Raw genomic sequence first — 288,358 nt, 5'->3', positions numbered from 1 at the left:
AGACAGTGTTCCCAACAGAGCCACTTTTCTCTCTCGCCTCAACATGACTGAGGTGGGGTTGAGCCCACCAAGGGCTTCACTGGTACCGTGGGGCCCATGAACACAAACGCAAAGGGGCTGGGGAAGAGGACAAGAGGCTGAGAAGGAACGCGGGTGGCCCCAGGGGCAGAGGCATGGCAGCACCAGCCTGTTCGCCAACAGTGGAGCTTAAATTAACCATGAGTCCACAGGATTGGAGCCAAGATACTGTTATGAGTATTGACGTTCAATGTACCTTCTCATTTTTTTATTTCTCCTTTCCTCAAAATGTTCAAAACTACAAGACACAGCATAAACTGCTTCTAATATTTCCCCTTTTTATTTTCTAACATTTCCAAAAGATCTTTGGTATTGTTTCCATGAAGATGTGAATACACTCATAGATACTTGATAACAGAGACAGATATTGACCTTTGTGCCTCTGCCTTGGCACTATCATGACTTTATCATTATGAGTTGACCTCAACAAGGTCCAACTGATAGTACAGCCACAAGGAATAACATAGGGATGAGAAATAAGACAAATTGTAAGACAGATGAATATGCCTGGTGGTAATATCACCATTCACTTCAGCTTCTCAACCTTGGCATTTTCAAAGACTCCATCTTTCTGCATGCACGCTTTTAGGTGTAAAAATGTAGACTGATCAAAACCAGTGTGTTTTTTTCTCTGCAGCATTCTCAGTTTCTTGCTGGCAGGACTATTTGTCATGTATTGGCGACGTTTACTGCGTTGTTTTCAGAACATGAATCTACAGTCAGTAAAGTTTCTTCTCACTGTCAAACTTAAATCTCATCTCAAAGTTGCTTCAATAGAGTCTTCTCACCTCTATTGAATTCTACACCATGCTTCTGAAAGAGCAATGTCCACATTTTGTCCCCTCTACCTGGATTTAGCTGTCATGTCACTGTCATTTAGCCAAAGGCAGAACTAGAGCTCAGATCTGATATTTGCATTAGACACAGACACAGACTTAGAATGTACAAAAAGGTCCATTTCACTGAAGCATACACCTTTTTTAGGAAGGAAGTAATCAATTTATATTTCAGGTGGAAAACTCTGCCAAGGGATCAGTTGATAAACTGTTAATGAAATTCCAAACCAACAAACACAGCCACCAAATAAACCTTGAGAAAGTGATGGCTTATTTTAAGAATCAGATATAGTGTATTGCCCAGAGGAAGATGGATTAGACAATCTCATCAGAAAAAAAAAAAAATAGGAACTTGCACTAAAGAATCAGTAGCAAGAACAGAAATTTTACCTTATTTTCAATTAATCATGTGAATCTTAGAGAAAAAAAAATATCACATTTTAGTTGTCCTTGAGCTGGGCTTCATTCATAAAAGATCTTTCAAATGACTAAGAAAGAAAAAAAAGTTGAAAATGAAACCAGACATTTGATTAGGTTCAATTTATACATCATGTGTCAGGATGCTGAGACTGTCCTGAAATGAAGCGATGAGACTTAACATTGACAAGCTAACATGCTAAACATATCTATATTGTACAGTTACATAGTTACAAAATAAAAAAAAAAAAACAAACCCACACACTTAAATGGTATTGAGTAATCAAGTATCAGGAATAAATAAAAGAGCTTGGTAAATGGTCAGCTTGAATAAATAAGGTGTTTTTCTCATTCAAAGGCAATGTCCTTTACAAAAAAGTTCACACTGTGAGAGTTCTCTCCCATGTTTAAAATAGTTTTGGTTGACAGAGGGCTTTGCAATTCATGAGTAAAGCATTTTGAGTAACTTCATCAAAAATGAGTAGATCTTCTTCTGCAGTAACTTGAAAATGCCAGGACTACCAGTGCTTTTCAAGGGGAAAATTGAGTCAATAAAGCCTGGTCTTCTCTCTTCTCCTGCCAGGAGCTGTTATTAAATGCCTTCAGCAGAGATAACACCACTAGCCACTGATACAAGGTGTACTGAAGAGGTGATGACATCTTGTAGAGTATCACTGCTGTGTTAACCATGATAGTTGATAGATGTGAATGACACACTTTCCAGCAGTATCTTTCATCAGAAGAATTGGGTCAAAGCAGAAAACACTGTTAAACATTGCCTTGGTGGAATGTTTATAACAAATCACTGATGTGCAGCTGTTAACCCAACACTGGCAAAGTTACCACAAAGAATTTGGCAGCTGTGCCAAGGTGCACTCAAATTCCATAGTATTGCCCTGGCAGCTATTTTTTTTTTTTTTCCACTTTGTCCTACCTTTTTCTAAATTGCCCACTTGCTTTCACAAAAAAAAGGGGCATAGTGTGCTCCCTGTTGCTGCCCCTGCCTGCAGCTCAAATATTTCCTTCCCTGGAGCAACAATGAGGAGGGCATGTGGCAGCTCTTTTGAATACATACAGAAGATGTGGGAAGGGAATGCCTCTTCATCCCCTGTTCTACCTGGGAGAGAAATATAATATTAATAATTAAAAAAAAAATCAGTAAAAAGTGCACAAGCCTGTATGAGAGTACTCTTAGCATTTCTTCAAAACCGTTAGAGACAGCTAAACAGAGGATAGAAACATACTGAAGATCTTCAAAGAAACAGAGAAGCAGTAGGAATGTTTTCCTCATTGTATCAAATTTCTTGGTCAAAAGAAAGTAATTATATGCAGTGATTGATTTTCTACCACCAGTGGAATAAATAAGGACCAGCTGAAACAAAATATTGAAATAAAATATGTCAATGCTATGTTACATGTCACATGACAATTATTCTTGGTCTCTATAGTAATGTCAAAACATCCTCAAAGATCTATAACATGTTATTATGAAAATATACAGCTCTACAAAAAGCGAACTGTTTTATCATCCCTCACTTAAAATGTTGTCTTGAATACAGGACACCTCTAGGGTCAGATGGATTCAGTTCACCTTGCTGGTCAGCCAGTTGTCCCTGTTCATTCCCTTGGTTCAACTCCTGTCTACAAATACAGTATCAGGTGGGACATGACCCACACCTGTAGATCTGACTTGTACATCTCTGTTTAGTAAAAGATCAATCCATGACTCTTGAGAAAGAAATTACCAAAGTTTCAATCAGAGGAAAAGCCTTTCCTTCCTCTGTTAAACAGACACCAGTGAAGAAATCTGGTGGTGACTGTGTATCAAATTTTTTGTTCTTCAGCAATCTGATAGAGAAACCAAAAGCTGCTCCCTGGTTCACCCACAGAATTACACCCCTGGGACCTGGTACAGGCTGAACACTGGCAGGGATGGGGGCTGTCACCTAGGACTAACACAGTATCAGAGGGAAGGCAACAGTTTTTGTTCTTCTGACGTCTCTCCAGAGATGTTCCCCATTGTGACAGTCGGATGTCCTTGAGCAGCAAGTGCTTCCTAAAGAGAAGTCCACAAAGGTCCCTGGAAAAGGACTTCTCCAGGCAGGACTTTAGACTGCAGAATCCAGCAAGAACCAGCTCTTTCTCAGAGGGTGCCCCATACTCATACAACTGTGAGGACTATTTGCATTCACCCTAAAAACCTGAAGACAGCTGGGACAGGCTTGCACAATACCTTGTTCCAATGCCTCCTAATGTCTCACCAGTTTGCCAAAAGCAGCTAGTGAGTGATGAATGACCAAACTCAGGAAGAAGGGGCAGTCATTTAGCTCATAGAGTTGCAGCTACCTTTGGTGGAAGATGCTCAGCTAAAGTAGTCAATCTGGTCTGCGGTTTATAAATATGCGATTCCTTATTTATAGTAAGCTGCCTGGTCATGATGTCTGCAGCAGGATCTACTACTGCTTCTTGTGGGGTAGGAGATGGGCTCCTGTGCTGATAGACAACAACTTCTCTGTCATTCATAATATGTAACAAAACTAGTATTTCCTTGTGCTTCTGGTAACAGCTCTGTTAAAAGATGAAGACATTTGGAAAAAATTTATATTCAGCCCTAGCAGTCAGTGTCTTTTAAATAATCTGGTCTGCTTCCATTCCTTTAAATAAACTTGCATTATTCATAGATATAACACCAATCCCATGATTTAAGTGCTATCATATACTGGAATTAAATCATAATAATTCAGTTCTGGGGGCTTGTGGTTTAGTTGAGACTTGAAAGGACTTGGTAATGCTTGCCTTTGTCACCTCCCAGCAGCACGAAAATACATCTGGGCATGGAGCCACCAGAGTTAAGAAAATAGCAGCTAGCACAGAATTTTGCTGTATAAGCTACTATGAGTTCTTTATTAAGCTGTCTACCACAGAATATTTTAGATTATCTTACAAATCTTTGAAATAATCAGTGATCCAGCTCTAAACACCTAAAACATCACCTGAAGGATGACCATCATGCTTGACCACTTCATTCCTCGGGCACGGCACATCTCTTTTCAGCAAGTACAGAACTCACTGGTACAGAATCTAGCATTTCCTTGGAGACTGCTCCATGGCTGCAGAACAGATATGTGCAAAAACTAAGTGCCAATCTGAAGTTCAGTACACTCTATTCAGAAAGTAAGGTGTTCTTCAAGGTGATTTTTTTCTAGTAAAAAGATACATCACAGCAAAAACTGTATCTGTGCAATGTATTGCCAACAAAAACACTGTGTGTGTTTTTAAGGAAGGAAATAACTACTAGTGTCAATACAATATTGAAGGTCTTGGGTATTGGTATTTATTATCAGTGACATAAAAACCCAAAGCAAAACAGGATGGGTGACACCCCAGCTTTTCATGCCTGTCCATGTTTTACTCCTCAGGACACCTCTGTTGTGTAGATGTAGAGAAGGGAGTCACTCTGATGCTTCCCTTGTTTATTCTGTGAATTAGTTACACTCTACTTAGTACATACACGATTCACCTTCAGATTTTTTTTATCTACCCAGTTTATGGATGCTGTGGACACTCGGCATGCAGCCAGAGAAGTGGGACCCAGGCTAAGCAAGCTAGTACTTCAGGAAGGACTCCCAGGTTGTTGGAGTGCTACACAAAACGTAGCTCATGCAGAACTTCATTTTTCCACACAAAATGTAGCTCATGGTAGTACTGGGGTGTGCAGTTGTTTGGGGAAGAATAAGAAAACATTTATTCTATCTTCCAGGCCTTCCTAGTGATAATTTTGCAATGGCTTTCGCTGTTTTATTGGAACAGTAAACATTTTGAAGTACTTTCACAGCAATACTCAGCACACTTCTATTACACTGTTGCAATTTTGATATACTTTACAATATTTTTACATAATTTCAAAATAATGAACTTCTTTTTTCTGACTTCATGGTTGCTTTTGATGGAAAAGTGCCTCAGCATTATTTAATTTCTTAGCTTTTAAGGATGTTTCTCCAGAGCTGCACTGCACTTCTGTGTTAAAAATAAAAAATGGAAAGGGAAGAGACACAGCTTTCAGGGCTCACTCTGATATTAGCAGCCAAACCATCAGGCAGATATCTGACATTTCTCTTCAGAAAGGGGGAGTTACTGTGTTTTTGTAGGCATAAGAAGTGAGATATGAATGGGGGCTATAACTTTTAATTGCTCTGCTTTGTAAACCAGACTTTGATGTATGCTCAGCCTACATCACGGTTGGAAGATTTTTTTTGTGGATATGGCAAGTTACAAATGCAAGGAAAAAGCAGCAATATTTTGTTTGAAGAAGAGCTTGTGTGTTTTACTATATTAGGTTTGGAGACATGCTTTCACATTACCTCTTAAATACGTAAAACCTAGGCTTATGATAATTGTAATTATCTTTTGTTAGTTAATATATGACTTAACCAACTATTTTATACTTGCATTAATATTCTACTGACTTCTTCTTATCAGCCCACTTTGTTTTAAACAGGAAACATTTCATATGGTGAAGGACTAAAATAATTCCTGAGTGTGAAGATCCTTAACGATTTGGTTACGTGGCATGAAATGGAAAAAGCATAACGTTTCCCTCAGAGTGATTTTCACAAAAAAAAAAAAAAATGGTGATTTGATGAAACTTAAGTATTTGGGGCAAACACATTCATTGCAGCCAGAGCCTTCTGCGGAGTGTGAAAACATTTTCTCCTTGGGTTGCCTGATTCCCCTGCTGCTACAGGGAAAGGCTTGCAGTCGTCCTGGCTTCCTGCAAAGCCCCTGCCTGCCTTTGAATAATTTGATTATGGAAAACAGGCCTGTTTCCTTAGAAATCATGCAGGGGATGTTACTTTTTCCTCCTATTGTACCATTGCAATAAATATGGATCTTTATTCCATCTTACAAAGACTTTTTAAAATTATTTCTGCTGCTCTTGCCAATATAAGTAATGCTTTAGGCTGAACTATACATGAAGAAGTGAGCTAACAAATAGTGTATAATATCTCTGTTAGCTGGGGACATTATTCTTGGCTCACGTCAGCATCAAGAGAACTGCTTGCTCAGAGCGAGCATGTCAGGGAGCTGATGACACATCTCTGTGGGTATGCCTAGCCTCAGAATTAACTTTCCTGTCTGAGGGATATTTAAAAATGCAACAACAAATACATCTATGTAAGAGGACTCCCAAATGTATGGGAAACAATCAGGTTAGGAAAGTGTATAATATCTGCCAAGGTATTTCAGCAGGAAAAGCCACTTTGCAAGAGACTTTAGAAATAGTTAAGGAATTTAGATAAGAAAAGAATGTACTTTCTGTGCAAAATATTGTCTTCAAAATTACAAAGCATATAAGCACAGGGCTAACTTCAAACAAATCAATATTCTCATGAAACAGAAGCCTAAAGTGAATCATATAATTTGGCTGTGTTTGTTGCTTTGCTTTTGGATGTGACATGTATCAATGCAAGACACTGAAATCAAATGCTCCACTGCATTAAGAGGGTTTTAATTCTTGGAAATTCCTCTGAAATAAAATGGGTATAACAATGGAGAATGACATCCAGCACATCAGTGTACAAAACCTTGTTTCCATCAAAACCATCAGTACCTTTGTCCTTAATATCAGTACAGTAAAGATTTTGCCTTCTTTCAAACTGGGACTCCAACTGACAGACTCAGATTCTCCTTCCTCAAAGCTGAATTATGCCCCAACTGGCCATTTCACAAACCGACTCCCCTTTAATATCAACTTCTCACTTCATCTTAATCAGTTTTCCTCAGCAAGTCCAGTGTTTCCCTTTCCCACACTTTATTTAATTTTCTTTAATTCATTTTATTCATTTATTTATGAAGTAAGGTTTCCCAAACACTGAATTACTTGGTGCTCATTTTGATGAGTGTGTGTATGAAATATTTAGGTGGTGTTGTACTGAGGTGCTTGGTACACCCAGGTCACTCAGTACTGTGTTTTCTTTCTTTGTGGATTTATTGGATTTATTTTGTGTGAAGGTGGTGATTTATGCATTAAGAGGAAAAGCCACCACATATAATTTATATGGTCCAATAACTGACTCTCTGTCAACTCTGTGAAGGGGCCCAAGGTTTCATCATCCATTTTGAGCACATAATAGTTCTCTTTTTTTTTTTTTTTTTTTTTTTTTTTTTTTAATAATTGCTGCTATAAAAGCAAAGGGTGCTGATTGAGGGCTGAATTTTCTTGTGTTATAACATTGCTGCCTTGGGCCACTTTCAAACCCACAGTCGTATTGCTCTGCTCTTGCGGTTTCCACATCAGCTTTAATGAAAAAGAAGGAAATAGCAAGTTGGGCAGAAATTATAGATACCCTTGTGAGAAGAGTAGGAAAAAAACACAAGAGATTAAATATCAGGTTTAGTGGATATTTTAGCTTTAGAGAATCAAAAGAAGAAAAACTTGATGATAGCTAAACATTGTTGAAAAGATCAGCCTCATAGGTAGCATTAGAAGTTATCTCAGTATCCTAAACAAGCCCCTCTGTCCGTAGCTATTTTATAATTGGCTCTTTCAGAAATATTGAGTAGAAGATTAAGTTATTGTAAAGCTTCGGTGTTTATTAGAAAAAGGAAAATGGAAAAGCATATTAAAGACATGGAATGGGTATTCTAAAAAGAGCCTTTGGGGTTTGGATATATCTATTTATGCTGGCTAGGAGGAATTTAAGGCAGACTAGAAAGCCTTATATCGAATTTTTAATATGGACGAAGCCAGTTTGGCCTTTGGACAGAGTAGGAGCTTCATAATTTTACAGAAAATTTGGAGGAAAAAGCAGAACTTGCATGTGACTTCTCAGTGGGTCAGCAAATAAGGATTGGCTTGCTTTGAAAATCACATTTTCAGCTGTATTTCAGTGAATTTGTGCTCTGAAGTAACAGGTTGTATAATGCTTACTTACAGAAGCATTAGAAAATAGGGCACAAATCTCTGAGAAGCTGTTTGGAGCAACACTGTATGAATACCATGATGAGAGCTCTGAGTAAAGCAGAGATGGACTTTATAGCCAAATTCCTCATATTCTGAAAGAGAAGATAAATGGTGTGGCTTGGTTTTGGATGTATACATGTACCAAAGCCTTTCAAGAGTGCAGGGGTACGTATAGCAGGGAAGTTTGCTTTTTTTTTTAAATAGCTAAGATCATCTTAATTACTGTAAATACATTGTGAAATGGGAGGTGGAGTTTTCCTATCTTTGGCTTGAATTCTGCAGAGAAAACAACTGGTAAAGGAGTTATCTTTACTCCCTCCCATTAACCATATGTGCTGGGTTCCTGTGGCACAGTTTTTTGGTAGAGAGGGAGGGGGTACAGTGGTGGCCCCTGTGAGAAGCTTCTCGAAGTTCCATCAGCTCCAAGTCACCTCTGTCCAGAGCTGAGCAAATTAGCAACGGTGGCTGCGCCTCTGTGAGAATGTATTTAAGCAGAGGAACCTGCGAGGGGGTTGAGGCTTGTGAGGAGGAGTTACAAGGACAAACACCCAGGTCAGCGGAAGGAAGGAGGAGGAATTGGGGAGGTGAACCAGAGCCGAGAGCCCTGTATCCCGTGGTGAGATGGCAGGGCTGCCCCCCTGCCACCCAGAGAGGTCTGCAGTGGGGCAGAGGCTGGCCTGAAGCCTGTGGAGGAGCCCACACCAGGACAGGCAGCTGCACTTAAAGGAGGCCAGGACTCTGAGGGGAGAAGCGGCCCCCGCTGTTGTAGTTGGCACTGGGAGGACTGCAGCACGCAGGGGTGACCCACGCCAGAGCACCATGGCAGTGGATGTGGCCCGTGGGGAGGACTCACTGCAGAGATGGTTCATGGAGGACTGTCTCCCGTGAGAGTGGAGCAGGGGAGGAATGTGCGGTGTTCACCTCACCTCTGAAGAAGGAAGGAGCAGCAAACTGACTGTAACCCCCATCCCCTGCCCCCTGCGTTGCTGGGGGAGGAGGACGTAGAGAGATGGGGAGCAGAGCTGAGTCTGGGAAGAAGGGAGGAGTGGAGGGAGATGTTTTTGGATGTGGTGGTGCTTCTCACTGTCCCATCTTGCCTGTTAAGTGTTGTTTTTGTTAGCATTTGAATTAAAGTGATGTGTTTTTTCCTTCCCCTAATGAGTCTGTCTTTTGCCTCTGACTTTAACGGGTGAGCACCCCTCTCTGTCCCTAGCTGGACTCCTGATCCTTTTTTTGCTTCATTTTCTTCTTCCCATTCCTGAGAGGGGAAAGGGGTCAGTGAATGGCCGCATGGTGCTCAGTTGCCCTCTGGGCTCAAACCATGATACGATAGTAATGGTACAGTACAGGCCTTATTCTTCTACTATGCAGAGAAAAGCTTTCATACTTTCCACTGCTTCTAGCACTTAAACGTGTCCCCTGAACATCAGCTAGATTCAGCACTGGAAGACAGCCAGGATTCCTGCTCTTGTCTTTGTATCCAGCAATAGATTACTTTTTACCTCTGATGCTAATAGACCTTTTTTTTTAAGGTACCTTTCTTGTTTTTTTGTGAAAGAAGAGCAAACGTTCTCTATCTTAATGGCCTTTATTTTAAATGAGAGAATACTGAAATGAGGAACGACAAAAGTCTGTACAATAAAGCAGAGTGGTTAAATGTAACTGCTGAGACGCCTCAGGAAAAAGGGTGTGGAAGTGTTGTGTCCTTCTCTAGATCATTTTTAAGAGATGACAGGCAGAAATATTCAGCCGGTTGCCACAGACTGGATACACCAAAAATTCCTGCACTCTTACATCAGCCATTGGTCACACGCACCTATGTGTCCATGGGTGCTCATTTTCAGGAGCCAGCAGAAGGCCCTCCTTGCTCTCCTCCTGCTCACCTGGGCAGGTCTTACACACTACTGGAGCATGAACCATGCCATGCCTGCTACCAGCAGACCTCAGTTGAGGGTTGGTCCAGCTGCTGGAGGAGCCTCCTGGTCTCTTTGAATCTCTCTTTTATCTTCCTGTATCAATGTCTCCCTCCTCCTTTCCTGGGTGATTTCACACCTATGCTATCACAACGGAACCCAGTGGAGGATCCTTTGAAAAGGGGAGTTGAAGGCAACTAACTCAAGCTAAAACTTTCCCATCTTGCTCCTGTTTGACAAGTAGATACATCTTGTCTCTCACAGCTCAGTAAACCTCAGGGATGTTAATTGGCAGGTTTGGGGAATTAGAAGGCTTTTACTGGCACTCTGACAAGTGGTCATTGCAGAGAAATGCAAGATGAAACCATCCAAAAGTAGTTACTGGTTACTAACAGACTGACAAAAGGTTTCAAGGGAAGCAGGAAAATGTGGTGGCAGAGGCCACAAGCCAAGACGGGATGCTCTGACAGTAGGAGAGCAAGGAGAACAACCGACCTGTTCCTGGAGTTAGTGGAGCTGTGTATTTTAGTGATGTTGTTTTCCTTCCTTTCCCATCCTACTTGCAGTTATTATTTACTGTGACTGTGCTATAAATAACACTGGGGAGTGAAAGCTGTTTTCAGTCCAAGGTACATATCCAGGAAAGCTCATCAAATTCAGATGTGTTTCTTGAGCTGAATGATCATCCCGCCAGAGGGCAAACATGTAAAGATGACTCTCATCTTTTGAGCTTGCAGCAAAATGGGCAGAGTTATAAATATATTAACCTTGCTTCTGATTTCACTGGCAATGTAAGGATTACGTGTCATGGTGGGTATTACAGCAGTAATCTCACTGTCCTGCTCTTCAGTGGGCAATGTCTGATTCTCATGGAACAAAGGCTGGTGTTTTCTAGAAGGTGTTTCTCTGCTTTCTAGAAGGGGGAAATGTCCCCACCCAAAAACTTGAGGGGGGTTGTGCAGACACAGAGCACAGCTTCAGTCCTTTGACATATCTCCATCTTAAAACACAATCTTTAAACAACACCACAAAACCCTCTCCTGACTGCAGGTGCATGGGAACTGCACACAATGAAGCAAACAAGAAAGCCTGGTTGTTGCAGCCTTTACACAAATACACACAAGGCTGAGGTCTGAATATTTTTGAAGGTCTTTTTTAGTGTTGTATTCTGCATGGCTCCCTTACAGTGTGTGCCTGGTGCGAGTGTGTGCATGAGTCACAAACTGATTTTAGAAATCAGAAGCCTTAGGGATTCTATACATATTTGCTGGCCACAGGTTGCCTAGATTTACGGAAATGAGTGTGGTCATTTTGGCCCAGTGTCTTGAGGTTAATTTTCCAGGACAAATCATTCACCTGAGAAGAATGAAGGTTAATATTAATTTCTGCATGTCTGAAGCCTTGGGTTGCCATATTGTTTTGTTCTGCAAGAGCCACAGAGTTAGGAAGGGTCTTGCATTCACCTGTGGAACAAAGGTTTCTCTTTCTTTTTCCAGGGGGTTGGTCATGTCTTGAAGTCAGTTTCAGGGGAAATCATGTCATACACTCAAACACGTGCATGCGCGCGCACACACACACACACACAAACAATCAGCATCTCTGTACATTTTGCATCTTCATAACTTGCTCAGAATAGGGAAAATGCTGGTGTCAGTTTGAGCCAGCACCTGCTGATGGTGCTTATCTCTGCAGAATTCGGTTTAAGGTTACTAATGTGGATTAGATATTCATAATTTTAATACTATTTTAAAATAATGTCTCATTTTTCATGTGTGTCCATTAATAAGGCATTTTTAATAAAGTCCACTCTGAAGACTTAGTTTCAAAAATCAGGGGACAATATTGGGAAAGGGAATCATTTTGGTATTGGAATATGTCTGCAGTCTGCACTGAACATCCATCCCCAGAAATGCACAGGTGGCCAGGCTGATATCTAAGGCTGTATCAGAGAAAGTTTTACCTGTGACATGGCATGGGTGCTCACAGCAGTGAGATGGGTAGGTAGCCCATTATAACAGATCAACCATTCTCTTTATGGACCATTTCCTAAGAGTTTCCAGGCATCCGACAGAACCGTGCTTGCCCCTTCTCCTATTTTTTAACATAGGTGCTTTTACTGGGTACTGCTGACCCAGTGGGGAGGACACAAATGATGTGTTTGTGGGGCATAGGCAGGCACTGCTGGGGCCTGAGGTGTCAGCCTCACTCCAGGAGAGACGCTGGGAACAACCAGAGGTAGCAGAGGTTTCCAATGAGAGGAAGATGAAGTAAAAAAACACTGATGCAGGAACACGAAAGCGCCCGTGCTGGAAGTAATGGCATGGAGGAGAGAAGAGCACATGATCAAGCAGCAAGAAGTGGAAAGTGATGCTTCTGCATCGTTTGTTCTGATATCTTATGTTCTTTTTACACTTGAGCTGTCTGCCTGCTTCTTCTTGCAGAGAGGACCAGAATGCGCCATGATGAGTGGTGGAAGGAGAAAACCATCTCCTTCAGGAGTAAGTAAATTCAAAGGGAGTTCTTTCTTTTGCACGGCTAATCTTGGTGGCATATACAGCTCTTGACTATATAATCCATTTTAATACACCCATGGAGTACATGCAATCACCTTTTTAGAGGCAGTCAGATTTCTCAGAGCATGTTTTTAAATTTGTTCAGTCCGTTTTCGACAATCTTTCTAAATTTATTCCATAAATAGACATTTAAGAAGTTATTTTCCCTTTCTTACCAGCTGTTACATAGGTGGCTCTAGTTATTCTGAATTTGGTAAGGAAGTTGCTGGAGGACTATTACAAAATTAACTTTCCTGTTAATACAAGTATTCTGTGTTGATTATTTGTATTAGTCACCAGTCACAGCCTGAATTGACATTGCTTAAACATACATTAACCTCACTCCTCCTGATGGGGTATTAGGAAGTTACAACTCTGTATCTCAAAACAACCATAAGAGGCTTATACCTTCTGAAGAAACATGAATTATGTTACAGTAATCAGCACTTTCTGGAGAATGTTTTTATCTATTAATGTAATTTCATGAAGTATGAAGACCATTAAGAAGTGTTTGGAGAACAAAAAACTCTCAGTAAGAAAAACTGTACCATTTCTAGAGATCACTTATGTTACAGGCTGGTTTTGCACAGAAGGATAGAGAGTTGACCTTAAAACAGCTTATTCCTGAAGTCCTCCTTCTCTTAAACAAAGCATAATTACATTTTCATTTATTAGCTTTACCTCCATCTCTTCCTAAAGCACAGTTGACTTATAAACTCCTATTTTTCTAGAGATAAATACCATACCCCTATAAGGCTGTGCATCTTTCAGATGGAGGAGGTGTCCTGTTGTCTGAGAAGCTGCTTTTGTTAATTTAAATGTTCGACCAGAAATTGTTCTAGCATTACAATTTCCCATTAGCGACATATTTGCAGCTTGTAACAAAACACCAAATAGACTATGTTAAGGCACAAATCCCAACAGAGCAAGGCAGGCTTCTCAGCTCCTTCCCCCCCCTCCTATGCACTGCACGTCTCATCATCGACACCTAAGGAGCACCTTACCATGAGGCCGTGGTGAACTTCTGCTTCTCAGAGTTTCAGTGCTGTGACCGAATGGGGGGTCCCGGGCATGGAGTCCCGGCTGCATATGGGATGTGTCCTGCTGCAATTTGAGACCTCTTGCAGTAACCACATGCATCTATTTTCCAAATTAGAGCATAAAAGAAAGATTTAAAGCAAAATGTGTTAGAGTCTGTATAAAAACATCTGAGTGCTCAGTGACTGAACGTATTCTCTTTTCTGATGTGTTTGCATAGAAGAGAGAAAGAAGTCCCCCTCCTAGAATTATTGTAATTATAGTGATATGTGCATATGTTTCTGAATGATTTATTGTCATTAAAGGGGATGTTCAGGCTAGTCTCTGGACATCATATGCATGAAGTATAACCAAATGGTTTTGTAAAGATGTAAGTATGCTTGAACCACCCTAATTTTGTATGAATATATTTTATAGCTTATTAGTTATATTTTTATCACTAGTATTTAGGATTCTTCTGCAGTGTATACACTTTCTGTAAAATATTTTTTACAAAATACCCAACTTTGCCAGTACAGTTAAAAGAAATTCCTTTTATTTTTTGTATATTTTTAGGTATAATTCTCCACTATGAGTTACAATGGTACAGAAAGTTGCAACTCCTTGTGCCCTTTTTCTTCACTTGCTTCTCAATCTTTGGACAGAAATGCTAGAACTCCCATATCTAACCCATAAGAAATACAAATTTCTGATGCAGTCTTAGCTGTTGTTTTGCTGCTGCTTTGCTATAATGCAGGCTAAACCACACTTACTAACCACAGGGGACTTACAATGTAAGTACTTATGACAGACAAAATGCAAAAGATGAAAGACACATGCAGAGAGAAAAATTACTTACTTCAGGTCACAAGGCAGATGTAGCAGCAGTGCTGGACCTAGAAATCTGTAGGGTCACATCTTACAATACAGTGACTTGCTTGGCTGTAATAGACTGTACAGCTTTCAGTGCTTTTGCTTTTGTTCTCTACTGCCATTTCATTCTGTTACCTGCTATCATACATAAACAGTCTTTAGTTTTTCTCAGCATGCCTTATTTGGAACATACAGCTTTCTATTAAGAAATATGGATTTTGTATATAAGCTTCAACACAGCACAGTATTTTTCCCATATGGCAGGCAATTGCTTAGTAATAATATAGTTTTTCCAACATAATAAGGAGTTATAAAGATAAATATTCATGTAGTGTGACATCCTGTGTCTTGAGAGACATCATTAGCTTTTAATTCACTGTTCAAATGGACACATGGTGTTTCATACAAGTTGCCACAGTGATACCACATCAAAACCTGACCAGATGCTGACTCCATACAAGTGAATTACAGAAGAAAATTATAGCAGCAACTGCAAGGGTGATGGGGTGTTTGAAACACCCTAGCAAACTGGTAGATGTGCTGCTGAGAGATATCAGTGTTGGAAACAAGTCCCTAACCTCTTCTAAATGTGAGATGCTGGGGTGGATTGATCTTTCCTTCAGACTACGCTGCATGCTACAGAGATGATGCTTCTGCATTTCCATGGTGCTGTGTGCTGGGCTGTCTCAGGCCCTGGAGGGACTCGGGAGTACAAAAAAGTACCAGATGGGTAAGGGACACTTCACAGGGCAGCAGCCCTCTGAGCACCGCTGCGCAGCACTGCCTTGCAAAGGGCAGTGTGAGGGAAAGTCCAAGAGCACCTCAGAAGCTGAGCACCCAACCAAAAAAGTTCTTTGCCAACTGGTTTGCGTCCTGGCTGCTCTACCAGTCCACCTGTGCTGCCCGTGTGCTCAAAACTGTTGCAGCTTTATTCACACTTCTGCAAAAAATGCAAGAAAGTCTCAACTAAATAAGCTTTTTATAACAAATGACAGTTTTGTGGCAATTTCATTCAGTGCTGTTCAGCATATAATTGGCATGTATTTCCGTAGGCAAAAGGGAAAAAAAAAGAATGTAAATTTCAGCTCTCGCTCAGCATGAGGATCCTGTTTTCCTTATGTTGTAGTGTAGCAAAATGAAGTCCTGGTCGTGCTATAAGCTGAGAGCAAAACTCCCTTACACAAATAACACAAATCCTATGAAAGACTAAACTCATCTATAGCGTCATTCAGTGTAGCTAGGAAGCTCTCTGGAGATGAACTCCATGACATAACTGGTACCAAAATCTTCATAAAGTGATAGTCTGAAAAATAAGTATACTGACATGAAGTTCCTGAGTCATCTTACTATAATGATTTCCTGGCAGTGTTTGCTTTGCTTAGAAGAGAATGGGGAAATTTAAAATTTTAACAATCTAGGGTCAATCTATTTTCCTTTTGTCCCTAAATACTGCATTTTTTTCTGAGACTGCTTGTAGCAGAATAAAACTAATTAGTTTGTTAGTGCAGATCTAGATTTTATCATGCAAAAAGTAGCATAATCAACAATATTTAATCATCTGACTTCCGAGTCAGAGCTGGAATGAGTTCTGCGGAAATTCCTTCTTGCCATTCAGATGGGTGGTAACAGGGGAGAACTGGTGTGTACAGTTGTAAGGAACTGAAGGAGTTCAAACATTCATTGACACAGAAAGCCTCAAGGACAAGTTGTGGCCTTTGTGGTTAGCCTAAGGAATGAACTATCTGCCTAGGGAAGCCAGAGTGCATCCAAGGGTGCACAGCTCCACTCCCTTGTGGCTGAATTGCCAAACTCCTTAGATAAGCCTCAAAGTGGGGAGATGTAGACTGAGTAAAATAGGAGAAAGGCTGCATAACTGCCCAAGAAGCAAAAAATTGAGGAAAAAGTAAATCTGGTAGGGGGGAGCACAATCACTGACTCAGTTGGACAAGGGGGTTGGTGAACCCCATCCCCCTTCAAAGCACACACAGAACCCATGCTCCACTTTTCCCTAGTCTCTCAAGGAAATGAGCTCATGGAATACCTGCCTCTCTTTGTCTAGTATGCTAATCACTGATAAGATGAACTTAAAAATCGACAGAAAACTTTGCTGGGTGTGCACCCACCAGCCAAGATTACCAGACCTGATATAATGCTGGAATTTGGAGTGGTGATCTGGATACTTTGCAATTCTCTTTCTCTCCTTTCCTTTTCTTTTCTTTCCTTTCTTTTCTTTCTTATAGATTTATCAATAAGAAAACACATTGCTTACTATCCTTTTCCAAGTTTAACTTGTTTCTACTGCAAGCAAAACATTTTAACCGGTTGTTTGGTGTCACTTCACCTTAATTTATCCTGAGGGGATCACAGTCCGGGTTGTAACAACAGTCCTACAAGAAACAGCCTGTAAAAGATTCCCAACTCTAATGTATGGCAAAGTTTTAAAATATTAAATACAAAGTTAATTTGACGGTAAAGAAAGGAGCTGGTTAACCCCAATGTGCTGTTCCAGGCTGGAGAGGTTTCCTGAAGAGACAAGCAGAATCTTAATGGGGAAGCATCATCCTTAAATATTACACCATTTGGCCAGCAAGTCACTGATCCGCCATACTCATTCATTATGGGTGTCATGGGCCTTTCAAGATAATCCCTCTTATTTGAAGTTTAATATTTCATCCATTTCAAATGGGATACGGTTAAGACTTTGTTCATGAGATCTCAGCTTAGACAGAATGTAATTCAAAATGTTGAATATCACTTAAGCCTGTATTTCTTACTTACAGATTTCTAGAAAGTTTCTTACTGGATTTGATCATCATTTTTTTCTCCTAATGTGAAGTTTAATTTAAAAAAATTGAAAGTTTGCATAGAATAGCAAATTTTTCTTTTCCCAAATGATATTGATTTGAATCTAAGTCAGCATGGGCATATAATGCAGTAACAGATGCTTTCCGAGTGTTCATTTATACGTATATTTATGTGAATATATGGATATACAAACAAACACATACATAATCAAACCCTGAAAGTGCCCTCTGTACAATCAAAATGTGCAACTTCAGAAGGGCAAATTGTTAATCAGAATCAGAACAGAAAAATATAAAGCATTGGCTAACTTGCCCACAGTCGTCAAGTGAGAAAGATGACATGGCAGGTGGCACTTTGGGTAGCTGACAAAAAATCAGTTAACTGGAGACAATATGCTAATTTTCACCTTTCCTACACTACCAGTATCCTTACCTGTCTCTTCTATGAGCCCACTGCGGATCAAAGCAAGAGCACATGTGGTGTGTGCCCCGATCAGTGAGGTCCAAAGTGCTTCCTCTCCATCTGCCCCTTGACATCTGTATATTTGTTCTGCGAAACCTCCCATATTGGCATGCTCTTGGTGACTGTGCTGTGCTGTCCCCCACTGTGCATCAGGGGCTCAGTCCCCATGAGCTGCACGGCACGGCTTTCCCTCTGTGGGAAGAAAACACGGAGGTCATGCTTCGAGGGCAGGAATGTTGAGGTAGGGTAGCTGCAAAGGGCTCAAGTGTTTTCTCACCGGAGCACGTCCTCACTCCCCAGCCGAGATCCGACCCCGGTGCTGGGAGCCACACGATGACTTTTTTGCTCTTTATTGCCTACAGTGGAATGAGCAAATAGTCCCTCAGGCTGGCCATTTGCTTTCACATCTCTGCACATTTTCCACAAACTTCCCCTGCCCACACTTCCCGTGCGCTCCGTGACTCACGCGCCTCCCTTGTCAAAGATCTGGAGGATCTGAGCAGCAGGACGCTGTTTTTCTTTTGACTTAACAAAAATCTGTGCTTTGCAGGAAGTCATGGAGAATTACAACAAAGACATCAGAAAGTAAATGCAAATCACATTTCCAAATTGTGTTTATGCTAAAAAATACCCCAGTATCCAGTTTTAAAATGAAACCTTATATTAGCTTTGGCTGTACAAAATAGGAGACATCTTAGAAAGTACTAGATTAAATTTTTTGCTATCCAATTTGAAAAAACCCTCTGTTTGCCTCTATATTTTATAATATTACCACTCTGGAGCTTTTTTAATGCTTTTCCTCATAGCCATGGGGGATATTTAGTGATGTTATGCAAGTAGTATTGAAAATTAAAACATAACTTTGACTGTAAGAATCAAAACAGCCTTCAGAATTTACATGCGTTACTGGAAATTGCTAACTCAGTGTCACCTGAAACACTTGTTTGCTAACTCAGCAAATGGGGAGTTAGTTGTACCTATTAGCAGAACAATGCCTACACATGGAGATTTGCCTATCAAAAATCACGGGAGGGCATGAGAAAAATGAGGAAGGATGTTAAGACTAATTGAAATGAACTGCCACGCTGTGGTTTTATTCCCCAGGCCTGGGGATTCTGGAGAAACAGACTTACAAAAATTGTGCAATGCAAAGAAGAGCAGCTTACTCTTCGCATCAATGGCGATTGAGTCTGTGCTCTTCCAACAAGTAGTATTGTTGAGTGGGGAGAGTTTCAGTCTGACCCAAGCATGTAGTTTTTGGAGGGTAAAGCCAGCAACTTGAGTTCCTCCCACAAAGGAGCAGAAGCTGTTGGAGCTTGCTCAGGCTCAGCACTGGCTGCAAGGTCCTGGGCTGGTCTTGGCACGAATGACTCCGGGGCCAAGCCCTTGCCATGTACAGCTCACAGTTTAATCCTACACCGGACCCCAGACCTGACTGCAGGTCACCTTGCTGGGACGGTGGGGGGACCTGTTGGCAGCAGCAGCCCTGCCTTGCTTGACTGCTGTGGGATGATGCCTGGGGGGGGTGAGGGCACTGCCCTGTGCTGCGGTCTGCTCAGCTCCCCGCTCATCCCCCCACCCCCCAGCACTTTTATATGATTCACACCCAGAGCTTCAGCTTCCTCATCCTAACAAAGGAGGGCTGTTGAGAAGCTGAGCAATTGGGTTTTTGTTGTTTTTCTGTTGGTTTTGTTTGTTTTTTTTTTTAACTTGAAGAGTCAACATCAGTGAGATTTGAACCGAGGGTGGTCTTAAGCCTACTTATCACCAGTGCTCCAGAATCATTAGAGAACAACACTCCAAAGATTAAATGTCAGCTTTTGTACTGGCAGATGAACTGGTACGCACTATGTCCTGGTGCCAAGTAGAAGTGGGGGTATAGATAAGACAGAGCCAGACTTTCTTTGGAGATGCACAATAAAAGGACAGAAGGCAATGGACACAAGCTGCAATCAGGATGTCGCCACTGGAAATAAGAAATCTCTTCATGAAAAGGCACAGTGCTGGATGCCCAGGATCTCCTTCCTGACTGTTTTCAAAATGCAGCAGGATGATACTGAGCAACCTGCTCCAACCTGGTGGGCAGCCCTGCCTGGAGCAGGGAGCTGGAGATGAAACCTCCATGGCCACATCCAGCCTGAAGTCCCCTCAGGACACCTGAGAGAGGACATGTAGCTTCACCCCTCACTGAGTTCATCCTATGAGTGAAGGGTGCTCACCTCTTACAGGCGCAAGATCATCATAGTCATGACATGAAAAAAAAAAAAAACAAAACAACATTTTTTATAAAACCTGCAAGTCAAGCAGTGGCAGTGTGCATGTTCCTTGTCTAATACGTCAGCAACTTTTTATCTCTCCTCACTTCCCAAATGGCATGTCAGGAGCCAACACTGCCTTCATCCTGACAGTGGGGTGCTGGGCTTGCTGTGGCAGTGATTTAAAGCTGTAGCTGTTCCCTTTGTGCTGTTGATCTGCTCATGCCTTTGGTCCATGGTTCCCAGCCATACTTGCTGTTCCACAACAGCTTTTAGTGCTCCTCTGGGGATGATGCTGGGTGGGATAATGGGTAAGAAGCTCAGTCTCCCAACACAGAGTTCAATGTTCTTGAAGTTCAGTGGAGATTTGTTTCTATATGTTCCTCTTTCCCTACTCGAGTCCCTCTTCCTCTGACACAGTTGATTTCTAACCTCCTTGGCATAATCAGGGCTTGTGTGTCCAGTCGCTTCCAAAGGCACTGAGGGACAGACACTAACACTGCAGTGGTCACGTCCCGGCAGGAGTGCACAGCTAATGTATACAATCATCTGAGCTCACCACGCCGAGATTTAACCACCATCCCTCCCTGTTTTCTGGTGTTGTGTCAGCACAGGATGAAAGCAGAGACTGAAGCTGTAGCCGCAGTGTGCTTGGTGTGAATGTGCAACCTTAATTAAAATCTCCATCAAATCACAGACCTGCCTGTGCTCAGGCTATTACAATATTATCCATCCCCCATGCTTCTGCTACAGCTTCTTATGTTATTTCAGATCTTCTCATTAAATCCAGACCAAATAGCCCCATTTTTTCACATACATTTTAACAGGTTAGAGGTCTGCTACTTTTGTCACAGGCACGTGTCTCTTACATCATAATTTGACACGTCTCTCTTACTTTCCAATTATAAAATCCAATTTACTCTAGTATCTTAGAGCTTGTTATAAATTTAATTTTAATGCAAAGAAACTGAATAGAGCTTAAAGGATGTATATATTTTCAGAAACAGAAACAGACCATATCATGGTTTACCTAGCCTAAATACAGGCTAAATTTTCTACTGCTCTGCCACTTCTATGGCAATATCAGTCAGTTACTTTAAATTCAAAGATGTGCTGAAGGTCACAAACGTAGTGGGTTTTTCCACAGTTCTCTATGGCAAGGTGTATTATAGAGGCAGAAAAATCCTTTCCATGCACAAATTTGTATCCTCCGAGGAGTACTGCTAGCAACACTATGCAGACCTTTGGTCCACCATTTAATCAGGATGGCAGAGTTGTGGGTTTTTATTCCTCTAGACAGTTACTTCACAACACAGTACTGTCCTGAGTATGCATGCTAAACTTGTCTGCAGGATGGGTGGGATCAGGCTGTGTTATCCTTGCTCAACTGGACACACTGGCTCCCACTCCTTGTAGGGGTTACTTAGGATCACTGTGCACTGTGAAACACCAGGATTGGTTAGATTTTGAAGTCAAATCCTGTGTATATGCCTTTTTCTGTTTGATCCAAACTATGAAGTCAGGGTCAACATTTTGTTTCTTAGCAAGATCCTCTAAAGGTTTTACTCCAGTTCATTATCTAGCAAAGAGAATAACTTGTTAAATTAAATGGTGTTATTAAAGTGCTAGAAGTCATTGCCAAACAGAAAGTTTATGCTCATGGTCACTTGACTGATTCTGAAAGTATAGTTAATTTTAAAAACCATCTGTCACATACATGCAAAACCCAGAAATTTTGAATAAAAACTGGATGTTTGCTGGTTTCCCCTGCTCAGACACTGGGAAAAGTCCTGTACATGCTAATTGTCTGAAAAAACTGAGAAGTTACAGCTCTTTTTGGAGTTAATGGTCACAGCAGTTCCCCAGCACCTGTTGCTGATTTTCCCTGCATTCACTTTAAAAAATTGTCTTTACATTCTTTTATTACCAGATGTTCTAGTGACTACAAATACCACTCTGTAGGGACAATCTGCTAGACTCTTTTGCTTCTACAAATGGGAAGAAACAGAGAAAGTGGTTACTAGTGCCCCTTCACTATTGTGCCAGTAGTCCTACAGGCTATGTGCAGGACTTCTACTGATGAATCTCCTGGCACTTTTGCAGAAAAAGGGATTAATTTAGGACATACCTCAGCCCAGACCAAGGTGGTTACAATACCCCTTGGTTTGTGTCTGGAATTGTTGAGAGTTTTTGTTTCAGTGTCTGTTCCCCCTGCCTCCTCTTTTCTGAAGCCTTTTGACCTTTGGTTCTCTTATAATTCAGTGGATTGCCACTAATTAATTATAAATGATCTAGTTAGTTATAAATGAACTAGCACACAGATCAGATGAAGTTTGACTGTGGCAAAGCCATAGCTTAGGGCTTCATGCAGCTGCACCTCCACCGCTGCCACCATCCTGGCTGACTCTCATTTGCAGTCAGCTCAGGGCTGTCCACACTTCACTGCAATTTGTAATATGGATACACCTCCGAGTAGAAATGACTTATTTTAAACACGAGAGAAAGCAGACAAGAAAGAACAAAGTCTGTATAAAAGCTTACTTGTAAAAAAGCTTGCTTGTTGTAAGTGCTGAATTGCTCCATTGCTTGTTGTAAGTGCTGAATTGCTTCAGTGCTGAATATGAAAGGTGGGGTTTTAGTTAGTGCTCGGCGCTAATCCAGTGCCATTCCTACCAAATCGATAACTGGCTCAAAGAGCAAAATTTTGGTAGGTGTTGAGCGGGTCTGGAAATCCCACAAAAACATCTAGAGTCTCTAGAAGTTTGAGGGGGCAGTGCAGGGAGATGAAAGGCACTGACTGCATGAGAAAAATAGTATTGCAGGTCTAACACTTGTTGAAACTGAGTTCAGAATAAAACTGAGGAAAAAGGAGCTGCAGGAAAGATTTAAACCAGTGATGAGAATTTCTCTCTGAAAGATCTTTGCTTGGACAAAAACCAATGACAATTATGATATTATCATTTTTCCCATATTCATATAAATGCTAAGTACAATTCCGTTATTCAGATTAGCACTTGTCACTGCAAGGGGACACAATGTTAACTTGGTCCCTGTTCAGTCTTTATAATAAATTGATAAGCCACCATCAGATAAAGACAGCTTTGTTTTGGAAAACGACAGTTTTTAGAGTAGTTGTCTCACGTAACTTTAATGTCTGTTTTTTCAATTGCTCTGTATTTAAATGACACTTATTATGAAGGCAAATGTACTGCTTAAATATTTTTTGTGATTAAGAAATATTTGCTTTAATTTTATTCAGGACAAGTGGATATGCTTAATGCAGCATAATGAAGAAAAGTATAATACCAATATGAAGTCATGTACCTTCCTCCACTTAGGAGCCTCCATGGTTCTTGAGAAGACACAACAGTTTTCAAAGAGTCTTCTTTTTTTGGGATTAAATGACGCACAGTTTCCATTAGAACTAACCAAACACTATTAAAAGTAATTTGGTTATGTTTCTTTAGCTTCGTTCCTATGATTATAACTTTGTTGGTGCTTTCATACATGCAAGTGGGGCTTTGCTTCCCCTGCTGTTTAGGGCACAGCTGGCTGTAAGAGCTGTATTCTCAGGTAACAGGGGTGTTTGGCATGGCTGCCGTCGTCTGCCTCTCTCCACTCCCTGGTCACTTGTTTGCAGATTTTGGTCAGAAGTGTCACAGGGTGGCTGCCCCTCACGGTGAGCAGACACCTACCAGTCTGTGGTTTAGCCACTCTGCCAGGGATTAATGCTGGGTGGGGAAGAGGGGAAGTGGGATGCTAATATTTGGAATACCACACGCTGGCTGGTGGGCTAGATGTTCTGCAGTGTGGTCATTTTCCCAGCCAATATATCCTTTTATTTGAACTCATTTGAACATTTTTGATCAGGTGCAACATGTCTGATCCTAAAAACCAGTGTTCTCCTGCTAAACAGGATGAAGGCAGGTGTGTTACCGTGCAAATGTTCTGAGAAATCCTGGGAAACCTGTTAAAGCCCAACGCCCTGGCGTGGAGGAACCGGCTTCTGCTTATCTCTCCACACAGGTCTCCGAGGGCAAGTTTTACTACTTAGAATTTGAATTAGTATTGTTCATTAGAATTTCTTTTGTGTGTGTGCTTCTGCAGTGTATTTCTTCATAAAGTATTCCCCAAACATTGAGAATGACAAACAATTTAATAGACATGAATAGATGGCATGAGCATGTTACGGGCATGATCAGTGTATGGCATTTTTAGCACACTAGAAGGTATTACAAATGACTATAAATCACAATCAGAAGTCACCTGCTTTATTCTTTAACATTACGCAGTGATTGCCTACTATTTATTAAAATATTTATAAAATATCCTTACCCTTGTAAGCTGCTATAAATGGGCTTATAACATTAACTAAAATGCGAAATTAGAGTGATTGACTACACTTGTTCCTGTTACATCTTGTTATCTTCTGATCATACTTTATTTCTGCCAAGATCATTTTAAGTTCTCACTCTACATTTACTCAGTTGCAGTTCCTCCCACCTTGACGTCACCTGAAAACTCAATCAGCTAATGCTTTTTTTACCATACAGATTATTAGTGAAAATATTAAATAATGCCAGGCACTATGAAATCGAAATTACTTCAATTATAGGTATTAATTGCTTTTAATAAAATGTTGATAATTCAAGGCAGCACACTTTTCTGATGGCTACATCAGCTAATCTGTAATTTAGGATACTGTTAACAGAATTTTTCAACCATGGTGTATGAAGAGATCAGCCAGTGTAAAATTCTCGCTGTGCTCAGTGTCCAAGGAGCAGACAAAGAGCTTGTGCAAAGGGCTGAGCGCCGAGTCTCTCCGTTAGCCCTGTCGTGCCCAGTGCCCATGAGCATTACTGTGGCTCCATCGCCCGCACCGGGGAGCGATGTACCTAGGGACTCACGGTGGAGCAGTTTGGGGAAGGAGCCGAGGGAGGCAAATTGATGCAATTTCACCTGGATCCTCAGATGTAGATGATTTGCAAAGCTGCTAAGCAGCAACCTCAGCAGCCACATTGCCCCCCAGGAAAGGGCAGGTGGTGGTGGCCTGGCTCCGGGGCAGCGGGTAGTGCTTCCAGGGTGGTGTTGATGTCTGTCTGCCTGGACAGCCTCGCAGGTCCCAAGGAAGACAGACCGGAGGAGAAGGGCACAGTCACAATCACAGAGGGAAAACTGCTTACAAACACAGTTCATTCCCCTGCTCTCTTGGATGTAACCCCCCTCGAAGTTTGACCAAAGAAGGAATCATGCGTTATGAATGATTTGGAATCACTTATGATAAATTTACAGCTTATCTTTAGTAAGTGCATTTTCATATGCATGTACACATATACATACATATACAAATCTTTTTCCTCCCTTTTTCAATGGTTTCCAATTCTCTTACATTCAGAATTTCCTGAACTGAAATATTTGTTTCTAGTTCATTCTGTACCCTTCACATGATGAATTATGTCATTTTCAGAGTGCAATTCATGCAATACCTACTGTTTAGCAAAGCAGTAAAACAATTTTTTTTCTCTGCAAACTTTTGCTGCTGGAATTTAAACAAAAATCCTCTGGGCTCCACTGTGCTGAGAGACTTAATATCCTGTCACACTTTTTCTTATATTTAAAAATTAATGATTGTATTTGCAGTCAGTCTTGCATCAGAACATCCTTGCTTGCAATTAATTCCTCGTAGCTTCTCTCAGTGATGCTCCTTGCCCTTATTTTTGATGATGATCCAATTCTCAGACTCCACTGAGATTTCAAGTAATCGAGAATGAGGAGGTTCTTTAATTTTTTACAAGTTGATTTATTCACTCCTACTAAGCATTTGTTCCAGCTGGTATCTCTCGTTCTCTGAGATATATATATGTACACATTAAAAAAAATACAGATCGATCTATCTATATATACAGGCATATATATATATGCTTATATATATGCTGTTAATTAAATGTTGCAATACAGGATGACCTTCACAATGAGCTGTTTGATTACTGGGATTCATTCCATTAGACTGAAATGTATCCAGACCAAGGAAAAAGGTACATACTCCACTTTGGATAGTGTTATTTTGGCAGCTTCTTTGGAGAGTCTGTTTGTTGTTCTCGCCAATGCTGGCTTCAAAGTAATAGAAGGAAAGGACATATCAATAAGGCAGGAAAGTAAAAGTCATTTGGTCAAACTGTAAAGACATCTAGTGTTGGGGCAAAGTAAATTATATGTCTTGCCGTGACTGAAGCCTAGTCATGCTGTGTAAATTATAATTTCCCAACTCCCTTAATTTATTTCCAATTTTAGCCCACTGAGCTAGATTTCCCACCGCCTTTTCTGATGTGGCAGACTTAAACAGTGTTGTTCAAACTCAGGAGTGTCCTGCTTTGCCCTTACTGCAATAACTGCATGAGATGCAAAGCTACTGACCCAAATTGATTTTTAAAATGTGCTTTATACCAGTGGGTAACTGCACTCAAGAAGATATGCCAGCATGTGCCTAATTTAAGTAATGCAAATGTTTCATATAAATATAGTAAATGTTTAACTACCTTCATTAATAGGCTCCTCAGTAAAGAGGCAGTTAGAGGTTTTGTAGCAATGCAAGGATCAGGGGCTTGAAAAGCTACTTGCAAAAAATAAATAAGCCTTGTACCTGATGGCCAGTGATACTGAGGGAGAAACAAAGATTTCTTTACACAGCATGAGGAAAAGCCATGTTTTACTGCAGGATTTAAGATAATAATTAGCAGACAGTAACTTTAAAAAGAAAATATGCTACCCAGAGTCAAAACTACATGCTGAATGAAAGGCCATAAAGACATTATCTCGAAAAGCCAAAGAACTGCAGCATGAATATAGAGAAGGAATGTGTCTGCACCTTCCTTAGCCAGGGCTAACCAAACTGTAGGGAAGGAAACAAACTCACCTTCCCAGAATCAAACTCCAGGTTGTCTACATTTCCTTGAATTATGAATCAGATTCCCAGACACAGTCTGCTGCAATGCCAGTGTGACCAGTGGTGCCACGAATGGGGTCTCCCATGTGTACAAGGTCAGCCACTTAGAAAGTCCCCAAAGAATATCCTTTGCATGGAAAATAACAACCCCAAAAAGCGTTCTGAAGAAATGGGAGGATACCAGCAGAATTTCAGGGCAAACTGTACCACGCCTCTGCTTTTACCAACTTGACCTCTCCTTCAGAAACCTGTGAGGTGGGTTGTGTCAGGAGACTGGAAGTCCAAAGGACCGAATATCCTCAGCACTCTGAGCTCCCTCTTCTAAGGTCACGAGCTCTAGAGCAGCGCTGGTGACACTGGTGCTCAGGAGACAGGGACCCCCGCGCTGCCCAGCTGCCAGCCCGCTGGTCTGCTCAGGCTCTCGGGCTCCCCAGGCGGCAGGCTTCTCCCACCACCTCCCCCAGTCCGCACACAAGTTTGACCTCTCGTCCTCACCCACAGGTTTCTTGTTTTTCTCAGCAATTATCTGCACTTGGAGGAGCTCATTCATTGCCAGCACTGGTATTTCTCAAATGAATTTATTCTGTTTTGACAGGAAATTCTAGAAGTTCATTCTGGTTTCCTTTGTTAAAATATCATTTTTCAGCTTTTTGTCATTCTGTAGGTTTCTTTACAGTGAGTTTGGTCTGAACATGAGCTGGAGTTCCTTGTGCCACTGAACTGAAGTCACTCGCAACCTGTGGTTTGCCTTTACCTGCGTGGTGTCCTTCCAGTTATGGTGATGCTACTCCAGCAGAGATGAACTGGGACTGATGAGATGCCCCACATGTCCTTGCCCTGTGTACTGTGGTCCCTTCTAACATTTGTGTTTCACCAAGTCACCTGCGGGGCACAGTCCTTGCTTTTGGGGGGAGGCTGTGGATGGAGCAGTGCAGGACAGGGGATGGGAAGTCAGGCAGACAAGGGTTAGACTGCCAGCCTTGTTGAGACAATTTTGAGGTACAAGGACAAAGACAGTGATGCTTGTTACACTCATAACAACTGGAGGGACAGGGTTCAAGGTAGCTTTACTGTCTTTCTGTCCATCCAGTTAGCCAACATGCATTAAATATACATATGTACACCAACTCTGTCAATGTTTTTTTAGGGTGTGCTAAGGAAGGATGAGTACCAAGCCCACAGACATTTAAATATAAATGTATAGAGTGTAATCAGCGCAGACTTTAGGAAAAGTGCTGTGTTGACCCTTTTTTTTCTGCTTCCAAGACCAGAATTTTAAAGGACTAATTTGGCTAATCAACTTGTAAGGAAATTGGATATGCTGGAAAACTAGTTTCAAAAGGTTAATCTTTAAAGAACTATTTTTGGTTCTTTGAACACTGGTGGGAACATAAAATGGGAGAAGTTAGTCACATCACCACCATTTTCTAACTCACCATTTCCTTGGCAATCTTTTTAAGTTTATTTCCAGTTCATAAAGTGATTTGAAACATCCCTGTTACCCTCATGAAGGTGTTTGTAGCTTTCTGAAACTACCTGACCACAAGCTCTTTAAAAATAAGCATAAGTATTTTTCTAAAGTTAAATTACCCTGGCCTGCACTAAAATGCCTAAAAAATTACTGCAGCCTATCTGGGCAAGCAGCTATGTTCCAGTCTGCATTGCTGTCTAGGCCTGAGCATCTCGTGAACATTTGAGGGAGAGAAATAGAGAGATGCTATCAATTACTGCTTTAAGAATCATGGTTCTTCAGATTTTGGAACACCCTGGATCTCTTAAAGGCTGCTGATACCAGTGATATATGTCTAAACTTTGCTGTTGTGTGCCCCCTGATGCTCAAAAATTCAAGGCAAACCTTAGCATCCTCTCCTTTCAAACACTGCTTTTTGAAATGAGTTTTCTGAAGGATATGATTTCTGTAATGGTTTGCTGCCTAGCCTGGACCTGTAAGAGTAATTCTTTCTTGGGGAGCAGAGACAGGCTTTGCTATCAATGGATGTGGAACAGTACTTGCTCTGAATAGTGATGGTCAGAAAATTCTTTTGCAAGGTATTTACAAATGTAAAATCTATATTAAAATAAAAGAAAGCTGTACATGATGCCTTCTTGATACATTAAAAGAGTTATGGTTTTGTTTAATAAACACAGTCTCTTCCAGAGTAAAACAAATATATCTGTAACTGTCTTCTGGCATGGACTACAAATAAACTCTCTTATCCCTTGTTACTGTCAGCTGCCATATATCCTCTCCTCCTTTATGTGTATTTTTTTTTTTTTCTTTTCAGGCATAAGAAGTAGCACTTTAGGGACACTCAGTTTAAAAATCTTAGTTCTGATTTATGGTGAGTTGTACAAATCTGAGGCTGGAACAGTCACAAAGGAGTTTGCAGACAGACCTATTAGTTCCTTGGCTGCAGGTAAGTAAATGATCAGTAATAGCTGGCATGAAAGGCCAGAGTCCAGCGGTTCTGCTAATTGCTTCAGAGAGGTGCTTTATCAGTAGCGGTCTTGAAAGCAGAGGTTGAAACCCCAAGAGGGGATGGGTAAGCCAAGTAGGAAACATCCAATTTCCCTTGGTGCTGCAAAGGTTTTCCAATGCCTGTGCTCTTAGTCTGTCGGGCTGGCAATGTGATGCACAGAGCATGCTGCTGTGGGGCCCTTAACAGGGCCCTCGGGTGGAGTGTAAGCATCAGATGGAGCGCGACTCACCTGTGAACGCTGTCACTGGGAGAGAGCTCCTCTGCAGCCCTTAGCTGTCTGGTGAATGGGGTGGTCAGTGCCTGGTACTGAGTCCATTAAGTGAGGAAGCAGCCTGAAAGAAAATAATGTTTTTAAGTCATTTGAAAGGCCAGTGAAACGGTGGTAATCTAAAACAAGAAACACAGGCTCCTGGCTCAGCAGTGCAGAGGACCTGTTTCTACACCCACAGCATGGCATTAGGAACACGGGAGTGGAGATGCGCAAGGCCAGAGGTGGAAGGAATTCAGACTAGTTGCTTGTCCTTGCAGCTGATGGAGAAATTTCTCCCTGGTGTAAACTGGCAAGGGGGAAGATGCAAACTACAGGACTGTGGGTGGGTACAAAGCAAGCAGCTGAAGGACAAAGCACCTGGAGAATAGTGCTGGAGCAATTTGTAGTATAGTTCTAACCAAATGCCCCTCTCTGTGCCGTGCTTTCCTCTCTCAGTCAGTGTACCAGCAAGTTCATGGTCCTTCTGTGCACAGGCTAGTACTGGCTATGGAGAATGAGGTCAGACTTTTAGTATATTTTTTAGGGGAGCATCTACCTGCAGCTGGGTTTGATCTTAGCAGGATAAGACAGCTTAATAAGGATTTTCCTAACTTTAATACATGCTGGAAAATATAGTTGACCTTGTGGGTGCCACCGAATAGGCTTACTATATCTTGAAGCTAACTTTCTGGAACATTTAAATATGGAAAAGCTGAGACTGAGACAGCTTCATTGCAACACTGGCTATATTTAATCCTAAAGCCTCAGGAAAATGTCAAAGATGGCATCACAGGCGGAAATCCTATTTTTCTGAAGAACTGTATGTGGCCTAAGCAGACACATTGTTTACTTCTGGAACACTAGATGCTCTGGAAAATGTCATTTTATAAGGTAGACCTTGCAGTCTGATAATACAGCATTTATACAGATCTGTAAGCCTGTAAAATGGATCATTACTTGCACAAAAATCCATACCATCTTCTTGGCTTAATATAGTAGTGAAAGAAATATTTCCATTTCCAAGATTTCACCGGAGGAACAGATTGGAGATCATGACAAAGAATGAGCATGTAGTGTAATTTATAGCTTGCCTGAATTAGACTTCTCATGTCTGATCTGCAGTTAAAACTGGATATAGTAGGCTTAAGTTGGCTTCGTCAGCTAATGAAGAACTTATATCAGGATAGTGGCTGTTCATTTAGCCCGGCTGTGTTCTGCGATCCGGTCTCTGCAGCTGTTTCCTGATCTTGTTGATGTGTTTAAAGAACACACATTTGGTACTCCATGCTTCTGGAGGTGGCATATCTTCACACTTCCTGCGAAGACTTAGCACTATACTTTACAGAGTAGTAGAAACAAAAGCCCATAACATAAACAATCAAAATTCTTCGGGGAGAGCGATCCTATTTCAAAGCAGAGTCTCGAAGTTCAGCCCCACAAAAAGGCTCATGGCCAGTTCTGCCATAGCTCAAAATTAAGATCCAAAGTGTGCATCCCAGAACTTGCTCTACCTTAAACTAGTTTGTCAGGGTAAATATTTGCATATTTTGAAATATAAAATAGGTATTAAACCCAAACTTCTGCCATAGAAATAGACAAAAATATCCGACTTGTAACATTTACTGGGAAGATTTACATATGGATGTGGAACTTTGTGTAGGAGACCACGGCACACCCACACACTATCATAAGCAGTAACAATAAACTATTGGATATGTGACCTGACGGACAGACTAACACCAAATGTATTTATATATAACTTGTTTGTTGAATAAATGCACACTATAAAAGAGGGACCACCTAATTTTCCATTAGAAATACTGTCTTGTTTATTTCCAAGACCTCATGCCCTTTTTCTTCCTGGGATATTGGAAAAGCTAAAAATAACAATAAGGAGAGGTGTAAACATTTTTCATTTGTCCTTATTCAGAGTGGTTGCTGTCTCTCCTTGTCTGTGGCACTAAAATCATGAGGTGTCCTCACCCTTTTAGTTGCTGCCAGTGTAAGATGAGGTACCCTTTGGAGATGGGTTAGATGTCATCATTCTGAAACAGTGAAACCTATCACCCCAGGGAAAGGTGATACCCCTGAGGGGTAGGTCTGGACTGGAACTGAACTGCAGTGTTGTAGAGCAGGCAGATACATCTGAACTGCTTTAACTAGAGGGCCATGGCAGCCTCATGGTGATTACAATAACCTGCAGGCCTTTGAGAACCCTTGAAGGATACTTTGGATTCTAGACAATCTCATGCCCTGTGCTTCTCGAGCTGAAGGGCTGTGGGTACTTGAAGCAGCCTGGATATGCTTCTGCAGGCTGCAGCTGCACCTCTGGGTCTGGGTGCAGTTAATGCTCGGGGTCAAGCATGATGGGGAGACAGAGGACACATGAGTGTGTGGGCAACAGCAACGGGCACCAGGGAGGTGCTGAGTGAAGGGAATAGCCATGGACCTGCAAGGAGCCAAAAAAAAAAAAAAAAAAAAAAAAAAAGGAAACGGCAAAATCCAGACTGGAAAGATGTGTGAGGACATATGGCATGGCAGAAATATAGTATACAACAGGAGGGTAGTGCAAGGGAAACAAGTGGAGTAGAGAGGCAGATGGGGGACAGGAGTGTGTGTATAGAAAGCATAGAGGAGGATGTGACTGGGGCAGCAGCTTCTCCCATCTCAAGTGAAGGTTATGAGGAAGGAGGGAGAACTGGAGTAGTGCTTGCCTATGTTTTCTCTGAAAGATGATGCCAACAGTAGATGAAAAAACAGTGTTGAATTTGCAGTAAAGAAAAAAGGCAATTCAGGAATCATGAGCTGAAAAGACTTAAACTCATGGGATTAGTAAAGCTGTAACACAGTTGCAGCAGTCTTGTGCATGGAAAGAAAAAACATCTCTGAACACAGACTGTGTCTTTGAAATGTGTGCAGCAGCTCTGAGCTGAGTACAGTTCAACACCTGATAGAAGTGTTGAAAGCGTAAATAGAAGGGCCAGGTTTCATTTTCTAGAGATGTGAGGGAGAAAACCCCTCTTTCTTTAAGCAAGGATTAGGTTGCTTCCGCTTAGCACTAACCTTCAGATTCCCAATGTTAAATCAGTATTCAAAATAACATTGGCAACCCTCTTGTTCCTTAAAGCAGTTGTTAGAAGTGGTACTTCTAAGCTTTCCAACTGTAAAAATAATATTCTGTTGTATCAGTGCAGGGGAGGATACGTGTAAAGAAGCTAAATTAAAGGGTTCACTAAGATGAGTGATCTCACTTAAAAATTTTACCCTTCAAAAAGGCTTTTTTAAACCTCTATTACCATCACATTGCTTAACTTCTTTTCTTGTTGACCTGTTACACTGAAAGGGGAAAGCTACTTTTCTTATCTTGGGTGTATGCTACATGTAGGTAGAGCTTTTTCTGCACTGTTAAATCCACAGTCTTCAGATTCTCTAGAAACCCTTAGGGCTTCTGGATGTCCATGCAACCAGGAATTAAATATTTTCCAATTCCATCTAAAACTGACTTAAAATGGTGTCATATAAATTTACATCACATGCTGCATACGCTAACCTAGCAAATGTCCTTGTGCTATAGCAATATAACTTGTTCACAAGTGGCTTTCAAGCTTGCTCTGTTGTTAGGATATTGTCATGTGGACACATTGGCACAGTTCCAGAAAAAAAGAGATGCATTTATCTGTCATGAGTTTCTTTTTCTATAGCAAAAGTGTGAGATACGAGAGCACTCAGTGTGTTGTATGCAAGCCTTTATCTTCATTCTATACATATACTTGCCCATAGAGACAGCACTATGTAATAAAGGTGACCCTTTCAATAATTTTTTTTAAGCTAACTGTACCTTCCTTTAACAGAGTATTCAGAAATTATTTCTACAATTGTGCATTGTGGACCATGCAGAAGCAGTTAAGTGCAAAATGTAATGAGCACAATGGCTCAATGGAGGGAACATTTGTGCCTGTTCTCACCAAACAATATCCATGCTGCACTCATGTGCATCTCTATAGGTGTCTCTCAGATGCAGAGACTGGAACATCAGCCCTAACAGGAATGAGACATGGGAATTTCTCAGCTAAACTTGTATGATAGCCTCCAAGTTCCTGGTTTTCCTGTGCTTTGAACACAGTAAGCCCTGGAGGAAGCATGGGATCCATGCTCAGGACAAAATTTTTTCGTAACTGCACTGTGGCTACAGAAATTTGTTCAGCATCTGCCACTGGAGACCAAAGGTTAGCAAGAAGCATGGGGAACAAGAAGATAATAATGCCTTGCAGTTGCCATACAAGTATTGCCCATGTGTTACAGAAATAACAGCTGATGGGCAGCCAATGCCTTTCAGATGCCCAAGTCCTTACAAGATGTAAAGTCTCAAATAATCTGGCAAAATACTGGTAACTGCCACGGTGTTATGAAAATAAGCCCACTAGCTGGGGAAGGTTTGTCTGGGTGTCAAAATTATGTCAAAAAAAGAAGCAAATTGAAGTGTCTGTCAGGTAAGGGAATGATTTATGTCTAGTATATGATGGGAAGAAATATAGATATGGAAAACTTGTCCACCAGGATTCAGTTTGCTGGGGATCTAGTCAGCGAAAATTCTTCCAATACAAGGGAAATCTGATGAAACAACCCAGACATAAGATAAATTGCTATGACATCAGAGAAACAATATCATTGATCTCTGGCATTGCTGGAGCTCTCACTGCTGAAAGACTGAGCATGGTAATATAGCAAGGGTGTCAGACAAAACAAAAAGAAATTCTGCATAATTTTGGTCCAAAATAGACAGCCATGGATCCTGTTCTCCCAGCATTGCAAAGTTCATTTTTCTGAGCAACAGATCCTATTTCATACCATGTTCATTAAAAACTTTCTTACCCTTTTTCTGTGACAATGCAGGATATTGGCTGGTGACCCTTCCATGCTGCTGCTGCTGGTGTGTGACGTTTCCATGATGCAGGCCAACATGGAGACATGTGCTAGGGAAAAAAAAATTTTTCATGTGAGATTTTATGTTAAAATTTGTTTTTTGAACAAATCTGGGCTTCACAGTCAGCACTGATGAAGGGAAAAAATATCTTTTTTAAGGCTTTCAAAAAACTCTGTTTAGTTGACAGTGCGGCAGCTATTGTTCAATAATGCAGCTCTCCAAGTCAGTACCAACAACAAGCCACAGAAATTCCCTCTGAGTAGAGTTGAGATCAACGTTTATATTCATGTGTTGACCTTAGTCTTCCAACTTTCGGGAAGGTAACGTACTTTTGTGGCCAAGGCTCCCTGGGAAAATCAACTTCTACCGAAATAATGAAACTGTCTACCCAGGGAAGGGAGCAAAAGTGCAGGGGACAGAACCGCCCTGGGAATGAAATTTGTATTATGGCACTTATTTTACAATATATCAGTGACCCCAGTTCTCACTATGGTCAAACCTCCTTTGAATTAGCTTTTCCTTAAAAATGCATCCTGATATACAACCTTATACACAGACATAACTCTTTATAAAGTGCTTAAGCAGTTTCTTCCCTACAGGCTGGGGGAAGTGGGATAGGAAATTCTCAGTGACTTGACTATCTTTAGCTACTTAGACTGGCCTAATCTTACAGCTCTGAGGCCATACAGAAGCTCCTGATGACTGTATAGTTTCACATGGTTGTCTTATACAAAGATAAATTGCTTTGCACACATCCTAAATTCCCTGTTTTACAGAGCCTTGGCTGTAAATTAATAACAAGTGTAAGAGAATCAGTAAAATTGTATTTCTGCAAGAGAAATTGATCTGTTAACATTTAAATTCTTTGCCACAGGCTTTGGTAAATCTTTTAGTTGAAGGTAAGATTAACTTCTTCCCTATGGTTCCAATGTCTTGGTTTATACTGTTTTTAAAGACACATGAAAGATAGATATCCTTGCCTTTCGGCTTTTTGATCAGATCACTTTCATTTGGCCAGATGCTATCATGGCCATAAATTTCAAAGCTAAAAATAGGCTTGACTTTTTTTTCCCTTATCCCTTAATTCTCTCAAATAGATAATGATTCAGTGCTACCTTGTGACCTTTCAACTCTAGTTCACTGCATGTTAAGTGAACAGGCTGATTTGGAGAGAAGTTTTATACTTTAAGGTTTTTAAAGAAGGAGTTGGAATTTCCTATCTTTTATTTAAAATAGTAAGTAAGAGCAAGGTGACTTTATTCCTTTACTGCAGGACATGCACGTGCCAACTCTAGAGCCCAAAAGGCTGATTCTGTTTTTTCACTTCAAATAATTCTACCACAAAACCTTTACTTTTTACAAGACTGCTTCATAATATGTAAAGACATTAAAACATCCTGCTTTCACTTGTACTACCATAAATCTTAAGTAATTGATTAAGAAAAACTGACACCAGATTTGTGCCATCATAGAAAAGAGCAAAGAAGGATCATCAGCTCTTGTCTATATGGCTGAAATATTAATTGCTACAAATGGGACTTTGTTAGCATCTAGGTTTAAAACAAATGTTATGACAGGAATGGCTTTTTTAAAAGAATAAACTGTATAAGAATATTTCTGTTTAAATGCTTAAGATTGAAATCAGTAGTACAGCATTGGAACTTGAAAGATCAGGGAAGACACATTAATTCATCACGAGTTCAATCTTTGTGGAGGATGCCCCTCAACACCAGATTTTCTGCCAGTTTCTCTAGCATGTCCTTGTGGGGCAACTCCCAAAAATATTTTGGCAGCCTCAGACAGCTAGTATTCCACACCACTGACACAATGCAATTATCTGGAAGGTACTTTTAGGAAGCTAGGGAATTCAAGACTGTAACTCTTTTGCTGCTTTATTTTCCCTTTATGTGCAAGAAGGAAAAATTTTGTTCTGGTCAAAGGCTTAGCATAAATGCTACAGTAGATGAAATGACAGCACATGGAAGTTTTGCACTGATGGAAAGAATCACGCTCTGAATTTTCTTCTTGGCAGTTCAAAGGGTATCATAATAGCAGTGTAAAAATGGTACAATTTGTGACTGCTTTGATTGCTGTCTAAATAATTTTAGTCAGGGGTGTCAAGAAGGAAAGGAATGTGCTGGGTGTATTTTGCTGATTGCCTTATGTGTGCACGCTCCTGCTGGTGATACTGGTTATTCAAAAGTAAAGAATTTGAGCCTTCTCTTTAACTAACTCTAGCAGTGATATCACTGCCCCATGTCTATCTGCAGTGTCTAGGCTGGGCAGGACATCCAAAATGACAAAACTCTTGATTGCAGCGTAAGGTGCCTGCTACTTTTCTACCTTCCCTGGACTGCAAATTAAACTACCATTAATAGAAGGGCATCTCTGTTCCTATGACTTCACAGCAGTTTTATGAAGGCATATTGACTCCTTATAAAAAACTGGAAACGGTTACGATAAATACTATGATGAGACCAAGAGGAAATTATTAATCTGAAAATCAGACACTGAATATGAATAAAATATTGACATTAAACTGAGCACTGAATAAATCCGGGGTCTGAGAGAAGAGTAGGAGGAATGAGTTTGTGAGAGAAGGCGGCTGTGGTGGCGAGGATGCACATAAAGGAACTGCACTGAACTCAGTGCATGGAACTCTGATCTTAACATCTTACCTTACTTCTTTGATTGAGTTTTGCTATTTAAAATGTCTCTTCCCCCACTCATGTCCATAAACCAAGAAAGAATAAAACCAAAGAAAACATACAAACTAGTTTCTATCACATGGGATGCTTGAGTTTTTCAGGATATGCCACCAACAGGTGTTTGATTGGAGCAAACAGTTTGAACAGATGATTTGTATACCATTTGTTACATCTGGCAAATGTACAAGCAGTTAGTAATGGTCTTCTGGGGGAGCTGTCAGGCATTCCCAGCAGGCAGCACTGCTATTCTCCATAATTACACAAACCATCATGATGTAAAGCACACTCAAATAATTTTGCATCTTCTATTTTCTGTATTGCCCACCTCCTTTGCCTTTAAACTCTTTACAGAAAGGAGCATCTCAGTATTTGAAGTAAAGCATGACATCAAAACAAGAAGAGTGTCTGGAAATTCTAGGTCAGTTCACTCAAATGCACAATTCAGAGAAACCAGTGAAGTCTTTCCAGCGCTGGTTTTGTTTAGCTGAATATCAGCTGATACGGTAAATGTAGTCCTGCTAAACCTGTTGCTTTCCCCATCTCTTAGCAAAACTTGAAAAGCATCTCTTTATGAATACACACTAATCTCAGTGAATTTATAATGTTTTGTTTATGGCAGAAACTACCTCAAAATAATGTCTAAGCAACTCAGAAATGAACAATCTTGGCACCACCTGTAGAGAAGATCAGTAACATTTCCCTTTTAAGTATGAAACAGTCTGTCTTCTTTACCACATCACACAGGAAGTCTGTTACAAAACAAGATCATGAACCTGCATTGCAAAACTTTGTTCTCAGAAGAAGAGTTCAGTAAATGACAAATTCGTAAGAAAACCTAAAAAAATAGCCCAATTGCGCTACCATCCCTAGTGGGACCTGGAGCTGTATATATCCATTTGATTTTGGCCCTAAAATTAAACTACTATTTTTTTTGTTGTATTGTTTACTGATTAGTTTATTGTAGTTGTAGGAAAACAAAGTTAGTACAGTATGATCACTGGATGAAAATAACTCATTTGCGCAACAGCTGCATTTGTCTCAGCTGCCTGCCTTCTGTGTCTCCACCCTGTAGCTGCATGAGAGAACGATGTAACTGCTACAATATGGAAAAATACAGTTATAAGAGCCACTTCTAACCAGTTTAATATAGCTGTGTCCCATTTACTGAGGAATGCAATCAAGCAAATAAACAAAGAAACCAAACCAAAAATGCTTGAAATATCACGTGTCTTTTCAGAGCGCCGTGTACCATATCTCAGTGCCATTTTCCCTGAAGTGACATACCTAATTCTCAACTGAGGCCAAAGGAATTTAGGAGATCCCTAGTGAAAGTGAAAAAGTTGGGAGGTTCTTCAGAGGCAGGCATAAATAGTTCTTTCTCCCAGTGGGCTCCTTTCCATCTCACTAGTGTCACAGGGTGCTGTCAAAGATCACTCCTGCTCTGAGAAGCAGTCCCTAGGAAATGTGTAGAGAAAACTGTATCATAGAAGGATTTCTATTTGGAGCAATCCACCAACAAGCTAAATGAAAAAGATACCAATACCTTCATCCTTCATCTTTGCTCTGTAATACTCCTTTTCCCTTACTCCTCTAAGCAGCCACCACCCTCACTGCTATTTAATCTGTTCTTTCAAGGGACAGAGATCTGTGCTGGGGAGTAGCTGCCAAACTCTAATTGTGGCTCAAGGTGTTAGCAATGCCACCTCGCACCTCTGTTTAAGAAAAGGACATGCATTCAACCTGATCTACTGGAAGATCTCTCTGCCCATGGCAGGAGGGTTGGAATCTTTAAGGTCCCTTCCAACTCAAACCATTCTATGATTCTAGGGACATAAACATAAATTATCTGTTTAGAAGAATATTCAGATTAAAAAACCTCAAAGAGAGAAAGCGTTGGAATCAGTGCTGCCCAGGCAAGTAACATTGTTTTAATTCAGGCATAAACTACTGAAAACTTTTTTTTTTTTTCCTGGACAATTTATCTTAATTATAGATCTCTTTCCCTGTGGCTTCTCTTGCAGCAAAATTGAATTGAAAACCCAAGCAGGGAAATTTCCATTTCAAATCCTGTTTATTTTTATTTACTGTTTTACATCTCCATTTTTAGCCCTCAATTCCTTTTTCTTGAGCCATGCACTTCCAGAATATGTTGTTTTAAATTCTACAGCTGGATAAAGTGAGAGTTAGTCACCCTCTACCCAGAGCACAGCTAACTGGACCTTGTGGGAGGGAGGTCAGGAGAAGAAGTTTAAGAGATTTCCCCAAGCCATCATGACTGTAGGATGTCAGGACAGAACTTTTGCTCAGGAGGTAATTAAAGAAAATGAAGTGGCCTTCTCAAACAGAGATTATCTCACCGTAAAAGGAGGGGGCTGGAAAATAAAGAAGATACACACAGCATATCTGACTCCTACAAGCAATTAGATGAGTGAGTACTGCAGGAATACGCCTCTTTCTTGCACTGAAATATTCTGTCCAAGAGAAATTGTTGGTGAAGAGATGCAGTTAGCACTGCTGTTAAAAGAGAAAATAACTTGGCCAACAGACGTCCATTTCTAACACAGAAAGCACGAGCCAGGGCAGGATGTCTCCCTGCCAGGCTTCGTGCTGGAGATCCTGCACTAAAGGCCATAGAGCTGTAACAAAATAGTGCCCCAAGCTCTAAGTTTCTGGAATTAAAGTCATCGCTCATTATGCACTGTGCACCTCACCTAGGTTATCACTTTTGATCTCCAAATTGCTACAGGACATGAGTGTAGCATGCTTCCATCAGAGTAGGATGCTTCCAGGATTAGCCTCATTATAAGAGACCTTTTCAGTCTTATTATTGTCAAATTATACTGCTCTGCTGCTGGCACTCTTCAAGCCAATGGAGTTACTGGCTAGATGACCCATTCTCAACATGAAAAAAAAAATTGGAGCAAATTTGCTTGTGGGAGAGTTCAAGGTCTAGTTTTTGAAAGGAGATAAATGACTCTTAACTTAGTGACTGTCACAGGAACACAGAAAATTCTCTGCATTCCTTGTGACCTGGCCCTACATAGTCAAGTATTTGGGTAGAAGTAAGTTACGTTTACAAAACTGCTATTACTGGCTGAAATAAGCTGAAATAAGCACTGCTGGCAGTCAAGAGACCTTTTAAAGAGATAACAACTTACTTTTTATTGGACATGAAGAGAGACCTCTTAGCTAACTCAGTTGTCTGTAGTCAGTGCTTTTGTTACTTGTTGCTGAAAATACACTCTTTACAGTTCTGGAGAATGGTTGTAAAATTGACCCTTTTTTTCTATAAACTTTCCTACTGAAGTATTTATAAAGTATCATGCATTACAACATTTACACAGCAATAGTGAAATGAAATAAATTTCTTCCCTGCTCCAAGCAAAAAATCTAATAAAACTTTAAAGGTCATTATCTTCAAAACATTACCAAAAGCTGTAGTTATTCTGTGGCCTAACTACACTCATCTGTGGAGTAACTGCTGCACGTCATACCCTCCTGCCTCACCACTTTGTCCTTGAAAGAGTTTGGATTAGCTGGTTTGTCATGACCTGATTAAAAAAAACCCCAAGTAGGCAGGCTGGAAGTGGGCTCTGTGCAAACTCTACGTGGCACTGCCAAAATAAACATGCCTGATACTTGCCTTGCTGCAAGGCTTCTGCCAAAAAACAAGGATATGGAAAGAAACAGAGAAGAAATGACAGTTTGGCATCCAAGCCAGGAAGGGACAGTGCATGGTGTCACTGGGGCAGGACTCTTCAAAGCAAATGGTCATTACAGTAGGACCCTTCCCCGCAACTCAGACGAGAACGGAGAGACATCTTGCACGGGATCACAGAGGCTTTGCTGTCACAGGCAGCTTCATCTGGTTCCAGCAAGTGCCTCAGAAAGATCTGCACCGCCCATAAACTTATCTAGCTTTAATTTTCAGCCCCGAGGCACTCAATCAGTGCTCAAGGACAAGTATCTGGCACTCAGCAGACTGCTGGTGGGTGTGAGTCTGGACCCTGCTTTTTGCAGAAGGAAATCTGTCACAGATGCCAAACTATATGCATTTCTCCTCTACTCCCTCCCCTTTTCTGGAGTTGGATTTGATGATCCTTATGGGCCCTATCCAACTTGGGATATTCTATGATTCCCTGACCTATTTTGCCTAACCACTTATGTGACTTAAACTTCCAAGTTTGCTACCTGAGGCTTTCCAGAGCTCTGCTGATTCTCTTTCCTTTAGATGTGTTTCTCCAGATGTGACATCAAACTGTAAAATAGGTGAGATTATAGTAATCAAAGTGAAAGCTGGGAAAGCTTTGGGCATAGAGAAAGAAGTATTATCTGAGGGCACCTTCAGCCACCACCTGTTCTGGCTGTATGGTGTGGACATGCTGTTAGCTACCTTCGACAAATGGGAGGCTGTAAGCAGTGTTAAATGGCTTGCAAACAATATTTCCACTCCTCCTAAATCCACGATCAGCTCCAGTGTTGATGGCACATGCAGGCAGAGAGCACAATTTCTCAACAATCTGTGCTCTGCAGCAAAGCATCAGGTTAATATTGGGAAGAGGTACATTGCCTCCCGATAAGGCTGAGCACAATAAAAGAGAAGAAAGATATAAAACCTGACTGGAGAGTTGGGATACTTGATCCCATGCTGAGAGAGTTTCAGCTAAGGGGTATGTTTCTATAAGTCAGGGACAAACATGCCTTCTGCAGGGGTCTTGGGTAGAGCACAAACATTGCATAACACTGCATTTTGACAAAGATAGCTTCACCATGAGGCACAGGATGTCTGGAATATCCTTTCCGGACCTACCTCTCCACACAAATAACCTGTCGATGGATTTTCAGGAATTGTCATCCAGGAAAACATGACATTGTAAAATGGAAGCAAATCCAAATCTTGCAGATTGTCAAAACAGGATTCTCAGTACAAATAATAAAAAACTAAAGGAGGAATGTAATACAAGAGAAGGTGGATACAAGCAAGCAGAGAACAATGAAGAAGTAGTAAGTACTTTCCTGATAGGCTCAGGGAACATCTGTACTGGCAGGCACAAACAACAGAGCTAGCAACAGCACATGATGGATGTTACAGAAAATGTAGTTAACACAAATCTGCACACAGCCCAGGAGCCAGTGTCATAGCACTAAAACTATGGGAATTTTGGCAAGGAAAATCCAATCCACAAACATAAGGATTACAGATTATCAGAGAGGATTCAGTGTTTTTCCTGCAGGTCATCTTTACTGTAGCCTGCTCCTGGGTCTTCATTTAACATGCAAATCTAAAATTAGGAAGATTCACTCAGGGAGACTTAAACCCAGGAAGGTTCATGGCAGCTACTGACACAGCAGTGGGAATTCACAGCTGCTGAGGACTTTGTGAGATCCATCAAGTCCTAGGAAAGTACAAGGTATAGTTTAATCATATTGATATTAGCTAAGGACTGCAGAGGATGCACATGTTTTGTTCATCTCTGAAACACTCTTAAGCTTCCTCTAGCATGGATTTGATGAGAAAACGGGGGAAGCATACTGCAGCCTTGGCTGGGGAAAGGTCAGTAAGGCACTTCTGACTTGTCTTAGAATTCAAGATATGAAGCATCCTGACAGAAAGAGTATCTTGGGCACAGAAAAGCAGCACTTAATGCGCTGGAAGCCTAGCAGAACAAAAGAAGTAATGAAACAAACTCTGTCCTAAGCTTGCAAGTGTTAAATAGGCTGGTTGGCTGGGTACTTCTCCATCCCCTAAAGCACATCTGTTCCTCCCCACTTGGCCTTCTTTGTCTGCACGAGCTCAGGAGCCATCAGAACCCTCCACCAGTCTTGGTGCAGAATTCCAGGTACAGGATGGAAAATCAAGATTCCAGGGAATTATCTCCAAAGATGGGGTTTTCATGGCAACAGGTTAAAAAATTGTACTCTGCTGTCTAATTATGCAGCAGAATGGGTAAATAAAGAATAATGTGATACAGATATGACGCCGGCAGTCGTGTGCTGAACTGCTGTATGAAAATTATGATTCTGTGAATACAGAAAGAAATTAAAAGCAAATGTAAAAGAAGAAAGGTAGATACATAAAATCAAGAGTAGAGATCAAAGAAATGCTAACAAGAATACTACCTATTTTGACACTGTTTTGCCTTATCTAAGTTCCATCACTGTATTTCAGGAAGAGTTTGGAAATTTGTTGGCAGAAAGTTCTGCATGAGCACCATTCAGGGTCAGAGAGGTACAATCAGAGTGCCAGCCCTCTCTTTCATTGTACAACTCAAGGCTGTGAAATAGCTCACACTATAAAAGGCATTTGGATTATGATTGTAATGTCTTAATTTAAGTGAAACGTATGTTTGTCAGCTGCTTTGTACTCAGGTTGTGTTTCCTACCCTTCTGCCCATGGAAGCCACAGTTCTCTGTCTTGTTCCTCTGATATTTTCTAATCCCATAACTGCCAACCAGCCTAACTAAAACAAAGCTGACCTGAGCTACCAATAACGATCACTTCTATATGCTAAACTATAGACTAGCTAAACTAGATTATGTATAAACTATATATTTATATTCTAATAATGAACATTTACCACCTCCTGCATTTCTTGAACCTAATACAACACCCAGATGTTATAAAAGAACTGGGATGAAAACACAGGGCTACCCCAGGGACAGCCCCTTTGCCTCAGGCTGCCGGTCTGACCCAGCCGGTTGTGTCCTTTGGCCCAGCCTGGGAGTCAGCTTGAGTATGTGGTGAAAGGAAGGGGAAAATCAAAGCCGCATTTGGGCTGTGCAGCCTGGACGCACCATATTCATCCTACTTTTACTTGCAGTGGGAACATGGGAGGGTGGATGATATTTGGGCACAGGACCAGATTGTGGGGAATGTGGCACTTCCACATCTCCCGCTTTCTTCTCTTCCTCCTCTCCCTCTTTCTGGACCCCTGGTCCTCCCACCTTCTCACTGCCATTACTGCCTGCTTGGCCTGATGCATAGGCAGCAGTGGCAGTGGGAATTAGAGAAGTTCTGGTGTATTTGCCTCCTTTTGGTACCCTTCACATGGATGCAGAGTGCATACTTTTCCTGCTCTGCCCTGGCTATGACCCTACCATTTGTCCATCCAGGGGAAAGCGGTAGGACTTCACTGTGCAGGAGATGAATTCCCAGGAGAGATCTGGCGCAGGGTGTAAGAAACATGACGGGTTCCCCTTGCTGGCAGGAGCAGTGTAAGCTGTCCCACTGGTAAGCCCTGTCTGAGTGAGGTTCAAGAAGTGCTTGAAAAACTGTCAACCTGCCATTGAGACAGAATGATAAATTTCCCTGTAGTCAGGCTCTAGCAGACAAGCAGAGTCAGCCTGAAAGCAGAAACCATGGTCCCAGAGCAATAGCCAGCATATATTAGGATCTCACTAAGAATGAAGTTGGCAGGGCCAGAGAGACATATTGCTAAATATACATTTGGCAGTTAGCATGGGAGAAGTAAGGCAAAAACCTGCTCCATTCAGTGCTCTTTGGCCACATGTCCTTAAAAGAGCAGGAGGCTCCACAGCAGGCATTTGTTGAACTCATCCTCTGTGGGTCCAAGTAGTAAATCTGTATTGGTGGATTCAACACTGAATCCTGTTCAGTCCTGGAAAAAAATGGTGAAAGTATAACCATTCTTTCAATCAAAGAAATGGTAAAGCAAATACATGCAGATTATGAGTGAAACAACTAGTAGGTGGATCACACTGAACTCAGCTTCTATCCCAGAAACTCATCAGACAGAGAAGGCTGACAAAATGAAACTCCACTTTATTTTTTTACTCCATTTTCTCAAGTATTTTCTCAGTGTCTGTGATGCATTAGGTTTCTTTGGAAAGATAGTTTACCAGCTCAGTGCTGGGTCCTGCACTTAGGTCAAAACAACAACCCCATGCAATTCTACAGGCTTAGGGCAGAGTGGTTGGAAAGGTGCCTGGTGGAAAGGACCTGGGGGTGTTGGTCGACAACTGGCTGAATATGAGCCAGCAGTGTGCCCAGGTGGCCAAGAAGGCCAGTGGCACCCTGGCTTGTGTCAGAAATAGTGTGGCCAGCAGGACCAGGGAAGGGACTGTCCCCCTGTACTTAGCACTGGTGAGGCTGCACCTCGAACACTGTGTGCAGTTTTGGGCTCCTCACTACAAGACAGACATTGAGGTGCTGGGGTGCATCCAAAGGGCAACAAAGCTGGTGAAGGTCTAGAGCACAAGTCTTCTGCTGAGGGAACTGGGGTTGTCTGGCCTGGAGAAAAAGAGGCCCAGGGGAGACAAGTACTGAGGAAGAAATATGCAGGAACATAAGCCTCTTCACATGACTCAGACCTTTAAATCTGTCTTCTTGCTTAATCCAAGTGTTGTGATCATAGCACAAGCACTTTGCTGGCAGTGCATAGTTCTGCTAAAAGCAAGCTGCTTTCTACAGGCAGTTCTATGCACAGAAAATTTCCTTGGAGAGCTTCCTAAAAGGTTGCTAAAAGAGATCCCCCAGTATCTTCTGCTTCTCAATATAAACCCATGTCATCTTCCATCCAAATAATTCCTGGAAGTCAATCTTTCACTTCAGCAAAATTTAGTAGCAAACTGTAACAAACTGAAAATCTTACATAGAATTGCACCTGATAAACAAATTCTTGTAGGACTTCTTGGTCAAAAAAAATATGTATAATCAAAGTCTAGATTTTCTGACACTGATCCAAAACCAATCTGAACCAGATCTTTGTGTGTCAAGGAGTTTACACAAGTTTAGGACTGGTATGTGTTGCATTTGCAGCTATGAGAAGCAGCATAATTTAGCCCATCCAGATATTTATTTTGATAAGTATAGCTCTTATTCTTATAACATGTTTTCATTGTAGCCATTGTGACATCACGGATGGCAAAGCTCTGCAAACTGGATAGAATTGTGGAATCAGACTGAGAAAACTTCAGGACTTTAACTGATGTTTTTTTATTACCTTCTGTAAGATACTGCAGACACCTATTGCCTCATATATTCATTGCTGCTTTTCATCACATGTGGTCAACTTTATATTGTAAAAATGTGTAAAATCCCTGTAGTATATTAAGTCTATTTTTCTTAGAGCTCCAAAATTCTGAAGGGTCTGCTTCAAAATGTCTTGTAATTTGCCTGTAGTAGTTTAAAGTCCTAGCTAGAGTAAGCTGATCTCCTCAATCTGAAATGAGGAGACAGTAACCCTGTGAACAGAAGTGCTGCACTTCTCTGCCTATCATTTGTACGTGTCAACACTTCATTAAACTGTCCAGAGTCCGTGAGCGTAAGACAAATGGACTTGATTCTGCAAAAGAAGCAGAAGTAAAAATAATCATTTTTCATCCTGTGTGTTTTATGGATTAATGGACATACATTCAATTGATAGGGGTGAGAATAATTTGAATGGACAAGGCAGCAGTTTAAAATATCATATTCCTGCAGTTGAAAGTCAGGCGTCTGTGAGCCATTAGCCCTTGTAAAGGTTGAGAGGCTGATGGTTGCTGGCATAGGCCATCAGATAGTCACCTCTAGATACCTGGGGAAAATCAAATGTTATCAGGCAGTCCATTAGCTGCAAATTCCAATCTGTAAGGTCAGGGCTGAAGCACAATGATACAAGAGTGCATGAGGCATTTAAATTGGTGTTGCAACTCTCTTGTAGACAAAAATCTTCAGTTTCCAGTAATATTTCTCCTGCTGAAAGCCATTCTGTATCTCTGAGAGTTCATGATTTTTAAATGTAAAGGCCTGAAGCCACTGAAATGCAGTGGTACAGTATGTATAGGCAGAGAGATCAAGTTGTTCTAAGAAAACACACTGACCTCAAAGGTGAGAAAATAAAGGCAAGAGAAATAAAGCAGCAAAATGGGCACATTTATGAACATAATTTTAAAAATGTAAAGGTAAAATAACATTTTGTAAAAATAGTTTATTACAGACATTAAGTATGCTTTTATCAGATGAACCTTAAGAAACAGAGGCGAATCATGTATAAGGACTGTCCTAATTTTTAGTGTATAGGAGGAAGAAAGTCAGGCAAAGAGGATAGAATCACGGTGAAAGGATGCCAGGTGATAAGTGAGCAGACATTGAAGAATAAAAAGGATAATAATCATCCTGCAGTGGAAAACAAACATTTGGGATGACAGGGGCTAATGTGTTAGGATTGCTCAAAGCCTCTTTTTGCTGTTTAAATTAATGAGTGACCAAAACCACAGCTGGTTTCAAGTCATCCTAGGTTCTCAAGGGAGACATATTATTTCATTAAAACACTTAGACAGTTTTTAATTGCCTGAAAGATTATCTGTTTTTCCATGTCTATCTGATAAAACCTATTTTTTCTCCTTATCACCCTCATTGCTTCTCTTAGTAGAACAGTACTACCACCGGTGGTTTAAAACACTTGGTGCTGAAAAAACCTGAAATAATCAGAGTGAGAAATACAAGAACATTGAAAATCAGGGGCAAAAAAATGTAGCTTTACTCTGTGGCAGTTTACAAGGAAAGAAATTCACTGGGTGAAGTTAAACTAGATTTCCCTGAAAATCACAAGATTTATTGTAACAAGATAAAAACTGTTGGGAAGAATGATAACATGTACAGGTGCACCATCTGCCACTGTGAGATCCCAAAGAGCTGCAGAGCTCTTGGATCCAGCCACGTCCCGACCCCACGCCAGGGCATGACACGGGTATCCACCACCCTCCTGAGAGCAGAAAGCTGGGTGACTGAAGGATTTGCAGATCTAAGTAGTTTTGTTGTCTCCTAAAAGAATAAAATCCTTTTACTTTATGTGCTGTGTCTAAATGGCTTTGCACCATCTCATACTGTATTTCAAAATTGATTTTCTCCTGCTCTGCTTGCACGAGTTCTAGCTCTAACACTGGAAACATTATAAACAAAGGCTGAGAGAGGGGAATCATGGTTACAGCTCCCTGCTCAGTTTTCATAATGTAGATATTGATACTTAAGAAAATGGGTGGCTTTTTCCCAAGTGCCTCTGGAAATTTTTTTGCCCCTGAATCTCACTCTATTTACAGATTGGAAAAAGACACAGCTGGGTAAGACAAGCAAACGTAGCACTGATAGTCACAAAATTACAACAGATATTCATGACCATTGCACAGGTTTCAGAGAGTGAAGAGCTTTCCATTGCTACAAATTATTTACCAGAATATTTCTATAAATTCTGAAGTTTTTAGCAAGAGTGAGACTAACCCTAATCAGTTGCTTACGAACTCAGGCTTAGTAGAACTCACACATCAGTTATCTGAGAATCTGAGAAAGTATAGGGAGCTTCTAAACAACTGATTTAATTAAATGCAATTAAGGACTAAGAGGCATCAGATGCATGCAATTACATTCTCTTGATCTAGTAATTCATATTAATAACTCTCAGAGAGCATTTTCAAATTTGTTATTTGCTGGTGCTCACCCTTTTTATTTTTTTTTGTGATCTATTCTCATTACACATCTTGCTGTATCCAACTGGCAAATTCTACTTTATTATGATGCTATTCAAATTCTGTTTGGGGAATATGAGCTGGGTCTAGCAAATCCAAACAGTCAGGGATTCTCTCTGTCCAGTGGAAGCTACCTGAAGACTAAAAATACTAGCTCCAAAATCTCCTTGTGAGTATAAAATGCAACCCTTACAGAACATGTTTGGACTAATTGGATGAGTAATTTTTATGTGTTAACTACATTTATTTGCTTTGTCTGACACATAGATCAACTACCAATTCTCTCTAAATTATTTTTGCAGAAGTAGCGCAGCACCCTTACAAAGAGCATGGACTGAACCATATTATGAATTAAACCATTAAAAGACCTAGCCAGTAATTCCTTCTTAGCAGACAACAAAATAGAAACAAGTATTGAAGATTTACTGAAGAGGGAAATTATTACTTCAAAACTGACTCTATAAATGTAAAGCATTTAGAGAATTAGACCTGTTCTGTTCTGTAAAATATTAAACCAAATCACTTTTCCCACCCATACAATTGGTATTTCTCTTTATAGGTGACGAACAATCTACATTGTGGTTGATATATTACCCCTTACAAGTTCTTTAACCTACATCGCAGAAATAATTAAACTGAAATTACTCTGTGCAATGCAATGTAAAATAAGGATAATAGTTTAAGAATCTGAGCACCAGTTTTGGTGAAGTCAAACTGTTCAGCATTCATTAATACCAGGTTTGTATCTGAAAGAAGTAGAGTCTCACCACTTAAAAAAAAAAAAAAAAATAGAAAATATACTTTTAGTGGGTGCTTCCTTGATATGTGGGATAGCATTTTTCAGCATCATGCAGAAAAAAAAAAAAAAAAAAGAAGAGAGGGAGTGAATATTGTGTTCCTAGAAACCTTTAATCTCTTATTTCACTGAACATGCCAGGCAGCTCCAACTCCTGACACCAGTGGGTGTGCGCAGAACACCATTCAGGCAATCCAAGTCTCCCTCAGTATACTGCAAAGGAAGGTTTGGGTTTTCTATAATGGCATGACTCTTTTTTAATTCTCAGTGTTGTCACGGAGCATGAAAAGGCAATGGCCTACCAAGCTCCATAAGAAATGTCCCCTGTGAAGAGGGGACCATCCCACGGCTGCCAGCCTGGTGTTCCTTGAACTGAAATGCTTCAGAAGCACCTGAGCCGACACAGTGCGACACATGCACAGGAGACTTTACCCAGTTTTGTAACCCCTGTACTGTTTAAATGACTTACAATAAAGTATTAGCTCTTGCGCTAGTAGTGCTGTTTCTCTGTAGCAACATTTAGGGAATACTGTAAATTCTTCAGTAATTTTATGGCCAAGGCAGTATAATACAGTTATTTTGGGCTCCGGCTCACAGTGCCATACAATTACATCAGAATCTACATTTTCGTAAAAAGGAAATGGCAAGTTTCTTGCTCTTACAGAAAGCTTTAAAAGAAGAAGAAAAGCTTTTAAATATGAAATTGATGCAATGTCATCCGCCTGAGGGCCTGAAATTAGAGTTCTAAAGAAACTGATGCAATGTGATATGCTTGAGAGCCTGAAGGGTGCTCTGAAGTGTGAACTCCAGTACGCATCTTCATTTCGTATTTATCTCTGAATCCACGGTCCCAGCAAAGCTGGTGACAACCACCCTTGCAAAGAGCAGTGAAAAGGCAGGAACAAACAATTGTCGTGAGCCCTGCCTACTCACTAGGTCACTGCCCTGTAAATTAATGTAGATATTACAGGTTATCCTGCTGCTCTTGCTTCCTGTCCTACAAAAAGAAAAGGCTCCTACTTTCACTGGTTAAGTAGGACTATGGAAGAAGGCTACTGAGTACATAGCCATGGGAGGCTTGGGGACTCTGAATTATCTTGTTCCAGCCACCATGTATTGGGAATGTCATTTAATAAGAGGATACAATATGTGGATGTAATGCAAAGTAATGTTGAAAGTTCATGAATGTTGCATAGCTTGGTAAACTATTATTTTTCTGTGTAAAAAGCCCTGGAAACACACATGGGGATAACAGAAAGAGCTGAATCTGTCAGGAAATGGTGTTGAACAATTATACAGTTATGGCTAGAAGCAGAAAAAAACTGGGACTCTGTAGAAAACTAGAATTAATGAAACCCATTCTTCCCTTTGAGCCATAATTTTATCAGCCCACTTTACTCTTGGTTTATAGAATTGGCTCATCTCCATTTTTTAAACTCACTTATGTGGTATAACTGGAGGCATCATCTGGCCTTTTGCTTTTTGTTACTATTTTAATCTACTAAATCGCTTAAGTATTTTTGTAATTAATAAAGGCTTTTAAGTGTTTTTATGTTGTTGTTTTTTTTTTTTTTTTCCCTCTTCGGACAAAACTGGTTTAATTGCTTGCTGCTAAACAGCTAATAGTAGTTGGTTTGAATATTTGTGATCTGACAGTGTATTCTCAATGGACTAAAAATACGCACTTTTCTGATTTACTAGAAGTAACCATGACATTTAACTGACTGAGATCTCTATCCCACAGTGAACTTAATATAACCTTTGGTATACTATTGGCTTGCAGAATAAAGAAAACCTTAACAAAGAGTTGAAAGAAAATAGAGTTGAAGAAAAAAGTCACAGTAAAGTATCTGGAATACAAATAGGAACAGAAAAATATCTGTATGTGTATACATTTCTACTTATTCTTACTTTTCTCTCATTAGCTCCATTTCTGTGGCTACATTTCTGAAGAAAAGAAGCTGAAAGAAAGAGAAAGATATTCAGAATTTTTTTTTTTTTTATAATGAGGGAAATAAATTGACAAACAATAGAAGTAGAAGGAAGGTAAACAGCAGAGTAGGCCATAGCCAGATTTGCTGCTGTGGCTTCAGTTGGGCAAGAGGTTACTGTTGATGCTGCTCATCACCACCTCCCCCTCAACGTTACTGCATCTCCAAGATCTGCAGGCATAACTGAACATGCAGATTTGGGTTGGTTTACCTGACTTTAGGGAGTCACTGAATGTGCAACCTTGACAACAGCTCCAAAGTCAGTACTACTGCAGGGGCAGTAGCATCCATCCAAGGGTCTACCTGCTGATAGTAACCCCAGTAACTCAGCTTAGCTGCCAGGGGAGCACTTCTGATCAGCCAAATCTGTGTCAATCCAACACCACCAGATTTCTACTACTGCAACCAAGAGCAGAATGTGATACATAAAAACTGCGAGCAGAATGGGAACGACAGTGAGTCAGTTTGGAGGAATAAGAAATGAAGGAGTTAAGAGAAAAAAAAAAACCTAAATGAGGCAGAATCTGGCTCAGATATATAAACCATCTGTACCGTGTATCGGTGGAGCAACAAAGATCTACAGCAATACAAGCTTTGAGGCCACATGGAAGAGGCCTCAAAAACACAGTGGTTTGCTTATAACCAAGGACCTGTTCCAGAGGAGTCTTTGGCAGTGATCTGTGCTGCATGGGCTGCTAGTGAGCCTCCAGGTGTGGGATTTTTTTTGTCATTTTGGGTTGTGTTTTTTTGGTTTGTTTTGGTTTGTTTTGTTTTTTTTTTTTCACCTTTAAAGCTATAAGAGACACCTTACTCCTTTTGCCAGATCAGTATTTCCACCCTAAAGTATAGGTCAATTCTGCAAAGCAATCTTGGCTTTTGTCTGCCTGAGCAGACAAAAGCTGTGTGGATCTCACAGCTTTGTCGATAAACCGTGAAATCCCTCATTTCACTCAGCACAGAGGAGTGTGAATGGAGGTGCTGGGCTGAGACACCAAGAGATCACCTGAGTAGGAAGTCCTACAGTTGTGATGTACTCAGAGATATCTGTTTTGGTGAGGAAAACAACAGTTGACTGTTCTCTCAACAGCCAGTTGAATTGTGGGAGGGTGCCTAGCATCCAGCCAGTCCTCAGCACAGTAATCCTATAAATCCAAAGAAGTTAATGGAATAAAGACCTTTTTTTTATGACTTGGGAGCCCCCTATGGCTGCAGATTTGGCAGCAGTGTCTGGATTCATATTCCAGAAATCTCACAAAAAGCTTTATGGTAGAAAAGCAAGGCATATTAGATTTCTAAGCCTTTGACATGTATTTCTTATCATAAGCCCTAGCATTTTTTGTCCTCTTCTACAGGCCTGTGGATTAGTTTTGGATGTCTTACTCACATAAAGACTGTGCAGCTTAGTTTTCCATATTATTCTGCCCTCAATGCATGGACATTTATCTCCTACAGGCAGTATTGGCACCCCACAGGCTGTCAAAGCATCTGACATTGTGGGACAGCTTTTACAGCAAGATGGGAGGTGTCTTGTGCCAGCCCAATCCCTTTCCACTGGAGTTACTCATCACTATTTATTAAGGAATCAGAACTTTTCAAATTGGCTTCCACAGTTATGAGCTTTTACAGCACAATACAGCTTTGAGCCATCATTTGGACAGGGCTGGTGACTCAGGCAGGAGTGTGTCTTTCCTAATTCTCAGTTTTTTCTGTATTTTAAAAAGCATCACAGAAGGGACTGCCACTGTCTCTGAGAAGGACTTCTGAGAAGTGACAGAAAGATTCACTCTTTATGGTGAAAATTAACATGATCAAACTACTCACTGTCATTCCCTGACTTTCACACCCCATCTCAGTAAAAACCTTGTTCTCACCCTTATAAATTAAAGGCAAGATGAGGAAACTTTAGACTGTGCCCAGCTCCTTTGTGGGAACCCTGTGAAGATAAGCAATTACCGACTCTATTCTCCTCCCTACTTGTAAAGCCCCTTAGTCTGGTACTAAACCCACCCTGCGCAGAGGTGATGGCTCTACTAAGCTGTTTTTAGTACCATAGGAATTCATCAGCCCATAGCTTACTGAAAATTAGGCAAATAAAAATAGAAAAACACCCCTGCTGGGTCCAGCTGCTGGGACCATCCAGATCAACTGCTGGGACCATCCAGATCAAATGTTGTGGCTCCAGCAAAGGCAATAGGAGTGGTCATGTAAGGAGAGCACCTGAGCCTGGCCACTTCTGCAGCGCGTTCCCTCAGTTAGTATCCACAACTATTGGATTGGGGATGTTAGAAGATATGTCCCTTTAGTGTCTGCTGATGGAGCTGAAGACAGTTTGTCTGTTGAAACGGTTTGCTCGTTGAGAACATCAGAACCACAATGTCTTAGGGCAGCAAGTTCCAGAAGTTCAGACCTTGCTATGTAGAGCAGTAAATCTTCTACCTCTTTTGAACCCATCTCCTCCTAGTTTCGCAGAGTGACCCTCAGCTCTCACATTGCAAGACTTGGTGAACAGCAGTTCCCCATTCAGCTTATAGTGACTTTGTAAACTTCATTTGCATACCACCCCACCTTCTCCTCTCCACACCAAACAGTCCCTGTCTTTCTGGTCTTTCCGTGCAAGGCAACGGCTCCATCCTTTGAAAATTTTGTTTCCCTGCCTAATGCCTCCCTGCCCATGTTGAGGTGCCTGGGACCAGACCTGTTTGCACACAGGGCACAAGCTGGAGGTTTGCCACAGTCCTTTGCAGTGGCCCCGACACGCCATCTGTTTTTTTTTTTTTTGCCAGAACCCTTTCGGATGGTGCCTTGATGGTGTTTTGCTGCTTTTCCAGCTGTTGCTGTGCACTGGGCCAATGATTTCGGTGGCCTGCCAGTGACGGCTGCAGGAGCCCTTTTCTGAGTGCTCTAAGTGCCTGTTTTGAGCTCAATATCGTGCAAGCATCACTTAGGTATACTACATATACTTTTATCTGCACTGAAGCATATCTGCCACCTTTTTGACCCCTCACTCAGTTCCCCATCATCAGTGCATCGTTTGACTGCTGATCTCCGAAAACTTGGGGATTTTGCTGTCTGCCGCCCTCTCCAGGTCATTGATGATGTTGAATGAAACAAGTCTCTCATCCAGTTCCAGACACTACTCTTGACCCTTCTCCACCCTGAGAAGTGACAGTTTTGCTTTTCCTTTTGCTTCTTATCCTGTAGTCAGATTTTAGATCATGAAAGGACTTTTCCTCCAATCCCATGGATATTTAATTTCTTTAAGAGCTTTTCATGAAGAGCCATGTCAAGGGCTTTTTGAAAAACCAAGCGTATTATGTCCACTAGCAATCTTTCCTATAATTCATGAAATCGTCCTTGTCCTTGTAAATCATCAACATACAGAGTTATCACAGGAGAACTAAGAAGACTTATCATTTGGCTTCAGAATCAGAAGCACCTTTAAGTCATATGTTTTTATTCCTCAATCGCATTGTGCAGGGAATACTCCAGGTTCCCTTCTCACATGATGGATCTGCTAGCAGAAGGTAAGTGATAGAGACTAATTCAAGCTGCATTTTGTATATTGGTAGCTCAGAGCACTTTCTGAAATGAAATCTGAAGAAAGAAATATATTATTCATCTCAATCAACAAGCTGAACAAATACATGATTTTTAAAAGCTAATTGTATGAGGTCTAGTAAAAAGAAAGCCTGGGGGTTATCCTGATCAAAATAGAAAGTAACAATTATTGCTAGGTCAAACTAAGTAGTTTTGAAATAAAATATTATTATTTCATTAGATTTTAAATATGCTTTCATGCCATCTTAAATAGTTAATTCAATTTTGAAATAAAACTATAAAACATTATTTTAAAATGAAAAAGTGGCACACCTCATTATAAAATATTGTACTGAAACAAAGTATTTCATATTTTAAGGGGGTTTCTGTATTTGCTGGCTGAAGCTTACTGGCCAAATTCCAGTGTGAGTTTGCAAGTATTTCCAGTTAATCCAAAATTGCATTATCAGTAAACAGATTTTTGTATGAAAAATTTCAGCTAACATTATATATAAATCTCTCCATTTGCAAGAATAAGCAAAATTATGTACTACAGTATCATGTGTCCTATTACTTGACTGAATATCAAAGTAGAATGTTATAATTAATGCACAGAGAAACCTAGTATGAGAGTAATTCACACTTCTTCCTCTGTAAACTGCATAAAGTCAGACTTTCAAACTGCTCGTCTCACATATTTACTGACATATTGCTCATGTTGTTTCCATACTACTAAATTGAATTAAACTAACCTGATAATTTGTGGTAATTCTCTTTTAGATATCAATCCTCTTAAAAGCAGAATTGTTCTGTGCCATACCTTTTTTCCTGTCCTTGTATCTGAAAAGGCCTAGAATGTCACCTTTGAATATGCCTCATATTACATCCATCTTGTGATAATTTTTACTTATACCCTCTTAGGTGATAAAGTTACAAAAGGTTACTGTCAACATGCAGACCAAAAAGTCAGTCAGAAGGGGGATTTGAACAGAATGTAAATCTGGTATGAAATCATTATAAACTATGTATGAATCACTCTTTCAAAAGACAAATGCAGGTACTTAGTGATCTAACCACATGCCTCAGGGACATCTACATGCCAGTGATGTAGTCTTCAGAATTTAATAATACATATGCATCTTTAATGTGCTACTTAGCAAAGCCAAGGAATGTCATTTATCAGTCAGGCAAAATTTCTCCTAGCTTCATTTTTTTCCTGTTACCATGCTCTAAAATTCAAAATGAAAAATCATCTAACTTTTACTGAATAAAAATACATTAAAAAAAGATCTTTAGTGTTAGTAGGGAGCTCTTGTTTATCACACAGAATTGTGCAGATATGTTGAACAGTACAAAAATTAATGGGCCTGCCTTTCACCAAGAACAATAAGACTAGGAAAAGCAGGAACAAAGAGTTCAGGGTTCCAAAATGTATAAGCAGGGAGAAAGACAATTTCAGCACGGCAAAAATGAAAATCATTTATAAGAACCTGCTACTGACTGTACTTACTGGCAGAATTTGAAAACACCACCAACTACAACGGGGATGCCCCTTTATCTTTTCTTTACAATACTACGTAAACTTGGAATTTTTCTAAAAAGTAATCTCATACTAAAGCTTTGTCTAATTTTACAAATGACCCTAAAGGTTACAAAGTCTGCACTATTACTGTATTTTTTTGTTTGTTTTAACTTAACAAAAAGCTCTAGAAGAGTGGAAAAGACAAGCAATCAGGCTAACCAGATTCTGTAGTATCAACGTAGGGATATAAGAAAGTACAATTTATAAAATCACATAAAGGATCTCAAAATTGTAACATCTTTCTAGCAGTAATTTATTGTAAAATTTAGGTTCAACATATAGCTGGTAACTATTTATAAATTTTAACAATGTCATCAGAATATAAACAAACTCACTATATCCTGAATCTGCAATGTGACTCCCAGTGGCTTCAGCATTTTGTTTACATATCTGATATACCACCTAGGATAGAGCTATAATCTGTTGATTTCATTTAAATTTTAAAAACAAATTATTTTCTTTTCCCTTTGAAAGAAGGATAACCATCCTGGGCCCAGTGTATCTAACTTTCAAGCATAAAACCCGGGAAGTTGAAGTAATCTGAACTCAATTATACTTTTAATGTTAGGAAAATATACTTCCTTCATCCCTTTGATATTGAAACACACGAATCCATCCTATGCATTAAGCAAAAGTGAAAACTGAACAGCAATGACATAAAATATTATAAAAACAACATAAAAAATCTAGGAACTCTTGAAGCAATAACATTCTGCAACCTGTCTTTAAAACCTGCTTATTTCCAGTCAATAAAAACAAACTCTAGTAAAACCACTTCAAGTACAATTTAAAAACATGTGAGTGACATGTAAACCTAACCCTATTTCCAGAAGTGAGTGGGCAGCCTTAATGGAAGCTGCTTAAGAACACTTACATACAGATAGGAGAAAGCACCATTTGACACTTCTGTTTGTATTCTTTGATCTTTAAATGCCTTTGGAAATCTAGCTCCTGACCATTAAAAAAAAAAAAACCTAACCAAAAAAACCCTTTATTCCTGAAAATCCTATCAGGTCAGGATTCAGCAGCTGACTATGTTAAACTTTATTTCCTCTGTCTGTTGTAACAAAGCCATGATTAATACTGTATTAACCTGTCACAGTTGCATTCAAAGACAATAATGCCCTGTGGTGATGCTTTAGCACCTGAAATTAGGAATTGTTTTTCTAATTAGGTTATTTCTTTTGATTTATCTTACTGCATGAAGCACATGGAGGTATTCAGTGTCCTAACAGGCAGGACATCATATTACTGGAAGATAAGAGATTAACAGAAAATGCCATAATTAAACCAATAAAAAGCATGTGATGTAATCTTGCAATTATTTTTTTTTTCTTCAGAGCTTTTTGTCATTGCAGCAGACGTGCATATTTGGGTAAACACAACATTGCTGGGAAGTAACTGAAAAATGTATCTAACCCTGTTAGCTGAGGCAAAGTGACCCACAACTGTATAACAGAAAGAACCTTTTTGGGTGGGTTCTCTGTACCAGCTTTCCTCTTTGATTATGTTTCTTACTCCAATAGCTCCGATTTTGTATTGGTTAAATAAATTGGTCCTTTTTAGTGATGGAGGAGGCCTGAGAATTCAGCACACGTTTCTTCCTATAGATCATTTCCTACCCAAGCAAGTGAGAGTTCACTTGGCTGACAGATGTTCACAGAGGAGCAAGGCAAGTCCAGTGTACTTGCATTATGGATTATGGATGGTGATGATGTGGCTCCCTCTACTGCAGTATCCTAGATGGTGTTGCCAGTCACTGTCACCGTTCTCTGGCTTGGCTATGAGGAAAAAAAAAAAAAAACCGAAACAAACAGTCCTTTTAAACAAAAACAAACCAACCAACCCCAAAGATTACACTAATAAACTTGGCTCACTGAGAAACAGCTTTATGATTCTCTAGAGTAAGTCACAAAGATATACTTCATTTCAGAGAGCAGAGCTGCCAGAAAGACAAAACACTCCACCAAAAGAGATTCAGGTGCAGTTGGAGCTCCTTTTAAGGCAGGGAGATGCCTTAAGGAGGTGGGGTGTTCCTCCAGAAGGGCTCCAGATACAGTTTCATGTCTCTTAAGGTTCCTTTTCCTCCTGCTTCCATTTGTTACTCTTCTCCTTTTTCAAGTACTTTTCTTTTTGTCTCCTATGCCCTGATCCTTGTTATCTCTTTTGGGGTTTTTCTCTTATTGTTTTGGGCTTATTTTCCCTTCTTGATCTTCGTCTCACCACTTCTTTTTAAGGCAAAATGCTCGGAAAGGAGTTGTTGTTTTTTTCTGACAATAGCATTAACCATTGTCACAAAACCTTTAAAGTGGAGAAAAATGCACTGGCATCCCAAAAAGAAACTGGTTCAGCATCCTGATACTGCAGTTGTCACAGAGCATCAACATAATGAAAACTAAGCATTAACCACCTTCTGCCACCCACGGAACCACAAGAGGAAGTATGCTGGGGACCATGGGGAAGATCTGGGTTTCTGCATGTGCCCCGTCTCAGTGTGGTGTGACAACAGTGTGACCCGTCATGCCTGTGCTACACATGGCTGGTCTGCTCTCAATTAATCAAGTAGAAACACGTTACTGAGGACTACATTTAGAACTGATGTGGGAAATGGCTGAAAGGCAATTTGCACTTATTCTAAACAGATTGATTTGAAATGGAGATGTAAATTTACGTTTACTTTGCAGATGCCTGGAATGACTGTGGTGCTTGTGCAGGTCACTACTTGGTCTCTCAGCAGCAGAGTATTGCTGTGCAAGTGTTGTTCCTTTGTATTTTTGCAGTGTCAGGGAACATCTGTGATTTGAGCTCACGTCTAACTTTGCAGTGGAATTAATTGGCACTGAAGTTTTCACATGGCTGCCTCCATCTGAGGCAGATGCGGAAGGTAACGTCCAGCTGGTAGACGACAGTGAGTACCTAGCTCTTGTGCCGTTTTCAACCGCTCTAGCAAAGTCCATTAAAAGATGTACAGCTATCCCCTTAGACTCTGCCTGACTACTACCAGGTACTTTCTCCTTCCCAGTGATCAGGTCATGAAAATGGGCTATCCTTCATACAATACTGGAAGGATGATGACTTCAGGAAAGACAGTGTTCTGAATTTAGCAGCATGCGTCTATGTGCATGTGCATGCCCGTACCCATGGGCACACGCACTGGGTGCACTCCAGCAAGGGTGCAGAACTACCCTGCTGTGCACTGTCAGCTGCACAGTTTCAAGTTCCAGGGTTATTTTTCCACGAAATTCACAACCCATGACACCTCTTGTGAAACCCCAGTTTCCAAATCCCTAGGATTACATGAGAATTTAAGTTTTTATTTTAAAGAAAGGCAGGTTCTTAGCTTTCATCCTTCTAGAGAAATATTTGACCAGTTGGAGCTTGAAAAATCACAAGGCAAATTTAAGAGTTCATTACATTTTAAAAACTTGTTATTTTTTAATGCCTGAAGCTGGCAATACAGCATAAGTCCTATCCTGCTGTCAGCTCACAGATTTTACTTAAATTAGATACTAAAAGAGTTCAGCAGTCCTCACCAAAAAAATATGGGGCCATCTGTTTCCAAGAGTTTCTTCTAAAATTATGAGTCCCTGTTGCGAATGCTGCCCAGCTGTAATTGGCTGAGAGGTAAGCAAGCCACTGCCTGAGGGGGGAGAAAAAGACAGTGAACAGAAACTTTATCCAGCAAATTAACAAACTGTACTTCAGATATTTAATATTTTTTCCAATACAAAAGTGTTTCAAATTAATGAAGTCTATTTTCCATTCACAGAAAAATAAATGTGTCTAAAAAGTGCACCAATTGGATGAGCTAGGTTAGCTATGAAGCAGGGTTTTCTTTAAGAGACCCTGTGTTAATATTTAAGGAAGAATGTGGGAGGAGATAGCAGATGCTCCAAGACAAGTGAAAATTATTTAGGTGTACTTCTATTAGTACAAAAGCTGCACTGTATTATTACTATGAACGCAGGATATTCAAGACACATGGTAATAGACAAGTCAAGCAATGATGTGGGAGTCTTCCTGCTGAAGTCACCTTCCTGAAACTATGAAGAAAAGAGAATGTGTCAAACAGAAGACCATTAAATATGAAACAAAAAAACAGCAATGAAAAGGCAGTGTGTAAAATGAGGCCTTGTCTCCTGGTAACCCTGTGGAAAAGTCAAATTTAGTGATAGAGATTATACCTTAAATTATGCATGAATGAATGTCACAGCTAGAAGCTTTGACTTCTGAAGTTCAGGCACCACTGATAGCAGACTTGCTGTGCAACTAGTCTAACCTCTCAAGTGTTCAGTGTCAAATTTGTGAAAATGACAGTGCCTATAGAATGAGCAATATAGATATTTTCTGTCTGGCACAGGCACATGAACTCCCATTTCTGATGAAAATCACAGTTCACAGGTCATAGAGTCACATAGGTAAGATATATATAATTCATGGCTACAGCAGTTCTGTTTAGAGATGGATAATTATACCACTACAATTTGGCAAAAACCTCTAAGACCGTGCACATTTTCAGTGTCCCTTCAAAATCCGAACTATTTACTTTACATGGTTCTGACACCTGTGTTACTTGTAAAATGAATATAGGTGGTGTCCAGCATTTTTTAACACCCATCAGTGTTCTAACATAAGGGTTAGTTGGACTTGGTTCTGCAGAGCAATTCAGGAAGCCCATAGGCAATGTAGGAATCCCTTGGATAAGGAAGAGAGCCACCAGGGTCATCCAGTATTTGAGGAGGGGGACGAGCTACAACCAGCCGGCATGTGCTCTAGGTCTCACAAAAGGAGTGACTGAATGTCAGTCTCATGATGAGCACGCGAGGGCTGGCTGCACGTCCCTTCCACAATTCCATGTAGCAGGCTACCTGCTCTGTCCTGGCAAAAGGTCTTATGAACATGTCTTCCAAACTCCCCAGAGGAAAACAGAGAAGAAAATACTGCAGTGATCCTAAAAATGAAGCTTCAAGTAACGGCCTTGCTCAGTGCAGACCACCAGGGTTTCATCAAGTTCTACTGCAATTGGCAGTGCAGGACTGCGTGGTTCCATGGCAATACCATTGTCACAGGACCATGACTGAATTGTTGGGTTTAGCAAGCAATTAAAGGAAGGGGTGGAGAAGGACATCTTTATATAGTAGCCTATTTCATATATCAATAAATCTTAGGGTTTTTTTAATTAAAATAGAAACTTCCTGAGGAAGAAAATAGATTTTGAGCCTGATCTATGGAAAGAATTAATGTATTTGGCACTATCTCTAATTTGTGAAGATACACCTTTGTCTTTACCTGAAATGCATTTGATTTTAAATCCCCTAACTCTCCAAGGTGTGGATGCCAGCTGCACAAATATATCTAATAATTCTGTACTGTAGGCAAATTGCCTCTATACATGCCTTCCCTCATTGGTTCCCCAGTCTGTTAAATTGCCATATTGTATCATGAAATAGCATGCCATCCAGATACGTTTAATGTATTTTTATTTTCTTTTATCCGCTACAATAGGAGATTACTAAACTGACTGCAGGTTATAATATAATTTATCAGCAAATAAACTTTGTACATACTAGCAACTGATTTCAATGATAACTATTAGGTACCCACTAGAAGACCAGTATTGGTTGTATTACCTGATGCTTTGACAATCTTTTGCCCTAGCTTTAAAGCAGTATCAAAGCATAATGAAAGAGACTTTATAACCAAATATAGTGGTATTTGTCTGCAGGGTTTGCTGCTGTTTCTGTTCAGTTATGGTGGTCAAAACTTTGTAAAAACTAGGAGGGGAATGAGGACAGATTGATAACCGCCTACAGATCAACACCTTACAGCATAACATTGCCCTTACGTATGTCAGTTTTGAACAGCAGCTTGGTGGAGCATATAATATTAGCACCCTGCATGGCTTCCTTCTCAAAGAGAAAGAAAAGAAAAACAGCACCGAGTGGAGCTCTTGGCAGGGACTGGAGATGCCTGTAGAGAAAAGGAAGGCTTACAGGAAAAAGAAAATAATGGGAAACCTTATGCTCCCAGTCTGTGAAGAGAGATATAGTACACACATCAAAAGAAGGAGATAACCACATAGAGGGCCCTGAGCTTGTGAGGGATGGCAAAAATGGTATGGAGAGGAGCAAGTGATGTGACACACAGAACCTCTGCCGTGTACGGGAAGGGGAACAGCACGGCACAGTCTTTGCCATCACCGGGATGAGCAGGATGAGAGCCCTGGTAATGCCATTGAGACGTCTCAACCTCCATATTTCCCCAGGTTTATATTCCACCACACACACCAGGGAGCGATCCCTGCTCTACCTTGGGCCAAGCACAAGTTGTTTCTCTGAGTTGAACGAGAGGTCATTACTGCCATCTCAGAGATCTCAAGCCCTGTTTCCTTGGAAGCTTCATGTTATGTGGCTCCCAAGTCTGGGTGATGAAATAAAGTGATAGTGAAAACCAAGCTACATTAAAAAAACAGCGTTCTAAAACTGAAGCATCCTGCAGTGTGAACTACTAGGTTAGAGAAGTTGAACCAGCTCTTTAGTACAGTCACAATACATACAAGCAGTGATTTTCATGAAAACAAACTTGTTAAACATTTGAATTCATGTTCTTGGTGTCTCAGACCTTTTGCCCTTTGTGCTACTTTACAAGCACTAACCTGGCCATTACGTGGAAAATTAATTTCTAGACTCACTTCAATAAGCTGTTGACTGTCACAAACCCAGTGTATGCATACTTTAAAAATAAATCCACATAAACATAAAGCTGCTAACAAAACAGAAACTTCAGGAAAGAGACCTCTCAAAGCATCCAGGGTTCAGAGTAGTAGTTCTAATCAGCTATTAATTCCCAGTAAGTGACTGGTTATTATTTCCTAGTAAAACCATACTCATTCAGCAAAGGTTCATAGTTAAACTATATCTCTCTCGCTATGAAAACCGGTTGTCGGCTGAGGTCTGGGTCAGGGGATGGATCCAGCATGGACAGGGCTCAGTGGGCACAACACTCTTCCAGCATGAAACTCAGAGCATCGTGTCATAGCAGAACAGAGCACCCCGCCCCATGTCACCCATCCTTGTCCCAGTCTGCACCTTCATCAGGGAAACAACTTTTGGAAAACATTTCCCAGACTTCGTGCCAATGTCACTTGGCAGATTAACTCCCCATAAGGAACAAAGTTATAGATTTCAGAAGGAAATAAAGAAGCCTCTTCTTTTTTCCCCGTGCATTTTAATTAGTAGGAACCAGTCTTCCTTTGGCTCTCTGAGCAGTATCTGGCAGGGATGCAGAATGGAAACATTTAATTCTCCAAGCAGTGACCGTACTTGTTTTTCATCACCAGGCTGCTTTCCTTTTCTCTCTCTCACCCATTATCATCAAATTTATGTTCCCTGCCTTGACAGCCACAAATATCTCATGGTACTTTCATGGTACTTAATTAACAGACCATTGTCATGATCTGTCTTTGCAAACCTTTAAATCAAAACTGTTCTCCACAACAGATTGTCGGATTTTAACAGGGATTGATTCTGGGAAATCCAATGAAATGCCCTGTGTTATACAGGTCAGACTGTTTGATTATAGTTGTTTTTTTTTTTTTTTTTTTTTCTGGATTTATTAGTTATATTTTCTTTGTAAATTGGAATTATTAAACTGTATCATTGGAAAACCAACAAGCGCTCATACTATTAATAGAAGCACAATAAAACAGAAGGCAGGAAACAGAATAACTGTGGGTGGCTACTACACTTTCAAAAAGCAGAAGCATCTTGAACCCAATAAAATCAGCAGTTGAATGTTCCTGCTCTGTGGGAGCAGGATGGAACCATGGAGAAGTTTGATCGTCTTCAGCCCTGGCCCATTTTTCTTTTGTTTCCTACCTTTTTCTCTTTCTATATTTTTTTTTAGGACATTCTATTATTATGCATGGACCTGCCTGCAGTTTTGGTTGTGAATAAATTTCATGGGTTATGTTTAGACTTTTCTTGATCTTTGAACTCTTGTTTCTGGTAGATCTGCTACATGCCATTCCAGCAGCTCTCATCTCACCTCAGACCTAAATCTGAAAGAAGGCATAGTATAAACAAAACATCCTAAATGTCATTTATTCAGAAAACTTACAGTTTCATCTCTTCTTTTTGTTGCTTTGTCATGTAAGAAAAACAGTAAAAAGGTTTTAGTCAGTCTGTGTAATTAAAGGGACCCGAAAAATACATGCATTTCTTGCTTCGTTTCTTGCTGCTATACAAGTTCCTCTAGAACTGGTACAAGGAAACTGCATGTCTGCAGACATGCAAAAAGCGAGTAAAGAGGAAATGAATTATCTTCTGTTACTAAAAGAAAGGTGGTTTCTTAACCCAATTACAGAACAATGAACTACTGAATAAACAGGCTCCAACTTATTTTCATACTCATGCTTATCCCTTTAGGTATGCTGGATTCTGAGGAGGAAACCGAGAAGTAGTAAACTTAGCACTGATTCTACCAGATCAATCAAATTTAGGTCAGAACGACCTCAGTACTCATTAACATTTTGTCATGGTTGTATTTTTCTTAACACTTAACCTTTCACTGGTTATCTTATTTGCAGCATACATTTCATGCTTAAATTCTCCTCTGGGGGAATTTCTGAGAAAGGTCAACACTGTCTTCAGTCCTGTCTATATTAGCATGATGAAACTATTTCTGTAAATTTTTCCACCTCACAATCAAAGATTGGTCTGGCACCCTGTCACCAAGGTAAGGTCCATAAAGCACTGCTTTAAAGTTACTTCTGATCATCTCACACCTATCGGTATAAAAGCAGCTCAAATCAACCTCAGAGAAAGGACATACATTAATTGAATGAAGCAGTGGACTCTTTTTTCCACTCCCCATTAAACTATTTGCATACCAGATTTATTTCACTTGGATTTGATAGTTACTGGGTATTTGCAGCAGCCCTATAAAAAACAGTTAAGACTCACAATCTTCCTCCACAGTCATGTCTTGTGCCAAAAAATGAAAATAAAAGATATTTTAAAAAATTCAGAAAATATGTTTATACTAAAGAGGAGAAGTGAAAATTGTTACATTTGTCCCACTGGGACAACTGCAGAATATTGGAATGAGGAAATCTTATAGTTTTGTTCAAAATGAAAGAATCCTACTTATAATAGCCAGGATTTTTTTCTTACTTGAAGAGCTTTTTGTTAGCTCTGGAAGACAAATTTGTTATTTTGCTCAGCAGACATAAGAGGGGTAGTGCACATACCTTGTACTTCAAATACCCACCAAAGTGCAATTTCCTAGAATGCCCTTGACATTAACGATCACAGATATAGCTCTTTTGCTAATGGTTTAGCAAATTTTGTCTGTAGAGCTTTCAAAAATTGGTTACCAACACTTTGTTTGCCCTGGGCAGCCAGCCCCTGCCCGAGCGATGCTCGCTGCAGGTGTGCGTGCCTGCAGCCCTGCCTCCCGGACGGCCCCTGGGGCTGATCCACCCCCTCGCCTTGTCTGGGGCTGCTGTGGTTACCAGTACTCTGCTCTGCCCACACAATTCAACGTCCCAGTGGAAACCAGGAACAAGTGCTGTCTCTTAGGGGTCCAGACTGGGACCGATAGTATTTCATATCTTCATCAATGACACGGACAGCAGGACTGAGCGCACCCTCAGCAAGTTTGCCAATGACACCCAGCTGGGTGGTGGGTGACACGCTGGAGGGCAGGGATGCCATCCAGAGGGACCTGGACAGGCTGGAGAGGTGGCCCCGGGCAAATTTCACAAAGTTCAACAAGGCCACGTGCAAAGTCCTGCCTGTGGGTTGGGGCAATCCCAAGCACAAATACAGGCTGGGCGAGGAGTGGCTGGAGAGCAGCCCTGCTGAGAGGGACTTGGGGGTGTTAGTGGGTAGAAATCTGACTGTGAGCCAGCAATGTGCACTCACAGCCCAGAAAGCCAACCGTGTCCTGGGCTGCATCAAGAGAAGCGTGGCCAGCAGGGCGAGGGAGGGGATTCTCCCCCTCTGCTCCGCCCTTGTGACACCCCCCCTGCAGTGCTGGGTCCAAATCTGGGGCCCCAACATAGGAAGGACACGGACCTGCTTGAGCAGGTCCAGAGGAGGCCACGAAGATGATCAGGGGGCTGGAGCACCTCCCCTGTGAGGACAGGCTGAGAGAGTTGGGGTTGTTCAGCCTGGAGAAGAGAAGGCTCCGGGGACATATTATTGCAGCCTTTCAATATATAAGATTGTAAGATTACTATAAATAAGATTATAAGTGTTATAAGATGGAGACAGACTTTTTACCGGGGCCTGTAGTGACAGGACAAGGGGCAACAGTCTTAAACTGAAAGAGGCCATATCTAGATTGTGCATAAGGAAGAAATTTTTTACTATGATGGTGGTGAGATACTGGAACAGATTTCCCTGAGAAGTTGTGGTTGCTCCATCACTGAAAGCGTGCAAGGTTAGACTGAGCTTTGAGCAACCTTGTCTAGTGGAAGATGTCCCTGCTGATGGCAGTGGGGTTAGACTAGATGATCTTTAAAGGTCCCTTCCAACCCAAACCATTCTGTGACTGTAGGATTCTATGATTCAGATGCTGTGGGTCTGCATCGCAGTCAGCGAGGGCACTGCCTGTGCCAGGAGCACCCTTGCTCTTGCTGCTCCCTAAGCTTCACCAGTTTGCTCTTGGTTGTATCTGGCAACTTCAAGAACAAGATCCCTCACCTGAGGAATGACTTTTCCTTCCTGTCAAATGTTTCTTCCAAAGAATATCAGAGATAGCAAACACTACGGAAGATGAACAATTAGGCACCTGGCCTCAAGTGTACTTTGATTTTCTGTTGTGGTTATTTACCTTATTTGTAATGGCTTTACATTATTTCATTTTTCCAGAAAGACCTCAAAATTACCTGGTTAGCATTTTCCTTATTCCAGCATCTAACAAGAGAGAAATGATTCATCCTGAACTCTAGAGGAAAACCTAGGTATAGCAGAGAGTTACTGCATTGCAAGTTAGCTTTTTGGTCTGGCTCCATCAGTAACAGCAGTCTATCATTCTTTTCTGTAGCAGCTGTAGATAAGGTACTGTATAATCTAGTAAAGCAAGGTATATCCAAAGATGTTTCAGTTTCAGAAATTTTGAGATATTATCTCGAAAAAAGCCAAATCCTTGTCATTTTCAATGTTCTTAGAATGGAAATTGTTCAGAACCACTTAGGGAGCTAAAAAGCACAGTTGAAGGCTGTGTGGGCGTATTTGCGTATGCATTGGCAAGGGGAGAGGGAGGAAAAGAATTAAGATAAATACAGCACTTTTTGGTGTTCAGCTGAGCTTGGTGTAAAGTCTGCACTACAGCAACTTAACAAGTCCCCATGGTTTTCTCTTCAAAAGAGGATATTCAAAAAAAGGGGGAAGGATAGAGTTGTTTGTAATGTTTTCAGTAATGTCACCTTTTATAGCCTCCTATCAAACAACTTCAAATACTTTTATGTTTTAATTATTCTATAACCTACCCTGGTGAGAATGGTAGAAAACCAGGTACATTTATATATTTTACTAGAGAGAAAGAAGACCATGTCATAAAAGCCTCTTCTGTGTGATCTATCTATCTATCTATCTATCTATCTATCTATCTATCTATCTATCTATCTATCTATCTATCTATCTATCTATCCATTTATCTAAATATATAAAATACATACACAGACACATATGATGAAACAAATCATCTGGAAAAACCTCCTGACCACCCACCTCAAAGCCTCTGGCACACCAATACATGCCTTTGCTTTTAAGTAAACAGCTGGGGTTGGTCTCCCAACTCTTGCTCCACCTGGGTACCTGTTAGTGCACATCTGTGAACTGTGTGAAGGAATAAGTGAATGCAGTGTGCAATGAATCCTTTGCTATTAATAACAGCATAATAAAAGACTATCTAATAAATACTGGTGTGACGTTTCCCCCAGCCTGATCCCAACAGAGAAAAGGGGATGTACAATAGTCCAGTATTGCAAAGTTTAACTCCTACATTTTTGTGGATATCAAAGTGCAGAGCTACACTGCCTCAGGGAGGGTGCTTGACATTGCATCCAGAGTTTCTAAAATACAGACTCAGGTATGTTTCCAATGTGGCACTTCTTAAGTGGCCATCATCATAAGTGGTGGAAAGCCCACACCCAGATATGGGGATGCCACAGACCTGGAGAACTGTTATCATTGCATGGGACAAATTAAAAAACTGCAAACCAAAGTATTAATCTTCTCATAGGTGCATGCTCCAGGCCATTGCTCAAGCTCCTGGGCCATGTCATCCATAAATTCCAAGGACCACTGCCTCTTATCATAAAATGGTTTGGGTTGGAAGGGACCTTAAAGATCACCTAGGTCCAACCCCCCTGCCACGGGCAGGGACACCTTCCACCAGCCCAGGGTGCTCCCAGCCCCGTCCAACCTGGCCTTGAACCCTTCCAGGGAAGGGGCAGCCACAGCTGCTCTGGGCAACCTGTTCCAGTGTCTCACCACCCTCACAGTAAAGAATTTCTTCCTAATATCTAATCTAAATCTAACCTCTTTCAGTTTAAAACTGCTACCCCTTGTCCTATCCCTACACTCCCTGATAAAGGGTCCCTCCCTATCTTTCCTGGACCCCCTTTAAGTACCGGAAGGCCACTATAAGGTGTTCCTGGAGCCTTCTCTTCTCCAGGCTGAACAATCCCAACTCTCTAAGATTGTCCTCACAGGGGAAGCGCTCCAGCTCCCTGATCATCTTCACAGTCTCCTCTGGACCCACTTGAGCAGGTCTACAACATTCTAATGTTGGGTGCACCAGAGCTGGACACAGCACTGCAGGTGGGGTCTCACAAGGGCGGAGCAGAGGGGGAGAATCCCCTCCCTCGACCTGCTGGCCACGCTGCTCTTGATGCAGCCCAGGACACGGTTGGCTTTCCGGGCTGCGAGTGCACATTGCAGGGTCATGTTGAGTTTCTTGTCAGCCAAGGCCCCCAAGTCCCTCTCGGCAGGGCTGCTCTCCAGCCACTCCTCGCCCAGCCTGGATTTGTGCTTGGGATTGCCCCAACCCACGGGCAGGACCTTGCACTTGGCCTTGTTGAACTTTGTGAAATTTGCCCGGGGCCACCTCTCCAGCCTGTCCAGGTCCCTCTGGATGGCATCCCTGCCCTCCAGCGTGTCACCCACCACCCAGCTGGGTGTCACTGGTGAACTTGCTGAGGGTGCGCTCAGTCCCACTGTCCATGTCGCCAGCAAAGATGTTAAGCATGTTACTGATTTGGCTCTCAAGAAGAGACCTCCACAGTTGTGCCGCAACAGTAACATGCCCCTCTTCCAGCAGAGTCACCAGGACCAACTTATGTGCTGCTGTCAGCCTGGTGAAATCCCAGGGCTACCAAAACTGACCCCAACACCAAAGTGACTTCTGTGGTGCTCATACCATGTTGGCTGAGGAAGCCACCAAATCCAGCTGAACCTTGATGTTTTTCTGTCATCTCCGTTCCTCGTATGGACTGACAACAGTCATCTCCGGGGAGAAGTTACCAGGAACTATTGGGATCCTTGTCAAAACAGGCTTTATCTTTAAAGAGTGGGCCTTCTTTCAGCATTCTCCCAAGTTTTTCCTCTCCCTGCCTCAGCCCATCTCCCTACTTCTACCTGCCAGATGGACGATCAGTGTGTAATTTTCCAGACTGTTACAAATTAAAACACGGTTGTCTATTTCCTGCAGACAGTTGACAAAAATGCGCTACCCAAACATTTGTGCAGGTACCAGTCCTGGCAAGTGTTTTTGACAGGAACGGCAATAGCTGCCGAGGGGGTTATCCTGCTGCCCGTTCCACTTCAAGCACTTCACAGCCCATGTGCTTTGCAACCCCCCCGGGCTACTCCCTGGAAACTAAATGCAGCTGTTCTTCTACCTCAGTCTGAGGTGTGTGCAGCTGAGGACACCTCAGATTGTTTATGAAAGCAGTAGATGATAAATTAAACGGAAGTTATGCTTTGAAATTAAACGGAAATAATTCTTTCGGAAGGAACGCGCTTGTAAAGTCCTTCGGTATCGTTTGGGTTTGCATGACCTCTCGTGGCCAAACCCCCACCTTGCAGCTCTACTTTTTTTTACGGGCGGTGGGAGCGCGCCGTTCTCATTTTTGGCTACCGTTGTGCTGAACGGCGGGAGAGGTTTTGGCTCGTAATATTAAGCAGCAATTTCCGTGAAAGAGAAAGTTATGCTAACAGACTTTTCCTCTGAATTTATGCTGATAAAAACGTCTTCCTTTTTGTTTTTCTCTGTAAAACTGTAGCTTAAGCACAACAGTTAAGAACCATGAAGTGGATCGTGTTCTAATGCATCAAAAAATTCCTTTTAAGGACAGAGCCTCGCCTGTGAACATGAAGAAATAAAACCTCACAAACATGTAGGAAGAGACGAGGAAGAGAACCTGTCATTTTAGCTGCTCCCCTGCGCACCCGAGGGGGAAGACAGCCCCGAACTGCGACTACACCGTGCAGCCCAAGCCTGGCCTGCGCTTTTCCCGCCACGGCGCTTTTCCCGCCACAGCGCTTTCACCGCCACAGCGCTGCCCTCACCCCCCTGCTGCAGAGGCAGGAAAGGAAGTTTCCCGCCACAGCTCCCCCTTCCCTCAGGGTGGTTTTGCGGGAAGAGCCCGCGGCGGGCGGGTGGGGCGGGTCCGGCCACGCCCAGGGGCGTGGCGTGGCGGTCTTGTGGCGCGCGCGCGCGCTTGTTTGGCGGCGGGTTGTCCCTGCGCTTCCCGCCGCGGCCATGTCTCGGCAGAGCACCCTGCTCCGCTTCTTCCCCAGGGCCCCGGCCCCGGCCCCGGCCCCGGCCCCGGCCCCGCCGGCCGGCGAGGGGGCCCGGGATGGCCGCCAGGCCGCGGCGGGCAACGGCGCGCCGGGCAGAGCCGCGCCCCGGCAGCGGGAGCGGGGGGAGAAGAAGAAGGGCGGAGGGGGCGGCGCGGCCGCCGAGACCCCCAGGTAACGGCGGGGGGGGGGCGGGAAGGGAGATGGTGAGAGCGCGGCCTGCGTGACGGGAGTGGGGGGCGGGGGGGGGGGGCAGGAGCGACAGCGCCCGCGGGCCGCTGCTTGGGGGGGGGGGGGTGGGGCAGGTGCTGGCGCCGGTGGCGGTTGGCGCGGGACCCCTCGGGGCGCCGGTGCCCCCCTCCTCGTACGTCCTGTCCGTGCCCCCCCCCCCCCACCGCAACACATCCCACCCCCCCCCCCGGGAGACGGTGTCCGGCCGGGCCCGCCGCGGCCTGCCCGGCGCCAGCCCCGCGCCTCTGGGCGCCTCACGCCGCGGGTGGGAGCCGTGCCGCTGGGGCGGGGGCCCGGGGGGAACCGCCGGGTGTGGGGGGGTGTATGTGGGGGGTGGGTTTGGCCCCCCCAGAGCGGCGTTTGGTGCTGCAGGCCGGCGGCCTGCTGCCCCAGCCGGCGTTCGGGGAGGCGGGGTAGGGCCGCCGGCGGGATAACGCCGACAGCTGACGAGAGGGGATCTTATTTTTAGTTTTTCCTGTTCTGAAACACGTTTTTGTGTGTTTTTTTTTTTTTTTTTTTTTTTTTTTGTTGTTGTTGTTTTGCTCTTTTTCACTCGTGCCTGAATTTCCTTTCTGCTCTGTATCCTGATGGTAAGCGTCCCGAGCGCTGGCTGTCGCAGCCCGCAGGAATGCCCCCAGTCATTCCCACAGTCTGGCAGTGGCTGGGCTGAAATCTCGGGGCAGAAGGGGAGAGCAAACAAAAGCTGCACCAGGTGCTTTGCAGCGGAGACAGAATTTTTATTCAGTCACTTTTCTTTTTTTGTAGCTTGAGGGTTTTTTGAACTCCTCCTCATTTCCTTTGGGTGCCCTGTTGAGAATTAGTCTCTATGGGAAAGCTTGTCTTAGTTTTGCAGGTTGACAATTCACAATATGTAGTCTGTAATCTGTTTCTTTTAACATCTGGTTAGACCCAGTTACTCTCGTCCCCACCCTTAATAAATCCAATAAGAGTCTGGTTACCTGTGGCTCTTGCTGGCCCTGCTTGAGCAGCGGGTTGGACAAGGTGACCTCCAGAGGTCCCTTTGGACCTCAGCCAGTCTTCTGTGACTATAAAGTTCTGTCTCTGTGGGGATCCGGTAGAATTTGGAGGAGCAAATCCGAAAAATCATGTAAGAGTTGTATCAACATTGGTAGAGAAGGACTGTATAATCCAGGTTCCATCCCCTAGAAGCCTTCCAAGACCTTCAGAGGACAAGCTGCTCAGAAGTGGTGTGCAGTTATGTTTATGAAGAGAGCTGTTTTAAATGTTTGTGTTCCTTACATGACACATCTCTTGTCTTTGCAGTGTCCCCTGTGGGTATTCACCTGGTGACTTGGTCTGGGCCAAGATGGAAGGCTATCCTTGGTGGCCGTGTCTCATATACAACCATCCAACTGAAGGAACAATAGTCAGAGGAAAAGGGAAATCCACTCGTGTCCACGTGCAGTTTTTTGACGACAGCCCTACAAGGGGCTGGGTCAGTATTAAATATCTGAGGCCATATAAAGGTAAGAGATACAAATAAAACTTTTTGAAATGGAAATATGCTACTTGTTTTGGAAAAATAGGCGTGGAGCCATGGGTATGGTATTCTCCACAGAGAAAGAGCAGCAAACCCAAGATTAGTATCGAGTAGGAAAGCATGTTTTGTCCTTCCTAAGTTAGAGAAAGCAAGTTTTTGAATGTTACAGGTGTATTTATGGCTATACAGTTCTTTAAACATAAAATGCTAAGCCATCTTGTTTATTAGATTAGAACACAAACTTAAAGCTTGCTTCTAAGTTTTTTCCTTTATTTGTGCCATCAATATAAAAAAAGATGTAAAAGATAAATCCACTATTTAAATTTTTAGCCCTGAAATCCTTAAAATATTAGGAATGTCAAACCCACTTTTTAAGCAGCTATTTGGGAACTATTGTTTGTCCAGAATCAAAAGACTAGGCACAGGACGTTAGGTAACTAAAATTAATTTAACTGTGATGTTATTTCTTTTAAGCCATGCAGTACAGTTTTGTTAATAAAATATGTAACTTGAGAATTCAGAGTGTAAGGGTAGTGCTTGTAGTTTCAGAGCAGAGTTGGTGTTAGTCATCCTGAAAGAATGACTTATCTAATGAAAATCAAATGCAATCAAGAATTAAACCAATATTTTCCATAATCAAGCTCACCTTACTAATAAACATGATCTGTTTTCCCCTTGTCTTACAATTTTACTGTTGCTGAAAACTATAAGTCATTGGCTGTAAATTGTCATGTGTAAATGATGTTGCTGTAAACTGTCTTGTTAGTCAGACAAGTACTTTGGGTGTAAATATTGGGTGGTATTTTTGATAACACTGTAGGATTTGCGTATATCAGTGAAACAATTCTTTTTACAAGTCAGAGTTCCATCTCATGTGATCATGTAGTCATCTAAGTGAATTGGTCCATAGTTTATAGGTATCTTTCCTGAAGGTATTTTAAAAGAATCGAATACATTTTAACGGCTCGGGGTTGCACTTAGAAGCAAATACAGGTAAGGGGAAGTGGTATGTTTACCAAAAGAAAATTGCAGAAAAATAAGAAGTGTTCAAAATGTGTAAGCACAGAAACACTTGGCCTGTCTACCAGAGGTGTGGTTAATGCAGAACAGAGTAAAAAGAATTTTAAATGCTTTGCTTTTAAATTCAGACAAAAAGCATCAGTGTGTACAGGGTAAGAGCGTTGGAGTCTTTGGGTAGGAAAATGGAGAAGTTTCTTACATTGTGTTATTGTTTGTAACTGAATAAACCTAGACAGGACAGGGCTAGACTTCTGACAGTTGGGCATGCAAGAAGTGGAGTTACATACAAGTTGGTTAAGTGAATATGCAGGTATTGCACACATAAGCATGCAGCTAAATTATACGGTATCTTTCTCCTGCCGTTGTTAAATTGTCACTATTAAATGCAAAATATTTTTAGATAGTCTCACTGTTTGCAAAACTAAAATGGAGATCTGATTTGTTAAAGTGTTGCATTTGTGCTGTAGAAGCAGCTACTTGAAACTCCATACTTTGGTACTGCAAGCTCAAAAAATCAATGTGAGAAAGAACTCTGGATTATTTCTGAGATGGCTGGCCTCCTACAAATCAGCTGCCTTTTGTCTACTGTTGGCTTAGAGCTGAAGCTTCAGTCAGTGGCCGTGTGTGAAGGGATTCACAAGAGCGGGTGTGAGGACCTATTCAAGCAGATCCTACTGTCATATGCAGCTAGCTAAACTTGTGAGAGTAGAAAAAGGAATTGCTCTTCCCCATCTGTAGTGTACTCTTACGTCCCCCTTCTTTCTTTCCCCAAGTTGAATATATAATATGTTACATATACCATTCACTTCCCGAGCATGGCATTAAGATGAATCTCAGCATCTTTGGGGACCCTGTCTAGAAATCAGGCTGTAGATTGGTTGGCTTTGGTTTTGTGTTTACATACAGGTAGTGGAAGGAGGAACTGTGGTGCTCAAGGGATGTGAAAGAGGACGTGGGATGGTGTGGTTAATAATAGTAGGCTTTGCTTGATACCCTGCAGCGTCAGGGTAAATTGCCAGCGTGGTTGGTGATCGGCTAATCTGGCTGGTAGGTTGGTGTTGGGTCTGGATGCCTTACCACACTTACAGGAGCGGTTTGAATGACCAGCAGAGCTTTAGCCAGGAGGTCTTTGTCATAGGTGACTGCCCATAACTCGAAGATAACTTTATGGTTGAACTTAGCCATCGTGGCTGAAATAGCTGTGCGGTCTCAGTCGGGTGTGCTGTGCTGCTAGTACAAAGTGGTGCTTTTCAGTAGTGACCCTAGTTGGTGTGAGGGTGATCAGAGCTTAGCTTAGAAGTATTCAGATGTGATGAGTCACAGAAATAGAAGCAGTTCTTCAGGCGTTCATGTCCTAGGTAGGCATTACATTTGTGAGTGTTTAGACTTTCTCTAGGGGTAGCTTATTAGGCGGAATGAGTGATGGGCTGCTATATTTAGGACCTGGTTGGAATGACTGCTAACAATGCAGAATGTTAGATAATTATACTAGTTGTCTGAATACTAATTAAAGGACTGGCTAAATGCTAGATTAACTTCAGTTTCTGAAAAATTATTTGTGGTTTTCCAGGTTCATCAGATGGGGAGACATTGAAGGGAGGGATGTTTTATAGTACAAAGCCTGAAATTAAAAGAGCAATGGTGCTAGCTGACGATGCAATGAGTAAAGATAAAACTAAGCGGCTCGAACTGGCAGTATGCAGTGAACCTTCAGACACAGAGGAGGAGGAGGAGGAAGAGGAGGAAATGGAGGTAAAATTTTTCATACTTGCTGTGATTTTCAGAAATAGTGCTAGAACTTTAGAAGCTGGCTCTTGGAACCAAGCACAGAATATTATGCAGTTCTCTGGCACAGTAATCACAGCTTATCTGCTGTGCATATGTATCCATATGTCTTGTTTTGTACCGCTTCTGTGTTGTCAGGTCATACGCTGGTCTTTCTGCTTTTCTAGTTGGAGGGAAAAGTCTATCAACTCTGGAGTTCTGTATAGTAAGGACTGACCTCTGAAGTTACTTAACTTCTTTCTCTTCATTGATTGTTCACTGGATTACCCAGGTCACCCACTTTCTCATTCATAAAGTGAGATGGTGGTGTTTTTCTGGTGCATCTTATTATTTTTTTCTACCTACTTTTCATATTCCAAGTTCCCCTGAGTTAAATCTGAAGTTTTAATTTGTCATAATGTAGAAATTTCTAACTTTGAGTATTCATCTTAAGATGTTAAATCTGGATTATTGGAGCCTGCCCTCATCTTGCAGAACAGCACTAAAATACAAATTCTTGTACTATTGACACCAGTCTGTTGGTGGCATAACTAAAAAGATCTTTTGTTGTATTGTATTCATGTTGTGTTGTGAATGATTCAAGTGTTATTTCAGTACCACCATATGCATTGGAGGATATTTCTTTGGAAAGGAATGGTATGAGAAAACTGTCAGTGTGATAGAGATTTTCCTTGCCTCCTCTGTCAGCGTGGCCCATCTGCTCTTTCTCCAGCATGACGCTGACCCGAGGGCAGGTGCCACTTCAAGCATTGAGTTATGTTCATGGCAACTGTGCGGTGGGCACTGGCACTTTGTACTCATGACAGTCCCTCCACTGCTGTTTTTTTTTTACAGCCTGGTGCTGGAGTTCTTGAAGTTTCAGGCTGAAAAGGCAAATAATGGAGTTTCTTTTCTTTCCCCTAAATATGCATGATTTTCTTAGAAATTACTATAAGGTAGTATGTTTGTAGGTAGAAATAGGTAGTTAACTCAAAAACAAACAAAACAAAAAACCCCTAAACACAAACACAAAAAAAAAAATCCACAAAAAACATGGGCAAAATTCACATAGGCTAGTACTGAAAGGCTGCAAAACCCAATCGCATTTCTGACGTCGGTTAGTAGGAAAAAATTACAGAGCTTATGGAGGCATTTTTCCTTTGTGCTGAATTTCATGTACCATATGCCTTTTGTCCTGTTTAAATGTTTCTTTCATCAGCATCACTTATTCAAAGTAATGAATGAGGCTGTAAAGAACAGAGGAGTAATTATGCCACTGACCTGTGATAGTACATTATCCAGAAAAAAAAGTGTGTGAAGGTAAATGGAATCGTCTGTGGCTCTGCCGTCTCTTGCTTCAACTATTACAGCTACTGCATTATTGCACATTTTTGCACTTCTTTTTGGAGCAGTGATACTTTACTTTGTAGCTAGAATTTTCTGTAGGTAAAATAATTTATTTTTCCAGCAGATGAGTGAAAGTGCCTCAGACAACAGTGATGACTGCAATAGTGAGGAGGACGTGAAGAATAATAAGCGAGTAACAATCAGGGAAAGTGCCATAAAAGCCAAAAGAAGAAGAGTGTTGGATTCTGACAGTGATCGTGATGGCTCTGACGTGGAGTTCAAGCCTGACGTGAAAGAAGCGGCAAGCAGCGAGGAGGCTAGTAGTGGTGTGGATGAAAATGAATCTACCGACACAGAGACAGATGCAGAGAGTGTTGCAGAAAGTCCAGTAAAAGTCCCTTCTAAACGGAAGAGAAGAGAGGTAAACAAGCCTGCTAAAAGGAGGAGCTTAGAAAATGAATGTTCTGAAACGCCCAAAAGAGCAGCAACAATTTCTTTAGAAGCCAAGTCTAAGCTGACATCATTTGCAGCACCTGAAAGTTTTGAATCTCAAGCGAACGCTTGCAGTGGAGGCGCCAGTGGCTTCGCACTGTGGGAACATGAGAAGCTTGATTGGCTGCAGGAAGGGAGAAGGAAAGACGCGCACAGGAGGCGGCAGGGCGACCCTGATTATGACCCGTGTACTCTGTATGTACCCGAGGACTATCTCAACAAGTGTACGCCAGGAATGCGGAGGTGGTGGCAGCTGAAAAGTCAAAACTTCGATGCTGTGATTTTCTACAAAGTTGGAAAATTCTATGAGTTGTATCACATGGATGCAGTCACTGGCGTCAATGAGTTGGGCCTGATCTTTATGAAGGGTACTTGGGCCCATTCAGGTTTTCCGGAAACTGCATTTGGCAGATTCTCTGATGTTCTGGTGCAGAAGGGCTACAAGATAGCCCGTGTTGAGCAAACGGAGACTCCTGAAATGATGGAAACGCGCTACAAGGCAATGGCCCACCCAACAAAATTTGACAAGGTTGTACGCCGAGAAATATGCAGAATCATCACCAAAGGAACTCAGACTTACAGTGTTCTGGACTGTGATCCCTCCGAGAACCATAACAAATACCTTCTGTCTGTTAAGGAAAAAGAAGACTCCTCTGGACAACGCGTTTATGGGGTCTGCTTCGTTGACACGTCAGTGGGGAAGTTTTTTGTAGGCCAGTTCTCAGATGACCGGCACTGTTCGAGGTTTAGGACTCTCGTAGCGCATTACACTCCGGTGCAGGTGCTGTATGAGAAGGGGAACCTGTCTGCGGACACACAGAAGATACTGAAGGGCTCGCTTGTTTCTTGCATTCAGGAAGGGCTGATCTCTGGTTCCCAGTTCTGGAATGCATCTAAAACACTGAAAGTCCTTCTTGAAGAAGGATATTTCAAGGAGAAACACAACTCTGAAAATGGATGTTCTCTGCCCTCTGTCATCAACTCTCTGACATCAGAGAGTGACTCGCTGGGATTAACTCCTGGTGAAAACAGTGAATTAGCTTTGTCAGCTCTTGGGGGATGTGTCTTCTATCTCAAAAAATGTCTGATTGACCAGGAGCTGTTATCGCTGGCGAACTTTGAGGAGTATGTCCCTGTGGATATTGATACTGCAAAAACTATGAGTTCGGGTAGTTTCTTTGCCAAAACTGGCCAGCGGATGGTGCTGGATGGAGTCACCCTGATGAACTTGGAAGTCCTGCAGAACGGAACTAATGGAACCACAGAAGGTACTTTGTTGGAAAGGATCGATTCGTGTTGTACGCCATTTGGGAAGCGACTCCTCAAACAGTGGCTCTGCGCTCCGCTTTGTAATCCTAAATCCATCAACGATCGTTTAGATGCTATTGAGGATCTTCTGGCAGTGCCAGATAAACTGTCTGAAGTTAGCGAGCACCTGAAGAAACTTCCTGACCTTGAAAGGTTGCTCAGCAAAATTCACAGTATTGGGTCGCCGCTTAAAAGTCAGAACCATCCTGACAGCAGGGCCATCTTTTATGAAGAAATCAAATACAGCAAAAAGAAAATTGCTGACTTTTTGTCTGCGCTAGAGGGGTTTAAAGTAATGAATGAAATCGTCGATGTCATGGAAGAAGTTGCCAGTGACTTCAAATCTAAAGTCCTTAAGCAGCTAGTCACCCACAAAGCCAAAAATCCAGATGGCCGGTTCCCAGACTTGAGTGCAGAGCTTAAAAGGTGGGATACTGCTTTTGATCATAACCAGGCTCGAAAGACGGGAGTGATTACTCCAAAGGCAGGTTTTGACCCTGATTATGATAAAGCACTACAGGATATTAAAACTGTTGAGGAAGATCTTCACAAGTACCTGGATAAGCAACGCAAACTGCTTGGATTTAAATCTGTGCTGTACTGGGGGGCGGGCAAAAACCGATACCAAATGGAAATACCAGAAAGTGCAATATCACGTAATTTGCCCGAGGAATACGAGTTGAAGTCAACCAGGAAGGGCTACAAACGTTACTGGACCAAGGAGATAGAGAAGATGCTGGCGGCAATGGTTAATGCGGAAGAGCGCAGAGATGCAGCACTGAAAGACTGTATGAGGCGTTTGTTCTACAACTTCGATAAAAACAGCAAAGACTGGCAGACAGCTGTGGAATGCATTGCTGTCTTAGGTAAGAGATTTTCTTCATTTTGAAACAGAGTAAAAATACACTTGCATAGTGAATTACAAAATCTGATCTGGATAAGCAAAAAAGGCTTGTTGCCAGCTCGTAATTTGTAGCTTAAAAACTCCAGCTGTGGTAACAACGTTGATAATTAACAGTGATCACCTTCCTGTCAGTAGCTGACAAGAACAGTTGCTGGGTCCTGATGTTTGCAAGCTCTTTCTTCATTCCTGTTGTGTGACTTTAGGTGTGCAGCTGAGTGTTTCTCACAGATCAGCATAGCCTGAGGTGGGCTGTCTCACTGCTTCTAGGATTCTCGTGTATGGATTACTAGCTTCTTATTAAATGAAGGCAGTAAGGCAGATGGAGGTATAAAAATCTTAATCTGCTAGTCATCTCCTTTCCATCTGAGCAGGCTGTTTTCTCAGCAGCCTTTAAAAAAGTGGTCGTTGCCACTGCCTTGAAGAAGACAGTCTAGTAGGAAGACTTCCCCAAATCTCCCTTAAATTTCTGGGATAGAAGAGTCTCCTGTATTCCCTTCTCAGGACTGGTGTACTCTTGTACTGTGAATTTTCAGCTAGCATGAGGCACTCTGGGATGTCTTTGTTCCAGGGAGAAATGAAAGCGCTCTCTGAATGCCGCGGGCGGGCAGCAAGTGTTGTCTAGGAACAGATTCCCTGCGTGGGCTGGGAGAGCTGGGGAGCGGTCACGTTAGCTACACCACAGTACCAGGGCAAGTACTGAACCAGTTTTCAGTAGAGCAGGAGCCATCTTTCAGGCTCAGCTGTAATATGTGTACATAAAATCCCTAAAATCACATAACATGGGTCTCATTTTTGTAGGTAATCAGCTTTTAGAACCTTAGAGCTAGGCTAATTGAGGGAGGCTGTGCTGCTGCTTTCTGCCAGGCCAACAGAATTTTAATATTTATATAAATTTATTCTGGCGACTTTCAAGCAGTATTATGATTCTTAAAGTAATTCACTGTCACAGAAGCTGATTTCCTCTTTAGTTGCTCCAGGTTAAAAGTTAATGCAAGAAAATAATATTTTATACATTTAAAAATAGCTTTTGAAGTGAACTGATGTGGATTTTAAAGACCTTTGAACTGAAAACTAAAGGGGAGAATTTTTATTCTGACATCAGTAGAAATCTGGAATGAATGAGGAAAGACATTGTGGATATCCCCACCTTTTTCTTCTGGAGTACTTCTGGGTGTTTTCCTCAACAGGAAAGTGGGATGGAAACGGAAAATTGTGTTTAAAAAATGCTATTCAATGAGTAAACGCATTCCAGTGAATTAATAAAGAAGGGCGAAAGCATGACTTACTGGAATTTCTCTTAATCTTACAGATGTCTTGATGTCCCTTGCTAACTACAGTCAAGATGGTGATGGACCACTGTGCCGACCTGTAATTCTGCTCCCTGTGGATAGTGCTCCTCCCTTCCTGGAACTTAAAAATTCACGCCATCCATGCATTACAAAAACTTTCTTTGGGGATGATTTTATTCCTAATGACATCGTGATAGGCAGCAAAGATGAAGATAGCAGTAGTGAAGCTTCCTGTGTGTTAGTAACTGGCCCGAATATGGGTGGCAAGTCTACACTCATGAGACAGGTGATTTACTGTCTACATAAGACCGAATGTGCCAGAGTACCTCTGCTTTGCATAAAGGAATTGCACGACTTGACTGTTTATAAATGTCAGAGGAGGTCCCAGCAGTGGTCTGCTGGGTGTGCAGCACCGTACAGCAATTACACTGTAAAGACTGAATAGAATATGGTAGAAAATGCCAATGTTTAGATAGTAGATTTTCTATTTTTACTTACTATAGTGAGGAGTAAGTTTTGTTTCTCTTATGAGAGATGGTTGGGAAAAAGTGCTAGAGTATATCTTAGCTTTTTCAAGTGGCCTTATCTAGGACACGGCATCATCTGGCAAAGATGCTTCTGCACCTTGAACAAGATGAAAATAGAGAACAGTGGCAACTGGGCAAGCAACAGGGAGTTTGCTTTATAACCGCTGCTTGCTGTGATAACTTGTGTTTTGAAGGCTCTTGGAATAGTTTAGTCCTACTTGAGATGATGATGTGGCAGCCTGGGGCTGTTAAAACAGCAGGAAGCTTTATGTACTCTAGTCTTTGTTTTAGGGGAAATACAGTTTCATTTCCTTGTTCTCTGTGGAACTGAAGCTCCAAGCACATAGTAAAAATCTCAATGTTTTAATGCTTGTTCTGCAGGCTGGTCTCCTGGTTATAATGGCTCAACTGGGATGCTACGTACCTGCTGAAGTCTGCAGGCTTACACCGATTGACAGAGTATTTACGAGGCTCGGTGCCTCAGACAGAATTATGTCAGGTGAGTTTCTGAAATCTAGCTGTCCAAAGTGCCTTTGCCACTGAGTGAGTTTCTTTTCTTGGAGTGGCAGGTTAGAAAGGGATAGACTGATTTTGCAGGGAAAGCTGGGCAACTAATTTGTCGTGTCTCATTGTTCAGAGTAGCAACAGTATTGTACTTATGCTTGATTTGATATGCTTGTTATTTTTGACCGACACATGGGATCACTTTCTAAGGAATTTTAGTATGAAAAGCCTGCTTTCCAGTGGGATGCAAGTCTGAGAAATGTCTTCCTGGATATTGTACAGTTCTGCTTGCATGGGTATCTTTTTCGAAGTGTTCTGGAATAGGACAGTAATGCTCAGGTAGCTGTTGCAGAGGTGTTTTTGTACCTTCTGGCAAGGTCCCTTCTTTCAATCTGAATGCCTGCCTTATGTCTGAAATATTGTTTTGTCAGACACTGAAGAGAGGCAGACTTTCTTGGAAGCAGTAGTTGATAATTCTTGGAAGTATTTTGTTTCTTTCATGGAGAGGATGAGACAACGGGAATGGGAAAGTTTGCCTGTGGTGGTAGGCAAAGTGTCATGGGGCTAGAAAAACACAGTATTTTTTGTGGTAAGAAGAGTAGTATCATAACTCATTTAAGGAGGGTAAAGATTTTCTGTGATCTGTCTGCTGAAATATGTGGGTCAGTGAATATGAATGGAGTTAAGCCTACTGAACTTGTTGCACATAAGGAATTTGGAAATGAATCATTCTGAGTTCTTAATTAAAAAAAATATTTACACTTCCCCAAATCAAGGCTTTTCTTCGCAGCTAGGGAATTTTATTAAGGCTTTCTTTGCCTAACTAATTACCGTTTTGTTTAATTTCAGTACAAAATAAAATCTGTAGAAGGGAAAAGTACTTAAGTGCTTACGGTAGAAATAAAAACTGCCCTTCCTGCAGGAGAGAGGTGGTCTAGAGAAATGTAGCATTAGTCTGATTTTCTGCTTGCTTTTTCACACTGAAAAGCCATACATCTTAGGCCTGCCTTGTGCATTTAAGAGCAAAAAGGGGCACAAGATTCTCCCTGTCTTGTATCCTTTGTGCCCGGCTTTTGTCCAGCTGGTACATCAGACAGATGAGGTGGCCTAAAACTTAAATTAATTGTGTCTTTACTCTCGAGGAACCAAAACCTGCTTTTTCTGGCAAATAGAGACCCACCATTTTCATGCTGAAAAAAAAAAACTTTTATGTATTTGTTCACCTGTTTGCTGTTAAGTTTCATTTTAGCTTGACCAAGACTCTAGTGCAGATTAAATGGGGGTTCAGTAGTTGTGGTTTTCAGGTGTTTGACTACTGCATGGCTTTTTTTTTTTTTCCCTGTTTCTTTTAAAGGTGAAAGTACCTTCTTTGTTGAATTGAGTGAGACTTCCAGCATTCTCCAGCATGCAACAGAGCATTCCCTTGTTCTTGTGGATGAACTGGGTAAATACAATACTTTGTAACAGATGGAAATTAAATGTAACATTAAAGACTAGCTGTAGAGTGGTTGTGCTGTCTAAAATTGCAACCAAGTACCCAGGGGCTGTTTGATCATAACACTCCTAACTGGTCAGTACCTATGTCATTCTCTCCAAAACATGTATTTAGGTGCTCTGGGAACTAACACAATGCCTCCCACCCCCCAGTCATTATTAGCCTATTTCTAGCTGAGTTTTCCTTTGCATAATTACTTGCAGCAAACCTTTAGGAAACCAGTAGCAAGTCTTAAGGGAACAGGAATGTCTTTTTCTGCAATGCAGAAGAGAACGTGATCATTATGGGGCAAAGACTCAGGTCACTTCACACCAGTGATGCTGCTGGCTCTTGCTGGTCCCTGCTGTTTGTCAATCCTCCACACAGTGAGGAGGGAGAAAAACAAACAATACAAATTGATACATGGCAAGCAATGCATTGCAGTTGTCTTTAGAGAAGCAGCTTTGCTTCTGTTGGTTAATCTTAGCGATTAAGGGGGGGTTCTCTCTTCAGTAGCAAGTAAACAGCGGATTGAGTTTACTTTGTCACTTTGGTTCCAGAGTATGCCAAAGCTTTTCTGTGTGTGTGTGTTGTTTTTTTTTTTTTTTTTTCCCCAGGCAGAGGCACGGCTACTTTTGATGGAACAGCTATAGCGAGTGCAGTTGTGAAAGAACTTGCAGAGAAGATCAAGTGTCGGACTCTGTTCTCCACACACTACCACTCCCTGGTGGAGGACCACTCGCACACGGCGGCTGTGCGGCTGGGCCACATGGTAAGTGTGAGTGTGACGCCCGAGGTGTCGGCACTGACGTACGGGGTTGGCTGATCTTGTGCTTTTCTGTACCCTTCCACCCGGTCAGAGGCGTACCCGAGAGAAGGATGTGATGTCTCAGGCATTTATTGGTCTGTAGGTAAGTATGATGTACGCTGACCTGTAACTTACTCTTTCTAGGCATGCATGGTTGAAAATGAGTGTGAAGATCCAAGCCAGGAAACAATTACGTTCCTGTATAAGTTCATTGAAGGCGCATGTCCAAAGAGCTACGGCTTCAATGCAGCAAGGCTTGCGGATATTCCGGAGGAAGTTATTCAGAAGGGGCACAGAAAAGCAAAAGAATTTGAAAAAACTACCCTTTCACTGAGAATATTTAGGTATGGCCTTGGTTTTTCATTTTGAAGTTGCATGTTGCTTAGCAGGCATCCATTTTAAAATTTGGGCAGCAGCTTTTGCTCGTAGTCTCACAGCAGAGGGGGCAGTTCCAGCTCTTTCTGTGACTATCAGCTGTGCTTCAGAAGCAGGGAGGGAGGGAAGTACCAAGGCCTGACTACAAGAGGGCAGACATGATGACCAACGCAGTATTTTAAGCCTTGGGTTGCTGTGCTAGTCCCTAGGGCTAAGAGCTTAACTTGCACAGAGGTGCTGGGCTGGCTGCGAGCTGAGCTAAACCGCAGGAATGCCCGAGTAAGCCGGGTGCTGGTGGCTGCTGGGGGGCCCTGGGGGCTGTGGCAGCTGTACTGGGAGCCCCCCACGGCCGCATCAGGCGGTGCCGGTGGCTGGCAGCCTTTGCACCGGGCCGGAAACGGTGTCTGGGTGGTGCGAAGCTCAGGCCCTGCCCCGTGGGGCCTGGGTCCAGCAAAGCTGACTTCCTTATTTCCCTCAGGTACCTCTGCCTGGTGGTGGACGGTGCAACACGGGATGCAAATGCTGTTCGGAAACTTACCGCTATGATCGATCATCTCTAAGAACACAAGTGGTTTTGCACTGGCGGCTTTCTCAAAAAGGTGGTATCAGACAACATTATGATCTAATAAACTTTATTTTTTAAAAATGACCATTTTTCCATTGTCTTTCCTAGGAAATTAAACCCTTTAATTCTTACCTACCCTCTACATAATGGTTATTGAGTACTCCACAATATATTAAGTCTAGATGTTATGGTACATGCATACACTTTCAGGCTGTTGATTACCCACTGTCACCAATACACATAAATGGAAAAAAGCTATGAAACTGTATAGGGCTGTATATATACTTGTCTCAGCTTCATTAGAGCAGGAAATTGCTGTGATTTCCAGCAGGTTATGTAAGTAATGTCCAGACTGTTCAAAAAAAACTATGAACAGAGTAAAATACAAGACTGTTTTGAGGAGACTTTCTACTGTGTACTTTAAAACATAGTAAAATTTCTTTCACAAAACTTAGTTACATGGGTACTTTGTTTTATAGTGCATTATAGTCTAGGAAGTCTCATTAAAACACTCGCTTTTTTTTTTTTTTTTGTTAGGGTGGTTTGAGTACAGACTATTGCTGGGGCAGGGAAGGAGATTATTCTAACTTCGGAGGACACCAGAAAAATTGCTGGATATAATTTAAGATTAGTGTTTTCTCTTTCATAGAAAGAACGTACATACTGGGACATGAGTACAGTTACAGCAAGTCTAGGTGTGCTAACAAAACAGGACACATTCAAGTACAATAAGATTTTTTTGCTTGAAATTAGAAACAAACTACATGAGATTAAAGCATTAAAATCATATTTCTCAATCTGAATAAATGTTAAAAAAATCAAAAGAAATGCAGAAGTGCTAGCTCACATTTTTTTACCATGTTACAAAAGCAATTGGTACCCATGTCCATAAAGGCAGCAACAAAGAATGCTGCTTGTCTACAGAATAGTACTACTGCAAATTGGACTGCGCTTCAATGCTACTTGTAAAAACACCAGCTTTCAGAAGTTGGTATCTGTACAAAATTGCAGCTTATTTTTCTTCACTTCTGTCCCTTCAAAGTCTTTGTTTACACAGTAATGCTAAAACGCCCAGTTCTGTTATCCTGAGTCAACATATTGCCACTTTCTTTTTTGGTAGGTTGAGCTCCATAGTGTCAACACCTCACACATCCGCTTTAATACAGTCTCTTTCTGCAGAAATGGGCAAGTATAACTTCCTCCAAAAAAAAAGTTTTAATAGTTATGATATTAGAATGGCAGGACTTTCTTTCTGAAAGGAATTCAGTTGTGCTGCAATGTATTAGATTCTATAGGTGGAGCAGAGTCATATAGTGTATCTGTATCATGTGTAGGCTCTCCAGCAAGCGTACAGGGGTTAGACAGTGTTCCAGCACCACAGTCACAGAAAAACCTACAAAGAGAGAGAGCTCTTTAGTTTCTACTTTACTTGCATTGTCAAAATTGCTCAACGTTCTTGTCTGAAACGTACCTATCATGTCTAATGAATTCTACATCATGTCCTTGATGGCACTTCTTAATGCAGTTCACACAAATGGCGTTGCGGTCTGTGGTGTTGCAGGTGTGACATCTGAAGTAAAACACAGCACATCAGGCACGAAGCAAAAACTGAGGAGCTGAGAACAGTGCTAGGGGAGTGTGTAGGGGCGGAACAGCGCTAAAGAAGGGACAGGCGGAGGACTCAAACTTCAGCATTTTATGTGAACTTGGATTTCACAGCACACTTCTGGTTGCTTGTTTCAAAAAAGCGGTTCTGCTGTGTAACCCTTTAGGCTCTGGCTCACAGCAGCCAGACATTAATCCTCTTCTGTTGCAGTTCAGGAGGAGCACGCGTTTGTGTATTAACAGACATATGGCAAGCGTTTTAGGGGTCTGGCTAAAAGAGAAACTGTGTTTATTTGACAACTACTGTATGGAGGGGACGGAAAAGAACCCGTTACCTGTAGAAGTCATGCATCGGATAGCTGGTATAACTTGATATCTTATATAAACACTGGCCCCTACTGACAGCTTTTTCTATGGCATCTTGATTGTTCATGATTTTGTTATCTGTTGGGAAGACAAAAAAACCCAAGACTTAAATCACACCCGGATCAATGACTTTTCTTGAGGTATTAAAGCAGTGCCCCCCCCCCCAAGGGCTAAAGCCATTAGGAACAGTTCTATGCCTGCATTTTAGTTTTGGCATTTACGCGTCTCAAATCCTCAATTCCAGATGCCCAGACAGTGCAGTACGCTCGGACCAGAAAACCTGTTCTGCATGCATTGCATAAAACACCCGATAAGCTTCAATTTAAATATTCTTTGTGAACTGGTTTGTGAATAAACAATTAGAGAAACAAACCTTTCTATCAGGCTTAAGTTCTGTTGAGAAGTCTGAAACCTGGATGTTTGAAAGCCTCTTGTCTACCAGGACTTTTATACATCCCTTAGCAGAAGGGCACGGCCCTTCCGCCAGGGGAGTTTAAGAATAAGGCACTTTCCAACACAGCGGAAATGGTAATTAAATCTGACCACCTCCAGCGTTTAAAAGATGTGTCTGAGGCACAGTGAATTTGATAATCCTCTGTGTTATTCAGCTACCAGATCTTCTGTCAAGTCCCAAAGGGCATCTCAAACTAGTTTGGTCTGTTCCCAGTAGCATCACAGCACTGGAGCTGTGAAGCAGGGAGCCAGAACTTGTGTTTTAAGTGGTGTAAAGAATATACAGGAGAAGGCGTAAGAAGTACAGACAAGCAGGTAAAAATTCTGCAAGGAGAACCTTTTACTTCTAGAGTAACTTCCTGCAGCAGGATGGCATTTATTCATGCTTTTAGGTCCTAAAAGCCAAATTAGGCATGTTTCTTTACTGGACACTTGTTTTCAGATATGTGACAAATAACTTTCCATTATACTAACTTAGAATTGGAATTTGAGATGGGCCAAAGACCAGTAACCAGTTCAGAAACAATTTTGAGATAGAGGAGAGCTAATAACAGAGCTTTAATATGACAGGAAAACCTTAAGTTACCTGTGAAAGGGTCTGGCTGTCTAAAAATCTAAAATAGCTTAGCTTGGCTTATTACCTTCAGCTAAAACTCTTAGTTTTTGTAACTCTGTAACTCTAAGTTACAACTCAGTTTAAGGTGGTACCAAGTCTGAGCCAGAAATGGAAAAAATGGTACAATAAACCCCAAATCCAGCGCCAAATAACAAAATGCAAAGTCAACAAGACACAACCAGTGAGGACTCCGGCTCACCTTTCATCGTGACATTGACACCAGAAGCTAGAAATAAACCTCCAAAGCGGTTGTTGAAAATCTGATTGCCTTCTAGCGTTGCAGTCGCATGATTTGTTATTTCAATACCTTTATTGGGTCAGGGGAACAAAGGAGAGAAAAGAAAGTCGGAAAGTTAAATCCTTAGTGATTGTGCATTTGTAGCGCTCTCACGATCTATAGTTTGCTCATTTTTTTTAAACCATCATAAACTCAGGGGAAAAAGGGAAAATGACATGGCTAGAAATTGCACTGTAATTTGCTATAAAACTGAGGTTCAAATACTTTTGCTGAATCCTTTCAAAGAGCTACAGCTGGCATGCGTGGTTTCTGGCAGTAACAATACAGTACTAGTTTATCTGATAATAAAATGGTGCTATGATCATGTATTTTCAAGGGGGGGTATGATTTTTGGGTGCTTAAAGCTGTCATCTTCACATAATTCTGAAAGTTCTTGTGCACATACCTTACCCTTTTTAAAATATGTTTTTTAAAAAAGTTCTCAAGATGGGCACCTAAGATTCATTTCTTTACATCTTAATCAGTAACCCGTGTCTTCCAAGTCATTTGTCCAGGACTGTTCTTGACAGCAACCTATCTTTCCCCCCCACCACACTGAAACAACACCTTTAGAGGCTCTTCTCAGAAAACTTGCTTCTTCTGAAAGAAAGACGGGAGAAAACTCAAGAATGCAATTTTAGTTGAAATGGAATGGAATGCAAGACGTATGGAACTGCAATCATTAAATAGTAAATTGCACAAAAATCAATATTAAACATTCTTCATCTCTTTTGGAGTAAGAAACACTCATTTTGATAATTTTTCAAGTTTGTGGAGTGAGAAAGTTGAACTTGAGATGCAATTCAAACCTCTCTAAAAGGTATATTTACTCTGTTTCCTAGGTTTCAAAGCAGTGATAAAATATTCAAACCAGCATCCAGCAAATCTACTGCAAATATGTGCTTAGACAACTTTATCAATTACTTCTAAAATAAAATAATGAAAAAGTATTGCACAGAAAAATGAGACGGCAGAATACATGTTGTTTCTCAACATGCTAGTAAGTCCAGAGACTGCTGTAGATATTCTGGCTACAGTTCTGAATTCTCAACTGATTTCTAGAATACACTGAAGGATATCCCAGTTCCTGTTACAATGTCTAAATACTGTGGGTAAAGAAACTCGAGAGTTAGGCTTGTGGAGAGCTTATTCTAGGCTCTAACACTTCAAATCAAATTTGATTTAAACACCACAAACCTGCAGCAAATCCATCGAATATTCGATTTTTCCTTAGCACGGGGTGGCTATTGGTGCTGATAAGAACACCAGCTTGAGCATTCCTGAAGATATCGTTCTCTTCCAGAAGACCTAGGACAGACAACAAAGCTGATATTTGAGCTTGTTAACATTTCGTTACCTGTAGCCATTCTGAGAAATATTTTCAAAAGATCTCACGTATCATCATCCTGCTAATTCCTTTCATTTGGAGAATACACACCAGTAGCACTGAAGTTAGTGATAGAAGTTTAAAGGTAATTCTCAGTGTATAATCATGCAAGTTTACTTTTTCAATGTACGGGATCATATGCACCATTACAGAAAACTTAATTTTATTTCTGAGGAAACACTAAGTCTTTTTACTTTCCAAATTTTTCTTCAATTTTTCTGACATCTTTTTGTTCTCGTCTTCTAAACGAGCAGCCTGCCAAAGCAAAGCTTAATTTGCATTTTTGTTATTGCTGGACAGGATTACTTTAAAATGCTTAACTTAAAGTTAAAGCTCATTTAGAGCAAGTGATTAGCTACAAAATATCAGCAGCTGATACCAGGACACACAGCAGTCAGGGGACTTCAGAGGAGAACCATTTCTCAATCTGTAAGTATACAAGAGATTCCTTAGAGATCTGTCTTTATTTCCCCTAAATCCTTGATGCTGGCGGAACCTCAACTGTTCAGATGCATGATTTTGGCTACATGACTTGAATTCAGTACTGTCTTTCAGTCAAATAGCAAAGCTTACAAAAGCAGATGGGATAAAAGGACTGTCCTAAGCAGCAATCTAACAGTTGTCTTGGATGAGATTAATTACCTCTCTGCCTCCCACAGATTTCATTATTACTGATGTAATTAGGGCTAAAAAGCATCAGCCTATGTTCATTATAACTATTTTATTACTTCAGAAGACAAGAGCTAGTTTTCTAAAGAGCACTTTAAAAAGGACACTGCTTAATCTGAAATTAAACTCTTATCCAGAATATTCAGTATATGCCAGTAAGGGAAAAAACTACCTCTTCCCCCATTAAATATACAGATGCCTCCGTCTCTTCCATCATGGATTTTATTTCTTCTTAGTGTAGGATTACTGTCTGTTTTAATCCATACACCAGCCATTGCATTATCAAAAATTTCATTGTCTTCTATAAATCCAAGCCCTAAAATTGAAGGAAGGGTGGAAAAAATAAAATCAAAAAGGATAATAAATGGGAAGAGGTAATATTGCAGAACATACACAATTCTGGATGAACTTGAGAAAATAAACCTACCAGAATTATAGACAAGAATACCACCATTCTGACCACCCCAGATCTTGTTGCGTCTAATTTTGGGGTTGCTTCCAGTTCTAGAGAGAAACGTAAGCAAAGAAGTAATTTAAAAGAATTTATTATCTCCCAAGACCAAATGTTTAAAACACCTCTACAGAAGCGCCCCATAGATCTCACTGCTTAAAAGTCTTACTCTAATATGTTTATTTCCAAACATGCAAACATATTTTAGCTTTACAGACTTCAAGGGACACATAGTCTAGTCAATATCCAGGCTGCATAACTTTCTTGTAAGTTGAAGCAGTGGATATTCAGAGATACTGGATTTCAAAAAAAGTTATTTTTAAAAACAAAATGACAAGAACAGTTCAAAAGCCACAAAAGAGCACAAAACAAGCTAAGTCTGTTTTGACATAAAATCAGAATACATTTTACCTTATCTGAACCCCTGAGTACATGTGATTATAGATGTCATTGTCTTCTAACACTCCATGTCCATTGTCATAAAAATAAACTCCAACCTAACACATCGAGAATTAAATTATTAGTGTAATTCATAGCAATGAAGTGTAAAAACGTAAAAGAACTTTTTTCTCTTTTGCCCCCTTGTGTCCACAGAGTAAAACTCACTTGTTTCCCACTGTGTATTCTGTTTCTCCTCAAGACTGGAGTGCTCCCTGTTGTCACCCAGACTCCAGCCAAAGTATTGCTGTAAACTTCATTTTCCTCAATCACACCTTGTCCTTTTTCATGCTAAATACAAGACAATTTAAGAGTTGAGAAAACCTGCTAACTGCCAATACTGTTTTTCTGGCTGTGCCCATCCCTCCCCAACATGGCTTCTTTATGGTAGCAAAGTAATTCCCTTCTATTTGAGTACATAAAACAACAGTGCATCACGATTGTCAATGTTTGCCACAAAACGAAGAACATTCTGCATGTAAATCACTGTATTTCAAGGCTCTGCAGTAGTATTTGCAAATCTCTGCTGGCTGTTGGTGGAAGAGGTACCTCCCCAGCGCCGTGCAATCAGATGAAAGCTGTGGCACCTGACACAAACCGACACCCAACCCGGTTCACTAGACTGACAAAAAATTGGCACATCTCTTATGATAACTATCTTTACCATGTGTTTGTGCTTAAAAGTAAAGCAAAGGTACTCTTGGTCAGGGTAAGCTGTTCTGGTTAGATTTAGAGAATGAATAGATGAAGCCGCATACTTGCAGCATTAGCTGAGCCTTAGGTAACTTTTGGCAGAAAGATACACAAATATTTCTCAAAATCTGATACTGCTTAAGGGAACCTGACAGCTCTTTCAGTTCAATTAGCAGGGCCCTTGCACAGACTGGAAATTATGCATTATCCCTCACTTTTACAATACACAACTGTACAGCAATTGCAACGTATATCATCCTGAAGGCAAAAAAAAAAAAATATAGTATTTTCTGAGGTTAGTGGTAAACACACTCCAAAAAAGATAAACACTTTGGGTTTTTTTTAATAAATAATGACAATCTACCATAAAAAAAAGCCTTTAAAAAGCTTTTAACCAAGAAACGGTGAAATTCTGTCATCTACCCCATTTTAATTTTTTTACTCTGTAATAGAAGTAATTTAATGACTTTCATAAAAGCCTTCATCTTTTACATATCAGCACCAGCTTCAGTCTATTTTAATTAACCTAGTTTATAACATAAGAAATTCAGTCATTGTAAGTAGTCAAACATTTTACATAGAGCACCCTTTTCCATTTATATGGATGGAAAACGAGTTTGTATGCTTGTTTGTAGGTAGTACTTACTACGTAAATTCCACCATGTTGACCATCATGAATCTTGTTGTGTCGAACTATGGGACAGCTGTTTGTTCGAATCTGTATTCCTGCTAATGCATTACCTGTTAACGGAAATGCTATTTAATACAACCTGCATACTAAATTCTCTCAGAATTCAAGATGCGATAAGCAAATTAGCTCACCATAAATATCATTTCCTTCAATAAGGCCTCTTCCATCACCGAAGATATAAACACCACCTTGATTCCCATTAAAAATTGCATTGCCCCTAAGAAACAAAAGTATCCACATTATGAAATTATTATCATACACTGTGCCATACTATACATGTATGTAGTGTCTAGGACTGTACAATATTCAATCTAAACCATAGAACTTATGTTCTATTGCTTTGAGAAATACAGACTTCCAAGTATATACGCAAATTAAAAATGCAGTTCAAGTGAACACAGACAGCAATTTCATTTTTACATATACGGGAGTATTTACAGCTAATTATAAATAAATGAAATAAAATTGCACTTTTCCCATCCCCATCAAATTTCTTCTTCTAAGTAGTAAAGTATCAATGAGGAAAACAGTACCTTATTGTTGGGTCACTGTTTGAGGTAATCCAAACACCTGCAAAATTGTTTGCATAGATTTTGTTCTCTATGAATTGTCCTCTTCCTTTTTCATGAACATAGATTCCTCCAGTCTGGCCGTGATGGATTTCACACCGAACTACCGTAGGATTGGCATACGCTTTCACTTCAAAACCTGCTATCCTGTTTCTATGTATGTTGCAGCTTTCAAAATAACCCTTAAGACACAAAACATGCAGTTTCCTGTAAAAGTCCTTTTTAAAATGAAGGCTATACCCTACCCTCCCTCCCTCTAAATACAATCCTCATTGAGAAGGAAACAGTACCAAAATTGACAATACGTAAGTATTTATATAGCTAATCAAAACACCTACTGCCACTAGATTTCCCCCCCCCATAAAATACTGTTTCAAAGACACTGTGATTGCATTGCTATTTATTACTACCCATGGAATACCAAGAAAAAATGGTAACTCTGGATATAGCACCTCGGAGAGGACTGAATATCAGGTTTCTTTAGCAGCAAGTAAGGATCAGACTCCTTTCAAAAGGCCATAAAGCCCACAGGTCAAATATAAAAAGGACAGTGCTATGGAGAAAATTACCCTTATTTTCAAACCCAGAACCATAAGTATTTGGTAAGAATATGATTTATTTAGGAAGAAGTGTCCTAGATTTATTTGAAATAACTGGTCAGAATACGTAAGGATGTGGGAGATATTTTTCCAGGGCTGGACCGGTCTGAGCAGCCAACTGGTAAACTTCTCCTCCCCCATTACTAAAGGGTGTACACTTCCATTTAGACACTGCAATAGTAGTAGTAGGCCTACAATAAAACTGTACTTAAACAAATGCTTTATAAACAGCATAGCTATTGGGAAAAAGGGAAAAAAAAAAAAAAAAAAAAAAAAAAAAAAAAGACAATTCACAAAGCCATCCCAGACGTGCTCCTTCTGCTATACCAACAAGTACGCCTGTAGCAGCGCTAACTGGTCCATCTGAAAAGTCATCTGGCAAAGTGGTTGTTCTCTGCCCGATGATTTCTCAGATTCTAGTTCATTCCAGGGCCATGCAAAGTAACTGTGTCAGTCCTTTCAGAGCATTTTTCTGACATGGCTTTAGAACATTCTGATACTAAAATTCAACCTATTCTTTGAGGTGAATTTTAATGGTATTATATGCCCATTTTGCCCAACTAAAAAGAGAAACTAAACAACTGAGAGGAAGCATCTCTTATTGGAGATGGTAGACAATCACCAAGTGATGTGCTTTCATTTGTGGATGGCTGGGATGCAAGCTCTTACCCAGACTATCTCCAGCGGGAAGCCGTGGAGCACAAGACAGAAGCAGAGCCCATGACGTTCAGAGCAGTACTCTGCTGCTGCTGAACAACCAGAACTGCACCATCCCTCCTTACATCCAAGAACACGTGGTCGAAAGAGAATGTGAACCAATCCTAGTTTGTTCTTTTCTCCTAGATGTCTGCTTCTGTGCTCTGCAAAGCCATCTATAGCATAAACAATCTATGATTCAAGCTATAGTTTTAGCAGTATCAGTCCTCATTCTGCAAAAAATGAACTGTTTAATGAATTGATAACATGCATAAAACATCTGATCCAAAAGGAAAGGGGCCCAACTTTAGCTGATCTTTGTCACCCTCACAGGCACCTCGTCCAAATACTGTTTTTCCAGTAGACACTTAAGTTAGTTACTAATAGTGAGACTTGTTTTATTTGTGCACTTTAAAAAAAGCACAATTCTTCCTACTGCTCGGTGTAACTGGATCCCAGTATTTATGTGACCTACTACCTTGAGCACCTCAGTCCCGGTGTTGCTACTACCTACCACACAGAAATTACTCAAGTTACTGCCAAGCTTTGTAGAAAGCACTCTGTTTCACTGTTGTATTACTTATGTGCTCTGAATTGCTAAGGGACTTCATCAAACATATTCTGATTACAACAAAAAAAGCAGAAATACATGCAGTGCAACGAGGAAATCAAGACAGCATCCACTTCTCCCTACTTTGAGGATTGCAGCCAGAAAAGGCACTACACTGATTAAACATTCTCCAAAAAATGTACTATCAGTGTGCACAGCTTGGCTCCCCAGGCCTCTCTGGGTGACAAATAAAAGAGTCAAACGGAAAAAGCTTACTTTCTGTGAATATTCGAAATATGTTTTTTTCAAGGACTTAGGATTCGATTCCTTCAGAGTGAGTCAAGATGTTTTCAAAGTTCTCAAGGAAGCCACACACTAACAGACATGGGAATCTAAAGGAGATCTGCTCAGAAATACACCTTCATGCCAACAGGCAGTCTTTGGGACTTCTTATCCCAAATGCAACCACTTCTCTTCCTCATTTTCACTTAAAATTAAGCCCTCAGAGAAACTAAAGTTAAGACAACATCTTGGTATAAAGTAAAGCTTAGTCCTCTTAATAGAATACATAATTTGAATTAAAATATTTCTATACATCATCTGGTATCTTTTTGATTACTTCACATATTATCTCCCCCTTGAGTGCCAAGTGTGTTGCAACTACAGCAACATGGTGAAGGAAAAAGAGGTATTACAGATGCGCTTCACAGCAATTTCAGATGCCAAACAGAAGTTGCAAACAAGCAGAGCCTTTATCATGTGGTCAGCAATATCTTTGCAAGCTTCCGCAAGCACTGTTATTTAATAGTAAGTAAGTTTTGGTACAAATACTTTTAATTCTTGAAAACAATACCACATATTGTGTAACTTTTAAACTTGTTTGGAAATTAAGTGAAAGAAACTTCTGCTTGTGTCCCAGTGTCTTTACATAATGTGCAACTTGAGAGAGGAACAGAAGAGGTACCTGTAGATTAACTGTACTCTGCCCACTATATCCTAGAATACCATAACATCACTTGGCAGCAGAGTACAAGTGTCATTTCTTCAAGAAGTAGAAAATGGAGCCTTCAAAGTGATTGCTCTTCTACCTTCTTGAAAATTCTGATCAGGACTGCTGATTCAGAAGAAACTGAGCATTTGTTGTAATCCTCTGTGAAGGAAGTGCTCCTCAAAAGGGGGAGAATAAAAAAATAAAAAAAATAAAATCTACATCTCCGATTCCTTTATGAGGCTGACTGTTGGGTCAGAAAGTCAAGGCTTTCTCCTAGGTAAGAACCTATAACATTCAATATTCATAAAGAGAAACTGTATTAAAAAGTCCAGTCCACCTCAAGCAGAGTCAGCTTAAGCTGAACTTTGAGCTGATGCAGTTAAGTGCAACGTATTTCTGCACTTGTTGAAGCCGTATCTGAACTCCATCTGTGTGCATTATTACTAAACTGAATTCAGTTAAATCAGCAGAATTGCTGTTTGTCAGAAACGCAAGCTCCTCCACAGTCCTGAGCAACCACCTTGTTCCCAGACTGCCTATTTCCTGTGTTGCTATCAGTTGACACCAACTTCTTTGGCCCAAATTCACCCCCTTGGGAGAAGGGTTAAACTTATCTCAGTCTTTAAGATGCCCCCAGGGAATCCCTGCTATCTTTTGCAACCATCACAGCTGCTCCACTTCAAAAGGCATTATCGTGCCTTTGAACTATATCCTCTAAAAGAAGTCTTCCCTTTTATTTATTTTTTAAAGTGATGAGCTTCTGGATCCCAAGAAATCACATGTGGGTTCAGACAACATTTTCTTCTTGGAAGTTAACAAATATTCTGCTAACAAGGAAACGGTTTCCAAGTATGGAGTTAAATGATCTATTATCCATAGGGCCCACTAATACTTGTTTGCAAACCCAAATCCTACTTCCAGCTCCAGGTATAAGCAGTACCACCATTAGAAACAGCCTGTTCCTTTCTTACCACTTCTGTCTAACAGCACACAGGGACTGCCCAACCTGCAGCTCTTAAGCTCTGTCCAGCTGGCGGGCAGCTCAAGCCCAGATCCTTTAGGGAGGCTCTGCCAGGTGGCTACTAGGGTCAGGAAGGTCAATACTCCTCCTCTGCATAGAGGGATTGCAAGCATTATATTGCCTCCACCTCCACCTAAGAATTATTTTCAAGTGTGCTGCGTTTTTTTACTTGTGCTTTGTGATGGTTTCTGGTTGTAATTCATCAACTAGCAGTAGAAGAACCTGGAGGACGCAGCACCTGGCAGTGCTAGGATTGCTTGGTAAGAAAGAGGCCTCTGTGATTAATAAGGAAGAAGGAAGAAGGGATGCATGTTGGAAAAAAAAAAAAAATTACAATCTTACACAAAAATACCAAGTGTAAAGAGACTCAAAATACCTCAGCAGTAGCTTTCTACTTGAAAAATCCTAAATATTAAGAAGTAGCTCTGTACACTGAATTTATTTAAAATACCATGCAAAGCATTAGCTGTTGGCAAAAGGCGACAGATACAGTAACAGAAAGTGTGGGCAAGAACACACCACTCCAGCTTGTTAAGCTCTGAGTAGAGAAAGTAATCATGAAGAAAGACCACAGTAATGGTAATGTTGATGTCTCCACACACTACTTAGTGTACAGAAAAAGCTGATGTGATGACAAAGAAGGGTTCCTGTGCAGCTGGACAAGCTCAGAAAACTTTTTATATCAAGACTAACTCAGAAACTGAACTTGGATATTTTTTTTTTTTTGCTTTCTGCATTTTATCTAGTCTAACAAATACTGCTTTGAGATGCATTAGGGCTAAAACTTTTAACTGATGGGATTTTGTTCACTGCTTTTCTTATCAGAGGAATTTTTTCCCCATGTATTTCTAAAACGGCTTTTCTTCTTTCTGTCTCAAAGATCACAACATTACAGAAACAGAAGTATTTAATTCTATTGTTTGTACAATACAGGTATTAAAAAAAAAAGAGGTAATCATGCAAGCTTTAACATTTCCTAAGTATGCAAGGTAAGAAAAAAAACCCCAGGATACCAAGATAGAGACAAATCAACTGCGAAAGAGTATCTTACTCTCTATAAACCTAAAAAGCAGTAACTGTGACTGACAGCATAAAAAATATGTTTATAAAAATTTGCCTCCCAAAGGTTGTAATGGTCTTTATTTGAGAGTTGGTGGATTTTATAAAAACCCAAATAAAGAAAACCACATTCAAGACTCAAAACAAACCCTTTATTTTTAGTGCATAGGAAAAATTTGATATTGCAGCAAAAGGCCAATCGAGATTTATGTAGTCTGTATAGAAACTGGCACAAGCTTCATTTATAGGTTTTGGACTTTATATACACACTTCTTAAAAATTATCTGATTTGTAGTATTTAAAAGACTGAGCTGCCAACTAGTCACAATCACCCAACTTTGACACGTTACTATATTTTTCTTTCATCAAAAAGAAAAAAACCCAAGCAGTAGTGCTACATTTCTCATTTGAGAGCAATGAAAAAGACTGTTATGAGTAGATCTCAACTTTAAACTGTAAAATTATGCTTATTCTCTGTTGTTTGCATGTAACTACTAAATACAATTTATAACAAATGTCTGGTAACTCATCTCAGGCAACTGGCAAGGGAGGTCAGCGTAAGGCACTAAGGGCTGCCAATGCCATGCTCCATTTTTAATGCCTGCTTGTTAAACATTTGGCACAAGCACCGAGGCAAATGTCAGAACATTGCCAGTTTAGAAATAAGAGGTTAAGTTTCTACAAGTATCAAAACACAAAGAACAGTCTGAGAGCATGAAACTGAAAAACAAAGCACTCTTGAACCTTTCAGAGCCAGCACTCGAGCATAGAAACCCACGGGAAAAGAACATGTAGGGTAGGAATTCAGCACAGGAATGTACTTATCCCACTTCATGGTCACAAGCAGTGAGAAAAAAAAAAAATACACACCCAAAAATAACGTAAGGGAAGCGAGAGAAGTGAACGTACAAATCCTACATACCTAAACAAATCAATGCATTTTCTCTCTGAAAGATACCATGTCACTTAAAGAGTATGTAAATATTGCATGTAATTTCATCAACTCTATCACTAGCACAATACAGAGGACACTGCCAAAAGCAGACTTTGAGATGGAAGGGGGGGTAATCTTTCAAAGGAGTTTATGACTGAGAAAGATTTCAATAATATTTGCAGATGAGATAAATATTATTCACATATTCTCTTTAATGTGCTAGTGTTTCCTTTAAACAAAAAAGAAAAATGTATTTCCATTTCATTTTGCTTGTGACATCACACTGATCACAGCATTGGAACAGGCATTCCACTGGTAAGAAAACAGATTAAGTACACTTTTATTTAAGATGAATCAAATGAATTCAGTCTGGATTTTAATTTTTTTAATATTTCAATACTCATATTTAATATTTATACTTCAATACTTAAACAAGAAGCAGCTCCTAGCCAGACTTCCCAATTAACCCTCAAGCATACATACAGATATCTCCCCTTCAGGAATTACTGAAGCACTCTTCTTTATCAGCTTTTCTGTAGCTAAAGAAATCGCTTCATTACATGCTTCCGAGCCTGTTTAAGTCTTGGAGGGATGTATGGATATATGTATCTACTGAAGCGGATTAGGAATGCTTACACAATATGTTAATACAGCTTAAACGAGGCAGTGGCAGTGTCCAAAAAATGAGATAATATAAAACAAAGACATAACATCTCAACTTTGCCACCACTCTTTGAAAAATGGCCAAACAACTATGTCTCTAGAGAATATAAATTGATGTAAAGAAATCTGTCAAGGCAGCTGCTAGATGGGCATTCTTCTGGGCTGCTATAATCTTCTCCAACACAACAAAACAGGCACCTAACAGAGCACTTGGCCTTCCACTGGCAAGAAGATTTTATGCCAGCAGCAAAAATAACAGCACTCTGTGACCTGTTTGCCTTCCACTGAGACTAGAAAACTGCAAATCAAACAGCTGCAACTAGTACTGCATTGCTCCTTTACCTCTACCTCCCCAGCAACTTGGGTGGAAAGGAGAAAGGCCTCACTGGTTTCTATCCACAGTGGATTTTATGTTAATATTATTTCCAGACTGCTACCATTCATTGAGAAGCTGACCAGATTTGGGTTAGAACTACAGCAACAGAACAAGTACTTACAAGGGAAGGAAGATACCCTGACAAAGGGAAAAAAGATCCACAATTTAGCAAGCCTAAAAAGACCCAGACAGGGATGAAAATATAGATCTTCAAAAGCCAGTTGCTTCTCTTCTTCCTCTTACCCATGAGGAAAAAACTGCATTTTTTTTTTTTAAATGAAAGCTTCCTACGTTATGTATTAGCTATAATTGCATTAATCATTTATCAAAATTATGGAGACTTATTTCCCCAAAGAAATGTCTTATTACAAGAGGTTACTATTTTATTCAACAGGCATCTGAGACCTAGCCAACAGTCCCCCAACAGACAACACAGAGTTAGAAAATCCTCATGTAGAAGTTCAGTAGGAAAGCCAAAGCAACTTAGTACCTGAATTAATAAACATTTTATTTCAGAATAAGATTACTTTAAAAAGGTGGACTATAGTTTCCTTGGAGCAAGCAGCGAATGAGTCCAAGTTAAAAATCAATGTCTACTGTAGTTAGATCCCTAAACATACTAAAGGGGGGAGTGGTGGGTGGTGGTGACAGCAAGATGAAATACATGAGGGATACAGAAGGAATAGTGGATCCAGGGGTCAGAAGATAAAGTGAGAAAATTGAAATGAGAAGACAGAGGTCCAGTCTACACACAAGCTATGTCTGCAGAAGTGTGACTTGGGACTCATCTTTCTCAGCCAGTCAAAGCCATTAGTGTCTAATGCTTGCATTTTTACAAGTATTATTTATCTTTCTCAGGGACTAAAGAAGATCTACCAACAAGACTATTACTTAGATGATAAAAGACATTTACTTATGAAGAACATCCGTGAATATAACATACCAGGTCTAATTATGATCTTTTTGCCAAAGAACAGGCCTAGTATATATTTAGCCATAGATAGGCAAAAAGTGTGTCAGGTAGCAAGGCTAGGAACAAAGTGTGTGGAGGGGAATATGCACTGGTATCCCAGAGTACGTAAAACATGCACTGGCTTGGCTGACCTCATTCTTCAGCAGCATTCTGAAATCAAGTCTGCTACAGCGAGGTTTTCATTACAGCAGCAGCACAACACCAGAGAAGAGGTTCCTTTTTATATACAGCACCTTTAAAAATGCAACCCCCAAAGCAATTAACTACACAGTTTATTAATGAGTATCACCAAAGTTAAAGGCAATCCGTATCCTGCAGTATCCAACGTCTACAGCAAGATAATCAAATTCCATGGTATCCTTGTGAAGACAAGAGGGAATCTGAAATCATGTTGATTTTGAACATCACACGTGATCTGACAGTGACAAGTATTAACTTCAGCATCCCTTATTTAGTTTGACATTTAGTTCATCATACTCTCATCACATTTTGTACTTATGTGTGTAATCTTCTTAGAATCATAGAATAGTTTGGGTTGAAAAGGATCTTTAAGGTCATCTAGTCCAACCACCCCTGCAATAAGCAGGAACATCTTCAACTAGATCAGGCTGCTCAGAGCCCTGTCCAACTTGGCTTTGAATGTTTCCAGGGATGTGGCATCTACCACCTCTCTGGGCAACCTGTTCCAGTGTTTATACCACTCTCATCATAAAAAATTTCTTCCTTGTATCTAGTCTGAATCTACCCTTCTTTTCATTTAAAACCATTACCCCTTGTCTATCGCTACAGGCCCTGCTAAAAAGTTCATCCTGCTCCTTCTTTAGGCCCCCTTTAAGTGCTGCAAGGCCACAATAAGATCTCCTTGGAGCCTTCTCTTCTTTAGGCTGAACAACCCCACCTCTCAGCCCGTCCTCACAGGAGAGGCGTTCCAGACCCCTGACCATCTTCGTGGTCTCCTCTGGACTCACTTCAACAGGTCTGTGTCTTTCCTGTGCTGAGGGCCCCAGAGCTGGACACAGCACTGCAGGTGGGGTCTCACGAGAGCAGAGCAGAGGGGGAGAACCACCTCCCTCAGGCTGCTGGCCAGGCTTCTCTTCATGCAGCCCAGGATATGGTTAGCTTTCTGGGCCGCAAGTGCACAATGTCAGCTCATGTCCAGCCTTTCATCCACCAGTAGCCCAAAGTCCTTCTCAGCAGGGATGCTCTCAATCCACTCACTGTCCAGCCTGTATCGATACTTGGGGTTGCTCCAACCCATGTTCAGGACTTTGCACTTAACCTTGCTGAACCTCACGAGGTTCTCGGAGGCCCACCTCTCAAGCTTGGCCAGGTCCCTCTGGATGGCATCCTGTCCCTCAAGCCTGTCGACCTCACCACACAGCTGGGTGTTGTCTGCAAATATGCTGAGGGTACACTCGATCCCACTGTCCATGTCAGTGATGAAGATACTAAACAGTACTGGTCCCAGTGTGGACCCCTGAAGGACACCACTTGTTACCTATCTCCATCTGGACATTGAGTGATGTGACCATCCAACCAATTGCTCGTCCACCAAACAGTCCACCCATCAAATCCATATTTTTCCAACTTAGAGAGAAGGGTGTTGAAGGGGGACCATGTCAAAGGCCTTACAGAAGTCCAAATATATGACATCTGTAGCTCTTTCCTTGTCCACTGATGTAGTCACTCCACCACAGAAAGTCATTACGTTGGTCAGGCAGGACTTGTCCTTGGTGAAGCAACACTGGCTGTCTCATGTCTCAGCACAGCTTCTGGAAGGATCTGCTCCATGATCTTCCCAGGCACAGAAGTGAGGCTGACAGGTCAGTAGTTCCCAGGGTCCTCCTTTCTACCCTTTTTAAATCAGTGCAATGTTTCCATTTTTTTCTAGTCACCAGGGACTTCACCTGACTGTCATGACTTTTCAAGTGTCATGGAGAACAGCTTGGCAGCTATACCAGCAGTTCTCTTGGGACGCTGGGATGCATCTTGGCAGATCTCATAGACTTGTGTATGTTCAGGCTCCTCAAGTGGTCATGAACCTGACTTTCTCTTACAGTGGGAGGGACTTTGCTCCCCTCCATCCCCATCTGGTGGTCCATCCACTCAAGAGGTGTGGGAAAAGAGGTTGTCAGTGAAGACTGATGCAAAAATGTTGTTGAGTACCTCAGCCTTCTCCTTATCTGTTGTTACGAGTTTGTCAGTCTTGCTCATCACGGGGGGTATGCTTTCTCTGATTTTCCTTTTCTGGCTGACATACCCATAGAAGCCCTTCTTATTCTTCGTATCTGTTGCCAAATTCAGTTCCATCCACACCATGACCTTCCTGTCCCCATCCCTACACAACCAGGCAGTGTCCCTGTTCTCTTCCCAGGATACCCGTCCCTGCTTCCACTGCCTGTGCATTTACTTCTTGCCCTTTAGTTTGACCAGCAGGTCTCAACTCATCCATGCAGATCTCTTGCCTTCCTTTCCTGATTTCTTACATCTGGGGATTGAGAGGTCTTGCACTCTATGGAAAGCATCCTTAAAGATCTGCCATTTTAAGAGTGACTAGAAAAAAACTGATCATTTTGCCAACTGGGACTCTGTCATTCAAGCAGGAAAAAGAAAGATTTGGCACTGTTTGGAAGACATGCATAGTATTTTGCTGAAACAAATCGGCAAGTAATCATTTTTTATTTTAGTGGCAAAAATCCATTCTGTTTATTTCAAGGGCTATGCAAACTCATTACTCACTACGTTACAAGTACATGGAAGTTACCACTTTCATCCCACTGAAATAACTTTTTTTGTGAAAGAAGGCCTGAATTCTGAAACAAAATTCTGCATTAAAATTCCACAACTGGTTCTATGCTAGAAAAGCCCTCTTCCTAGAGAAGCTGGACATACCCTATTTCAGAGATTTAACATTACAGTAAGTTGTCACAGAGCATTTTATTTAATTTTTAAATTTTCCAGCACCTTACTTTTTGTTCTGTTTCAAAGGACAAAGAGTGAAGCAATAGTGTAAAGGTAAACCCTACCATTTACATCCTATTTCAACAAAAATTCAACTGCAACATAATTCAATGTAACAGCCTGTCAATCAACTGCAAAAAGCTTGTTTAAACTTCTTTCAGCTAAAATTGTCTTTAAAGTGAAGTTGCCCACTGAAAGGCAAGAGAAGAACAGTAGGCATATTTTAAAATACCTGTTTGCATGTAAAAGCATGTTTTTTAAAACATTTCTTCAATGACAGGCAAAATATTAAGACTTTAGCTACACAACATCTGTATCTTTTTCTTCAAAAGAAAACATATACATTACCATGCCATGGTCAAAAGTGAAAACACCAACATCACGTCCATGATGAATGTGATTCCGTCTGATAATGGGATTTCCATGGTTTTTAACCCAAATCCCTGCTAATGCATTATTGGAGATCTCATTGTCCTCATAAATTCCCTGGGAAATAAAAATGTCACTTAAGATGGGAATCAAGAATAGTAAACAATGTTATCACAGTAAAGAAATTGATATCAAAAGTACCTGTGCATGGTCTGTAATATAAAGTCCAACATTTTCACAGTCGCTGATGTTACAGTGTTTAATAGTAGGACAAGCTCCCTGGCCACTAACACATACTGCAGAGCCAACTGGAAGAAAACAGTACAGTTACCATAGCTTCAAAGCATAGTGTATTTATAAATAGTCTGGCAGTGCTTTTGCAAGAAAAGTTAGTGTGAACTGATATTTAAAAAAGATTCCGCGTGCACAGTGCCAAAGCACTGCAAGCCACAGGCAGAAAAACACTAATGTCATCATTTTGCAGATGCAAAAAAAACGAGGTAGGAGTTGCTCTAAAATCACTCTGCCAAGGTTATGCAGCTGTGCATAATTGCCAGAACAGACAATAGTTTATATAATAATTCACGCTTATGAAAGTTCTCACTCATTTATTTTCCTATGTTAGGCCCACTGTATACTGACTGTTCACAAAAGACAAAGGACAACAGAAATATAATAAAATTCTATTCTAATTACTGCCTTATTTTACTTTAAACTTTCATAACCCAGTACTTCAAAGAGCCCAAACAAATAATAATTTTGTAGCATACAAAGACATACTGTCTAACTAAAGATGAGCAGGAGACAAACTGCAATCTCAACTACAGAACTACACATCAGAAACCACCAGGTCACTTCCCAGCTGTATTACAAAGCTCCTTGCTGCAGCTCCTTGGATGATTTCAGCTACCATACCATTACTCAGGAAACAAACTCTTTTTCAGGCAACTAGGACGCAAACTGCTCAGGACTTCATCAGATCAGTTCAATTCCCTGAACTCCATGAAGTATGAAACATGACATTCTACAGCCGCTAAAAATCAATGGCAGATTCACAGTGACTTCAGAAAGGTAAGACCTCATCTCAGGGTATCTGGCCTACGTCATGCACACCTTCCCCGCAGTTAAACAGCACTAAATATGCAAGCCAGTACATGCTCTATTAGTAAGTTTTCATATTACCCACTACCATAGTACTACAAAGACTATACTTTAATAATTCATAGACTCATTTACAGAGCTTTTCTTTAAGATTATTTTTCTTAAATTATTTTGATGGTCTAGTCTGACCTTATGAATAATAGAGGCTATAATAATTCCCTAAATTAATTCCCGCTTCAATTCTAGTAGCAGGAACTTCAGCACATATCTTTCAGAAACACATTTAGTTTTGATTTTATTATTTCCAAGAACTGAGAAACCACCATAAAGCTTGTTAGCTGGTTACAGAGTTGCTACCCTGTTAATTTACACTTTAATTGCTCATCTGAATTCCTCCGGCTTTAGCACTCAGTTACTGGTTTTCTTGACACCAGTGTATGCCATACCCAATGCGTGCACGTATTTAGTGCAAGCAATTAATTCCTTCAGCTTTCTCCTTGATAAAGTAACAAATTGTCGTCAGTATGTTCTTTGCAACTGAATTTTTCTGCTTTGTCTTTTAGAACTTTTCATTGAACCATTTCTAAATTTTCATCAGGTTGCTATGGATACCAGGAAAGAGTACTTTATTCTGAAGCAGGACTAAGCAGAGGTGTAATACAGTCTCTCTACTTCTGCTCAATATTCCTACAGGTATAACAAAGGATCACATCAGTTCTTTCGGCCACTCAGCTACACAAGGGCTCACATTTAGCTGCTTACCCCCACTGACTCTTTAAGCTTTTCCCAGGAATCCAGCTTCCCACGAGAGAGGTTTATCACTTAAAACTAGGAACAAAAGCAAGTTGTGCGTGTAACTCACGCTTGTCCACACTAACGTGAATGGTGTTTGAGAGCCCACCTTCCAAAATGGGCATAGCAACCCATCCTCCTGGTTATTCGTAATAGTCTAAGTCTTCATTGTGTACAAGTCTCATCAATATGCATTTTATTTCTTCTCCGCAAGTCATTGATAAAGTGTCTTAAAGTCAAGAAGCCATCTTTGAAATAGCCACAAAAAAGACATTTATAATTACTCTGAAAGTTATTTTTCATCTATTTAATGTGGACTCTGGTGACTCTGTAAAATTGTAGTGTTTTAAAAGTACTATAGATTGAAGTCAAATATTTTTCAAGGGTCTATGCAATTATACCAGGACCAATACCTTCTTTTAGTCAAATTAAGTCATCAAAAATGCTAAAAGTGTGATGCAACCATTATAACTTTCTGCAAATACACATTAATTTGATTAAATCATAGATTTTAAATTCTTGATTGACCAAACCCTCACATTTACTATCTCATTATTCTACCCAGGATCAATAGGTAGTACTACTTGCCATACTTCATCCTGTTTAGTCTCCCCCATGCTGTCCCCCCACACCTCCCAGCGACATACACTGTCTCACCCGGGTTCCAAGGTACTGTTGATACTTAATAGGAGCCCAGAAGATATCCTGGCCAGTTCTTTTTAAACTCCTGCATGATTTTAGAATGTCTATTTTTACAGCTGTTTAACCTTATCCACAGTTACTGTCGAGTGGAACATATTTCATTATCCCTCTAGGGTATGAGCACATTTATCATTCCTGTCTATTCTCATTAAATATGGAACAAAAATTACACAACACTTTGCCATTCAAATTCTTCTATGCTATGATGGATCAGCATCACTGCTGAAACTCCCTTTGTTCCCCAAGTTAAGACACAAGCATCATCTCTTCTAGACAGATGTTATATCTTGTCTTGATTAGCAAGTTTGGTTTTGGGGGGTGGGGAGGATGATGATTTGTTGGGGTGTTTGTGTTTGGAATGGGGAGGTTCCCACTGTTTCCTATTTATATGAATTGCTAATAACTTCTCATTTCTTGTATTTCACGCTACCTCTTTTGGTGACACCAAGGAACTGTGAATTTTTGGGAACCAGAAGTATGCTTTTAGAACATCACACTGATCACATTTTGCTTATGTAAATTAAAGCAATTTTTATTCTGACTCACTTCACTAGACTTTCATTACTGATTGTGTGAAATAGGTCCTTTTAGAATACCAACCACCTGTATTACTGGTTTAAGTTTTATTTCGTTTACTCAGAATATAATGATTGCACACACTTAAGCAATACTTAGGAAAAGGCATTTTGCCATTCACTACTTTCCATCTTCCAAGGTGAGGACTAGTACCAGTTTTCTTTACAATGGATGCAATAGAACCTCTAGACTCATGATCTTGCCATTTAAATTTTATTTTAAAATATTTCAGAGATGCTTTGGACTGGCAGCAAGAGACCTCCAGATTAAATCACTCACACTTACAGAGCTCCCATCTTTACATATTACATACATTAAGAACTTTACATATGACATAATGTAGAAATATGTTTTAATGCAATTAGAAGATCTACAGAAAGGGTGTCAAGCATGTGCTAGGAAAGAGATTTTGAATGCTTATGGCTCAATGTTTCAGAAGTGTGATTAACTTGGAAACAGTAAATGTCTTTTCTGGCAGACTGCCATTCTTCCTCCCTTTTTACACACACCCAGTACTTCCTGAGTAGGTTACAGCAAGGCTTGGTAGGATTAAAAAAGTCAATAAAAATTAATAGTAAGTGATGATATTACAGCCTACACACAGCCTCCAAAGTTGACCAGGAATTTTAACTTTGGAGAAAAGCAACAGCTCAGTGCAGCAGGCATTCAAAAATCCAGAATACGGAAGATGACAAAAGTCCAAAATTCGAAACAGTCTTCTATAATGAAAAGTGGTAGTGAAAAATATTATCAAAGCTTAATTTTGATAAACAGTTTTCACAGAAACATCAAGGGCTACTAAGTTATCTATAAGCACGTAATTCAATATGAATGTATGCAGCTCTTCAAATGACTTCTTATAACCAAGCCAAATGTGGTCCAGGGTCCCCAATACTGGTATACAGGAACTTCCAGAACAAATTTTCTTTGTATACTTCAATTTCCCAGTATTTAGTATTAAACAAAAAAATAAAGATACTGAGAGCAACTAGCTGTCCTTTGTTCCTCTTTTTTAATTTTTAAGACTTCCACATATTAGCTGATATGTCTCCAATAAAACAGATGGTGAAGCAACGAGCTTAGAGCAGCCTTGACCAAAAGTGAAGTAGTGTTTTATAGCCTAAAACCTTCAGGAAATAACATATCTTCCTCTACAAGGCACAGACAAGGTATCCTTCCGCCACTCTTTTTACAGTGCCCTGCAGAATACCTTCCTCCACAGTTCATACCAGAAAAGTGTAGTTTTTACATTTAGTTGAGGATCTCCTCATTTCCTTGTCTTTATGTTGAGCTGAGCAACCTTTATGCACAGCCTGATGTGTAGATCAATTCCATTTCAATAGCTGTAAGGGTCATACTACCATTTCCATGAAAAGACTCAATATCTTAATTCTCCTGTACCTCTTCATTCTGACACTCCCACTCCACTGTTTGTGTTTGGTTGTGTTCAAACATATTAAACTTGCTATGTCTCGTGTCTAGTGATTGTGAATTGCCATGTCTTCCTGCCAACAACTGAACTGCCATCCAGGCTCTCACTTCCACTGCCTCTGACTTTCCTTCCTGAATCTAGTGTTTCCCAAATTAGGTGGTATAAATTCCTCGTTATTTGTGATTGTGAAACGAGTCTAACTTTCCACACTATGCATTTCTTTTGCCTGTATAGCTAGGAACTTATACTCTGAGTATGTCAAGTAATTCCATTTGACAGGAAAGTGAGTTTAGCTTAGCAGCTACAGCTGAAGACCGTTTTAATTCAATCAATCCCAATACTGCCTATTGCAATGAACCTAATGTAAAAGTCCCATGTATCCCCCTTCAAATGCCCTCTCCTGCCAGCTACAACTATATGTATCAAAACAAGGTAAGTTTATATAAACTACCACTTTTCAGATTTTAAACTAACTGCCCAGAGAGTCCAAACTGATTCAAACAGAAGACTAAGTATGCATTATCAAAATGGTTGTGGACACAAAGAAGTCACTCTAATAATGCCATCTGAAGACAAATAAGGCTTGCAGACCTGTATTAAACACTTGCATCAAAAAATTAAATATGCCAGTAGTGTGCATAATCAATCTGTATGCTGCTTCCACATGCTCTGGTTAGTTGAATAACTTCAAACACAGTGTTAATTTCAAACAAAAAAAAGCCCACTAACCCGTACAAGTACTTCGAATAATACAGTGATCTATAATTGGACTGCAGTTCACGGTAATCTCTAAGCAGTGGTGTGCGTTGTGGTGCTGAGCAGATTTGTCATCAGGGTTGAACTGAAAAAGGAAGACAACACAGAAATGTAGTATTTATTTAACTGCTCAAGCATTAAAATGAAATCATTAAAAGCTCTTCTGAAATTTGAGACTCTTACCCTGATTGTCATATATCCAACATAGGCATCTTCAGAACCCTCCATAAAAACGAAGGTGGAATCTCTAGTGTTTTCTATTATAACTTTATCTGCTACTTTTCCAGGTGCTGTGAAGAAGACATTTATTAAGTCTTAGTTTATGCCATTGGAAAAAAAAAAAATCCTCAGAAGACTTGTAGAATGCTGTTCAAAGCAACAAAGGAAAAAGAACGCTATTCTTGGCACATAGTCTTCATGTCAGAAGAATCTTAAAGTTTCAAGAGACAATGAAGAAACTAGTCTTTAAGACAATCTTGCACCAATTTAACATCTAGTACCATGAGAAAAGTCTTTTGCAGAGGGTTAGTTTTTGTCTGCTGCTTATTATGACCTAAGTTAACAGTTTGAACATGGATACCATATAGACACTTAATTCTGTTTGTAAGTACAATTTAGTTTGGTGTTCTAAACCCTTTTATTAAAGCCAAATACATACATTCCATCACTAATTTGAACCAATTTAAACAACTACTTAGTAATATGTTCATGACCTACAACTGACCTCCTCACAATTCTCAAATCTAGAATTCAGAGTTTTGAATTTATATCCTCATTATTCTTTAGGAGAAAATCTTATAAAAATTATACTGAACTATGCTTCTGAAAGTATGTACAGAAGGTTTCAAAATGGATCATTTGCAAATTCCCATAATCTGCAATTTGATTTCCTGGGTTAGAAGCAAGGCTCTGCTCTATTCTTTATCCTTAATCCAGAGGAAGGAAATGTTCACATTGGTATGGCAACAGCCAGCAGAGGGAGCACAGGTTAACAACAGTTTTACATCGGTGTAAATTCAATGACACTCATTCACAAGCAAGATAGTTTGTCTGATTCATAACTGCACATTAAATATGCAATTCAGAAGAAGCATTCCTCAATACACAAAATGTAAATATGGAATTTTCACATATTATAGCAGATAAGTTATCTGATAGCAATTTCAAACTATTCCCAATTCAGGACACACAAACATGACCAGACATTGGCCCTAAATTCTGTATTTTATTGAAGAGCCTATGCACTGTATTTCTCACGAGCAGATCTTTTTCTGTTGACTGTTGACACTAGTACAGACAAGTGGTATGTCCTGTTCTTTATCACTCAGGCAGAAAGGTGCCAGTCAGAATGAAGCAACATTTACATCATTATCCAGCTTGTTCTCACTATCTAAAAGCCAGATCTCTGCTTTCATTACTGCCGAGCTGTAAATATTTTAAGGTAGTCTAGCTCTTCTTCATACCACTATTCACTTAGTATTAGATAAGAATTAAAAGAGGTTTTGGTGAGGACTTGTGTCATACAAAGTATTTTTCTGTGGCCTGGTAACATTTCTACATATTCACCGGGGTGCAAATGGAATGGCACACACACATCAGTATACTTCAGTGTCTGAAAAAGCATGGCACCACAGCACTGCAGGTGAACCAAAACCAGAAAATAAACAGAGCCCTTAACAGGAAATAAAAGAACCATAAATTAATATCAGAATTATGTTCCCCCTTAGAGGGGCAAAGAAAAATTGCACTTTATATTGGATGCTCTGAAACACTATCAAACAAAGCAGACAGTTTTGTGGAATTGTGCCTGGAGGTGCTTACCATGCACCTGGATGATGTTCTCTACAGACACCACCTTCCTTTCAGCACAGGAGTTACTTTACAAGTCTCTAAGCTTGGGAGGTCCCAGAATGCCCATTATGGAACATGCCAATTTGTAAGACCACTGCATTTAGATCCCTCCCAGGAAAAGGTTGAAAAGGGAAGGGGACTTGCTCAAGCACAGGTTTCATTCTAAATGCATCAAAGAAATCCTCTGCAGCATCCTATTTAACCTTGGCAAAATAATTCTTCAGAGAAATAGCTATATTTCAGCTTTGGTTTAGACCACTTTAGAAGACAGAAACCAGTATAAAAAAAGGGAAGAGAAAAAGGACCACTAATTTCATAATCAAACAAACATAGCTCTCGAAAAGTCTATTTGCTGAAGTCTAAGGAAATTATGTTCCATGGGATCAGAATTCATGCTCAGTTTAAGAACCAAGATGAGACCATTTAAAATAATTTAACAGAAATCCTACGATAAGGGACTGCCTAAAAAATTTAAAATTAACTGAATGTTGCCTCAGAATTGTTTTATTCCTCAAAAAGAATAAAACAATTTCACTTTTCAGTACATTAATAGAAAATTAACTAGATTCTGCAGGAAATAATTGTGACCCTGTTCAATTGTATCAGGCAAAAACACAGAGGCCCTTTTAGATCTTGCAGTCTGTAAAATCTACAGCAAAGAACACAGCTCTAAAGTACTCTAAAATATAATTTTCACTCCGAAGATTCAGAACAGGTATTTAAAGAATAGTTCAGGTGTATTAAAGTTCTCTTGCACTCAAAAGTAAAAAAATACCAAATTATGACAGTCTTTACCATAATTCTTCTTATTGTATTTACTATTTTTTTTCTTGATTGATCAATCCTTTGATAATATTTTTTCACTTAGGTGCACATTGCTTAAATCAAACAGAAAATAAAAAGAAAAAAAATAAAGTTGTATCTCCTAAAATACAGAAAAAAACGCATATTCAGTGAAGATTCTCAGATCAGGAAACATGACTGTACAACTGCTGAAACTCAGCTATTAAGATGAGAAGCTTCATGTCTTGAGTGAGATGAGCACTCCATGGAAGGCTTGTATTCCTGCAGTAATCTGACACACCCTCCTCAACTCTGGAAAACAGAGCTCTTAATTCATAGGTATTTCTGTCCACTGAACCAGATGCATCAATGTCCTTACAGGACCTCTTCTCTTGCTTCTTACTTGACAGTTCGGATAAGCCACAGTACAAGTAATGCCTCCAAAGGCCTCCTCCTGAACCTGACCCCTTCCCCTAGATTTAAGAAATAAATAATCCCCAAATTAAACAGAACAACAAGCCTAGAATACCAGGCATTATTCTGTAAGACTATTTTGCTTATATGAGAAAGCAGAAGCTTCTTGAAAACTTGAGGTATGTAAAGCTGCCCTTCTAATAATGTGCTTCTTCAGAAGTCACCAGAAGAAACTATTAAAGAAATTTGAGCAGAACTGCGGAGAGATTTGGTGCTGCCTTAATCCTACCATGCTGAAAAGCATGCCAGACTGAACAGAGAAGAGGTAGTTCTCCAAGGCTTAGTGGTTCACTTTAATTTGTTTTCTTTTCCAGACAAATGAAAATTGACTCCCTCTACACTGTCACGGACCACTCAGTGGAGAAAGTCTGAGGAAGTGAAGAGTCAGCAGTGCCAGAAACTGAAATATAAATACATCTAGCATTTCTGTATTCCTCTTAGAGGTTTTGTTCCCCAAGACAGCTATTTTGTTACAAAAATACATAATGCAGATCCCTTGCTTTTAAAGAACTGAGTTAAGATAACGTAAGTTATTCAGAAAAAACAGTTAGTTCCAGTGGAAGGGAAAGCAGATGGCCTTTCAAAACTTAAAATGAGCCAGAGAACATACAGAAGTTTAACCAGATATCAAAGATGTCGTTTCAAGTTTCACGAAGTAATTGAGAAATTTTATATCTTAGGACAGTGATGATCCAATTTCTTCTGGATTTTAAACACTTCTCAAATATGACTTGCCCTATTTGTACTGGCATCTATTATTGTCATCCGCTATCTGAAACAGAAGCCAGGGGTGTTCTATTATTTGTCCAAGGCCACATCTGCAGTAGCAAGCACTGCAGTGGTACCACAGAGTGAAATAATGCTGAGATCAGTCATCCACATCACATGTGTTGCAGGACAGGGAGTTTAGTAATTACTGACTTTGGACTAGTCCTAGCCTGGTCCCTCTGACTGAATGTACACCGACTACTAGAGTGCAGTAAGAGTACTCCAGGAACATGTCTCTTAGATGAGTCTCATTCAAAAGGAATCCAGTTTGTGCTCCAAAACCTCTCCACAACACAAACCAAAGCACTGTAAGCGGGGATGTTCAGGATGTTAGCTTCAGAAATGTAGTCATGAACCGACAAACCACCATACGTAGTGGCATCTTGCAGATCTGCAGGGACAAGTTTTAAGACTAGCATTGGAATGATCTGACTGCATTGCTCAAAACCATTCTCACTGCCATGGCTGCAAAACCCAGGCAAGAAGTGCCAGAATAGGCTCACTCAAGAACAAAACAGTTGGTATGTAGAACAGATAGATACTTGAAAAGAGGGACTTTCAAAACTAATGAACAAAACCCCCCAAAACAACAACAAAAAAACCCCAACACACACCAAAAAACCCCACACCTACAGAAACCAAAAAAACCCAACAACAATAAAAAGCCGAAACAAACAAGCAAGCAACCAAAAACAAACCCACACCCAAAAAACCCCAACCAACCAAAAAAGCCCAACCCAGACAGACAGTATCTCAGAAAAAGCAGGCAGATGACAATTCACTTCTGGGTCACCACAGGGGCAAGAGGTCTGAGATCTCTTTAGCAAAATCTCTACCAGACCTTAAGACAGTCTAAATTCTTACCATGCTATTGTGCTACTGGGTATTAACATGCTCACAGTAGGGACAGGAAAAACAAACAGTTCCACAAGCACCATAATTTGCAGCCAGGTGTATTCACTTATACTAACTTCCTCAACCTTTCCTACTCTGAAAGCCTTATTTCCTTCTCAATAAAGGTTCTCATTTAGAGGAACAGTTGAGAGACGAACAGAGAAAAAAACCTCCAGTCTCAGAGTCTTTCTGCTGGATGCTCTCATTTCCTTCCTCGAGATGAAATTATGATGCTGAAGAAAATGGGACAGATACTAATTTGGGCTTGCTCCCACTGCTGGATTCTACTCTGGAGATAGGTTATATATAAACAAATTTCCTAAGAACCACCTGAAAATTTCAACTGCAGTCATGTAACTGAGTATGCTTTCTGACAAATACAGTTTTTCTCCTAATGAAACACGAAGATAAATAAGTTATTCCAAGAATTAACAAGCAGACAAGGGTACTTCAGTCTGAAGAATCAGCTACTTTTTAGTTAGCGACACTTGTACAGAAAATACTTATTTACCAGGCTGATGACAAAAGACGGGCATTTATAGTGGACAGAGAGTATACCAGAATAACTTTGTAATTAAGGTGGTAATTAACACAAGTCATACTTTGAGACAAAGATGCTCTCAGTTTAAATACCTGCACCGATCATGGTGATTGGAGATTCTATATATATCCATTCATCAGTATATATACCAGAGTGAACAAAGATAAGTCCATCAAAATGAGCTTCTTGAACTCCACCAAGAGCATCCTCAATAGTATCATAATACTAGGGAAAAAAAAAAAAGGCACAAGTTTAGAGAGAAATACCCATGCAAAGATACATAAATATTCTTAAGAACTGCTTTAGAAACATACCAACATATTTTCTCTTCCTTTGTATCTTGCAGGATTACTGTAGAAGTGTTCAGCAAAACCTGGCTTTACATGTGCTCCTTTGTACTGAAACAAAGAAAATTGTTTATAATAAACTTGCAGATATGTGGATCTGAATGCACAGGCAAGAGATCTACCAATCCTCTAATTAACAATCCATGTGCTGATAGTGGATTTCAGGAACTAAGTATCATATTCCAACCTCCCATATTAGGCACCCAATTTGAAATGGCAACACCAAAAAAAGTCTGAGCCTAAAAGCTCAATTAAACCAGAGGGCTAACCTACTTACACAGCCAGAAGCCTCTAAAATGACTGAAAAGCTTCATGTACCTTATCCACTCCATAACAGATGTTCTGATTTCATCTTTTCATTTTTTAGCAGCTTGCCACAAAACAAACTGCGTTTATGTGATGAGGAAAAAAGAATCCGGTACCTTCTCTTTTGATTGAGTATTGAACAAAGAAGCCAAGTCAAGTATTTGTCCTCAATAAACTTCAGAATTTCATTAACCAAATACACACAGTACTGTATAATACATTCACCTTGATATTTATTTCCCTTTCTTCTGTTTTTCAAATATCATGCCCAGCCATTCTTACAACACCTCTGACACCTTGGATCAGAGGTTTAATCACATGCCTTAAAGGTAACTTGTTTAGCTCCAGGCACATCAGCTGTAAATCACTATTTAAGTCCAAGTGATATTACCAATATACTGTTTAGTTCACTAGTGGAAGATGCATACAAATCTGATAACCAGCAAGCACAGTGGTTTAATAATTTATGACAACAACAATATATCTGAAATTTATTTGCAAGCCACAGACCATGACAATCTCTTCCACAGAGCTTCAAGTGATGCAAAACACGAGGAAAACTCAAGACAGAAGAGCTGGATGCTCAAGCACTCCCCTTTACCTTGATGTATCTCAAAACAGTAAATAACTTCTGCTATCCCCCTATTGCATAATGCAATACAAGGATCTGTACCCACCTCCTCAGTCCCATCATCTTATTTAAAGTCTAAAACCAAAAAAATTACAATTGTCAACCACATTTCAGAAGTTGAGGTTTTTATTTTTATAAACTGTCTTTAAATTGGAATATAAATTAATACTACTGTTACCAGTTGCTGAAAGCTTTCTTTCCAGGGATTTGGATGTTCATATTCTTCTGGATTAATCTGATAAAATTTACCAGGTTCAGGATGCATCATTGGACGAGTGTACTCAAATACTTCCATATACAATCTTTTCCTGAGCAGACATGTCAAGCAGAAAAGAAAAGTAATGTATTTCTGATTACTCTTCCATTGCAATGTAACACACCAAATGTTAAAAACTGGGGTCTTTCCAACAGCGTTTGCCAGTCTGTGACAGTGAGTCTGACCAAGATCAGTACCAACCACTTTAAAATACATCCAAAACATTTTTTTCTGTTGGATTGACTTATGTGTTTTTCTAAGAAAAATTTTGACATGTGTTTCACAATTCAAGCAAAAGAGTTCTCAACATCTAATTTCCATGAAGAAATTTGAGCAGTTAGTTACACTGTTTGTGGGATGAGAGTCTAATTGTATACTAACTACAGGATTGCTTTAACACTTCTGAAAGCTAGTAGCATAGGAATAACAAAATTTAAGACAAAGTGTGACATCACCTCTTCCTCACCTTGCCAAAAAAAAAAAGGCTGAAAAAAAATGCATTCAGAGAACAAATGATGTACTGTATTTCAGAGAGTTCATCAGCAGACAGATTACAGTGGCTTAGAAGAAGATAGCACATGAAGCACACAACAACTGGATTCTTTTGATTAGTGCCAGAACACAAATAATTGCAGTGTCTGAGCCTACTGATCTTAAGCCCATACTTAGAGGATGCCACTGAATCTCACAGGTTGTGATTCATCTGGCCAGACATCTCCAAAACTCTCTTCAGGACAGGAAAAAAGTAGTGCAATTTTGTAATATTATACTAAATTTTTATTCTTTTTTGTTTAGTCTCACTCTAATTTTAAAAAACGGCCTAAGAAGCATGTTATTTTCTCACTTAAAAAAATATTACAAATTTAGGTCCCATTTATCTAAGTTCTCAATAACCCAGGGGTAAGGTGGATTCATATGGGGGAAAATAGACTGAGTATCCAACCATTAAACAAAAGAAACAAAAATCAACTTCCCCAAGAAAATAAAATTTAAGTAACACTACACAAAACTGGCATCTAACACTAAGAAATGTGGGGTTTTGTCTCAAGTAACACAATCCTCGCAGAAGTATGAAAAAGGTTAAAGAGAGGAAGGAGGAAGGGAGTGGCTACTGAAGGAATACCTCAGTGATTTTTTTTTTTTTTAACAGCCATTACTTAACTAGTATCTACACTACTAGAGAAATCAAAAGTTTTACTGTTTAAACACACGTAATCAAATATTCATAAATAACAAATAATGCTTAAGTAAACCAGACACATTAAAATACAATTGGTTTTAATTCAACTAATTGCAGCCAACATTTCATTTTTTTTCTATTGTACTGGCATCTTGTGAAGCACATCTAATATTTCTCAAGATAATGAGGAATAGCTTTTCACTTACCACAAAATTGGATCATTAGCCAGCTCACTGAAGCGTTTACACACACAAGCTGCTCTACAGAGATCCTGCTCCAGCAGGTAAGAGAAGATCTTTAGAACCACTTCATCTGGCAACTTCTCCTGAAGATACTGTTCTGCAGGTGCTGCTATTAAACAGTAATCTATATAAGATTATTGACATATTTAACCAGCCCAAATTCTGACCAAGATAGATCACCAACTTGCCACTTGAAAGATTCTAATTTAAAATGTCAATGATCACAAAGTAGCTGTTTTAAGTACATTTAATCTGAAGTCAAACAAACAAAAACAAACAAAAAACACAGACCAAACAAGAGGTAAATGGTTGACTCAGTCAGGTAGAAGTTGTAGACTTCAAGTCCTCTTTCAAAACTTTTTAGTCCACCTTTTCTATTGGAGGAATCAATCTTCATACAGTTGCAGAAGTTAAGTAGGCTACTGTGCATGTTCCAGATATACTGGCTCCTCACTGCTATTAGCTTCACTGTGGTTCAATTAACCCACATTATCCATGTAATAATAATAATACTAATCCAGTCCTAAAGTCAAAATCTCTACAAATGTTTTCAAACATGAAAGCATTTACTCAGAAAGTGTCACTGTCTGGAAAGACTACTAGTAAAACTTCCTTGTTCTCTCACAATGAACACATTAGTAAAAGGGATGTCTGGGATGCAGGAAACCAGTAGCCAGCAATAATTTCAAAGTCTCCTCCTCCTACTTAATCCCATTCGTGCTCTTTTAAAAGGAAAAATCTAAACCAGAGAATTATTTCTTGAGATGTTTGAGAAAGTGGTATTCCCATATCATTGTGGGGAGACACAAATGAACTTTTAAAACCCTGCTTTTGGGCACATGCACACTCTACATATGACAGCTCCTATAGGAAACCCCCACCTGTAGTTTGTGTCCTCACAAGACCCTTCTGTGGCAGGTATTCTCACAGCAGGGGAGTTGTTTGCACAGGTCAATTGTTTGGTATTGTCTTTAGGATCCTTTCTCAGGAAGAACCATACAGAACAGCTTCCAAAGTTTAGAGGATTTGTATGCAAGGCATTAAAAGCTCCTGCTACATTCATAATGCAATTACATCCATATAATGCTCCTTGCATTATTCATTTTTTTCCTAGAACATCTGAACCTAGGAAGCAATAGGAGTGTGACTTTGGCTACTACAGGAAGACTACTGAAGTCATCCTCAGAAAGAATACCTACTAAATTTGAGTGAATAACATTCTGAATACCATGTAATATTCCACACACCAAAAAAACACACAAAAAAAACCCAAAACAAAAAAAACACACAAAAAAACAAACAAAAAAAAAAAAAAACAAAAACAAAAACAAACAAACAAACAAAACCACAACAAAACAAAACAAAACAAACAAAAACAAAAACCCAAGGCTTCCCTGGGCAAAACACCACAAATAGCTATGTTATTTCCAGCTAGAAAAGAGAGAAGACATGAGCTGCAAGGAAGGACTAGAACTGTGGCTTTTATGATGATACTAAACTGTGGTCTACAGAGCACATCACCAGAACCTGTGTACTATAAGAGAAGTGATTTCAGCTGGTTTTCCATGGTGGTCAGGCCAGTTAGCAGAAACTCTGAAATATTACTGACTTTGCAGTGACTTTCCCTGAACCTGTTCCTTGTTGCACCATTCTATGAAGGTCACCTAGGTGATTCACAAATACTGATTTTCTCTAAAATGCTAGGAGGGCATTTATGCAATTGACTGATGGCTGCTCTCTCAACAGTAGCACAGCTTACAGTCACAGGCTATAGGTACATGCCACTTTAATCCAACAAAAATCTATGCTGTACAAAAGGGCTGAGTCTCATCATTCCACACACTCATAGCTATTTGCTCCTAAAGCATCCTTTAGGATGGTAGTACTGATCATGGACAGTATAAACTAGCATTTTTTTCCTCATCCTTACCCATCCTCACCCAAACATCTTTTTATGGATCAGCTCCTTGCTGTAGTTCATTGCAAGCTACAGAAGTGCTAGCGTGGGCACAAGGAGGGAAGAATGAACATCCAGAAGCTGGCCAAGACAGTTCCCTTCAGCAGCAGTATTATTATTGCCAGATTAAAAAAGCAAAACAAAACAAAGGCAAAAAAAAAACAAACAACCCCCAAAAAACTTCCTTACAAGTCAGGCTGAAGCCATCAAAATTAATAAAATTCAAGTAGTCTGGAAAGGCCTTCTGCTCAAGAGACCCTTGGGGAGCCCAAAATCTGGGGAGCATATACCAGCAGTCCGCAAGGTGAGCATGGTTGGGCATTAGCAAAAAGTGTTACATGCACAATCAATGCTGGTTTTTAAAAAGGTCTTTTTCCACTGGAGATACAAAGATTCTTTCCTGTGTCAAACAGGCAGCAGCAATTCATTCTACAGTTCTAGTTACCCTTGAAATGCATCACAGGATAGCTGGACATTCCTTCTGAATTCATCTTTTTCTGGTAGCTTTCCAGTTAGATGGGGAGATACAGTCTTCTACTGTCTTTCAAGCTGAAATGCCATGTTGTGAAATGCAAGGCAGTAAATCCTCACAAGCCTTCCATGACCTGTCTTCTCCTTTTAACACACAATTCCCTGAAGCCTACAATTTGATTTTATTCCCAAGACAATCAGTTATTTCCTTAAACAACCTGCAAAATTTTTTCCTCCTTTATATTATGTTAGGACCTTGACTAATATTTTACTGAAGAGGGAAGTTCACTAGTGTAGTGCCTCCCATTGATCAACAGTTTCCCATTGCTCCCATTTTTGTCCCTAGGCCCTATCACAAAATAAAAATTGAAATCCAGATGCCCAGATGCATTTCCCTGCTGCAAGGGGCAGGGACCAACATTGAAAGCGTCAAAAAACTTCCTGCAGTTAAAAAAAGCCACAATAAACCTCCCTAGCTCCTGCATTTTTTCAAGCTCTATTACTTGGAAACTTAGGCACTGCTTGCAAAACAAAGATGATGATTTTACGGGTGTTTGCTATCCTCACACACCTTTATCCAAAATCCTGTAGAAGTGAGAAATTTAATTTAAATCACCCTTCTGCTCAATTAAGAAGAAATGGTTGATTTAAGATTTCTCCACTCAAATCACTGATATAGTGGTTACTAGGTGGAATTCTTCAGCATGATTTTAAAAAGCTAATTTGCTGCTTAATGCGAAGACTTAAATATCCTCTGGGTCCAACAGAGAAGTCCATGCTTTTGTTTCATAAATTCGAACTTCACATTTTGGGAATCTTTTAGTAATCTGATAAAGCAAGGATGCATTCAATATGTTCTTCCTCCCAGTGTGCAAAAATAAGCCGAACAGTCTTAAAGGTCTGTATGGCCACCAAATCAGAAACATTTGTGTGCTGCTACTCCTGACAGTTTTCTGCCTATTGAGAGAGTGAAGGTTAAGTATGAAATGCATACTAAAAAAAAACACCTGACAATTTTCCAAATAGTGTTAAAAATAGACAAGAATAAAAATAAAGTGCAAGAGATCATCACAGATCTTCATCTTTGCCCTACTATAAGTTGACAGTTGAACTATTTATGACTTTATTAAAGTGTTAATATACTAGACAACTGAAAATCAAAAACATGGCTGGTTATATCATTCTGTTTCCACAGGATATGTGTAAAGCTGATTCAGTTTCAACTTCGACCATTTAGTAGATAGAAACTAGTATAGTAATACCAAGATGAAGGGCAGGGAAAGCTGCCTGAAAATGAATTACCTTCTTTGTACAAAGACCAAGAATGCCAGCATATGAATACCAAATTGTAAATTATGTCTTGCATAGATACCTTTTCTGTCCATTTTAGTGGAGAAGATGGAGGCAAATAGCTTTTGTTCCATAAAGAGGCATTTAGTAAAAGTATTTTCTTGTTAAGTAGAAGAAATATGTCAGAAAACAGCATGCAGTATTCTTGGAAAAACATCTTATAAATCAACAGGAAAAAAAAAAAAATTAAAAGGCAATAAGTTCTGTGAACTATGAGCTGTGCATGTACCTAATGTATGGAACAATCAATGAGTGATCTAGTGACCTAGCGTCTCAGTATCTACAGCAACTCTGTTGAGTGAAAATAAATAAATTACTTATCTCTGAACTGAAGTCTTCCAAAGATGGTCAGAATTTAGCAAGAACTGCCTAGTATAAATGGATATGCAAATGCAGTGATCTTAAAGCAAGAGAGGAAAAACCTACGCAGTAATAAACAAAAAGGAGGAGTATGACAAATGATTAAAACCCTGCATTAAAATGACATGATGAGACAAGTGGTATTGAAGACTATGAAACAATTCCAGTAAGCAGAAGCATACATTTACAGTTGAGGTAACGTAAGGAAACAGAATATATTGACAATTTAACTCAAAAATCAAGAAATACTATATTAGCATATGACCAAAGTATTCATATCAGTAAGATCCAAAAGCTGTAAATGTTTTCTACGATGTCAAACAAATCCTGAATTTGTAGGTTCACAAGTCATTTGTAATATAAGCACCAGAGCTCCATCATACCTGATTCTTGTATACTCATTAATCTTTCTGTTTCAGGACTGAAGAACTCATTGTCTACTAAAGAGACCACTGGAGGACAGGGTTGCAAATAATAGAAAAATATATGTCAATATTTCAAAATTCTAATGTGTTATTGACGGCAGAGTGATTTTTTTTTTTTTCCTTTCCTTACAGTTTGAAATAGCAACTCTCTCTCAGCAGCACTAATTCTGAAATCAGTATTAAAATAAGGCATAGTCTTCTGTTTTTCCAACTACTGGCTCCACTCCAGTTGGAAACTCTAATTGACTGGTATTTCTCTTCTTATCTCCGCCAAATTTTCCTCAACTCGGAGTCCACGCAAGAAGGAATGGTTCTCCACCAAGACATTTTCCTATATTTCTAGTCCTACGCTTTCATTTAATCTACAATTCTAAAATAAGCAGCTATATGTTCCAGATGACAATACACAATCTCCACTGATGACAATCCAGAAAGTCACATGCTTACAACTCAGTCACAACAGCTATCATTATCTATGCCAACAAAAACCAGGGGAGGAGGTGGGGGAAATCTCACTGCAACTAATGCCTGTACAAAATTTAGAGGAACATCTAAAAACTCGATGTGGAAAATACAAAATAACCATCATGCATACTGGGAAAGAGATTAATAGAAAATGGGTTGAGGACACTCCCTTGTTAGATTGCAACTGGACTGAATACATTCTTGAAAGTTCAATTATAAAATCATTGTTTAGAATTCCTCTGGTAATTCCATGCTGGAGAAGCCTCCACAGTCCCCATACTTTCCCCCATATGAGCTCAAGAATGCAACAAAAGGAATGTGTAGCAAAAGTGTGGAGAATTCCTTTGGAAATTAATGTCATTCCTGCTGTAATTTGTACCACAGGACTCGAGTAGAGTTACATACCTTCACTAATGCAAGGAGGCAAGTAAAAGCATAATGAAGAACACATCAAAAGTGGATGACCTTGAAGAAAAATTAAGAACTGGCAAGAGAAGCCAGGTCTATGACAAGACAACTTTGCACAAGGCTTCAGATATCAAACCAGGAAATGAAACTGGAAGCAGAATGACACAGACTGACGTTCAGTTGGTTCTGGCTATTTCAAGGATATAAATATGAGGCTAAATGATTCTTAAACAACTGCTGGAATTAAGAGTTAACCAAGGAAGGGTGGGGGGGAAGGCAGGGAGAGAGAATAAAACAGAGGGGTTGAGACAGAGGGCTTGAAAGATAAAATCTACACTATGGAAAAGGTGAGAAGCCAGAAAGAACAGACTTCAACAAAAGCAATGAAAACGGACCAAAGCTTTGTGCCAGCTGCTCAGTTTTAATTCACCATGTTAAGGGAGACATGGGCTAAAAAAAAACCAAGGAAAGCAATAGAAACCACATCAATGGGAGCTGGCAAGCACTGGTGTTGATTTTTCAGGGAAAAGTGACAGCAAATCTCCTGGAACGAAAGTGTGTGTCAGGAGACAGAAGAGGGTAGAAGCAGAAAGACTGAAAAATTATGGTTTTTTTTCTACAAGTAGGATATGTGTACTTACATGTATATATATAAAATATGTGTGTGTGCGCACAAATAAAAAGTGCACACACATACACAATATAATTGTGCATACACGCATTGCATGTATGTGTTTATTATACAATGTACATATACTGTATGTGTGTGAAATGTACATAAACTGTATATACATGTATGGAGGACAGGCCTGTGTGGTTTTTTAATTTATAAAACACACACAAACTCTCTTCCTCTCTCCACAATGAAGTGCTATAATGATATACCAAAAACACCTCTAATACACTGGAACAATACAATATAAGAAATGGTAAATAAATCTAGTCAGAATGATGCATCATTGCAGCATTACTGCTTCTAACAGTAGCCTAGATACAACTACACAACACTTTGAGAAGAATTAAATAAAACAAACAAACAAACAAAACAAACAAAAAAAAACCCAACACACAACACAAATCAAAACCACCACCAACGAAAAAAACCCAAACCAACATGCCTGCAGTGAAACGGGCAGATTACAGGGCCAGATTCTAAAAATCAGATTAAAATCATGCTTCCAAATTTGAAATTCAGAACAAGTTTCTAGTTATTTTTTCACTATTGTTCCTTAGCTGGAAAACAGACAGGAAAATAAGTTAGGGGGTGGTGTGTGGGTGTGAAGTCAAAATGTTTCTCCCCTTTCTCCCTCACTCACTTTTTTGTACAAAAAAGTTACTACCTGATAAATCCTGGGATTTTCCAGATACTCTAGCACGTTTAGCTCGGTGACCAAAGTTTTCAGTAGCTGAAGTGGAGGCACCCTTTAATGAAATAAATAAGCAGTTCAGTCATTAGGTAACTTACGAAAAGTACTAATTAGCTTACTATTTTTGAAACAATAAGATTTACTTTACAATTAAAACCAAACAAAAGTTACCTCCATACTGCTCTTTGTAGGGCAAGCTGTTCTTTTAGGTAGAAGAGTTTTTCTGCGAAGTTGGTATGGACTATTTTGTGCACCAGGACCTGATTCTTCTGCAACCATATCTGCAGGTACATCATCATCTGTCAACAAAAAACAAAAATTTGCTAATTAGAATTGTTGTTGTGATTTATACCAGAAAAACACTACAGAAATTTTCAGAGAAACACATCTAGGCAGGAGGGTAGGGTGGAAGTGCTAGAGCACAGAGACTTCTAGTGAAAAAAACCAGAATATACACAGCATACATGAAGTTACATGAAGAAGTACACATGAATTAGATTATGTTCTCCATATGTACACAGCAGCTATACCAAAAGCTGCTTAAAAAACCCAACAAAAACCAGAACGCTAGGCTTTTGGTTTCTCTGCAAGTATATAATTCACTGTGCTAATTCTATCACCTCATTACCTCAAATTTTTCACCTAACACTATCAACATAACAAAGAACACAGGAGTTTCAATTATTAACCTGATGTTACAAAGAAATCCTTTAGTAAACATGGCATTTAGTACAAAACTCAAGGCAGAATTTACCCCAAACATTTCAGGAATTGCCCAAGCCAGCATACAAATCCTTCTGTGAAATGGAGGTAGCTATTCTGTTTGCCTAAATTATACTTGAAAAGTAGGAGTATATTCTCTCCCTGCCCTTAAAAAAGACGTGCAGAAAGTGTGATGAGTATAATTTTTAAAGTTTTTGATTCATTAGTTTCAATATTCCATGTGCATATATTTATGGGACATACACAAAACAAGCAAGAAGTAATTATGTGTCTCTGCTTACCCTACAACTAGCATCACATAATAAAGTTCCAAGAATTTAGAAAAGGCCTGAACTAAGCCATCTAGAAAATAAATTAAAGCCCAGCTCCACTTAAGGTATACTTTCTGCAGATGCTTAACTGTGAGAAAATAATTTTAGACTTCCTTTTCATTTTAACTGCTTTTTCATTTTTATACTGAGTAAAACATGATGTAAAAGTGATAGCCAGAAAAGCAATACCATAGACTAAGCCATTTTCCTGCTTCTTAGGGTGAAGAAATTGATGTAAAAAAAAAAAAGCCACCAAAAAAACCCCCACCCAAAACAAACCAACCAACACAAAACCACCACCATAACCCCCCTACTCTTCAAATATTAAACACATACAAAAAGCAATTTTTAAAGTTTTTAAAATTCCCTTACATATCAAGATCTTAATCTCATGGTTTTCCCATTTTTTTAAACATTAATTACAAAACATTGCATTTCAATAGGATTATGCATGCTATCATAGTCCAAGATGCTACATCAGTGACAGCTGAACAACAAAATTCTGAAGCAGCTATTTCAGTGTCCTGCTCTTTTCTGGTTCCAGTTTTTCCTCTACCTTATAGCAGATTTTCAGAAATGGCAAACTTTGCCATGTATCAAACGGATCATAACACTGCCAGGATATCTAAATAGAGGACAGAAACTGGTAAAAAGATGAAGTTAGCTGGTGGTACGTGTGCAACTTCGCAGTCAGCTCAGAGCAATCTCAGAGAGTGTCATCAGCTCATTAATCCACCAGAAAACTACCCATGCAAGAATGACCTTCATGATTAGCCTTCGGCCAGCCAAGCAGCAGGGCCAGCTCAGCACAGACCCAAGGAGAGGACATAACCACATAACTGGGAAGAAACACCACCCCTTTTGCAGCAACAGTACAGGTTTTCAAGGTCAGGAGTGAACTGTGAAACTTCTATTAAAAACACACCACTTGTTTTAAAACAGAGCACCCTCCATAACTACAGCTAGAAGGTAGCTCGCTCCCTCTCCCTGTCTGCTACTTACATGACAGACCTCACTAGCATCTGAGCACTTCTCTACCTATGATACAGCTAAATATTTATGCATTATCCAACAACCAAAAAACACAACAAAAAGAAAACCCAACCACCACCACAAAAGACCCCCACAGAAACAAAACAGCACACAACCCCCCCAAAAAAAAAAAAAAAAAAAAAAAAAAAAAAAAAATCAACCAACCACCTGAAGGACACTAACAGATAAACTGCAGTGCATTTTCCTGTGAAGGAGTGTCTGGCCCAGTGCTGGCATTGCACACCAGCAGGAGGTTACTGACCCCAAAGCAGACCCATTGCATACTCATGATTCAGTCATCTAATTTTACCTGTTTCTCTTCATCTCTGATCAAAAAATACCTTACCAATTTAACAAGATATCAGCAGGCAGAAGACAGAAGCTGCTACAGGAGAGTCCCCAGCCTCCCCTCGCATGCCAGAGCAGAAAGGGAGCTGTGGGTCTGTGGCAGGCCCTGCCAGGAGGGGCTCAGGCGGCCACCGCCAGCAGCAAGGCGCTCCCACAGTGGAACACCCAAACACACTCAAACACTGCAGCACGGATCTACTCTGTACCCCTAACTTCTATTCAAGATCTGATACAGCAATCAATTTCTGTTGCTCATATCCCCCAGAAGCATGCTACTCCAGGATTTTGAGTGTCTTGTGTTAAACCCGCTCCCCTTTTTTGCATTGAAGACACAAAATAACTGTCAGAACAGCTAGGGTTTTTTCCCTGCTGTTCTGGATGGTCAGTATAATAGTTCAAAATCACCACATGAAACACAACAAAAGCATAATAAGCAAAGATGACAAAAAAAATTTTTTTCAAAGCACAGAATTTTGATCTCTCAGTACATGATGAAAAAGGCAGAGACAAACCCCAATCAGGTCCACAGAAGTAAACCCATGGAGGCCACCTAAGGACAAAACATATTATTGCTGGAGAGAAGGCAGAAGCCTGTGGGGGAAAATGGAAGTAAAGGTCAGTTTGGCTGAAACACTGAAGGACTGGCTAAGCAGAAGAGAAATGTATTCATTTTCTTGCAGTGGATTTAGGAGGATGGCAGGAGTCCCGCTCGATGATCACTTTTCTAGCACAAATGACATTAAAGGATATGCATGCATTCACTCAGATTCACAGCAGGTATCAGCAGAATTAAAATCTTCCTTTTTTTCCATGGCAAGGAAGATGAGAGAAGGGCACCGGGGGAAGCACAAATCCCCACAGCGCACGGGAAGCAGGAGGGTGCCCAGGACACACACCTGCCAAGGTGCCTGTCACTGCCTGGAGGCACCAGTCCATGCACGTGGAACATATCGTGACAGTGGCTCAAGTATTTCGAGAACAGCTGATAGGGAGGAGAGTGCTTCAGAAGCCAAGAGCCTCAGGCCTGGCCCTGCAGTGAACCTGCAAATTGTGCACAGGTAATTTGCTAGTTATAGAAGGGTAACAAGAGCCAGGTGAGTTAGGTGACTTCTTTCTCACACTTCTGAGGGGCTGACTAGCTTCTGCGCAGTTTTCTAATATTTCAGGAACAATAACAACTGATAATATTTTTCCAAATGCAGTCTGTGTAGTTATTGTCAAGTGAAACATTGTCAGGAAAGCTAAAAGTCTTAAGCGATCTGTTACAGAAGTAGTCTTTGTGCTTGTTTTTAGCCTTCCAAATGCTCCATTGTAAGCTCTGAACAGACTAAAACAGCTACAGTGCTAGCTTTCAGATAAATACTTCTCAGAAAGTAGTATTTCCTGAATACTGCACATTACCCTTTCTTGAGCAAGCAACATGACACCAGTCATAATAGAGAACTCCAAGAGCTGTATTTTGAAAATCTTCCCCTAAAAAACACACTCACATAACAGACACATGCCTGCCTGAAAGCAGAAAAGTAAATTTTAAAATAAAGAACCTTTGTGCCTCCAAAATATTTTGGAAAACCCTATTTTAAACCCTAACAGTATCACCTACTGCATCTAATAACATAGATAAAAGGCATTATATTCACATTTGTTGATGGCAGAAAAGTCAATAAATAAATGTGGGGGACTGTGTGCAATGTTAACGTCCTCATACAAACACCTGTTGAAATGACTGCCAGATGCTGTCACAGTTCTAACAGTCAATACATTTGCAATTTTTAAGACATTAAATTAAGCTGAGTCTGCTCTCAAATAAACATTTACCTTAATATTTTACACCAATTATATTGTATGGCAAGATAAAATAATTTCAAACAAAATCAAGTTTATTAAAAATTAAAAATTTAGTGACACTGACAGGTCAAAACCTAAATTTAAATTAAGTACCTTATCTGATAGTTCAAAATGGCCCATGAAACCTGAACCGTAACAGTACAAGCTTCAGCATCCATAAAAGACCAGTAAGCACAAATACTTCCAGGAGGGAAAAAAAAAAATTCATCTGTCACTCTGTCAACTGCTATCATCAATCAAGACTGTCATTTCCACAAATGCTAGTAAAGTATGTAGGTTAAAGAGTACAAATTAACTTTTTTTGTTTCATGACTACATTGTAAATTGCAGAAAAGTGACAAAGGACTTACAAGATAGTTTATTTAATAAATAGATCACTTCTCTAGGAGGTCTCATGTCAGCATCATCATCTTTACAAAAATATGTGCATGTGGTTTCACTTCTACCTTACACATGTTCAGATAGTATTTCTAAGAGTTATCTTAAATAATTTAACAACTCTTGTGAAGACAGTAAGGCTGATAAAAGCTTTAAGAAGTATTTTAAACACCCAAAACACACTCTTATCAGACAAAAAAAAGGAAGGGGGTGCAAGGGTGTTTTAAATGAGGAAGCTCATACACTAACCTGTAGGGCTTAATCACTTAGTTTTAACACTGCAACTTAACTTCTTTGTGCAGTTTTTCCCTATCTTCCCAAAACAGGTTGGGGGGGAAAAAAGCAAAACAAAGTATTTGTAGTAAAGATACACAAAATGCTAGGGGTGGCAGGTATTCCCAAACAGGACAGCACTGAAACTGCTCCTGCAGATTAGGCGAATAAAATGGTGAGAAACATAACCAACTAGTTTTAAAATAGAGAAATCCATATCAAATTGGGAGTAGGTCCTAGAAGAACACCTCTGAAAAAGAAAGTTAACCCATAACAAACTTATTTGAAGTGATGATTCATCTTGACTATCAAGCAAATTTCAACAACACGAGTTCCTTATTGTCTTCAGTAAAACTGGTGCAATTTTGGAATTAATTATCTACTAAGATTAAAAAAAAAACCTCAATACTGTCCATCTTCATAATTAGAAAATCTGAGAAATGCAACTAAAATGTGAACTGATACAGCTCAGTTGCTTCGGGTAGAGCAAATCTTGCTATATATTTGGCAAAATGGGGAAGGCGTACTGCCAACATGTGAGATGACAGCTCCAACTACCTCGCTGGTGGATTAGGTTAAAATTGCAACAGAGAAGAAGAGATGACAAGTTTAAGGAAGTAGAAAGGAAAGGTACACATGAAAAAGATAGCAATAGAGGCAACATAACTTGCAGAACAGAAATACAAGGCAGGAGTTCTGTATTTGCATATACAGTAACTGCAAAAACATTAACATCTCCGTAACAAATTGTCAACCTAAAAAAAAAACAAGAATACACCCACCCACCAATTTTCTTTAAGCAGCAAAATCTCTGGGACTGAGCTGTTAAAGAAATGTATGTATCAACAGTGTGACTGACACTCATCTTATGTCCTTGCAAACACTCCCAATAAGTGGCTGACACTTAAAAGCAGATACAGTACCAAAACCTGAAAGATACTGAGTACAGAAATGGTACATTCTACTCCATATCTCAGAGCAAAAGTTTCTCACACCAGTAGGAGCTTTCCCACTGATTCAAGGCAACGTTTAAGGGTTAAGTTATGGATGGCAGATTGCTTTTGAAATGGAGACCATTTTCTTTTGAGAGATATCCAAATACCTCTCCAAAGAGAAAGCCACTGGCTAGGAATACCACTACAAAAAAACCCACCCAAACAAAAAACCCCAACCAAAAAATCAAAACAAAACCAAACAACTCAAGAACTGAGAAAGACGACATGCAAAGTTCACTGAGCCCAGATCCAATATGTCCTAAGGGCGAGAGCATTTTGGTGGTCTTTCACTGTCAAGTTCCAACTTCTCCAAAGTGGACTTCAAAAAAAAAAAAAAAAACAAAACAAAAACACACCCCACCTTCAAAAAAGTAAATAAAAAAATAAAAAGGAGGCATGTATACAGCAATTACATTTTATGTTAAATACAAAAAATTGGTAATAAAATAAGAAGTAGCTGCAAACTTATCTACTACTAAGAAAATATTTACTTTAATAAATACTGTAATATATTTTAATTATGAAAAGAAACCCTGCAAAATCCAAAGCAGCTTTATTCATAAAAGTAAAATCTAAGAGATGGTATTTTTGTAAGGTTCTGATGGCACAGGTCAACAAGCAGGATTAATCTCTGGCAGGAGTCAGTAACATTTGGAACTGGAAGAGACACAGCAAGAAAAAGATTCAGAGACAGATCTCTACTCAGAATAGCAGGCTCTCAGTTTGGAAAGGGGACAGACCTAACACTGAAAACGTACGCTTTGTTAAAGACTACAGAAAGATCAGACTTACTGAACACCACACAACTAAGAGATTCTGCCTTCTGGGAAGCAAGAACTAGACACAATAACTATTATTGCCTACTAGAATATTTTAAATATACATACAATTTCTTACTGATAATAAAACAAAGATATATAACAATATGCAAGCTTATTGTCATTTGTAACAGTTTATTTGATGAACAAAAAGTGTGTGAAATACCTAAAATTTTTGCTGTATAGAAATTATTTCTTAAATTGAAAGGAAAAAAAAAATTCTACTTTAAGCTAAAAGTCTCAGTACTTCTTTAGAGCAAAATAAAACATACACACCACACCACCCCCCACCCCAAGAATCAAACAGCACCTTTTTGGAATTTACATTTTAAGCTTTTGAACACTGATGGCCAAATGAGACAGCTTATTACTCTCTGGAAATAGGTTGTGCAGTCATGATGGCCTAAAAAGAATAAGAATAGATCAGAGCTCAACTCTATCTGTATTGGCTCAAAAGTTCATGTTAGTTTTACAACACATTTAAACGTATGTCCTACAAGAAGAAAAGTAACTACTATCTATATAAAGAGCTTCTCAACGCCTAGGTTATTTTTTGTTATTACAATCTAATGGAAATTAATTTATCTATGAATCTGATCTTTTCTCCCCCTCAGTGCATTGTGAAGCCAACTACAGAAATCCTTACCTAGGTCACTCAAATCAGATGGGAGAAAAAACACTCCCTCAAAGGTCTGCTAGGTCAACTAGCACCCTCAAAATGCTGCATACTAAAATACAGTTTGTATGCACAAAGCAAAAACTTATGTTCTTATAGCTGGCACAAAGCAGACAGAAAGTGATAAGAGGCAACTGGGAAAGATAAACTGGCTGCAAGCCCAAAACTTGTCCCCAACTATATTTCTTTAAAAATTATCAGCCATCACAAACAGCTACTCACATCTCTGAACCTCATTCACAAGGGAGTTCATAGTCTAAAACGATCTAGCACAAAAACCATGTGTGAACACTAGTTGAAAACCCCTCCAGGTACTATGAAGAATATTTTCCTTTTCAGAAGCCAGAAGCAGAAAAGCAGAAGGTGGTAACTAGGATTTGATGATAAAATTCTAGTTTTCTCCCACAACCACCCTCCTAAATGCTATTTCACACCAGGTTAAAAATTGAATTTCTTAAAAAAAAAAAAAATAAAAAATACATTAACTTGAACATTTTTATTAGACATACTGAATAATCGTGCAAATACCTGCAATACTTGGGCTACTTGCTAGATAACTCATTTTAGAGAGGAAAGAAAGTCTTTTTCTTAGAAAAAGTAGCTCTGATAATCAACACCAGCATGTTTCAAATCAATAGTACCAATAAACTAAAATAGATAGATTTTTCCTGTGGTATTTTTTTTTTAAATGATACTATTTTCCCAAAGTGATGATAATAGTATTACAGCATCAACTGTAACATTTAGCAAACTAATAAACAAATCTCCAGGTGGCTGCTTTGCAAGTATTTTATTACAAGAACTTCCCTTCCTCCTTAATAGGCAGCTTGACTCTTGCTCTGACAGACTTTCATTGAGAAGGGACAAGGACCCCTTTTTGGGTGCATTCCTCATTAATAAAGCAATACTTTCAAAGCTGTAGCCTTGCTGCATGGTTTCTTGATGCTACAGTGAAAAAGCTGACCAAGTAGATTTTAAGGTTCAGGAATATACAGTGTTTAAGAGCCTTTCCTATGTAGTGCTTAAGAACCTTTCCTCATTACATTTCTGAGTGATACTACAGAAAATAGATAGTATTACTACAACTGTTTTTTTGTGCTTTGCTGTTTTTTGTTTTTGGTTTTTTTGTTTGTTTGGTTTTTTTTTTTTGTTTTGTTGTTGTTGTTTTTTTGTTGTGTTTTGTTTTTTTTTTTTTTTCCAGGCCATTCTGACTACTGAATCAAGTTTCCAACTAGGACCAATGTAATTAAAATTTCTACCTGGTCATTTGGCTTCATTTGTTAGAGCAGTTGAGTTACCTGTCTTGAAGGTCATCTCCCTCTTTGGCTGAAACATATCAACTTTCATCTCATCAGAAAAGCATAGCCAGTGATAACAATAAAAACACACTGAAAGAGGTTCGATTATTCCCATTTTATACTGCACCATGACTGATCAGAAAGATGTTTCTGATCAACCACCATACTTTAATTTCCGGCAGTACTTCAAGGTGCCTGAATAGAGGCGAGAATGCAACACTGCGACCACACCCTTCAAGCTACTGCAAGGGAAAAATAACATCAAACAAAAAAACAAACACAAACCCCTTCTTCCTCCTTACAAAAATCTCACCTTACCAAGAGATGGTATCTCAGACAGGAAATAAGATTCTCCAACAGCAACACCAAAGTGACCAGAACACAAGCACTTTGGTGGCACAGAAAAATTACTGAACCAAGCAGTCACCAGCACTTAAAAAAAAAAAAAAAACAAAACAAAAAACCCACAAACCACCAAACAAATAAAGCAAACCAAACCAACCCAAATCCAACTGAGAACTTGCTTCCCTGAACTATGCTGTTACTGGGACAGTGATAGGATGAAAACTAGTCTCCAAAACTTATGTATCAGGAAGAGGGCAGACTCTGGCTGGGGTCAGCTGGAACAATTAAGTAAATTAGGTTTATGGAATGTCCATTAAGACAAACCAGTATTTTCATCTTGTCTGACAGCCTGATTCACGCTAGATACTAAAAAATGTCATAGCTAGCATATGTAAAATAATTATGAGATATTTGCAAGGATAGGTTATTTCTAATAAGCAGAAAAGCAGCTGAGCTATGAAGCAGAAAGCTTATGTTCTTTAATTAGAGTAAGTCTGGGTATTTTTGATACCCATGAACTCCAAAAAGAATGAGTTAGAAGTGTGTAAATTCCTAGTTTTATTAACTTCCGGTGGCAATTATTTCCAGCCCAATCACATTGCATGAGTAACCACCTTTAGCACTGCAGGAACTAAAGAATGAGGATGACACTATTAATTTTCTCTCCATTTGAGTTTCTGGTATCTTTGGAAAAAAATGGGGGGGGGGGGGGGGGGGGGTGGGAACCCACAGGATGGTAATGAGTAAATTCAGCAAGAATGCAGATATTCTACTTCATGCATCTACAATTTTCACTTCAAATTTTCTATGGCCCATAACTGATCCATTTGCAGAGATTTTCTGTGATGCATGGGAAGCCAAGAGAAACCTTGCTGAGAGAAACATGATTCCCCTTGAAAGGACAGGAAAGTTTATGTGTAATAAAACAATCTACATCACTACAAGTCCCATTATGACTAAACACTATTGCGACTATTCAAGTATAACTCCTGTAAAACATAATCTCAGGGCACAATCATTTCACCAAATTTTCAGGAAATGAAAGCCTCCCACAGATTTCTCTGCCATAAGCCACATCTGCAGAGCACTGTTGCTACACAGGCAGAAAAGAAAAAATTTATCTCCTGCTACTAAGAGTAGTAGCAGATTTGGAGATACTTACCATGCAAAGCCATCTGCCTTATATGGACTCTGCATCAGAAGTGACTGACATCTATCAATACATTGGCCCAGCTGGAACCAAGTTATGTCAAGGAGCAGCTTTGCTATACTAAACTAGGAATTTCCTAAGGTTCCTCAGAATTAAAAGTTTCTGAAATGCCTATCTTGACAAGGAAAGGCAGTCATGGATCTGTCTTGCAGTGGCAAAAAAGCAAAGGAAAAAAAGGCAACTGAGATGAAAGGCCAGACAGTTCTTTCTGTGTGCTGGGGGGCAAAGGGGGTATAGTCAGTATTATTTCCGCCAAGAAAGAAGAAAAAGGAGGGAAAAAGTACATTAATAGTACTTTAAAGCTTACTGGGTTTGGCTGTCATTGTTCCTTTTCTGTATTCTACTATTATGTTACATCAGAAGAAGAAAAAAAAATACTCCTCAAGAACCATGAACCATCAGCTTAAGCACCTTGTATTATTTAATAACTAGGAAAACAGAGGGTCACCAAGAAAATCTTATCTTGATTCTTGACTTTTTAAAGATTCCAGATAATACTTTGACACAGCCTTCAGACTAATATAAGCCAACAGACTAGAAAGCATAGTTTTCTGGAGAAATCCCTACTGGTATAGATGGGCAAATACATATTGTACCAAGCAAAGTTTCCAAAGTTCAGCTGCGGTGCAATTTATACCAACCTAGGAAGAAGCAGAGGAACACCAGACAGTCCAGAGGCAAAAAAGCTGGACCTTGTAATTTTGACAGATAGCTTGGAGGAAAAAGCAACTTGAGCTCATAATATATGCAATTTTGGATATACAAGAGCGTATCACTAGAAAAAGGTAACTGTGAACTGCAAGAGGTAAAACATGAATTCTTCTACATCTTTTGGCTATTTCCCCTAACTTACCATTACAATGATATTAAATATACATGCTACTTTCTCCTCCTGCCTAAGTATTACAACCAACACTTACATAAGTATTTCAAATGTTACAGATGAAATGAAAAAAACCCAAATAAAAAACCACCCCCACCCCTCCCAAAACCATTAAATGCCACCATATGAACAACATGACTAGCAACAGTATACTGAAAACTATACACCACAGACTGGGGAAGAAAAATTAAATCATTCAATCCCCCAAAATTGTTCTTTTATTCACCAAAAAGACAGACCCCGTATTACAATATATACTTAATTTTAACCTGACTTTCAGCAAGGCTATTCAGTGGTAATTATGCCAGAAACACACACAAACACACACACGAAGAAAGCAAACATTTATTATCCTTGGATCAGTCAAAATTATGTTGTATCTAATGTACTTTGTAGTAAGGCTGTATTTTACAAGACTAACCGTGGCAAGGTTTGCATGCATCGAGTCAGACTTATCTAATCATTACTTACTCCAGAAAGTTTTCTAAATGACTGTTCTTATTATTCTATTACTTGAATTACAAACTCCAAAGTGCCTGACGAGTAGGAAAGCATGGCTCTGTTTAGCTTCAGGGAAATGACTGTGAGAAAACAGTGTATGGAACTATAGTAAAACCAAGCATCATCAGGGCGCTGGATGAAAATGCTTTGTTACTCATTCCTTATTTGCCAGCATATATGTTATTAAGATGGGTTAAGAAAACTGTCATCAAACTATAACACACCAGAGTAGTAGGCAACTTCTGATTAAAATCTAAATTTGTTAAGAGCTGTAGTAAAAATAAAGAACTGCTATTGACACCAAATACCATAGTACTAAGGACCAACAGCCTACCTAAAGCCAAGTTCCTTTAAGAAAGAAAGTAAACCCTATACAAAGAACAACTATCCATGTTCAAACCTTCTACACTGGGAGTTAAGACAAAAGAGGTTTTCTACCAAGTTTTACAATATTAATATATTATATAAATACAAATTGGAAGAACATGACTGTCTGTTTTCCATTGCCAATGTGTTGCGAAACAAACATCAGGAAGCTAGAAACAAGGTTTTGTATTATATGTTTGTGGAAAATGCAGCACAGGGAGGACACTGTTCTTCCTTGCCCTTTAGAATAAGGATCTTCTAAGCACCCCAATCCAGCAGTTACTGCTCTTAGACATCTGGAGGGAAAAAAAAAAATTACATCCCAATTTTTCTATTAGAAAACCAAATAGTTTTGATATATTAATCCAAGTTTCTACCTTTGTTGTTTTGTTTTGTGTCCTTCCAAGCAGAACTTTTTTTAAACCTAAACAACTCTGTGTAAATTCTATACACAGTAGTTATCCAGCCCATTCCACAGTACTTCATAACAAGCCACTCCACAACACTCACCTAGTTTTAACTTTCTCCTGTTTCCAGCTGCAATGGAAACATGATGTCAGATGCAGACTGATCATGTATTTCTACAATTAAAAGCAGTATCATGTATGAAACGCTTCATCAATGAACTTCTGAGAGCTTTTTCTAAGTAGCTATTAAGTTTTAATTAGTATTTTCTATTAACAGTCATCTCACATTGTTAGTAGCTCTTACACATAGGTTTTTATATATATACACACATATATAGTGTATTCAAACTTCAGGAAAAAAATACAATTTTAATACAGAATACTGTATTAAACTGATTTTGGCACAGGAAATCAATTTTCAGTAAAACTTCAGGGACTACAACACCAGCAGCTGCAACTGTAAAGGTGTGTGTCAGGGTGGAGGGCAAAAATCAGTGTATTTGGCTGGTAATTCTGTCTTTTGGCAACTAATTACATTAACTGCAGATACATTTTTTTTTTTCCCCTGAGAAATTCTGAAGTAAAATGAAATGGCAGCTTAATTTAAGAGTTTCCAAATTGAGACATGTTTGCAGTGAACACCCTCAAGTTTAAAACTCTGCAGATGATACACTGTATCTCAATGAACTATTTTCAACTCCCGACAATTTCATTAAAAAAAAAAAAAAAAAAATCTAGCTTCTTTTCTCAGCATCTCTCAACTGTTTTTCTCATGGTCCCAAACTGGCTAAAGCTCTGATATACAAAACAATATGGAAACACCATATAAAAAAGCAGGCCTTTTAGACTTTTTTTTTTCCCCAAATAAAAGAGATGCTTGGTATTTGCATTTCAAATTTAATCTTAACAACATTAAGAAACAAAGTTCAAACAGGCAGTATAAATTTGGTTACCTGAGAACAAGCGTAAATCACAAAACAGAGAGGAACTGCTAATTTTACATACTATCCAAAACATGCAGAAGTGCTGAAAGTTTTCAGCAGGATTGTTTTTCTGCCCTCCACTGCCTTTTACACCCTGTCTTTTTGTATACCTACAACAGAATCCTGAAGTTTTTTTCTTAAACAGGTCCTCCTTCTCACACACCTTCACTCCCATTTTGTTTAGATTCCACAGTTCTGGATATTCACCCATTTTAGCACCAGATAGAAAGGCTCTTTGTCATTTATTCTGTATCTTCTTTGAAGTCCTGACCCACTGCACTTCTTATAAACTCCCTACAATCTGTCATGCCCGAGTATGGTAAATTTTTATTTAAAAACAGCTTTTTATATAATGTGCAGTAACTATAAAAGCTCTTTGAACATATGCAACAATAAGCAATAGGAAAATGGTATGGTTGGAGAAACAGTCCAGTAACACAGCCCCTTCCAGACTCTCAAAGCCCTTCACTATACACAGTAATCCCACACTGTGAGCCATTAAAATACAGGTTGAAACAGCCACCAAAAATAACTCCTATGCTAGAAGACCACAAGGACCTGAAGAGGCTTTAAGAGGAAGAAGTATTCTTTATGACCATTCCAAAAAATTAAAGATTATCTAGAAAACTGACCATCTTAATATGCAACTTCTCCTTTCATGACTGGATAGTTCCATCACTATCCATTTGCCTCACGTGTTTTCTCTCAAGCATATACACAAAGCAGGGTATTTAGAAACCAAGACACTCTGGAGAATCAGTGGACAAAATACATGCAAAAAGCCCCTGAATCATTAAATTCATTTTCTGATTATTTTACCTACATTCCTTATTTTTTTTCCAGAGAAAGAATAGGAAAACAATGGAAGAAGACTAAGTAGAGAACATTAAAAGATGTCAAGATTTCCCATGGCAGCTGCACCACTGCTAAGTCTCCCTCCATCCCATGACTAGTGCTGACTCTCCCCTCTACCCCCAATATTACCAAAAAGCCTACACAGTTTGATCCTTTTCGTTTTAGTACTTAGTGTTAATGAAAAGTTAAGCCAATACACACAGAACAGAAATGCAACTCTTCACATATGCATAGCTGTTGAGGCATTCTTCCACAGGCAATTTTTGATATATATACAAAAGAATATATCATAAAAGGAGAGTCACAGATGTACAGCCCTGGAACAGTTGCAAACACACTGATCCACCAGAAAAGATGAACACCTCATTTGGCCAAACTATTTTTACTTAGTACATCAACAGACTAGGTCAGCTGCAATATCTCGATTGAGGAGAGCTGCCACTTCACAGTATTAATTTACTGCAGTTTTTAGGTCATCTGACTATATCCTTAAAAGGTCACAAGACTAGAGTATTAACATTAAGAAGGAACATCATATTACAAATAAGACAGATGCCTAACAAACCTTCAGAGAAGTTTTATATGACAAATAATCTTATGGATGATTATTGCTTCTGGAGGATAAACTGCTCAAATATTATTTAAAATAAAAACAAAGATTTTTTTTGGCCCAAAGCACTGCAAAAGTTCACTTAGCTTACAGCTCTACACAAATAAGGTGAGAAAGCATTTAAGCAGTAGAAGGACATTATATAAAAAAATCTGAACATAAGGAGGTTTTGTTTTGTTTTTTGCTGTAAGGGTGACCAAACACTGGAACAGGTTGCCTGTTTGTGGAGTCTCCAATCTCTGTGAGCCCTTTCCAAGGTAGCCATGGCTTTGCTAACACAGCTTATTTGAGGTAAAGTAAGATAAGCAGAAGATTAGCTCAAAAACTGTTCCATCTATTTTTGAAGGATGATGTAAATTAGGAGCCCAGACTTCCCACGTAATGAGCAAAAGGAGAAGGCACCATCAGAGAACCATTCATTCATTGCTTAACTCTAGCATTCTCACCAGGCAGGTAGCAGCTCTCCCACTCCTGCTGAACATAACAAAACTAAGTATTTACCCTCTACATTTCCTATTACATGGCCTCGCTAGTCCACTGAAGCTCCATTCCAACTGCTTTTACCCAATGAATGCTTTGTTATAAAGCATAAATTTGTAGTAATCAGCATCTCAAAAACCTGAGCCCATTTTCACCCTGCTGAGTACTCCACACATCCAAAAATCCCAGACATTGTGGCATTAGGATAGGAAGACAGATCATAGTATTTTCAACCATATGTATGTAAAACTACACAGCTTTACATAGCTTACACTGCTACATAAACATCAGTATTTTCTACACTGGCAAGTGGTACTATGTTAATCAATCGAAGAATCTGTATCAAAATGTATTTTGTCAGCAAGAAACCTATTATGAAGGAATAATATTTTAGGTTAAACATCCTCAGCATAGTAATTTAAAGATTTGATTAAAAGTACTAAAATATAACACGTCGAAAGTGTTCTGCAGTTATAGAAACTCTTTTCTTTGCTTAGATTTCCATAACATATACATTACCTCATTCCTTCCCAACTGTTAGACTGAGTTACATTTCATCATCTTCCCAGTCCAGAAGTTTGAGGGGGAAAAAACACCATTACCAAGCATTTTGAGCAGGAGCTTGGTTGATAAAACATCACAGGGTACTTCTACACAGTTGATCAGGCTAGAGAAACATCACCAAGCTTTTACAAATACACCAGAGTTTTTTAATAACAAACAGGTAAAGGGCTAGCAACTGATGAGGTATTTGTAACAAAGCTATTTGAGGGTAGTAACAACCACTTTACCAAATTGAGAGCTGGTAACGTATGAAAACATCACTTGCAATGATATCCACAGAAAAAGATACAGGAGAGGTCAATCTCAAAGGTGATCTGCAGAAGTTTTGAACAGGACTCAAGCTGCTTTCCTCCTCACCTTTCCACATTAAAGGCTTTCTCAAAAGGTAAGAGATGTTTCTGTTTACTTTGGAAGGTGGGCATGAAGATAGCCACACAGAAATAAAGAAACTGCTGCCTGACCATGTGGTCTCCTTTGTACTGCTCAGACTTGGTTAGAAGAGAAGTAACAGCTTTGATTACAGAGGTATAGGAAAGGATTTATCCCTTACCACTAGAGTTGAGAAAGAAAGCGAGACAAAGTCCAAGACATCCAACAGATCTCAAGAGAATTAAGATTTCAAAATTAAGTGCTAGGGTGGGAACAGAGCTGTGATAACCTAACATCTCTGTTCAGAAAGCCCTCTCGGGCCCAGCAACCTGAGCAGAGACTCACAGTCCCGCCAGACACGCACCCCTGGGCTGTGCACACTGAGCTCTCCCACAGCTCGGAAGGGATGGACATCCAACAGAGGTAACCAAGCTCTGCTGCCTTCGGTCTTCCCATCCCTACTGCATGCTCTCCCAGTCATTTCTTTTTGTGCCAGGATGGATGATGTACGTGACTTACAAGTACCACCTACTTAAGGGTGATCTTCAAAATAATGCCTTCCCCCCCACCCTGTAGCTCTCATCTGGAGATAAATACATACACTGCTATTGTACACCATCTTTGTACAAATCTGTAGATATCCTCCTAGTACAAAAAGAGGTAACTCATTCTTATGCTGTATTATTGTTTCAGGCTCTCATTTAAAAAAACAAAAAAAAACAAAAAAAAACCAAAACAAAAAACAAAAAAAAAAACCAAACAAGCAGCACTACTGTGCCAATTCATGGTTTCAAGGATCTCTGCAACTGTAAACTGAAGTATGCTAGAACACATGCTAGCTGAACACACTGGAAAACTCACCTGCTAGACAAGATCACACCAGCTAGAAAACCAGAGTAATAATATATTCAACCTCCTACACCTTCACTCTAAATTATAGTCAATTTGCTAAAAGTGAAGCCACACGCAGTCATTCTCCCTTACAAAGTATGTTCTCAAACTAATGAATCAACAGGCTGCACTAAGATGGTTATATAACATCAGCGAATTGAATTAATTTTTCTGGCCCTATTTTCTGTCATTGTAATCATTGTCTTAGTTTCAGTTTCCTTATCAAGTCATCCTGTCACAGTTTCACCTGTTCTGAACTTACCAATCTGACATGCCTGTAAACTAATTCATTGTTCCACTGTTATTAATGTGCAGCAGCACCTGGAGACACATCCAAGCTAGTCACTTCAAATACTTAAAGCAGGGGCGAATAACCCAAACTTGTCCTTGCCACCATGTCCACGAGCTTTTTCAGGAAGACTGGAACAGGAGACAGACACAAAAAATAATCACACCGAGTTTATTTTCACACAGGCTCATACCCGATATTGACTGTGCAGTAGTTTGGGGTTATGTGAACAACATTCACACCCCTCTGTCCCTGCTTGCTTGTTTACGGACATCTCTTCTCCCAGCTGATCATCTGGGATGATGGTCACTCAGTTTAAAGAACTGTGCCCTCATCAACTTGTTTGAAACTGATGGAGCTAATCCAGAACTAGCTGCTGCCATCTCAAGATACTCTACCCAATTCACAAGCACATAAATGATTAATGTCTTCCAAAAGCAGGCAGGGAGGGTTTAGAAGACAATTGCTGTTTATACTCTTTTCACTGCTACCTCTTTCAGACATCACTGCTATATACAACAGGGGTAGAATTAGTATTTGCTATGAACTCCTCTGAATTTAAGTATCACTGAAAACTGCTGGTGACAATAAAGGAATATCTAGTAAACTACAGTTTCCAATATTTGATCTGAATTACTTTACCCTGTGCTAAGGCCTAGGAGATCAATTAAGTACCAAAGTCCTTAATTTCATTAGCCACATTTATCCCATATTTTTCTTTACTGAACTTGTAAACTATACAGTCGTGCCCATTACTGTGTAATTGAAATCCTGACAGAATGGCCGCCTTTTCCCTCCACCTCAAAGATAACAAAAGCATCTTGATGCCATACAAACATGCATGCCTTTCAGGAACATACCACCCCCAAAAGGTCTTTGAGCACCAGTTAAACTTGTGAAGAAAATACACAGCCCATGGCCTCTCTGTGCTCCCGAAAAAGGGCTGGCTGGACAAGCAGGCTTTATCAAAACCCTGTGAAACCTAAGGTTTCCAGTCAGCAAGGTGAGAAGGGAGGCTACTTTGAAATACAGATCACACCCTGAAGAACCCTGTCATTGTACAGTAGCTGGCTGACATTTTTTTTCCCCCGTAGATGTCAGAGCATATGCCACCAGTGATGACTAACAAGTAAGGAGCACACAGAAATTCTGGTGCATCAGTCAAATCATGATTGAAAACCTATGAAGCCTGACATCAAATTAGTCTGCTATCTTTGAAGTGCAATACTTAACAGTCAGTGAATTATTTCATGTCAGTGCTGTGTGGATTTCTGATACTGGCATAACATGAGAAACAGTCTAGAGCCTGAACTATGATGGAATGAATCTTTATTTCCAGTTGATAGGCACCATGGACACTAGAAGCAGACAGATACACTACGCTGTCTACAGTAATATTCTGGGAAAGTATTATGGTAGTTTGAAGTGTCCAGTTATAACCAGAAATGAACAAGTAAACAAAACTGATACATCACCATAGAGATTTATTTCCATTAACAGACACCTCTTTGATATGTTTTCAAAGTATAAAAAAATATTTCTGGAAACATTTCCAGAAAAAAAAATTCCACTTTGTATCTCAAAGGACTTACAGGAGATTCTGTCTTTGGTGGCGGAAAGTTCAAGACCTCTGCCACAAAATAAGAGCTATGCATGTATGCATACAGATACTAGGTAATAAAAAAAGAAAGAATCTTAAATACTGAGAGGAGTCAGAGCCCACTTCATTCTGTTCCTGTCCTTTCACCTTTCCAGCATAATTTGATCCTGGAGAACTACAGTGCTTCAGTGAACACTGGTGAATACCAACAGTTCAGTCCCAACCCAGTACTAACCACCACTTCTAGAGACAAGAGGGTTTTATTGTCCATCTAGCATCTTTACCTCAAAGCGAGCCTCTCTACAGTGTGTAGGTCTTCCTAGAGGAAAACCTTGCAGGCAAAGCACCTACAGACTGATGATACCATCTTTCACACAGCCATTCCATATATATGCCATATCCACCTTCATGGCAGACCAATGCCTACCATAGAATAGCAAGAGCAGAGAGTGCAACCTCAGTACAACAGATCACAGCAAGTTTCAAATCCTACACATGCAGAACATATAGGACACTGTCCATCTGGAAGCATCAAAAAACCCCCATTATATAACTGCATTCATCCAGTCTGTTGTATTTGAAGCGCAAGCATAGCCACAAACAGATTTGGTATCGCTAAATATTAAAAAGGAAGAGAATACTTCATGGCTTGTTCTTAAATCATGAGCATTCAAAAAAAATTTGAGCAAGTAAAATATATTTTGTGCACTCAAAGTATGCCACATGGGTCACAAACACACAGTTAAATCCTGCCTATTAAGTAAGTGAATGTCTTCCTCAACTAAAATACACAATACTTGTCAACTATTAATTATACTCCATCTGGAACAGCATCCTCAGATCTGTTCATTTTTTGCTTTTCCATTAGCAAAACTGGAATATTTAAGTATTCTAATACGTATCAAAGATATTTTACAAGTGCACTGAGCTTTGCCATATTTCTCCCTGTACTTTCGTTAAGCACATGGAATATTATCCATTTTTGTTATATTCATGCTTAATGTAGCCACAAAAAAATTGTCAGAAGATGTGTCCTAAACAACTGTCAGATTGAGTCTTGACATGTTTATTCTCAAGCTATAGCTAATTTAAAAAACAAACTGTTCATATTCTACTGATTGAACAAATAAATATTTTAAATATAAAAATGCCAGTATATTTAAATAATTTGTTCACACATTTTTATTACTATTTTAAACAGAATACAGATTTTAAGAATAATTATTTAAAATATTAACTTTCAGCATGCATCACATCTCACCATTCTGAAGTTAATCCAGAAGTTTTCTACAGTAATCTTTAATCTTTCTCATCTACAAATATCAATATCCATCCTATATCTAGATGCTATAAATACGCCATGTGGGTTAGCATTCTGGGCTTTAGTTGCTTACTGGCGTTTTGTTCCCAACTTCAAAAAAGTAACATATTGGTAGGAACGAGTATTTCTTGCAAGAACTTTCTACCTCTGTTAAGGAGGCTAGTATTAATTTTCCAAGAACTATGAATCACTTTTCAGAATTCATTTTTTACAACATGAAAAACAGAATTCCACTACCATCTTGCCTCTTCCACATTTTCTTCATCCTTTGCTTACATTCTCCTCATACGCTAACAGAAAGATGTGAGAAGCAACCTGTCCCTTGTTTGAGAAACCTGAAGTATTTTTTCCATCTTATCTTTAAATAATGTACTAGTAAAAATTTATTAATACAGGTAAGATCAGATAATGCAAAGCATCAGCAAAATTTGAGGTTTCAGTGTTTTGGACTACAAATTTCACATAAAGTCATGGAAGGCAGTAAAGGAGGATTCCAGACGTATGAATCTATACACAAAGTGACCCACCACAGCAGCTGGGGCTGGTTCCCAAATATTTCAAAAAGTTTAAGGCATAAAGCACAAATAAGCAGGTGAACCCTTCACAGCACAGCTGTCCAGTACATGCTACTTTAAACATGATTTGCTTTTATAATCACTCTAGGCAAAGATATAAGCCTACTCCTGAATAAATCCACCCATTTCTAAGATTCTGTTTCTGATTCCTTCTTGTGGAAGGTCGACACATTTAGCCTTCACTCACTCATCAGTAACAGCAATATAAAACACTCCTAAGACCTCTTCATAGAATTGCATTTCCATCTCTGTCCCCCACTAGGATGCACCCAACCACTGAGTTACCTCCACTTTTTACCACAAAGCAGACTTCTCCAAGTGAGGTTGGGATTCCTGTATTTAGTTGTTCAGTTTTAAGGACATAAGATGCAGGACAAGACACCTGACTTGAGTCGGGGGACTTAGCTGCATTGATTCTCCTCTAGTCCTACCATCCTTAATTGCAAAATCATAAAACTCTCCCACCTTGAAGTTGCTGACTAGCTTTTGTAGACACAGCTGGGAATAGAGACTGTAAGTCTTTTTTCAGAAGGAAGGAAGGAAAAAAAAAAAAAAAAATCATCTGCCTCATTGCATGGAGTATTCAAAGTTTTGAGTTTCCAAATACCCTCATCCACCTACTTTTTATTATCCGAGTGTGCATATATGGTACATAAAAAATAAGACAGCTATAAAATAAAGACAACAAAACCAAACACAACAGCACAGGGGGGGAATATGAAACAGGAGGGACACCAACCAAGTAAGCAACCCAGCAGTCAAGGAAATCCATCATCTGAGTGCTGTGACATTTCTGCTCCTACTGAGGAGCAAGTGAGACCTCAGTTCTTGCGCAAGACTAACAGCAGATGTAAGTTGGAAATGGAAAAAACAAAACAAAAACAAACAAAAAAAGACTAACCATTCAGAGTTTAGGTTATAATAAAAAAATATTGGACCTATACATCTATTGTAATTAAAAGTAAAATTTTGTAAGGAATTAAAAAAAAATATCACTTTTCTTCATTCAGTACACCCTCCTTCTGAATGGGGGATGGAAGAAGAATTACTCAGAGACTTATAAATTCCTATTTTCTAGTAACTTCTCCTGTAGTTTCAGCTGAAAAACACACTATTCGTGCCTTCTTCCCAACACTAACGCTCCCATCCACAAAGAGCGAGCTCTACTGGTGCTAAGAAACAGCTGTATGTCATGCTAATATCTTTACTGATTTGTGAGCAATATAGCAGTCCTTAGTACTCAACAAAAAGAAAGTACATACCTAGGCACCACGTATGAGAAACAGTCCACAAGCAACACTAGGCCTTGCATACAGACAAGAGGCTGACAGCTCCTCTGAGCAATATACACCTATTACTTTGAATTAAACATACAGAGAAGCAATTCACATATATTGGGGCTCCTATATGGTAGTAAGTAAAGCATACAGCAGTAACATATTGGATACTTTCTAGATCAAGTGCACTAGTCAAATGCAGTTACCAGAATGAAAAAAATTAAACATTAAACATTTATAACAACGTAGACTGGGAGAGTAAAAGTCATATTTAGAGCTCAGATTAGATTTACTGCCAGGCAGTAAACTGCTGAATACATATAATTAAGCATACACAAAACAGTATTATGCTAACAAGACTTTAAGAGCAGCAGTTAGGTAAAACTATCTTTCACTGAAACAAACTCTTCTATATTCCAAGAGTAAGAACCATTTACACTATACATGGTACCATCTATTAGAAAATGTCAGCATTCATGCAAACAAAGCAAAGAGCTGTGAGGTGAGATAACATAACAGGTTTTGAAAAATCAGTTTATCACATTTCACATTTGAAAGCTAGTGCCCTCAAACTTAAGTCACATGCATGTAAAAAAAAAAAAAATCCAGTTTGGTCACTTCAGCTTACATTTTTAGGCAAAAACAAGAAAAAAAAAAAGCCTTTTAAAAATATCTTTTGTGTTCTTTAGAACAGAAATAGGAAGGAGAACAACTTTCCTTTAATGAAAATAGTGGATTGTGGCTGAAGATCTGCAAACCTTCAGTTATGACAGCATTAAGAATGGAAGAAAAATCATACAAAGGGGAAGCTTCTAGAACCAACACAGCAACAAAATTGCCAGTGACCCAAGTGCCAAAAGAATTCTAGTCTGGTACCCTTAGCGGACAAATACAGAGCTGCAGACATCTTGAGTAAAAGAGCAGTTCAAAAAGAATTTTCATCTTCTACAGAACCAAACCTTTCTGTGAATAGTTGCTCACTCTAAGTACAGAAGAGTTCTGGATTCCCAACAAAGAGACTTGAGGTAGAAAGAAGGGGAGGACAAAGTTGTACCATCAACACATTCTCCCCACTTATCACAACAAATGACAGTAGAGACAGGAGGCCAATGTATACTAAAACACAAGTCAAAAACTATTTAAAAAAAACCCAATACCGGGACTCCCCAGCTTCTCCCCCATCCCACAGTGGGACAGCCTCAGACATGACAGCATGGTTGCCAACATAAAGCTGTCTCTAATGTACCTATTAGGAAGCATGGTGCCAGAGTAAATATCAAAAATCAAGGCAACTTAAAGTCATGGACTTGAACATCTCAAAATACAAACAATATTAGGCAAATCTTTTATTTAATAATTGCACCGGAAGTTATTTTGAAAGTGCCACTGAACTCTGTTTTGCCAGTATTAATGAGTACAATAGTTTGCCAGTGCCCTTCCTGGTACTTGCAATTGTAACATTTTATTCTAAGTCATTATAATTTAATTTTTTTAATACCAACTATATTTTTCAGATTGAAAAGTACAGAGAATTAAATATAATTTCCTGGAAATTTGAAGCAATTAAAGACAAATGCTTCCACCACATTTGAAAGCAAAAAAGTTTCCCATCAAAAATTTGCTTTCACCTAGAAAATGACATAATTTAGTAGGACAGTTCCACAGAAAATTTTAATTCCAGCCAGTTCTCTGAACTACATATAGCAATGAGGAGATACTTCAGACATGTCCTACTGCATGCTCTTAAGACTCCAACCTCAACAGCCTGGGGGCCCTACCAATTATTTCTAAACATTGGAAAGGCACAACCAACACTGAGACAGAATTTGAGACCAAACCAGTGTCTCTTACCAACACAAAAATCAATAAATGCATGTTGCATATATTCCCTTTAATAGTCACTGGTCTACAGGACGTGCTAGAAAAGCAGTGAGAAGTGGACAGAGCACACATATGCCAGCTATCATCTTCATAAAGGTCCTTTTAGAAAAGTCAGCAGCTGGTTTAAATTAGAGCAGAATGTTAACTGCACCAGTCCAGATTATGACTGAGGACTAACAACCCATTATTAATTAAAGTTATGCTGTTTCCTACCTTCCACCCCCAGCATATCAGCTGGCTGTATGGGAGGAACAAGCAATAGCAGTTAGACTTATGCAAGAGCCAATGTAAAATACTATCCTGGGCTCCCTGAGACTTCCTGAAACCAGTAAACTATCAACTCATTCCTGGTCTTGAAAAAACAAAAACTCCAACCAAACAAACAAAACCAGAGGGAACAGTACCCACCTCATCCGATAAAAATATTCAAAGCATTTCAAATTAAAAGCTATATATTGACTGCCAACTGCAGTGTTTTCCCCAACTACTTATTTTCCCAACAATTACCTTTCATAAACCCACGTAGCCTTCCTCAGATAAAATACTGCTGTGGTTTTTTCCTCTCTGCTCACAGCAATGTGTCCATATGATCAATACCATTAAGAGTTCTTATGTCGTTACTCAGAAGCCTGTAAGATAAAGTTTCTAAAGAACTAGTGCAAAATCTAAATGTTGGAATCTTCCACGTGATCCTTTCCGTAGGTTGTCTCAAAGTATTTCCTTCAGTATTCGTGCTTTCAAAATATAACACCGCATTTTAGTAAGAATGTGTAATTTTCTTGTGCCATATGTATAGTTCAGTACACCCACAGGCACACCTATGGCTTCACAACTGTCACATTATTGTTATATCTCAAAACCATAAGAAACAGTCTGTAAGGACACAGAACGCAAGTTACATCAATGTAATTTATTCTCACAGAAATGCCCACTGTTCCTCTTGGGATTTTTTTAAGTTAATTGCACAAACCATTAAAGCAACCCCTAGTCTATTCCTTACCCACAAATAAGGGCTCTGACTGACATGCAGTGGCAAATTAAAAAAGACTGCCAGCCGAAGCAAGCCTCAACCCTGCCAGCTGCCCCTTAGAATACAAGTTGTTGCCCCAATGACAGATGGCCATGCAGCTCATGTGGCAATTCAAGAGCAGCTCTGGGTTTCAGCCTAGCATAATTAAACCAGCCAACTGCAATTCCAGTTTACCTTAATATGCTGCCCTGAAGGATTAAAGCACCACCACGACCATATTAAGCCATTCAGTGATCTTTACCTTGAACAGAGATCAGCTGGGATCACAGGACAAATGACAACTGAGAGCAACAACTTTCAGTTCAACCATCCAGTTTCTATCTTGGAACAAGCCGAGCACTAAAGTAAGTCCAGAAAGACGACAGGTATTGTACAAAGAGAGACTGTATAGTTCCAAACTAGACTACCAACCACAGGAAACCAAGAGCCTCACGTCCATATGTGGTTTCATGATAAATTTATAAAGAGTATAATACTGCCAGAAAGGAGAGTACAGCCCTTCTTCCACCAGCTCCCTCACACAATGGCCAGTGATTGTACAGGTGCCCTGTCACTGAAACTAACAAAGGAAGGAAGAAGCAAAGCACGACCAAATGGCCATCTGCAATTACACTGCTTAAACCAACTGTGAAACCATTTCTACTTCCTGGTGTTGACTTCTCTGGTGACTCTGGGCAAGTTACATCATTTCTTTACGCTTTCATTTCCCACCACTGAAGTCAGAACAATAGTGCTTCATCACATCCCAGGTGTGCAGTGAGACATCTACAGACATGACTGAAAGCCTAAAAGACAAGAGTACTGCAAGGCAAATATTCAAATTAGTAAAAGTAAAGGATCCCTCCTGTTCACCTGAAATTACTCTAGGCCATCCCCATAATCACTGTAAGAAATGGTGGGATAAGAGACATTTCCCTGGATCTACTGCAATCCCAACATAAAACCTTCAGGAAGAAGGGAAGGTTTAAAGTTGAGTACACAGATTAATACCTTTTTACACCACTGAATGCTTGAACAGCCCATTATCAAGTAAACTCTTCACATATACAAAAATAAGGATTTCTGTGAAGAGATCAGTAAGTCAGGAACCTTCTCAACTAGAAGTTGCTCCTTAGCCTCACTCCACCCACTGCATTACTGTTACTAGAAATACTGAAAGAGGAAACACAACTACTGAATCACTCTGAAGAAAAAAAATTAAATATACATACGTACAAGTCTAAAAAGAAAAAAGTCAGTAAAAAAGTAATTTCTTATTTAATTTAAACCCCTAAGATCATTAAGTCTTCTACAGAGTCTCTAAGAGAAATTTTATCTTGGTGGGGAGACTTTGCCAGCTGGGTTTAGAGAAAGGGATTCTTACATATTTTTGTCTCCACATACATGAAAAGTATCTGATGGGGGGCCAGGGAGGGCAAGGAAGAGGCATGCCTTTGGAGGAAATGTATCACTTACCTGTATTAATAAAAAAAAAAAAAAAAACAAACATGTCAGGTTTGTTGGGGTTTTTTTGCCCCCCCCCCCTTTTTTTTTTTTCCAACTGATAAACAAATCCAACACAAGCAGAATTTGTGAATACCAAGTTCTCAAATCTTGATATTCTGACCTATCCTTCTTTGCCCTTTCCTCAAACTATATTTCAATTTCACAAACTGGAGGGATTAAAATTCATTTTCAGCAATATATTTGGCCACTTCTGCAGCACTAAAGAATTTTTGGGAGAAACAAAATATATGTCCCAGAAATCTTGCAAAAGAAAACTTAACCAGGCTCAAGCAGCTCCCCCAGACACCATAATGCACACACAGTATTACATTACTGAAAAATATAACCTTTCTGCCAACAGGACCCTACACACAAATAATGGGAAAAATCATAGTGAATGTTTAACACACAGTATATACACATAATTTTAGATCTGCATCAAAACATCTCAAAGACAATAAAACAGACCACTTCAGCTGTTCTTACTATTTAAAACTTGCTCATTAAAGAAGTGGTAATTATTTCCAGCACACGAGTGAGAAACAGTTGAAGATTTCTACCTTCTCCAACCATTACAACACTACTTCATCAGACACTATGTGGTTGCTAATAGTGATAGTCTAGAGAAGCACTGGAGGTCCAGCCTTGCTGCTAAGGAAGAAACATCAGGGTGGCACCCAAAGTATATTTAGTCTGAAAATCACTGTGCCCAACTCACCAGGACTTCAACATGCTCAGTGTTTCAGCCACTGTTCTTGATTCCACACCACTGTATACTATTTCCAAATCTTACACAGAAAAAATACATTGGGAGCTCATAGCACTCTTGGTGATCTTGGTCAATAACATGACTGAAATAAATGAAAAACTATGCAGTCAGTCTGTTGGGATTTTACCCAAGAACATGGTAATAAATCCACTCTTACAGCATCAGTGGATGGCAGGTATTGCTTGGTAGGCCTTTCAAATAGAGAATTAAATACCATTATTTTTCCCATATACTCCCTACTTTTAACTTCACCTGTATTAATCAGCATAAGAGCACCCCTCTAGCAGAGTACACTCTCAAATCTTCAATTTCTCAAAGTTATCCAGAAAAACACAGGCTGAAAAATTAATGAAGCGAATGTGAAAACTGATCTTAAACTGAACCACTAATCTCAATATTGAAAATTTCAAATAAAATTCTAAAATTAATTTTACCTTATTCTTCTTCCCACATTATCCACATTTTTACAAATAAGTTAACACTTCCCTCATATTCACTTTTTATTTTCAGACCAATTATGTAAACTATAACTATACTAAAGCAAGAAGCCCCTAAAAGATAAAGTGTTTATTTCAACATTAGCATGATCAATGTATTTTCCTTTAGAATTAGATATTAAGGTTATTTTGTCTAAAACTGAAAATAAGAATAATTTCACCTCTTCTTCTCTGGCATTTAAAAAATAGGTTTAGATGAGACAGAGCTGTCAGAAAACATTATTTCCTGTTAACACTTTTAACATTAACAAGCTGAGATGTTCAAACGTTACTTAGACAAAATGGGAAATCCAGCATCATATCAACACGTCCTATGACAACTTTATAAGAGAGCTTTGTTAGACACCCACTGAACCTACTCAGGTATGCCTTTTTCAGTCACTTAAACCTTTTAAATGAAGCTAAAATTCAACAATGGCAAGCACCCATACCAATACTGTGAAGTGTATCAGCAGATTATTGATCTTAAGTTGCTGATCAATGAGCAGCAGCTGCTAAGAAATTTGGCAAGATATGAAAAGATCTAAACTCATTAAAGGCCACTTGAAGTCATTCTGGTATTACTCATTATCACAATCACACCCATTCTTCTTCTAATCATCCAGACAGCAACAGTAGCCCAAAGCATTTATCTCCTGCTTTCCCACTGATGCTTAGCTAGCCAAACAACTGCACAACTTCTGTTGAAGGAGGTTCTCTCAACAATGATCTGGAACACATGACTTAGAAGCTCAATTACTATATAGCTTTGCAGAGTTAAAAATGGAGCAAGGGAGGTAATTCCAAATGGATCCAAATAAAAAATGGTTCTTCTGTGTTGGAAAACCTGCTACTGATTTTCTTATACTGCAACTGCTCTAGACCTTCAGTCTTGCAACTTTCAAGGTCATAAAGGATGAAGCTTAGCTACCTCCTGTCCCTATCACTGATCTTATCTTGGGCAGTTGCAGTCAATACAGGTCAAAACAGAGCAAGTGAAACTCCAGAGTAAATTCTGGTTTATTTTGAACAACGGTTCTTCAATAACTGTTGAAGAAAATGAAAGGGCAGAACCTTTCTGCCTAAAAAACACGGATGCAGAGTTACCAACTTCAGAGAAAGGTGAAGTGTCATATCTTGCCAAAGACTAATATAACAACCATCTAAACAAAGTTGCTGTACTTCCTTCTTCAAGACAGCAACAACTTAAGAACATAGCAAACATTAATATGAACAGCTACTACACACAATTTAAATTGATGACCCAACAGCATTTGGGTCATCTTTCAGGTCTCTTGCTTTCCCAATAGTCAGGAAAGGATTATTTAGCCAAAAAGCATCCATTTTGTCCTCAGCTCTTAGAAAAATGGTTAAAATCAGAAGTGCTCCTATGCTTCTGCAGCATAGTTTTCCTTTCACAACTAGTAATTTCTCAAAGGACTATAGCAGGTCTGCAACAAGGCCTATGTCTTAAGAAGACTGAATTTCAAGTATAGAAAAACATCACATTTTCCAAGTACAAGAAGCTTGGGAACTGTAAATTTCACCCTATATATCCTAAAACTCTCACCAGCCAAGTAAGAATGAAAAATGGGGAGGAAGCTTTTTTGACACATGCACATAGGATCAGTAGAGCAGTAATTAACCAACCAGATTCATCTGTGGGAGAAGGAGAAATGAGGTAGATTCAAGACACAGTTCTGAATTTCTCCTTGGGAGCCCTAGAAATTCAGTATGGCAGCAAGACAGGGTGGCAAAATCTAACTACTGAAAAGCATTTTTCCATATGCATTTAAGTAATATTTCATATTTTTAATAACTGTTGATGAACCAGATTATATAGTTATGTATTTACTGTTGCAAAATCAAATATCAAATAATAACTAAGCACTAAAAAGAAAATAAATTGGTTTACCTTTCATGTCATTTCAGATCAAATTCAAGTGCCTTTTGTGGTCAATGGAAATCTTTCAGCAAGCCAGGATTTCAGTGGGCTTTGAATCAGAACATCCAAAAGCATTACTGCAGTGTTAGAATGATTTGAATTACCAAGCATCTTCTGAAAGAACTCAAAGTAAAACCTACTTCTTTAAAAACAGGAAAGAAGTATACCAAGATACTGTAAAACAAATGACTTATTTATGGTGTTTTAAAATGCACTAATAAAGCTTTTGTAAGTTCTGCTAAAGAAAAATGCAGCTGGTAATTATAACATCTGACTGGTTTTCAGGGTAGCATCTTTGTAGTATTCACTCCTTCAGCCTGGTATTGTCTCAAACAGCAACAATACAGGAAACTGTGGCAAAGTCCTCATCTTACTGCTGTATAGATACACCCAAACTAGCTTGGGGACAGAAACTGCATTATTGTTTTAGCCAAGTAACTCCAGCAGGTCTAACAATCCATGTGGAGAAGGGAGTGTCTTGAAAGAGGGTAATGAAAGAGGGTCAAGCTAACTCAAATTACCTTCTATTTGCCACAGGCTAAGAGCATACACATGAACAATTACTGTGAATCAGATACCACAGATCAGCTGACATATGGTAACTTGTCATCCTACAATAACCCGTCCAAATACAAAGATAGCTTGAAATTTAGACTGGCTGTAGAGCTACAACTCACCCCTACTCAGAAAGCAACAGGCTAAACCCTTGAACCTTTACTTCTAGACACATAAGCTGAAAACAAGCAACATAAGAGAACCCACAAATCAGAGCCCTTAAGGCAAACAGTCCATTTCCAAACACTACAAACTGAGGTTACCAAAAGGAAATAGTTACTGTAACATGACCTGTTCATGCTAACCAGTCCTTTGGTGTAGAAGCATGCACACAGCATGGTGACCATGAGACTGCAAATTCAGCTCTTCTGCTGGTCTGGACAGTGGTTATTTAAAACAAGTGTAATAATTCCAAATACAGTTGTTAATTTTGCCTTGTAATGGCAATTCACAGTAGGACAAAACCCAAGCTTTTGCTTCCCAACCTCATTCCCAGGACAGTCTGTTTCTCTATGCTTTTTTGGGGAGCTAGGAACTAAAGTGCCCTGTGGAACAAGAAGACTACCCTTCCAGTGGCCTACAGCTAGAACAACCCACATGCACTCTTACTGCTGACCCCCGGTATTTTCCAAGCCCAAGAGCAATGTCTGATAGAAGGTTTAGTTCATTTTTAAAATCAGTTTTCATTAATAATTGCAAAAACCATCATCAAACAAACAGCCCTAATCCGAGCACCTATCAAACTCAATGAAGTCAAGCCAGACAGAAAGACTGAGGAAAAATTTTGCATCAACACTAGGCTGGCACTCACGTGGTAAAGCTATACAGCTGAATCAGTTTTCTGGAACACGGAACCAGTTGCACAAGAAGATAAACACTACTATTACTTCAATATTGGAATACCAGTAATATCTGGTATGTATTGGAATGATCTTTCTAAACACTTGCTGAATAAACTAAGTAGAATCAAGAAAATACAGCCACTTATCAGAAACAAACATAGGAGCCTCAGCAACATTTCTAGGCAGAAAGCAACTATGCAGCAGCTCAAGCTCCTAGAACAAAACAGTGCCTGAACTCTCACATTTAAGACATCAAGAGGGACCTGACAAACCTGGCAGTAGAGTGGAAACTGCAGGTTTCTGTTACAATGAACAGTAGGTTTCATTGTATGTATCATAACACATATCGTAGAATGGAGACACAGCAGCAGTTCGACAGCTCCTCTCAAACGGACAGGACCACCGCCAGTCACCCTGCAAGGTTCCGGTCTCACGTGACAGCTAAACTGATCTGGGGGTTAGCTGCAAGGATGAGGGGCTGTCCCCTTCCTCCCTCCCACTCCCAGGTGTGTACCTGATAACCACTTCTCTGACACACTCACCAAACACCGCAGTTAGTTCAAAGAGCCAAAGCAGCAGGTGAGCCTTCAGGGTGTTTTGGAGTTTCTATGGTGACCTGGTTCGGGTGGGGGGGGGTGCTGCAAGTGGCAATGCAAGGCAGGGGCTAAGAACACAGGGCTAAAACCAGGAATAATGGGACGACCCCTTCTTCTAGCAACCAGGCTCTAAAATTACTTCATTATCTTGTCAAAATACAACTAAACAAAGTGTCTCAGAGGAGAGCATAAAAAATAGTCCCTAAAAGCCTGCTAGAAGAACCGCATGTTTTACAAGCGTTCATTTGTTGCTTGTCTGTGTCCTCTGAGCTTCTACATATGAAGAACATTTTAAGAAAAGGCAGCAGTATAACGAGCAAAACTTAGTTATTGAGAAGAACCACACTAGCCACTACGCAAGTTACATTTTAAGAAGTATTCCAGATTCAGAGATTTTAATTGTCTCAAAAAAAGTTCACTAAACTTTCTAATAGCAAGTACAATTTAAATTATAGGAGATTCTGTCTTCTTTACTTTAGAACCTACACATAGATCTTGCTCTCCTCTTTTTAAAAGTTTTTTTAAAAGCAGCAATATATTATAAAAGCAGAGTTTTGATAGGTGTTCTATAATTTCACTGTGTTTTAGTGTACTTTCTTCCCCTGCCAACCTCCCTGCCCCCACTCATTTCATCAAGAACTGAAGAACTCAGACTAAAATCCTAGGCTATATTCAGATACTACAGTTTAGTACCATGAACAGTAATAAAAATCACCAAGTATGCATCCCCTCCTATTCAAGTGCTGAACAGAGCAACACCACATAAGCAAGAAACAAACAGAAGTACTTAACAACCAGAAAACACGAGAGGATTAAGTAATGACAATGTCAACTGAACAAACCTTTCATTTTCTCAATTCTTGTTAGCTCACTCCTGTTTTCCTCTCTTCTTTGCTTTTACTGTCCACACACTGTACAGTTCTGATTTACTTTTCCTGCACCATCTGTTATAATATGTAAGGCTAAATATATTTAATCAGCACAATCTCAAAACCTTAGAGAAGCATGCTATCTTCTCTCCCTAACAGACCACCATTCACAATCCCGACCTGGAAGAGGAAGTTTATGTGCTGCCACAGGTGACCCCCATTACAATACAGCTGGTGCATACTCACCCCCTTTGCAGAAGCGACCCAGACCGGAGGGAGGCTGGGCCAAACGAGTTGTCCTCCTCGCTGCAGTGGCAGCCCCCACCGGCTGCCACCTGGCCTCCCTGTGCGTGTGCAGAGTAAGTGTGCTTAATGTGCCAGATAAACACAGGAGCACCGCAGTCACTCTGCACAGGCACTGCAAATTCAGCACTTGCTAGGCACACCAGATTTACCATGCTGGTGAGGAAACAGCCGATGTAAAGCAAGCTGCAAGCCTGACATTCCCAGGCAGCTGCTGGGCTGACAAAGCATTCACACTGCTCCAGTTCTATGCATATACATTAAATCCTCCATAGCCAGTGCACATAACATTTATTATGCTTAATGCCCTGCACACCTGCGGTAAAAGCCTGACACATGCTTGACAGTTTTGGTCCAGCCCATAACTGTGATTCTCCCAGGAAGCACCAGAGCAGGAGAGGGCATAGAGCATATTATCTTCCTCCGAAGCAGAAAGATATCAGATAAACTGATGTAGGACACTTCATTACTTAAACCATCAGGCTCAAAGTTTTTGCAACACAGAAATAAAATAAAAAAAGATGTGGTAATTCTGGGAAACTATAACAGCTGTTATTATTCTTATGTATGACCAAAATATACCAAAAACAATAGCAATGAACATTACTGTGCATACCAAGAACAAATGCACTTGATTTTGATCTCTCCAAACCAGACAGAAAGCTTTAGCTTAAGTTTACGCACTTGTCCTACATGAAGGACAACAGAGGTACCCAGACACTCCTTTGTAGTCGTTACGCAGATTCAGGCTTTGAGAAACAGAAGTTTCACTTGAAGTACCAAGTTTATAGATTCTAAACTTTTATCTGTAAGGTAGACTTTGGAAACTTTTCATTGCAGAAACAAGGACTGCATATCCATATGTAAATACATCTTTTCCCAGCCTAAGACTCTCTGTTAAGGAATATGGAAGAGCCTGAATTACGTTTCTTTCCACCTGGAGCAACTGATGCCCGACTTCTTGACTTCCTGCCATAAGGGATGATCCTACAAAAACTGAAACCAATTTAGTTATTTTGATGCAATTCTGGGCATTTGCTTCAGAATAAAGAGTCATTCAATTCAGTTACTGTTACAGCCCAGCACACACCAATATGAGCCTTTTGGTGCATACATTACAAAAAAAAAAAAGCATTCCACACATGCTTACACACATGCACTTCAAATAGGGCCAACTAAAGACTCCTTACCTTTCCTGAGATATTTACCTCAACATTACAAAATTCAGGCTTTGTGAGCAAGAAATCTACCGGTGCTTAGTTTTTACATGTTTGTGTCTTACACAGCCTAGCCTCCTTCCAGTACGTCAAGCCCTCATGTTCCCTATACAGACAAATGACTAATTCAATTACCTTGTGTGCTGACAGGCCAGCTGGTTGCTGCTTCTTGGCATAGGCAGAGAGGATAAGTTATACATGTCTTTCCCTCATTGTCTTCTTCCTCTGCCCAGCCAGTAATTTCCACAAAACTTAAGAACTTCACACCCCTTTGTCAAATCTGGTTAAAATGATCTAACAAGTTCAGAAGTTACAGTGACAGACAGACTATATGGGTGTGTAAGTCTTGTTTTCTTTGGAAAATAGATTGGGGGGAGGAAGCAAACCTGCAAGGTAGGTTTACAGGCTGTACGTATTAAATATACCCCAACTCCAAAAGTATTGACCCAGTTTAATTAAATCTAAATCGGAGCTGCAACAGTCCCACCACACCCACAGGCATTCAGTGTTATCCCTTCCCTTGTACTGGCACTTGTGCCAAAAATCAACCTGGGGAAAAAAAAAAAAAAAAAGCAGTTAGCATTTGGCGCAGGCAGCTCCGGAGCCAGCTCACTGCCTTGTCACATGGACACCGCTACCACGTAAAAGGAACGCGCAGGATTGTGGCAGACGCAGCTGCCATGGTGCTACACATTTGGTACTTCACAGTATACAAGATCCAAACCCAAAAGCACCTAATACTGGACATAAAGCTCAGAACCTCATTAGTACCATATCCAGTAATGTGCCGATGTTATAAAGAAGCACATGTGCACTAAGATAGTTATTATTCTGAGAAGAACAGAAACAAGGGAAAAAAAGCTAATATGTGATAGTTCTGAGGTTGACAGTTTTAGCTGCATTCTGGACAAGATTTTTTTTTTCCTTTAAGCAAGTGTCTAACCTTATCTTCCTCCTAAAACAGTAGCCAAACCTTTACCCACAAGGAAAAAAAAAAAAAAATAGCACTATAAGCAAACACAGGAATATTTCAACACAGACATCACCCAGTCCAGTTTTCCTTTTGGGTAGACCACTGTCCTAAAGAAAATGAAAGGACCCATCTATTCTGTATCCTTCATGCAGAATTCCAAAACCACAGAAAAAACCTCTGGCAACCCCCCCTGTGACTGGGGAAAGATCAGGCAGGAGAAGGTAAAAGAGAAGTAGCACAGTGTAGCCAGAGTGGCTAATTTAGATGGAGGGAGGTGTGAACAGCAGAACATAAGGCAAAACATCTTGGGAAGTATATCCTGATGACATCTTATCTTGGCTGCACAACACAGTGAGTTTGGGGGAGAAAAATTTTTTATCTGCAATCATTTATGATCGCCCTTCCCCACTAATCAGAATACAGGTACACAATCATTGTTTATCAATCTATAATATAGATAGTATGATTATGCATTCATTAGATATACTACATATAAAAAATACATTAAAATAAGAATTGCTTCACGATATAAAACAAAGCTTTATATGTTTTTTAAATCCTTACAAGGAACCTCTGATGGAAGATTTTTATATAAACATTTTTTTTTCCTAGTGATCTACTTATTAATAACAGGACTTCTAACTTAATTTTTACCTAGTGGTGAAAATGTAACAGCTGTTACACAGTTGCAAAACACTGTCTACTTATGCAGCATGAAATAATAAATAAAGCCCAAGACCTAGTACACGTTTTACTAAGCAATCTACTTCAATGATATGAAACAACAAGAAGTTCCAAAGATTAACTGTGCACTACATTATCAACTCTGTTCCATGATATTTGCACTTGTAAGTACTGTGCTGTAACATGGAGGGAAGAAATTAATAATAACAAATAATATTTTTCATTTAATCACAGCTGCACTCACACTACATAATAATCTATTTTTACAACAAATTTAAACCTGAGTTTAATAAAAACCCTTTAGTAATAACTTATACTGCTGTTTTTGTACAGCCTTTTTAAAGATGATCTACATTGCTTGGGAATAAAGGTGAAAAAAGTCACCACTGACTTGTGTGGTATAGTCTAACCCTAGTATATTGGCTTATAATTTAGTAGCATTATTCGTCATCCTTTACAGTAACAGCTCTGCACAAAGTGATCAAAGTCACAGGTAAAACTAGCATTAGCTTCTAGAGATAATGGATCAGACCTTGCAAGTTCTGAGATAGGAATAGGAACTGCACTAGAGACACCCCAAATCTAAATATAACACTAATAACAAAAGACCCTAATGCTACTGACACATTTTGAGGCAAGTCAGACCTAGCGCAACTGACCTTCAAAAATGCAAGTAAAAAGCTAGCACTGATCCATATGGAACAGTAATTTCAGTGAACTGTGGAACTTGACTTTGTCACAATTTTATCACCACTGAGTGGTAAACAGCAATGAACAATGTAAAAAAAAAAAATGTTTAGGTAAATGTAGAGGTTCACAAAACGCCAGAGTAAAACAAATAATATGGAGCTTCATATTTTAACAGAGAAAGTTTCTGCCTGTATCTTTAGCAAATTAATAACATATGAACAGTTTGAGACAGGCAGTCCAACGTAAAATTGAATAATCACAGCATTTAATCCACAAGCACACCTTTCCGGATGTCTTCTATAAGTTATATTTTCATCTGTTTAAAAGAAAAAGTAAACTGTGAGGTTGAAAAATTCTATATTCTGCATATGGAACACTGATGATGAAAATCCTCAGTGCATGTCATTGAGAGGAGGAAGTTCTTTTCGTTGTTTTTTTGGGGGTTGTTTTTGGGTTTGTTTTTTTTTTTTCTTTTTTGTTTGTTTGTTTGGTTTTTTTTTTTTAAATGTCAGTATACCAGAGAAGTCATTTTAATTATATAATTACTGAAGATTTTGGAAGGTTTACACAAGACCCATAATTGGGCATAAGACATCACATCCTCTGGTTATATACACAGCAATCTGGTCTGGGTAACATTCTTTGCTCTGACCAATGTGTGCGAGGGGGGGCGGGGGAAGGAAGGGGAGGGAGGAGAGGGGGGAGGAATGGAGAATTAAAAATACTTCCTCAGATTAAATTTTCTTTACTTCATTTGCTTAAAATGTTTTGATTGCATAAAACATACTAAAATATCTATCACGATGCACCTCCGTAGTTAAAATACCTTGTTCCCGATGTGATATCCTAGATACTCAAACAAAAGACATTCAGATGACAATGAAGGCTTTTCTTTTTATTTTAAAAAGACATTTGTACATCTAAAACTGCACCACAGATCAGTCTCCTTTATCATGCCAGAGTTGTGACAGCCAATGCATAAAAAATTAAAATCCAATCCACCAGATAAGACATGCAAAATGTCTCCTTCAATCCCACCCCCATCTCGCCTTCAAAAAAAAAAAAAAAAAAACCAACCCTGCACAGACGGAGCACACGCACACTCGCACCCCAAGAGCCACCATTGGGGCGACAGTGCCAGGGCTGTGGGACCGCCACCCCCTCGCCCCCCAGCCCCGTACCCCAGCGTTAGCGACCCCGCTCCGGGCTCCATTAGGGGAGGAATCCCTCCTCGCCGCTTCCTCATCCCCTCAGACAATGGTGCTTTCCCCCATTAGCTCCAAATTGTCAACATTTTTACGCTAGGCCCCGGCCCCACCGGCGCGGGCGGACCCGCCGGGCAGGGCTGAGGCGCGGGGGGCCGGAGCCCCCGCTCCGCTCCGGCCGGGTCGGGTCGGGGGGGGGGGGCGGTGTGGGTGAGGTAAATAAATGGCCGATCGGCCGCGGCCCGCACCCCCCCGCCGGGCGCTGTAACCGAAGCCCCGTCGCCGAACTGCGCAGCAAACATTGCGCGGCGCGGCGGGCCGCGGAGGCTCGCCGAGCCCCGGGCCGCCGCCCCCGGACACCATTTCGCCGGCGGTCGGCGGGGAAGGTGTCGGCGCAAGTTGCCCGGCACCCCCCCCCCCACCCCCCCAACCCCACCACCCCCCTTCGGGCGCCGCTCGCTCCGCGGCTTCCCCGCTTCACCTCTCCCCTCCGCCGGCCCGGGGGCCCAGCCCGCCGCTCCCCGCGGGGAGACACCGGCTGCCCCGGGGGAAGGCGGCTCGCCTTCCCGCAGCCCCCGGGGACGGGGCGGGGGGATCGAGGCGCGGCGGGGTGTGTGTGTGTGGGGGGGGGGGGTGTTCGCCGCGTTCCGTCCCGAAGGGCCGCGGGCGATCGCCTCCCCCCCTGCCCCCCACCTCCCCGCAACGGGCGTGGGAGCGCGGCCGGGGAAGGGGCCGAGCCCCCGCCTCCCCCCCGCTCGGCGGCAGGGCCCAGCGGCCCCGAGTCGGGGCAGAGCCCAAGCCAAACAAAGCGCGGCCTGAGCGGGAGCCAAGGGTGAAGCAGCCTGGGCTTTTCCTGCCGGTGCCCGGCCGGGCGCGGCGGGGCCCAGCGGCGCCGGCGAACCCCCGCGCAGGCCCCCCCCGCCCCGGTCGGCGCCTGTCTTACCCCGATCCCCGGCGGCGGCGGCGGCGTTGTTCCTCTCCTGCTGCTGCTGCACCGGGCGCGGCCTGGACACTCGCCTGGGTCTCCTGTTGGCGGCTCGGACCGAGTTCATTTGCCGACTCGTGTGGGTGGCGGGAGGGGAGGGGGGGAATCCTCCGGCAACCGGTGCCTCGTCGGGCAAGGGGGGGAAGGAGGGAGCCCCGGGGCGGCCGCCTCGCAGCAGCGGGCAGCAAGGAAGGAGGGGGGGGGGGGTGTCTCCAGGCGGGGGTCCCACCGCGGCTGCCGCCTCCTCGCCGGCTCGCTCGAGAGGCAGAGGAGCCGCCGGCCGCTGGCTCTCCCGAGCGCTGGCTGTGGGGGACGTTCGCGCCGCGGCCCCCCCCTCCCCGGCCCCCCCGAAAAAAAAATCCCTCTCTTAAAGGAGCCCCGCGGTCCTGCCCGTCTCAAGCCCGTCGCTGCTCCGTGGCAGGAGGAGCCATTGACACTGCCAGAGACACACACACTCGCGGGGAGGCGGGGGCTGGCGGCCGCACTCCACCAATCGCCGCCTCCCACACAGCCGGCCGGCGGCGGCGCCGCCAATCCCCGCGCCGCTTCTATGCGGGGAGGGGCGGGCGAGCGGCGCGGCGCGGGGTGGGGTGGCGGAGCGGGATATAAGGGTCGGGGCGGCGGGGAGGAAGGGGGGGGATTGGGTGCGCGGTAATGGCGGGGCAGAGGCCTTGGGACTGGTGGTGGCGTGTGGAGGGGCCGCGGGGCCTCGTCGCCTCGTCGCCTCGCCTCGTCCTACCGACTCGGCCGGGGAAGGAGGGGCGGGCTCTGTGAGGGCGACCCGGGCGCCGCCGGGCCCTCGGCGCAGCCTGTCCGCGGGCGGGAGTGCGGAGGGGCCTGGGCGCCCGCAGCTCTCGGCCCTGGGCCGTGGGTGAGGGAGGCGAAAGCGCCGCGTTGTGTGTACGGTGCGCCCTAGTAACCCGGCCCGGGCCGCGGGTGACGGCTCCGGTCGGTTTCCACGTCCCGGCTGCTTCCTTCCTGCCTGGTTTGTTAAGCACTTTCTCGCTCGGGGAATGGATGCGTTCCTTGGTCAGCGTGCACACTCATGTTTGCGTTCCCTTTTGCTCATGCAGCAGTACGCTGTCTCTCTTGGGCTGGCAGTTTTGACAGTGTGTGAGGCTTCTGCTTTGCAGTATTTGTCCTGTTGGTGCTCAGCCGGTGGTTTGAAAGCGCAAAAAAAAAAAAAAAAAAAAATCACTGAAGTTGGTTGTGCTTTTTTGGTTTTTTTGTTTTGTTTTTTTTTTTTTTTTCTTTTCAGAAATCACTTAATAAAATGGATGGCAAAATCCAAGCTGTAAGGAAGATCTCTTCCCTTTGCAGGGTTGTTCAGGAGTCTGCTTCTAATGCTGCAAAGGTGGGTTTGTGTGTAGTCCTGCTTAAACTGAGCACTGGAGTCTGGAGAACCAGGGCCTGTGTCTACCTGAAGAGCAGAAGTGTGTTATCTGGTATAAAATGTAAATAAACTGTTGTAATTAAAACTGCTTTAGGCAGGGGCTTGTTCCAAGCTGACAAACGAGGGTATAATATAATTTTAGGAATTAACAGCTTTAAAAAAATAAGCTTAAAAAATGTTTATGCTTGTGTTTCTCAAGTAAATGATAGTGAAATTGTACTTCTAAGTTCATATCAGACCAGAAATAAATGCATGAGAAATCTTAAAGTAACTGTTAAGGAGCATTTCTGAGACTTAGCATGCTGTCATGAGGAATGACTGGAGAAACAGTGGAAGATTGTTTTCCATGCCTGAGAAAAATAATTCTTACCACCTTCTCTAACAGGGGAAGAAATAGTAAAGTTAAGGCCTTGCAAAAGAACTTAATAGGGAAACAGAATAAATGTCATCCTGTTTGGGGTCAGTTTCTATCATAATAATTACCAGTGTACTAAACATTTCTTAGAGCTACACAATTACATGTATTTATCACAAAAATATTTTTTTCTTCTCATAGCATCATCGTGAAACTGCTTTAGCTCTTGACTGGGAAGAATTACCGTATCCAAGAACTGTGCTGAACTTACTGTGTCATGGTTAAAGATTTTCACACCATTAAAAACCCATGATCTTTAAAATAGTGTTTTAATAGTTTAATTGCATTTCTATGCAGCTGTTCTAGTTGTGCTCTCTTTACCAAGATCTAGCAAATGAATTTTTAATGTCACAAGGTTACCTAAAATTGCTCAATATCAGCGCGCTCCAAACTTTTAGTACTCTATCTAAATCTTTGAAAACCTGTTCAAGGGTCAACATGGATGAGAAGCTAATTTTCATCTAAAGCATATAAGAATCTGAAGCTTCTGATATTAGAATAACAGGGCTGAGAACTTGAATCAGCAGGCTTTAGCATTTCTTAAAGTCTTGAAGTTGAGCTAGTTTGAAACCCAATGATTCTTGGCCTAAAAAGCACTTTTTGTAATTAAGCTTCTTAAAGTGGTAACTTGTGTTAGGGACATGATGGTGGGAGTTAGGCAAAACTTACTGTAAATGGGTAAAAATGTGAATCTGTATAAGCAGGTCCAGTATGTAGTCTCACTGACTTAGCCAAAAAGCAGTGAGGGCAATCTGTAGAATGTTACGCAGAAGTTTGTGAAAAATGCTCTGAGTTGATACGATGAGAACCTCCTATGCTGAGTAAGACAAACTTGATGAAGTTAAATACTGGTGCAAAAAAAGGGGGATAACTGTAAGCATTCATTGGTAGCTTACAAGGCATGGAGTAAAGAAATAGTTACAGTGCTCTTCTCTAATATTCTCGGCAATGCTTTAGAAAGCCAGACACTAGAAAGGTGGAAAATTCATCAAAACAGTTTTGACTAGAACTCTGTATCTTTTCTCACAACAAAATTAAATCTATCCAGTCAGATTTATGATGACTGGGACTTGATCATCATAATTGCAGCTTTGTAAGTCAATCTTTAAAATGGTATACTTGGCTGTCCTGTGCCTCTGTTGTTGCTGCATAGCCTCTGAGAGGATAAACACTGTTCTGTGATGAAAATGACACTGAAAGCGTAAGCTAATATTCAGACTTCATTGTGTTGACCACTGTGGTGATGCTTTAAGCCATCCTGTATGATGTGCTAATAAAACATTCCTGAATGTGGATGCTATTTATACTGGCAAGATAATTTTGCCTTTGTCAAGACAGATTTTTCTTTATTTAAATTGGGAAGAGAGGGAATGGAAAGTGGAACTAAACTATACTGTGATTTTTTTGCATAATTGTCTACAGCATAAATGCTTGCTAGACTGGTTACATTGGCCACAAATCACCTTTTGGTGACCCATGAACAGAAAAGCATAAGACCTGGGTGAAGAGTTTACTGGAAGCATTTATAGCATAAGCAGTTTGGGCAGAGTTGTCAAGTGGTAGCTCATCATATGAGACTATCTTCTAAGCTGCACTGAATTTCAAATGTATATGTATTTAAACGTTAATGATGCTTGGTTCTCTGTATGTGCATGAAGAGTTGGCTGCCGCTTTGAAGACATTACCTTCCTGCACGGAGGAAGGGATGCCACAGAGTGCTTAGTGATAATAACAGTAACTTGTTAATTATGTGTTAACTTAGAATAGTTAGAGCTTTGTAGCTAATGAGGCAGCTTCATCAAGAGTAGTGCAAATTGTAGTGAAGGAAACACTGATATAGGGCTTCTTATTTGTTTGCAAGGGTGGTGTGCAGAGACAGAAGAGTGGCTTTGATGCAGCTGACTTGCTCTAAAGTGAAGAAGGCATTTAAAACAACTTGAAGATTTGATCAAGGTAATGGAACAGTTAAGTATTCCTTTTCTAGAATCTCAGTAGAGAATACATGAGCCACTAGAGGTGGTGGAGCCACAGAATAAGCAGGATTGGGAAATGGGTGTGGGGCAGTGCAAACTATTAAGTCAGCAAGGTTGATTCAGGCCAGGATGATCTGCAGGAATCACCACTGTTTTATTCTCCCTAATGTAAACATGCACTAGCAACCTGAAAAGGCTTGCTTCAGGGATGGTTAGAAATGCTTTGAATGTGGGACAGATTCAGGAAAGTTATGATCCTTACTTGCCCTGAGGATATGAGTATTGCTTTAACAGTTGATCAAAACAAGTCCAGGATAATAGAATTCAGTGGATGGTGATCTGTAGATTACTTCTAAGGGGCTCACAAAAGATAAGTAAGAACAGACTTCAGCCTTGCATATGATGGCCTAAAGTGCTATTTAAAAATTGTTCAGAAACTGCAAATAGAAAAAAAAAAAAAAAACCAAACCTGAATCACTGTCTTGCAATTAAGTGGAAAATGCACAGTGTTCTCACTAGCTTTTGCTTCCTAATATTTGTGAGAGAACAAGAAATATTTTGAGCACTGTTGCAGTTTGCTACACAAAGCCCACCGCAGAGCCTTTAGCTACAGCTTGTGGATTTGAACAAGAAATACAAGTCATCAGTTTTTATCGTGCTTTTTAATCAGTTCAAGTGGCTTTGCAAGGGAGCCACATGTCTATCCCTCTCCTTACAGATGAAAGTGAAGCAAAAGGGGCTGAAATGGCTTGCCCAAGAGCATTTACAGGCTATTAACAGGGCCAGGAATAGAACCCAGGGTATAGGAGTCCTTATCTAAGGCTTTCTCTACAGTGTCACATTACTGCTTTCAGAAGCATAAGACTTTTGCCTATTATTTCTAACCATCTCGTAAGCTGTTAATATATCCCTGGACTAAAAATACTGCATTGAAGATTTAGGACTGACCCAGTGTGGACTACTGACTTTAAATTCTTTAAACCTAGAGGGTTGTTTCTTATAAGCTTGGAAGAAGTGAGACTTTCAGAAATAGCTATACCTAGAACTGGTTGAACTTGCTTGCTCTGCAGCTTGGAAATATTAATGCCATTTTATTGCGATTTCTCTGGCCCTCAGTTCCTCTTAGTTGTGTTTTACATCCCATCTAATGCCACTAAATCTTCCCACTCGTACAGAAAAAGACTCTTAAATCTCCCGTCTGTTTACCTGGAATCCATGTCTCCTGAAATCTAGCTTGATGTTAGCTGACCTTAGTCGATTACTTTCTGGGTGAATGTCTGTGGCTGGGATGTTTTCTGTTGCTGTACCAACGTCATTTCTGCAGGAAGAATAAAGACCTAAGGGTGGGAAAATGTGTTTCCTATAAGCTCACATGACACTTGAAACATGTTTATCTAACATGTTAATTTTGATTCTGCCCTAACAAAAGCTCTCTGGAAGTCTGTATGATACTTCAGTTCTCATTAATTTTTTAAATAAAAGCAACTGCAGACAAAAGTCCTGGAGGGATGATGTCTGAGTTTTAAAGCATTTATTGGATGTCCTGGTAGAAATTTCATAACCAGATAGATAGAGGTACATATCACCTACCTTCTGGATTTCTTGGGAGTATTTTCAGGGGAGGGAGAGAGGGGGTATGAAACTATTTCCATCTGAGGTTGTCAGCTGATGGGGAAAAGCAGCCAGTTTTGTGGTGTTGGATCACCAGCAAGGAGGGGAGGTGCGGGGTCGGTGGGGTGGCTCTGTGGCTGCTGCCGCGGAGCTCTGGGTGCTGGCCTCTGGCAGGGCTGTCACAGGGACCTGCCCGTTAGTCCCTGCAAGTCAGATGCAAGCTTGCAGTGGGGCTCGGTACTGTGCTCACTTGTGCAGCCTGGTGTGCTGTACATGGGAGCACATGGGAAAGGGAGTCAATAGCTACCTTTGTGTCAATGAAATTCTGAGAAAATGATATGGTCAGTCCCAGCTATAAATTGGCAGGGTAAGAGGTCTGGAGCTCTGTGGAAGGAGCAGCAGTTTATACTAGAGATGAAGTCTGAATGGCAATTTTAAGGTTGCATTGGGGCAGAGATGTCACTGTGCAGACGAGCCTACAGTCAATGACAGGAATTTATGTTGAGGAGGCAAAGTGGATGATACCTGTTGCATGGGGTGGTGGAACTGTCTCGAGCATCCACTCTACATTTTCAGCCTTGTTTTCATCATGACACCCGCTGCACTCCACTGGAGTTCCCAAGCTTGCCCCTCAAGATTGTACCAAATTTAAATGTTTCGGATAGCCTGAACTGATACAAAGCTTCATTGCTAAAATTAATTAAACTATGTTGGGTATAAAATAGCATGATGTCCTAAATGATATCTCTAGACACAATATAATAAGAAGATAATATTTTGAGTCGGTGATTATCGTTCATTAAAGGTTTGCTTCTCACTACTTTTCAAATGTGCATGTACAGAGATAAAAAAGCAGGGGCTACACCTTATACTTGTAGTCTTTCCAAGTCTGTGGCTCAGATTTAAGAAATTTCCCCATATCTTGCTATTAGTTCCTAGTTTCAAATTTGTCTTGGACTCAATTTTTACTTCTTGGTGTCTACTTTTGTTTTGCTCATTGCATCTGCAATGTGACCATATGACAAGTTTTGTTGTTAGAGCTGGAGTTTCTTGCCCCTGAATGTGGCCAGTATGTTGTTTATATTGCCTTGGAGAGGATAGAGCCTGAACAAATCTTTCAACATAATAAATTGAGTCAGGCCCAAAATGAGAAAGGTTTACAAGGAGTACCTCCAATACCACCAACTGGAAAAAACAATCATTTAATACTAAGAGGCTGGAGTTATATGAAGGCCTGACTCCAGATTTAGACCTACCAAAGAAAAAAAATGGCTGCTTTAGGAGAGTTTTTACTGATTGGCGAGGTAGTTCTTCCCCAAAAATCTCAGTGGGATTCTGAGCTCCCCAATTTTACAAAGCACTCATGGTCCCTGATGCTTATCCAAGACAGATCTAGAGTGGCAGGAGCAGTTAAGGACACCTTGTTCCATCTTTGTTAGGAGCAGCTAAACCTGAAATGAGCACCAGAAATCCCAGTCTTCATTTTCAACATGTCAAACTTGGCAGCATTGTAGAGCATCCAAAGGGTGCTTCTTAAATGGGATTCAGTATCTCCATAGAGAGGAGGGTCAGCAGTGAGAAGAGATACTTCCTTCCGTCCTGGAAACAAGAAATTGAAAATGTCTGTAGTCTCGCCGGTAGCATGTGAATACATGTGGTACAGTTGCCTTCACTTCAAATCTTGAGAGCAGGTAGGTGTGGGTGCTGTCGGTATTATCTGGCAATTTTACCTACCCAACCAACAACTGATTTTGACAACTGATTTTGTTTACTGATGGGAACAAGTTCTTCATGCTAAAAAGAGATAATATGAGAAATACTAATTTCTTACTTTGCTGCTTGGTAGACCAATGTCATTTTAAATGTCCTGCTCCAAAACTGTATCCTTGTCTACTTAAATATAGAAAGGTTGTGAAATTAATTCCCATGAACCCACTCAGAAAAAAATAAAAAGGTGTAGCACATCATATGTATGTCCTGACAGTTTGCTTAGTCTCTAGGTCAGGCATCTAGAAGAGAGCAGTTTAGGTCATTTTTCTCCATTTTGCAGTCTAGGTCTGTCAGTCATGGTTTATCTGATAAATGGGGAAAAAGGTCTATTTATCCTTGTGACTGAAAGATACCTCCCCAGAAGGGGTTTTGGAATGTCCTGAAGAGTGTTTTGCAGTTAGGGTCTAAACTGTCATTGCCATTAAGAAGCAATCCTGCTCTTCACAGGCATGTTTTTGCAGCACCTACCCTGTCCCCTGTTCTGTCAACTAACGTTTATGCATCAGCATAGTTAGAGAGATCAAGGAGGTAATCCGACTGCAAACTAATCCAACTGGAAGCGCAGCTTTTTTTCAGGCACATATGCAAGTATTGGGGCAGAGAAGTGGTGGGAAAACATGGCCCCTAAGTGGCGAAGGAAGCTTGCATACAGATTGGCTTCCTGTGATCCTGGAAGCAGGCCTTTAGCATTTCCCTGGGCCTTCGGGTGAAAGTCATCTTTAATTAGACGTGTTACTGGAATGCTCTCATATGTAGCTGCTCTGCTGTAGGATCTGTTTGCACTGCTGCTGAAGCACCACATTATGTTTCTTTGATTGAGCTATTCATTTAAGCAGGTGGCAGCATGTACTTAAACGATGACCAACTTGGAATCACACAGCAAGTATAGACTTTAAGCTATGTAATGACTTAAAGCAGTTCTGCTGAGGGCAAGTGGCAGGTAGGTTGTCAAGGAATGTCTTACAGGTCAGTACCTACAGATGACTTATCTCCAGTGCTGCGTGTTTTTTCCAGTTATCCACATGGTGGGGACATTTTTGCTCCCATTCGTACTCTGTTTTACATGTAAACATTCCTATACCTCAGCAGGGTCAGCTAATCAACAACAGAAAGTATTATGGTAAGGATAACTGACAAAATAGAATGGATTTTCAGGGTAGCATGCTGCAGGTATCTCCTTTTGAATCTTTGCTTTGCTGTCACCCTAGGTTATTCTAGATCTAGAAGGTTTTCCCATCCCATCTTTATCACATCAGTCAAAGGCTTGGTTGTGATCCTTTTGTCTCCCCAAAGACCCTATTCCTCTGGAGAGATCTGACCTGTGTCCTCTTGTCCTCAGTAGTCAGCTCTCACCTTCTCTGGACACACCGTTCTTGATGCCTTTCACTATGGCACTGCTGGCTGAAGCACAGCCTTTTAATCTCGGTCCAACTTGAGACTCCAGGACTTTGAGCAAAGGCTGTTTTGTGTGGACTATTGATCTGTTTCAGGGTGACAGTCTTTGTAATGAGTCTTGAGTGTTTATTTGTCACTAACTAGCTAATCTGGAGATGATGGGTGTTCATACTTGCCAAGGTGCGTGGTGGAATAGGAGTTGCACCCCTGGAAGACTCAAGGATTTGGCAGTTGAAGGGAACTGAGTGCTTGCATTGCTTCCTTAGCAGAGTGTGTGGTATATGCCCTATAAGTGTGTATTCCCTAGTCTTGAGTGTGTGTTGCCCAGCATGTGAACGTAAGTACCAAAAGATATGTGACCTTTTCATTATGCAAAAGACATAAAAACAGGAATTCACCCAAATCGGCTGATAAAGAATAACTGCTGCATATGGAAAATTTTCTCCTCAGTTGCCTATAACTAATGTCTCGGGATCTCATCAGTTTTATGCTGACAAGCAGAGGCAGAGAAGAGATCATCCATTCAGAAGAATGGATGTGTAAATGAGATCAACAGCACTGTAAAATCCTCTCCACTGGCTATTGGTGGTGAGCATTGGTGTGATCTAGGCCTTGAAGAAATTTATGTAGTATAGGTAAATGCATATTCACTGTAAGGACAGCTTACAAAACAACTGGTTCAAATATGTTAATTAAAGTCTGTTTTTCCTCCACTTGTCAGTGTCCAGCACTACAAACTCGGATTTACTGAGTCACTGAAAGTCTTATATCTTCTCGTTCCTCAGCTTAAGTTTTTATGGTTTTCTTCACACCAAAGCAGAAGAGGAAAATGGAAAATCAAGATTATCATGTATTTTCAAGTCTCAGCTAAGATGAGAAGGAAAACTTGAGTAAGATGAGACTAGTCTTAATATTTTAGAGAATTTTCCTATTTGGAATGGGATAAAGGGAAGTGATGTGTGTGCTGTTTTGTGTGTACAGGATATTGACAGTTACTGCAAGTGCATGTTCGCAATACATAGACTAGCTGTCAGTCTAGAAGTTTATAAATGTTCAACCTTTATTGTTTGTTTTGTAATCTTAATTTCTTAACAGCTGATCTTTGTCTTCTTTTTTTATCAAACTGTGGTCTTATTACTGTGTATGATTAAATAGATTACTTTGTCTTGTAACATTGCTTGGCAAAACCAGGCCCATTTTGATGCAAGTTGGGGTTTTTTTATATTTACATCTTTGTAGATAGCATTACTTCTGTGACCCACTTTCAGTATGGACTAGCATCATACTTTTCCTCAACAAAAAATGGAGTCGGGCATTTAACTTAATTTTTCTCAGAGCTTTGTGATGCGGAAAATAACTAAGAAGGGAAAGCATCAAATCAGATTTTCTCTTTATGAACTCTGTTTCAACATGACATTAGTTGCAGTAGTCAATATTGGGCAGCACTGGGCTGTGGCAGCCCAGCGCTGGGTTTTTGCATAGCTCTGAACGTGTTTGGGTGGATAGGGGAGGTTCAGCTATCACAATCATAGAGTTTCCACAGCCTGCATGAGTGTCTTGACAGCTAGCTGCGTTCTGTTGCAAGACACTGTGTTGGACTACGTATATGTAATATTTTCATACTCAACCTGTGAGGTGTGGGAGAAAGAAGGTAGCAGTCTGATTTATGAGTCAAATTTTTTGGAGGTGGGAAAGAGTCATCAGTGAAGGAACATAAAAAGATGAAGATTGGGGAATGGAATGTTTGGCGTTGGTTTTAATTGGAATCATCCTGTTCATCACTCATATTGTGAGATAAAAGGGGAAAAATATCCATTACTATAGCACACTCGGAGGGGAAATGTTTGTATTATAGTTAGTGAGCAATTCTAATTGGCCTGCCAAATATAATTGAATTGAAATACAGACCTTATTCCAATGATAATTCCCTTACTGTAGCTTATGAAAGATATACAGCTGGCATTATATTTATCTCTAATCTGTCTGCAATCTAATGGCTTTTGTCTAAAATTCAGACTACTATTAATTCATTATTATCCTTGGCAATTACCTCTGTCAGCCAAAAAATTAATAAAGCCTGGTCAATAAACCTTTCTCTCATACACAAGCTTTCTTGTGCCTCTCCCCTTGAAAAGGTAGAAAGATAGCACTCCTGTTGTGGTCTGGAAGAGCAACTGTTGTAAACCAGAGAAGGAAGTTGACTGATCTCTTGAAGAGCTCGGAGCTGAAGGTTCTTCTGGTTTTGGGGGGACTTTGTTCTTTTCAAGGAGGCACCAGCTACTGAACTTCTCTGCTCGTCTTCTCCTAGGTGTGGTGCTGTGACATGACAAGAGGTATGTGCTGCCTGTGATTGCAGCTAGTCATGTCAAGTGACCTGTGCTCTAATCTTCTTTCCAGCAATGCAAACCAACTGATGTGACCGATGCTGTTACTTCACGTTACTGTAAATTAGATTAGAATCTGCTGCTCCTGGATTTGTTTAATTAGCTGGCAGTATCTTTAAAATGCCTTCTAGAGCATTTGGACTGTGATGTGAAACATGCATCATTTTTAAGGCTTAAACCTTACTAAATGAAGTGAAACAATCTGAAATCCTTCCACATGTCAAGGGGAAAAGTTTAAGGTTTAAATTCAGATGGTTCTACATTTTAAAACTTAATAAATGTCAGGATAAGTGGGTACAAGTAACCCTTTCACCCCCACCCAATTGATACAAAAGACTTTTCTCACTTTACATAAATGTATCTATGTAGATTGTAGCTTCCTCTGAACCACTTTTTTTTTTTGGCTTCTGACTAGAAAACATGCAAAGAGATGTTCCAGGGTAAGTACTTTGAATTACTATCAAGCTGCCAGATGTTTTACCTAAAAATAGTAGTAGGGAAAGAAAATTCTTAATTGATTGCTTTCCTTTTCTGAAATACACAGTAAGGCAGTTTTGACATTATTCTGTTCGGGTCATCAAATTCGCATAAACCATTGTACTACTATGCAAGACATACATTTTAGAAGAATGAAAAGTGCAGGAAGTTTGAATGATATGTGAACATAAATTTACTCATCTTTTATATAATGCCTTCTTGAGGTGCTGACACTTTCAGTACCTTAATTGTTCATAATGAATACTCTTGTATAAAGCATTTCAGAGGTAATTTTCTGAGGCCAAATAATGACTAAAAAGTTATTCACTGAAGAACAGTCAATATTCTGTATCCAAAAGTAGACTTACAAAATGGGAAATAAACTGACATAACAGGCAAGAAATTTGCTTATATGAAAGAATCTGCCCTTTTACAGGTTCAGTGTCCTAAAAAAGAAGCCACAGAAGTGGTGTGTTGGCTGGTGCAGAGACAAAATCATTATGTTCTAATCATATGCCATTGGAGGAAAGGAAAAAACCAGCTTTGGGCAAAATGTCCATACTGCTTGTAACTGAAGTCCAAGATGTAGTCACCTCTGCTGCAAGTAATATGCACTTTTGTCCTATATGCTTCAGGATAGATAATGCTAATCAGTTAAGATAAGGTATGCTTAAAGAATATATTTTAAAATAAGAAAAATAAATTAGTCGACCTCTCAGGCTGCTTCTGGGCAGTAGATTTTAAACAACTTGTCAGATATTTCTTGGCTGTTACAGCCTCGCATAAGAGCTTTTCCTGGTTCATAAAAAAAAATAATGTGAAATCAATAATGGTATTTAAAAATTCACCGACCATTTCCCATCCAGAGAAGGTCTCACTTGCAGAGTGCCACTAATGCAACAGGCAGATTGGGAAAACCACACAGACTTGACCTTAATGGTAAACGAAAGCGCAGTGAAGAAAGGTGCTTTCGGAAGCAACCAGGAGGAAGACCTGTCTGCTCCCCCACAAGAGCAAACCTTTAAACAGAGCTGCTGTGGGCATCAGCTTGCAAAAGTCCTTTGCCTGAAGATGTAGTCTAGATGCTATGCTGACTTCCAGCTGAAGGATACAAGATGGCATGAACAGCAACAGAAAATTAACATCATGATGAAAACACCAATAGAAACACAGTCAAATTAAGTTCCCTATGGCGTATTATAACCATATGACTTGCCAGACTTCAGACAGTGAAAAGGAAATGGTTGCTACTTCAGGTTGCTTCATTCCACTATACCAGAAAACCTGGGTTCATTGTGGAAATCAGAAGAAACAAGACATATAATTTGATTTATTTGCTAGTTTCTATTTTTAATAGAAGCACAAGCAGGAGTAATACAGTACATGGTGATCTTGCAGCTCTATATTCATTTAGGCCACTTCTCTGCTGAAGGAGATACATTGTAGTTACAAGTTGTACAAGTTAATACAACAGTAATTACCCACAGTTGCCACATTTGATCTGTGAAAATAAATAGGATTTGTTGGTGTCTCCTCTCTTCCCCCGTTCTCCCCAAAGCAATGCAGAACTGTTGTCCAACCTCTGGCATGGGGTGTTCAGAAATAGCAGGAGGCAGCAGCAGAAGAGCAAGCCCGTGGAGTTTGGGTGCAGTGGTCTTTCCTGAAAGGCTGATTTCCTGAGCTGCGTCACCCGAGAGTGAGGTTCAGAGAGTTTGCTCAGTATTGTCCTCTCCAGACACCCCTACCCGCGCTTTCTTGGTGGCATTCTAACAGATTTTAAAATACGGTACTTTGTTACTCATGGTGATTTCCAGTTTTGGGGGTTCGTGTGTCTCACACTTCCGCAAGCTTTTTCTCTGAACTTCAGAGTTAGAAATTTGTTTTTCTATTTAGGTGAAAATTCAGATTCACATGGAAGCACTTGACTCCAGAAGCTGCAGCTTCAACCAGCAGATAGGAGATTCATGATAAAATTGGCAGAATTGTACTGCTCTAAGCACTTTCGGAGACATATGCTGCTTTTCCTACTCCTGGAAGTAGTCCCACAGACATCTCATGATTATTCACTTGAGTCATGGTTGCAGAATTGAGTTTTTGGTGTTTTAGATTCCCAGATTCCTACACTGCATATTTATGGTGTTTAAAGTGCAAACTCTAATAGAAGACCTGGCTGTTTTAAAACACAGAGGGTATGCTGTACCCAAACTCGGTGTTTTGAACTTAAACTAAATTGCCTCTTGACTTACAACAATATTTGGTCACAATGAGACATCTCCAAGGCCGAGGAGACAAAAGTTATAAAAATAAACTGGACATGGCACACTGCTATTAAAAGTTTTGTGTTTGTTTTTCTTCCTCTTGGGGTTTTCACCAGCGATATTATTGTGGTATTAGTCACTAGGTGGTGCTCTCCTACATGGTCTTCTGCATTCCTTTTTCCAGGGTGTGAGTGGCCTAGGCTGTAAGTTTTCAGCCGGAGTTTATTTTGGAAGGAAAGTATGGGAGTGAGAATGCTAGACAGCAACATCTCTCGCCCGTTTGGACTGGAGTGAATTTTTAGAGTAAAATTGCTCTAGGGAGACTGGGTATTATTTTTTTGGCTGAGATTCCTGAAATGAGAGATTGCCTGTGTGCCATTTGTGACCATCTCTGCTCCTGGGTTAATGTACTCTGTAAGAAACGTAGTGCTAAGCCTGTAGTTACAAGCAGTTTAACTGTTCTACAAGGCTTTAATATCTAATGTCTCAACAGAATAATAGCTTTTTTTCCCAGGTGTACTTTTACTGTTAAACAACTGAATTATTTTATTAATTTGTATATGCTGTACCACGAACAGATGTTAGGCAACGTGAGAAAACTTACAGTTTTCTTTCATTTGCTTTGTCTTTTTAAAATTGAGTTTCAGATTCATTCCATCAGTTGTTTTGGTTTTTTTTTTTATAGAAAAGGAAAGCAAATTCTGTCCGCAACAATCCTTTACAGAGTTCAGAATCTTAGATATGGCCTGATAAGAGAGATTTAAATATTCATTGAATACTAGAGATAGTCTGAAAATGCTAAAAATTTCTCAGTGTTTTCTCTAAATTTTCTGCAAAGCTTCTGGAACATTTGAATTAATAAGTCAGTTCAGTTTTCAGGCAAGGAAAGTTGTTTTCTTTTTCCTCACTTGTAGTATTTTTACAAGAAGTGAGGACAAGATGGGGCAGATGGAAGGAAAAAAGTGTGAAGGAATTGCAGCATCAAAATATTTTAAATTACATTATTGGTTTGAAAAATGAAAGCATTAATTGTGTAGCTTCTGCATCTAAATTTCTGGAAGTTTTAGAAATACCATTTTAGTTTTTAAAAATGCTGCTTTTATTCAAAGAGGGCTGAGAATGAAAAATACTGATAAGCACTACTAAGCGTTTTCATATGGAATCTATTTTCAGCCACATACCAGAAAATGTCTTTGTTATTTTTTTGAATGAGACCCTAATCTTGGAATGACTTTTCATTTATCAGAGCCTTTTAAGTCTGCTATTGTGTTTCCAGTCAGATCCTTTCCACTCACTTCTTTTTTCCTGTGTCAGCCTCTTGCAAACTCACCATAGGGCAAAGTTCGCAGTTATTTTCCACAAGCACAAGGATTTCCCCTCTCAGGGGTGCACTTGGGCTTTATGTGGTGGAAGCCAAGCACAAATCAATGCCAGCTCTAATTGTTTGTGATAAAGTTTCATGTGGTGTATTACATTTAATAGCGAAACCTACAATTTGTGATTTAACTTGTTAGCAATTCAGAGGCCTTTGTTTCTTACGCTGTTTAGTCAGATGAAATGGCTTAGTGGTTTTTTTGCATCACCAGCATTGGCATTAGTCTCAGAGTTGGTGTTTTTATTAAATATTTTGCTGGTGTTTTTACTAAACTTCCCACTTCAACAATAATTTAATAATGTTAAAATACCACTTCCTAGAAAAAAATTAAGTTCTGGTATCTGCAACTGAGAAGTTGGAAAACACGAGTACGGTGGGCCAAAAAAACCCACAAAGAAAAATAATTAACTCCTCTTAAAATTTCACAATTTTTCCATTTTTGGGGATTAGTAATATTGTAGCATTTAGATGCTTTGAAATATATCTATTTTAACTTACTTAAGGGTGTTCAGGTTTATTTCCATGTATTTTTTAGGCAAGAAACAGCTGAAATTCTCTCAAGGGATTAAAAAAACCCACAAAACTTGTTTGTTCTCCCCTGATTCACTATTACACATTTTATGGCTTTTGGTAGCAACAAGGGTTTGCATTTGTATCCCTGACTGAAATTTCCACCTCCCCATCCTCTGCAGTGAGGATGTGCCAGTTGTCAGCCTGGCTGCCACCTCCCAGCCTCCTGCAGCGGAGTGGAGCTCTTAATTGGTCTTGGAAAAGTGCTTTGCGATCCCTTCGGATGAGAGGCTGATGTTCAGACTGTGGTTCCTCTTATCAAACAAGCTCTTGTATTTCTCGCTGGACATTCGTTGCCTTCAGCTGGAGCTGAGGGGACCAGCAGTTATTTGTCTGTGTGGAACAACTACCATGGGCTCAAATTGCTCAGTAGCATTTTACCAGGTACCAGTGTGGAAATTTAATCAATCAGCTTGTTTAGGTAACCCATGCTACCTATTAGAGGCCAATAAACATCTGCATCACAAGATGAAAGCGTGGGCAAGGAATCTGGGGATTTTGTGCCAGTTTTGTTTTGAAACAGCCAGCCTCAGCAGAGTCAGGTCTCTGGAAAAGTGTCACCAAGGCACCAGCACAAATCAGCCGGGGCTCGAGAGGCTGCTGCGAGCGCAGGCTGGCACTGGCAACCATCCAACCCAGCGCCTCATTTTGCTTTTCCTTCTGACACCGAGATGTGACCTTTGGCTGATTCCCGTCCCGTCTCTCTGTGCTCTGCTCTCCTCCTACCATTTGATTGCTTTGTCTTTTTAGAGTTGAGCTCCCGGGCAGGGCAAGGCTGCAAGTTTGGTCTTACTGGGTGTTTGCAAAGTATGTAGCACAATAGGGCTGATCTCAGTTGAGATCTCTAGGTGCTACTGCACTACAAGTAATTGTTACTATTAATAACAAAAACAACTAGTCTTAACAGAGTGTGGAAAGGGGAATAGGTTGGTATTATTAATGTCAAGTTTAGAGTAAAAGTTGCATTTGTGTTACTACCTGTAATCCTCTGGAGAACTGTAAGCATCTCCCTGAATAGGGATCCAGTTTCTGCCCTTACCCTATATAACCTCACTGGTTTCAAAACAAGATTTAATGCCATTAGAGCAAATTGGCATGAAGTCAAGGGATTTTGTCCAAGGAATTCAGGTTGTCTTTACTTATTTTTGTAAGCATATGGCATCAGAGGATCACTGAGAAACTTACCCGTACCAGTCTTTCTTCCCAGATACCTCAGGCTTACATCAGCCCTTTTGCCTATACTACTTTCCCTTCTACTAAGTGGAAAACATCCTTCAAACGTCTTAGCATCCTTCAGGATATTTTGTACTCACCTTGCTTTATCTCATCAAGGCACAAGGGATAATTGTGTGGTCTGGTCGTTATCTGGGAACTCGGTCAGATCTCATATTCTCAGGATTGGTTATAGATTAATAATCCTCTCTGGTGTTGCTGTGGGTTAATTATTGTAACTCATCAATGGATTAGTGTATATGACTAGCATTTCATTTTATGCATTCCTCTCCCTTTTCTGCAACGTTTTCCTTTCCTGCTGTTTTGTATGAGAGTACCTACTTCCATGATAGATTGTGTCTGGAAATCCTGAAGTAGTGATTTAGGCTATCCTACTGTTGTTGTCTTTGCCTGTGCTTTAGAAATCCCTTTCCACTTTGAAATTTCTGCATTTCAAGAAAAGGAAGAAAATTCCCTCCAATATGGAACTGCTTAGATCTCGTTGGTAGTCTTCCAGTGTATCAGTCAATGCTTTGTTTCATGGTAGGTACAACTCCTCTGTAAATGTCTCTGTACAATACTTCAGGGTAACACCTAAACAAGCATGGACTCAGTGTGGCTTGCAAATTGTTTTAAGTGATTTGTGTATTGGATAGCCCATGCGTGGTTCATTCTCCTTGCCAAAATGCAATCAGTTGCTTTGCATCATTCCTCATAAGCCACAGTTAGAATCTTTTGTTTTTCCAGAGAAGGATCTGAACCCTGACCCCACCACTGCTTTGAAATCTTCCCTGATACCCAAAGATGAAGCTTGAGGTATCAAAATGTCCTGGGAGGGATGTGACCCTGAAGTGAACAAGGACCCAATGGCGTGGGCCTGTTGCACAGGGGTAGAGAAAGGAAGGAGTGTGGCTCTGCACGGAGGTGTGGCTGCTCTGAAGCCCTTATAATTGCAATATGTAACTGAAAGCTGGAGAGAAGCCAGGAGGCTGTGCTGGGCAACATGTGATTTCCTGCTGTCATTGCAGGGGATTAAGAAACATGCTTTAATGGGGAAGAGGGGTTTTATCTTTGGAATTTGATGCTCATGTAGATCTTCAATCTAAAAGAGAATGAGGTGGAGATTTCCACTGTGGTGTTTTGATTCCAAGAAAGACAGTGGTCTTGATAAGCAGTAGAGAAACACGACTTACTGTGATTCTCAAAGAAATTCTTCCAGCAAAAGAGATAGAAAGTACAGAAAGGCAAATTAGAGCATGTAGTATAAGTGAGGATTAATTCAGATCACATAGCAGATACGGGTGTTCCCAAAGTACAAGATACTCCTTTAGGAACATCCCCACATAAAAAGGAAGTGTTGGATGCCTTAATCAAACTAAATCAATCTTCATGACATGACACGTCTGTGGGCATTTAACCTCCTTGCTGTAGCACCTCTGTAACTGCACTCTTCTGTCGTATAGATGTGTTCCAGGCATAAAAGTTGAAGACATAAATATTTCATCTTTATTGAAGCGTAGGTTGTATGAAAGATGTTAAAAACAGCTCTGGGATTTTTTTTACAGAGGGCCAGAATGGGTGAGATAATGTCAGGTGTAAAAAAAATTCTGGAATTTGCAATGAGAATATCTCAAGTGAAATGTTTCCTTCTGAACCTGAGAGAAAGACAGAGGAATGATAACAACTGATTTCTTCTCATAGATCAGCTGTCAGAATGAGCAGATAATACTTACTTAATGGCATCCAAAATATCCTCCAGATCAATCTGCACAGCCCCTGTAAAAATAACAAAAAAAAAAAAAAAAAAAAAAAAAAGGGGGTAATTAGGTATTTGAGAGGTATACAGTGACAAAATGCAACATAAAAGAAAGTTCTTAGAGATTAAATAGTACAGAACATTTATTTTGCCTTTCCTCTGATAATTTTCCTTGCACTGTCCTGCTTCTTCCTTTCAGTTTTTTCTAATACGTATGCCAAAAACTGTGTTTCCAGTGAACCAATTCAGACAGGTTGAGTAGATATCTAAGGGAGCAGTCTTTGGTAAATCAAGTAGGATCGTATAGGTAGAACTAGAAATTAGTGGCACAGGCTGAACATCCCTTTGTAACTGAGAAGCTTTACTTATTCAATCCCACAGGAGCAGCATGGCAACAGGGATGTGACATACTGTTTATTTAGGGGGATGTGCCAGAAATTGTGAAGTGCAGATCAAGTCTTGTGAAAGAAAATCAGACCAATTGGAATCTTGTCTAATGTTTTTTTAATTAACTTAAGACTCAATCTCTTATTTCTAGAAAGGAGTGCTTGCGGGAATGGAGGCGCTTGGATACAAAACCATCTTCCAAACAATTTGGAATTCACTCTGATAAGAGTGATTTTGACTGAGCTTTATTTCTAGCTAAATTTTAAAGATTCCAGGCAATACAAACCTGTAAGAACTGAAAAGAAAGAGGAAACTCCTGCTGGTTTCTGATTGCTATATATTGCACTAGTCAGTCCAGTTACTACAATATATGAGCATCTGTCTTTAATGCGTGTAGCTTCAAAACTTCTGTACAACTAAAATGGTTTTAAAGACCAAAATGAACTTCTTAAAAACCACTCAGTGTGAGAACCCATTCCTAAGAAGAGTGTGCCTACATATAAGAGGTGAAGATATACTGCAATATGCTGTTCTTTTCAGATTTTTTTTATTTATAAATTATGTCTTTCCCAGGCATAGAACCAGCACAAAACCAAATATAAAACTCATATAATAAGCTGATAAAAAGCGGAACATCTTCCACGACCCTTCAATCTGCCAGTTCTTATATTTTTCACCCACTTACACTGTTCTCAATACATCTTTTTGCCTGGGGAAAAACACAGGATTTATAATGTACCAAGAGAGCAAAAAATCTCAATCCTTGACACACTAAGGTGCAAGTTTCAAGTAAAAGGATCATCTCTTAACCCATCCTCATCCGCATTTATTTTAGTCTAATCTACTCAGATTTTATGTATTTTTAGATTATCATCATAGTATTTGAGCGTTCCCTCCTACAGCCCACATATGGAAAGAAATACTCTTGTATATGGCTGGTAGATATTCAAGAACAAATGGAGGTCCAGGAGGAATAAGCCCGAATGGCTAATGACATCTTTAATGCTTGCAAGCATTTGCTCAAGATGCATCAAAGTTCTGATCTTGCATCACTAAGGTCCAGGCCTTAAGTCTGAGTGCTGCTGAATGATAAATGAGGAGCAAAATGCACACATGTTTTCAGTTCCCCTAAAGCTACAGTGGAAACTTCTAGCTGATCTTACATGCTATCGTGAGGTGTCTGGGGGAAGAGTCAGGAAGGAAGGGCAGATTATGTGATACAAACCCCATTCACTTATGTATTTAATAAAGTACACACAAGGAGTATCTGTGCCTTGGTTTCAGAAATGCCTGTGAAGCTGCTATGAGGATGCTCATCAGCAAGGGCAGGGGGTCTCTGTTCAGTCCCTCTCACAGAATGGGCTACATGGAAAAGTTATGTCCAGTTAGGATAAGGAAGAGAGATGTAGAATACAAATCCACAGGAACTTTCATTGTTCATGGAATAATTATTAGGCCTTGCATGATGTTGGCATGCAAATACTGGATTGAATATATCTAGCATTTTTAATAGGCTGCAAATCTGTGAAAGAAGCAGCCCTATCCAGTCATTTGCTTAACCAGACTTGAAAAAAAGATGAAGTTGGGCTCTGTAATGCCATGCTGACAAGCAATATAATATTCTTACTTGTCTTTTAATCCTCTTCTTTCAGGTGTCTAATCTAGTGCTTCCCCTATTAACTTTCCCACTTCTTTCCGTGCAGTACATCAGAGGGCACTGTACCTCTTGTCATATTTCCAGTTTATAAGAGGGCAGAGGGAGCACAAAGTATCTACAAGATACTATAAGAATCTTTCATCTTCATTTCTAAATTCTGTAATTTCTTTAGAGTATGTAGTCTCTTTCTTTCTTGCCACCAGAAACAAGATCTTATTTGAATGTCAAACAGGGCCTTAATGAATCCCACAAGATAATCATAGCAGCAGCTGTCCAAGTTAGTTTCTCTAAATAATTCTGTATGATCTTCATTTAAGTTTTTAAGTGCTAACTCAAGAGTTTGCCTTTTCCTTCCTCTCACACACCTGCTTGAAAACAGGGATGTTAATCTACTAGTTAAGGCTTTTTAAGTGCTTCACCTTAGACTCAGATTGTGGTGCTGAACACTGAGCTTCTCAAATGTGCCAACTGAAATGGAGGACATAACCTTGAGGAGTGAGGCACTGCTGAGTAGCCAATATTGCAATCATGATATTGTTGATACGAATATTTAGAAATGTCTTGAAATAACATTAGTTACAATTCAGCCAAGGTTGGCGTCTCTAGAAGGATGGTTACTAAATAATCTTAAGCTTTACTAACTTGGTTCGGCAGAATATGTGTCTTAGGGGTTTATTACATTTCTCTAAGGAAGCACTGAGCACATACAGTGTTTTTCTTGTACTCTGCCCTTTAAAAGTCTCTCATAGAAAGAAGGGCAAATTGAAGTTTTGTTGACTTGTCTTCTAACATCTGTGTGCTCTGTGCATCACTAGCAGATGCTTATGCCTTCCTCTTGGGCATAAAAGAAGTCTGGGGCTATTCTAAATTTGAATCACTTTATTCGCACATAGATACCAGTCCCAAAATGAGGATGTGCAGCCAACATGCAAGGCAGTTCCTTCATGCAGGAATCCTAGCCCAACATCTCTGTCTGGTTCCCAAGAGACAACTCTAACACCAGAACTGATTTAACAAGAGGCGAGGCAGACAGCCAATTTTCAGGCTGTTCACATTGCCTCCTCTTCTTCTGAGTCTGCCAAGGTACAAAGTCCTTGCATAACCCAAAGACTGAACAGCAAGATAGCAGGTCTCTAAGACATGAAAACCTGCTTGCATGCTGTAAAGGTAACATTAGAAGATTTTGTAGTGATGCTACGTGGTGGTGCTTCCCATTACGATATGCCTTCTTATCTGTTTACAGAAAAGGTAACTGCAAAGTTTAGAGCTTTACTTTTGACCAGCATTTCTGCAGTTGGGTTCTTATCCAAATTATTTGTGTCTGCAAAACAAGGATAGGAATCAGCTTTCTCACGGTACACTGATACTTTTTCCATTTATCTTTAAAAAGTTTTCAGTGTGTTTAGTGACAGGCTTGTTCTCAACAATTTTCATTCCCAGCCTGATCAGTTACACAAACGGGGACATTTTTACTTCATGAACCTCATTTTTCTTCCATCAGTTACTGTAGGTTCATGCTGACATCTTGTAGGGCATCCCTCAAGGCTACTGTGTTTCACACATGTTTTTCTCCAAAGAAAAGAAGGATTTATATTTTTTTTAGTAGCTCAGAGCTGGATGTCTCTAGTTCTGCTGCACCTTTTCCCTTCAATTGTTTCAGATTTGCAAGTAAGATGCCACTAGTAACACAGGAAGGCTGCAGTCACTTCCAGCCTGTTCTCAGCACTGCCTACAGACTGATGCAAATTGGCACATTTAAAGCCCAGGCAGACAGCAGCTGTGTAATCCAGTGGCATTTCCTTCTAAAATCTTCTGCACAGAAGAGGATCTTGAAAGGAACATGAAATGAAGTAACAGTTTGGGGAGAAATCCAATTCCAACCCCAGAGGCAGTACTACACTAGGCAATAAATCTTCTTGTCTGTATCTACAGAAAGAATAAGACACTCCTGGCTTGCTAGCTCTGTCTCTACAGCCGTGCAGGTGTCTGCAGACCTGCTGCCCCTCTTATCTATATCAGGAACCTATTTGACCATGCTGCAGTTCCCTTTCAGCATATGCTTCAGGTTTTCTTTTCCATGGAAACCAGGACACAGACAAAGAAGGAGGATGGGAGAGATGGTATGTACCTTATTTCAACCTGACATGGCTTTAGGACATGAGCAGAAAACAACACCAGAGCCAGACACTGCTCTATTTTTTTTAGCTTGCTAGGTATCCAGTAGTTTCAGACAATCAGACAGTGTCTGATGTGAAAAACAAGCTCAAAAATCTGGAAGCATCCAATACATACAGAAAAGTACCTACTAAACTGGGGGAAATAGAGACTTAAAACTAGTTGCTGTTGCAAAGTCACAGACAGTTACATAGCTTCAAGGTAGCAAAGCCTCCCATCTAATTCCAACACAATCTGTCACTTGGCTTTGAAAAAGGCAGAGTGAACAATAGTCATTCAGTAGCAGAAAACATTGATATCTCTTGTGCTGGCACATCAGTATTGGAAGGATGATTTCTATGTGATTTCATTCCTGAGATCCCAGTGGGGTTTTTCTGAATTATTCCTTTTCAATAAGAATAGGCCTGCTCCTGAATTTCCCATTAAAACAATGGTTTTGATCAAAAATGCAGTCTCTGCCACATGAGCATCTCTAACACACTAATAACTCTTTCATTGGGAGATATGTGAAAAAATGGTTTGCTTTTAGGGTTGCCTAACCTGTTTACTGTCCTTCAGTGCACTGAGCTACCCCAAAAGGTTGGAGGCTGAGTTGCTTCCCTGTGAGGCCAGTGGGGAGCTGCCCCCCCCACCCTCCAGCTTCCCTGTCCCAACTACTGCTCCAACAGCAAAATGTGCTTTTCTGGCTGGGCTGAGGCAAGGCAATTGTTGTAGGTGGCACATGGCAGTGATGTTTTGGGAGCAGGAGTCCAACACAGGAGGCCAGATCAGAAAGGAGACACAGAAACCCAAGCCACAGCTCCCAGGGACACAGCTTCCCTGCACAGTGAGATATAATTTAACTTTGAGCTGTCTCAAAATAAAAGGATGAAGAATTTTTCTCTCCCACCTTCCTTTTACATCACATGGGTATTCTTCTCTTTACCAGTATCTTTAGACTTTCAGTTCCTCTACTCAACTACAGTCTGTTCTGCTTGTGGGAAAATTTGGGGAAAGGAACTGAAAATGGAAAATATGTCTCCATGTTTCTATCCACCTCTTCCCCCACGCACTTTGGTAAAAAAAAAAAAAAAAAAAAGTGCAGATCTTGTATCTCCTTTTCTTTAAGCCCAGATTGCTTCCCTTAATGCTTTCTCTGTGATTTCATCTAGAATTTTTTATTCAAGAAGAAATAAACCACTTCACATTTAAAAGCCACAAATTGTTGCTTCCATTTTGTCAAAAAGGCTGGGTTCCTTCCAGGTTTAGAAGTATACTAAAATCTGCCAAGTTTTGTCAAACATTACCTTCCTTTAACAAGAAATATTCATACTTTTTGGATTAAAGAGAGGAAAAGCAACCATTCAAATGCCTTCTGTAAGAGGGAAGGTTCTGTATTTTCTTGGGTGCAGACATGGGGGAGGAGGAGTATGGAAAGATAGAATAAAAAAGAAAAAAGCAGACAGAAATACCCAGCTGAGGGCCAATCTGAGTTTATAATTGGTATCATATTCTGCCAGTCTTACTCATGTAGCACAATCTCTGTTGATTTCTGGAGGTTCCTCACAGGCTAAGCTAATGTTTAACATAAATAATCATAGAATCATAGAACGGTTTGGGTTGGAAGGGACCTTAAAGACCATCTAGTCCCAACCCCCCTGCCACGGGCAGGGCCCCCTTCCCCCAGCCCAGGGTGCTCCCAGCCCCGTCCAACCTGGCCTTGAACCCTTCCAGGGAGGGGGCAGCCACAGCTGCTCTGGGCAACCTGTTTCAGTGCCTCACCACCCTCACAGTAAAGAATTTCTTCCTCATATCTAATCTAAATCTACCCTCTGTCAGTTTAAAACTGCTACCCCATGTCCTATCACTACAGTCTCTGATACAGGGTCCTTTCCCACCTTTCCTGTAGCCCCCTTTAAGTACTGGAAGGCCACTATAAGGTCTCCCCAGAGCCTTCTCTTCTCCAGGCTGAACAGCCCCAACTCTCTCAGCCTGTCCTCACAGTGGAGGTGCTCCAGCCCCCTGATCGTCTTTGTGGCCTCCTCTGGACCAGCTCGAGCAGGTCCATGTCCTTCTGATGTTGGGGGGCCCAGAGCTGGACACAGCACTGCAGGTGGGGTCTCATGAGAGCAGAGCAGAGAGGGAGAATCCCCTCCCTTGACCTGCTGGCCACGCTTCTCTTGATGCAGCCCAGGACACGGTTGGCTTTCCGGGCTGCGAGTGCACATTGCAGGGTCATGCTGAGTTTCTTGTCAGCCAAGGCCCCCAAGTCCCTCTCGGCAGGGCTGCTCTCCAGCCACTCCTCGCCCAGCCTGGATTTGTGCTTGGGATTGCCCCAACCCATGGGCAGGACCTTGCACTTGGCCTTGTTGAACTTCATGAGATTTGCACAGGCCCACCTCTCCAGCCTGTCCTCTGGATGTTATGGAATAAGGGTTACCAAATCTTGTCATTGAAAAGTAGGAGTCAGGAAGCTGTTAGCGATTCAACTGCTGTATTCCTGACCGGCAAGCCTGCCTGATTCAGGGTTAATTAACTGATTCCTTAGAGTGGAAGTGTTGTGGAGGAGCATGATCATTACCATTTATATTCATTCTAATATGATGTATTCCAACTCCCCCTCCATCATGTCTTACAGAGAGCGATTTGGTGAAGGAGGATGACAAGTCTTTGTGAAATGATCTCAAATTCTGCCAGAAACTCATAGTTTAAGTTGTATAGCCACACAAGATCAGATACAGTGTGAAAGGCAATAACGCACACATTTTATTTTATTCCAGACTATTTTCTAAGCTTGTGTGATACAAACCCCCACCATTACTGGGCTACTCACTTTTCCTGTCAACCTTTGCTACCTATCTCACTCCAGTGTGTGGGAAAGAAATGTTGATTTGAATTCTGCCATGGTGCCATGCATCTTAATAACATTCTGGAATGATTGGCACAGAATCCGGTTTCTGGGGCTGGATCCAGTCTGGCTGCCAGGAGGCAATGCTGCAGAGAGGGGTACAGCTGTGGTCTGTGAAGGGACCTGGCTACTCTATCTATGTATTCTTTCCTGTGTCTCACAGTGCCTGAAGATGCTAATTTGTTCATACTTTCCTCTGTTCACTAATGTATTCTGTCCTTAAAAATTCAGCTTTTTAAAATAGTAATGTGTATTGTCTATCTGAAAGATTAATCACAAGGAGGTACTTGAGGTGGGATGGCTTTTTCTGGAGAGGTTCCACATCTTGTCAGCTAGTCACTCCGAATGGCAGTTTCCAGTTAGGTCCCTTAGCTTTTGGAAGTGACATTTAGTCTGACATGTGCCAGCTGCACAATTTACCTAGCCCTGCAAAGTGCAAATATTAGCATAAATGCATATTAAGCTACTGTGTGTTAGCTCTTTAGCTGAAATAAAGAGTGGGTGTTCCAGCAGAGGCAAGCAAATAGCACTGATTTGCACTGCCTTGAGGATTTGACCCATTATCACTTTATACACTTTTTAGAGGAGCTAGATAAAGGATTTTCCTGGAACATGGCAAGTAATTGTATGTTTAGGCTGACTAGTAGTAAAGTTGGGGAATCTTTCTCAGAAATTGTTCTCCTGGATAGCTGATTCCTCAGGTAAGAGCTACTTATTTAGTTCAATCATTCATCCTAGGCCTGTCTCTCAGGTACATCCTCCTTCTCAGCTATCTCATCTGAGTAGACTTTGAAGAACAGGTCTGACGATCCAGGATGATCTGTGTGTCTGACCAGTCTGTCTTTCGAAGGAGGTCCTGGACCAGCTGCATCCACGCCATGCCAAGCAGAGCCCCCGGCAGCAGCCCTGCACCTCACTCCATGCATGACTGTATGGAAAAGGTGCAAAAGTCACTCCAATGCTTTCTGGAAAGCTCTGGTGTTACTGCACAAGTGCAAAGCAATAGCAATGCATGGGAAATAACACCAGTATTTCCAGAAAACATCAAGCTTCCCACTCAAAGGTGATGCACCTGCTCTGTGCCCACAGTGTGCTGGGGTCAGGGCCACATGCTGAGCACCCTGTCTGCTGTGGTAGCCCCAGCAACTCCCCAGTAGCTCCTGAAACACTGCTGATGGTATCATTCTGGTCATTGTATTTTTTTAGGAAGCTGATTTTGATTATAGCATAATCTGATCGCTGTTTTCTTGGGTGTTTTTGCCTCTCTAATAAGTATGCTGTGAGTACATCTGCAAGCATTCATATGTTGAGGTAAAATTACTAGTGGTGCTCATCTCCCCCTGTGCTACTGCTGCTACTTCCAGTAAATGCTTATGTGCCTGCATGCCCATGTACAGGCATGGATGCATGCACGCAGCACCTGATCCTGCTTCTTAATTATTTTTAGCCTAATTCCCTACTTGTTCTGCTTCCTGCTGATGAATGAAAAACTGTAGCAGTGCTCTTTCATTTCATCAGCCCTTCCAATGTAGAAATTATGGTAAATTTGAGAACAAGTGAGATTATATTGATAGTTATACCTCCTTCTTTAATTAGCCAACCACAGGATCTGTGGAGACAAGGGAGGGGAATAAGATTTTATCATGGTGAGAGCGCTGGAGGTTCTTCCCTGTCCGTCTGTTCTCACTGAGAGTGAACCCTTTCGTGATGTGTGTTTTATTTACAGCTCCCCTGATTATGCTACATCAATGGTTTCCCTGACCTCGGCTCAATGATTATGCAACAGAGCATTGTAAATTATCTTGTCACCAGAACCTCCATTTAGGCAAGTATAATCACTTCCTTGTAAGAATCCAGGCCTAGTGTACAGAAACAAAAAATCTACTGCATAATAATGAGTGCAGCACACTATTAGGGATGAAAAAGCACCTCTGCCATATGGAAAACTACCACATACGGGTGCTTGGAACCTGAACATCATTAGTTTGTGCAAAGTGCTTAGCAATCTTTGACAAAATGGTGATAAAGTGTAAAATATTATTTTTAGCTGCCTTATGAAATGCAGCATGCCCCATCCTTTATTTAATGCAGTATTGAGTCTCTCTGTGCCTCGCTGCAGTGACACTTGGCAGTCCTGCAATCATTACTTGGCAATGCTTCTGCAGGCTCCATATTGCAGGGAGTGTTCTTCGCCTTATTGGCTCCCTGATCAATGTGACTTGCAGTCTAGTTTTTCTACACCCATGGTAATAAAACATGTAATGCTAGTTCTTTCCAATGCATCAGAGGGGTGAAGTGGAGCGATTGTGTTCTGCTTGCTACAAGCAAATCATATTATGGAGATAAGGAATCAAATGGCCGTTTGTCCACAGGTGTGTATGTGCACACATGTGCGTACTGATTCCTCCAAGGATATGTATCCTCACTTGGCTTTGCTAGCTGGGCTGCAGAGATGTGAAAGAGATTGGGTATGATAGTGATGGCTGTGTCCAGTGAGCTAGAATCAGTTTAAGATGTAGCATATTTGCTAATGCCAAATATGTTCTGCTTGTTTCTCTTCAGCTGAGAACTACTCTTTCCCTTCTTGTGTCTCTGAATAATGGAAAATGTCTCTCCCATAAAAAAACCCTTCGGTATCTCTCTAGACCAACTCATCGACAATTTTCCATTTCTCTCTCCAAAAACTTGAATGTAAAACCTTGGGCTGCTAAATTATTATTACTGTATATGAGGGAATCACACTATCTTGTTCTTATTCCAAAGATTTTACAATTAGTGCTGAAGCACAGTACTTCCTCCTCTCCCTCTCCATAGTAACAGGGGAACTGTTATTTTGGTATATTTGTTAGGAATGTAGTTAGTATTCAGTGAATAAACTCAGAAAGCAATATTTCACATAGAATAATTTTGAATATGTATTTACTTGAATAAGCTGTTGATTTTGCATGAATTCTGCACACTGTTTCTTAGGCAAATATGCTAATGATTGATGTGTGAACATTTACTTTATTTTGGGCTTGTCAGACTAACTAACATAGCGATCCAAATCCAGAAAATTATTTCCTTATGTCTAAAAAACCATAACAATTATAGGAATATTCCAGGGAAGTTGATTACTAATACATCAAACCCTTCTCTATGGATATGATGACTCTGCAGCAATATTTTCAAACAAAATTTAGTTTGCAGTTGTCTCTTGGCATTGGTATTCAATCAAGTCCTCAGCTATATTAGCTGTACCAGGAAACCAATTTAATTAGGATCCTTTCACAGGGTCTCTGTGACAAACACTGTGGACAACATTATGGGCAATGATGCCAGTGGGCAGTGAACTGGGCAGTGCCGGTGGGCAATGGCTATCTCAGCAGGCAATGGGGAGCAGTGGATGTCATCTACCTGAACTTTAACAAGGCTTTTGACAGTCTCCAGTAGCATCCTGGGTGCTGAGCTGGGTACATGAGGACTGGTCAGGAGGATGACGGCATGAATGGAGGATTGGCTGGACCACAGAGCTCAAGGAATAGCGTGCAGTAGGTCAAAGTTGAACTAGAGAGTGGTTACTTGTGGTCTTCCTCAGTGGTCACTACTGGGTCTGACACTATTTAATGTCTTCATTAAACCTGGACAGTGGAATAGGATGGACCTTCTCCAAGTTCACTGATGACCCAAAACTGGGGGAACAGTCAATACACTGAGGGAAGGGCATTGAAGAGGGATCTCAACAGGCTGGAGAAATGTGTTGACAGAAACTTCATGAGGTTCAACAAAGGCAAATGCAAAGTCCTGCACCAACCAAGGAATAATGCCGTGCAACAGCACAGGCTGGGTCCAACTGGCTAGAAAGCAGCTTTGAAGGGAAGGCTCGGGGGTCCTGATAGACAACAAGTTGAACAGGAGTCCATAGTGTGGTCTCATGGCCAAGAAGGCCATCAGCATACTGGCTTTATTAGCAAGAGTGCAGCAGCAGCTATGGGAAGTGATTACGACCTCCTACTCAGCACAGACATGGTAAGACCATGTCTGCAGGGCTGTGGCCAGTTTTAAGCTTCCTACTACAAGGAAGGCATGAACATTTTTACTGTGAGGGTGGTGAGACACTGGCCCAGGTTGTCCAGAGCAGCTGTGGCTGCCCCCTCCCTGGAAGGGTTCAAGGCCAGGTTGGATGGGGCTGGGAGCACCCTGGGCTGGTGGAAAGTGTCCCTGCCCGTGGCAGGGGGGCTGGGACTAGATGGTCTTTAATGTCCCTTCCAACACAAACCGTTCTATGATTCTATACTGGAGCAAGTTCAGCAACAGCCACCAGAATGCTCAGGGAGCTGAAGCATGTGGTGTACAAGGACAGGTTGAGAAAGCTGGTTGTTCTTCCTGGCACAGAAATGGCTAAGGGGGTATCTTATTACTCTCCGTAACAACCTAATAAGTGGCTATAGAGAAGATGGAGCCAGACTCTCAGGAGTGCACAGCAAAAGGGCAAGGTGCAGTGAACACCAGCTGCAGCAAGATAAATCCCAATTAGATATAAGGAGAAGAGCTTCATAGTGAAGATGGTCAAGCACTAGAACAGGTGCTCAGAGAGGCTGTAGACTCTCCATGCTTGAATATATTCAAAACCTACTTGGATAAGGGGCTGAGTAACCTCATCTCACTTCAAAGCTGACCCTATTTTGAGCCCTGTTATGGACCAGAGACATGAAAGCTCCCTTCCAGCTTATTTTATGTTGAGTTTATGGTGAACACTTGTAGTGAATTTTGAATTTGGAAAGTACTCCTTTTATCTGTGTTTTGGATATCTTTCATGTCACAGTAAATTCCACCAGAAAGGCATCCAAAGAATGGGAGTTTTGCCAAAGAAATGAATGCTGAGACTAATTTGTATCATGACAGTCTGGCTATGAATTTATAATTTCATCACTCTAAAAACTGAGTGGTTCCATACCTACAGGTCTCTGTAGCTGAACATTAATCACCTGCTTCTAGGGATGAAAACCTTTTGTTGCTTTAATCTACAAGCTGCTGTGGATGCAAGCTCTGCCCTTTGCTGGCTCTGTGTTTCCAGGCTGCCTGACTGCACTGAGTAGGCTATGCAACACCTCGTATGTATGAACACACGTGACTGCTCGTCAGTGCGACTGCCAAAGAGCCAAGCATACAACCTAAGTGTCTTCCACATCACTTGCATATGGAGAACTATGCAGAGAAGTTCTAATCTGACCTGAGTTTAAGTCAGTGGCAACTATTCTACTGATGTCAATAACAGCAAGATTTCACCATTCCCCTCCCTTGAACGTGTGCGTACAAATCCTAAAGATAATTCACAAGTTTACAGGCAATGTTTAATGCAAGAATAAGCTAGGTAAGCAGATTTATGTAAAAATGCTGATTGTTCACAAGGTTTGCCTTTGTCTTTTTGAAATGTGAATGGAAGGTTGCTTGCAAACTGAATTTAATAGTTCATTCCTGACGATAAAGCTGAAACAACCATTTTGATGCCAGTTTGTATATGGAAGAGTATGTTTTGCACTTTGCTTGGGCATTTCAGTGTCAGGGCATCTGTTCTTCTAAATCTCTGGCTGATGTGCCCAATGAAGCATGCATAAAAAAGTCCTCCAAACTGTTTAAGATTTCTTAAGCCCCCAAATAATATTTTAATTTCTGTGTGTATGTAAATTAAATGTAAAAGAAGAATTAAACTTGGGGGTAGCTACAAGATTTTTCAACATTACTCTACTAATGTAACTGATTGAGTACAAGATGTTTTGCTTGCCATTTCCCGGAATAAAAAAAAATGAGCTGTTTTGTCTTAATGCGCTATTCCAATTATGGTTATAAAATATCGAATCAAGTCTTTCTTTAAAAAAAAAAAAAAAACCAAACCAAAAAAAAACCCCACTTGGAATTAAACAGTTCAACAGAATTAATAATGATTCCAGATGGGCCCGTATTTGGCACTAAGAAGTGTGTGAAAGGAAACATTTTCAACCAGAAGTTTGAATGATTTATAAAAGTCCTTGAAAGATTTTTCACTAATAAAGATGCCCTTTCAACCTCTGCACATTTGGAGCTAACAAAGGAAGTGACACTCATTGAGTGAAAATCTTGGCATTGGTGAAAAACACACATATGTGCACGAGCAGAAGTGCTTGAAATAGTATAATTAAAAGCCAGGTTCTCAACATATTCTCTCTGCCCTATTTCCTTATTAGTAAAAGAGGCAGAGTAACAGTTCCTCACCTTGAAAAGGTACTGAAAATAGGAAATCTTTTGTGGGGTAGATATATATCGTAATACTGATACCTGTATCAACACGTTGAGAATAAAAGCAGCTGCTTCCTGCAAGTTAAACATTTCTCTAGGTCTGGGATTAACAAGACACTGGGCCCAAAAGAGAGAGGTCTATGTTTGACAACAATTCTTTTAGTATCCAATGTTGAGCAGACTCCGGACTACTGGAAATAGCAGAAGGCAGAGTTACAAGCCCTTATCCAAAAGCGAACATTATGTTACTCCACTGACTAACTGTCTCCCTTTTCCACAGCATCTCTGTTATAACCACAAAGTATTCAGTAGACATTTAGCTTTCTTAAATGCAAGTCAGCAGCTGGAGTTAGGAAAAGAGTTAGCATCATGTGGTCAATCAACCTCTTTACTGGTCACCATGATTCATGGATTATATTAAATGGAGGAACAAGGAAACAGATTACACATACTTTGTATGTTACATTAAATCAATTATTAATAGACAGATGGGTATCTTACAGCCTTGTACTATGTTACGAACTTGTGAGAATGATGAACAGCAAAGCAGAAGCTAATAAACTGCCCCAAACCATTTTTTTACCAATTATAGATTTAGCCTAGTGTCAGTTGCTGAATTTTGCATCCTGCCTCTTCTGTGATTTACAACCCATTCCTCAATCAAGACTTTAGGGAGGATGTCTTTAGCAGGGGGAGTGGAAACAACAACATATGGCTTCTGTCTCATATTACTTCCATTTGTAACCTGTAGATTTATCTTCTTTTTTTTTTTTCTATTAAGCCCGAGAGACCCCCCCCAAGCAGCTAGCTCCCAATGCCACAGAAACTTCTCCCTTGCCAAATTCCAACATCCCTTTCCTTTTTTCCACCACCTTAATTCTTTCTGTATGCTAATGTCACAGTCTTTCTTTGCACATAAGACTGCCCAATTATTAATTTCTGAGCCCAGGTTCAACAGGTGTGTTTGGAGATAATAGTTGCTCTGCACACAGAACTTCCTTTCATATCGGTGATCCTGAAGCTTGTATCAAGCTCCTGAGAGCTCATACTTTTTAATGAATAAATGGCATTCTTATTTACCTTTTTTAATAGGTTAACAAATGGTTCCTCAGGAACATAATTAGATTTCAATACTTCCTAGAGTCATCATATGGTGACAATTGCATGGATATAACCTGTGTCATGATCCTTGCTATAATTTAAAGGCAGATACAGTCTGATTATGAATTTATTTCATTAATTTTAATTATTGATAATAACTGAGAGTGAGCAATGTTTCATTTTTAATTCCATCTTGGTGTATAAGCAGTATATCTCTACCTTCCATTAGCTGTAAATTTAAGAAACATCAAAACTACTTCCTTTCACTTTCTGAATTGTCCATGCCTTCAGTTCTTTCCCCTTTACTGCTGTATGACCTTGTCAAAAAAAACACCTTGCAGCCTGCATGTTGGATCTGTGAGGGTTTTCTTTTTGTCCGTGTACACGGAGGCAGGTTCTGTCACCCCACAGCACTGTGCTCTGCAGATTGTGCTCGCTGCCCTCTTCTGCCTTGGGAGCTGTGGCCACAAGCACCACTTCCCCTTCACCCTCACCATGAATTTATCCCCTTTAAAAGGGTTTACAAGATTGCTCTGTTCCTTCTTGTCCTTGCTTGGTTTGTGCTCTTTTGCAGAAGAGTTTGGTAGTGAATCAGATCATGTGCTTTTTCTTCTCTATGCCTTCTTCAGTAGCCTCCATGGAGTGAAGTGTATCATGTTGTCCATAGCTTTGTAACTTTTCCGTTCTTTCAGTATATTCAGATGAATCTGACTTTCTAGTGTTTAAACCAAAACTCATCCAAGTGAATGCAAAAATTCCTAATTCCCTCAGTTTCTGAGCCTCATAAACTTGGCTTGTTTATCCAAAGCTTTGTGCCTTTTGTATAATTATTTATAACTTTGCAAAGTCAGAGAGGGAGGATTTTTTATAAATGTTGCCCAAATGGAATATCAGGGTTTCACACCCCTTCTACATAGCTGTAAATGAGCTAGAAAACCCAGAAAATCTATTGTGCTGAGTAAAATAATACTAATGATTTGGAGTTTGTGTTGGGCTTAGGCAGGGAGAGCAAAGCACCAGCAACTCTGCCTAGGAAATGTAGGGAGAAAAGCCAAACCTCATAAACATTTCCTTTCAAGGAAAATAGGCTTTGAAACAATGTAAATAAAGACATTACCAAAACCATGTTTTTCTTCTAGGAAAGGACCATCCAGGATGGAGGGTTTTTTCCACTTAGAAAATAAAGAAGCCTGTGTAAAAACTATCAAAATCTATCAGAAGCAAAGCAATTTGGACAAGAATAGGAACAATCTAATTAAAATGAACTTTTTTTTTTTTAGGATTGTAGGAGCTGTCTGTGAAATATTGTGTGTTTTAAAGGTTTCATTGTCTGACAAAAGGTAAGTTTCAACAGGGAAATTTCAACCTATGCTTTTTTACATGCTTGTGCAAAGTAGCAGATGCTAATGCTAACCTTTATTTACAAAAATAACCCCAGATTCAAATGAACCACTTGGAAAAATACAACCTTGCTGTTCTCCCTTGCTAAGAGACACAGCCTCCTTCCTGACAGAGCCCTTGATAAAGGTACGAGTTACGACTTCATTCCTGCAAGACCCTATGGCAGGCTGCATTGTTTTTTGCTTTCTGACAGCTGTGTTGCAGGGTTATAACACAAAGCTTCAGGTCTGCGTATGCACAGTGTTATTTCATTTTCAGGATCTATCCTTCGCAACACCTTTGAGTCTTGAGCAAGAGGCTTTTAGCTGTTCCCTACGGGCTGGGAAAGGAAAGGGCAGTTCCCAGCCCGTTCCTTGGCTATGGTCTCTATCACATCCTTGCTGCTGCAACCATGGGATCCCAGGGAGCAGAAATTAAAATGAGGAGAGAAGCTCTACTTCTAATGCCGTTCCTGGGCCATTAAATAACTACCTGGGCATGCAGGCACACAATGTCTGGGTTAAACAAAAATCCGCAAGCCCAAACTGGTTGTTTATTGATAAAATTTTTCTTCTTAAAAATGCAAATTTTCAGCAGGACCACATGTATTTCTGATGTGCCGGAAAAAGGCATTTGAATGAACTGGCAGATTATAAAACCCACTACAAAGTGAAGCTCGCTTCTGCTTTCCCAGTTGCCTAGGTGATTAATATGAGATAAATACAGATCTTCCTATGTCTAGTCTTAAATCTTTAAGACAAAGAGTTTTTTGACTTTACGTTGCAAGACATGAAGGTGTTTCAACAGCCAGATTTCACAAGAGCTGTCCCCCGCCTCCTTTCCCTTTGCTTGTATCACATTTCTGCTTTGAAGGTCACCTTATAGTCACTAGCTGAGCACCCTCCAAACTGTTTTAGGGCTGGGAGGGGGGGAACAGTCCCTGGGGGTGGCCGAGTTCAGCGGGGTGTGTGCCCATATGTAAAGCTCCCACTAGTTAAAAATACCAAGTCATATATAATTATCTTTAGTGCCGCTAACACCCCCTAAGCATTAGAGCAGCAAAAGGTGGTTGTCTGTGAGAAAGAGCAGACTGCTGGGCTGGAAATCAGAATACCAGGCTTCTGCCTCTGGCGTCACCACCAAACTGTGCAACCCTGAGCTAGTCAACTAATTTCTAATCCCCCCTCCTTTTTCCTCCATCATCTCTATTTGGAGAGTGAGTCCTTTGTGACAGGAATCATCTCTCGTTGTGTGTTTGTACAGTGCACAACACAAGAGGCTGCAATCTCTGTTGATGGCTCCCAAATACAGAGCCTTCAGACGAGACTTCTGATACAGAAATTGTCATGTGTGATGGCTTCAGAAAACCTGGTTCTGCTGTGTGTTTTCCTTTCTCCTTTCTGAAGATCTTGGGCTGTTCATAAGTGAGCATCAGCATGAGACAGGGAAATGCTGTTGCCCTTTCTCAACAGATTAGGAAAGAGAAGTAAAAAAATGTGGAATGAGTTTCTCCAGTTTATATATCAAGCAGGCTTTTTTTTTTCTTCTTCTCTCTCCCCCAATTCAGTAATACAAAGAGACAAAACATTTTTAGCAACAAAAAATTCCCAGCATATCTTCAAGTTTTTACCTCCTGCTTCCTCTCCCTCTTCCTGGGCTGGCAGAAGCCACCACATCTGCAAGTATGTGCTTCCTTTAATGTCTTTGCTTTCCTCCATGATTCTCTGCTGACCTCTGGAAGCTCTCTGGGGATTACTGGAGCAAATCTTAGCTGGGCAAAAAGGTCTCTTCTTTACAGGGGCAGCCACTAAGCATGTGTGTTATGCCTAATACATGCTGAGGTTATAAACACCTGCATCTACCTAAGCCCTATTTACACCCAAATTAGGCATATTTTTGTGAGATTTGAACATCCACACATTTATAGTAATCTTTTGGGCTTTTTAAAAAAATTTTGCATGTTTTTAACTGGGAAGCAAAAGGAACATCGTCACCCTTCATTTAACCTCGCAGTTCCATGGTGGAGGAAACAAATTAAAATAGCACGTATTTTAAAGATGAGCAAATCAGGGTAAGGGATTACAGTACGATTTGTCTGGCTCCTGCAGAATTCAAAGGTAAAGTTGGAGGGATGGAGCTGGTGGTGCTCAGGCTAGAGCAGCTCATCTGAGCGCTAACTGGGAGGGGAAACCATGCTCCCTCAGGCCAAAACCTTCCCATTGCCCCACACGGCAAAACGGAGAGCTGCCTTTTCCATTTTGTGCATTGTGCGTGAATTTGGAGCTGCGTCAAAAAGGATGTTTAAAAAAAAAAAAAAAAAGAAGAAGAAGAAGTTATTTCAAACCTGTTTCCTAGGTTGTTGTTTGTTTTTAATGTTTTCAGCTGAAGCCAAATGGCACAAAGCAAATGCAGCCCTGGCTGTGGTGTGCTGTTTCCCTGGCTGGCAGGGACACCTAGTGGGTAGGGCAATGTGTGCTGGCGAAGGAAGGGAAAAATGCTCTCTTGACTTCCCACCAAGGGCAATATTTCATCTTCTGAGTCATGCTTATGCCTAATTGACGCTTATGTTATCCTTCGGAATTGACACGGAGTTGGGAGGAGTTTACAGCCAAACCTCCTTCAAGGAACAGTGATTGTAACATGAGAAGGTGATCCGAACAGCATTACCTACACTAATGCTAACGGGAAACGCTGCCAGCCTAGCTTTTGTGGGATTTATTCTTTTGAAGCCTGTTACAGCCATAATAACACCTACACTGGCTATATGTGAGAGCTGACTCGGTGGTGGCATGATTCATCTCTGTCTGCAGTTACGCATTTCACGATGTATTGCATTGGGGGCACTTTTATTGTATTGCAGACACCTACAAAATGACGTTTACTCCTGCTCTTAGTGGGATAGTTTCATCAGAAAAAGCAGCAGGAAGCTTAAAAAGAAGAGGAAAGTAGTGTGACCATCCACCACCTCCCAAAACCATCAGGACTGTTCAGTGTGAAGGCTGGACCCAAACCTGTCCTGCCTCCTCATTGCTCGTGGCCCAAGCCAGGCTTTGCTGGCCCTGTCCCCTCAAGCTGTTTCCCAGATTGGCTCCTTGATTTCCTCCCCTTAACGCAGGTTTTTATGGGAAGAGGTTGTTGACTAATTTCTTTGTTTCCATCATGGGGCTATGGACAACTTTTTTCCTGGCCTCTTCCCAAGCACCTGTCTGAGAGGGCTGGCATGCAGATGCTGCGTTCCAGATCGATGGCATCCTTAAAATCCTTCAGCCCATGCCAGCAACAGAGACATTACATGTGAGAGATCTCATGCAGGGAAAAAACAAGCCCCTTTATAAGCATGTCACCTTTTTTTTTTTTTTTTTTTTTTGGATACTTTTCCTCTGCAAACGACAAAATCCAGAGGCTGGGAAGGAGCATCCTCCTCCTCCCACTCTGGGGATGTGGGCCCTGAAGAAGTTCTTAAAAATATAAGATGAACTGCAGCTTCCGAATCAGAAACAGATCACCTAAATAGCAGGAAGCAGTTAAGCTCTGGACATTTTGAAATCATCTTCTTCTGATCTAATTACATGCTAGCAGTAAAACTGCCACAGTTATGGTTATTAAGTCCTTTTCTTTTTTTTCACTTTTTACCAGGAATTCTATTTTAGGATTAATAGGTGCTTGCATAATTTCTGTCCTATGTGCTATATTAAGGAGTATCTACACCATCAGCAAATATTTTTGTTGTGCTGATACTGCACACAAAGTCAAATGCAAAGGTACAGAGCTTTTTTTTTTTTTTCCTCTGGACTCTCAATATAAATTAAGTGGCTTACTCCTCATCAGTTCCTTCATTAAAGAAGGAGACTTAATTCTCATTTATTGAAATGAATACATTTGAAGGAGGTGGCAAAAATTGCTCTTTTCTGACATAGCTGCATTGACACAGTTTTGTAGGACATAATTATCTGTATTCTAAATACTGATGATGGGAAGAAAGAGTAGACAATATATTTAAGACCTTTTGCAGTAGTAACCTGAATTCTTACATATAAGCCATCAAAATGCAGTTTATGCAAAATTATGATTATCAGTGTGTATACAAATAGATGAAAAAACTCTCAAAGTATTACTGCCAATGACTCAATGTCAAACTGGAAGTAAATTTCAAGAGAGTATTCCAAGCAGATGTGCAGAGATCTTCAGGACTGATTTTAGTCAATATTTTTATTAGTGATTTGGAGGATAAATATAGAGTATACTTAGAAAATTTTCTCAGTCTGGCAGGCAGGATCAGAATGCAAAATGATAAATTGAAGAGATAGTCTCAGATCAACAAGATGAAGTTCGCTAATGACAAGTATGAAGTGCTACACTGCAGAGGGAGATATCAAATGCATAAATCTGAAATGGGAAATAATCAGCTCAGCGTCAATAGGAGAAAATGATCTTGTGTGTATAGTGGTTCATAAATTAAATATGACTCAACAATGTGATTATGCTGTAAAAATTGCTAATCCCACCTGGAGTTCTGTTAATAGAAGTGATGTGTATGGAAGAGGAGAGACTGTGCAGGCGTCAGGCTGGATGCCTACATCTCCTTAATCACAACCCGGGCACCCAAGGAGATCACACTGCCCATCACCTTCCAGACCTTCCCTTTCCCCTCTGCAGGCCCTTTCCCCAGCCACAGCCATTCTTTGCTGGCTTCCCCTGTGAAGGTTCCTTGACCTCTTATTTTCAGAAAACATTGCCCATACTCCTGCTGCCTCGCATCGTTCCTTCTCATGGAAAGAAATGACTGGTGACGCCAGGGGCGGTCTCCATATAGATCCTGGAGGCATGCAGGATCCCATATAGGCAACACGCACTGCTCGGAGGAAGCTCGCAGGGACTCTGTCGAGGAGGACGCGTGCTTCTGGAGATGTGCTGGCTCCTGGCAGCTTTGGTCTGAAGCAAGGGAGTACCACACAAACTCAGTGCCAGTCACTCATAGACGCACCTCAGTTCAAAGGGGAAATACTTAAAAGAAAGAAAGAAGGAGACAATCCCCTGAGAATTACCACTGTCCCAGGCAAGAGAAGAACATGGAGGGAAATGACTGCATTTCATTGCCTCATTTGTTTTATCACGGTGAAATTTTTTTTTTTTTTTTTTTTGTGGTTTGGGTTGTTTTGGTTTTTTTTTTTTTTTTTTTTTTAATCACCGAGGATTTAGTACTACACAGGACCATCTCCATTGCACGGTGTGACAACCAAGGGAGCTGTGCCACTGACCGGGCCCCAGAGCTGTAACCACCGACCCGGCCACAGGAGGCAATGTACTGAGATTAAAAGTGTTCTGTTCGTCACTTGTACAGACGTAGCAGCAGGAAGGGTGCGACAGCACTAACAAAAAAATGAATATATGTTTCAGAAATCGTAAACAGATCACCTAAAAACTGGGGGGTCGCACCCAAAAGCCCAAGGCCTACCGCTAGATGGCAAACTTTAATTTTTAAATTCTGGAGCTGCCCGCCTGGAGTGGTGCCCTGCCCGGGCCGGGGGCACAGGCCCTGCCACCCCCCGCTCGGGCCGCCATGAGCTTTCCAGCCGTCCCGCTTCACCTCGGACGCCGACTGCCCAACAGTTCCTGTGGGAGTGTACCGCTTGCGCCCACAAAATAGCTGCGAGATGCTTCCCCTGGTGCCACTTTCCCCAAAGCAGGGAACCGGTTGCTCTCCTGTGGTTTTTCTCTGCACAGGGGCTCCTGGTGATGCCCTGAGCAAGGACACGGGGGCTGGAGGGCCAGGCGGTTGTTCGGTGAGGTTCTGGCAAGGAAGGGATGGGGACGGGGCTCTGCTGATGGGCCTCACTGGCGGCTGGACACTCACTGAAAAACCACCGCCCTTTCTACCTCCGGCCCTGTTTTTTTCTCCCTCTCTTGGCCAAGGGCCGGGGTTGGGTGCACTGGAGAACAGAGGTGCTTTTCAAAGCTTGGGACATTGTATAGGGTGGGAAAAAGTCTTTTCTGCTCTTCTCTCCCTGATGGCTATCTCAGAAAGCATTAAGAGGTAAGCTAAGAAATGGACTCTACTGAACATGGCCTTCTCCAGATCATTATCAATCCCTAAGGAAATGGGCACAAACTGCAAATCAGAGTGGTGCCAGCATTTTAAGCAACTTTAGGTCTTGACAGTCCTTGCTGTATTGTGAGAAGTACATAAAGCATATGAAGTTTTTACATATATTTTAGGAAACTAATAATATTGCCTAAATCAATCTTCATTTTCTTATGAATTTAACAAAATTATTCATCTTCCCTATCAGCTATGCATGTTGCCTTATTTTCATTGGTTAATCTATCTCAGTGCGAATAGATATCTCGGTGGATACTGGGAAACTCAACCCCAAGCCTGAGATATATGGTCCCCTATATAGAAATAAACTGTTAGGTCATGTTTCCCACAGCACAGCTCTTAGATCAAAAGCTGACCTTATCAGCAGCACTGCTTCTAACACAGTGACTGCAAGATGCTTCATTGGGATAAATCAAATTTCCTCCAGAAATATAGTTAACTATTCTGTGTAGCGCTATCAGGAAGAGCATTTCTTCACAACAGCAGATAATGTTTTTCTGAAAAATCACCGTGGTTAACACAGCAACTTCTGCAAACCCTCACAAGGTTTTCTTTGCGTCTGCCATTCATAGCAGTCATTTTAGACCTTTTAAAAGTCTTACTTACTAAGTCATTCAATACCCAGCGGTTGCCCTCTACACACTAAACCTCTTGCAGAATTTTGCAATGTGTTATGCAAAATAGTGTCTGCTTTTACTGATTTGTTGTCTTTTAAATTACATGGCATGAATGCGATGTGACATGTATTCTTCATCTTCTGTATTTTAAATCTTTTTCAGTTGTCTTGTCCTATATCCAGTGTCATTATCTGAAGCCAAAATCAGAGACATTCCTTCCAGCTGATGAAGAGCTGGCTCCTCACCATGGTCTTCAGAGTCTCCATTTTGAAGCCCAAACTTCCCAAATTGGGCAAGGATCTCCCCTGACTCCACGTAGCAGGGTTAATCTCCTAATTTCAAGGTAATCTCCTGAAAAAAACAACAGGCTCTTTACCAACAAAAACAGTATTTCCTGACCAGAATTTAGGTGTTGCAGGAAGGTGAGGAGTTCAAAATACCGTTGAGCTGAGTAAAGAACTTCTGCCTCCAGACCTCTTGGTGAAGCTCTTCCCCCGAGGCATGGGCTGGTACAGCACATTCAGAAGGCCGCTGCCTCCTGTTTGCTTTCTATGGGATATGTGGTTCCTCTAGCTGTTTCTGCAAATGGTTGCCCAGACTCACATTTCCCAGGGTTTGATTTAAATGTCAGGTCACCTAGACATCTCCTTCTTCCTCCCTCATCTTGGGAACCGTAAGCTCCATCCTGGGGTTTGTTCTTGCTTCTTCTGACATTTTTTCAGGACTGAGGAGAGATACATGATACCAGTGATACTTCTCATTAAAATGAAAATTAAGTTTTAAATAACATAACACTAGGGCAAATAATGAAGCATTTTCCAAAGTCCTGTTTCCCTGGTGGACTCTTCCATTTCAGTAGCAAGAATCCCAGGGAGGTGGAAAGACTGATTTAGGGTCAAACAACAAATACTTAATACATTTTTACTTATTACTTCCCACAGGCATAAGCTGAAAACTGCAAAGAAGGATTTGGTATCAAAGCGTATAGTCATTTTTAATAGACGAGGGCTGGCTTTGGAAAGGGTGAGGCTGTATAGCCTTCGTTTTCCATGCAAGGAAAGCATCAGGTAGTTGCACAAGGGCAGGGATTCAGTTTGTTCTGTTTTGATACAGTGTCATTCAGTGCACTTACCTGTAGTCAGGATGAGCACAAAGGAGCCACACCAGCTACCTGCAGTAGCCCAGGACCTGTAGCAATCTGGGACACAATGCCCATACTGGGGGAAAAAAAAATAATATTTGGGGTGTTGTTAACACACCTCTAACATCAGAAAAGCACTCACTGTGTGAGTGAGGAAGTCTTGTGTAAGGGGTAAGCCTTCTCACCCACTCAGTCAGGATTTCGCCAACACAATGGACATATGCTGTGGCTCTGAGTAGTCAAAAATATCATGGAGGGAGAAACATTTCAGACTGTCTTCTTACGTTTAAGGAAGGAAAAAAGATCACAAGCCAGTTTTGAAAATATCCTTTCCTTTCCAAGTTAACTATAATCACCTTCTGTGCAAAGAGAAGATAGCTGAAATGTAATCTGTCCATTAGACGCTGCAACCTTAAAGAGCGTAGCTCGAGCAATGAAAAAGTATCCAGGAAAGGACTGGACCATGTTGTATAAGCAGCTGGATATCTGACAGCTCATTCATTATTGCTGAAAGGTGCTAGTTGTGAGGGACAGAGTGGCTCATGGGGCTGGCTCTGCTGCCTGGACCAGCGGTCAGGGAAAGTCACTACTGTTTCTCGATGATTTCATAGCTTTTGTGAAGTGCACTGGTCACAAACCACTTCCCACTGGATAAATTCATTGCAGGCAAAATCTGCCACCAATGGCATGAGTGATGTGTTATCCAAGGGCAAGCATGTCCCAGACTATTCTGTTTTCCCCCAGTAATGCTTGTTCCACCACCTTATGGCCAAGGCTCGCTGAAAAGTGCATCCCGCCCGTGGAAGGAGCACCCAGGGTGCTTCACATGGCGATCCCGGGAGGCACATGTTGGGGCCTGCAGTGACAATCCAGCATGCTTTCCCCTGTTTCACCATAGGGTTTGGGGGATGACTTTGTCTTTTGTCTTCTATTTCTAACAATACCGTTTGCACAGGGGAGCTGGCATGTAGCGGGGCCCCTGAGTGCTAGAGCAATGTAATCAGTCATACAGCACCTCCGGTTAAAGCACGCTGCCAGCTTGCTGTACGCGGCGCACGCCTCTGTTCATGCTGCCCACCAAATGTTTTGGCATACCTGCTTGTTATGTGTCATATTAGATCCAGGCCCCCAGCCAAACTCTGCAGCTCAGACCCACTTCTCGCTGAACTTGACATGGGGTAAAGAATTGTTGAAAACAAGACTGGCATTCCCCCGACTTGGCCTCCGTAGAGCATTTTTAATTAACAGCTATCAGCTCTTGTGTATTTGGGGCCATTAGTAACACTGACTGAACGAATCCATTGAACCTTTAGGTAAGGTCTGTCCAGATCTCTCATTTCTTAATTAACTTCTACAGTTGACCTCAGCAGGTATCATTTAGCAGTGCTCAACTGAACATTTTCAATTGTAACTCAACATAAGTTTTGAATTCAAAATTATATTGTTTAATATTTTGTCTCAGGTTGCTAAATAAGAACAATTTTATTTTATGTTATGGTACAATCCAGTTGCCTGTTACCCTACGTATTATGCAAACAAACACCTAGGGTAATATAAACCCTGACATGTTAAAAAAAAAAAAAAAAAAGAGAGTACTGGATGGAGAAAAGGGGAATAATTATTTGAATTTTTCAAATGTGTTGGGGTTTTTTTTGTCCTTACTCAGAACAAAACAATGTCTTAAGCTTGCAAAATTTTTCATGAAAGGGATTTAATTTTTCCATGTGTTCTTCCTGACACATCTTAGACATGTTTTGATTTTCATTAACTATTTATTATCAGATTCCTGTGGTGGTGGAAAAAAAAAAGAAATCAAGCCAGTAATATTGGTAATTGTTTCTCAGAGGCCTGTGTTAGCATTCCAACCATTCCCTTTATGCATCTGGGTAGTAAATAAAATTAACTTTGAGTGAAGAGATGATTTTGTGAAAACCATTAATTGATGATGCAAAAGGTACGTGGGATTTAGGCTTATCTGGGAAGGCAATAAAAATCCTTTACAATTAATTTTTAATTTTTAACTTTATAATTCCCTACCATGAGTCTGTAAAAATGCAACATCCTTGATTGTTTTTCCATGTCCTGTGTTAAGTACAATGTATTACATTTAAAAAAAAAAAAAAAAAAAAAGCAGCTTCTTTTTTCAGTAACACTGTTCAGTTCCCCCTTCCCTCCCCCCCATTAATTGTCATGTGTAGAACACAGAATAGGGAAAGTCTGGGTTTGATCTCAGACTGGTATAAACTGGGAGTTAATCCATGGAATCGGTTGTGTGACAATGTGAGAAAATGATTGGGAGATCAGAGTTAAGGCTTCTGTTTCTAGGAAGACTCATTGAATAGCATACAGCTAGCTATTTTCCTGGATAGATGTTTCAGAGCCATTCACATGCTTATTTTGATAATTTTTTAAAAATACACTGAAGTGAAAAAAAAGTTGAAAAAATGATGTTTCTAATTCTAGTTGTTTCAAGCGGTATCTCAAGGTTGAGTACAAAACAAACCATATATAAATAGTAGAAAACAGTCCGCATCTTGTTGCCATGACAATGCCCTACTTATAGCACATTAAGCTGATTCATGTCTTTTCTCACCTCACTGTTAATAAATTATGGTGGCTGATGAGAATTAAGCCAGCTGGAAGAGCTAGTGAATGTAAGCAGCAAATTAATTTGCCACTTAATCGTGGTGTCCTTCAGGGGAATTACCCTCTACATAGAAAATAATATCTTACTATATGTAAAATGGTAGGAATAGGTTGAAATAGCTAATCTTTGTTTTCTTTGCAATATTGATGTATCACAGCTTATTGCTGTACCAGCAAGAGCTGGTGCAGCCCTACTCCTGCTGTATGCTGCAGCACTGACTTCAGTTGGTGGTGGACGAGTGTTGCACAGGCTCCTCCACTCCATCAGTGAAGATTACAGGAATAAATCTTTCAAAGACTGACTCCTCACATTTGAGTCATGTTTTGTCATTTGAAGTGTAGGACATTTGGCCAGCAGCTGCTGAAACATATTACCTGCAATCCAGCACCTTTATGTCAAACTGATGCACTGTGCCTACATGTGCAGAGTTACAATAGGGACCATCATTACTCAGCTGATGTGTCAGTAGGGTTTATGCAGGTCATGGTGTGAGAGTTCAGGAGAAAGCAGGCATTCGTCAGCAGTGATCAGAATTTAGGCTCCTTAATTAATGTATAATCACAGTGGAAAAGATTTTCTCCTTCTTCTGTAGGAAGAGATTCAACAATGGTAATGGTAGAACTGAATAAACACTGTATAGCTCATAATAGCAGCCTTTGACAGAAACCAGTCATACTTCATTCAAACCTTTGTCTCTATACTCACTTGAAGTCAATAAACTCTAACAGCTGGATCTGGAGATCTGTATTGGAGGACTTTCTGAGTCACAAGTATAAGGCCCTTGAAAAATATCAAATGCTTGCTCTTGGGACCTGAAATCCGAGAAACACTAAATGAATTCTACTTATAAATATTCTGTGATCTTCAAGTATTTTCTCAAGTGCAGAAATTTGATTGCTTTATCTATCTTTTTTCTCTGCTGACTTTTTGCATTCTTCTTGAATGGTTTCACTTTTCTCTCATCTGTAAATCAAATGCAAATTTTCCTTGGCGTTGCACTTTGGTTTGAGTTCACTAAGGAAACATCACCTGATCAGAATCACCTGAGGAAGCCAAATTAAACACTCATTCAATATAGGCTGGCTAAGCTAAGCCCTTCTCCTTTTGATTCCTAATTTCATCCATTTCTTTCAATGACGTGAAAAATCACTGTAGGCTGGCACCCGCTCAGCTGTTGAAACAGACTTCCATTTTGTCAGAAAAGTTTCCAGCAGGCAATGGCATATTGTTCTGAATTTAAAGATGTTTACAGACTTTCCAACAATTCTCATTGCATTGGAGATGTCTTCAGTAACAGATGAATAATAAGATGATAATGAAGAAGCTCTGCACATCCAGACATAATAGCAACTCAACAGATCCATGATTTTCCTTGGTTATGAGAGCTTCAGCACTCATTTTCCTTCTCGTTATAGAAGATGTACCACATATAAACACCGTCTAGAAGTTATAGCTGCATATTGTTTTTATAAAATATATGTCATAATGGAATTTTTAAAATTACTTCGGGGCTTGAAACTCTTAAGAGCAAACAGCTCCTAAGAAACTTGATGTTATTCCCTTGTGCTACAAATAGCAATGAGGAACTGAGTAAAACCTTCAGTGTCATGACTCCTTTCTAGTGCTCTGGAAAATGGAAGCAACTTTCTTGTATTCTCTGAAGCCACTCTTGGGGGTGTCTTGTGCATGGCATTGTCATCTCAGGCAAGATGAATTGACTGAATACAACATTCTCGCTGTTTATAAAACATTTGTGATCTTCAACTTACATCTGTAATGAACTTGTTAAAGGGCTTTCTCTGAAAGCAGCTCCAGGGTTATCACTGAGTTGCCTCAGTGTTTGCCTTTTGATGGTCCCGCAAATGTAGACTCATCTCCAAGTGACACTGTTTTACTCTTCCACAATAACAGTAGTTGCAAAGATGCCCTTTGCCCTCAGGTGAGGTATCAGGTTTGGTTCCTGTTTTTATTGCTGATCAGTTCTCTTCTGCAGAGGAAGGTGAGGGGACACAGAGGGAGCAGGAATTTTCCCTGCAGGACCCCTGGTCTGGAACTCCTCATCCTCTGTACACAGCATCCATGTGAGAAGGTCATCACTGTGTATTCCACTTTTTCTGCTCCTTGTCAGTCACTTCTGGTGTTGCAGTCTTCCTTCACAAAGCTCAGCCAAGAGGATGCCAAACACACCTACTCCTGGCACGTTACATTACATTAATTCAGACGGGGGGAGAAGAAAGAGGTACTCCAGTCCTACCTCTTCTCAGTGAAATGATGCTTGGGGAGCACATTGTTTTTTTCCCCCACAATGCTCAGAAGCAGAATCTCCCCTGCCTTATATGTACCTACACATATATGCAAACTAGGACATGATTAAAGATTACTTACTATTTCTGGATTTCATCCATAAATTTCTGAATATGCTCTCTGAGAGGTGTTTGGAAAAGATCTGCTGAATTATGCTGGAGACCTGAAGAGGTGATTCCTGCCCCAAATTTAGTTTTCATCATCATATAAGAGGTCTGCTTTGTTTTGGGTAGAAGCATTGGCAGTCTGCTTCTTCGCAGCACAGCTGGAGAGCTGGAGCATGCAGCTGCAGTGCTCTATAGAGCTGACGGCTCCATGGGGATAGATCCCGCCAGCATCAATAGGCTTGGCCTCTTAGTGTCTAGACACTCCTACCCATCCTTTCACAGCAGGAAAACAGCCTAAATGATTGTATGGGTTTAGCAATTCAAAAGCGTGTCTGTGCGCCTCCAAAGGCCTTTGAGCTGTGAGGAAGACGCATGCACGCATTGGAAATTCTTGCTTTATTCTGTCTGTAATCCCAAACTCTATCTTCAATTTCTGTAATGCTCTCGTGCCCATCAGCTCCATAGCAGCGTTAAGATTTCTTTCCTTTTATTCTGCACCAGCAGACTGGATCCTGGTGAAGAGGATGGACTGTTCTAAAATACCTTTTTTCTGTCTTTATTGGACAAGATCTGGGTACAGCTGGGAGATCTTGGCTAATGGATCAAGAAGTATCAGCAGCTTTACGTGCAAAAAGCCGAAATTCCTAGACTTTGTGTAATTTCAAGGCACAGTACAAGAATTTATACTGAAGATTTTTACCTACAGTGAATTATTGCCAATTATTCCAGCTGTCCTCTCTGAAATATGGAAAAATTAACACATGTGAGTGCTGCAGGAATATTGTATTGAGATATGCTTAAGAGTTTCTGCAAATTGCAAGAACCGATGTGAAGCTGATTTCCAGCCTCTCAAATGTGACCTTGCAGTGGACATTTGGAAAACTATGAATTAATCTGTACCCTACTTTTACTCTTCCACCTCCTGTATTGCCTTATGACACAAGTATTAACAATCTAAAGTGGCCTCACACATGAAACCAAACCCCAAATCTCACAGAAGACAAGTGACAGCCACCTTTTCTCCCCTACCACCCTCATCCACCTTACTCTGCCAGAGCATCAGCTGCTGCACATTGGCTTAAGATCTCTCTCCTCCACCTCAGCTGGGCAGATTTGTATCAGCTGGCTGACCTGCCTGTGCAGCTTGGTGTGTATGGAGGCCTATGGATTCCGAGGGCTGGAGCTAAAGTAAGGTGGCAAGCTATTTCCATGTCTCCTTTTGATTATTATCCCTACTCAAAAATGCAAGTGAGAGATTTGGTTACTTCTAAAGCAGGTACTGGGCAGCTACTGAGAAAGAGGATATGCCAGTAAGTGTCTATGTAGCTTCTACTGGATCCATACTTTGGCTGGGTGGAAAATGCAATGGCAGAGAGGGGTTTACAATGTGAACGGTTGTGTTTCAGAGCAGATATTTCCTTCAGCATGTACTGAAAAAAACAAACAAACAAACAAACTGTCCCATGGGTGTAAAGCCTCGAAAATCTGCCATTACCTTCCTGCCCTCACCAAGAATGTTAGGGGTTTGGATGAAGATATGTCCCACTTAATGCATCTTGCATGTCTGGGAAGTTTTTCCTACTCTCCACACGTGTGTCTGAAAGAGGGAAGCATTGGGATGAGAATCTTTATAGATCAGCTTGCAGTCTTCTCTGTCTGTTTTGGTAAATAGTAGACGGAAATCATGAAAGGCAAAGCAAAAAATCAATGTATTCAGTTGAATGACACTTAACACAAGGATTTCTGACTTATCATTGAGGCTCATTCTAAAAAGCTTTTTACAGATAAAGCGCTTTTTTTTCTCCAGGGTTATTCTAGTTCATCTTCATAATAATGATTCTCTTCTACAGTTCCCATTGTGTGTATTGCTATTTTAAAATTAAAATGAAACAGTTTTGTACTTTAAGACTGCAGAATCAGATTTACAGCTACTATATTTTGGCTTTTCCTCATTTCCTCTGATACAGCTATATACAGTGATATCAGCTTAGGGTCTGACTTCTCATGTAGTTTTCTGAAAAAAAACACAAAATTGTTTCAAGTCTAAACACAGCAGCAAATTGTTCATTAGGGGCTTTGTAGACAGGTAACCTGCAACACCCTTTTGCAACTTAAAATTACCTCTGAGTGGTTGTGTTGTCAAAATAATGCAGAAGGAAAATCAGTTTCCAGGCAGCTTTTCATATGCAGAAACAGCTGAGCTCAAAATTACCAAACTGAGGTGTTTTAACTCAATACAAGCAGTGATTTTATCTGAACATACCAATATTACAAAAGAGTGTCAGGATATGAATGATAATCATACTCACTAATTTTAAAAGTATTGGTGCTTCTGATGACTTTTCGTTTGCTGAGTTACAGTATTGGGGGGTTCAGCAACTATTTTTCAGACATAAGCAGTCTGGTCGAAGTCGATTACTTCAGCACTTGGAACAAATGGTCTTAACATTGCCCTAATTTTGTTTGCGTCTCATGTTAGATGAAGCTGCTGCTGCTGAGTAAATGATACTGGAGCCACCACATGAACAAGTGTCTGGTCTTGCTTCCCAGAAGAAATGTGGATAATTTTTCTTCAGTGGTTAGAAGCAACCCAAAATCTGCTTTTCTACACTTTGATGTCTTGTCCTTTATGTGTGGTGGAGAATCTCTTACCAGTATAATTTATGGTCTCCTTAGAGTTTCTTAACCTTCATTCTTGCTTATTTACAGTCACATCTTGTATATGTGGCAATTACAGCCATGGCTTACTTTGTAGAAAGTATACTAGAGAAGTGCATAATTTCTGACACTGTAAATATGGGAAGAACAATTACCAGATGGTGATCTCAAGGATTATGAGCCACCACAGAGTTTAAGAATTTCAGATTCATGGCACTTTGCAATGTTTTTGCCTGGAGACTGTATAGCAGTCTTTTGTCATCTTTAAAGATTTTTACACTAAAGGTAGCTGCATCAAGATAGAGTCTGGAGAATGTCAAAAGCTGTGCGAAGTGAACTATGGCTTCACTTTTTATTTTCCTTTTTTGGGGGGTGGCGGCGGTGTCTTTCATCCTGCAGAGCAGGGGAAACAACATGAGGCAGAATCTGGGGAGGAAGGTATAGCTGGAATAGCTGTAACTAATATCAAGCCTGGCACTTGGCCTCTGGTGAATAACCCTGTTCCTCGAGCCTCCTAGGGCAGACCCTGCCTGTTGGTGAACCAGCAGCAGGACTTGCACCCAAAAGAGGGCGTGTACAGCTGGTGACAGCACTGTGTACCAGCAGCTTCTTGGCTCCATTCACCACTGCTTGTCTCGACGGGGTTCCCAAATGGGTCAATCCCAGTGCTGGGCTTGATTTCAATAGCACTGTTACCTAGAAACTGAGTCGGTCTCTTCCTTCAACTGCTCACTGACTAAAGGCTTAAGGGTGAAGATCTTGCATGTATTTAAAAAAAAAAAAAAAAAGGGAGATAGAGAACTGGAAGGGACCCAGCTTGGTTAGCATTTCCAGACCAGTGATAGTGCTGTCAACTGGTCTGCAACCCACAAGGGGCCCTGAAATTTCCACTTGAGCAAACATGGGCACTGAAAGACACTGATAGCTAGTATTTTAAAGTCAGCACTCTTTAGCATGTCCTGCTTGTCCTCTCATGCAAAAAAACGCATACTGAAAGATGAGACCTAAAGGTCTCCTCCCCTGATCTGAATCAGTGGCAGAATGCTGTCATTGAGGTGCTCCTGTGACAAAATCTACACAGTAGCCAACAGCAACGCAACCGAATGCTATTTGCATTTTTGTTGTTGTCAGCAGTGTTAACTCTTAATGAACACAAAAAGCATATATTATTTCAATACACACATACCCATATCTTACTGCTGTGGGGTGAGACAGTATCTCTGTATATGGTACCTACTGCTATGAACAATCCTGTCTGCTTCAGCTGTTTTCATTAAGAAAATCAGGATATTATCTGTTGTCTGGCAGGCAGGTTTGGCTAACAATTGCCCGTCTTCTTAGTACTAAGCATGAAGCTTAAGCAGAATTTTGAGTAATTAAAAGGACACACTGGCTGCAGGTCAGCAGCAAAACATTTACCAGGACTTTTTCTTACAGACCTAAGGTGTTTGATGCACTTCCTTCATATTAAAGGTAGATTGGTAACAGCAGTGATCACGGTTACTTTTAAACAATAATGTTTATAGGTCTGGTCTGGGGAAGGCAGGACAGCCTTGATAACTCAAGTACACTCTTCACTGCAGTACTGCTACATTGCTGTTCAGAAACTCAAGACAAAACAACCTCTCTCTTAGACTATGCCCTCATAGATGGTACTTCACGGGTCCGACATATGGTGCTTTATAAAGTTACAGGAATGGGCTCCCAGTGGTTAACACTGACCAGTCAGTATTTTCTAGGCAGTACTTGAGTCGCTGCTGGCTGTCCCTGTGCCCATCTTCCCTGGGCTCCCACTGTTGCACCACAGTGCGCAGGCTGCAGCCATCCCCCGGACTGAGCATTTCCACCAGCAGTCAGTGAAGCCTGTTGACAATGATGAGGGTCTTTCCGTGCGTCGCAAGTGGGTGGTTTGCTTAATGTGGGAATCTGCTAACACTTCTTGCAAGCTCCACAGTCTCAGGAGCCACTTCAGGCCAGCCAGAGGAGTGGCAGCCAGGCAGAGCGTGGCTGTCCCTGCAGCGCGCCAGTGACAGCGCCGATACTTGCACCCCACTGTGTACGGGCTGACACTTCATACACGTGTTGGGTGAAAAGCAGAAGACACAGGAGGTGTGATAGTTATATTTTTGCAACTTACATCCACCTTGGGACAAGAGGAAGAGTCGCAGTTTGTCTTTTGACAGCAATCTGATTTTCTGAGGTGGGATGGGGTCACATGAATGTTTACAAATTGCTGTTTACTACATCCTGTGGTACAAGATGTGGGGAGGGAAGAGCTTTATTTCTAATAACCATGTTAATTTATATATGCACTTTGAACAGATTGAAATGTTGGGCACAATTTAACATGGCTTAATTCAGTCTACAACTGGCCTATTGTTCAGTTTTTCCTGATACTAGAATATCTCAGCAAGTTCTTCTCTATGGCAATGCATCTTTCATATGTCTTAAGTTATGCAGAAATCATCTGAGAAATCTGAATTCAGAGAAACGCAGTTTGAGATCTGTGTGTTCGAAGCCCTACAAAGACACTCTGAATTTATAGAAAATCTATTATGGTCAATATATATTCTGCTAATTATACAATCAGGAGCCTATGCTATGTAAGAGTTCCCTGTCTGGTTCAGTCAGAGATAATTTTTCTATTTCTATTTTTTTTCACCTTGCTGCTATTAAATTTTCTGTTAATTTTCTCCCAGCTGGACTCCTGCTTTCCTTCTTCTGTTCCTTTTCATGTCAGCTTGCTTCCCAGTATACCCATCTTTTATTCCTTTCCCAGTTACAAGAGGCTTTGTCCTGCAAGCCTTATGCTGAGTCTGTGCTTTGATTCTGCCATGTGCTCAGCAGCAGCACTGGCATAAGGTGTTGCTGCTCTTGCCAGTGCTCACAGCCCAAACCAGTGTCCCCAGACTGTGCCGGCGCAGGGATCTTCCTCTCCTGAGCTGGTCCTGTGCTCATGCCCTCAGCTGGCCTGGAGCACTGATCTGCCTTAAAAATTGTGTATTATTTTCCTGGGTTCATTTTTCTTTTTTTTTTTTCAGTTGACCTTATCGTGATGGAGTCATGATCAAAGTTAAAAGAGTTGAATGATGCAGTTCTAGATGTTACTTGACTTATTAATTTTTGTTTTTGTTTTTGTTTTTGTTTTTGTTTTTTTCTGTGCTTTGGATCTTATGCTTGACAACAGAATTGAAAAAAGGGAAATGTTATAAAATTTTGTTAGGCCCCCACAGCATCTTGAGAGTAGCTCAGAAATCATGAGACTACTTTTAGGAGATTAGAGGTCTTATTTTGTCTGCATTTTTAAGAAATCCTTTGGATATGTTGGGGTCACATTTTCAAGATTTATTCTACAACCGTGAGGGCTAAAAACTTATGTTGTAGAATAAAATTGGAATTTTTGAGTCATCACATCAAATTACCAAATACTGCAAGACATATCATACAGTTATGAGACACACCAGTTCTTCTGGTACTTTCCAAAAGTGTGTTTTTACAGCAACACGCCACCACCGTCCCCACTGGAAGTTTTTGGGATTTTATTTATTCAAGCCAATCTTTTTTCATTTATTTTCATCTGTTACTTTTGAACACAGCACATATGTGAAGCCCATGATGGCTGTAAATTTCATGGGGAATTGGGAATAAATATTCTCATACTTAGCAAGAACTGTTTGTTGTATCGACATTTCACCTCCCTTCCCTGGGGCTATATGATCTCTCCCAAATCCTCGCCACATGCGGCTGATCCAAATGCTATGTAATCCTTTTGATGCAGTTTGGTTCATTTCGAATCGGCAAAGCATTTTGTGTGCTTTTAACTTCCATACTGCACACCACACCTGTAGGGGGCTGCTAATCTAATTTTGATTCACAGTGGTGGCAACAAGCAGGTCACTTACGGAGTTAATGTCAGCTGCTCCACTAATTACTGTAGGAAAGTGATCCCATCATCCTGGATGAAAATGTCTAGCTCCAGCCTACAAAGCACTTTCAATGCACTAATTCTGTTAATGCTCCATTACGGCTTCATTTGAGCTGTGCAGTCTATCTCCCAAAGTGAGGTAGTAAATCCCCAACCAGTTCCAGAGCCGGAAAAATGTACAGACAAAACCATTATTGACTACATTATTGGGCATTGTTTTCTGTTGGGCTTGGTTTGTTTCCTGAAGTTTATTTAGAAAGATATGCCTTGGTAACTCTTAGTTTATATAGCCTTCATCCTCCACTTTACCTTGAAGGGAGTTATATGCCAAAAAAAAAAAAAACATGGATATAGACCTGATCTCTCTGCTCCTTATATACTGAAATATAAAGTGAGACTATAAAGCTACACTATTGCAATGCCTTCAAAATTATTAGGGTCTCAGAAAACATGACTTTGGCAGGCTATACCAATACCCTCAAGCACAGAAGTAGAGGAACATCTTGAAACATCTGGGTAGGTATTCTTGGGCTTGAGACCTTGCAGTCTTCTGTTTGCATTAAAAACTCTGCAACAGCCTCAGCCTGTGAGAAATAACCTGAGCACAACTGAGCGCTGCACAACAGTATGTGTCATGAGAATAACTGAAATGTAATTCTATGATGTCTTTCACCCAAGGTCCCCACTAAAGACATAGATAAGTTAAAAGTGTCATATCTTCCTAAGTTTGGAAGGCTTTAATTTTCTTCCTATTGAAATAAGTGAGGATTCCCACACTGGCGTCTTTAGAGTTTCCTTAGGCTTCTTCCAATCATCCTCACTGTCATTTCTCCTGAAGCCCACATATATGTCTCCTCTATCATATACAAATTATTTCAGAGTTTGTTGATGAGCAAAATGCTTTTGAAGAGCAGATGAAAATGCGTGGTGTTGGGAGTTGCTGGCTGGCTTGGTTTGGAAAGGAGCTGTATGCTCTGAAGGAGACGTGTTCACAGTGACGGATTAATAAATATGCTGAGGTGTGTGAGCTTCCTCTAGGCATTCCCTGTTCACTTCTCAGCTGAACCGCAAGGACTCTTGGAAAACTTCATGAACATTATAAGTGGAAGGCAATGTGAAATCTGTCGAGCAGTTACCTTCTCAGCTGTAGCACCAGCAGTGCTGAGGCCGTTGGGCAGCTGAAGCTCATTGTAGCTAGTGGGACATCAAGGGCTGGGTGATGGTGGCTCCTGCAGGAGCATCCAGTGACTGTTACCCCAGGCACTACTTGCCTGATACTCCCTCCGCGCCCCATCCCCAGGATCTCCGTTAGCCAAAATTCCCTTGTGCTGACTCTTACAGAGTTCATGCCTAAATACTCACTCCAGGTTGCTTTTATATTTCTGTTCCTTTTGTTTTAATTATGTGAACTAGATAAAAGTATAATAAATCATGATATCATGACTTTACCATATTGCATATCCTACAGTGAGCAGAACCTATTGCCTAGAGTACATTTATTCCATATATATATATAACAATGTTTCTTCAGTCTTTTTCAAGTTGTAAAACTTCAGAAGTTTCAAAACTTTTGCTATGAACTTAAAAAAACCCCTCCTGCTTCTAAAAGCGGTTAAATACAAAAAATTGGTGTCCGAGTGGAACTATTTTGTCAATGCTTAGGAACCAGTGAAGTGAATGGTTACAGATGAGGTTGGAATGTAGCCTTAATAATAGGACATGCTGCCAGTATACACTCTCATACTATGAAATGGCTATATTTATACCAATATAGTTAAAACATCTCATGTGAGAAGGCGAGATAGTGTCAGAGTAAATACTGTGATATGGTCTGGAGGCGTGAATAAGTCTTGGTTTGCAATACTTGATTATATATAACACAAGGTGTTTACTGTCTCCCGTAATGTGGAGTATGATTAACGCATACTTGGAAAACTGCATCTCTGTTTCCCGTAGGGAATGATGGCCCTGACAGCTCTATTTGTATGAGCCCAGCAGATGACATACCTTCAAAGAGACGAGGCTAACGTTGAGAGCATGGCGCGAAGCTGTGCCCCCTCCTGCCGGACAAGAGCTTGTACCTTTCTTTCCCACTGTTTCACAAGGCTGCCGTGGCTCAGCCCCGCTTGCTCTCGCTGCCGGCTCTGCCAGGCTGCCTCCTGGCAGATGGCTGATTACCATAACGAGGGGCCAGCCTGTTGTGGCCACTGTGTGCATATCCCAGCGTAACCAAGCACAGCGCAGCTGTAGCTAAGCGGCATTCGTCTTCCCGCCAACGCCAGGTTTGACCTTTCAAAAGGAAAACTGGTGGTGTCACCCAGAGCAGATGGTGAACAGGAGCTTGGTAAAACATCTGCGATGTCATTTTTAAAAAGTCCTGTTGGGCTCTTCATGGGCTGGAGCCGCAGCACCAGGATACTGACACTTCTCCTCCTTCAAATGGTGAGCTGCCGCTCCAGGCAGCATACACCTGATATGGGGTGAAAAATATGACCCTGCTTCCACTTAGGAAACAGTCAGCACTGCTTTGTAACATCCTGAGCTTAACAGATAATATAGGTGAAATATAGACTATCATCTTCCATAACACAGTGTGCACTTTGGCATTGTACGTGGCCAAATTATCCAGCAAAAAAAATGAAATATTCAAAGCGCAGTGGTCATGTGGGGTCCTTTGGATGCACTCAGGAAAGATGCTGCGCATGTGGATTACTCACTGACCATGGGACAACTGCAGATGAGAGTCTGACAAACTGACACTTGTCAGGAGTTCAGTCATTCTCATGAGCCTCTCAAATCCATTGCATTGTATTTAACTCAGTATTTAACAAATTCAACCTGATTGAAGAATCCAGTGCATTAGTTCTTCTCCTTCATTTCCCAAGAGGTAGGAGGTGAAGATGTTTAAACAGAAAATTGGAGTGACTCTAGGATGAGTTGGGGAATCTGGCTGTATGACTCCTGCCAGGATATGAACCATTGCTATGAAAATTGCTGTATCAACCACTGTATCACGTGTACTTATCCATGGACATTTCTGTGCACAGCTGAGGTGGGTCCTGGCAAGAATAGATGGTGGCAGGGCTGATTTAGGTGGGGGATGAGATTTTCTTTGCTCTGAAGGGAAGGGGCTGTGAGAGACAATGGAAACTCAGAGCAACAGAAGTGACAAGAGGAGTGTTTAGATGGGTTTTGGGGGAAGGCTGAAACTGGTGGGAAGTTTTCATCATTGCAGAGGGTCTCACGTTGCTGGGGAGACTAAGCCAGGTGAGAGAAAACAAGCTATGTGCTAGTGGCCACCCTGCTTAACATCCCTATACCCTGTGAATTACCTGGGACAGCATGGCCTTGCGTTTAGGATGTTTGTACTTCTGCTAGTACTCTCTGAGTTTGCACTGGTTTTCCAGCTGTGTGATGTGGTTTGTGTGTTTTGCACAAAACATACTGCTCCTCAAGTATCAAGCCTCTTTCAGCCACCTCAGAAGCTGTGGATTATCACTTCTATCAGTAATTTAACATCTTCCAGTTTTTCCTGGTAATATGGTGGATTCCTGGAAATCTTGACTCCTAAAACAAGAGTGCCTCTTCATTTTGTGTGTGGTAAATCTGGCATGCCCGGGGTCCACTCGTAGCGTCAGACTGTGTGCACTCAGTATGTGCAATGCCTTATAGAGGTACTAGGCTCTCTCTGTACATGCAGTGGGGTGGTGCTTTTCTGTCCGTAAATTTAATAGGTATGCCCTTGATGGGTGTCTGGAAGAGACCTCATTTCTGCTGCAGAGGGGACTTTGGGACTGGACTCTCTCTAGCAGAAGAAAGTGGTGACAGACAGACTTGTCACCAAGAAGTGTCCCGAGAGGGACAGTGTTGGCAAGGGCAGTTATTCCTCCCAGCAAAGCATGTGAGAGGCCAAGGAGGAGTCAACAAATAGCACGAGGTAGCTGTCGTCACCCCTAACTGTTAGCTGGTGGTTTTATTTCTCAAGGAGCGTAACAAGCCCGTATTTACCAGTGATATCTACACAGCACCTCTGTGTGTTTCATTGTGGCAATCTAAAGTGACATAGGGATGTGGCCCTTTCTCCCTTCCTCTGTGCATAAAAGGGACATCAGAGATGGCAAAGGCTTCCCAGCCACCCAAGAGCTGTTCCTTCCCTTCGGTGGCTTCCTGGCACTGGCCCAGATCAAATATGCACATCGTTGTAAAAATATGAATGAAAAGAAACGTAAAAACACATGGTGACAGTAACTCAAACACCAAATTACCTCTGTGAAAAGTAGGATAAAGGATGACTGACTGTTTCGGGTACAGCATCTGCCATCTGCAGCAGTGGGAATGGGATTGCTATGGAGTTATTTCACGGAGTGAATCACACATCCCCAGAGGCAGGTGGATCCATCCTAATGGATGGCAGGAGCATCCATGACAGTTTAGTCTCTACAGAGTCTCTGAGCCTCAATCCCAGAGCGAAATCACCATCCTCACTTGTGATGGTGCTTCTGCTGGCTTCTTCAGTGGGGGATGGTTCAGGTACCCCAAGAAGCAGCAAGCTATGCCAGGGACTCTGCCTCCTCCCTGCCTTGAACACCCCCAAACCGGCACCCAAACTGACGTATTCCCCCCGCAGTGCCCGTCTGCCCCATATTTGTTGTTATCTGCTCCACCTGGCATCAGTTTTGTCCTTCATATTAGTGGGATGTCTGGCCCTTAAAACTTCAAGCATTAAAAAACTGCTGGAAGAGTCAAAATGCAGCACCAGAACACCATGCTCACCAGCCTACCCACTCTTGCTGTGCTGGGTTTCTGTGGAGGGGTTGTTGGTAGTGGGGGAAGGGGCTGCAGCAGTGGCCCCCTGTGAGAAGCTTCTTGAAGCTCCCCCAGCTCCAAGTCGGACCCACCTCTGGCCAAAGCCAAGACAATTAGTGATGGTGACTGTGCCTCTGAGGTAGCGTATTTCAGAAGGGAAACCTGAGAGGGGGTGGTGACTTGTGAGGAGGAGTTACAAGAAGGACACCTATGTGAACACCAAGGTCAGCGGAAGGAAGGAGGAGGAAGGTGGGGAGGTGAGCCAGAGCCGAGAGCACCCCTGTATCCCGTGGCAGGACAGCTGGGCAGCCCTTCTGCTACCCACGGAGGTCTGTGGTGGTGCAGAGGCTGACCTGAGGCTTGTGGAGGAGCCCACACTGGAGCAGGTGACTGCACCTGAAGGAGTCCGGGACAGTGTGGGAAGGAGAAGCCCCTGCTGTTGTAGTTTGGCGTTGGGAGGATTGCAAAGTGCGGGGGAGTCCCATGCCAGGGCAGCTCAGGAACGGCTGCATCCCATGGGAAGGAATCATGCCAGAGAGAGTTCATGGAGGACTGTCTCCTGTGAGAGGGGAGCCATGCTGAAGCAGGGGAGAATGTGAGGAGTTCCCCCCTTGAGGAGGAAGGAGCAGCAGGACTGACTATAACCACCATCCTCTTCCCCCTCTGCCACTGCGGGGAGGAGGGAGAGAAATGGGCAGCAGAGCTGAGCCTGGGAACAAAGGAGGGGTGTGGGGAGGTGTTTTAAAGATGTGGTAATGCTTCTCACTGTCCTACTCTATCTGTTAAGTGTTGTTGTTGTTGTTAGTGTTTGAATTAAAGTGATGTTCTTTTATTTTCCTTCCCCTAAAGGGCCTGTCTTTTGCCTGTGATTGTAATGGGTGAGTCATCCCTCCCTGTCCTTATCTCGATTCTTGAGCCTTTTGCTTTATTTTCTCCTTCCCACTCCTGAGGGGGAAGGGGTCAGTGAACAGCTGAGTGCTGCTCAGTTGCCCTCTGGGCCTAAACCATGACACTTGCCTATTCAGTTCTCCCTCACCAGTTCTGTTGCTTGCATTTAGGAAAGAGCTGTTTGTGTCTTCAGCATTAATTGTGGCTGTTAAACACCATTCTTACGTTACTCAATTAGTTTGACAAGTTCTTGTCCTTAAAATGAGTTGGCTGTAGCAGGGTCTGCTAGAGTGCAAACCCACCAGCGACAGGCACTGCTGGGAGCTGCTGCTGCTTGAAGCGACGTGGGTAGACAGCTCTACCTGCAATACTTGCAAGCGATCATTTTTGCTAATCAAATATAAGGCATTCAGGCTGATTGTTAGGTTTCAGCTGATCACAAGGCAGGCTGTTATTAATCCCTTATCAATGTAGGGCTTTTGATTGAAATCTGTCTCTCTCTTTTTTTCTCTCCCCCCCTTTTCCTCGCTGGACATAAAAGACAATGGAAGGGATAGGGCCAAACTGCTCTTCTGCAGACAAGAAGCTAATTGTCTAAAAACAACACATCATTCAAGACCATGGGAGACTGAGGACAGTGGCAAGAGCATGAATATACAAAAGTGCCTACTGTTAAGGCCACAGCTTTAAGTGTTTAAATTCAAACCACATTCCCATTTGAGGTTCAAATTTATAGCAAGAACATACACACAAAGGTTTCAGTGTTTTATATAAATTTCATCTGACTTCTCAGGGTGTTCCTGATGACAGCACATCAGAGCTGAGTACAGGGGAGACTCACCTGCCCTGCTGTATGTAGCAAAAATATCGAAGTGGGTTATTTTGGTTTGGTTTGGTTTTATGTGCTCTGTGTTAGTAAATAGAGCAGCCTGTCATATCTAGGCACTGCTTTTCCAATTGTGAGCTTAGTCCTTGGCTCAAAATGCTATTGTTTTTGGACCCTTGCCTTGAGCTGAAGGGCTCATATGTGGGGAGGAAGAGGAGGAACCAAGCTAAAAATAAAGTGAAACAAAATGCTGTTTATTGCTATGGAGTAGATAATGCTTTCCTAGATGTCTCAGCAGCCCCATCCTTGCAGGCAGTGTGGACTGGCACAGTTTGCTTTCACATGCAAGAGATGAATATCTGTATCCTCTACTGCCTTCCTCATAGAGCTGTGTGCTCTAAAGGTGTTTGCTCATGCCCGTCACAGCAACGGAGGGAGAAACAGGCTCCACTTTCCATTATATGCCAAGTAAAGAACATTTGTACCACAGATGTAAGAGGCAGGTCAAGTTCTTTCGCTCCTTCATGCCCCTCAGTGCAACCCCGTGGTGCCTGCTCCTGCCGTGGCCCTGTACTGGTGGGAGATGCCAAGAGCCATGCGGGTTTTTTGGTAAAGACTGTAGCACACCATAGCTGTGTCTACAGGTGCACACTCCTCCCAGAACAATACCTGGACTGAAAGCACTCTCTCCATTTATTTACCCACCTCCACAACTAGACATCCCGTGAAGCACCAAAGGCTGCAGATGTAAGGCAGTGAAGGGGGTATTTCTGCACCAAGTTCTGCAACTTTCTGTGACAAGACTTCGTGCATGCAGGAGCTGAGCAGATGTTACAACACTTATGGGAACTATGAGAATATCCCCAATTACATCAGATGAGCTGTAAACTAGACACGAGGCAACTGCCAATAGTCAAGACTTAAAAGAAAGCTTCTTTTGGACAGGGCATTCCCTCCTTGCCCATTTTTGGGCTTCAAGTACAGGCCAATAAACCCTCCACCATGAAACCCTGTTGGTGCTGGGCACTAGGCTAAAAGCATAGGATTGACATAGGCACAAAATACCCTGTTTCAATATAGATGCCACAGAGGCAGGTAAAATGTTCAGATATTCATATATTTTCTATGAAAATGACTCAGCTGAGGTTATCTTTGAATGGTATATCAACATCTACCATCACATGGATAAACAGTGGCTGAGGAAAGAACACAGAGGCCACATCCTCTGCCCCTCCAGCTGAGCTCCTCTTGCACTGCTAAAACATTCCTGTAGCTTTACAAGTTCAAAGAAACACATAAAGAGTTTCTCTCAACAATGTGGTTTAATCATACTGTTGCGAATAGTTTATGTGCAGTATCAAGACCACGAGATGCTCAATTTCTTTAAATATTTGAACAAGCAGAACATTAGAAATGTTTAAAGTTTGGGTCTTAGCACTTCAGTAACAAGGCACAGTGTATGTTTTAGACATTTTAGAGACCTATTAATTCTGTGTGTGAGTAAAACACACAGGGCTGATGATGCCTCTGGGGTCCTCTTCCAACACGTACTGCTTGTGCTCACAAAGTGGGCCAGTTTCTATCTCCCAAGGATCCAACCAGGGTACTTGCATGGAAAATTCCCAGGTCTGGCATTCGAGTTTGAGTATATTATTAGCACATCCTGCTACTTCTTTTAGGGCAGTTAATTGAGCAACTGCAGCAAAGCTGTCTTTTCCTGAATCCCTGAAACCTTGGAGGTCCCTTTCCCTTTGCAGCACTACTTGATAACGTGTAGTCAGGTTGCCTCCAAGAGTGGTGTGTTATTAAAAAGCAGGCACCTGAGTACTGCTTTTGTGAGCTGGAGTGACAGTAAAGGGCAGACAGGCAAATCCCTCATGCCGAAACCTCGGGTTGGGCATGACTTCCCTGTTCCCAAATGCAGCCACTTTGTGTTCATGGGTGTGCTTCAAGTACCTTACTCTAAAGTCCTGCTCATGACTAGGAAAAGGTCTTGTGCACCTGAAGCAATGGATAATTTTCTTCCTGCGTGGGTTATTGCTTTAATAAAAAGATATGATCTCTTCTTACAAACTGTCTCATTTAGTGGAGAAAACACAACAGTAGTTTTACTGTCATGTGGGTGAGTGAAGTGCAGGAATTGTCCATCTGTATCCCAGTCCTGTGTCTATGCCTTACCTTTCTAAGAAATGGGTGCTGAAAAAAAGACCCCTGAAGCAACCCCTACCACCACCTTTTTCAACAATTAAGGCATTTTTTTTTCTCTCTTTCTGGTGTATTTGATACCTCACTGATTACTAAACCTTGAACAACTTTCCTTCCCTCGGCTACTGTGTGTTTCATCTGTGCTGGTAGCATCAAAGAGCTGTTGGTCAGGTGGGGTTCCCTTGTCTGCTCCTTCCCCACAGACACTGGAAATGCGTGTCAAGGGGACAGTGTCGCTTGCACATGGCCTGGGGCAGCTCTCCAAAGACTCATCTGGATGAAAGACAAGAATGTGGCTCAGGCACCAGCCTTCCTCCCCACTGCTGTCAAGTTGAAGTGACTCTCCCACCCCACCACTACAAGAGAGGTGTTTTTAGGTTAGTCCTAACCTTGGAATTTGAGGATCTTGTAAAAAAATGCAAGAAAACAGCAGCAAGCCAGCCTGGCAGTGCCATCTGTGCTGAAGGCTTGCCACTCCTGACTGGCTGGGATCTGCACTCCAACCTGCAGCCACCAACTGCTGCAGAAGCTTGTGAGCTCCAGCTTCAGTATTAAGGGGAGAAAAATACCATTGGAAGGAAAAATCCCGTACCAAAACAACCTTAAAACCAAAGGAGGAATGAGGGTGGCACCTGGAAGCATGTGCTGAGCCTGGGTGCACTGGACACGAGACACCCAAGCAGTGCGAGTGGAATTTGGCAGTGCTGCTTTTTTTGTGCCAGCTGAAGGTCTTGCCTTATCTGCTCAAAATGCAAGAACAGATCCATCTAGCTCAAATTTTGCAACATGCAACTCTTGAAAAATACAAGGCTTCATTCCTTCCGTGAAGTAGCTCAGTAGCTTCATTGTACCTCTGGAGGTACAGCATAGGTGAGGTTGGCTCCTTTGTTTAAAGCCTTCATCTTACCATCAAGATTGTTACAAATCCCAGTGTCAAATTAGATGTTGTTATACTCTTATTCTGATTCTGTCTCCTCTGAGTGGCTGTTTATATGAAAAAAAATCAATTTTGTCGTCATTTTCCATGCTCACCTTTCTCACAGGGAATCAAATCCAACTCCTTCCTCTGGTTTTATTACTGAGTGCCACTACAGAAGGTGATTAAGGGTTTTTAACTAACTGGCAGCTACAGAAGTATTGCTTTCATTGCACAAAATGTGTGATGGATATCAAGAACATTTTCAACCAGTTGTTTGCCTTGTTTGATTTGTGTGGCACAACTAATGTAATAACATCTTTGCAAATTATGTTAATTATGACTTTCCCTTGTGTTATGGAAACAGAAAGAAGAGGTTTTTTAGAATATAGCAGCAGCAATTTCTCATGTCCCATACTTTGCAATGTTCAAACCAATTATCACGTCAGTAAAAACATGAAAAATATTTTCACTGTTACAGTCATTACTGAGAATACATGGTTGTAGTTGTTGAAAATGTGCTATATACATTAACACACATTTCAGCAAATGCCAAAAGAATTTACTTAAAAGAATCTTGTATTTTTCAAGCAACCACAGTGTTACTAATAACCACAGTGGTGATAAACAAGTGCACTTTCTTCTGTGGTCATGGCTTAAATTCTGCTTTCAAGATGCATATCTGAATTTGCTCCTGTTGATTGATACAGATTTAAAATCTGTATTGTCATAAATATGAGTAAGGTTCTGCTTAGCAGCTGGGAAAACATATTTAAAACTGGGGAGAGATTAATATGAATAAGAGGATGTGTGAGGAGCTACTTAATACTGCCAGGAGCAGAAAGATCAGATTTCTTCCGTTAATACAAACAGCATATTTGCATCCACATCTTAAGACAGGGACCCAGGAGTGACTGAAAGCTACTGTATAGACGTTTTTGTTCGTAGGATTTGGTCAGCAAAGACTGCAGTAGAGAGAGAGCCTATAATGATAAAACTAATCTTCTTCCTAGAGAGCTAAAATCCCCCAATCAATGTAATTAATATAATAAAAAGACTCTACTGCTGCTGTGAGATGTGCGTGTGTCGGGGGCTATTTTGCCATCATTGCTCCACCAGTGGAAGAGCATTTTTCTTGTCCTTGCAGCTCATTGCAGGAGCCTGGCACTGCATCTGCTCAGTCACCATGAGACCGGGGTGGATTTGAGTGGGCAGAGGCAAACAGCAAAGTGCTCGTGGCGAGAGCACTGAGTGACGTGTTACACCGTGGGGTATCTGTTTGCCCTCGATGTGATTGCTGGGGCAGGTTTTAGCCTTTCAGCCTGAAGCTCTGCCTACTAACAAGAAAGACAAACTCTCAGTCTGCAGTTTCACCAATACTTTAATCCTCCTCTGTGCTCTCCTAGTCCCTGTGTTTCAGAGCAGTTGTGTGTTCAAGTCTACATAGGACGTGATCTAGATCGAAGACGTTGATTTGCTCTCAGCCTTTACCTAGGCTGCTTCCCATCGAGCTCTTCGCTCTGTTAAATTCATCCTAAGAAACTTCAGAAGAGGGGGGAGCCCTGCCAAGCAGGCTCCCACTGAGCCCTGTTGTCCAGGGCACATGCTCCACTGAAGATTGGTTTGAAAGTGTGGCTTTGACCATGGATGGAAGTCTTCACCTGAGCAGCCTGAAGGTGGCTGGGTGGAGCAGCTGTATGGTCACCTAACTGGGAGGAAAATTTGGCTGCCTGAAGTCTGCAACATTACTTTACATGCAATTAAGCATTAAGCCTTGTTTTATTTATAAAACTTAACGAAACACTGCTACAGAGGTGCTTTGGGAGTCCTGCTGGTCTCCCTTGTACTTCATAAAGTTTCTAAATTATTATCTGCCTAGTTATGGTTTAATTCTCATGGGAAAACCTTACCCTTTTGGTTTCTTGTAACTCCTTAAATGCTGACAGCTGGCATGATGTTGTACAAGACACAGGAAAAGAGAGCAGGAAAATTCAGAAGAAATGTAATAGAAGATGTCCCCACCATGGTAACCAGAAAGCAGCTCTATCTGGCAAAATCATGCAACTTGCATCAGCCTGGTGTTTTCTGGTTTAATAAAATGAAGCTATTTTACACCGACAACTAAATTGTGCTTCTGCTGACTCCGACTGCAAAATTTCCATTTGCCATCAAATTCAGTATCTTGGATTCCTACGTGCAATATCCCCTGAAGACAGGGGACACAGCTAGCTCACAGCAAGGCCAGCCTTATTTTTCTTTGTGAACCAGCCTGTTGTTTCCTGGCTGCACTTTCGGTGATGTCGGTACCGGTGAGGTTGTGCTGGCACAGCCATGCTGTCATCCTCAGCCACGCTGTGGGTTGAAAGCAGGCCTGAGACACATCGATAGTGTTGACATTAACGCCTGATTTGTCACATTGCAAATAACTCTGCCCTGCCCATCCTTGCGTCAAAACAGTCTCTCCGAGTGACACTTCTGGACTCTATTTAATTTCATCATCCATGGAAGGAGTAAGCAAAGGAAGCTGGGAGACAGATGTGTGGCTGATACAAATCCTTCTAACGAGCTCCGCAGACCTGAACTAGTTACACCAGCAGAAAAAATGTCCCTTTCTTCCCAGGTTAGAAATTGAGACCTGGCTCGCCCATACCCAGCCTGAGTGCTGTTGTTTGCTCCCAGAAGCACAATTTCTGTATTTTCAGAAAGGGACAGTGAAGGTGCTTGGCCCAAAGGAAGAGCTGGGGGCTCAGCTGCCCAGTGGACGGGAGCTCAAGGGCCAAAGAGACGAATGATGTTCGTTAGCCTCCTGGCTGGCTGCTGGGTTTCTTTCCAGGCATCTGGGTGGCCCAGAGTGCGAGGTGCTGACCCAGTCTCCGTGCGAATGGCAAGGATGCGTGCTTGTGATGCTGGGGGGTGACGTGCCCCAAAGCCAAACGCTGCAACGCTGGTGTGCGCAGATGTGGCATGATATTGGCCAGCAAGAGCCTGGGTAGGTGTCATGCCTGACTTCTCATCTGCCCTCTTCTTAGAAGGCACTTTGCTTTTTTGCTATAGGGGGTAATAAATAAATGAATTTATATTTTTATATAATCAGCAACAACATAGCTTTACGGACTTCCTGAAAATCCAAAAATCTGATTGTAAAAACAAGCAAAAGGATAACTACAGTGGTTAAAAATTCAGGGCTGTTCTTTCAACTTTCACCTCATTTTTTAAACAAAGTTATCAGCTGTGATTGCATTCAGTTTGAGATAACTGACATAATTAATTTTAATTAAAACATATTTCATTTAAACCTTGAAAAGTTTTTTCATGTTGTTGCATAGCACCAATATTCATGTATGATAGAACGTTGCTCACATGCAATTTTGCAGTTTGATGTTGACTCGTACAATACCTGCTAGCTTAGCCACACTTTGAAAATTCAAAGTATGCTCTTACAAGTAGGTTGCAGTGAATGCCAATACAATGATTATATAAGGCAGAGAAATCTGCTGTTGCGCATAGCTGCAGTTTTGTGAAATACCACATCATGCGTGTCCTCACACATGCCAATAGGTTTTTATGGCATACTAGGGATTGATTTTTCTGTGCCCTTATCAGTCTATTCTGTGATAATCTCAGTTTGAGGTGGTGTCATGGTTTGAGCTGAGGGCAACACACAGCTGCTCACTCCCCCCTTCCACCCCAGCGCTGGGAAGGAGAAAATAAGCAAAGGCTCAGGATTTGAGACAAGGACAGAGAGGGGTGACTCACCCATTACAGTCTCGGGCAAAAGGCAGACTCGTTAGGGGAAGAAAAAATGACATAAATTTAATACAGACACTAACAACAACATTTAACAGACAGGGTAGGACAGTGAGAAGCATTACCACATTTTGAGAACACCTTCCCCCCACCCTTCCCTTCTTCCCAGGCTCAGCTCTGCTCCCGATATCTCTACCTCCTCCCCTCAGCAGCACAGGGGCAGGGAATAGGGGGGTGCAGTCAGTGCTGCTGCTGCTTCCATCTTCAGTGGGGGGAACTTCTGGAACTTGTTCCTCCTGCTCCATTGTGGTCCCCCTCTCACAGGAGACAACCCTCCACAAACTTTCTCTGACATCAGTCCCTCCCACAGGCCACAGCGTTCCCCACACTGCTCCGGCGTGGGTCACTAAGTTTCTCCAACTGGATTCCCTCCCACAGCCGCAGCCCTTCCCGAGCTGCTCCAGCGTGAGACACCCCCGTGTGCTGCAATCCTCCCAGCGCTGAACTACAACAGCAGGGACTCTTCTTCCCACAGATCGCAGCCTCCTTTGGGTGCAGTCACTTTAAACAGCGTGGGTCCCCCAACAGACTGTATATCAGCCTCTGCTTCACCATAGACCCCCATGGGTGGCAGGGGACTGCTCTGCCATCTTACCACAGGATACAGCGGGGTCTCTGCTCCGGCACACCTCCCCCCGTCTCCTCCTCCGTTCCTCCACTGACCTTGGTGTTCACGCAGCTGCTGCAACTCCTCCTCACAAGTCCAGCTCCTCCTCCCAGGTCCCTTCTTAAATACGTTATCGCAGAGGTGCGGCTGATTGTCTCAGCCTTGGTGCGGAGGTGGAGCTGACTTGGAGCAGGGGGAGCTTTCAAGAAGCTTCTCACAGAGGGCCACCACTACAGCCCCCTCCCCTGCTTCCAAAAACCCCACCACTCACTGAAATCCAGGACAGGTGGTAATGCACGGTGGACAGGGCTTTGATCCTCACTTACAAAATCTCTGTAACACTGGCCATTTGACTGTCAAATTTATCTCCTTCTTCCCCAAATTGGAGCCATCCTTAAGCAGTCACTGGCTCCCAGCAGCTTGCAACCCTGACTGCTGTGGCATTCCCTTTTGGGAAGCTGTGAAAAACAATTAATACCTCCACAACTGACTTGAGAGTCAGGAACATTTGGTATGGTAATAAAAATGTACCTGGCAGAATGGTAGCAGCCAGCTCAATAGCTAATTGGCTTTATTCTCACTGAGTGGTTTCTATACATTTCTTTGTAAATGGGCTGCGGGGTCGAAGCAAGGGATACTATTCCCACCTCATATAGAGCTGACACAGATATTAGAAAGCAAGCAACTGTTTAAAAGTGTGATGCTATTGATTAGCTTATGAAAATGCCAAAATACCATTCGGATTTAGTAGAAAATGGAACAGAAATATTTCTTTTACATATTTGAAACAAATAAATGGATAGACAAAGTACATTATTTACTGTAAAAATCTCCATATAAGCAGGTCACCATGTCTAGGTAAGGTTGCAAATAATATTAATTGAAAAATGTATTACTTCTCTTCCTGAAATTTACTGCCACCTTGAATTAGTATTCCTCGTGGTAACCACTTGTCAAGCACACAGCCAATAAATAACGCGAGTGGTGTAAACACAGCTATGTGATCAGGAAGTTAAAAAAGGTTTGGCAATGCCTTTTGGGGGGTCTTTCTGTTTCTCAGATGAAGAGTTTTTCCTACACACAAATCTCTAAGTTATCTGTACGAGTCCGTATTGGCTTAGCCAACAGTTCACCTCTGTTCTGCAGATTTTAGCCACATGAATCATTTCCAGTTCCGCTTTCCTATTGCCACTGATTTTCAAAAGGGAGCGGGCGCGATCAAGAATATCCAGCATTACTATTGTTATTGCTAAACCAAATGAGACTGAAGTTGAAAAAGCTCTTGAATGGCCTCCTGGAAGCCAGTGTTTAACTCCTGGTGTCGGGATAAGAAATGCAGATTTTTCTACACCCTGGGAATCATCCAATACTAGTCTGCATCAGAATTGCTGAACAGACCGGACTTTTAGATTGAGCCAGAAGATTAATTCCTACTTTCCTGCCACAGCCTCCTTCCTCCTGGAACTGGAAAATGAGCCAAAAACCCCTAAGCAGCATGTCTGGCCTTTGCTGTTGGCTGCCAGGGCCTGGGGCGCATCCGCTGCCTTGCTCCCGGGACTGCCCATGCACCCCATTCCCCTCCCTGGCTGCTCCCCACTTGCTGGCTGGATGTCCCCAGCTGGTTGTGGACTCACAATGCAGGGCCACCTCTCCCATCACCACGCTGCTTCCTATCATCGCCACCTGCCTTCATCTCATAGGCAATTAATCCTAGCTTCCTTTTGCTAAAAAGCAAAAGTTAGCTTCGGATCATTCAGAGTATTTTATGTTCAGTATAATTGGGGAACTGACTAGTATTTGTCACATAGGTATGGTCTTTACTAAGAAAGATGTTGGATTTTTGTACAATGAACAGGGTGACCTTTACTCAAGTGCTGCCAAATTATACACAGGTAAGTAATTAAACTGGGTTCAGGACAAGAGAAGGCAGTGGTCCATGAAAGAGGTGATGGACCTTAGGAAGCCTCTCCTAAAGAGCAGTGTTTGGATGCAAGACATTTTTATAAGTTCAAAGGGAAGATGGAAATGTACTTGGGGGAGAGAACCTTTGGTTACTGAAAGACAAAGCACACCAGGCTCAGGAAGCTCCCAAGCTGAACATAAGCAGAGGTTGGGAGAATATTAGGGGGCAGAAGAATCTGAAGTGCTTGTGCTGCTCCTGCCGTCCCCTCGCCGTCCACTTACGGCCACAGCCGGGTACAGAGCGATGGGCCACAGGAATCCTTGGTTGGAGTGAGAGTGGCCACCTTGTCACCTTGTAGGTGGCTTCCAGGAGTGAGACATAGCCTCTGAACGGTGGTTCGCAGGCAGAAGCTACCCCTTGCTGAAGTCCTGCTTCTGCAGAGGACGAGTTAATGCATTTCCATGTTTAATAATTTGGTCTTCAAAATAGTAGTGTTTGGGGCAATACTGCTGCCTTATGTGCAGCCTGGGCATCATGAGGGGTTTTGTTGGTGATTGATTTGGATGGATTGCCTTATTGGTGGTTCAAACCTTTGGGTACAGGAACAGTACCCAAATAGCAAAAATAATTTTTAATTTTATTTGACTGACTTTTCACTTAGACATTAAGTAAATTAATCACCTTAATTAATCAGAAAAGATCTTTCAAAGTTAACAGAGGAAAATTACTTACTGGTGGTGGATGTACTTAGAGATCTATGAATAAAGATCTACACAAAAGCCTAATCCTACTGTCATTGTAATTCTACTCATGTGCAATGTTTCTTTAGGTTAGAAGTTATGCAAAATAAACTTGGTTTGTCTAACTTCTCTTTCATGGGTTCCCAGAATAATTAAGTGAACCCTTAAGTAAGAGGTAGAAGTTTTATTGCTTCATTACAATCCATTGGAACTCCAAAATCCACGCTGCAGTAAAGAGAGGAAAAGCAACAGCGTGGTTTCACTCCACCATAGAGATGCCAGTGGAATAGCCTTCACTTGGTCCACTTGATGATCTCGTTCCATGTTTCCAGATCAAGCCTGTTTTGAGCAAGACATCAGTTCAGAGAGAATTAAATGCAGCTTTTGTTCATCATGATAATTAATTAAAACTTTTATTTCTCTCAGTCAGCTGAGTTTGTCTGAGGTTTTTCTCCCTGGTGCACCAAGGCCGTCAGAGCCAGAACTGATGACAAGTGTACCAATGTAACATGAAACATTAATGATGATTTGTACTTTATTTTGTTTCTCATCACGTTTCTCCTGTCTCCTCACTGCCTCTCTCAGGACCAGTGTGTGCTCTCCATGTGGGCTGGAGGCTTTCCTCCACCCCCAGGTTTTGGCCAAGGCAGCCGTGATGGCTAGACGCCCCGGGCTCTCTGGAGGAAGGCAAACAATGCAATTTTGTTAATGCAACATCTTTTCTGTACGTATTAAATAGAAATAGACAGATCCTCAGCTATGGAAGAGGCTATCCCCATGCAGATGCCAGAAAGTATGAATCCTCTGGACAGCTGGAATCATGTCCAAGCAGCAATCCCCGCCAACTGTTGCACAGATGTGCCTGTTGGAAACATTTATAGCTTGGGAAACTCAACGAGCACCACCTAAGAAGGGCCCCCTCTCTTTGCCCAGGGCACAGCCGCTCTAGTGGGCTATAGTATCAAACTGTTGATTTCTAACTAACTCTCCAGATAGTATAAATCTAAAAGATTTCTGGTGATAAAGTGTAATGATCTGTGGAAGTGAATAGCTGGTGTGTGCCTCGGAGCCTGATTTTGATCTAAGTTACGCTGCTGTAAATCTGAAGTGACTCCAGATACTCTAACTTGACCATAGCCCCCTCTTTTGCTGGACTCCATGCATGCCTATAACAAATAAGATTTATATCCAATATTTAGATATAATCTTACATTTAAATTATATATATACAAAAATATACATGCATATTCACATATGAAATATATGTGTGTACACTTTGTATATAAATAAATTATATATACACACATACAATAATTTAAACTTCAGAAGATTAAAAAAATTTAGAGATGGGATATAATCAGTAATTCATAGTGTTTCTGAAAACCTTATGTGAGGGTATCCCTGAATATGTAGGACAGTCCAGCTCAGGAACATCAGCTTTGCTATTTTGAGCGGCGTACAGAGAAAATTTCTCGCAATGATTAGAGTAGTAAACTGCTGCTGAGCGGTAACCAATGCTACATGCAAATGTGGAAATTGCTTGTTAAGTGTAATGTTCAGTGATTAAGTGTTTTGATTACAGTTGTTTAGGGAAGTCTGATATATGACAGCAGCAGGATCGAGGGAATGTTAATTCTACCTTGGATCATCTCAAACCTTGGGTCTAGTGGGAGATAGAGAAAACCTTTCTCTCCTGGATAGCTTTAAGTTTTAGACAACTCTGAATTATTTGGGTATTTACAGGTGAAAGAAATATCAGGACATCCAGGCTATTAAAGCCTGTGAAAGCCAGAGTGCAGAACCACCCCACCAGCAGACACAACTCTAATCTTATGCTAGAAAAAGTAAATGAAATCCTGGTGGTAAAGACCGATGTTTTCTCAGGGACATAGATGCAACATTTATTATGAAACTATTTTTTTCTGAAGACTCTGGAGGTAAAATGGGAAGAAATGCCTTCTGATGAGGGGCAGATCTGCACAGCTCAGAGGGCAAGCTTGCCAGGGCACAGTGTTGGGTCTTCCTCCTCCGCACCAGCTCTGTGCAAAACAGCCTCTTAAATCTGGCTTTGTCTACAGATTATGTACTGGAGGAGACTCTATATCTCTTCACACCCTGTCCCCTCTCCCACACGGGGTTTGTGCTTGGGGGCCCCTCGCCAGCTGTATCCCAGTTATCAGATGCATTTGCAGTAATGATGTCTAATTCAGTCCTCATTATCTGACCTGCCCCTGCAGATTCATAAAAGGACAAAACACTTTATTTTTTAAAAGTACAAATGAAAAGTAGCAATATGTGGGGAATATACAACACTAATTCCCAATATTTTCATGAAGTCTATGGTCTCATCCCTGCACTGAGCAGATCCAGTCAAAGTAGACAGTTTAGGGCAATGCCAGGCTCGTAACTGAATCTCATGCAATTTTTTCTGCTGATTCTCTCCGTTGCACGTTCAACACAGACTGTGCTCAGTGAGCAAAACAAGGGGTTTAAGGACTATCTTTGACTGCTCACCAAGATTTTGTCTGCCACAAAAGAGACCCAACAATAATAACCCGGGGAAGGAGAGGGAGGACGGCTATGTGAAATCGTCTGAAATTGTCCCCGTGTGGCTGAACGGGAAATAAGGCTGAAGAAGCAGCTGCAGGAGGGAAGACATGTGGAGGACAAGAGGCTGGAGCTGCAGAAGCAGCAGGGGCAGATCATATCATAGAATGGTTTGGGTTGGAAGGGACTTTAAAGATCACCTGCTTCCAACCTCCCTGCCATGGACAGGGACACCTTCCACCAGACCAGGCTGCTCAAAGTCCCGTCCAACCTGGCCTTGAACCCTTCCAGGGAGGGGGCAGCCACAGCTGCTCTGGGCACCCTGGGCCAGTGTGTCACCACCCTCACGGGAAAGAATTTCTTCCTTATATGGAGGAGGATGGACCAACAGGAGGGGGGATGAGGAGTGAGATGCACAACAGCAGCATGCGTGGCACAGCTGGAGCAAAACCAAGCCTGGCTTTAACATTCAGGGTCCAGAGAACCTCTCTTTCAAAGTGTCACTTTGCTGTAGATCAAACATTGAAGTCTCTCTTTTGTTATCAGGGTTTCAAATTGAAATAAATGTGCAGAGTGAAATTCAGTAACATTATTTTGTTCCTATTATTTGTTTCCTGACTAAAACCAGCCCTAGATGGGGATTGGGATATTTTCTAGACATACGTGCACAGACACACGTGACCCTGCACAGAATTGCTTTCTGTCCTTTCCATGTTCAGCTCATCCACTATTTTAGCTGCTTTTTAGCAGTTTGTAAATTCCCATTCACATCTGGAAACATCTCTGGGGAGCTTCCTCCTGCTGCTCACACTTGGATGTCATGGTGATAGGTATCTACGAGGTGCTATGCTGCACACTGCTGTGCTGCACAGGGACCCGCTAGCCCTGCTTGAGCTGTGCCAGATGCCAAAACTACCCAGTTGAAGAGTTGGAGATGCCACTCGAGCATTGCAAGGACCGTTCCCCAGCAGGATATATTAGCCTGCGTAGAGGTCTACATCACCAGTCCCAAAGGGCATCATTATTAGCATGACTACCTCAGATACCCAGCAGATACATGATCAACAGGTTTAATGTTGGCAAGCCAGCTGTTGGTGCCTTGATAGTGAAGTGGATTAAAACCTTGATAATCCATGAGTGATGGATATTGAGAATGTGCCTAAAAGGACTGGCTTTGAGAGAAAAAGCTTCCTGTGCTCAGCCAAAACCATTAGTGGCACACAGTTTGCTGGCTGCAAAGAGTACATGAATATATCAACCAAATAAAATGCTTCATGATTGTTATGCTGCCCTTAATCAACTGGAAGGCACCTTCCTGAATGCCACAGAGAAATGCACCAGCTGGTGTTGGATAGGCTTTCTTCTCTCCAAGTAACAGGACATTTGAGCCCAGCTTATTTTCCAAGCCCTCATCCATCTCCTGTTCTGACTCATGAGATTCCATCCAGTGTCAGTGCTCTGAAGAGAACAAATTTTATTCCACAGCTGGGAGTTTCAACACATCTGATCCTTCAGCCCAGCACATCCTGCCCAGGCAATGAAAGGGTGAAAGAGTATTTTTTGTCCACAGAATAAAGAAGACCACTTCAATCACCCTTCTCTCCTGTGCCTTTTATACTCTAAGTGATGGCAAGGTCACAGGTTGATACTTTTATCTACTTGGTCTACCTTTCTTTCATTTCTACGCATCAGCCACTCAGAAACAGCTAGCAGGAGCCATGCCAGCCCCCAGACACATGGTGATAAGAATTTCAGTGTTCATTAGATGAAAAAGAAAGTTTAGCAAAAATGTCAGAGACAGTGCAGCAACCAGACACAAGGTCTTTGACCATTATCTTTCGAATATTTCTAGCTAGGGAGCCTGTTTGAAATCCTTGACTGGAACAGGCTGTGAGTGTTCCAGCTTGGTGCTGGGATGTCATCCGTGTGAGAGTGACTTTTCTTAGCTTGCTTGAAAAGTTCATCGAGAATTGCTTTGCAGGTACCAAACCAGCCATTGATATTTGCCTCATACGAGGACCACGTATCTTGAGTTTCTCTGTATGAAGAGATTATCAAGCAACTTCATTCAGGAGTGGAGGGAGATTCAGACGAAAGGAAACTTACCTGCAGACCCAGACAGCAAAACCATGATTATCAATGCATCTGGAGTCTCAAACCACGTGGGCCCTAGACAGAGAGGATCAAGAACTCAACACTGCTCTCTTTATGGGCTCTTGTCATATCATGATGTCACTGGAACTGATAACTTGGACTGCCTGGGTCAGTGCTTCAGTACCAGTGATGGCATAACTCTATGGCAATCTTTTGACATGAAAGCATTTCACAAAGAGACTCATGTATAATATAAGAAATATTTATAAGAAATATGCACTCCTGCTTGCCCCATCCATAATCCCACTATTTGCCTTGATTTCTTTTCTTTCCCAAAACTTCATATATTTTTGCAAACATTTTGAACTTCCTAAGAATGAAGTGTCAGTCCCACATGCAAGCTTTCTGGAATCCTGTCTGGAATCCCTTAAGGTTACTGGCAATGAACGAGGAGAGGCAAGAGAGCCAGGGAGATATACACACATGTCTGAGCTATGCTTTTGCTGCCATCAGTCTCCCCTTCACTGCCATTCCTATTGCCTCTGTCTCTTGTCCAAAAACCAACTCATCCAACGTCAAAAGCTCTAGATGGAGTCTGGTGGTCCTTTCTTCCCCCAGATCTGGGCAGCAACTATTTGCTTACCTCTTCAGTACACAGGTAGACTAAAGGAGTTGATGGGCTGATCGTTGTTGTCCTTTGTCTTGTGCTAGTCACTCTCTGGTTTGTAAATCTCCCATGCAAAAGGGGATCTTCAGAGAGCATCTCCTAAAGCTGTCCTCCCAGCAACAGCCTTGGAAAGCTTGTGCATTCCGCTTGCTGTTGGGCTGGACATTAGGGTGGTATCACCTCAGGTTCACTGGCCTGTGTAAGGCCGAGTCCAAAAACATCCAACAGCAGAGCCACAGCTCATCTGCACTGTTCTTAATTCAGCCAAAAAAAAATGATGACAGGATGAAAGCAAATCTCTTCAGAGATTATTTCAGAGCTGCTGAACCCCAGCCCACCACCATACACTGATGAGGTGCTGTTCACCTCTCAGTCCCTCCCTGTATAAACCCACCTATCTATTAAGGGAGATTATAATAACCAGCTGCCTCAGATGGTGTTTTGAAGCTAAGCACTTGCAAATGCTTGAAGATATTTGGATTAAAGATAGGTTAAATAAAAGCTGATATGAGAAGTAGAGCTTATAACGTGCAGTAAGACAAGGGGATAGATTTCAGGATTTTCACTGGGCTATATATCATGCCTTTTCTTTTGAATAATAATGTCAAACCATAAAACCTTTGTTACTAAGAGGCACCATAATGAGCATTTTGCATTGAAATCAAAGTAGTTTCTTTTTAAAATACTCTTTTTAAACTGCCAAGTCTTTAGTCAGATGTTTAACCCCAGATCAGAACTTGAACTATTGCCATTTTCTTTAAAATTTTAAGCATTGGTATAAAAATAAGCCACAAATAAATTCATTTTGAGTATTGCAGAATACACAGACACAAGTTGAAAGCCAATTGTTAAACAAGCAAGTACTCTCATAATCATAACAAAAAGAGAGCACCTTAACACAAGGTGAAAATAACCAGAAAGCAAACAGAACACACCATTGATTGAGTCCTTCATTATCTAGGATAGCTTTTAATGGCGGAACCTGCGTGTGTGTCATTGCTCTTATCTCTCCAAAGGCAGTATGCGCTCACTGTAAAAATCAGTCTCTTCATTTTCTGCTTGAAAAGATCATTGTAAAAAAAAGGTGTCAGGGAGTGGAGGTCATGCTGATTTATTGGCAATTAAACCTGCAGGATTTCTGCACTCCTTTCAAAACAAAGTATCTCTGGGTAACTCAACCTGGCAGATTACATTGTGGGTTATCTTCTAAAAGGCATGAATCTTTTTGTTTGTGCACAACAAAAACAATTGACTTGGTCTTATTTAGGAAACTGCTACTATTTTCTGTAAGGTATTTGTATTGCCCATGAAGACAGGGAGGTAGGTTATATCTTAAAAATGCAAGATTCTTTCCAGTAGTAAAAATGCTGGTTTTATTCCTCATCCTTTGTTGAGGATAGAAAGTCTACAGATAAACTTCCTTCTGCTTAAGAGCAAACAGATGACGGTGCTAAATATATAATCCAAATTCACTGCTAAGGAAGACCTTGTTTGCTTTACTCCGTGGTTGATTTATCTATACTTGAGTAGGAACTTCTGCATGAGCTTTCAAACCAGGCCTGGTCTCCTTGTGATGATCTTCCATCTGTATCCTTTAGAAGTCTGAAAACAAATGTCACCCTTAAATGACATAGCTAAACTGGCAAAATGTTCATTATTCTGTTTTGGCAGAACCATCTCACACAGGTTTGGGTTTACATCATTTACTGAGTTAGCATAAGCTGTACCAAACAACCAGTTTGCAAGTATGATCAATGTTCCCACCCAAAGTATTTCCAGTGTAACAGTACTGTCAAACCTCTTTCTAACACAGATACCTTCTTAGCTCTGCAAACAGTTTTAGATATCCAATGGTCTAAAGTCTTACTGTTTTGATGGTGATTTAACACATGTATTTCAGTTCTTGGACATGCGACATGCACTGAGGTAGGACTACTGCAGCCAGCATCAAACATCTTTCCTACCAGTGGTTGTATGGTTGGAAAAGCACCTAATTATTAATTTTGCTAGCTAATATAGCCCCTAGGGCTTGATTTATAGTTACCTGCTGGCTTGAGCTCTGGATCTATGCTGCAGAGAAATTCAGTGGAGAAGAGTGGGTCTTGGGAGACAGATCCTCAGTCTTAGGAGGAGCTGTTAAAGGGGAAATAAAAAAGTAGAGAGCATATTCAGTCCCTAAAATAAGGGACTTCAGACCTATCTCTATATAGCTACAACCAGATCTGAACAAGAACTTCAGCACGGAGTCCCACTTAGGGTGTAGCAAGAGATGAAAGAGTGAGCAAATGTGGCAGGTGACAGGATGGTGGGAGAAGAAATGTGACGAGTCATGCACTGCACAGTATCCCTCGTGGCTTTGCCTGGGGCGAGGGAAGAGATCAAATGCTAGACTAGACTGGTGGTAGGAGAGAGCAAAGCGGGAGACATTCCCAGACAGAAACCACAAGCAGAAAGTTACAGTGTGGGAGCTGAGTAGGCACACACCCACCTGGAGAAATAGGAAGTCCTTTTGAAGTTGTAACTTCAAACAATCTGCCAATGCAAATCGGAGGTGCTGCTTGCAACAAGAAGTCTTGGGAGAAGCAGGTGTCCAACCAGTGCTGGACTGGCATTTCTCTAGTGGCATCCCTGGGCAGAAGCAAGGGATAACCAGATCCTGCAAACAGCACCCTGTTTTGCTCCTTTGGGTGGTTTAACCCCACAAACTTTTCTTATGCCGGCTTTCTGCAGGGTGATACACCGGCTGTAGGTCACAACACACAGTGCTGAGGCACCACGAAGCCTGGCTGACCGTTCACACACGTGGCAGAAATCCTGGCACAGTAGCTGGGGCTTGCTGGCTCTCGTATCACACGCCCATGACACTGGACCACCAGCACTTGCCCTTCTGCTTTTTAGTGGTTCCTTTCTTGCCCTTCCCCACACCTCCTTTAGATGACAGGATGGGTGACTGGCTTGGTGAGGAGGTGCTTTTGTGGTGCTGCGTGGCAAGGGTCAGGTCTGGCTGATACAGGGAGTCCCTGCCATGCCCTCTCCTCTCAGGAGAGGCAGGCTGCAGCTGCTGGGAGGCAGGTTTCATCCTCCCAGTGGGTTTGTCCTCCACATAACAGGTCTGGATGACCATCTTCTCTGCTTAGGGAAAGCCTTATTCCATGATGTACATAGAAATGCCATCTACCATCAACACTTCAGATCAAGATAAGAGAGAAGGTCTGAGAATTTTGACCCTGGCATGGGAGAGGTGGAAGGACCTATTTTCTGCCCAGAGCAGAAAAATATAAAACAAATTGCTTCTTTTTCACTCTTTTTTTTTGTTTGCATTTCACCACCTGTGGTGAGAGCAAGGCAAGCAGAGCCGTGACTGCACCCTGAAGGGGAGAGGACAGCTATCCTCTGGCAGAAACCGTGCAGGAGCTGGGAAGGAGAGCTGCAGCGATGACAGCAGCCTTGGCAAAGCAGGCACGGCGTGTCCTTGCGCGGGCAGTACCTTCAAGGACAGCTCTGCAGCCAGGCCAGGAGGCACCAGCAGCCTCTGCCCAGTCTGTCTGGGCTCTGAGCAGGAGGTGACAAAGGCAGGGTGGGGGGTACCTCCTGCCACCTCCTCAGCACCTGACTCCCATCTTCTCCACACCTCCTGCCTTGGGGCACTGCAGGAGGTGCTGCGTGGACATCCCGGGGAGCCGTGCGGAGACCTGTGGGGAAGCACCATGTCTAATGCCCCTCCTGCCTATTTTAAAGGTGTGTGCTGGGAAATAGCACCACGTCCTTGTCATGTTTATTGGATGAGTTCTGCTTTGCTTGGTTGACGTTTTGCTGTAGGTTTCCTTCAGTAGCTCTGGTGCTTGTCCTGCCTGCCGCAGAGAGCTGAGGTGGAGTGAGAGGGAGACCAAGGTGGTGTGTGGGCTTGCACTGCCAGCAGCCGCAGTGGGACAGGGTAAATTGCAGGAAAGAATGGTTTAATGCCTTCAATCCAAAATTTGGGAGCAAGCAGCTTTTGGGGATTTTATACAGAGTCGCGTGGCAGAGCATCCTCCACACCAAGGCTCTCCAGCTTCCCAGGGGTGAGCAAACACGTGGCGGGATGACACCGGTGGCCTTGGCTCTGTCTGATGCTGTTGCTCCCAGCCCTCCACCACCTGCTCCCTCTTTCTCTCACAAATCACACACAGGATTTAGCAGGCAAACTGGATGATGGTAAGGAAGCAGGGATCAAACTTGGTATGGACATCAGAGACAAACACAGGTTTCTCGATCATCTGGCAGCTGCCTGGGTGCCAGGTGAAGGCACCCTGATGCTGGCTGAGGTCACTAGTCAGGAGTCAGTACTGGCAAGGACAAGCAGAGCAAGAAAACGTCAGGAGAGGTGTGAGTGCCCCCATAATGACCCAAAAAGGCCTGCAGTGGACGACTGTCCCTGCCTGTTCATGAAGGGTCCTTACCCTTCTCTCCAGCCGTGTGTTTGGTGGGGACCAGGAGAGCCCGGGGCCCTGGCGTGCCCGGGCTCCTGCATGAGCTGCAGGCACAGATCCGGGCTGCTGCAGAGCACAGAGTGGAAATGAAGCATCACCTGGGGATGCAAACAGTGCTCCAGTGGGAATGTGCTGGTTTTTGTAGGGCTGCTCCCAGGGGCTGCAGCTGGTGGGAGAGCGAACACCCTTGAGGAGCATCCCCCCACCGTCGTTGTGGTGCTGGGGACGCTGAACCACGTTTCTATGGTGTGTGCCTGTCCTGTAGCCAGTACCTGACCTGGCAATGCCCATTCAAAATGCTCTGTGCCCCAGCTGAGCTGGGTCGTGTCCAGGTCCTCCAACACTACGCGGATGAGCTGCTGCAGAATTGCAACTGAACATGCACCTCTAGAAGATGCAATTCTGCCTATGATGCATTATTGAGATGAGTATGGTATGAGGTAGAAAGCTGGAGGCATCCTATGGGTTGTGCTGGGAATTCTTTGGCCTTCCTTGACCCCTTCCCCAAATCCACTGCTGCAACCACCGGTCATTTCACAGGCAGCCAAAGAGGGAAGGCAACTCTGGTTGGTTTTGGAGGTAAAGGCCTGATGCAGAAGGCACTCCATAAAGATTCAAATCTTGGTTACTGCCTTTATTGAGAATTGCTGGATTTTTAACAACATAAAATGGTTTAAAGCAAAAAAAAACTACTGTGGACATGTTGAGGAGTAAAGAGGACCAATGAAGATAAAGGTGACAACATTTTTCAGGAGATGTAGAAGCATTTTATTTCAATTGCTACACCCTGATTTAAATAAAATGCTTGTTCAAAGGCCAAGTTTTATTTTTTGTTTCCACAAGGGGTGGTGACTTCAGAGCACTTTCAGCTTTTATCTTTTTAGGTTTTGTTTAGTATACCTTCCACTAAAATATAAAGGGTAAGAGGGTGTATATTCCTGCTGAACTCAGCTTGCGTTTTTAAGGGCTAAATGGGAAAATCTGTGAGCAGCCCTGTTTTAAAGGCCAGGGTGTAAATGCAATCAAGGGCTGAGAATGAGTACCGCCTTCTGTGGCCCAGACGGAACCTTTCAAGTAATAAATTGAGGCCGAAGGGATTCATACATCTCTCTTTCAGGTCGCCGCCCAGCCGGGCAAAAGGCAAAGCAACACACCCTGATTCCAACAGGCAAACAAGGCTCCTCTCGGCCCCGCTCCTCCCTCCTGCTGAAGCAGCTGAGGTGTGGTAGCCAGCAAGGCAAGCTCCAGCACAGGCTTTCTGGGAGGCGGAGGGATGGGAATTTAGGCGAAAGAGCCTCTTAGGGGCAAAGCGTTGCTGGTACCAGCAATGGTAGGTCTGTTTTTAGTGGTGCTTTCAGCATTAGATGGCTTTGGTAACATATAATTAACGTAAGTGCACTGAGTCCGCCAAGAGGGTAGGAAGCGCCCAGATAACTTCTGAAGCTGTAAAAAGAAAAAATAAAGGTTGAATGAATCATAGTATATTCAATCAGTGGAAATTAGGTAGGAGCAAAATGAAAGTTGCTGAGAACAATTTATTTTGGTCAAAACTGTGTGGTTGGACTGTGTTTCCAAAGCTGTTCGTGCTTCACGGCACAGCGGATGGAGCCTGTATGTGCTGGGCTGAGCCTCCCTGCCGCTGGATTTGATCCTCCGCCCCTGGGAGAATGTTCTGCCTGCTATAACCCGGGGCCTGATTCATCCTCACTCTTAAAATACCCAAGAGATTGTTCAGTGAAATTATTTCAGATTTTAAAATACCCAACAACTGGCTCCTGCTAATGTGGAGTGGGGGAATCTCCGTGAAACGCATTCCCATACTCCCATATAGATAAAATTACTGCAGTGCATCACGAGGCAGGTGAAAGCTGAGCGTCCTTCAGAAGGCAAGGAGACCTTGGGAGGGCAAATAAACTTTTTTGCAGCAGCGGATCAGCTGCAAAAGAAAATTTCTCCCTGAGAGCGGCTTCCTGAGGTCCTCTTTATTGTGCTGTAAACCTGCAAGTGCACGCAGCACTATAAAAAACCCCGCTAAGCAAACAGTGAAGTTGTCGCACTGAAAAGCTTAAAGCCGAAAGGCACGAGTGGAGGACAATGTGCTACAAGGCAGAGCAAACACGGCGGCGGCTTCATCTTTAAAAAAAAAAAAAAAAAAAAAAAAAGGGTTTAATGTCATGGGAGGAATAGAAAAATGTGGAAAAAGGGGGGAGGGGGGCGGGCGGGAATAGGCGCATGGGTGAGGGGAAAGGGAAGTGAAACTAAAAGGAGGGTTTATGTTTGAAATTTGGGGATTTAGAGGAAGGTGTTCGGGGCGGAAAATGAAACTTTCCCCAGCCGGCGAGGATGCCTGGGGGCGGGGGGGGGGAACGACGCGGGGCCTGGCAGCCGCCCCCCGCCCCGCCGGCCCCGGGGGGGACGCGAACCGGCGGCGGGGCGGGGCGGGGCGGGGAGGCGGTGCCGGCGGCGGCGGGGGGGGCGGTGGCGTGCGGGCTGTTCCCGGTTGCCATGGGGAGGCGGGGAGGGCGGTGCCGCCGCCGCTGCGCAGGGAGCAGCTGCTCCCTGACACATCCCCCCGCTGCCATATTGTGTCCGCGCCGCCGGCCGCACGGCTTCATGACCGCGGTGAGTGGGGACGGCGGCGCCTCCTCCTTCCCCCCCCCCCCCCCCCCCCCATCCCCACGCATGGCTTTGTTGCTTTTTCCCCTCCTTTTTTTTTTTGTTTAGTTTTGGGGGTTTTCGGGTTGTTTTTTTTTTTTTTTGTTTGTTTTAACGCTCTGGAAGGGTTTCATGAGGAAATGGGAAAGCGCGGGGAGCGGGGCGGCGGGTCCTGCTGGTGCTTTGTGTGTGGGGGGGGGGGGGGGGGAGGGGAGTGGTGCCTGGTGCCCCCCCCCCCCCCCCCTTGGGGATGCTTGCGCCCCACGCGTGGAGGCGGGGAAGCGACACCCCCTCCCTCCCCCCGCGTGGGGACAACGCGCGACGGCGGCGCTTCCTCTTCAGCCGGGCTCGATGACGATGCGTGTGGAGAGGGGGTGCGCACGGTGCGTGGGGACCCCCCCCGCATCCTCCCTCCCCACACGCGGCGGGAGCGGGCCCCTCCACCCCCCCCACCCCCCCAGCTCCTCCTCCCGGCGCGGCTCCGCGGAGCTTCCGCCTGTCCGTCCGTCCGTCCGTCCGTGGGTTTTACGCGGGTGACCCCGCAAGGCAGCACAGGCCCGCGCTTCTTACGCGCTTCCAACCGGGGGAGTGGAGACGGGGTTCACTCGGGGCAGGACCCGGCAGCGCGGCCCCGCCGTGCCCCTCGCCCCCGGGTCACCGCAACAAAACCTCCAAGCGGTTTATCTAACTAAAAACCCCCTTTTGGCGTTATTCCGGTGCCCTCCGCTGTCCCCAAATCGGTGGGAATCCCCCCACGGGTGTGCAGAGGGGTCTGTGGTTTGCAGAGGCGAGAGGGAAGCGGGGGGGGGGGGCACGTTACGGGTCTCCCGCGTTTTGGGGTAAAACACTGGAAAACGGCTCATGAAGTGCTCGAGGCGAGGCTGGGATCCGCACGTGGCCCTTCGGAGTTTTCTGGCTTTTTCGGGGGATCTTGGTGGAGTTGGGCAGCGAAGCACGGTGGCAGCTGAGGAGCGGCACCCTCTTGCCCGCCTGGCTCGGCCCCCAAACGTGCCCGCTCTCCCAGTTTGTGTGGGAGCGGAAACTGGCTTTTGTTTCTAAAGATTGGGATTCTGACAAGGCCCAAACAATGAGTAAATAGGACAAAGAGTAAAGCCAGAAAATGAAGAGTAACCTTGAGCGGGGCCCAGTGAACTCACCTCCCTATCCTGGTGCCTGCCTAGGGGTGGACGTTATATGCAAAATATAGAGTTAAAAATGCTGGATTGTGTTGGATTTGAATGTTGTGAAGGTAACTCGGTTTGTGGCTAACCTATGAAATCAAGATAATTTGGTATGTACTACATATATATATATATATATCTATACATGCACACAGACACTTCAAACCTTGTTATTGGTAGATTTGCATTTAGGAGGGCTTTGGTAACAGTTGGGCTGTAATATATTGACACATGAATCATTTAACTTCTGTTGTATTTCTTGGTTTGGGGTCTTTTTCTCCCTCCGAGAAGTCCAGTGTGATGCTACATCTGTACAAGAAAAATTAATCTGGCATTATGTCAGAAAACTTGAACTCGTTTGCAGTTGGGTTTTGTGTTTTGTTTTGTTTTTTGTTTTTCTCTTGACAGGTGCCAACTCACATTTCCCAAGCTCTGCAGAAGGTAGTAGGACACATGAACTCTGAACTGAAAGCTATGCAGTAGCTATATAGGGCACGGGGCTTGAGCCAGTGAACTTACCTGAGTGCCGGGGTTTGTTAGTTCTGAGCTGGGCTGCGTGTTGCTGCTGCAGTTCAGCTTCTGCCGGGGGCTTGCTTGTGTCCGGCTGTGTGACTCGAGTTTTGTAGAAATAGTGAGACGATGGTAATTCTCACTTTGTATGTTTGAGTTGCCTAAAATATGCGTAGGACTTTTCTGTGCTCTTAGTGCTGTTTTTTTTTTTTTTTCTGAATGTGCCCGTGAGCTGAGCGGTGCCGCTGAACACGGTGTTTAGGCTTGCAGAGCGTGGTGGAGATGCCGCCGCGCTGTCCTGGGGAGGAGGGAGCAGGAGGCACTGACCCCGTATCGCTTCAGGCATGCGGCCCCAAGTGCTTTTGGGGACCTTTCCAGAATAAAACTCGATCGATGTCTTTGTTGGTAGTGTCTTGAGCAGAGGATGAGGTTGTGATCTTCTTTGGGTGCTGCCACCGAGGCTGTGCTGAAGGAGCTCCACAGGGATTGCTCAGCCCAGGAGTAAGATTTTTTTTTTTTTCTTATCCAAAAGGGACACCAACCAAGGAGCGTGCTGCCTCAACAGCTCCAACTGCCACAGGTTTTCTGCTTGAGGAGCCTTCCCGTGTCCTCTGGGGAGCTCGGGATGGAAGGCGCCAGCATTGCCAGCAACTATCTCAGTGTCAGGACGTGCCAGTCCAGTAAGTAATGGAGCAGATATAGGGATGTGTAATGGTCCTGTTGAACAAGAAAAAGAACTGCCTGGCGAGCGAGTGTAGTGCCTGGGAAAGAGGACGGAGGCTTAGGGGCATGTCAAGCTGAATTTCAGTATCTTTATTAACCACAGGCTCTGCCTGCTCAGTGCAGTAGACTTGAAAACTTGACACGTTGAGCAAAGGCAAACTCTTTCGGTGAACAAGATAGTTTGTCACCCGAAGATGCTGTGTATGGATTTAGTTTAAACTGATGAGAAAACAATGCAGTTCTTGTGCGGAAATGTTGGTTCCCATAAGAACAGCTGAAGTTTTTATGCTGGTTTCACTGGGGTTGTAATTCCACCTTCCTCCCGTGTTGTCGCTCCTTGGCTACTTGATGGGGTTAAAAGGAGCCAGTATTTATGAGAAGATGCACCCCAGGCACTCGGGAGACTTTTTCCAGATGCAGGTTCACATTTCCTTATCAAAATGAGTGGGACAGTGGGATTATAGCTGGTGGGGTGACAGAAAGTCAGGGTGTTGAGAAGAGTGACGGTGTGACCACAGTCACCGCTGCTGTGCATCTCTTAACATTGTTCCCTTCAGTGGGATAGTCTTACTGTACCGCCGCGGTGCAGAACGAGCTGTGTGAAATACAGGTTTCCTTTCCTGGCTGTAAGGCAACGAAAAGCAGCCTTTAGTCCCCGTCAGTAAAGGCCGTCAGCAGTACGGATGCGTGCTCCTACCTTTTAGCACAGGTGTAAATTCTGTCCGTTTTATTCCAGCTGGCTCCGAGTTTTCTTTTCACAGCTGTTGCTGCTGTTCCTCCCTCTCCCGTTGCTGAGGTGTATTGTGTGTAAGCTCGTCACTGCGTTGATTGTAACTTTTGGGGGGGAAGTAGACAGAGGCAGCGAGTGCCTCATCCTAGCGCGTGTGCCTCGCCGCTCGGCAGCTGAAATGGTGTTGGGCAACTTCCTGCGCCGAGAGGCGGCTCTCGGTGACTCACGCCCGTGCGTGGCTTCGCCTCCCGACAAGTGCGCGCTTGTAGGCTGCAAACCCCCCTCCGCAGGGCCGAGAGGGTCCCCTCAGGTGCCAGCAGCGTGCCTCTTCCCGAAGGCGGCAGCTTCCTCGGCTCCCGGAGGAGACACCCACAAGTAAAACAAGAAAACCTTGAGATGCTGCTTCGCTGTTTTCTGGCTGCACTTTTATGTGTGATATGCGTTTATTCGTTCCCTGTCGTATTACACGTGCCTTCTGACTTGGTGCATGCGGTGTGATGACGAACTCTCCATCCCATCTTCACCGTGCTCGGCGAAAGCACGCAGCGGCGCTCCGGGGTACTTGCAAAACACAAATCAGCAAGCGGGAGACCGCTCGCCCATGCTTCGGTAATAAATTGTGTCATATGGAAGAAGTGCTGTCCGATGCCAGCCAGTGTCTCAGTGACCCCTGGTACTCTGCCTCCTCCCTGTAAAATGCTAACGGCTGCGGAAGCACGAGGGCTGGCTCACACTTGCTTTTGGAGAGCGCTGCTGAGTGCCCGGAGGTTCCACGCGGTCGGCAACCGGGAAGACTAGCTGTTGCGCCTGGGGTGGGAATAGCTGTGTTACCGAATGGTTGCTTGAGTACCAGGACCATTTTAAGAGAGGCCTGGAATTTGTGTAGATAAGAAGATTTATACCAAAAGTCAACAATATGGATTTTGATTTTTTTTTTTTTTTTTTCCTAGTGCGTTCAAATTTTTTTCTGTTATATTCAAACTAGACTTGGAGCTCTCTACTTTTTCTTTAAAGGTTAGAGACTCCGTTAGATTGGCTACTGCTGCTGCAGCAACTACTCCCCATCCCTACTCTTCTGCACCCTCTGTAAGGATTAGATTATAAATTGGGAATGTTTTCACCCAGCTGGCAGAAAATCCCACCACAGTTTACTTGGGTCAGCAGTACCCATGTGCTCTGGCCACCTCGCAGGGTGGCTGTTGTGGTCTTAAGGTATCTAACACCACTTCTCTGAACTCACTGGTGGGGTGGGTTTGAAATGCAGGGCTGGGCTGAGATCAGGTCCCCAGTCTCCAGCCACGGCGCTTACAGCCCTGTGCTGGCCTTCCTCTCCCACCGACAACAGCCCCGCTCTCTGCACGGCAGCCCCAGACCCGCACGCCTCGACGTGCCTTTGGGCAGCAGCACTGGGTACCTTTGACTTCATCGGCATGACGGCGTTTTCCATCTGTTAAGTGCTGGATGGGCGGTGTGCAGGTGATGCCGCTCGGTCCTCGTGTTATTTTGCTTATGCATCTGGGTGTCCCACCAACGTGCGTCGTACGAATCACCATCACGTTTTTATTGTGGACTTTGTGACGTGTGGCTGGATAGATTCCCAAAGCCCATCTCCTGGAGCAGTTTATCTTGATACCATGCTCAGGTGTCGTTTATCAGATTATTTTCAGTGCATTCCTATCTTGCAGCCTGTAGCTACTTTTAGTTTCCTGGTTCACATGCGGTCCCCTGCTTGCTTCTTTTTGAACACTCTCACTGGATTGCATTGTGCTTAGATTCGGGGCAAGTATATGGTCACCTCACAGCTAATTACTGAACGTGGAGAGAGCCCAGCGACTGGAAAACTGACACGAAGTAGAGCTGAGTGAGTGGGAGCTGGGAAGCTTGCTGCCAAGCAGCAACAGCAATCACTCATCCCACATCCTCTGGTCTGTGAGGACCTTCACCAGGCCAGTTATGAGCCAGTTTGATTTGGTTTAGGGATGCTGAGTAGTCAAAAGTACAAGCTATTATGCTTTTGGGCTTTTTGACCATGCCATATGGGCAGGGTCACATGGCATCTTGCGCTTTGGCGGTCTAGTTTTGCTAGCACAGTTGCCTTTCTTCCATGTTTAGAGAAACTTGTATCTTATGTAGCCTTTCATCTGAAGGTGTACCTCAATGTACAGACCCTGTCTGATTAAACTGGGCCATTTTTCTATCCAGGAAACCCGCTTGGTCCAATTGTTCCACAATGAGGTCACCGTATAGAAGCAAAGGTAATTTTATGCCACAACCATTATGAGCAGAGGGATTATTCTGATATGAAGGAATTTTGAAACAGAAAGCCAAGCTCAACAGTTGCAGAGTAAAACAAAGAGCAAGTTGGCCAGGGAGGTGAGTGTGGTGAAGAGCATTGCTTTGCCGTGCCCATGGCTCTGGAGGAAAACTTGCACTTTGGGAACAGGAGCTGGGAAAGAGCAGTCGGTGAAATCTTTGCCATCACGAAGCTGTACTGGTAATGTTCTGATGGCTTTGTGGTACAGCTCTGATAATGCTTTTAAATAAAATCTTGTTGGAGGGTCACTTGGGGCGAAGCTTCAAATTGTTGTTTTGCAGCTGAAAATCAGGAGTTCTGGTACTTTAGGGCTGAAGAAGGCAGAAAAGGTGGATGGAAAAGATAGCATTAAGTTTTCTAGTGTTGGTAAATTGGTACTGACACCAGCTGAAATGTAGCTATATTCTTTTCTCTTTCAAGAGGATGGTAGAGAAACACGTGGAAGGGTTACCCTGGAAAGAGAATTAGCATCAGAATTATTTTGCAAGGCATTTGCTCAAATGGCTCACTTGTGAACATATCAATGGCTTACATTTTTTTGCATTTTAGTCCATTTAGCATGCAGTGTACTAAATTTAAGGAACATGAGCTGAAGGCATCTTTTGAAAAGCTACTATTGGCAGGAAAGCATTTTTCTTAAAAGCACATTTCCCCACCACCACCACATTTTTCCCCTTTCTGTGACACCAAGAGTTTTCCTTAATAGTTTAGATTTCACTGCTGGGTTTTGGGGGTTTTTTCACTTCCCACTTTCTCTGTTAGATTGTTTTCATGTGCATGTTTTAAATCTGAGGCACAGGGAACTGGGTCCAACAGTGACTGCAGCCTTTGGAAAGGCTTCACGATTGCAAAGTCTCTACAGGCAGCCCTGGAATAAATGGCCCAGAGGCTCTGGGCTGTGCACAGGGTGTGGTTTGGGGTCTGGGCATGTCTGAGTTGACCTGTCATTTTCATTTTAGGTAACTGTTTCGATCACAAACCCACTTGTGTGTGTGTATATGTGTACTTAGTAAAGAAATGAAAACTTTTTTCATGCAAGTTAGATCTCAGATAAAAGCTCTTTTCTCTCACTCCCTGCCCTTCCCTGGGCTATGATAAGGGTTTAATCCATTCCCTTTTTAAATTTTGCAGTATTTCTTATTTTTTCATAATATTGGACCTTTTTGGACCTTTTCATTGGTTTTCATTACCTTGCCCCCTCCTCCCCGTCCAGCCTTTAAGTATGTTGCAGGGTGAAGGAGAATATTGACATTGAAGGGACATTAAAATGAGAGAGTCTTGGAAATATTTCAGCAAACACCTGGAAAACCTCTCTTATTTGAGCCCACCGATGCCAAGGTTAAGAAGAAACCCCTGAGCTTATGGCTTGTCCAGTCCTTCTGTTGTGTTTGTTTTCTGTTTTTGTTTTGGTTCGGTTTATTTTCAAGCTGGCTTCAAGAAGCCAATAACTGCCTTTTTAATGGGTTTTTAAACAATTATTTTTAATTTCCCCCCTTTACAAGCCAAGGGCCTTGCCTGACATGGGTGCTGCCCTGGGGGAGCATCTCTGGGTGCCATTTATCGTCGGGGGGTGCAGCTGCCCGCTCTTCCCTGCAGACAACGGGTCCTGGCTTGCCGAAATCTATGGCCGAGAGGCGGTTTTGTCCTCGGGAGACCGTAATGCCTTTAGTTGTCTTGGATACGTGACATCATATAGTGTTGTAATCAAATATAGGCCTTTCAGAGGGCTGGGGAGGGAGGATTTCAGCTGACCTCCAGCCTGCCAAGCTGCTCTTGTGAGGTGAGCAGGGGATGGAGCGGGGCAGCCTGAGACAAAGGAGATGGTGGCGGGGAAGGTTAAATTATTGGGGGGGAAAATGGTCTGGTGTCATGCTTTTAATGCTCCCGGTCAAGCGGATGTGGTGCTTTTTATCAATGGGCTTTCACTAGTTGTGCTGAGGTTCTTTTTTTTCTGTTGCTTTTCCCTCTAACGTGCAAAAACTTGAAGCTGGTCCTGTGCTGTGTGCATGCTGGCATGGAAGTTTATCCCAAACTTCTGTAGGTGAGCAGTAACAGTAATTTATCTGTGTAATTCTTGGGCTTTTTTAAAAACACAGTAAGTACATTGATATATTTAAGTCAGGACAAGCTGTGGCATTGATAAGCTTCTTGTAAATGCAAGGGAATTTGAAAGATCAATAGAACAGTTTGCTGTTGGTATAGTTGCTTGCATGCAAAAGCACATACCCATCTTGTTAAATACTCTCACAGAGCTGGTTTACATTAGCACAAAAGTTGTGCCTGAAGTACACAAATGCCCCAGCTCTGTAACTAAGGCTGCATGCTCTGAGCTTGTTGCAGAGAGGATGGTTGCAGAGCTGCTCTCATTACTGTAAGTGTGATATGGCTAAAAATCTTTTCTCCTGGATAAAAATCATATTCTACTCCTCAGAATTAAACAATACATGGTAAGAGTTTTTAATTATTATTATTATTATTTCATTTTTTATTTTTCAAATATGAAGGGAAATTACTGCACTGTTAGCAGGTTCCTGGTCTTCCCACTACTAGCAGAGGTGACCTAGTTGCTTGGCTGGTCCTACAGAAATAAATAGGTACATTTAGTTGCGGAGAAGGTTGTCCTAACCTGGGGCATTGATGTTGTGCAGATGCCAAATGGCACCTTTCATCTGATGCCACTGGTGAATAAAGAAGGGTAAAGCAGCAGCTGCAGCTCTGCTCACACACTAACTTGGCACGGACAAGGCTGCGGCATCTTTTAGCAAAAAGGCTGAATTCTTTCTTGCCAGGTCAGGGAGTCCAGGCATGGTGTCCAGAGTACTAAAATGGCATCTGTGCATTTTACCTGCAATGCTGCTGGTTTTGGGGAAGGTCACCTTTGTTGGGATGGAAGCATCTCCTACAGCTTTGTCCCTTGGACCTCTGCTGGAGCAGAGATTTCTTCAAGAAGGGCTGCCACAAAAAAAAAGCGTGCTTCCCTGCTTGCCTGAGGATGTGCCCAAGTGGACTTCCAGTTTTGTTAAACAGTTGGCCTGTGTTAAAGCAGCTTTGTCTTCATGAAATGTTCACGCCTCAAAGCATTTGATTCTGTGGCAGAACACAGCAGTGCTCAAGGTCTTCCATCAAAATGAAGTCATAGCTGAGGATGTATATGAGGGGCTGCAAACCTGGTTTAACCCCAGATGTGCTCTGCTGGACTGAGGACCTTCCAGTCCCAAACTTAACTTCTTCAGTGAGTTTGAAAGAAGATTGCAAAAAATATTATCTTGTCGTGCGATGTTGAACCTCCTCCAGTCTGTTAGGGTTTCTCTGAACCTGACTGCTACCTGAATACACCTGAAGCCTTAATCAGCCCCTTCAGACCTGGGCTGTGCTGTTTGGGTTGCAAGTGGCCTTTGAGAACAGGACTTCACTGGGCTCTGGGTGCTGGACTGGCATTTATTAGCAGGGAGGTCCTCTCCCGGCTTTTATGTGTGCTCGAGTGATGCCAAAAATCACAAGACTGCTGGAAAGAAGGTTGTCTCTCGCCTCTTTTCTGATGTACCCTAACTTTTCTTTGAGCAACCTTGGTTGACTTTGCAGCCTTTTAGTCTTCTCACCCTTGAATTATAGTGCTCTGTCTGTAATTATCATGCAAAATAATGTGGATCTCCGCTTCGATACTCCGTATTTGAGGAGAGTATGTTTTGTTGGCTTTTCCTCTGAAGGTGCTTACAGAGGATAGATGCTTGAGTTCCTTAGTATTTGGATGAGTGATGTTCTGCTTTCAGAGGCAGGTGTTACTATTAATTAACAGCAGCGTGCTGCGCTACTGTGTACTTATCAGTAGGGCAAAGCATGTGGGACAGAGCATAAAGTGTTGCACGTTTTTCAGAGGCGTGCTTAAAGCACAATAATTTGGTGTTTGCATGGCTGGAGGTTGCCTTCTGGCTCTGCTTGTGGGGCTGGGGCTGTCCCCGTGGGAACTGCAGCGAGTCCCTGGGCATTCAACGTGCCAGCCAGGGAGGTGGGTGAAACGGCTGCCGTCTGCCATCCTCCCTCGGTGGGAAGTGGCTCCGGGAGGAGAGGGCTGGGGAACGTCTCAGCAGCTGGGCTGGTGCATGTCATGTGGAGATGGTTTTCTTGCAAGGCTTTTGCTGCCCTTGGAGTGGCGGCCAAGGCAGGGAAGGTGGCAGGAATAAAAGCATGGAGAATAAATTCCACTTAAGCGGCCTTGCAATGCCCTTGTGTGCTCTTCACCTTGCTGTTCTGCTGGGTTTCCCCTCTCCCCTCCCTCCCTGTTTCACATCGGGACTGCTAGTTCAGCTTGGGTGGGAGCAAGTCCTTGGGGCTACCTCTCACCTTGTTTGCATCAACCTTTCTAGCTGGCAACACTGAGAAATGTTAGAAAAAAATCTGAGGGTCCAAGCGTATACATTTTTATCATGATGTCTGTGTTGGAGAACTGCTTCCGTGCTCTCATCTTCCCATGATCTGTTCTCCTTGCTCTTACTGTGGGTTTCCCAAGCAGTTATCCCTGTACACGAGCCCCCACTAGCTTATAGCAGAGGCGGCCTTTGTGAATCACACAACCCGTATATAAAATATTAAACCCCAAAGGCTGGAAGGGATAATCTAAAAAATAATAGCTTGGAAGCGGTGTCCTCACAGTCCCATCTGCTTATGGCCGAGCAGAGCACACATGCAGAAAAAGAAATGATGAGTTTCAGATGTCTTCAAGGGTTTGCTTGAATGAGAAGGGGCTCTGGGACACGCGTGTGAATTAAACTGACTGCTTGTGTGCTTTCAGGTACAGCCCAGTGGCACTGCTGTCCCCCCCACTGGGCTGCTGCGGGCAGAACGTGGTGCTCTCCCCTGAACAGCTAGCCGTGGGGCTGTGGGCCACGTGGCCCTTGGGTGCTTGGGGGGCGAGACGGACATTAACGTGTCTGTGAATGAGCCCATCGGTGGGGTACCCCTGGGAGCTGCCGGGGTTGATCTTTAGGGGACGGGTGAGCTTTTGATGGCTTTGCAGTCCTTTGCAGTAGGAAGGCTGCCAGTGGTGGTTTCTTCTTCAGACTGATGCAGCAGCAGGCCAGAGTAAACTGGACAGAATTAGAGGTTACAATGTTCTGACACCAAGCGGAGCAGGGGTAGGTTAGTGTGGTATAAAGCACGTTACGTGGTTGGGGCTGAGGTGATGCTGTCTAGGAACAGTGGCTATCTCCAGGAAGGCAGTGCCAAAATTATCAGTTGATGGTCCTCAGTGTTAGGACCATCCAGTCCCATCCCAGCCATCACAGCAGAGTTTAGTATTACTTCATTAAAATAAGTCTTCCTTTTGCATACTTTGCTGTTTCTATATTTAAATTATTATTGATGCAGCATTCAATTTAGACCACTGGAGAACATCCTTTGAAAACTGCAGTAGTTAGGGAACTGTGATTTTATTTTCTTATTTATTAGATTATAATAGTCTAATAATGGCCTTTATAGCTTTCTAGAAAAAAAAATAATTCTGATATGTTCATGTAGAAGGTGTACGAAGTGGTGAACTGGGCACTAAGGAGGTAATATGAGACCTGGATTTGTGTAATGCATGTACTAAGAGAAACGTGGCACTAGCCCATATTATTTACTGTAAGTATATTGCTTGCAAATAATTTTTTTCAAAGGAGGGTATTAATTATTCTAATGATTCTCTGCTAACACAAAGTAGTGTGCAAACAAATAGTGCATTGACACCACAAAGCCTACCTGATTTTAAATACCAGTTTAATAAGTTAATATGTTTCTCTTCCCTCTATATTTTTGAGACTGCGAGCATGCGCAGGACATATTTATGTTGTAAACCAGACTTTATTGCCCCATTTCACCAAAGGAATAAATACAGTGACCTAAAACTTGTATGTGTGTGTGTGTGTGTGCATGTACATAATATTGATCTACTGTGCTGAGTGAAGATTTGCAAAAGGTTATTTCATGCAACATGAACCGAGTGCTAAAATTACTAATACATGGCTGAGAGGTGTAAGCTAGTACATAGCTGGCTAAAGAGGCGCTGAGCAAGGAGGTAAAGTTACTTGATGTAAGGAAAAGGGTGCGACTCGCATTGCAGCAGAATTGGGGTTTGTCTCACTGTATGAATTTTATCACTAGCTCTTTGTTTGTTTTTTAATTTAAGAAAGGATTGAAAAACTGACATAAGCATATGTATATATTGCTGTGTTTAAAGCCAGCAATCACTGACTGCCAATGTAAATCTGCTCTGATGGCTTGGGGGAGAAGTAAATTGTAGGGAGAGCAAAGCTATTTTTGACCAGCTATTTCAGCAGTTCACTTTGCTTTAAATTTTTTTTTTTTTTTTAATGACTGAGCTGGTAGTTAATCATGCCTGTCCCTGCACTTAAATAGAAAATTTGGAGATGGTTTCCAGCACTTGTACTGGTAAGCATAGGTGCAGGTGTTACTGTCAAAACAGCTTTGCAATAGCTGGTGCAAAAGCATATGAGCAGATGAAGAGAGGAGAAGGAATTGCTGGTGGGAAACCAGTGCGTTTTCTGGGGGAGGCACAAATTCTGCACCCCTTGCCAGCCTGGCACCAGGCAGGGGCTGGCAGAGCTCTGGCTCCTGTTGGGGAACATAAAATGGATGTATCCTGTTACCTTTCCATGTCACCATGTCATGCCTCTGTTGCACATGTCGCTCCCCTCCTCCAAAATAAGGAGGCTGGGCAAATACATCTCCAGGCAGGTCAGGCATGGAGCACAATAGCATGGGCACGGTGAGGCTGTCGGGTGGGAGCCAGCCAGCACTGCAGTTCTGTAGGTGGGACAGCCAGATGTGTATAAAAGCTGGCCAACTCCTTGCCTCCACTTTGTAGAAGAAGATGCAAGTGCACGAAGCCACATGTTTGCTAAAGACGGTTGTAAAAAAAAAAAAAACATCCAGTAACTGCATAAAGCTGTCTGGTGAGATGTGATATGGAAACTGTCCTTGTCTGACAATTGAGCTCTTGCAGTAGAAGCTGGAGCATGAGACCAGCAGGTACTGGGACAGGGAACTGGGTTGATTTTCTGTTTGTTTGTTTGTTTTGTTGTTGTTTATTTGTTTTGTTTGGGTTTTTTGTGTTGTGGTTTTGTTTTTTTTTTTTTAATAGTTAATATGAACCTCAGTTTTGCTGGTAAACTGCATCCATAGTTGGAGTGTCTTAAGTTTACAGCAGCTGGTGTAACCCCTGTATCGATGTATGTGTGTCTATATGTATATATACACATCGGTAGGGTGGTTTTGTTGGTCAGTACTTCTGGTACAGGTGTATGTTGGCCAAAGCTGTAGGTGCAGTGAAGCTCTAACATGGTCACATCATCAGGAAAAGCCAGCTGCTGCCGTAATAGAGTTTGCTAGATAACCTCTTTTAAAACCCTACAAGCAGGAAGATGTTTTTTGGTAGTGTAATGCCTCTAAAGCATGGGTACCCTGTTAGACCATGCATTCTGGGTGGCAGTTTTTTATAGATAACAAATTTTGGGGTTTTTTTTCTGTTTTGTTTTGTTTTAATCTAGGGAAAAATTCAGAGCAAGTGGTCAGCCGTTATTTCTGTGACAGGTCTGAGCTGCCAGCCCAGTGGATGGTCCCTTGCTGTTGAGAGCTGGTCCCTCCACCCTCTGCTCTGCAGGGGAGCCGGGGTTAGAGCACCAAGCCCTTGCAGGAGGGGAAAAAGAAAGTCTTTCAGAGCTGGGCAGCTCCATAGGACCTGGCTGATGAACTATCTGATGGGCTGGCCAGGTCCTTCCCTGGTAGAAACAGGAGGCAGTTGTTGGGAATGACTGTGGCTTGTAAGGGGTTGTAAATTATTTGCACTGAGACGACAAATTCACTTTACACTGATGTAAGTTTTGCAACTTAGGTTTTACTCTTGGGGCACCAAAGGCAAATGCTTCTATAAATAGGGTCAATTTACAATATAATGAGTATAACTAAGGAGTTAATGTGAGAGCTGAATGGATTATATCCTATGTGTTAAGGTCTTCTTCAGATTTCAGATGTTGACCCCAAAATAGCTATTATTTCTGTGTCCAGATTGGCGTTTCAAGATGGATGCAGCAGTTTCCAAGTGTGTACTGTAAATTCTGGTTATAAACTGAGGGGAATTAACACATGCTCATGAGATTACTGGGGCACTTGTGTTGGACCCTGGTTCTCATCAGTGACTGCAGTATCCTTGCACAGCATGGGGATGGTACAGCCCTGCTTTTGAGTTTGGTGGGTAGCCACCTAACATGATTTTGAAGTTTGCTCTGATTTCTGACCATCTCCTTTGTTGCAGACCAGTAAAGCTAAATGGGTCCAGTCACTGGAATGACTCCGGATAAGAAAGCTGAAACACCAGGAGCAGAAAAAGCTGCAGGACTACGGCAGTGTCATGGGGTGGGAAGCTTGCCTGATGCAGGCGATGCCGGCAGGCCAAAGGCCACTGTGGTGGACAGAGATTCAGCAGATGATGAGCTCACAAATTTGAACTGGCTGCATGAAAGTACTAATCTTCTAACAAACTTCAGCCTTGGAAGTGAGGGTCTTCCAATCGTTAGCCCCTTATATGACATTGAGGGCGACAGCGTGCCATCCTTCTCGCCGTCCTGCTACCAGAACCCTGAAAAAAAATCCGCCACTTCCAAACCCCCTTACTCTTTCAGCCTTCTCATTTACATGGCAATTGAGCATTCCCCCAACAAGAGCTTGCCAGTCAAAGAGATCTACAGCTGGATCCTGGAGCGCTTCCCCTACTTCGCCACAGCACCCACCGGCTGGAAGAACTCAGTCCGGCACAACCTCTCCCTGAACAAGTGTTTCCGAAAGGTGGAGAGAAGCCATGGCAAGGTGAGACCTGGTGGGAGGGAGGTGGGTCAAGTTTGAAATTCGGGGGGGCAGAGAAGACTCTCTTGTTCTCAAGGACTTTTTGGTGGTTTGTTGTTTTTGTTTTTTTTTTTTTTTTTTCCCCTCCCTGTCCTCTAACACTTTATTTGCAGCTGGAGATGGTTTGGAAATGCCACTTCCGGCAAATCACAGGATGACGGAAGTCACTTGACTTTGTTATTTAGCGCTGACCTGGGTAGAGCTAATTGTGGTGTATCCTTTTTATATTGCAAAGGACTGTATTTCCCCTTACAATTCTGTTAGCCTGCAATACCCATCCTGAAATTTCAGACATCTGTCTTAGGATGTCTTTTTGCTGAAGCTTCTTAAACTGGTGCTCTCTGTATTTTCCCATGCTGAAATTCCGGGGTGTGTTCCTCCTTCCCTGCTTTTCCAGCACGGTCATGGCTACGATTGCACTGGGAAGCAGAAGAGATTGCGGGATGCCAAGCAGCTTCCTCACTTGTCTAGCACAGGTGCTGCCCGTTTGGGTGCAGATGTGGTCTTCTGCAAGGCGCCCTTGCTTGCAGGCACGCTGTATGGACGTGGCTGAGTGTTTCTCAGTCTAACAGCTGTCTTGAATATTAAACAGACTCTTTGACTTGTGACCTTCTTTTACATTTAGCACAGCTCTAGCTTTCCAATAACCGCGTTAATTCCTGCATTTAATGTACTGTATTGCTTTAACCTCTGTCATAACATAACAGTGTGTGTCTCTGCATGGTGCAAACACAAGCTTCACTTCTTAAAGTCAAGGATACTCTTTTCTGTACAAATTCCTTCTTCTTCTGACTTGCATGATTTTACTAGTGACTTCCTTCCTCCCTCTCTCATTTCCCATCCCATTCCTCAAAGAGCTGGCTCTGGCTTAAATAAACCAACAAACCACATACCAAAAGTCAACAAACAAATCCTGGACCTGTATGCTTGGAGGTCAGCCCAAGTGGTAACAGGCTTGTTATCAGAAACGCATGCAATGCCTGGCATGCTTGACAGCCTTTCGCTGTAGATAGAAGTTCTGGAGCTGAGTGGCTGTTGGGAAGGACTGCGTTGTACTGGTAGGACTGAACATCACCACTTCTCAATACCTCTGCTCTTCCATTACATTGTTAGGGTGTTGTTTTTCCAAGCAGCAGCTTTACCCTGAAAAAGAGTTTTTGCTGCTGTGTGGCAAGTTCGGTAACTCCCCCGCAGGTGAGTCCTGCTGAGTATTAGGACGGGCTTTTAGGGCGGCTGCAGGAGCTGCAGTGGAGTAACTGAGATGCGGCAAGCTGTGCCTGTGTGAAGGATGTGGATCTGGGCAGCAACCGCGTGCTGCCACAGGTGGCAAGGCTGCCCTTAAAGGACTGGGTGGCTCTGTCCAGGAAGGGAGACACGAGTTTCAGGAGAATTAGGGCAGGGAAATCTCCTAAATCAGTGTTCCTGTTGTCTGTGGATCTGCCCTTTAAAGTTCAGCTGTTTCCAGCCTGGAAACCCTGACAGCTTAGGAGTTACCAGTCAAACCTCGTGTCTTGGCATTTGGGCGGCAGGAGCTTGAGACTGCCCGGTCCTCTGCTTACCCTGGCAACTCCCCCAGTACTTCTGGGCTCAGAGGATGGCTTGGTGCTAGATGTGAGAACTCTAGTAGGGAAAACAAGATGCAGAATAGCTACCACCGTTACCAGTAAGGTGATGCTGATGTGCTCTGTCAGCTTTTTCCCAGGGCTCAAGAGACTGCACAGCTCTCTAATTCTTAAGAACAGAAACTGCATTTACCAAAAAAACCCCACCCCAAAAAAGTCCCGTCTGAAACTTTGCTGAAGCTTCCCCATCTCCAGCAGTCATTAAATCTTTACCCTCTGCCCTGGTTAGAAAAGGACCAGATGAGGGTACTGCTCCAAATTCTTCCTGCAAAATAAGTGCGTGGTGCCCAGCGGCATGTGCAGACTCCATGGGAGTTGATCTGGCAGATGACGGGAATGCTGCAGACCCCGTGGATGAGCTCCTCAGGTGTCACTTCTTGGAGCAAGCAGCAGGAGCTTACAAGCTCATTTTGCTGATTGTGTTGCCTGTGACCATGTGCTAGCCATGCCTCTGGGTGCTTCTATAAGAGAGCAAGATAATTTTTTATTTTCTTCCATTTTTTTTTTTGTTAATGGTGTCTTAATTGTGTGTCGGAGGGAGTGCATAGCTTGCTGCTATCCCAAGTGCCTGTGGAAGCAGGGGCCCATGGCACGTTGCATCAGAGCAGCATGGTTTATTTTGTAACATCAGGGTGAAAAGGGTTTTAAAGCCTTTCAAATGAATCTGGGCTCTCATATTGAAAGAGTGTAAATGTCTGACAGGAGGGGAGGGTCATTGCCCCCAGATCCTAGGGCAGGCTGCTTTCTGACACCTCCCTGGCTATTGCTGCTGGCCATCAGCTACAAAATCATCTCCTGGAGGTCTGGCAGCAAAAGTAGGAAGTGTCTGTCCTCATGTTTGCCATAACGCTGATGTTTTGGTTTGGACTGGGAGTGCACTTTGAAGTGAGTCTCCTGTTTTTTCCCCACTTACCCCATGCAAGCTGGCACTGCGGGGCAGTTTCAGGACACGTGAACTGGATTAATTTTGGCTGGTGCTAACCTGGAAGAAGGGCTGCAGGCGTGTGCTTGCTGTGTCCTGGTTGCTCCTGGATGTTGTCCTCAAGACCCTGCTGGAGTAGATCTGAGTAAAATATCCAAGGCACGTGCGGGTGACCCCTCAGCACCAACGTTCTCACTCTGCAGAGCTGTTTCCACCACGCTGCACCACATCGTGTTGCAGACGTAGCTGTGGATGGTCATTCTGTTTGCATGTGTTTTCCTATCAGCTGGCTAAATACCTTTACCCTGCCTGCTGCAGCAGGCTGCGGGCATTCGGGAGTCTAGGACGGCATTCAGCAGAGATTAGGGGAAGGCTGTCCTTGCTTGGATTGCTGAAAATATGGGATGTTGTGGTTTTCTTTTAATGAGTTGAAGGGCTCTGAAGGGAAAGTAACTGCCTTGAGATGCCTTATGAGCCAGCTCTGCAGTCGAGGAGGAACTTCTCATGCCATGGAAACAGGATGCATGTACGTCACATCTCTGCTAAAATATACATTACCCTTTCTGTGTGCACATACTGTGATGCTGCCGTGTCTAAGTGGTTTGTCAAGGTTTACTCCAGGTGATAGACTTATGAGCTGAAATACCCTTTCTTATCAGAGTTGCAGCTGAGCTCATGCAGTTACCCAGACAGATGAGGTTTCCAGTGGTTCTCTGGTGATGGTGGTTGGGAGCTGGACCTGACGGACAGCAAGGGGATGCTGCTGGAGCCAGTCTCTGGGAGACCTGCTTGCCTCCCAGTGTACCTGCTGTGGCCCTGGTGCCCCTGAAGATGCAGAGGTGTGACTGTGGGCCACTGATCCTCAGAACATATAGCTAATGCTCTTTGCATCTTAAGCCCTGTCATGCGGCCCTGGGGTTGAGGGGAGAGAGGTCTACAGTGGGAATTTGCTTTTTTTGAGGGAGCAGTGTCTGATGGACGACACAGGAGGGCCTGCATTAAAAAGCAGTTTGGAGTTGGAAGCCCTGAAGAATGTCCCTGCTCTTTGCTAGACTTGTTTTTACAGTTGTGGGTTTGGGGATTTTTTTATGAACCAATACCACTGGGGAGAAAAGGTGTGAGGAGGCAGGAGTGGCATCCACGTCAAGCACCAATTTGGCATGCCACTGTTAGCATGGATGTGGCCTTGCCACTGTTTGCTCCGGAGGCTGGGGTGGCCAGGGCTTAAATATCTTCAACAGATCTCCCTTTCTTCTTCTTGGTAGATAGGTGGGGCTTTTTTTTTTTTTTTTTTTCTTCCTTTAGGGTTTGTCTTTTTTCTTTTGACAAGGGATGGTGGTAAACAATCCGTGCGGCTTTTCAAATATTTGGGCAAAGAGCAGGTCCCATCTATAAGCCTGTAGAGACAGGAGAGAGAAATCTATTATCTGATAAACCTCTTGGCTAATGTGCGATATACCTCCGTGCACACACACAGTATTTTCCAGCGGTTCACCGAGCTCAGGTGGGAGCAGCGGGTGAGAACTGCCCACGCCAGGTGGAGCCGGGGCTGCTGCCCAGGCTGAGCTGGCGGAGGAGGGCTTTCTGCAGGCAGGGACGGGGGGGTCTGCCTCTGCAGCGGCTGAGTCGCTCCCCTTCGGTTGCTCCTTGGGCTTTGCTCTCTGGACTGGCCATACTCGCTGGTTGTACTTCACAGCTAGCCAGGGGCTAGCGGCGGGGTGGTGGTAAAGGACAAGGCTGCACTGTGGGGGGGCATCTTTTTTCCAACCCACGTTGCTGTAATCAAGCCCTGAAATTCTGGGGGCTGGAAACTTACTGTCTTTACGAAATAGCCCCAAATGCTTCAAAACATAGGAATTCTTTTCCTTCCTTTACTTGCGTAGATAAAATCCTGCAAGTCAAATTAGAAAGACGCAGAAAAGATGATAGACCAAAAAAAACCAATATAAATGCCCCACTCATTTTGATATGGAGAGTTAAAACGATCTGGTGGCTGCTCCACACTGGCTCTGGAGGAATGTTTCCCTAAATGTTAAATAAAAGTTAAACCCACATTTCAGCTAGCACATCAACAGTTGTACCACTGTTGGTGTGAAATAGTAACCTCCAGAGGCAGTTTAGCATTTTAGATCATCTTAAGCTTAGTCTTTGCTAAGAGAAATGATACAGACTTTTTTTGTTGCTGTGGTTAGACCGCCGGTTTGTTTTAAAGCTGGATGCATCTGTGTTCTGTGGGATTTCCAGCTCTGGTTGTGCATGGCTTTCCCCTAAATTGTGACATGAACCTCAGACCTGTGTTGGATTCCCACTGGGTGACTTTGCTAAACAGCTGATGTTGAGTGAAAGGGTGCACAGGAGCAGCCCCATGGGCATCATCTCTTTTGCTCAATGTCTGCTTTTAGTACTAGTAATGGGGGGTGGAAGTGTGGTTTCACATTACACCTAGCCCAATCTAACTACTCAAAGAAGTCACCCTGTTTCTTGCCTCTTGCATTAGACTGAGTGTCCGGAAAGCTTCAGGGTGTGCCCGGCTTCAGCTTGCTGTTGCAATACCCACCCGAAATCCTTGTGTTATGTTGTCAGGGCAGCAAACTGGTGGGAGTGTGTGGCTGGGAAGATGCAAGAGGGAAACTAAGCCCATTCTGGCTGTAGGCCCCAGCTGAACTGAATTAGGTGTCATGTCGAAGTGCTTGCCTAAAGCAGCCGATAGAACAGTGCACAGCAGGGCTTTGCTGGTCTGGGGAGTTCTTGCTGCTCCCTGAGGGCAACAGCCTCAAAGCTACCAAAGAGAGGAAAGAAAAAGAAAGCCAGAGTTGGGATGCTGGGAAAAGGGTTGAGGTGAGGTACAGGAAAGGGGATCAGGGTATTAGTCTGTCACTGAGATGGTGGATGGAGCTGGTTGGGAGGACACCTCCCGTTAGTACCTAGGTGGCTAAATTGTCCTGCCAGCCACCATGGCTGCTTAATTGAAGATAAGCTTCTTGACAGATATCTTACAGGCTGTGTTCAGTATTAGCATGAAAAGATAAGAAAGATCCAGGTTAAAAAAATAAGTAAGTCTGAGAGGTGCTGCAGCTCAGATCTTTATGAAAAGCAGTGGCCTTAACTAGAATTACAGAGCAGCATCTCTTAGCTGGAGCTCTCCCTGATTTGATTTTCCACTATTATAGCAAAGTATTTCTTCTTTTCAGGAAAAGCCCCATGACTTAAATATGACCATAGACTTTTATGCTTTGTGGGTCCTTTTCAATCTGAAGTAAATCATGGAGTGTCCATCCATAAAATGGTATTAATACCCCCCAGATACTGGTAGGAAGCCAGCTGGCCTTTGTGGGCTCGCAGGAGGTGTTCCATGGAGCTTGGATTTCTGCTCTGAGACTTTTTCCCTCAAAATCCTCAAGAAAGGTCGTCCTGTTCAGGTGTAGAGCTGCCCCATCCTTCTGCTGTGTGCATGATCACTCCTGTAACATCTATTTTCCACCAAAAAATCTGTCATTGCTACCTGTAGAGCTGTTAGCTGATCTGTCAGGTCAGTGATTATAGATTTGTTTTAAATTTTCATACCTAATTTTCCTGTTCATATTGCGTGAACTAGCAGGCTCAAAAAAACAGGTTTTTTTCTTTATATAGTGAGTATGTGAAGAAACCCTTGAGAGGAGCAGGAGGTGCTTTAACTTGCTTAACTTTTGGCATATGAAATTTAAAATCAAGAATGACTAGTACAGTGGTGCTTACATTGTTAGGTGCATCAAAAATATATTAATTAGATTTTCAGATATTGAAAAAAGTGGGAGTAATCCATTTTGTAGCTGGGCAGCCAGCAAAATGCTTTTACGGGATGGAGTAAAGTTAAATGAATCTATGGCCATATCTAAGTGAAAGGATGGGTGCTTTGGTTTCTTACTTAGAAATCTGTTAATCGGAAGACTGCCAATCAATTCACTGATGCCTGGACAGATCCTTAAACTCACAGCTCTGTATTTACCAAGTGTTAAAATAAGATTTACAGCTTTCAGCAGTCAAACATGAATGGAAGTGGGGCTTTAGAGAAGGGGCTTTGGAGATGCTATCCCAAGCTGCAAAACGGGTGTTTCTGTACCATATCACGAGGGTCTCAGGACCAGCCACGCGGTTCGTGAGCGTCCGCTTTCCATGCAGGCGATGGAGCTGCCTGAGGGTGATGTACATCAGCTGTATAGTGGTGGATGCCTATGTCACTGCTCTGTGCTGCGTTTTGGGAATATTAAATGAGAAATGACTGTAACAGCCTGGCCCCTGGATTTTCTAATTTGCAATACTTCTTTCTTGCAGGTGAATGGAAAAGGTTCGCTATGGTGTGTTGACCCAGAATATAAACCTAATCTTGTCCAAGCACTGAAAAAGCAGCCTTTTCCCTCAGCACTTGCGTTTTATACTCCGCCAGCATCACCACCAAGGTAGGTGAATTTCCTCACCCGAGTAGGATGCGCAGTTATGTTACTCCACCTAGCAGAGGAAATGCCCACACAAATATTGATGTATTGTTATCATCTGCCACCCAAGAGAAGAATATGAGTGGGGCTTAGGTGAGACCAGCTAGATGCGGCAGGGAGATGTAATGAGCTGAGGCTTCCCAGGCAGCAGATCTGGGGTTTGTGTCCAGGTTGTCTTTGAAACTGTGGGAGAGTTTAAAGGAGGAGGTTGTGGCTGTGCTGGGTGCTTACTGGTGAGCCTCATTTCTCTGGAGGGAGGGCAGTCCTGGGAACCAGAGCAAAATCCTCCTTCAAGCACAGCTCACCAGGACTGATCTAGGGTGCCTGGTGCTGCTAGCTTGGAAGGAGGTGTGTGTCTTCTCGTGTAAGTTGCTTGTCTGGATATAAAATATGTATATGCTATGCTGTTGTCAAAAACAATCAACTTCTTTACAGTCTGCAGTGCTTAGAGAGGCTAGTCTGGGAGAGGGGTGTTCTTCTCCAAGGCTGTTAAAAGCATTTTGCAGCAGGGATGGGAAGAACAGCCTTTAGCATAAACATACTCTGAGGTGGAGCATGCAAGACTTCTGAAATCAGGGCTTCCTCATTTGATGGATTTTAAGATTAGGCAATAGATTTTGGAGAATTTGAAGTCAACATCACATGTTCTTCATAGAGGAAGAGGAACAGCAGCTGGATCAGCCTATAGAGGCGGGATGGAGAGGGGGAGGACAGAAAGCAGAGGAACGCGTTGCTGTTAGCTCAGTTCTTAGGTAGGCACATGGCCAGTTTATCTAGTTCAGCAAAGAATTTGGGTGAGATAAGAGATAATGAAGGTCTCTGTACATTGCCCTATGCCTTAATCTTACTGCAGGGAGTTTCCTTAACAAACAGGAGGAACTGGGATTATGGAGCAGGATGTAAAGCTGATAATATTGAGCAGACATTTCTAAGGGTCCAATGGGACATTGACCCTGGGAGCTGGCACTCCCCTGCAAGCCTTAGCTGTCTGACAGTGGCTGAAGATTTTGTGTGGCATGGGTTTTTCCACTTGGGTTTGTAACCTGCAAGATGTAACAGTGATCTCTGGCCTTCCAGCCATCTTGAGCTATAAAGGGTCATCTTGGATTTGAACCAGCCAGGTAGAAGTATTCTGGTTTTGAGTTTTCTACTGGAACAGGAGCATTACTAAAATAACCCTGAAGTGTTTAAATATTAAGAATAATTAAGAAACAGTCAAATTGAAAAGCATGAGATGGCTGGTGGTACTGTCAGGCTTTGTTTTATAAGAACAAAGATTATTGAAACTACTGTAATTGGACTCATGATGATAATGCTTTTATTGGTTTTAACGTTTCTATGTAAGGGCATGGACTTCTGGTTTTTGGTACAACTTGAGTGAAAGTTTGGTCCTTGAAAGCTTTGTTGACACCCGTGTCTATGTTTACATGGTCAAACTTTGTATTTTAGAGAATAATACAGATGGGAAGGAACCTCTGGCTGTTGTCTGTCCAGCCAGAAAAGCAGAGGGACAAGACAGACTCAGCCTAGGACAGGTCATTCAGAGCCTTGACCAGTTAAGTTTTTAATATCTCCAAGGTTTTCAAGATTAGTCCAACTATACAAGCATTGAAGTATGCTTTACCTAGCTTGTGTAAATACAACGTACTGAAACTAGGTGTAGGGAAGGAGAGATTTTCTCTGAACACCAAAGTACTTGCAAGATCAGGACTTTAATTTGAAGCTGTTGTTTTCCGTAAGTTTTTTCTCCTTCACTGCAGGACTAGTCACACTTGCCAACAATCACAATTACAAGGAAATCCTGGTCCTAATGAAGCCACATGACAAAATTCTCACTGACTTCAATACATAAAGGGTTTTGCAGTGCTTATATTTTTAAGGACAACAAAATAAAAACATTTTAAGATGCTAAAATTCTCCCTAATGAAAGCTGGTTTATTTTCCTTTAATAACAAAAAACATTTGTATGACTTTCAGCCATACAAAGAAAAACAGATTTATATTTTTCCCTTCCACATTAAAAATTCTTGGATTAGATTTAAATTCTGGCCTAATTTTGGGGAAGGGTCCCCAAGGAGCTGCCTTGTGCATGGAGAGAAAGAGAAAGCCCAGAGCTACAGCTGGAGAAAGACTGGAAGGACTGTCCAAATTTATCTACAGCGTGATGATAGCATTCAACTGTGAGAGTCTCTGAATTTTTCTGTGGGAGGGCTAGTGTTCATAAGTTTTTTACAGTATGTTTTCAGGGAATATACCTATCATTCAGCAGGATTTTAAAATAAAATTTAAGGTGTTACTTTGAGCAGAAGCTTTTCAAAACTGTAATCTGTGCCTAGTTACACTGAAATTTGTATTATCATGGATGATTGGCATCACTGGTGCATTTTATTTTTGCACAGCTTGTTCAACAAGTCGCTGCGAGGCCTCTAGCTGCATTCTGGTTCTATTACTACATGTATTATATCCCTGGGCTCTGGGGACAGTCAGGGTCCTCATCTTGCAAATACTCTATGCATATGCATAGCTTGTCTTAATCAATACTAAGCATTAATTTGCTCTAGGAAAGCTCTAAGTGGATATGATTCTTGAAGGATCTGAGCTCAGGCAAAAGGATGAAGATGTTTAGCATCTCTTTGTACAATTTACCTGCAGACTGCAGAGCCAGCCAAGATGGAGTAGGTCCATTGCTTTCCTTGTCACTTCTTTTTAAAAATTATTTTTAATATTTTTCCCCCAGTTTTTGGATCTGTTCCTTTTGCACTTCATCACCCCTACAAGAAAACATAACAGACAGTGAACTTGAGTTTGCACATGTTTGCATTCAGCTGCACTGGATCTTTTTCCCTTTGGTTATGTCATGGTTTGAGCCCAGAGAGCACCTGAGCACCACTCAGCTGTTCACTCACCCTTTCCCACTCAGGAAGGGGAAGGAGAAAATGAAGGAGGAAAGGCTTGGGAATTGAGATAAGGACAGGGAGGGGTGGCTCACCCATTACAGTCACAGGCAAAAGACAGACTCAGTTAGGGGAAGAAGTACATCACTTTAATGCAAACACTAACAAAGACAGTGCTTAGCACACAAGGTGGGACAGTGAGAAGCGCCACCACATCCAAAAAACGCCTTCCCCATTAATCCCATGAGGTTGCTGTTGCAGGTTGAGCTTGAAAATTCTGCTCATCACCCTTAGAATTCTTCCAGCAATACTATAAAAGATGCACATTGCTATGTTTCATGCAGTTTTAATAATTGTACTATTTCTGTGGTATTTATTTCTAGCTGCTAGTATATTTATAATGAACTGAATAATTAGGACTGGGTATGTAGCAGAAAATCACGCGAAAGCTTTAACTTGCCCTTTATTTGTAAGGTATTAAGTGGTACTTTGCCAGGTGCAAAGCTGGTCTCCTAACACAAAAAAGCAGACGGCATCACCAAAACAGCCTAGCTTCAGTTAACTCTAAAATCAGCAGATGTTTTGGTTTTGTTTGGGTTTGTTTTTTTTTTTTTTTTTTTGTTCTTCCCCAGCTTTTTGCACACTACCTTCTGTTCTTGTTAATCTCTCACCACTGTTTTAAAGAGCAAACGGACACAACTGCTCCTGGGCTCTAAGCATCCCTGTATATGCTCATGTTTTGTTATCATGTAGGTTTTACTTACTAAAAAATATCTATCTTTGTTTAAAATACATCCTTTAAGCAGGTACATAAAATCTGTAAAAGTTAGTATCTCTTGCCAACAAGACTTTTGCTTAGTGTGTATTTGGAGGTGTTTTCCAAATACTGATGATGGCTTATAGTGCTATAAAAACCATCAACCAATGTGTAAAGCCATCTGCTGAGGGCAACAGGAATTGCTTGCCCACTGAACTGGTGATTGGGTTGGTTTTGTTTTTACCTTTCTGTGATTATAGTATTGTGTCTACGATACTTTGTACAAATCATTTGACTAGTTAGGGCTTGGCTTTGATCTGTTGACTTTCTTTTCAGTAGGTCGGCATCCCCTCACTACCTAACTTCAGTCCTTCAGCAGAATCATGGCCGATCTCTCAAAGGTAAACATTTAATTTTCTTTCGCTCTGTTTCCCTGGTTTTAGTTACAAGCATGTATTGAAACCCAGCTGATGCTGTGTATGGACCGACTCCGAAGGGTCTGCTAGATTATGAAAAAACCCCTGATATATTAGAACACGTACTTATTGTATTAGCCACTCGTGTATTAAGTGTAAATCCATAAGATTACTTTAAAGATGTAACGGAGGCCACCTTGTTCTGCCAGCAAGGTATTTAGCAGGCACATCATTCCCAAATATGACCTACTTAAGGAATGAATAGTACATTCGAAAACAAGTCTGAAAGCTGTGTATCTCTACACTAGTTTTATTGGTTACCAAGAACTGAGAACACAAGGTAGCAAATTTTAATGTATAAAACTTGTGGGATGTGGCCACAGAAGTCCCTTAAAGTTGGTTCTTTGATACAGGTGGGTAGGAGAGCATGACAGGCTTTCCAGGGGAATGTGGAACAACAAGTATACTTCAGATGAGTCTTTCACAGCTGTGTGATACTTTTCGGTCACTTGCCAAAAAGTTGGGCGCAAGCCAGTGTTATTGCCAGTGTAGTTACGCAGGAAGACCTACGTTCTGGATATTAACCCAGTTAAAAAATAGCCTCATGATATTTGTTTAGTTTAAAGTGTCACCTTAAAAATTGCAAAATGTTCGTTTTAACTCATGGGAGAGGGGAATAGGATGGGTTTAATATATGGACTCTCAATACACGTCTTGATGCTGTAGGCTGCAGTGCGGCTCCTCAATCAAGTTTACATTGTACTGTGTTTCCTGCACTAGTAATGAAATAGGTGCAGGAGAAAACAAGTCATGTCCAGAACCAAAAAATACTATGTTGTATAAATGTTATTTTAACCATAATCACCAAAACTTGGTGGAGAAAGATTGGATCAGACCGAGTCATGCTCAGGATATTGCCGTGGATGAGCGATCTCTTCTAGCCAAGGCAGGAACTCGGTAGCACGACACATTCCCCCGTCTAGCAAGTTAAACATCGTTGTCTGTGGGTGAAGTTTCAGAATGTGGCTGTCCCTGCAGAGGCTGGCACCACTGTTAGGGCAGTTTTTCAGCTGGCACTGCTGTTAGGGCAGTTGTTTGGCACTTGCTGGCCTGCCCCAGGTGCAGGCTGAGCCAGGGATGTCGATGTAACGACACCTCTGCTTTGGCAGCACAGGCAAACCTGAAGTATTATTGCAGCTGAGACAGGATGCGGGTGGTTTTTTTTGGGGGGGGGGGGGGGGGCAGAATGCTGCTGTTTGTTTTCAGGGCATCCCTGCTGAACTGCAGCATTGCTTGTCTTTCTGGTGTCCCCTTCTTCAGCCCACTGGGATCTATTCACTCTTGCAGGTTTTAACGAGTGTTAGAGTAACAAGGAATTGGCCACAGCTCAGTCCTAGGGATTTCTACTTTTGCTTTCCATGAAGAAAAACAGGCAGCCAAATTCAAATTTAAAAAAAAAAAAAAAAAGTTTAATTTAAGATGGAAATCTGTTTCTCATTGACAGTCAAATGCAAATAGAACTAGTAACAACTGTTAAACAGAAGATGGTTACTTCTTTTTCCCATATGTACTTTTAAAAAAGTTTTCTTCTTTTTAAAACATTTTAGTGGGCCTTGGTACTAGGACAGAATGCTGGGATTTGCAGCATTTCTTCTGAAGAAGCCTGTTGAGCACAGGTTTTGCACCTCACTACTGAAGCTTAATACATTGAAGGCTTGTCTTTGTCAGAAATAATACGTTTTGGTTTTTTTTTTTTTTTAAGTGCTGAAAAGTGAACTGTGCTCCATTTTTAAAGGGCTAATTCCAAGAAAAAGTGAGCATGTGTTAATTTGTTGTAGAGGAGTGTTGTTAAAGCTCTTTCAAAAGGATAATGAAAGGATAATGAAAGGCCACCAACGAAGCAGGACTTGAGCAGCATAGCAGACATCCAGCGCTCTGGTTTTGCTAGCACAGTAGGCTTTGAGGTGAGAAGGTTGCTTTCAGTTTTCAGCCACAAACGAGAAACATTGGTTAGGCAGCAAAGCCAAGGCTTTTTGGAGACTAAGCAGCTTCCTGGCCCACAGATGATAGTTACCATGCATCCACAGAGGTGTTAAGGTGGTACCCGGGTGGCAAGGAAGCATCCCTGGCTGAGGGGCTGCTGCAGGGCTGCTAGATCTGGGATTCTCAGGGCTTGTTAGAGAATACAAGAAATCCCCCTCCTCTTAATGACTTTGATGGTGTGTCCTGTGATGGGTCTGGAGATTTCCAGTCTGATGCTAACTATTCCAATTTGCTACACTGGAGGTGCTGAAGTAATGACATATATCTGCTTTCACTTAATTTCTGCATGTTGATGAACCAGTTCAGAATCCCCCTGGCATTAGAGGCAAGCCATTAATGTTCCCAGGGTCACACAGGGCAGCAGTTGTGTAGATTGCAAGAATTCCTTGTAATAAGGTGCTTCCTTAGCCATTCTGCCCAGGAAGCATATATTATATTGGCAAATACTGCTCTATCAAGGAGAGCAATTGCAAATGAAGCCAAAGCACATTAACGGTGACACAGAATATACTGCTAAAAAGTTACTGCAGAAGTGTCTTTGCTCTTTCTTTGGAGGTACTAAGATGCAGAAATGTTCTTTGCAGGTAGTAATTCCATGTTGCATTAATGCCTCTGATTGTGTGTTGTTTTGACAAGGTGGTGCTTATATACCAACATCAGGTGTTAAAATAAAATGTCTGTGATAGCCAGCAAGGAATGGGAATATTTCACTTTCTGATTATGGTAGTGGAAGAAAGTAACTCTTCACACTTTTTTTTTTTTAATTTCTTTTTGTCAGTTGGATACATGTGACTTGTAAATTCAGGGGCTCTTTTGCTGCCAAAGACAGACAAAACAGAATTAAAAAAAATAATCTCATGAGTGCAGTGGGATAGACCTTAAAGTATGCTGGTTTTAAAATGAGAGACAGCAAAACCAAGGGGGGAATGTGTGTGTTTTATAACCTGTTTTGGAAACAGCAGCTCAGTCTCCTTCCCATGTTGGTACAACGCTCCCAAAGTGTCATTTTCTTCAAATTTCTCCTTGACCAGGGATAAAGTTAGGGACAATTATATAAGATAAGGAAGCCAAACTGACAGTTCTGCAGTCCCCCTCCCAATACTAACCCTCCCTTCAAATTCAGTAATGTAGTTAATGCGTATAATGGGGGGGGGGGGGGGGGGGAGGGGGCAGGTATAGAGAAAAAAATGCCATCAAAAAAAGACATTGCTTATGTTTCACTTCAACAGTTCCCACCCCAGTTCCAGTTCAGCAGGACTGAGAGCATGTTCTGCTCGCTGCCGGTACCTTCCAGCCCCTCTCCTCCACTCATACGTACATATGTACACCCTGGATGTATTCTTTTGCTCTGAGACACCAATGTGAGAGCTCACTGTCTCTTTGCTCCTCTTTTGCCCGGTTAGTCCACCATATGTATTTCTTACATACTTCTCTCCTGTATAAGGAGTATTCATCATCCATAGCTTCAGTGAGTGGAGGAACACCTTGGATTTCCTCTTTTTTTAAAGTGCATAAGTGTGTCCTGAAATGAATAGGAAGGACATGTTTGTTTCTTTTCCTTTTCACCCGATTCTGGTTAGAAATGTCACTCTTTGCCATAATATCCTCAGGGTGCTCTTTTTGAGATGTAAGCAATCCACTCTGGGTGGCAAAGGATGGTGCTTTACAGCTGCGCATGCCACCGTAGCTAAAAGTGCCGCAGTTTACCTAAACCTTTTAAAGTGCCTATCCATTATTTAGATCCCCATGCTTTCTAGATCAAGCAGTTCAGTGCCCTTTCCCCCCTCATCTCCTCGATTTCTTCCGTTTGACTTGTTAGTGTGAAGAATATTGCTGGAGGAGAAGTGTGCTGAATTAATGCTGTGTTAACGGGCACGTTCACTCTCAGCACTGCGTATTCGCATAACCAGGGTATGAAGCTGCTGAGAGGCTTTGCTGTGCCACATGCGTAATCCTTCTCAGCCTGTACAAACAAAAGCCACTTGTTGATAAGTATAGCAACAGCATCATCGTATGAATGTCTAATTAATGTCACTGATTCTTGGCTTCAGCTTTGCTAAGTGCAGTATGAGAATTCAGCTTCTGAATGCCATAGTTAAGATAGAAGACTGTTCTATAAATGTATTGCACTGTGTAAGGGCTGTGCTTTGTCTGAATTCGTACTTTTTTTCCCCCTTGCTCTTTATTGCAGGCCAGTATATGTAGATGCATATTCTTGGTATGTTCTAGGGACCTCATTTTGTCAGGCTCACCTGAAATCTAATGTTTTGCTGCTTGTGTTTCACAGAATCCGACATTGATGCTGCTACTGCAATGATGCTGTTAAATACTTCCATTCAACAAGGGATGTTGGACTGTAAGCATTAGCCATTTTACTCTGTTTTTCTCCTCTGCCCAGTAGCTAAATGTTTTCTCTACAAAGTTTTAGGAAATGAGTATGGTCTAGTTTCCAAATAGTAAGAGCAGTCAAGAACCAATTCTAGTTTGATTCTTTCTGCTAGCACTACAGAGTTTTATAGAACCACATTCTTTCCCCACCCCCACCCCCCCCCCCCCAAATAATTTTGGTTTTTTTTCTGCAAAGTTCTTCCCCTGCCCTTTGCGCTAGATGGTAGGATGAGTTTCTTAGCTACTTCTCTGTTTCTCCAGCTCTTAGTTGTGATTAGCTGAAGTCTGTTGTCCTCTGTGGATGACGGTAAATGGGCACAAGATATTATGACTCTTAAATGCTCACGTTCAGCTTACTTTGCAGTCAGCCAGCCCTAGTGTGCTCATTTTGCAGATGATCTCATTGGAGTATTTGCTTACTGACGAATCTTGTTTTTAATAGGTGAGAAACCTCAGCCTCTGAAGACACCCAAGAAGAGGAGTTACGGCAGTGCATTCAATCCTCCCAGTTCCATAAATTTGCAGGAAAATGATTCTGCGGCCACCAATATCGATCCAAAGGAGGATCACAACTACAGTGCCAGCAGCATGGGTTCCCAGCGCTGTGCATCTAGGTCCAGCGTGTCTTCCTTATCCTCCCTTGACGAGGTGTATGAATTTATCTCCAAGACCAGCCATGACGGAAGCGACGGCAGCGAAGGATTTCACAGCGAGGTGGATACAGACGTTGACTATGAAGATGATCCTCTTGGAGACAGCGGCTATGCATCACAACCTTGTGTAGATACCTCTGAGGAAAGTCAGCCTAGCAACAAAGCACTCAAGGAGTTATGTCAAGAAATCGATGAGGAGTTGAAAGAAGCAGCAGGGTCTCTGCTCCACCTTGCTGGCATCCAAACGTGCTTGAGTTCCTTAATAAGTACTGCAAAGACCCACTGTCACAAGCAAAGGAAAAAATAGTATGTTTGTCAGTGTTGAATATATACATATATTTTTTTTAATTGTGGCAATACTCTTCTACTTTTACCCTTCACAAGGGAGATCAAAGCCATAAGAGGACTCATTGCTTTTTTATTTTTGGCGCTAACTATAATTTAGCCATTTATTTTTAAATCACTGCCTAAAAGGAAAAAAAAAATTATTTAATCTTCTCAAAGTAGGAGAGATGCATGACTTGTGAAAACCTGAAAGCATACTTCTTGATCACTTTTTAATTTTTTTTTTCTTTTTAATAGTTGTTTTTTTTTTTTTTTTTTCAGAGATGTGTTTGTTCAGATGCACATTGTGGATCATATTTACATCTCTGCTGGCCCCCTTTGCAGAGGTGAATTTTGCCCTGTCTAAGGGCTCTGACTTTCACGTAAAGGATTAAAAAGGAGGAGAAAAAAGAAAGAAAGGGTGGGTAAAAAGGGTCCTGGCTTTGGTTGCTTCTCTCTTTGCTCTTCTGAGACGGGTCCCGGTGGAAATGCTGGTGACACAACTCCGAGTGGCTGCTGTTCTCAGCCCGTCTGATACAGTGGCTGAAAACCTGCAGCGCTCGGAGCTGCTTTCAGCAAGATGCTAAATATCCCCCAGGAAGAGCGGGGATAAGGGGCAGCTGAAGTGGGTACCACCCGCAGTTTTCTTTTTTTTCCTCCCTCCCCCAGGTCTGCTGTGTGCAGGTCAGATTCCTGAAGGAAAACACTTTGTTTGGGGTTGGTTTTTTTTTTTCATCTTAAGACAAATTGTCTTTTTTTGGGGTGGGTGTGTGTGTGTCCTTTTTGTGCAGATGCATGCATGCACACCCACGCCTTAGATGTAGCCAGCAGTGAAAGCTGCCACCTGCCAAGTTTGATGTTGTCCTGGTGTTACCACCACTGCTGAATACATAGTAGCTGTGTAGTCCTGCAACATCTACCCTTCTGTTCCCCAATACAGATTTGGGGGGGAAAAACAACCCAGCAGTTGATGGTGGTGACAGCATGGAGAAGGTGGAGGCTTTAGGTGGCTAGGTGGTGAACAGCTGCTGAAAAGGGAACATCTTGCCCCGTAATCTGAGACAAAAAGCTTCCTTTTGGATCAGTGAACTCTGAATTGCTTTTAGGGTTTTTCGCCCCTTCCCTCCAATGCTGTTTTTTTTTTTTGTCACATGGGTTGTCCGTACCTTTTGTTTCCCAGATCACTGTGCCTTGTGCTGTGTGAACCCTACCAGCCTCCTGCTGCATACGGGGCATCTAACGGGCAAGGCTAGGCTTTCGCCTTTGGATGTACATCGTAGCTCAGGAGGACCCCTCTGTGTCGGGAAGAAATTCCTTCATAATTCATTTTTGCAATAAGAGAATCTCTTTATAGTTTCCAGACATCCTTCAGCCAAAATGTTTTAGGGGTATGGTGGACTTTTTCCCCCTTTTTTTTTTTTTTTTTTTTTTTTTTTTTTTTAAATTATTAAATCAGTGGTGATTGCTTACATCTTCCTGTAGATGATGGCCTTTTTTTTTTTTAATTTATTTTCTGTTAAAAAAATGGGTAAGCAGTCCTGTTGGAGTGGGTTTTAACAGTACTGTACACGTAAGGATGCCTTAAGTATGTTGCAGAATTGTATACAACTATCAAAGGTCATCTTTCCTGTTTCTGAAAGGTAGCATGATGTGCCATAAACTTGCTAACACATGAAGCTGTTGCTTCCCAGAGGTGTTGGGCAAGCTGGTTGAAAATTAGGAGCAGAGCCACCTAGGAAACCAATGTCCACTGTTTTGGTTGTTGAAAACAGTGCTGGATTCAGCCAAAAGTTAACCTTTCCCTAAAGGAGTATTTTTTCTGGCTATTTGGAGGCCTTTCTTAGATCATTGTGGGTTTTCTGGTAGTTTGTTTGTGGGTTTGTTTTTTTTTTTTTTCTATTTGTTAGTCTCTTCATGAATACTGCCATAAACTGTCTACTTTAAATATGAACACAGTTATGCTGCTGAAGGTCTGTTGCTCTGAGGGCCTGTTGCAGTGCCTCGTGAAGACAACGGTGGTGCTCCCGCTGACTTAATGGCTGTTGGATCAAGCCTGAAATATTTGAGGTTCTTTGTGTTTTGGAATGTAAAGCCAACATTTTTTTTTTTAAAGCACAAACACTAGGACAAAAGTGGTTGGTTCGTTTGTTTGGGTTTTTTTTTTGTTTTTTTTTTTTTTGTTTTTTTTTTTTTGTTTGTTTGTTTGTTTGTTTTTTTTTTTTTCCAATTACTTCAGTTTTAAGAATGATTTGTTTTATTTCTTGAAAGGGAAGAAAAATACTCTGCTGCATTCCTGCTTTGTGTGAACACCCGTTAGCCTACACATGTGTGCAGACGTGTATGTCTTCTGGATATCACAAGTGGTGCATTAGCCAATTAGATCAGATACTGGATGTGTTACTGGTGGATAGTAGGGGTAAAAATCGCTATTTAAAGGAAAATTAAGTACCAACGCAGTGGTTATTGGGATTTTGGGATGTGGAGATGTGAATGCTTGGTGGAACTGCTTTTTTCTCATGGGTTGCTTTTGTGCCTTGATGGAAAACTGCAGAGTTTGTGTCAATGTGAAAATGAGGATCCAGCTACACAGAAATATTGTTAGCAATCTGAGGTTTTGCTCGGTGCCACGGTTTCAGTTGCACGCTGTTGAAGAGGGGTGCTGCCTGGCTCCTGCTGAAGGTGGTTGCAGCTCTTGTGTAGCTTCCAGTGAAAGCTGGATCAAGGTCCAAGTATTCTGGAAACTGTAGTTCTTGTTGGCTCTGTGTTTTGGTTTGGTTCTGAGTTATTTTTTCACCTCGGATAAAATCTGAGAAGGTTAATACTTACTAGGAGGGTGGCTGTGCCGCTGTTAACCCTGCAGTTGGTGATAGCGACTTTGGCGTTTCTGAAGGGATGGGGTTGGGGTGCTAACAATGCATTTAATTAGAATACGCAATGAGCAATAAAACCATACTAATCAGAAGTTAGCAGCGAAAGCTGCACCCATCCTTACAGCTTTCGGTCTGGGAGAACTGGAATTGTGGAAGAGGGGAAGCAGTTGCAGCCTTTCCCCGGGACACAGAGCGGCGCGGCAGGGCCGTGCTCTTCATGCTTTGCTGCCTTCCCTCTCTCCTCCCGAAGGAGGAGGCAGCCGATCTGTGCCCCCGACCTACTCCCCCACATTGCCCCACGCCTCTGCCCCCCCGTTTTGGCGGGCAAAGGCCGCCAGCTCCGTTGCGGAGCACCCCTCCTGGTAGTGGGAGAATAGCTGCCCTTCCTTTCGCTTACGTACCTAGCATTGGGTTTGGGTTTGTTTGCCACCTCAGTTTAGAGACCCTGGTGTATATAGTATAAATGGAGTATAATTAAAAGTTATTTTGATTGTTGGGCTTTGGGCTTTTTTTTTTTTTTTTAAGTGACACATGTAAAATGTTCATGCCAATGGTTGACTCGGATATATTTTGGCAAGAAAAGTATTAATGAACCACATTCAATTCTTTAAACACAGTGAAGAAGTGTATGAGTCTTATGTACAAGGGAGGCTGCTCTGTTCAAGATAAATCTGATGTGAATACTGTACGATCATGTATTGGCCTTTCAGATTCCAATACTAAATTACTGCTTTTGCAAAAGTCACATCACATGTTTTAAAATCTGACTGTAAAATAGAAGTTGTATGGTTTGCAACTTTTCATCAGCCTGAAAAGCAACTACAAGCTTTGGCTAAAGCAAAGTACACTCATGCACGTTAATAATGGTGTAGTCAAAATATTTATTGAAAAGAAAAGGTAGAATATTTTAAACGTTGCACCTGCCATTATATCTTAAAGCACATTCTTCACATCTAACTGCCAGTGCCATTATCAAGTCTGTTTTATAAATGTACATTTCTTCAAACTAAAAAGTGCATAATTAAAAGTATTATGTTACTGCCATATAGTGATATAAAACATTTTATAATTGCCAATTCATTGTAACTATTATTTATTTAAAAGTGAATTGTAAGAATGCTTTCTGATCAAATGAACCAGAGTTGTTTTTAAACCATTCCCGTTAGCTTGTTTCTTACGTAGCATAAGCAATGTCTTTGGGTTTGTTTAGAATAATTTTGCCAGTAGGTGACCAATTCTAACCCTTTTTCCTCCAGTTTAGTCCTTTACCCATTTTAAAGACGATTTACAGAAGTTTAGTTTTTTGTATGCTAATCTCTGTTAATTAAAATGTTTATAAAGTTTATTTTTACCAAAGAGATGCAATTCATTATGACAAAATATTGCAGAATAAACTTTGTTTTATAACATTTGTGACTTTTCTGCCCACATTTTTCATTCAGATGATCAAAGGGGCTTTTCTAAAATAAACAGCATTGCAAACAGAAAGCGCTGTGTTCTTTCTCTCTTTATCTACAGTCCCTGGTTCTGGTTTCAGACGGTGCCCCAAATGCCCCACCTTCCCATTTAAACCTCTTTCATGAGACTGTGCTAGCGTAAAAAACCAAATGTGTAATTTGTTGTAGGTTGGTTAAGATGGTTGCATGCATGTGGAAGTCATCTGTAAAATACCCTGTCAACCCCTAGCAGGATTTGCTTACAGTCAGGTTCATCCATACCTGGCCCATAATATTTGAAGAGCATCTTATTAAGGCCAAGATTTCACACGTTAACCTGGAACTCGAGGAGTCTTTTGACGTCTTGGAAATTGCTGAAATACTACTGCATACGTTTTGCTGTCCTGAAATATTATTCCAGAAATAGCTGGAGTCTTTCTGATGAAACATCTGTGATTATTTACAGTTCTGTACCTGTACTGCTGCGGCCAGGTTGCTTGTATGATACTCAGATCAACAGTGTAATACAGGACAGGTAATTTAAAAAATGTGTCCCTGGATAAAGCTGCATAGGTCTTGTTTGGTGTTTTTTCAGTGTTTACTTTCTTTAGATAGGATTTATGGTGTCTGTTGGGTCTTTTGTACAGATGGCCTTACGGAAGGCGCAAGGTGGGAACACCTCCATCTTCACCAGCTGGAATGAAGTGCCCCCCACCCCACCTCCTCCGTGCCTGCCCCTGCTGCTCCCAGGCCAGCTTTCCCCTCCAGTGCCCGCACACACCTGCGTCCTCCCAGAGCCCGGGAGGGAGAAGTGCCAGGGGAGGGAGGAAATGGGATGTGACATGATGCTTATCTCTTAAAAGCAGGCATTGGCCCATCTCGTCTACTTTTTTATTTTTATAGCCTACTACTATCACTGAGTTAAGTTTCCTCTGTAGGATCTGATGAAAACACAACAGTTCCTTTTGCAATACTTAAAGTGATACGGTAACAAAGACATGCCTTCATCACCTTATCAAATAAAATGTAAATCACAAATTACAGAACATATATGCACTGTTAGTATCTTTGATTTAGTGTTCATCTTAATATACTGATGAAAGAACAACTCCTCTAATTAGTTTGGACAAAATCACAGCTATGTATCATATGTTAATGACAATCTTTCTAATTGTTATTCACTATATTGTGCTAAGAGAGCCTGAAGTTCATTGTTAAATTTCCCAGGAGTGTTTTCCTCTGTTACGACTTTGCTGAAAATTACCCTCTGTATGGAGCCACAACTCTTGAAATAAAGCATTAATTGAAGCAATTACCCACTTACACCAGCTGTATTTTAAGGACATTTGTTGAGGAAGTACTTAATAGATTAGATTTATTTTGAAAAAATGGCTGTCTAAATTTGACACAGAATATGGTTATACTTTCACAGATCTTGAGCTTCCAGATACCTCTAAGTGTTCTTAGTTTGAGCAGTCTGAGTAAATACATGTAGCTGTGAACATCTGGTGTGCTTGGATGTAATCACATACGAGAATTACTCCAGCAATGTTACTGTGAACCTTCCCAGCGTGTTTAGACATAGAAAATCTCTTCCCTATTTTTACCCGTGAGAGTCATTCTTGCACCTGAAATGGCAAAGCAATATCGCCTCTCCTCAAATTGTCAGTCTTCAGATCAGTAAGGTTTCTTCTTCTATTTCTTCCAGAAGGCTCTCCTGAAAGCTACCTGCTCTTACAGTTATAAACTACTTAGAGCTAACATATTGTTAACTACCCTCTGCCACTGTTGGTTTAAACAGCTCTTCGTTAAGCATCAGTGTTGTGTATTGCATCAGTACAAAAGCAATCATTTCCCTCCTTAGGCTCTTGACTTACTAAACAACATTATTTGGTTTCCGTTGGAAGACAAGATCTTCATCCCTCTTAACCACTTTTCTGTACATCAATTCCAGTTTGAATTCAGCCTGCTGGCACGTGCATGAGAAGAGCTCTAGCCATTCTTCTAGAGCGCTGGTGCTTTTTGTAACCTGGCCTTAATATTTCCCTGACTTTGCAGCATCATTCTGGCCTGGTATGTCCTAGGCTTGTCACTGCCTTTACCTGGTCACATACAGTTGACTAATCCTGTTATCAGCTGATATGTCTATGTCTCTGTTCTCCATCACTGCCAACCGGTGAGGCCCCAGTCGGCATAAAAAGTTGGTAGTTCATGACCTGGAAGTTGATTTAATGAGATCTGTCCTGATCCTGACTCTTTGTGATCTCTCCTGGTAATCTTCCTGCTCACCAGGAATTCATTTTTGTCCCTGCCTGTCCAAATAAAGGAAGAAAGACAAGTTTTGTCAGCCACGATATGTTTTTCATCAACGCATGTTGCTGTTCTGCTCATTTTGCAGTTCTCTGCAGGGCTGGGTTTTTTTTTACTTAAAACAGTGGGGACAGATCAAGTGTCTTTGCCTCGTGTCTTAATAGGAGATGCTGCATTTGCCATTGTCACACTTCATGCTTGTCATCGGAACGACTACCCTCAACCAAGTACTTGTCTGTGCTTTTTCAACGTTTGGAGAAGGACATCCAGTTCCTTAAAACTAGGTATGTCTACCTGCGTGCTGCTTTTATGCTGGTTGCTATAATCTCTGTTCCCATGGTATCTTGACTTTCCAAGCCCTAATGGACAGCAGACTAGATTGGACTGAATCTCTAATTTCTGTACCCATTCCAAAACCACTGCTAACCGTTAAGCACTTGGGTATTTTCATGCCTAGAAATGCAGGTTGGTCCCTATCAGACCAGTCTCTGAAGCACTGATGCGCTAATGTGCTTTGCACTTGGCAGACAGGTGTTCAGAAAAACCTCTGTAGGTGCCTATATCAACTTTTATACAACATCACTTTTAAAAATAGATTTTGTGCCTCAAAGACTTTTTTTAATTAACTTGGTATCTTGGTTTCTTACTAAGATCCAGTAGGTTCCCAGTTGTTTTACATGCTAAAATTAGCTCAGCAAACTAAATTTTCAGTTATTTTCAGTAAGGGCACATTTTATTCTCTCTCATAAGCTTTGTGCATGTTTTCCAAACTGCTGGCGGTGCTTTCCATGCTCTGAATACACAGTTACACCTGCACAAATTACAGGCATTTTGCTTTTCTTTTGGCTCCGAGTAATTTGAAAAGACTATAAAAACCCATCTGTTGAGTTTGACTACGGTGTGCTGGCTGAAATGACCTGCTGTTTCGCCCAGACTCTGCAAGCCCTTCTGTGGGGCAGGTAAGGTGTGGGGGGCAAAGCAGAGCCATTTCAAAAGAAAAGACGTTTCCTTAAAATCTCTGAGTGGCTACACAAATCTGGGTATTAACTTGAGTGCGACTGTGTTGTATGCTACCTTAAAAAAAATGCCGCCGTGCTGCATGATGTCACCTTGACCCAATCATAACCCATTTTCTGTGAGCACAATGTTAACTCCCCAGAGAAGCAGCCGCTGAGTGACAGCAGCATCCCATGCAGCCGTTGCTAAGCGACAAGATTCAGTTTTCAGCAGGATCTAATTTTAAAGTATTTAACCCTAGATCTGTCAAGGTTCATTATTTCCGATGTGGTTGTTAATCCCTACTTGTTGGTGTCCAACTTCACAAAAACCCTGGTCCTGGCAGTGTTGCTGTTTTATTTACCATATATAGTGGCTCATAACGAGGAGAAGCGTAAGCACCCCGGGTAGATCTTGGTGCCAAATTTCATTTCAGTGCTGATCCACACACAGAAATATGGGATGCAATTAGAGGTGAAAAAGAGCGCATTGTCATTCTGTGAATCTTCCTTTCTTTGCTGGCTGGTGCAAGTGGCTTGCACCTACTCTCTTTCTAAGGACTGCTGGTTTTCAAATGAATGAACACTTATGGCTGGGTAGCTGGCAATAACAATTAACCTTCAATTTTTAGTTATGTGTCCTCTTACTTCTAGCTGAATTTCATCTAGGTTAAGAAGCTTGTTTTCTTATCTAAAACCATTCAAAAAAACTGCTGTCGTTTTGAAATCTAGGGTTTTTTCAATACTGAAAATATTTTAAATCCTTTAAATTCCTTTAAATCATCACACAGAATATTTACAGATTGTGATGAAGTTCTACAGTTTGTTGTGGGGTTTTTAGTAAATAGTTTTCTACACTTTATTTATTTCTAAAGTATAGCGGCCTGGAAGCTTACTCCCATATTTTACAAAAAGAAATAAATATTTCTGGCCAGCTATGTCATTCCTTGATTAATTAGTGCACACATCCCTGTAAGTGCACTCAAGTTCACTGCTAGGTCCCAAAAACGTGGTATTTCACTCAGATGAAATAATGCTGCTTCTACTGGGCAGTACCATAACCACAAAAAAACCCAAACAAACAAACCCCAACCCCTCCCCCCCTCCCTCCCCCAAAAAAAACCAAAACCAAACCACTGAGATAAAATGTAGTACAATACAAAGAAAAAAAAAATTAGACAATTCATATTTTTAAAAATGCTAATACAGTTCCTATCAGCCTCATTATCCCCCCTAAGATTCTCCCTCCTCCCATTGTCAGGATTCAAAACTGACACCGCGTTGCTCCTCATGCTTTTTCTCCTTTCCAGTTCATGCTGATCTATCTGCAAAGACAAACCTGTCTCTGCCAAGGCACTTTTTCCAGCAGTCAATTTGATCATAATACTCCCCTGCTGCCTTTCGGTCCTCCTGGGGCATCCCCCCTTCCACCGCTTCAAGTTCACATTTCCTATCGCCGGGTTTGCGACGTATAAATAACTGTTTATCACCACCTCCTTCTGCACGGTGTGTTGCGCCTTCTCCCCCTGCTCTGTCCGTGAGGAACCCTGCCCCACACCTCCTCTGCCCCTCTTCTTTTTCTGTGACAGTCTTTATGCACCAAAGACCCTGGCTCTAGCTCATTCTAGAAGTCCAAATTATTTTTGGAAGTGCCACAATACTTTTAAAAATAATTAAAAAAAATACTTATTAACAGGAACAATTCTGACTAAAATGTTTCTGACACTATTGGTAAATCTGCCAGATCTCTCTCCTTTCTCTGCTTATGTGTCTGTCTCTGGAGAACTGAGAAAATTAAGACAAACCCATATCATCTTTGCTGCAGGTAACAGCTCCTGCTTTGTTGATGTTACTGTGTGGGCGAGTCAGGACTTCTTTCAAAGCCTTGCAGGTCAGTGTCCACAACTGGTGTACCTGAGAGAGCGCCCACTTCTCACTGTACAACCTTCATAATGCTCCGTCTCAATTCAGTCTTTTGTCTTTATGAAATCAGACTGTTTGTCTCTCAGGATTTCATGTACATTGCTTTTATTTTGCTTTCTCCAGCAAACATGCAAGACTAGAATCCAAGTGCAGGCAGTCCTAGCTGGGCCAACATTTCTCAGCTATGGCCCCTGCAAGTGTGAAGAAAAGCAGGAAAGGAGGCTGTGGAAGATGTGCAGACCTTCGGCAAACTGATGGCAGGGCAAGGGAGGAGGTTTCATTTTCCTGGGAGGAGGGGGGGGAATTCTGCATTCAAAAAAAAAAGAAAGAAACATACACTTTTTCAGCTGTTCCTAAGTTATGGAGCAACTATCAGTAAGGATTTGCTGTGAAGATACAGAAGTTGCTGTTGTTGCACCAAGGGCTGGTATGTGTTGTACCCGAGTGGAACGTGAGCTGCAAAGTCAACTCTGAATTATCACAGGCAGCTGCCTGCTCAGTTTCTCCATCTTCTCGTTCTCAGCAATTTCTTTTTACACAAAGGTGCCACTCCCTTGGCCATGCACACACCCTATAGAT

At 41.6% G+C, this 288,358-nt stretch overlaps 3 protein-coding genes and 2 long non-coding RNA genes across 14 annotated transcripts; 4 read left to right on the top strand and 1 right to left on the bottom strand.

Annotated features, from left to right (window-relative positions):
* The first annotated feature begins 71,593 nt into the window (after window positions 1-71,593).
* On the top strand, window positions 71,594-85,852 carry MSH6 (mutS homolog 6). 2 transcript variants are annotated; one of them, XM_042789310.1, is made up of 10 exons: window positions 71,594-71,833; window positions 73,175-73,377; window positions 75,982-76,163; window positions 77,647-80,188; window positions 81,536-81,801; window positions 82,424-82,541; window positions 83,901-83,990; window positions 84,638-84,792; window positions 84,973-85,172; window positions 85,682-85,852. In XM_042789310.1, exons 1-10 carry the CDS (start codon window positions 71,622-71,624, stop codon window positions 85,761-85,763), a joined length of 4,050 nt encoding a protein of 1,349 aa, XP_042645244.1. In that variant the 5' UTR covers window positions 71,594-71,621; the 3' UTR covers window positions 85,764-85,852. The 2 variants fall into 2 exon arrangements, with proteins under 2 accessions (XP_042645244.1, XP_042645243.1); XM_042789309.1 differs by having other exon boundaries at window positions 77,644-80,188.
* On the bottom strand, window positions 85,819-164,777 carry FBXO11 (F-box protein 11). Of its 2 annotated transcripts, none has more exons than XM_042789311.1 (23): window positions 164,300-164,777; window positions 125,782-125,909; window positions 125,584-125,665; window positions 118,772-118,916; window positions 117,308-117,437; window positions 116,160-116,243; window positions 115,938-116,070; window positions 110,718-110,824; window positions 110,508-110,619; window positions 105,377-105,483; window positions 105,155-105,292; window positions 93,948-94,165; window positions 93,546-93,631; window positions 93,370-93,464; window positions 92,199-92,321; window positions 92,004-92,089; window positions 91,569-91,645; window positions 91,314-91,457; window positions 90,283-90,393; window positions 89,008-89,115; window positions 87,709-87,817; window positions 87,240-87,338; window positions 85,819-87,161 (listed from the first exon to the last, which is right to left on the bottom strand). In XM_042789311.1, the coding sequence occupies exons 1-23, from the start codon at window positions 164,406-164,408 to the stop codon at window positions 87,032-87,034; spliced, it is 2,661 nt and encodes an 886-aa protein (XP_042645245.1). In that variant the 5' UTR covers window positions 164,409-164,777; the 3' UTR covers window positions 85,819-87,031. The 2 variants fall into 2 exon arrangements, with proteins under 2 accessions (XP_042645245.1, XP_042645246.1); XM_042789312.1 differs by having other exon boundaries at window positions 118,772-118,913.
* Window positions 164,778-164,993: 216 nt separating this feature from the next.
* On the top strand, window positions 164,994-195,838 carry LOC116960816. Of its 6 annotated transcripts, XR_006165050.1 has the most exons (4): window positions 164,994-165,695; window positions 168,011-168,102; window positions 175,034-175,231; window positions 177,653-178,072. It is a non-coding gene; the product is annotated as an uncharacterized LOC116960816 (long non-coding RNA). The 6 variants fall into 6 exon arrangements; XR_006165052.1 differs by lacking the exons at window positions 175,034-175,231; window positions 177,653-178,072 and adding an exon at window positions 195,093-195,838; XR_006165049.1 differs by lacking the exon at window positions 177,653-178,072 and having other exon boundaries at window positions 175,034-176,988.
* Window positions 195,839-198,670: 2,832 nt separating this feature from the next.
* Window positions 198,671-206,213, top strand: LOC116960817. The gene is made up of 3 exons (XR_004406609.1): window positions 198,671-198,732; window positions 198,831-198,919; window positions 205,652-206,213. It is a non-coding gene; the product is annotated as an uncharacterized LOC116960817 (long non-coding RNA).
* A 41,081-nt stretch (window positions 206,214-247,294) lies between these two features.
* On the top strand, window positions 247,295-282,603 carry FOXN2 (forkhead box N2). Of its 3 annotated transcripts, none has more exons than XM_032989509.2 (7): window positions 247,295-247,368; window positions 249,625-249,772; window positions 261,168-261,718; window positions 268,610-268,734; window positions 272,761-272,822; window positions 277,168-277,236; window positions 277,711-282,603. In XM_032989509.2, exons 3-7 carry the CDS (start codon window positions 261,182-261,184, stop codon window positions 278,226-278,228), a joined length of 1,311 nt encoding a protein of 436 aa, XP_032845400.1. In that variant the 5' UTR covers window positions 247,295-247,368; window positions 249,625-249,772; window positions 261,168-261,181; the 3' UTR covers window positions 278,229-282,603. The 3 variants fall into 3 exon arrangements, with proteins under 3 accessions (XP_032845400.1, XP_032845398.1, XP_032845399.1); XM_032989507.2 differs by having other exon boundaries at window positions 272,758-272,822; XM_032989508.2 differs by lacking the exon at window positions 249,625-249,772 and having other exon boundaries at window positions 247,328-247,368; window positions 272,758-272,822.
* Window positions 282,604-288,358: the final 5,755 nt, after the last annotated feature.

This window comes from Tyto alba, unplaced genomic scaffold (genome assembly GCF_018691265.1).
Source record: "Tyto alba isolate M040663 unplaced genomic scaffold, T.alba_DEE_v4.0 Super-Scaffold_16, whole genome shotgun sequence".
NCBI classification, from domain to species: domain Eukaryota; kingdom Metazoa; phylum Chordata; class Aves; order Strigiformes; family Tytonidae; genus Tyto; species Tyto alba.
This window is presented reverse-complemented; position numbering and strand designations above follow the sequence as displayed.

Coding starts and splice junctions, on each gene's coding strand:
- MSH6 (XM_042789309.1), top strand. CDS start 71,622: ATGTCTCGGCAGAGCACCCTGCTCCGCTTCTTCCCCAGGGCCCCGGCC. Junction 71,834..73,174: donor GCGGCCGCCGAGACCCCCAG/GTAACGGCGGGG, acceptor TTGTCTTTGCAG/TGTCCCCTGTGGGTATTCAC. Junction 73,378..75,981: donor ATATCTGAGGCCATATAAAG/GTAAGAGATACA, acceptor GTGGTTTTCCAG/GTTCATCAGATGGGGAGACA.
- FBXO11 (XM_042789311.1), bottom strand. CDS start 164,408: ATGAACTCGGTCCGAGCCGCCAACAGGAGACCCAGGCGAGTGTCCAGG. Junction 110,825..115,937: donor AATCACCATGATCGGTGCAG/GTATTTAAACTG, acceptor TCTTCTTCACAG/CACCTGGAAAAGTAGCAGAT. Junction 87,339..87,708: donor CCGATGCATGACTTCTACAG/GTAACGGGTTCT, acceptor GTTTTACTTCAG/ATGTCACACCTGCAACACCA.
- FOXN2 (XM_032989507.2), top strand. CDS start 261,182: ATGGGTCCAGTCACTGGAATGACTCCGGATAAGAAAGCTGAAACACCA. Junction 261,719..268,609: donor TGGAGAGAAGCCATGGCAAG/GTGAGACCTGGT, acceptor TCTTTCTTGCAG/GTGAATGGAAAAGGTTCGCT. Junction 268,735..272,757: donor CCGCCAGCATCACCACCAAG/GTAGGTGAATTT, acceptor CTTTCTTTTCAG/TAGGTCGGCATCCCCTCACT.